This window comes from Dipodomys spectabilis, unplaced genomic scaffold (genome assembly GCF_019054845.1).
Source record: "Dipodomys spectabilis isolate Male_0828 unplaced genomic scaffold, ASM1905484v1 ptg000648l, whole genome shotgun sequence".
NCBI classification, from domain to species: domain Eukaryota; kingdom Metazoa; phylum Chordata; class Mammalia; order Rodentia; family Heteromyidae; genus Dipodomys; species Dipodomys spectabilis.
The window spans coordinates 9,174-279,720 of NW_024871325.1; the positions used below are offsets into that span (position 1 = coordinate 9,174).

General features: G+C 63.2%; 12 protein-coding genes across 24 annotated transcripts; 4 read left to right on the forward strand and 8 right to left on the reverse strand.

Moving 5' to 3' along the window:
* Positions 1 to 8,162: 8,162 nt before the first annotated feature.
* Positions 8,163 to 20,457, forward strand: Gpr132 (G protein-coupled receptor 132). 2 transcript variants are annotated; one of them, XM_042671622.1, is made up of 3 exons: positions 8,163 to 8,238; positions 14,340 to 14,451; positions 19,156 to 20,457. In XM_042671622.1, exons 2-3 carry the CDS (start codon positions 14,385 to 14,387, stop codon positions 20,268 to 20,270), a joined length of 1,182 nt encoding a protein of 393 aa, XP_042527556.1. In that variant the 5' UTR covers positions 8,163 to 8,238; positions 14,340 to 14,384; the 3' UTR covers positions 20,271 to 20,457. The 2 variants fall into 2 exon arrangements, with proteins under 2 accessions (XP_042527556.1, XP_042527555.1); XM_042671621.1 differs by lacking the exon at positions 8,163 to 8,238 and adding an exon at positions 11,189 to 11,264.
* Cdca4 (cell division cycle associated 4) lies at positions 14,430 to 34,910 on the forward strand. 5 transcript variants are annotated; one of them, XM_042671625.1, is made up of 4 exons: positions 29,572 to 29,719; positions 30,070 to 30,180; positions 30,446 to 30,525; positions 33,812 to 34,910. In XM_042671625.1, exons 3-4 carry the CDS (start codon positions 30,494 to 30,496, stop codon positions 34,521 to 34,523), a joined length of 744 nt encoding a protein of 247 aa, XP_042527559.1. In that variant the 5' UTR covers positions 29,572 to 29,719; positions 30,070 to 30,180; positions 30,446 to 30,493; the 3' UTR covers positions 34,524 to 34,910. The 5 variants fall into 5 exon arrangements, with proteins under 5 accessions (XP_042527561.1, XP_042527557.1, XP_042527560.1 ...); XM_042671624.1 differs by having other exon boundaries at positions 29,572 to 30,180; XM_042671627.1 differs by lacking the exons at positions 29,572 to 29,719; positions 30,070 to 30,180; positions 30,446 to 30,525 and adding an exon at positions 14,430 to 14,451.
* A 2,191-nt stretch (positions 34,911 to 37,101) lies between these two features.
* Positions 37,102 to 43,626, reverse strand: Clba1 (clathrin binding box of aftiphilin containing 1). The gene is given in 6 exon segments (XM_042671617.1): positions 37,102 to 37,729; positions 37,732 to 37,795; positions 38,717 to 38,833; positions 40,255 to 40,381; positions 41,493 to 41,638; positions 43,208 to 43,626. Coding segments are annotated over 6 exon segments (1,092 nt in total). The 5' UTR covers positions 43,613 to 43,626; the 3' UTR covers positions 37,102 to 37,496.
* Positions 43,627 to 48,930: 5,304 nt separating this feature from the next.
* Ahnak2 (AHNAK nucleoprotein 2) lies at positions 48,931 to 89,244 on the forward strand. Its single transcript, XM_042671629.1, has 18 exons — positions 48,931 to 48,985; positions 68,853 to 68,911; positions 68,993 to 69,091; positions 69,425 to 69,520; positions 69,788 to 69,938; positions 70,201 to 70,379; positions 70,496 to 72,568; positions 73,055 to 73,430; positions 73,896 to 75,058; positions 75,359 to 75,379; positions 75,524 to 75,631; positions 76,562 to 77,044; positions 77,492 to 78,037; positions 78,536 to 78,739; positions 79,703 to 81,352; positions 82,754 to 83,398; positions 83,834 to 87,456; positions 88,908 to 89,244. Exons 1-18 carry the CDS (start codon positions 48,931 to 48,933, stop codon positions 89,242 to 89,244), a joined length of 11,868 nt encoding a protein of 3,955 aa, XP_042527563.1.
* Positions 89,245 to 89,461: 217 nt separating this feature from the next.
* On the reverse strand, positions 89,462 to 97,215 carry Pld4 (phospholipase D family member 4). 5 transcript variants are annotated; one of them, XM_042671608.1, is made up of 10 exons: positions 97,102 to 97,215; positions 94,590 to 94,756; positions 93,940 to 94,123; positions 93,588 to 93,708; positions 93,021 to 93,148; positions 91,891 to 92,091; positions 91,250 to 91,389; positions 90,987 to 91,152; positions 90,768 to 90,888; positions 89,462 to 90,047 (listed from the first exon to the last, which is right to left on the reverse strand). In XM_042671608.1, the coding sequence occupies exons 1-10, from the start codon at positions 97,123 to 97,125 to the stop codon at positions 89,851 to 89,853; spliced, it is 1,449 nt and encodes a 482-aa protein (XP_042527542.1). In that variant the 5' UTR covers positions 97,126 to 97,215; the 3' UTR covers positions 89,462 to 89,850. The 5 variants fall into 5 exon arrangements, with proteins under 5 accessions (XP_042527542.1, XP_042527538.1, XP_042527540.1 ...); XM_042671604.1 differs by lacking the exon at positions 97,102 to 97,215 and adding an exon at positions 96,461 to 96,653; XM_042671606.1 differs by lacking the exon at positions 97,102 to 97,215 and adding an exon at positions 96,461 to 96,653 and having other exon boundaries at positions 90,768 to 90,860; positions 90,971 to 91,152.
* A 6,380-nt stretch (positions 97,216 to 103,595) lies between these two features.
* On the reverse strand, positions 103,596 to 130,446 carry Cep170b (centrosomal protein 170B). Of its 3 annotated transcripts, none has more exons than XM_042671611.1 (19): positions 130,399 to 130,446; positions 126,899 to 127,030; positions 121,010 to 121,099; positions 120,044 to 120,122; positions 119,490 to 119,548; positions 118,008 to 118,146; positions 117,156 to 117,257; positions 116,579 to 117,037; positions 115,572 to 116,284; positions 115,131 to 115,304; positions 114,684 to 114,774; positions 112,818 to 114,539; positions 111,092 to 111,335; positions 106,981 to 107,131; positions 106,608 to 106,748; positions 106,437 to 106,525; positions 105,909 to 106,002; positions 105,709 to 105,760; positions 103,596 to 105,421 (listed from the first exon to the last, which is right to left on the reverse strand). In XM_042671611.1, the coding sequence occupies exons 2-19, from the start codon at positions 127,001 to 127,003 to the stop codon at positions 105,174 to 105,176; spliced, it is 4,752 nt and encodes a 1,583-aa protein (XP_042527545.1). In that variant the 5' UTR covers positions 127,004 to 127,030; positions 130,399 to 130,446; the 3' UTR covers positions 103,596 to 105,173. The 3 variants fall into 3 exon arrangements, with proteins under 3 accessions (XP_042527545.1, XP_042527546.1, XP_042527544.1); XM_042671612.1 differs by lacking the exon at positions 130,399 to 130,446 and adding an exon at positions 127,361 to 127,376 and having other exon boundaries at positions 111,092 to 111,230; XM_042671610.1 differs by lacking the exon at positions 130,399 to 130,446 and adding an exon at positions 127,361 to 127,376.
* A 24,059-nt stretch (positions 130,447 to 154,505) lies between these two features.
* Zbtb42 (zinc finger and BTB domain containing 42) lies at positions 154,506 to 157,734 on the reverse strand. The gene has a single exon (XM_042671628.1). It carries the CDS (start codon positions 157,730 to 157,732, stop codon positions 156,518 to 156,520), a length of 1,215 nt encoding a protein of 404 aa, XP_042527562.1. The 5' UTR covers positions 157,733 to 157,734; the 3' UTR covers positions 154,506 to 156,517.
* A 4,505-nt stretch (positions 157,735 to 162,239) lies between these two features.
* On the forward strand, positions 162,240 to 185,206 carry Akt1 (AKT serine/threonine kinase 1). The gene is made up of 14 exons (XM_042671613.1): positions 162,240 to 162,278; positions 165,556 to 165,671; positions 174,619 to 174,747; positions 177,585 to 177,696; positions 178,013 to 178,157; positions 178,489 to 178,620; positions 179,050 to 179,115; positions 179,800 to 179,868; positions 180,004 to 180,129; positions 180,225 to 180,353; positions 180,810 to 181,024; positions 181,243 to 181,330; positions 184,795 to 184,897; positions 185,043 to 185,206. The coding sequence occupies exons 2-14, from the start codon at positions 165,626 to 165,628 to the stop codon at positions 185,120 to 185,122; spliced, it is 1,440 nt and encodes a 479-aa protein (XP_042527547.1). The 5' UTR covers positions 162,240 to 162,278; positions 165,556 to 165,625; the 3' UTR covers positions 185,123 to 185,206.
* An 8,921-nt stretch (positions 185,207 to 194,127) lies between these two features.
* On the reverse strand, positions 194,128 to 200,011 carry Siva1 (SIVA1 apoptosis inducing factor). Its single transcript, XM_042671616.1, has 4 exons — positions 199,846 to 200,011; positions 198,263 to 198,457; positions 196,201 to 196,357; positions 194,128 to 194,746 (listed from the first exon to the last, which is right to left on the reverse strand). Exons 1-4 carry the CDS (start codon positions 199,961 to 199,963, stop codon positions 194,689 to 194,691), a joined length of 528 nt encoding a protein of 175 aa, XP_042527550.1. The 5' UTR covers positions 199,964 to 200,011; the 3' UTR covers positions 194,128 to 194,688.
* Positions 195,348 to 238,396, reverse strand: Adss1 (adenylosuccinate synthase 1). Of its 2 annotated transcripts, XM_042671614.1 has the most exons (13): positions 238,170 to 238,392; positions 220,799 to 220,901; positions 212,669 to 212,731; positions 211,410 to 211,460; positions 211,049 to 211,115; positions 210,462 to 210,569; positions 209,381 to 209,462; positions 209,118 to 209,244; positions 207,885 to 208,039; positions 206,878 to 207,002; positions 204,871 to 204,968; positions 204,107 to 204,256; positions 203,107 to 203,684 (listed from the first exon to the last, which is right to left on the reverse strand). In XM_042671614.1, exons 1-13 carry the CDS (start codon positions 238,359 to 238,361, stop codon positions 203,632 to 203,634), a joined length of 1,374 nt encoding a protein of 457 aa, XP_042527548.1. In that variant the 5' UTR covers positions 238,362 to 238,392; the 3' UTR covers positions 203,107 to 203,631. The 2 variants fall into 2 exon arrangements, with proteins under 2 accessions (XP_042527549.1, XP_042527548.1); XM_042671615.1 differs by lacking the exons at positions 203,107 to 203,684; positions 204,107 to 204,256 and adding an exon at positions 195,348 to 195,359 and having other exon boundaries at positions 204,845 to 204,968; positions 238,170 to 238,396.
* A 3,330-nt stretch (positions 238,397 to 241,726) lies between these two features.
* Inf2 (inverted formin 2) lies at positions 241,727 to 258,855 on the reverse strand. The gene is given in 23 exon segments (XM_042671619.1): positions 241,727 to 242,385; positions 245,434 to 246,057; positions 246,429 to 246,599; positions 246,729 to 246,831; positions 247,047 to 247,211; positions 247,496 to 247,616; positions 248,117 to 248,187; positions 248,479 to 248,586; positions 248,665 to 248,735; positions 249,857 to 249,957; positions 250,210 to 250,295; positions 250,467 to 250,569; positions 250,938 to 250,999; positions 251,075 to 251,220; positions 251,662 to 252,002; positions 252,004 to 252,319; positions 252,431 to 252,572; positions 254,518 to 254,659; positions 255,347 to 255,380; positions 256,336 to 256,495; positions 256,570 to 256,685; positions 256,884 to 257,283; positions 258,761 to 258,855. Coding segments are annotated over 23 exon segments (3,678 nt in total). The 5' UTR covers positions 258,827 to 258,855; the 3' UTR covers positions 241,727 to 242,356.
* A 1,763-nt stretch (positions 258,856 to 260,618) lies between these two features.
* LOC122101275 (vegetative cell wall protein gp1-like) lies at positions 260,619 to 262,493 on the reverse strand. The gene has a single exon (XM_042671630.1). It carries the CDS (start codon positions 262,491 to 262,493, stop codon positions 260,619 to 260,621), a length of 1,875 nt encoding a protein of 624 aa, XP_042527564.1.
* Between the last annotated feature and the right edge of the window lie 8,054 nt (positions 262,494 to 270,547).

A 270,547-nucleotide genomic window follows, 5' to 3' on the forward strand; every position in this document is an offset into this window, starting at 1 on the left:
CCCCTCCCCTGCTGTCCCTCCCCTGCTGCCCCTCCCCTGCTGCCCCTCCCCTGCTGTCCCTCCCCTGCTGTCCCCCCTCAGCTGTCCCTCCTCAGCTGCCCCTCCCCTGCTGCCCCTCCCCTGCTGTCCCTCCCCTGCTGTCCCTCCCCTGCTGTCCCTCCCCTGCTGTCCCTCCCCTGCTGTCCCTCCCCTGCTGCCCCTCCCCTGCTGTCCCTCCCCTGCTGTCCCTCCCCTGCTGTCCCTCCCCTGCTGCCCCTCCCCTGCTGTCCCTCCCCTGCTGTCCCTCCCCTGCTGCCCCTCCCCTGCTGTCCCTCCCCTGCTGTCCCTCCCCTGCTGTCCCTCCCCTGCTGCCCCTCCCCTGCTGTCCCTCCTCAGCTGCCCCTCCCCTGCTGTCCCTCCCCTGCTGTCCCTCCCCTGCTGTCCCTCCCCTGCTGTCCCTCCCCTGCTGTCCCTCCTCAGCTGCCCCTCCTCAGCTGCCCCTCCCCTGCTGCCCCTCCCCTGCTGCCCCTCCCCTGCTGTCCCTCCCCTGCTGTCCCTCCCCTGCTGTCCCTCCCCTGCTGCCCCTCCCCTGCTGTCCCTCCCCTGCTGTCCCTCCCCTGCTGTCCCTCCTCAGCTGCCCCTCCCCTGTTGTCCCTCCCCTGCTGTCCCTCCCCTGCTGTCCCTCCCCTGCTGTCCCTCCTCAGCTGTCCCTCCCCTGCTGTCCCCCCTCAGCTGTCCCTCCCCTGCTGCCCCTCCCCTGCTGTCCCTCCCCTGCTGCCCCTCCCCTGCTGTCCCTCCCCTGCTGCCCCTCCCCTGCTGCCCCTCCCCTGCTGTCCCTCCCCTGCTGTCCCTCTCCTGCTGCCCCTCCTCAGCTGCCCCTCCCCTGCTGTCCCTCCCCTGCTGTCCCTCCCCTGCTGTCCCTCCCCTGCTGTCCCCCCTCAGCTGTCCCTCCCCTGCTGTCCCTCCCCTGCTGTCCCTCCTCAGCTGCCCCTCCCCTGCTGTCCCTCCCCTGCTGTCCCTCCTCTGCTGCCCCTCCCCTGCTGTCCCTCCCCTGCTGTCCCTCCCCTGCTGCCCCTCCCCTGCTGTCCCTCCCCTACTGTCCCTCCCCTGCTGCCCCTCCCCTGCTGTCCCTCCCCTGCTGTCCCTCCCCTGCTGTCCCTCCTCAGCTGCCCCTCCCCTGCTGCCCCTCCCCTGCTGCCCCTCCCCTGCTGTCCCTCCCCTGCTGTCCCTCCTCAGCTGTCCCTCCCCTGCTGTCCCTCCCCTGCTGTCCCTCCCCTGCTGTCCCCCCTCAGCTGTCCCTCCCCTGCTGCCCCTCCCCTGCTGTCCCTCCTCAGCTGTCCCTCCCCTGCTGTCCCTCCCCTGCTGTCCCTCCCCTGCTGTCCCTCCCCTGCTGTCCCTCCTCAGCTGCCCCTCCCCTGCTGTCCCTCCCCTGCTGCCCCTCCCCTGCTGCCCCTCCCCTGCTGTCCCTCCCCTGCTGTCCCTCTCCTGCTGCCCCTCCTCAGCTGCCCCTCCCCTGCTGTCCCTCCCCTGCTGTCCCTCCCCTGCTGTCCCTCCCCTGCTGTCCCCCCTCAGCTGTCCCTCCCCTGCTGTCCCTCCCCTGCTGTCCCTCCCCTGCTGTCCCTCCTCAGCTGCCCCTCCCCTGCTGTCCCTCCCCTGCTGTCCCTCCTCTGCTGCCCCTCCCCTGCTGTCCCTCCCCTGCTGTCCCTCCCCTGCTGCCCCTCCCCTGCTGCCCCTCCCCTGCTGTCCCTCCTCAGCTGCCCCTCCCCTGCTGTCCCTCCCCTGCTGTCCCTCCCCTGCTGCCCCTCCCCTGCTGCCCCTCCCCTGCTGTCCCCCCTCAGCTGTCCCTCCTCAGCTGTCCCTCCCCTGCTGTCCCTCCCCTGCTGTCCCTCCCCTGCTGTCCCTCCTCAGCTGTCCCTCCTCAGCTGTCCCTCCCCTGCTGTCCCCCCTCAGCTGTCCCTCCCCTGCTGTCCCTCCCCTGCTGCCCCTCCCCTGCTGTCCCTCCCCTGCTGTCCCTCCCCTGCTGTCCCTCCTCAGCTGTCCCTCCCCTGCTGTCCCTCCCCTGCTGCCCCTCCCCTGCTGTCCCTCCCCTGCTGTCCCTCCCCTGCTGCCCCTCCCCTGCTGCCCCTCCCCTGCTGCCCCTCCCCTGCTGTCCCCCCTCAGCTGTCCCTCCCCTGCTGTCCCTCCTCAGCTGTCCCTCCTCAGCTGTCCCTCCCCTGCTGCCCCTCCCCTGCTGTCCCCCCTCAGCTGTCCCTCCCCTGCTGTCCCTCCCCTGCTGTCCCTCCTCAGCTGTCCCTCCTCAGCTGTCCCTCCCCTGCTGTTCCTCCTCAGCTGTCCCTCCCCTGCTGTCCCTCCCCTGCTGTCCCTCCCCTGCTGTCCCTCCTCAGCTGTCCCTCCTCAGCTGTCCCTCCCCTGCTGTCCCTCCCCTGCTGTCCCTCCCCTGCTGTCCCTCCTCAGCTGTCCCTCCTCAGCTGTCCCTCCCCTGCTGTCCCTCCCCTGCTGTCCCTCCCCTGCTGTCCCTCCCTCAGCTGCCCCTCCCTTGCTGCCCCTCCCCTGCTGTCCCTCCCCTGCTGTCCCTCCTCAGCTGTCCCTCCCCTGCTGTCCCCCTCCTGTCCCCAGACAAGCATCGGGGCGATGTCCCTCCGCCGCTCAGCAGGCGTGCCTCACACATACTTCCCCACCAGTCACTTCTGCTTTCTGCTCGAGTGACAGAGACCAGGGAGGCGCACAGGCCCGGGTGACAGCCCCTCTGCGTGTCCTGGAGGCCCAGGGCCCCTTGCTGCCCTGGCCCCGGCTGCTGGCACAGGGCTTCGCTAGTGGGACTAGGCACACTGGGGGGGGGGCAGTGGCTGTCCCAGTGCTCAGCTTTCCCACCCGGTGCGTTTCCGAAGCCCCTGCCCTGGCCGTGCCCGGCTGCTGGGGACGGGTATCCAGGACTAGGAGTGTTTGGGTGTTTGGGGTGTGGTGGCACCCCCCCACTGTCTCCAGAGGTGCTAGACTCCTGGTGGTGGGGGAGCTCCGCCCTGGGCGAGGTCTTCCAGCCTGGGCTGGGCCCGAGCGAGGGAGCGAGGTGCAGTGGACCCCTCGCAGTTGGGGCTGGCTGGGGAGCCTGGCTGCCCACAGGGCAGGTGGGGAAGAGTCTGCCGCATGGGCCTGCAACACAGGTGGCTGGCATGGTAGACCAGAGCATGTGGACACGCAGAGCAGGTGGATACAGCATGTAGACATAGAGCATCAGACACACAGAGCATGTGGACACGCAGAGCAGGTGGACACGCAGAGCAGGTGGACACGCAGGGCAGGTGGACACGCAGAGCAGGTGGACATGCAGTACAGGCAGATACAGCATGCAGACATAGAGCACACAGACACATAGAGCACACAGACATGCAAAGCACACGGACATGCAGAACACACTGGCATGCAGAGCATGCAGACATGCAGAGCACACGGACACGCAGAGCATGAAGATGCGCAGAACACATGGACACGCAGGGCTCATGGACACGCAGGGCATGTGGACACGCAGGGTTCATGGACACGCAGGGCTCATGGACACGCAGGGTTCATGGACACGCAGGGCATGTGGACACGCAGGGCTCATGGACACGCAGGGCATGTGGACACGCAGGGCATGTGGACACGCAGGGCTTGTGGACACGCAGGGCATGTGGACACACAGGGTTCATGGACACGCAGGGCATGTGGACACGCAGGGCTCATGGACACGCAGGGCTCGTGGACACGCAGGGCATGTGGACACGCAGGATTCATGGACACGCAGGGTTCATGGACACGCAGGGTTCATGGACACGCAGGGCATGTGGACACGCAGGGCATGTGGACACGCAGGGTTCATGGACACGCAGGGTTCATGGACACGCAGGGTTCATGGACATGCAGGGCATGTGGACACGCAGGGTTCATGGACACGCAGGGCCCATGGACACGCAGGGTTCATGGACACGCACGGCATGTGGACACGCAGGGCTCATGGACACGCAGGGCATGTGGACACGCAGGGCATGTGGACACGCAGGGTTCATGGACATGCAGGGTTCATGGACACGTAGGGCATGTGGACACGCAGGGCTCATGGACACGCAGGGCATGTGGACACGCAGGGCATGTGGACACGCAGGGCATGTGGACACGCAGGGTTTGTGGACATGCAAGGCATGTGGACACGCAGGGCATGTGGACACGCAGGGCATGTGGATACGCAGGGCTCGTGGACACGCAGGGCATGTGGACACGCAGGGTTCATGGACACGCAGGGCATGTGGACATGCAGGGCTCATGGACACGCAGGATTTGTGGACACGCAGGGCATGTGGACACGCAGGGCATGTGGACATGCAGGGTTCATGGACACGCAGGGCATGTGGACACGCAGGGCATGTGGACACGCAGGGCATGTGGACACGCAGGGTTTGTGGACACGCGGGGTTCATGGACACGCATGGCATGTGGACACACAGGGCATGTGGACACGCGGGGTTCATGGACACGCAGGGCTCGTGGGGAGCAGAGCACGCTGGGGCTCTGCTGGGGCTGCCTCGTGGCCTGGGCCTTGCTCCAGGCACGCTCTTCTGTACTTACCTGCTGGGGCTGGGGCGGGGCCTCGCTCACTGGGACAGAAGTGGCCCCAGCAGCTCACGTGCCTGCACTTTGCGCGGGCTCAGGCTGACCCGGAGGGCCCTGTCCCTGTCCCCAGGTCCCAGGGTCTGGATTCACCCCCCAACCCCACCCTTAGGTCCTTCCTATCTCAAGGGACTCTTAGAATAAAAACCAACTCTTCCTGGAAGCTGCTAAGAGCGGACGCACGGCCCCGGGGCCTCCTGGGAGCTGCAGGGCTGGGTCAGGAGCCCGGGAGGCGTCTCCGGAGCCAGGGCTGTGGAGCTGCTGCGGTGGAGAGGGCCGGGTTACCCCTCCTGGGGGAGCACTGCAGATGTCCCAGTCAACCAGCTGCTCCAGATCTTTGCACAGCTAGCAGGGGTACCTCGAGTTTCCTGCAACTGAGGAAGCAGCTGGTTGGTTCAGGAGGAGCTGCGGTCTCCCCAGGCTGCCCCCGCGGTGTGGGCCTCCCCTCTCTCCCTACTCCCCCCCACCCCTTGGCCTGGGTAAGTTCTGCACTTGGACTACTGGAGGCAGAGTGACTCCTGGCCATGGGGGGAGAGGGGAGGAGGGGGGGGAAGGGGGGTGAGGGGCAGGGGAGGGGCTCTGCCTCCCTTCCTTCTTGAAACCTGGAACCTAGACACCAAGCAGGGAGCTTGAGCAGCTGCCTGACCAGAGGGGAAGTTTCTAATGGCCTTGGGAGATTGGAGGTCAGCCCCGAGGAAGAAAAACCCTGTGGGCCTTGGCGCAGCCGCCAGGGTTTGGGGTTAGGGCGGCCTGCCCCGGCCTGGCCGAATGCCCTGGAGCTTGGCTGAAACCACTACTAACACCTCACGAGTCAGATGGGGGGGCGTGTCCCGGTCAAAGGAAACTTCAGTATTGGCTGGCGATGAGCACTTGCAGACTCAGCTCCTTGACGCGGGGCTTTTCAAAAGCGCCATTTCCTCCCAGCCCCTTCTGTTTCAGAGCATTTGTGTGGACAGTCCCCACAGCAGTCCCGGGCGGCCCCTGCCTCACGTGGCAGAGGACAGGAATAAAACAAGAGGAAGTCAGAAGACACTGGAAAGATGTGTCCCAGGGAAAAACTGCCATCCTAGCCTCTGGGGTCCCAGGGAAAAACTGCCATCTTAGCCTCTGAGGTCTCTTGACAGCATGGACACACCCAGTGGGTGGCCTTGTGCTGGGAAACTGACGGACAGATGGACAGACGTTATGAAATGATAAACCTGAAGCACAAACCAATGATCACGGCGTGGAGGCTGGGAGGGTGGGCTGTCTAGTCATCAGAAACCATGACAGGTGGACAGGGACACACTGAGAATAAAAGAACCACGCCCCGACGCTGTTCATGGCAGCCGAGGTGGAAGCAGTCCAGCGTCCGTCCAAGGACGACAGGCAGGGGACACGGGTCCAGCTGTGTACCAGGGCCCTACGCATCCTAAAGTGGAAAGGAAATTTGAACACAGACTGCGACGTGGGTGAACCAGCCACACAAGAACAAGCAGCTGCTCCTAACGCGGTCCCCACCAGGCGGCGGCGTGGGGCGAAGTCCAACCCTGGCAGCCTGGCTGGTGTCCCGCGGGGCTTGGGTGGGCGCCGTTTCGGCTTACAGGGGAAAAGGTTTGGGAGATGCTGGGCGTGTCACACACAATGTGGGCAGTTTAACGCCACAGAACAAGCTTCCCTTAGAAATGGAGACCTGGCAGCTTCAGGATGAGCATAATTCACCCCCATGAGGTTAAAGCCTGGGAATCCCCAGAGAAAAACGGAAGAACCCGGGGCTGTTTGGTGTCCCGGGAGCAGCCGTGTGCCAGGGTCCAGGGGCCCCAGGACTGGGGTGAGCCACAGCTGGGAGGAGGGCAGGGCGCTGAGTGGCCACCCCTCCAGTGGGAATTGATGGCTGCCTCTGAGGGGTCTCGGGAGGGCCAAGCTCCGGTCAGGCCGCTGGAGTGCGCCACGCCACTCCAGGGAGACCAAGCAGCCATGGCCGTGGTGGACTGGGCCACAGTGGACTGGGCACCTGGCTCCTGGGGTCACAGCCCCAAGACAGGCAGGTGTTTTTAGAAAGCTGAGCTGAGCCCTGCCACCTGCAAGAACCCATGAGCTGAACCACAGGAGCCTGCAGACGGCTGCTGGGCGGGGCCGCTGCCCGGAGGGCACAGAGGGGCTTCGGCCCAGACACACAGCCTGCGCCATGACCGCCTGCTCCTCGGCTGCCCCAGGGCTGCCCTGCAATGTCCATGGACCCCCTCCCCTCCTGGTCTAGCCTGGGACCTGTGGTGTCCACAGACCTCCCCCCCTTCTCCCGGTCTAGCCTGGCACTTGCTGCTGGAAGGCCTGGGGCTGGGCCATATGCCTCAGGTGTGCAAGGGAAAGGCCACGAAACAAAGAAACCTGCGAGCCACTTTCGCAGAGAATCGTCTGTGTTAGGCCTAAGACGCTCTGCAGGCCACAGCCGCCTCGGGGCCGCCAGGCAGGCGGCCTTTAGTGACGGAGTCCAATCCAGTGGCCCCACCCCCTTCCCGGTCTTCCCCGGAGGTGTGAGGTGAGCAGAGACACTGGGAGGGGGCTGGTTCCAGAAGGAGGCGAGCTTGAGAGAGCTAAGGAAGGGCTGATCCTCTAGAGGGCTCCAGGGAGGGCCCCGGGAGAGCGGGGTACCGTGGGGCCCCACGTGGGGTGATGGCCCCTCAGGAGCCAGCCTGACCCGTGCCTGCCGGGCACACATGATGCTAGGGCTGAACTACAGAAGGTTCTCTGTGAGGGTCGCTCCTTCAGGGCCTCCTGCCTTGTCTGGCGGGGCCACACCGGAGCAGGTGGGAGATTTGCTCTGATGGAGGGGCCCCCGGCTCTGCTCCGGCCCTGGCCCCCCCCCTCTGCTCCGGCCCTGGCCCCCCCCCTCTGCTCCGGCCCTGGCCCCCCCACTCTGCTCCGGCCCTGGCCCCCCCACTCTGCTCCGGCCCTGGCCTGGCCCTGGCCCCCCCCCTCTGCTCCGCAATGGCCCTGGCCTGGCCCTGGCCCCCGGCTCTGCTCCGGCCCTGGCCCCCCCCCTCTGCTCCAGCCCTGGCCTGGCCCTGGCCCCCGGCTCTGCTCCGGCCCTGGCCCCCCCCCCCTCTGCTCCGGCCCTGGCCTGGCCCTGGTCCCCAGGCTCTGCTCTGCAGTGGCCCTGGCCTGGCCCTGGTCCCCAGGCTCTGCTCTGCAGTGGCCCTGGCCTGGCCCTGGCCCCCGGGCTCTGCTCTGCAGTGGCCCTGGCCTGGCCCTGGCCCCCAGGCTCTGCTCTGCAGTGGCCCTGGCCTGGCCCTGGCCCCCGGCTCTGCTCCGGCCCTGGCCTGGCCCTGGTCCCCAGGCTCTGCTCTGCAGTGGCCCTGGCCTGGCCCTGGCCTCCCCGCTCTGCTCCGGCCCTGGCCTGGCCCTGGCCCCCCGGCTCTGCTCCGCAGTGGCCCTGGGCATCCCCGACACCCTGTCCTCCACCAGTGGCTGGTGGGCCCACTGTCAGGAACACGACAGCGTGAGGTGGCCACGGTGAGACAGCCCCCGCCCTGCTGCTGCTTTGTGGTCAGGGAGTTTCAGGGTGAACCCGCCAGGCCCTGCTACTTCCTGAAAGCTGTCTGGGCTCGCAGGGGTGCGTTCTGCCGTGTGGATCCCAGGGTAAGTCCTCGCGTTCTGGGAGCGGGGAGTGGGCCAGGGCCCGGCCCCTACACAGCCCGGGGCCGAGAACCGGGTTGTCTGCTGGCACCGTGCTGTGTGTGCTGTTTCCAGGAGAGCTGGGGGCGTGGTGCCCACCAGCGTAGGGTCAGGAGGCTGGGGGACACAGGGACAATGGCCCCCTTCGGCTCCGTGTCTAGCCTGGCTTCTTCTGGACGGGGACACCCTCATCCCTGCTCACTGGGGCAGGTGCGGTCGGGGGCTACATCTCCTCTCGTAGTCAGGCTTTTCCCAGAATGCCTTGTTGGTGGGGTGAGCGGCTCCTGCCCACTAGGGACTTCCCAGGCTGAGCGGCGGGACTTCAGGAGGACTGGACCGGCAGCTCGGCCTCAGCCCAGAGGCCGTGGCTGGAGGCGCAAAGGCCTCTTCGGCCCAGTGTCCGGAGCGTCGGGCAGGGAGGCTCTGTAGCTTCTGCTGGTTCCTGAACAGCTCTGTCACGCCTCAGGCACCCAGAGGGGCAGGAGAAGGCTGGGCAGGTCTCTGTCTCGGGCACTGTGTGTTAGGGGATTGCCCAGGCTGGGCGCCCCGGGAGAGAAATGAGAAGGGCAACGGCTGACAGACACAGGCGCAGCCCGCAGCGCTCAAGTAGGAGTCACAGCGGTGCCGGGCTGCTCTGGAACCGGCGGGCGACACTCAGGGAGGCCGAGCCCAGGCGCGTGTGCAGAACCGAGCATGCTCTGAGCACAGAGGTCAGCTCCGAGCGCAGAGGTCAGCACCATGCTGTCCACGTTTGACTCACTTTTCCTCTGAACCACCCAACTTCTGCAGCCCTGCAACAAAGCTCAAATTTCCAACTTATTACTTAGAAGGACATTTACTTTTTTTTTAATTGTGATTACGTGATTATATAAATTTCACAATTTCACTTTATAACAATTTCACATTCTAACCTTCCTGGGGCAAATTGTCTTTATCGTGGTCTATAAAGTTTATGAGTTCTATGGGCTTTGACAATACAGTTATTTCTTCCACATCAGGTGATCTTTCCTTTTGCTTAGTGTCAGCTGTTCCCTCTTTCCCATTTGTTCCCTCCCTCCCATCGCTGCCATTGAGCTGCTTAGTTCGTTTTGATCAATGTCCAGGGCAGCTGATGGGTCCCGCTGTTGTATGTTTTCCTGTTTCCCTCCCATGTGCACATATATACCATACATGTGGTCAGCAGCGTGGGGTCATTTAGTAATGATTCGGCCAGCTGAGTGGAGGTCCTTTGTTTCTTAAGTCTTGTTAACTTTGTCGTATCTCCTTACATTTTTTTTTTTTTGGTCAGTCGTGGGGCCTGAACTCTGGGCCTGGGCGCTATCCCTCAGCTCTTCAGCTCAAGGCTAGCGCTCTACCACTTGAGCCACAGCGCCACTTCCGGCTTTTTGCTTATGTGGTGCTGAGGAATTGAGCCCAGGGCCTCAGGCATACAAGGCAAGCACTCTACCACTGAGCCACCTTCCCAGCCCCTCTCCTTACATTTTGGATTTAACATCCACTTATCAGGGAGACCATGTCCTGTTTGTCTCTTTGCTCTTGGCTTACCTCACTCAACATGATTTCTTCTAGTTCCATCCATTTTCCTACGAATGCCATTGTTTTGTCCTTTGTAATGGTTAACATGACATTTATACTTTTAACTTGATCTGGGCTACCAGATTTTTACAACATTAAAGGTAGGGAAACACTCCGCAGGTTAGGAAATGATTTAAACCCAACTGAACTGTCACGTGGGTTGAAAGCTAGCTTCTTCACACCAACTGTGAAATGGGCAGGCAAGAATTAAAAAAAAGAAAAAAAAAAGCTGCTTTTAAAATAAGTCCACAAATAAAGCAGATGTAGTGTATGTTTGATGGTGGTGCTAGGCTCGAACTCAGGGCCTCTTGCTGGCCTCTGTTGCTCACAGCTGGTGTGTTTGAGCTTTGTCCCCAATCCTGGCTTTTTGCTGGTTCATTGGAGATAAGATTTCACAGGTTTTTCTGCCTAGGCTGGTTCTAAATGGCAATTCTCAGTTCTCGGGCCTCCTGAGTAGCTAGGATTATAGACATAAACTGTGCGGACTGAGCCATCCAGTCTTTTAGACCTACCCGATTGGGAAGATGGAGATGTTGTGGGGAAGCAGGTTCCCCAGCCCCAGGGGGTGGTGTGTGGTGCAGTTCCTGCCAGAGCCTGGAGCTGCGTGACAAGGGCGAGGAGAGCCTGTGAGTCAGAGCCCCACGGAGGATGTGTGGTGAAGGCCCGGATAGAGCCCGAGGGCAGCAGGCAGAGGCTGGCCCGGCCACGGCCACACCGAGGTCGCACCTCACTCTGCCTTCAGTTTGAGAGATCATCAAAGGTTGAGTATTTCCAAAAGACTGGAAGGTCAGGTGGGGCGCAGGGCTGAACGGGGGCGGTCGGGCGGCCCGGCCATGACCCTGCCGTCTGTGTGGCCCCGGGGAGCGCGGTGGGCTCCCCCGGTGGAGCGCAGGTCTGCCTGAGGGGAGCGCGGTGGGCTCCCCCGGTGGAGTGGGTCTGCCTGAGGGGCGGCAGCTGCGGAGGGCGGGGGGCGGGGGTGGAGGACAGGCAAGCCCGAGACACGGAAGAAGCTGAGAGGAAGGCGCTGGATGGGGCGCAGGAAGGAAGGAAGGGTGGTTTGAAGATGTACCGAACAGTCGAGGGCATGGGTGGGGGCTGGGAGCCAAGGGGAAGCAGAGGCACGGGCAGGGGCGGGCGAAGGGGAGGCTCCCATCCTGTGCCTGGTGACGCCATCTGAGCCACACCCAGGCAGGCAGGGCGGGTCTGCTGCACGGCGCCTGCTGACTGGAGCTCAGGCTCCACGGGCACCGCGCGCACCATGGGCCCAGGATCACGGTGGTACAATGCGGACTGTGGTACCACAGACCTCCTGGGCGTGGGACACTGTGGGCATCACAGGCAGTGGGGCTTTAAGGACCTCAGAGGCTCTGTGGACATGGTGGGCCCCAGGGGCCGTGGTGGGCCTTGTGGACATGGTGAGTCTGGTGGACGTGGTGGGCCTTGTGGACATGGTGAGTCTGGTGGACGTGGTGGGCCTTGTGGACATGGTGAGTCTGGTGGACGTGGTGGGCCTTGTGGACATGGTGAGTCTGGTGGACATGGTGGGCCTTGTGGACATGGTGAGTCTGGTGGACGTGGTGGGCCTGGGGGACATGGTGAGTCTGGTGGACGTGGTGGGCCTTGTGGACATGGTGAGTCTGGTGGACGTGGTGGGCCTTGTGGACATGGTGAGTCTGGTGGACGTGGTGGGCCTTGTGGACATGGTGAGTCTGGTGGACGTGGTGGGCCTTGTGGACATGGTGAGTCTGGTGGACATGGTGGGCCTTGTGGACATGGTGAGTCTGGTGGACGTGGTGGGCCTGGGGGACATGGTGAGTCTGGTGGACGTGGTGGGCCTTGTGGACATGGTGAGTCTGGTGGACGTGGTGGGCCTGGGGGACATGGTGGACCTTGTAGATGTGCCCGGAGGACCTTGTTCTACATCTACCTGTGTCTCCACCTGGTGGACAGCAGTAGCAGGTGGTGGGTGTGGGAAGGTCAGGTCATGGCATCTGAGGATGGGTTTGAATTCATGCCTTTCTCTACACTCTCTTGGTCTGCTCGGCATGGACCTGTATTTGGGCTCCACTTCAGGAAGAAGGACCATTGCTGCTTCTGCTCTGTTGCTGGGATCTGTGCATGGGGGCAGTCACACACACTTCACATTGTATGTGTGTGTGTGTGTGTGTGTGTGTGTCTGTCTGTCTGTGTGTATGTTCTCATTTGGCTTTTTCACTCAAGGCTGGCATTCTACCACTTGAGCCACAGCTCCACTTCTAGCTTTGTGCTTGTTAATTGGAGATAAAAGTCTAACAAACATTTCTGCCTGGGCTGGCTTCAAACTTGGGCCCTCAGACCTCAGTCTCCTGAGTATCTAGGATTACAGGCGTAAGCCACTGGCACCTAGCACATCTTGAATCATTTTTTCAGAGGAAAAAAATCCATAGAAAAGAACTTAATAGGTTAAAAGTTAGGGGCTGGGAAGGTGGCTCGGTGGTAGAGCGCTTGCCTTGCGTGCCTGAGGCCCTGGGTTTGATTCCTCAGCGCCACATAAGCAAAAAGAAAAAAAAACAGAAGTGGCGCTGCGGCTCAAGGGGGCTCAAGTGGTAGAGCGCTCGCCTTGAGCTGAGGGGCAGCGCCCAGGCCCAGAGTTTCTTAAAAGTTAAACACTTAAAGAATTTTGGGAAAATACTATAAAGTTGCATCTGTCAATTCTCTGTTACATGGAGATGAGTTCAGTTCTTTATTTCTGCCACTCTGAGAGGCAGAAAAAGAAACTGTCTTTTGTATATGGGTCCTTGAATGATATTTATTTCTTCTGTGAAAGTCTGCTGGCTTTGCTCTCCCTCTCCCAGCTTTACTAAGGTAGAATTCATAAATAAAAATCATAATAGATATACAGTGTACAGGAAATGTATTGACACTCATTAACTCTGACAATTGCCTTTTGTTAATTTGTGGAGTTCTTTTCCTTCCTTCCTTCCTTCCTTCCTTCCTTCCTTCCTTCCTTCCTTCCTTCCTTCCTTCCTTCCTTCCTTCCTTCCTTCCTTCCTTTCTTCAGCTCGAGGCTAGTGCTCTACCACTTGAGCCACAGCACCACTTCAGGTTTTCCAGTGGTTTATTGGAGATAAAAGTCTCACAGACTTTCCTGCTCAGGCTGGCTTTGAACCATGATCCTCAGATCTCAGCCTCCTGAGTAGCTAGGATTACAGGCATGAGCTACCAGTGCCCAGCTGGAGTTCTTCTTTTCTTTATCATCTGATGCAAAATAACATCTTTATGTACTTTTTGCTCTCTAAACATTTATTTATTTATTTATCTATTTTGCCAGTTGTGGGGCCTGAACTCTTGGCCTGGGCACTGTCCCTCAGCTCTGCAGCTCAAGGCTGGCGCTCTACCATTTGAGCCACAGCACCTCTTCCGGCTTTTTCTGTTTACATGGTGCTGAGGAATCGAACACAGGGCCTCTTGCATGAGAGGCAAGCACTCTACCACTGAGTCACCTTCCTAGCCTCTAAATGCTTTATTATGGGAAACTTCAAACTATACCAAACTTTATTATGGGAAACTTCAAACTATACCAAACTTTATTATGGGAAACTTCAAACTATACCAAAAAAGTTTTAGGTACAATAAACCCCCATTGCTATCGCCAGTTCCTGCTGATCTGGGGCACTGGGAGCTGCCAGTGGGGGCGTTCTTTATCTATTGAGGGTCTGCTATTACCAAAGGGTAAATTCATTCTGATTGGCATGCCCCAAGCATTCCTTAACCATTTTGTTGCATGAATGAATTAACATGATTCAGTGTTATTTTCTTCTTAAAATCATGTTTCTTATCTTTAAGTAGTTGTGTAAAGAATTTCCCACTCAACAAAGCAGTTTATGACTACAATGTATCTTGATTCACCTCTTTCTTCATCCGCCCCCCTCCCTCCCAGCCCAACCTTTTCCCTCTATTTTCTTAACTTTGTAAGGCAAGACTGGATGCATGCCTGTACTCTCTCCCCTTCCTCTCGCCGTTCATCTATTCCCCTCCCTTTGACCCCAGCCCCCACCTTTCCTACTCCTTTCCTGGTGTTTATTTTGTTGGACTATGTGTTCACTTTTCTAAGGAATTACACCATGTGAGTTCTCTCTTGAATCTATCCTATTTAAGTCAATACATCTGTGTACACTTGAATACCACACCTCCGTGTTGACTTACACATTTATAGATTGGTTCTAGCTTCCACATATGAGAGGGAACGTGTAGCCTTGTCTCTCTGGGACTGACTCTTTCACTCACCACCTTTCCCCTCCTACGTCGGTCCATTTCTTTGCAAGTGATGCTATAACATTCTTCGTAATGGAGGAGTCAAATTCTGTCATGTATATATGCCACATTTTCTTGACCCATTCGCCATACGGGGCATCTGGGCTGATCGTACACCTTGGCTCTGGTGAGCAGTGCTGCAATAAGCATGGTTGTGTATTATTTCTTAAAGCCATTTTAACCTGCTCTTTCTTCAGGTCATTTCAAAGTGCCAGAATACACATCTCCACAGGACTGACAAAATGTGTGACATGTCCTATAAAACTTTTTTGAAAGACACTCGGAGATCAGAGCCTGCAAATATCACAGGTGAGAGAGGCCCCTGGACTTTAATCATTCACGAGCATTCATAAGCATTTTCCTCTGATGTGTTTTGTCTCAAAACTTTGTCTCATACTTCAAAAATCACATAGGCAGATTCCCCAAATAAAAACTAACTCAGAGACAATATGTGTAGAGGTGTCCTATCAAGAAACCGGGATGTGAAAAGCTGAGACTGGAAGGAGGTGGGAGTTGTGGCTGAGTGTCCACTCCTGTGAGTGACGGGGACTGGGCTTCCGGCTGCTCCGTGTTCCTCGGGAGCTGCGATCAGGAGCCGGTCCTTCACTTGCCCTGGTGTGACACCACCATCCCCTTCCTCAAGGTGGCCTGCTGGGGGAGAGCGGTGGGGTGGGGTGAGGGGCAGGCATGCCCACTCCCAGACAGTGCTCAGAGGTGAGGGGGGCCTGAGGCTTCCGACGGCCTGAGCAGGTGGTGTAGGCTAGAGCCAGGTTGACCCTGTGGGGTTATGGGGGGCAGGGCCCCTCTGGGGATGAGAAGGTGGGGAGGCCACCCGGAGCACCCCCTGAGCCACACGGGCCTGCTCAGGGCTCCGCTAGGGTGAGGTAAGGGCTGCCGCATCTGTCAGGTAGGATGCGGTGGGAGCGGGCCCGGGGTGGAGACGGGACCCTGTGCAGGGCTCACATAGCCCAGGGTGTGCGTAGGTGATGGGAAGGGGAGTAGCGCGTGAGGGCCTGAGCGCTGTCCCGGCCCCTCCGCCCCGGGCTCAGCATGGTGTTTTTGTTTGCTTGATTTTTTTGATGTGGTGATGGCCTTGCCAAAGGCACAGACACTCAAGAGCATGTGCTGGCAAGGCTGAGCAGAGCTGTGGAGGACCCAGAGCCCTCTGTGCTGCTGGGTACCTATGTACCATTGCACATCTTGTGTACCACCGGAGTCCTGTGTGCTCTCATGTATACCGCCACAGCCCTGTGTACCATCTGAGAACTTGTGTGCCACTGGAGCGAGCCCTTCGGTACCATCAGAGCCCTTAGGTACCAGCAGAGTTCTTGTGTACCACTGGAGCCTAGTTTAGCATCAGAACCTTTGTGTACTATTGGAGTCCTTGTATGTCATTGGAGCCTTAGTGTACCATTGGGGTCATTGTGTACCATTAGAGTCCCTGTATACCACTGGACACCTTGTATATCACTGGCACCTTGTGTACCATCAGAGCCCTAGTGTACCATTACAACTCTGTGTGCTGTCAGAGTTCTTATGTACCGTCAGAGCTCTAGTACTGTGAGAGCCCTAGTGTACCATTGAAGTCCTAGTGTACCATTGGAGTCCTAGTGTACCATTGGAGTTCTAGTGTACCATTGGAGTCCTAGTGTACCATTGGAGTCCTAGTGTATCATTGGAGTCCTACTGTACCATTGGAGTCCTAGTGTATCATTGGAGTCCTAGTGTACCATTGGAGTCCTACTGTACCATTGGAATCCTAGTGTACCATTGGAGTCCTAGTGTACCATTCGAGTCCTACTGTACCATTGGAGTCCTAGTGTACCATTGGAGTCCTAGTGTACCATTGGAGTCCTACTGTACCATTGGAGTCCTACTGTATCATTGGAGTCCTACTGTACCATTGGAGTCCTAGTATACCATTGGAGTCCTACTGTACCATTAGAGTCCTAGTGCACCATTGGAGTCCTACTGTATCATTGGAGTCCTAGTGTATCATTGGAGTCCTAGTGTACCATTGGAGTCCTACTGTACCATTGGAGTCCTACTGTATCATTGGAGTCCTAGTGTACCATTGGAGTCCTACTGTACCATTGGAGTCCTAGTGTACCATTGGAGTCCTAGTGTACCATTGGAGTCCTAGTGTACCATTGGAGTCCTAGTGTATCATTGGAGTCCTAGTGTACCATTGGAGTCCTAGTGTACCATTGGAGTCCTACTGTATCATTGGAGTCCTACTGTATCATTGGAGTCCTAGTGTACCATTGGAGTCCTAGTGTACCATTGGAGTCCTACTGTACCATTGGAGTCCTACTGTATCATTGGAGTCCTACTGTACCATTGGAGTCCTAGTGTAGCATTGGAGCCCCTCTATACCATAGTATACCTTGTGTACCATTGGCACCCTTGTGTACCTTCAGAGCCATTATTGTACCATTGGAGTTCTTGTGTACCATTGGTGGAAATATAAAGAGAGATCTGTTGTGGAAAGCAGGTGTCTTAAAGAGATAAGCACAGAAAGAACTGCCATGTGGGGGCTGGGAAGGTGGCTCAGTGGTAGAGCGCTTGCCTCACATGCCTGAGGCCCTGGGTTCAATTCCTCAGCACCACATAAGCAAAAAGAAAAAAACCGGAAGTGGCGCTGTGGCTCAAGTGGTAGAGTGCTAGTCTGGAGCTGAAGAGCTGAGGGACAGCGCCCAGGCCCAGAGTTCAGGCCCCACGACCGGACTCCCCCTCCCCCCGCAAGAAAAGAACTGCCATGTGATCTAGTAATCCCCCTTCTGCATAGCTGCTCCAGGGTTATGGAGCAGGATTATGAGCTCACACACTCTTGCTCATAGCAGTACAATTCACAATGGCCCAAAGAGGGCAGACAGTGCCTAGGGACTGTGGCTGCATCAAGAAGAGGGGATCGATGGCACTGAAGTGGGGTGTCATAGTGAAATACTGCTCTGCCATTAAAGGAGGAGGTCTAACATGGCTGTGCCATGGATGCACCTTGGGGATTCTGTGCTAAGGGAAATAAACGTGGCACAACAAGACAAATGCGGATCACGCCAGCCAAGGGAGCACAAGGCCCTGAGTTCAAACCGCTTGCACTGAGAAAGGATGACAAATGCTGGGTTTGTCCCGCTGCCATAGAAACTCAGAGCTGGGGACACAAAGTGGTCATCCTCTATTTCTGGATGTCTGAGATCCAGAGTGCATCTGACCAGTGAGGACCAGGCACCAGTTCTGAGCCCCCCTGGCCACCCTGGCTCCTGTCCCAGGCCAGCAAGGACAGGCGGGGGGGGGGGGGGCTGGCCTGGGTGTGTCCAGTATACCCTTCTGGAGGTGTGTCTTTTCTGTTTCTTTCATGCCTGAGTTCCCACCTATAGCAACCTCCTGGCTGTCATAGGGAGGTGGGAGCTGGAGGCGGTATCCTGACTGAGGCTTCTTTCTGGTATAAGTTAACGCCGTAGTCAGAGAAGATGCCAAGAAAATTCTCCTGACGGTCCTAAGGGCAGATTCCTTCCTCCCTCTCCAGCTTTTAAGGCCCTGTGTTTTCCTGGAGGTCCTAGGGCCAGATCCCTTCCTGCCTACCCAGGCTTGAGAGGCCCTGTATTCTTTGGCTGTGGTCCTTTGGCCATCTACTAAATACTTTGGCTTCCAACGCTACTTCACTTTAAACATCCTTGTGAGATATCCTGGCCCATTTGATAATTCAGGCCGAGCCCCTCACTACGGTCAGCTAATTGTCCTGATTCTGTCGGCAGCCTTTGTTTCCTCTTTGCTAGGTTACCTCGCTCATCCGGGAGTTCCCAAGATTAGGGTGTAGATATCTTTGCATGGAGGTCATTATTCTTCGTATCATGGTATAATGGTGAGACGGCCAGTTCACTAGAATAGCAGCTACCTTCTAATTCTGATGCTCCAGTTAACAATAGCATCAAATACACAAAGCAAACCCACCATCACAACAGGCACCGTCAATTCAGCAACTGCTAGTTCAAGCAGGCAAAGGAGTGAATGCATACATTAGGACGGGATAGGCCTGTGGTGGGGAGTGGAGGCAGGGACCAAGGGAGCGGCGGAAGCAAGGAAGATGCCGGAAGAGCGCAGCAGCGACCCCTCACTCTGGATGCTGTTGAGAATGTGCTTAGTTGGGCACTTGCTCGGCCATTAGAAAGTGAACATTCTTGTTAAAAACACAAGCAATAAGATGGGTGCCGGTGACTCACGCCTATCATCCTAGCTACTCAGGAGGCTGAGATCTGAGGATCACAGTTCAAAGCCAGCCTGGGCAGGAAAAGCTGTGAAACTCTTATCTCCAATAAACCACCAGAAAACTGGAAGTGGCGCTGTGGCTTAAGAGGTAGAGCGCTCGCCTTGAGCTGAAGAGCTGAAGGACAGCACTCAGGCCCAGAGTTCAAGCCCCACGACCGACAAACAACAACAACAACAACAGCAAAAGAAAACCCATAAGCAATGTTCCTGACACCTGACCTCAGTGAGCTGCAAAGTCTCCCAGAGTCGCCCAGCCCTGGTTCTTGTTCATGGAGCCTGTGTTGGACAGGCAGAATCTAAGGATCACTGCAAACTCATCTAGAATATTTTTTCAGTACTGGGCTTTGAACTCAGGGCTTGGTGCTTGCCCGACAGGTGCATGCTCTACGGCTAAAGCCTTGCCATGGGCACTTTTTGCTCTGGCTGTTTTTGAGACGGGGTCTCGCTTCTTGTCTGGGGTCAGTGGGGCTTGGACCATCCTACGGGGGTGTGGCTCCACTGCTGAAGTGGAGTCTTGAGCACTTCAATACCCGGCTGAGCTGGAGCTGTGGTCCTCCAATCTGCTTCCTGGAGGGCTAGGATTAAAGCTAGGATTATAGGCAGGAGTCATGGTGCCCGGCCCACCTGGAGACTTTTCAACAGTTGGTATATACATTCTGGCATCCCTTCGATCTCTTTCTCGCTACCACTGGTCTCTCCTGGGGGTTTTCAAGATCCCTGATCTTCACCTCCATCTATGTCCTGCAGGAAATTCCACCTTAGTGACCAGCCCTGCCTCTCAGGGGCCTGGAGACCACTCCGTGGAGATGTGTCCCATGCCCTTTGAGGACACCAGGATGCTCCTGGTGGTGGCCTACAGCGTGGTGTGCGCCCTGGGCCTGCCGGCCAACTGCCTGACTGGCTGGCTGACGCTGCTGCAGGTGCTGCAGGGCAGTGTGCTGTCCGTCTACCTGTTCTGCCTGGCGCTCTGCGAGCTGCTCTACATCGGCACCCTGCCGTTCTGGGTCATCTACATCCACAACCAGCACCGCTGGACCCTGGGCCCGTGGGCCTGCAAGGTGACCGCCTACATCTTCTTCTGCAACATCTACACCAGCATCCTCCTGCTCTGCTGCGTCTCCTGCGACCGCTTCGCCGCAGTGGTGTACGCCCTGGAGAGCAGAGGCCACCGCCAGCAGAGGACGGCCGCCTTCATCTGTGGGTCCGTCTTCCTCCTCGTCGGCCTTGTCCATTCCCCGGTGTTTCAGATGGAGCTCGTGAGGGACTCCTGCTTTGAGCCCCCGCAGATGAACGGGAGGATCGCGGCCTTCCACTACGCACGCTTTACCGTCGGGTTCGCTCTTCCGTTTGGCATCATCTCCTTCACCAATCACCGCATCTTCAGGAGTGTCAAGTTGAGCGAGGGCCTGAGCGCCGCCCAGAAAGCCAAAGTGAAGCACTTGGCCATCGCCGTGGTGGCCATCTTCCTGGTCTGCTTCTCCCCCTACCACATGGTGCTCCTTGTCAGGGCTGCCGCCTTCTCCTTCCACAGAGGAGACAGAGACGCCTTGTGTGCCCTGGAGGGCAGCCTGTACACTGTCACCATGGTGTTCCTGTGCCTGTCAACTGTCAACAGCGTGGCTGACCCCGTAATCTATGTACTGGCCACAGACCATTCCAAGCAAGAAGTGTCTAGGCTCTACCGGGGGTGGAAGAAGTGGTCCACAGGGACAGGCGCCACCAGGCTGTCCCAGACGCCAAGCTCACCCACGACACCGGCCCAGGCCCGCGCAGTCCCTCAGCCCGCCCACCCAGCACGGCCACAGCCAGCCCCCAGGGACTCATCCTGCTCCCCAGAGAGGCTGGCCGAGGAGTCCTGCTGAGACACCTTCGGCAGAGTCCCTGTGGTGGACGCCCCTCGGACACATGCCTGCCACTGGGTCCCCAGACACCAAGCCCACCCACAGGGCAAGGGATAGCTCACCCGCACCCGGGATGAGCAGCCCAGAGAGGGCACGCGGCCCGCAGGGGTGTGTGTGTGTGTGTGTGTGTGTGTGTGTGTGTGACAGAGAGAGAGAGAGAGAGAGAGAGAGACAGAGAGGAACACACAGCCCCAAGGTGTGTGTGTGTGTGTGTGTGTGACAGACAGAGAGAGAGAGAGAGAGAGAGAGAGAGAGAGAGAGAGAGAGAGAGAGCGCACGTGGCCCCCAGGTGTGTGTGTGTGAGAGAGCGCGCGTGCCCCGGTGCACGCGGTGGCAGCTGAGCTCTCTGTCTGGGCCTGTCCCGGCCAGGTCCCTGGGCCATCAGCCAATGGCAGGTTTGGCAGAGCAGTGAAGACTTGGCTTCCTGTGCTTCTCTGAGTGCCTCACCACGAGTCAGAGGTCCTGAGGTGCTCCATACTTCTGCCTCAGAGTTGATGTAGCCACACCACAACCACCCAGCGTCCAGGCCCGGACGGTGACACAGCCCAGGCGCTTCAAGGGGGCAGGAGGCCCGGCTGCCCGGTGCCCTGGGGGAGCTGTGGGGAAGCTCACCGGGGCTCAGGCCCTGCAGCCCGCTCCTCGCCAGGAAGTCACCAACACGGAGGCCAGGCCAGGCCCATGTCTTCCTTTCCCCAGCTAGAAAACAAGGCCAAGGGCACCAGCCTTGGGGGTCACTGTCGGGCTGGCCACCTGCTCCCCTGCGCTGCTCAGACACCTCACACAGGACACAGGCTGGAGCCCAAGGGCAGGAGATGCGGAGGCCCCAGATGGAGTGCCACGGTCTGCAGGTGCTGGTGGCATGCCTGTGGACGTGTGCGGGGCCGCGGTGCGGGAGCCGCCTTGGTGTCTGCAAGCTGGCTGCGTCTCCACTGCGAGAGGTGAAACGGGAGAGCCACTTAGAATAAAACCGCAAAGCTACATGTGGGGCTCAGCTTCGCTCCCTAAAAGGACAGAGCAATTTCCCCTTCGCAGGTGAGCAGTTTCCTGTGCGTGCATGTGGGCGTGCGTGTACATGCCTTTCAGGAAGTGAGGCCGTGGGGGTGGAGTGAGCTCTTGGTCTCGCGGAGAGCTGGGCCACAGCACAAGGAGGCCAGGCAGGGCCAGGCAGGGGCCAGGGTGGCCAGGCCTGGCCTCTGGAGCACACCCACCGCCCATCACCCCACGGGCCTCCATCTTCCTCCTTGAACCCCCTGGGGCCGGGAGGGGGGGCAGGGGGGCCCTTGGGTCAGCATTGGCTCCTCTCCTGCGGGGGCCTCGGGTCCACACCTGTCCAGCACTGTGGGAAAGGCAACTTACTGGACTGTTCTGGCCTGGACAGCCTCCATGGGAAGTCCCCCATGGCCAGCCCCCTGCTAGGCGGGGTGAGGGAGCGCCTGGAAGGGGCCTGGGAGGGAAGCCGGGCCCTGCCCAGGCAGAGCGGTGGAGGAGGGCCTGGGCCCCTGAGGCACAGGCCTGCTGGGGAGGGGGGGCGCGCCCCTCTTGGCCAGACTCCTGGACACATTTCTCTTGTGTAAGTGATGGTTGTGTGTTTCTGTCCCCTCCAACCACAAACCTTTCCTATCTTCATCTATCTAATGGAAAGTTCTGGAGTTACAGAGGAGGGGCTGCACTCGCTGGCTCCCTCCTCCATTTACCTCCCACTGGCCCCTGGCTTGGTCATTGACTCATTCACCCCTCTCTTCATCCCTCCCTCCCCTGTGTACTGACTCAACCCCCCCCCCCCTCTAGCCATCTTCCCCCAAAGCACACTCCCCCGTATAGTACCCAGTGGAAATGCTGGGAAGGAGGAGTATCCTGTCAACCCTGCATAGCCATCCCCAGCACTGCTCCAAACCCTTCCAGACTCTTCCTACAGCTCTTCTTAGCCTGGGGCGGCTGGGGCAGAGACACCCGGCACTGTCAGAGCTGCCTTCAGAGCCAAGCAGGCCCTTGCTGGTGTTTTCTGAGTGGTGAGTGAGCACTCCCCCCCCCCCCCCCCGCACTGCTCTGGGCCTCTGTACACGCCGCCCCGGGAGGCCACCGGCTCCCGGATGGGAAGTGGCCAGAGAGGGCTTGGGCAGAGCTTAATGGCTTAGTGCACTCAGCATGTGCAAGACCCTGGGTGTGTACTCGCACTCTCTCTCTCTCTCTCTCTCTCTCACACACACACACACACACACGATGAGCCGATCTCATGGGCTCCTTCTGCCCATGCATCCTGGCTCCTGGCCTTGACAGACACCTGCACGGCGGAGCCTTGGGCAGTCTGGGGCCGGTTCTCCCCCCACAGACCGGCTGCGCTGCGCTGCGCTGTGAGGGGCTGTGGATGCAAAGGTGAACACGTTGGGGGCCCTTTGGGACACTTGGAGAAGCTATACGGGCCTCCAAAGGAGACTGGGGACGCTGTGGAGGATTCTGGTGGGTTGTGGGGAGGGGTGGACGGAGACCCTGCACCCTGCCTGAGAACAGTGGGAAGCAGGCTGGGACGCTGCCCCCCTGTGGCGGTCAGGGGGAGGACAGCTCTCACTAATGGCTATGCGGCTGGACGCTCACAGGCCAGCCCAGGCCGTAGGGGGAAAATTGCTCCTTGGAAACCACCCTGCGGTCCTGTGAGATGCCCAGGACTTCCAGGGACAGCGCTTTTCCCCTGCCTGTGCCTGAGCGTCCTCACCCAAAACTTGGCAGTGGAGACAGTGACTGCCCAGAGCTGCTGGGTCACGGACTGCAGTGTGTACCCGACACTCTGCCTGATGCTGTGGTCACGGACAGTGGTGTGTACTGGACACCGCGCCCGACACTGGGTCACTGACTGCGGTGCGGACCGGACACCGTGCCTGGCCCAGGCTAGGGTCAGCTCAGCTTCCTTTCGGTGTCCCAGCAGAGGGCCCTGTGAGGGTGTACGCCCAGACCGCGGTGGCCTCTCAACAGGAAGAGTGTGGACCACACCACCAGCCCGTGACCACCGGGGGGCAGCGTTGCCTCAGTGGGAGTGGGTCCGAGCCAGTGTGCAGGAATACTGGCTTCCACAGGACTGCCCCGCCTGTGTCCACCGGTGTTTCCTCCCGTGGGGCCCGTCCTTCCACACCTTTCCTAAACATTTGCCTGCCTGGTCTTGTTTGGGTGTGAAGCTTTTGTGTGAGTATTCTAGAGTTAAACAACAGCGGTGCGGCGTGTACACGAGAGCTAGGTGTGACTTCTTCCTCTTGTATATTCTAGCTATCTTTTGGCATCCATTTCCCCTCACCCTGACTACTGCCCGGCAGCTTCAGTATGAGGGTCACCCTCAGGTCTGCCCTTGTTTGCCATTTGGGGGTCTCACGTCTGGATATGCTGGTCAGTATTTACTGGACACTGGCTTGGGACTCGCTCTGGCTCTGTCTGTGCCTTCGCTGGGCAGGAGTGAGGGCGGCGGGGCAGAGCTCCCGCGGGTGTGGCTTAGCGTCATCTTCACAGGTGTGGCGGTGCCGGCTGGGCCGGGGCCTCGGGCGCACAGGCCTGAGGGAGGGCTCTGGTGCGGGCTCACACCGGCTCGGAGAAGGGCGAGGACTCAGGTGCCGGCGCCGGCGTGGGCGCGGGCGCACAAGCTGGGGGAGGGCGCGGGCGCGGGCGCATCGGCTGGGGGAGGGCGCGGGCGCATCGGCTGGGGGAGGGCGCGGGCGCACAAGCTGGGGGAGGGCGCGGGCGCGACCGGCTCTGGGAGGGCGCGGGCGCGGGCGCACCGGCTGGGGGAGGGCGCGGGCGCACCGGCTGGGGGAGGGCGCGGGCGCACCGGCTGGGGGAGGACGCGGGCGCGGGCGCACCGGCTGGGGGAGGGCGCGGGCGCGGGCGCACCGGCTGGGGGAGGGCGCGGGCGCACCGGCTGGGGGAGGGCGCGGGCGCACCGGCTCGGGGAGGGCGTGGGCGCACCGGCTGGGGGAGGGCGCGGGCGCGGGCGCACCGGCTGGGGGAGGGCGCGGGCGCACCGGCTGGGGGAGGGCGCGGGCGCGGGCGCACCGGCTGGGGGAGGGCGCGGGCGCACCGGCTGGGGGAGGACGCGGGCGCACCGGCTGGGGGAGGGCGCGGGCGCACCGGCTGGGGGAGGGCGCGGGCGCACCGGCTCGGGGAGGGCGCGGGCGCGGGCGCACCGGCTCGGGGAGGGCGCGGGCGCACCGGCTGGGGGAGGGCGCGGGCGCACCGGCTGGGGGAGGGCGCGGGCGCACCGGCTCGGGGAGGACGCGGGCGCACCGGCTGGGGGAGGGCGCGGGCGCACCGGCTGGGGGAGGGCGCGGGCGCACCGGCTGGGGGAGGGCGCGGGCGCACCGGCTGGGGGAGGGCGCGGGCGCACCGGCTGGGGGAGGGCGCGGGCGCACCGGCTCGGGGAGGGCGCGGGCGCGGGCGCACCGGCTGGGGGAGGGCGCGGGCGCACCGGCTGGGGGAGGGCGCGGGCGCACCGGCTCGGGGAGGACGCGGGCGCACCGGCTGGGGGAGGGCGCGGGCGCGGGCGCACCGGCTCAGGGAGGACGCGGGCGCACCGGCTCGGGGAGGGCGCGGGCGCACCGGCTGGGGGAGGGCGCGGCGCACCGGCTCGGGGAGGGCGCGGGCGCACCGGCTGGGGGAGGGCGCGGGCGCACCGGCTGGGGGAGGGCGCGGCGCACCGGCTGGGGGAGGGCGCGGCGCACCGGCTGGGGGAGGGCGCGGCGCACCGGCTCGGGGAGGGCGCGGGCGCACCGGCTCGGGGAGGGCGCGGGCGCACCGGCTCGGGGAGGGCGCGGGCGCGGGGTCCTGTCCTGGTCCGGGTCTGGCCGCCGGCCTGGGTCGCAACAGCGCCACCGTGTCCGGTGTGTGAGCGTCCCCGGCACGGCCGGGCCTCTCTCGGGGCCCCGGTGCGGGGCAGAGCGGGGATTCCTGGACAGGAAACTTGTGGCGGGCGGTGTCCTCGCTCCGCTCACCCCGGCGGCGGGCTTTCCGCGTCCCAGGATGTCCGGGCGTGCCTCCCAGGTAAGGCCGTCCCTCCTAACGGACGCCGGCCCTAGGGAGGAGGGCGCCCGCGGCCGTCCTCAGCGGCCACGGCTCACCCTCCTCGACTGCCCCAGCCTCGCCGCGCACCGAGGTGTCGGGACCCCTTGGGGGGCGTGGCCGGGGAGGGGCGTGGCTCGGGCGGGAGGGGCCCGGCGCGCGGAGGCTTGGGACCTGGGGGCGTGGCTTGACTCTAGGAGCCCAAGAAGCGGGGGTGGGAGGAGCTGGGGGCGGGGCCAGGAGGGGCGGGCCTGGGCGTCGGGGGCGGGGCCTGGCACGTAGAGGCCGGGAGCCGGGCGTGGGGCCAGGAGGGGCGGGGCCCCGGAGCGGGAGGGTCCAACGGCTGCGTCGCGGCGCGGGAGTCCGAGGCGCCGAAGCCCCGCCCCGGCGGGTTTGAACGGAGCCCCGCTCCGCATTCGGCCAATCGGCGGGCGAGCGGCCCCGCTATGGCGGCCCTTTGTAGGCGCTGACTGGCTCCGGCGCCGAGCGGAGCGGCGGGCGGCCTCGCGGCGCAGGTGAGCGGGTCAACGGCGAGCCGGCCGGCGGTTCCCCCGCGGCCCGGGCGGCGGCCGCGACGAGCGCCGGGGGGGAGGGGGCGGCGGAGCTCCGGGCCGGGCCGCCGACCGGAGCCCCCGCCGCGCCTGCGGGACGAGGCTCGGGAAGCGGGCCGGCCGGCCCTGCCGGCTCCCGGGGCCCCCGGGCCGCGACCCCTCCCCGCCCCCCTCGCCCTCCCCCCTCGGCTGCCCGCCCCCCTGCCGTCCTCCCCCCCCTCGGCTGCCCGCCCCCCTCGCCCTCCCCCCTCGCCCTCCTCCCTCGGCTGCCCGCCCCCCTCGCCCTCCCCCCTCGGCTGCCCGCCCCCCTGCCGTCCTCCCCCCTCGGCTGCCCGCCCCCTCGCCCTCCCCCCCTCGGCTGCCCGCCCCCCTCGCCCTCCCCCCCTCGGCTGCCCGCCCCCTCGCCCTCCCCCCTCGGCTGCCCGCCCCCCTCGCCCTCCCCCCCTCGCCTGCCCGCCCCCCTGCCGTCCCCCCTCGCTCTCCCCCCTCGGCTGCCCGCCCCCCTCGCCCTCCCCCCCTCGCCTGCCCGCCCCCCTGCCGTCCCCCCTGCAGCCCGGCCGAGGACGAGGCCTGGAGCTCCTCTTCCTCCCGGCGGAGCTCTTCCTCCCGGCGGAGCTCTTCCTCCCGGCGGAGCTCTTCCTCCCGGCGGAGCTCTTCCTCCCGGCGGAGCACCTGGGCCGCGCCGGGGGGGCCGAGGAAGCGCGGCGGGTGCGGCGTGCGGCGGCCCTGGGACCCGGCGCGGCGCCGCGGCTTCCGGCGGGCCTTCTCGGGCCTTCTCGGGCCTTCTCGGCCTTTGTGTCCGGACCGTCCGGAGCCCGCGGCGCGCGCGTGCGTTCAGGGCCGGCTGTGTGAGGAGCGGCCGCCCGCGGAGCAGGGCGCGGGGCGGCCTCGCGCGCGGGGTCCCCCACGGGGTCCCGGGGTCCCCGGCCCGCCCTTCCCTGAGCTCCGCCAGCGCACGTCTGAAATGGAGGTCACTAGTGCCGGCCCCGTAGCTGGACGCGCCGGGAGCCCGGGACAAGGCCTGCCGTGGGGGTGCCGTGGGGCTGCCGTGGGGCTGCCGTGGGGGAGGGCCTGGCCGTGGGGCTGCCGTGGGGGAGGGCCTGGCCGTGGGGGTGCCGTGGGGGTGCGCCTGGCCGTGGGGGTGCCGTGGGGGTGCGCCTGGCCGTGGGGGTGGGCCTGGCCATGGGGCTGCCGTGGGGGTGGGCCTGGCCGTGGGGGAGGGCCTGGCCGTGGGGGAGGGCCTGGCCGTGGGGCTGCCGTGGGGGAGGGCCTGGCCGTGGGGCTGCCGTGGGGGTGGGCCTGGCCGTGGGGGTGGGCCTGGCCGTGGGGGAGGGCCTGGCCGTGGGGCTGCCGTGGGGGAGGGCCTGGCCGTGGGGCTGCCGTGGGGGAGGGCCTGGCCGTGGGGGTGCCGTGGGGGTGCGCCTGGCCGTGGGGGTGCCGTGGGGGTGGGCCTGGCCGTGGGGCTGCCGTGGGGGAGGGCCTGGCCGTGGGGCTGCCGTGGGGGTGGGCCTGGCTATGGGGCTGCCGTGGGGGTGGGCCTGGCCATGGGGCTGCCGTGGGGGTGGGCCTGGCCGTGGGGCTGCCGTGGGGGTGGGCCTGGCCGTGGGGCTGCGCCTGGCCGTGGGGGTGGGCCTGGCCGTGGGGCTGCGCCTGGCCGTGGGGCTGCCCTGGGGCATCTCCACCTTCCCACTGGGCCATGGGGGACTGCTGCCTCGGCTGCTCACAGGTCCATGCTGTCTTGGACCTCTCTCTCCGCTGACTCCCACTGTCTCCACTGTGTGAGAACTGAGTACAGGCTGCTGACCCAGGGCAAGCCCTGCTGGCCTTGGCCGTCAGTAGACCCAGTTAGAAGGATTTTAGTCATTAACTTGAGGCAGAAAGGCTATGTGGAAGTAGCCCTTCCTAGAACTCAGCAGGGACCAGGTGATGGTCATCCTGCCATAGTGCTTGGACCCTCCCAAGAGCTCCCCTCTCAGGACATCCCTTAGTGCTGGTCAGAACCAGGCTTTATACTAACTTGGTCCCAGACACAAAACATCTGACTAGGGTTGTTCCCACAGCCTGCCTTCCGGCTGTTACCACATTATTCTGGAACAGGGTTTCTGGGGAATAGTCATGTTTTAGGGGGAAGTCACAAGACTGTAAAAATGACCTATGAACTTTATTCTCTTGTAGCGATGTCAACATTTTCTACCTTGGGCATAACAACACTTTCTTAGGCTAGGAACACTTAAAACACATAGAAGCCAGGCACCAGTGCTTACACACCTGCAATCCTAGTTACTCAAGGGGCTGAGCTCTGAGGAACACAGTTTGAAGCCAGCGTGGGTAGGAAAAGTCTGTGAGACTCTTCAACTAACCACCAAAAGTTTGGGAGTGTAACTGTGGCTAATCTTGAGCAAAAAAGCTCAGGGCAAAACAACACCACGTAGAGACTGGACACTCATATGGTCTTGGTGCATGGAGCAGGACCTGGGTCGCCAGACACAGCACACAGAACAGCGTCTGGAGCCCTCAGTGAGGCACTCCAGGAAGGGGTAGCAGTGGAGGTGATTCTCAGTTCTCCCACCCATCAGCTGATTGGTTTCTTTGTAAGCAAGTTATTAACTAGAATTACACTGTAGTACTGTGAACAGCAGGGCCCATTTGCTGATGGGGCATCTCCTTGGCCCCAGGTCCTTGCCCCTTGAGCCCTGCCCTGCCAGCCGCCCTGACTGCTGACTCTGTCTCACCACCAGGTTCTGGAGCATCTAGTGAGCACTGATGACAGGAGGTGTCTTTCAGTGTGGGGTCTGAGATCCATGTTGAACATAGGCATCAGGGTTTGGGTTGCTAAGTTGTACTCCATTGTGGGAATCCGACAGCCTTTATCCATTCAACTTCTTTTAAAATTTCAAATCTGAGAATATCCTCATCTAAGGGTGATGATGCTGACAGCAGCTTGGCTCTGGCAGAAAAGCAAGCGTGTGAATGGATACTCCGTAAGATCCCTGGGCCCTAGGGGGAATGAGAGGGAGAGGAGTCTGTGGCTGCAAAGTTGGTTAGAGGAGTTGGCCCACAAGGGTGGAAAAATTAATGGTGGGGGGTTTACTTCCTAGGAAGCATATTGATTTGATCAAGTGCCTTCAATGTGTTCCTGCCCTAAGGTGGCTCATGGTCTGGGAGACTGCAGTTCAAGGGCAGAAAGTCTGAGAATCCTCTGTCAGCACCAGCTACACAGTGGTCCTCCCAGCTGAGGTAGAAATGTGAGGAAGGTCACTGTCCAGGCCAACCTGTCTGCAAGTAACCAGAGTCAAAAGGGATGACTAGCCCCTGACTAGCAAGCAGGAACATGGAATTTACTCTCATACTGACCAAAAAATTGCTGCCCTGATTCTGAGCAGGACTCTAGCCGTGTGTGGGGGTGGGGTGGGGGGTGTGTGGGTGGGGGGGTGGGTGTGTGGGGGTGGGTATGTATGGGGGGTATGGGGGTGTGTGTGTGTGGGTGTGTGGGTGGTGTGGGTGTGGGGGAGTGTGGGGGTGGGTGTGTGAGTGTGTGTGGGGTGTGAGGGGTGTGTGGGGGGGGTGTGGGGGTGGGTGTGGGGGGGTGTGAGTGGGTGTGTGTGGGTGTGGGTGAGGTGTGGGGGGGTGTGGGGTGTGTGTGTGTGTGTGTGGGGTGTGTGTGTGGTGTGTGTGTGTGGGTGTGTGTGTGGCCAGTGCACCGCTGTCTTCAGTAATGATGCACTTTTGTGTCACCTGAAACACAGTTTGTGATAAGCAGTAAAGGCAGACTGTGCCTTGGGTACTCCGTGGGAGGAACGTGCTGGACGACGCTTTCTCTGAGTGGTAGGGGTTATGGGACATTTTTGTTGTGTGCTTTGTGAGTGTGTGCTGGACTGCAGTGGTGAAGCAGTGAGAACTGGAGGAGCCGTCGGCTGCAGAGCTGCCCTGGGGCCAGGCCCCCTGGCCCAGGGGGTCGGGGAGAGAGCCGTCAGGGACGCCCTCACTGGAGGCTGTTGGCCAGGGGCTGGCTGGGTGCCTAGGTGTGAGCCTCTGGTGTGACTGGCAGGGCTTCTGCCTTTCTGGTTGGGCCTCTGTTGATAGCAGGGACAGAAACTAAAGACCCTCAGCTTTTAGGTCCTGGCCTTAGGGACCATCGTTAGGAAGTTACGACTTAGATTCCTGGGGTGTTGTAGGGAGCCTGCTGCTGAAGGCTTTGGCCTCAGGCCAGTTACTGAAGATGGTGGGTCAGCATTCTGGTGGACATACGATCCATCTCTTCATCTCTACATTGATCTCCTCCAAGAGTAAGTACTAGGAGGGGTGCTTCTGGGCTTTCCATTTTCTGCTGTGATCTGTTCACAGTATGGCCCCTAGGAGCTGCTGCCCTCAGCCAGTCCCCAAAAGAGTCCTCTAGAGCCCTAATCTGTCTTCAGAATGGGGTGCAAGGATCGTTGTTTACCCTCTGAGGGACTCATGACCTGGGGCATATAAGGACACTTCCAGGACAGGACAGTTGAGTGCCGAGGACATCAGTGTTTGGTGTTGATTTCTTAATTTTTATTTAAACAGGACCTCCAGTGCTGGGATTGCAGACATGCACTACCCTGGCTGGCTTGAATGTACCTTCTTGAGCTGTCTTTAAGTGTGAGGTGTGTGTCCTGGCCCACTCATTCTCATTCTCACTCCCTTGGTGAGTTGTCCCCACCAGCCCTGGTTGGCCAGGCTGATTTCCCAGGACCAGCCTTCCTTTGGAGTAAATCATTCTGCCACATGTCTGAGGTCTGGAGTTCTGTGTATAAGCTAAGGTTTAATTCAAGTCTTTGGGTAGATTTGGTTGAGTTCTGCATTAAATCATGCAGAGTTAAATTTTTAGATCTATTTATAGGGCATGATGGCTTATACCTATAATTCTAGCTATACAGATGGCAGAGATCAGGAGGATCACAGGATAGTCTGGGCAGGGTTTTGTTTGTTTTTGGTCAGTCTTGGGGCCTGAACTCTGGGCCTGGGTGCTGTCCCTTAGCTCTTCAGCTCAAGGCTAGCACTCTACCACTTGAGCCACAGCGCCACTTCTGGTTTTCTAGCAGTTAATTGGAGATAAGAGTCTAACAGACTTTCCTCCCTGGGCTGGCTTTGAGCCTTGATCCTCAGATCTCAGCCTCCTGAGTAGCTAGGATTACAGGCATGAGCCACTGGCCCCTGGCCAGTTTTTGTTTTTGTTTGTCTGTCATGGGGCTTGAACTCTGGGCTTGGGCACTATCCCTCAGCTCTTCAGCTCAAGGCAAGCACTCTACCATTTGAGCCACAGCGTCACCTCTGGTTTTCTGAGTGGTTTATTGGAGATAAGAGTCTCACAGACTCTGCTGCCCGGGGTGGCTTTGAAGAGACCTCATCCCAACCAATCACTGGGTATGGAGGTATGCATCTGTTAATCCAGCTGCCCAGGAGACACCAATAGGAGGATGCTGTGAGACCATATTAAACACAAAAAATAAAGGTCTGTGGAGGTTTGACTCAGTGGTGAAACACTGAGCTGACGTTCATGGAGACCAGAGTTCATACTTCAGTACTACAGAAGAAAAAGAAGGGGCTGGGAAGGTGGCTCAGTGGTAGAGCGCTTGCCTTGCATGCCTGAGGCCCTGGGTTCGATTCCTCAGCACCACATAAGCAAAAAGAAAAAAGCCGGAAGTGGCACTGTGGCTCAAGTGGTAGAACGCTAGACTTGAGCTGAAGAGCTGCGGGACAGTGCCCAGGCCCAGAGTTCAGGCCCCATGACCAGACCCAAAAAAAAAAAAAGAAAAACACCCAAAATTTTAAGGATTAAATTTGTACCAAGACAAAGAACTTGAATGTTATCAGAAGCAGTTGACAAGCTGGACACTGGTGGCTCCTTCCTGTAGTCCTAGCTACTAAGGATATCTGAGGATTGAGAATAGAGGTTCAAAGCCAACCCTGCAGGAAAGTCCATGAGACATTAATATCCACTTAACCAGAAAACACGGAAGAAACCCAAACAGAAGTGGAGATATGGCTTAAGTGGTAAAGTGCCATCCTTGAGCAGAAAAAGCTAAGCAAGTGCTTGAGGCTCTACTACACACACACATACACACTGGTCCAGGGGTGTGTCACTAGTTTTTCCACTCAAGGCTAGTGCTCTACCACTTGAGCCACAGCTCTCCTTCTGTTCTGTTGGTGGTAAAGTCTCACAGACTTTCCTGCCCTGGCTAGCTTTGAACAGCAAACCTTAGATCTCTTTCTTTCTGAGTACCTAGGATTACAGGTGTGAGCCACTGGCATCTGGCTGAGATATTCCTGACTTAAAGCCCCAGGATACACACACACACACACACACACACACACACACACACACACACACACACACACACGACAGGTCGTAAGCTAGCATGTCACACACACACACACACGACAGGTCGTAAGCTAGCATTTCTCATACACGCACACACGACAGGTCGTAAGCTAGCAGGTCCATGGCTGGAGGGGCTTTGTGAACATCACCCCTGCTTGCTGCTCTAGAGAAACCATCTCGTAGGGAACTAAGCTGAGATGGCGATGGACCCACAGGAAGAAATGTGACAACGGCTGTGTAGAGTCTGTCCCCACCCCACCGGTGGCATCTCCCTGAGGGGCACATCCACGCATGCGTTCCCTCTCCAGAGATGGCCCTACCCGGCCACGAGGGCTGCATGCAGCCCTAGCGTTGAGGAGGTGAGGCGCATGGGCGTGGCCTCTTCAGGCTGCTTTCCCTGGGTCCCTGCATGTCACCAGCTCTGCCTGTCTGCTGCTTAGAAGGACTTCATGGGATGGCAAGGCCTGTTTCTCAGCCCTTCCCCGCAGGAGGGACTGTCCCCGACCGCCTTGGGGTTGTGGAGGAATAGAGTGCTCTGAGCATGCCTGCTGTGTTTGTCTTCTTGTGATCAATCCCAGAGGTCCCTTAATCGTTTAGAATTGAAGATGCTGCACACAGAGGCGGTGGACACACTGAGAAGAGGGGGGATCCCTCCCCTTTGTTTAGTCTGGGGCAGAGTCAGCAGGAATGACCTGCAGAGAGTGCCCAGGTTGTGAGAGACATCACACCCACACCCCAGCCCCCCTCCCCCCCCCCCCCCCCCCCCCCCCCCCCGGCCACAGGGCCCATTCAGGTCCTAATGTTGGCATATTTAGATTTCTATGACTCAGTGACTTACTTAATTTTTAAATAATTTGAAATTAAACTGTTTAGCGTATATTGCACACGTTAGATGAGAGAAACGCCGTGCACATGGAGTAACTGAATTCCTGAAAGGCTAGTCCTGACTGGCCCCCAGTCCCGCGCAGCCGGAGGGTGACCCAGGTTGGGCAGAATGTGGCCAGGCAGGTGGTGTATATTGGGGACGTCTAAGGGCTCGGTCAGGACCTGGGTCTGCTGCGTCAGGCTGCCCCCACTCACAGCACACTGCCAGGACCTTGTCTTCTGAGGGTAGTGCCACAGAGCCAGGCAGCACCCGCCCACTGGGGGCCGATTCTGGGCCCCCTGTCCGTGTGTGCTTCAGAGGTGCCTTTGTTAGCAAGCTCCCGGGGAGAGGGCTAACTTCAGAAACACATTAGGTGACTGTCGCTGGTCCGTAAGTAGCAGCAGCCCCCGCGCCCCCACACGCCGCCGCCATGTCCCTCTTCCCTCACAGGCGCTTTACACACCTTGCTGTGATGATGAAAGCTGCTCCCGCTTGGAACCAGCCGTGGCCAGGTCCCCTCACGAGGTGTCTGGTGCCTGTGTGCTGTTGCAACCCCCACCCCCCATGTAATAGCTGCACTGTGACCTCCATACATGTGTACAGTGTGCTCTGATCAGACCCACCCTCCCCGCTCCCTTATCCTCCCCTACCTCTAGACAACTCCGCCAGGTGGGCTGAACGGGCTCTTCTTTGGTTTCCACAGCACGATGTTTGCACGAGGGCTGAAGAGGAAGTGTGACCAGGAGGAGGTCACAGAGGGCTTTGGCACTGTTCCGTCCTACAGTCTACAGCGGCAGTCGCTCCTGGACATGTCCCTGGTCAAGCTGCAGCTCTGCCACATGCTGGTGGAGCCCAACCTCTGCCGCTCTGTCCTCATCGCCAACACAGTCCGTCAGATCCAGGAGGAGATGAGCCGAGATGGTGTGTGGCACCCTGGGGCACCCCAGGGTACGGGGCGGGCACCGCTGGACCGCCTGGTGTCCACAGAGGTCCTGTGCCGCACAGCACGGGGCCCCCACGGGGAGCAGGCTGTTCCTGAATCCGGAGAGAGCCCCTCCCAGACCCCAGCTCCCGGACTTTGCACAGTCAGCTTGGGACAAGAGCTGCGGGACCCTGAGAGCGGCCTCTGGGAGATGGACAGCCCTCGGGAAAGCAGGGCGAGCTTCTCCAAGTCACTGGATCAGATATTTGAGACCCTGGAAAGCAAACCCCCTGGTTCCATGGAGGAGCTGCTGTCTGACGTAGAGAGCTCCTACTACGACCTGGACACCATGCTGACGGGCGTGGTGAGCGGCTCCAAGCCAGGCCTGTGCGGCGGGCTTGAGGGCTTCACCACGGCCCCTTCTCCCTCCTCGGGCTGCAAGTCGGACCTGGCCGAGCTGGACCACGTGGTGGAGATCCTGGTAGAGACCTGAGAGGCCCCTGCAGGCCAGGGACATGGCCACAGGCTCAGAGCATGTCGGAGAGAGCATGGGCCTAGGGAGGGTTTCTGAATCTCCAGGCTGGCCTGCTCCTGGGGGGCCAGGGCAGAGACTGCCTTGCAGACCACAGCCCTGGGCCCATTCCCCCACCCACGCCCCCATCTCTGGGCTGCAGCCATGGTGGAGGACAGCAGGCATCCAAGCTGTGGACACTTAAGATAGTGAACCTGTGAAATTGTCATGTTTCAGGCAATATTTTTTAAAAGCATCTTTTTAAACTTTTTATATTTTATCCCTGTAGATTTTTTCAGCTATTTTCTTAAAAGTATATTTTTTCTACAAATGTCCTCTGCTGCTACATTAGAAACTTTTATAGCCTAAGCCATTGTAGTGGATGTGTTTCAGTTTTTAAAGGTTAAATTAGACTGGAATTTTTTGGTGGGCTTCACTCACTCAGAGGCAGCCACAGAAATGTTGGGGTGTTTGACTTGAGCTGTGCTTGTGACCCATTCCCCCTTGCAGTCCTGCATTCCAGCAGCGTGCGGCGTGGACGCATGAGCAGGGCTAGTGGCCGTGTCGCCTGCGGGTCTTCCTCCTGGACTTCAGTCTTATTTGTGTGGGGGCCGCTGAGGGCAGAGGTGAGGTGCTGCAGGTCCTGGCGCCAGCTGGCCCTGAAGGGCTGATGCCTATCTGTGTGGGGGCCGCTGAGGGCAGAGGTGAGGTGCTGCAGGTCCTGGCGCCAGCTGGCCCTGAAGGGCTGGGTCTCGGGTGGTTGTGTTCTAGTCTCATTGGGTCATGGGGAGGTGGGGGAGGGTGGGGGGCCTTCCTGTCTGCTTCCCAGCAGGCCTGCAGGTGAGGCAGGTGGGAGGAGCCTGGAGGGTGCGGCTCCAGCGTGGGGAGTTCAAAGGTGAGTGCCCGCGGGGCCCCTGGCTTGCTCTGTGACACGGGTACTAAACAACATTTGGAGGTTCAGTTTAAATCTGACCCGAGCATCACTAGCATGTGTGTGGCCCCTGTGCCCGCTGGAAGTGAGACGCCACCTCCACCCAGACAGGTGCTTCCTGGCTCACTTCCTCCAGAGCCTGACAGGTCTATGGCTTTTTTGTGCCTGTGACCATTCTTTTATCTCAACAATGTAAACCTCACTTTATTTTATGTTTTTTTTTTTTTTTTGGGTCCGGTCGTGGGGCCTGAACTCTGGGCCTGGGCGCTGTCCCTCAGCTCTTCAGCTCAAGGCTAGCGCTCTACTACTTGAGCCACAGCACCACTTCCGGCTTTTTTCTTTTTGCTTATGTGGTGCTGAGGAATCGAACCCAGGGCCTCAGGCATGCAAGGCAAGCGCTTTACCACTGAGCCACCTTCCCAGCCCATCACTTTATTTTTAAAAAAAGATCCAGCAAACAAAATGTGATGGTTGTGAATGGTCTACAGGCTCTTTCAGCCTTATCCAATGCCTTGTAGAGGTCGACGAGTTCCACTCTGTGCTGTGCCCGGGATGGCTGCTTCTGGGATCTCACGGGGCTCCTCTACTTTGATGGGCCCTGCCTCCTCAGGGTCTGACGGCCTTGGCCGTGGGCTCGCTAAGGGCTGGTGTGCCAGGGCTCTGGGCAGGGCCACAGGGGAGGCAGTAGATGAGCACAGTCCCAAATCCCAGATGGCCCTCCTAATCTTGAGTGTTTCCCCCATGGAAGCTAGCTCAGAGGGTGTATGATGCATGGTAAAGCAATGCTTGTGGGTATTTTGGTAGCTATTCTAGGTATTAGGAGTAGCTGCACTGGAAAGTGCAGGACTTTGCAGTGAGACTTGAAGCTTGTGGCTTCGGGGTGTTTGCTGGGGAGAATAGTCCTGGGGTGCCCAGAGAGAGTCAGCATCAGCCCAGCCCCGGCCTGCAGCCAGGTATAATCCTCTGGTCTGCCACGGGCAAAGAACCTTCTGGGTTGGCACTGGCCGTTGCTGAGGGTTGAGCTTATGCAGCTGGTCCCCAAGTCCCGGTTTCTGGATACAGCTCTCCTAACATCTTAGGCTGGAACGTGGAAAGTCCTTATTGCCGCTGTAGTTCACAGTGGTAGGGGACTGCTTTTCCGTCACCTCTTGCCAAGCTTAGCATATTAAAATCTATGCACACAAATGAATTGACTTTAGACCTGATTTTCCAACTGGGTTACATTCTTGCACTTGAGTTCCTTACACGCCATTTATGAAATGGCCTCACGCCTTTCTCCCCAGCCTGGCTTCAACTACAGCCTCTTGATGTGTGTTACTGCACGTTGTCTTCTGGTTGAAAGTGAAGATTTAAAGCAGCCTTCCTTGTGGCTTCAGGCTACATGGTGTTGGTGGCACAGCCCTGGGTGGCTGATGCCCAGACTGACTGAGACACACAGTTGTCCTTTCCTTCCCCTTCACACTGCACATGTCCTGCCAGCAACACTGGACAGGTTGGCCCCATGCCAGGGGCCTCCACCCAAACCACCGCATCCCCCAGCATGGCCTCTGTCGGTTCACACCTCAGGCCTCCCTTTGGGACAAGATGTGGACAAAAGCCCCTGCAGAGCCAAGGTAACAGAACACAGGCTTATTATCCAGGCCTTTTTATTTCATAACAGTCTGTAAAACTCGGCTGCCTGGAGAAAGTGGCCTTGGCAGATGACCCTGGAGAGCCACCTCCACCAGATGCTGCCCAGGCCATCCTTGTACAGCCTCCGTCTACCTGTCCATGCAGAGGAAGGCCTGTCCTCACAAGCCCTGGGACCGGGGCCAGGTATGGGGGGCTCACTGACTCCGGGCAGCGGCGCACCCAGGGGCTCCACCTGGGTGTGCTCAGGCAGCAATCCTGGTGGCCTCAGCATGTCTGTGGGCTGGGCCTGGGGCCATCCCTGGCACTGGGCTGCAGCGTGCAGTGCGCCGCAGAGCCCTGCCCCTCTGCTTGTGGACTGGCTCTCCGAAGGGCATACCTCCCACACACCCTTATCAGTCTGGGTGGACTATGACAGGTCCAAGGAGACGTGTGAATTTGGGAAACAGCTCCACAAAACAGTTCTTGATTTCTAGTACCAAACCAAGCCAGTAAGAAAATGTAAAAAGCTCCATAAAGATAAAAAGTGCTCCGTTATAGCAGATGTCATTATTAAAGAACGCCACTTTCAAGTTGCGTGGAGAGAAAATCTTCTGTGGCACTGTGGGGTGCTGCTTGTCCCCGAGGGGGGCATCTTCAGAAACAAGCTGTAGGTGATGAGACTTCCCCGTCTGCGTCCTGCTGTCCCTGAGAGCTAAGAGGTGGTGGCGGTCAGGCCAAGTACACAAGACAAGCAATGCCCCTCAGATGTGTGTCCTGCCTGCCCTGTGCCACTCAGCATTCAGTCTGAGAACCACCCCGGATGGCGATGCCCCAGGCCTGAGGCTGCCGGGACGCCTCCTGCCCCTGGCCTCTTCTCATGGAGCCTCTGCGCTCACCCGCAGCCTGACAGTGGCATTGCCATCCTCCAGGCCTCTGGCCTGCCTTCTGCACTAGGATGATCAGAGGGAGACGGTCTTCAGGGAGGCCCCATGTCCATCTCCAGGCCCACTGTGTGCGGTCATGACAGGGCCTTCTGAGAGCCCACACCATCACCATGTGTCAGCCATCCAGGCTGTGGCCGTCAGCTGGGCAGTGCCATCACTTGTTACAACAAGCCCCTGGCCCAGCTCTGTCCTGGTTCTGTCATAAGGCATGGCTCCAGGGGCCTTCCCCCAGGTTGCACCCCACCCCTCCTCTACCACAGCCTCTGCAGAGCACTCCCTGGCCACACCGGCCACACCTGTGGTCTCCCAGCGTCCGTGCTAAGCCTGTCCAGCAATTCCTGGGCAAGGTGAGTATGAAATCCTGTCCCAGGTAGGCCTCCTTCTTCATGATCAAAGAGAAGGCTGCAGAATGAGCCCGTCTGCTCAGCCTGCCTGCCCCCCTGCAGTGTGGTCCTGAAGAAGGGACTCTCAGTGCCAGGGTTCAGGCCCAGCCCCTCACCCCGCCCTACCTCCTCACCAGACCCTCTCATCGCCAGGGGTTTTCTGCGGTCCTTAGCACCCTGAAGCAGCAGTCCTGCCATGCATGTTGGCCCTAGACTATGGCCAAGTTCACTTTTCCCAAGCCCACAAGAGTTAAAGGAGAAAACCTGGACTCCAAGACTTCCCCAGGCCTCTCTGGGTGCTCTCACCTTGGTCCGGATCAGGGCTTTGCAGGGCTGCGGCTGGAAGGTGCTGCCCGCCAGCCTGTCTTCAGGCTCGCTCACGTCTGAGCCGTCTAGAATGGGACCCTGGCCTCCAGAAAGACTCTGAGGAAACAAACCTCTGTCACACGTCACGATGTTCTCCTGATTCTGGACAGTAGGTAAACCCACTCTTCAAGAGAGGCCCACAGGCGCCCTGGCCAACCCTGTATGGCCCACGGACTTGCAGAGCCCCAGCACCCCTCAGCCTGTCTGCTGTGGTCTGAATGTGCTGAGTTCACATGCTGACAGGTTTAGAGGCAGGGCCCTCTGGAAGTGACTAGGACTAGAGGTAGTCATGAGGGTGGGCTCCTTGGGGTTGCACTAGTGGCTTGGTGAGGAGAGGCCGGGCTTGGCATTCTGTGCCCCACCGGCCCTGCGATGCCCGTTTAGGACACAGTAGGTAGGCCTCATCACGTGCCAGGGCCGTGCACTTGCATCTCCAGCCTCCACCACCGTGAGCCAGACTATAACTCACCCATCTTGAGTATTGTGTTATAGCAACAGAAAATGCCCAGAGATGTCTTCTCAGCTGCCTCCAGGATGAGCCTCCCACCCGGGACCCCCCACTTCCTAGCCTCCTGGTGGTCTTTCCTGCCCTGGCATCACCACGGTCCTCTCTGCTCCTCCGCCTGCTGCTCACTTCCTGAAAGCCAGTGGGGAGGGGGGCTTGGCAACTGCTTCACCAGGACTACCTTGCGGCCTGGCCAGCCCCTCCGTGCGTAATGCTCGCCACGATACTGAAGAATGGGAAAGATCTTTGTCATACGGTCACCGACAGGCGGCTTCATGCTAAGGTGCGTGGCCCGACGGGAGCCTTGGGCTCCTGACCCTCTCCCCGCTGCCACTCTGCCTTGCGCTTGGCTGGCATCAGGGCTCCCAACGTGTTTACGAGGCCACCCACCCCACTCTTGGGGTCCACCACCCCTGCACTGCTGACGCAGCTCCCTCCAGTGTGCCGGACTTCCTGGCCACGTGCCCATGGCCACGCACCGCTGGCCCTGTCACTGCTCCCTGGGTGCCCTCCACGCACCATCTACCCTGAGCTGCTGATGTACCCGGACAGTCTATAGCCCTGGGGGTAGTACGTCTACCGAGCAGGTGCCCAACCCATTTCTCCATCTGCCTCTACTGTCCCATCCTGCCCACAGGCTCTGAACTTCATGGCATGCGCGCCCATACGCAGTACCTCTTTTCCTACCCGCCACACCCACCCACATCTCCACAGCTGCTCCTCACGGATACCCAGCAGGAGCCTTGCACAGGTGTGAGAGACAGATGGGTACCCACAGCACTCTTGCCTTGCTGCTGCCTTGCCCTACCATGGCCACCTTCTAGAAAGCCACCAGGAATGGTGGTTTCTGCAGGCCTGAGGCAGGCAGTGTCCCTGCGGCAGGCCAGAGGGCCCACCCCCCCAGCCTGTCCCAGAACAGAAGCTGCTGAGTGGGCCATAGCCACAGCCAAGTCTCCGCCCAAGCCCACCTCACCTGAGCAGCATCTATGCCGAGGAGGAAGAGGAGATTCTCCTGGCAGCGGGAGCCCCTCCACAGGCACTGGGAGGCAGACATGGGGATGGAGCTCTGAAGAGCTCTCCAGAGTCTCCTTGAATCGCAGCTGGAAAACAGACACAGCCATTACATGGTCATTACAAGCAGTGGGCCTGGCCTCAGCAGGCAGTGGGCCTGGTGCCACCCGCTGCTCATCTACATGCGTACGCATCATTCCTGGCAGCGGTAGCTGCTGCCTATGCATCTTCTCCAGGAAAAGCCAGGTGCTCTGCTGTTTTCGTTTACTAGGTGCCTAAGCTATGCTAGCCACAGACAGAGGCCCACAAAGCTGCAGAATTAGCACTAGGAGCCATCTATTATAGCCAATATTAGTGCGTGCTGTGGGGACTGAGGGGTGTATCTTGACCCTGGGCCGGGAGGGGGGGGAGGGTAGTGAAATGGGTGTTGAACCACCACAAGGCAGATGAAACTGGAGGGTCTCAGAACCACAACCACACCCTCTCCATCCAAGCAGTCCAGCCTGCCAAGCCTGATGCCAGCATGCCATCCCAGCCCTACTGGCCTGCAGAGGCTGCCCTGAGACCAAACTTTGCAGGAGTACCACACAGAGGGCACAGGGTGAACTGCAAATTCACCGGCTTGGCCCCCATCAGGAGTCACAGCGGGCTGCCGGAGGCCAGGATGGCCCATCTATGAGCTCTAAAGACCTGCTCAGACCTGGAGACCCTGCAGCACACTCTGCATCCTCCAAGGGGCACAGGGGCCCATGCGCCCTGCCTTCTTCCTCCTCAGACCCACAGGCCAGCTCGTCTCAGCCTCTTTCACAACACAAAGCAGCCTAGCACTGTTCCTGTTGATGTTGCTTGAAGGAATGTTTTTACAATGGCCACAACAGGACAGGACAGGATGACAGAGTGTGGCTGATTGGCCCTGAGAACCTTCATCCTTACAGGCCGTGTGGGAAGTGCACACAGGGCTGATCCCATGAGGCAACTGGCTGCCCCTGGTGTTTACAATGACCCCAGGGCTGAGGTTTTTGAGGCTTCCAGAACCCAAGCCTGGAGGGTTCCCCCCCCTCCACCGCAGCAACATCCACCTGCACCCCCACCATCCACCTGCACCTCCACAGATGGTTCAGGAGCACTGCACTCTCCAGGAGGGACCCAGAGCCTCAAACAGTAGCACAAATGCAGAGCTGCCCCAAGGATGGTCATTACCACAGTTTGTGCACAGATGTGAGGCCAGGATTCTCTTCACTGTTTTTTCCTAAGAAATGGTCTAAGGTAGAAATGTCTTCTGTTGCCTGCTCCACTGGGACTTCTTGAAAAGCAGACCTAAAAACATTCTCATAACTGAGAATGGGCTGGAAAAAAAAAAGGATATTCAAAAGTTAAAAGAAATGCAGGCATTGGCTTATCCCAGGCCATGGACTTTGGTAAAAATGAAGTACAAGTATTGTACCATCAGCTCTACTCTCCCCCTATTAGCCCTTCCCTAAGGCCCTTGGCCATGTGAAAGCATGCAGTGGGAACCACAGGGCTCTTGGGCCAGCAAGGGCATACCTCAAGCTTGGCTGGCAACAACAAAGGTGACCTCGACGCCAGGCCCTTCCATGTTCTCTGGATGGCAGTGGGGGCACACTTCACCCTGAAAAGGCCCTGAGGGTCTCAACTGGGCAGGATGGTGATACCAGGTGTGACAGGATGGCAAACCGGGGCGCCTGACTTGTCAGGTGTGAGCTATCTGGATTCAACAAGCCCAGCTCAGCTGACTGTAGTTTTCTATATTCACTTAAGTGTTTCATGTAAAATTCCCTTTATGCTTGAATGTTCCCTAGTGTGCCTACCACATTAGAAGAAAGTCTTGCTTGCAAACAAATGTTACAGCAGAGCTGTACCGGGACCTTAGAGGTCCAGGGAAATGGGTTTATAACGTGTGTGTGCGTGCGCATGCGTGCACGAGGTGTACATGCTGGTCCTAAGGCTTGGACTTGGATCTGGTGTCTGTCCCTGAGCTTTAGTGCTTAAGGCTAGTGCTTTACTACTTTGAGCCACAGCTCTACTTTAGCTTTGGGTAGTTAGCTGGAGATAAGAGTCTCATGGCATTTCCTGCCTGGGCTTGCTTCAACCACAACCTTCAGGTTTCAGCCTCCTAAACAGCTAGGATTACAGGCATGAGCCACCAGTGCCAGGCAGGGAAATGGGTTTAGAGAGCAGTCCATCTGCACCACTAGTGATGGAGTCACTGTTTTTATCTTTTCCTTCCTGGTTTTATTTTTTGGTCTCTGGTGTTTAGGATGAACCACTAGGATCTGCACCACTAGTGATGGAGTCACTGTTTTTATCTTTTCCTTCCTGGTTTTATTTTTTGGTCTCTGGTGTTTAGGATGAACCACCTGGGTTCGTATGGAAGAGAAAAGGAGCAATGGAGGGAAGAGGTCAACTAGAAACCAAGGATCAAAGGCAGTTACAGAGGGAGGGGGGGTCAGTTCTGAGGCAGGGCGAGAGGCAGGGCCAGCATTACTCAGTTTATTACCCACTTGCTTGTAACTTTCATAATGTGGAACTTTCTAAATCTGCAGGCTCCAAATTCAAAGGTTCCGCAAGTGGCTTGAATGGGGGTGGTCAAGCACAGGCCTGAGAGGCACAGACAACAGGCCTGGGAGGCACAGACAGCGGGGCCCTGCTCTGGGGGCTTCCACCGGGCTTTGGCAGGATCAATTTTTGCAGCCTCTCCTACCGACGCTCCATTCCCTGGCCTCTGGAGGGCAAGAGGGCCAGCCACATAGCCAGAGAGGAAGGCCGAGGGCGAAGGCAACCCTCCAAGGCTAGAAGCCCCACCCCCTCAGCACACAAGCCTATACAAAGTTCTCCATCCTTTGGGTGTGCAAAACACCTCCCACTCAACATGGTGGTGAGCACCACAGAAATACCTCTGCAGATGGGCGGGCAGCACTTCCTGCCGCCCAGGGTCCACCCCGGTGCAGCTGGTGAGAACTGGAAGGGGTTCTCGGTGGCTGAGGTTCTGTGGGTCTCGCCAGGAGTTCAAGGGCCAGAGCGAATTGCTGGGCTCTGGCTGCAGATTCCTGGAAGCCTTCGAACTCCCCCCACCCGCCGCTGAGCTCCCCCGGGTCGGGGCAGCCGGCGCCGCGGGCGGGCGGGCCCGCTCCTGGCCTGCAGCCGGCTTTCTCCTCAGGCAGGGAGGCGGGGCGGCAGGCTCGGGTCCCTTCCACACCGTCGCCACTGCGTCCCACGGCTGCCAGGCGGAGGGAGGCCGCCCCGGGCGCCCCCGCGAGCGAGCTCACTGCCTCTGCCCCCGGCTCCCGCCGGCCTTGCATCTCGGCACGGCCGGGCCGGCAGACCCGCTGGCAAGCGGCTCCCGGGACATGCGGCTGCCGGGCGGAGCTGCCCGCAGGCTCGGCCGGCGCTGGGCGGCGCTGGCGGGCGTCGACGCCGCGCGGCTCCGGGCTCTCCACACCGCCCGCTGCCCGGGGACAGGCCCGGCACCCAGGGCGGCGGGAGGGAGGCCGCGGGAGGCCGGCGCGGGCCCGGAAGGCAGGCGCGGCGCCCGGGCTCCGGAGCGCGTCGCTCGGGCCGGCCCGAGGACGCCGGCGGGGTCCGCCGAGGGCTGGGTCCGCGACGCGGGCGGGCGGCGGCCTGGCTCCGAGGGCCCGGCCTCGGGCTCGCACGCGGCCTGCGCCGCCGCGTCGCGGCTCCCGGGCCCGACCCCGCGGGGCCAAGCTCCTAGCCTGCGGGGCTCCCGGCCCGCGACGCGCGTTGCCTGGCAACGGCGCGCGCCGACTCGTTTCCGGCGACCACCGGTGACGTGAGCCGTGCAGGAGGGGCGGGGTCAACGAGTAGCCCGCCCCTGCTGGCCCCGCCCGTTCCCGTCAGGCCCCGCCCCCTGAGCGTCCGGGCGGAGCTGCCCCGGCGTGCGGGCCGTGCGGGCCGTGCGGGCGCTGTCCGGCCCCGGCCTTCCGCGGCTCCCCACCCTCGTGAGGTTCTCGAGAGCGGCACCCCGCGGGAGCGCACCGGGCCCGGGAGCCGGCGGTCGCCGTGCTGCCGCGCACCCGAGCCCCGGCCGGGGACACCCCGCCCTGCCCGGGCGCGGGCCGAGGGGCCGGGGACACCCCGCCCTGCCCGGGCGCGGGCCGAGGGGCCGGGGACACCCCGCCCTGCCCGGGCGCGGGCCGAGGGGCCGGGGACACCCCGCCCTGCCCGGGCGCGGGCCGAGGGGCCGGGGACACCCCGCCCTGCCCGGGCGCGGGCCGAGGGGCCGGGGGACACCCCGCCCTGCCCGGGCGCGGGCCGAGCGCGGGGGACACCCCGCCCTGCCCGGGCGCGGGCCGAGGGGCCGGGGACACCCCGCCCTGCCCGGGCGCGGGCCGAGGGGCCGGGGACACCCCGCCCTGCCCGGGCGCGGGCCGAGCCCGGGGGACACCCCGCCCTGCCCGGGCGCGGGCCGAGGGGCCAGGGACACCCCGCCCTGCCCGGGCGCGGGCCGAGCGCGGGGAACACCCCGCCCTGCCCGGGCCAGGGCCGAGGGGCCGGGGACACCCCGCCCTGCCCCACGCTGGGTTACTGTCGGAGTCTTCTCCACGGAACTGGAGGTTCCCTGACAGCAGGAGCTAAGGCTATCTTGCTGTCCCCGAATTGCCTTAACTTGTGGGAGGTGGAGGGAAAGAGAAGGACGTTGAACGTTAGGCCTTGCCCCACTGGGTACCGTGCCCTGCAGCACAGCATCAATTTCAGGCTCATTTCCCCCATAAACCCCGGGAAGCCCCTCAGCCTGTAAGAGAGGCTCTCTACTTGGGTGTGGAGGTTCCCTCAGGTTTGCCGGAGTTCACCTCTGTTCTCTCCAGTCTTCCTGTGTGCCTCCCCTCCCCCCACAATTTGCACCTGAGGCCCAGCAGGACCTGCCTGGCCAGGGAGCTGCCTGCTCTCGCCACCTTGCCTGTCCAAGAGTAAGGACACTAATGAGTTCCTCTTACCCCTCTCCCAATCCTCCCCTCCCTCAGATCTGCCTTGCTTTTTCCCAACTTTAGCTCAGGAAGTCAGCCTTGACACCCCGTCCAGGCCTTCTCCAAGAAGGGGTCTCTGGGCCACCATTGGAGCCCCAGTCCACACCCAACCCCAGCCCACCTCCATGCTCAAAGGTCTTCTACCTGCAACCTCCTTGAGCTCTGCCGGGGCCCTGCCCTAGCATGAATCACCTAGTCCCTGGCCAGTCCCTCCGCTCAGCTACGGGAAAAACTGACTCAAAAGTGACAAGATGAGATCACTCTGCGTCTTGGATAATAGCCTTGCCCCTCCCTCCTCCCTGCATCCTGGATGATAACTCTCTCTCTCTCTCTCTCTCTTTCTCTCTCTCCCTCCCCCCCCCCTCACACACACTCTATTTCCCGAGGGGCAATGCGGAGCCCTGCAGTCAGACTGCTCCAGACTGGGTCTTGGCTCAGTTGCCCCAGCACCCACACTTGCCCTGCAGGGCGGGGTCAGATGCTGTCTGGGTTTGCAGACACTGACTTCAGTTTGTCTCTGACATCAGCAGGGCACTGACTACCCAGCAGGCCCTGGGTCTATCCATCACCTCTGCTCTAGCTCCCTCCCCCCCTCCCCCCCTCCCCCACCCCTCCCCCCCTGCCATTACTGAGTGTGGGGAGCTGGTAGGGTAGGAGGACAGACAGCCGTCCTGTGCCCTTGCACAGGGACGAGGGCTGAGGCCTGGGCCCAGTGCTAGAGTGACCACATGTAGGCTGGAGTACCCCAGCCTTCGTCACATTCCCAAGTGCAGATCCCTGAGGAGAGGGGGGAGTTCCAGGCCCTCGGTGTGCACACAGGAAGAAACCACTCAGGGACCAAGAACACAGCAGTCTCTGGTTCCTGGCCCACAGGCCCAGCTTGGGGTGATCTGCATTACCAGTGTGGCTACTGGTTCCTCAGAAATATTCCCATTCTGGGCTGGGAAGGTGGCTCAGTGGTAGAGCGCTTGCCTTGCATGCCAGAGGCCCTGGGTTTGATTCCTCAGCACCACATAAGCAAAAAGAAAAAGCCAGAAGTGGTGCTGTGGCTCAAGTGGTAGGGCTCTAGCCTTGAGCTGAAGAGCTGCAGGACAGTGCCCAGGCCCAGAGTTCAGGCCCCATGACCGGACCAAAAAAAAAGAAAGAAATATTCCCATTCTGATTCCTAGAAGGTGTGAATATGGATCTTACAAAGTGCAAGGGGCTTACACATGTCATTAAAGACAGATCTGGAGGTGAAGAGATGGGCTTGGGTTATATAGCTGAGCCCAGAGTAAGCAGGGTCCTTGTAAGAAAGAGATAGAAAGGACAAAGCATAGTGGTACATGCCTGTGATCCCAGCAGGAACCTGAGGCTGGGCTATCTAGTGACTCTTAACGCAAAAAAAGAGAAAGAGAATGTGTGTGAAGAAGTCAATTTGGGGGTTAGAGATGAGCTCAGTGGAAGAGCACTTACCTCACAAGTGCAGGCCCTGAGCTTGGTCCTCAGCTCTGAAACAACAACAACAAAACAGCCAGCCTGCCGCAGCCCTGTTTCCTGAGCCCTGCCATGAAGCTATGCAAAGGCAGAGGGAAAGTCCTGGAGGCCCGTCCAGACATGAAGCAGGCCTGGCTGTGGGAGAGATGGAGGCGGATGGAGGCAGCGAGGGCATGGCTGCTGAGGCAGGGAGGTGAGAGCCCCTCCCCACTGCAGGCCTCGGCTCCGAGCCTCGCAGGCCTAGAACTTCCCCAGCGTTTCTGAGCAAAGGATGAGGCAGATAGGATGTCTGAGGGTCCCTGGTGGCCTCTTCGGCCATGCCTGTGTGCTGGGGCGGGGCAGGGCGGGGCTGGTGGCCAGACTATTTTTGCTGTGCTGCTGCAGTGGACATCAATGATTGATGCTCTGGGTGTCCCCGCCTCGTGACCTGCCAGGAGAGGCCAGCAGAGCAGGCAGAGTGAGGACCAGCCTGAACCCCAGCGAAAGGGAGGGCGGGACACCACAGGGTTGTGCGGCACCCTGGGTGACATGTTGAGGGCCACGTGGCCTTATACTGCTGGGGGTGGTCTGCGTCCCCATAGCATTGGGAGCAAGGTAGCGGGGGTCAGTCCCCGAACCAGGCCCTGCCTGCTGCCTTCCCGGGGCCTCTGTCCCCAGAAGGGAGCAAGGGAGAGGCTGGAGCTGGGCTGGATGGCAGGAGCGCCTGGCAGCTGCACCACTCTGCAGCAGAGGATGGGGCTGGCTTCTGTCACGGAGAGGGTCCTCACCCCCCCACCCCGCACTGTGGTCCTGAGGTCAGCTTTGGGGGTCAGAGGCTTAGTAGTTGGTAGTGGTGGATTCTGGCTTTGCCCTGGAAAGGACACCCCCCCCATGGCATGGGGCCCCTGTGGTGGGGGGCGGAGGTGGCCCCTGAGGGGGGAGACTCTCTGGGCAGACACCCCAAGGTGTCTGTTCTTCAGAATGCGTCTGCCTTGGCCTAATTTAGAGGGGGCTCTCAGGAAGGCAGCAGGATTACGGGGTTGGGGTCCTGGGCCGGCCCTGGCAGCACATGCACCTCGCCCATGAGATGAGGAGGACAGAGCTGAATGAAGTCCACACTGCCCCAGAGCGAGCAGGGAGGAGCAGACTGGGACAGGAGTTCTAGGCCACCCCGTCTCAGGTGACTCCCAGAGCTGGTGAGCAGGCACCCTGGATCTGTCACAGCCATGCTGGGGACCTCCTGCGGGCCAGGGTGGCAGGCCCAGTGGATGTTGGCTACCTGGAGGGGAGAGTTCCTGGGGGGGGTGCCCCTTCCCCGGGGAGGGGGGCTTTGGCACGTGGGAGCCTGCTCACTTGGCCCCCACCGGGGTCTGGAAGGTCGTGAGGTTGATGGGAGAGCGCGTGGCTCGCGCAGGGCTGACTCCACGGAAGGGCCGAGGCTGCACACCTCCGGGGTGGGGACACAGCGGGGTCCTAAGGTCCCTGACCGGAAGCCCCTCCCACAGGCCCGAACCAGCCAACCTGACAGACACCCCGGAGAGCACGCGTGGGGAGCGCGGGGGGCAGCGCTCAGGGCGAGGGCGAAGGCCAGAGCAGGGCCCTAGTGGGCCCTGCGGGGCCGCGGGAGGACAGCGCCAGGGCCGCTTCCCGGCAGCCGCTGCGGGGTCAGCCGCTCGGGGCAGGCTGCCCAGTGCTGCGGCCCGCTACCGGGAACGGCCCGGCCCGGAGTGAGTCACCCTGCGGGTGGGGCGGGCTCCCCGGGCCCGGGCGGGCCCGCAGCTGTATGCGTGCGCGTCCCGTGTGCCGGGATGGGTCGGGTGGGGGGCGGGGCCGATGCGGGGAGGGGCGGGGCCGATGCGGGGAGGGGCGGGGCCGGCTCGGGGCGGGGCCGCGGCGGGCGCAGCCAATGAGCTGAGGGGGCCGGTGGCATCACCCGCGCGCTCGCCGCGCAGTGGCCAGCGCGGGCGGGGCGGGGCGGGGCGGGGCGGGGCCGGCGCGGCGGTCTGCGGGCGCGGGCAGCGGCTGCAGTGTGAGCTGTCGGCCCGCGGCAGCGCCGGACAGCGGGCGCGGCGCGGCGGGCGCGGCGCGGCGGGCGAGGCGCGGCGCCCCGGGCGCGCTGGAGCCGCGGCTGCCCCCGGACGCGTCGGGCCGCCGCCGGCCCGCGCCGCTCGGCCGCCGAGATGTGCGACTGCTTCCACGTGGTGCTGCCCACCTGGCCCGGAGCCCCCGGCAGCGGTGCGCCCCTCCGCCTGCGGCCCGCTCCCCCGGGCGGGTGGGCGCGGAAGTCCCTGCCTGCCTGCCCTCCCCGCCCGCCTCCTCCCGCCCGTCCGGGCCCCCTCCCCGCCACTCCCCTGCTGCCCCCCTCCCCTGCTGCCCCCCTCCCCTGCTGCCCCCCCTCCCCTGCTGCTCCCCCCCCCCCCCCGGGCCGGCCGCGCCGGGCGTCCGGGGTCTTGGCTGGTGCTGTGGCCGCCGTGGCTCTCAGCTGGGTGGTGGCTGCGGCAGAGCTGGGCTCGAGGTCTGGGCGTGGTGGGAGTCCCGATGGGGCAGAGATGGAGCCATGAGGACCCCCCCAGCTCTGGGCCAGGGGACGTGGGTGCTGTTCACAGGGTCCCTGCCAGGTGGCCGGTGCCCCCCAGCTTCTGCTGTAGAGGGGTGCCTAGTGCTTTTCACCTGTCTGTCCCGGCCTGGGCCTCTTGGGGGGTCTCTGTGTCTTGGTGGGTGGGCGGCCTGGCAGTCCTTCAGATTTGGGTCAGTAATGCAGCAGTCTGGCCACACCCAGGGCACCTGGCCAGCGGCTGGGAAGGGGGCTGGGGCAGCGCTGGGCAGGCACTGCTCCTTGAGGGCGGGCGGGCTGGGGGTGAGGAGCTGGAGGCCAGGCACCGTGCAGGGGCCACCCTTACCCGTCCAGGGAGCTTCCCTTTCTGTAATCCAAGGGCAGAGGGCTGGGTGGGTGGGACGTTCGGCCAGAAGGGCCACTACAGCAGGGAGCCTGGGAGCCAGGGTCCCTTCCAGCCCTTACCTGTGCCGTCCAGGGGACCCTCGAGCCCCGGCCAGCAGTGGGAGAGCGGCGAACTCGGAGGCGGAGCCCCCAGCCTGCCCGCTCTGTGGCTAGCCCTGCCCACGTCACTGCAGAAAAGCCTCCCGGGAGAGGGCCGGGGTCTGTGGACGTAAGATCGCCTCCTGGGAGAGGGCTGGGGTCTGTGGATGCCTCCTGGGAGAGGGCCGGGGTCTGTGGACGTAAGATCGCCTCCCAGGAGAAGGCCGGGGTCTGTGGATGCCTCCCGGGAGAGGGCCGGGGTCTGTGGATGCCTCCCGGGAGAGGGCCGGGGTCTGTGGATGCCTCCCGGGAGAGGGCCGGGGTCTGTGGATGCCTCCCGGGAGAGGGCCGGGGTCTGTGGATGCCTCCCGGGAGAGGGCCGGGGTCTGTGGATGCCTCCCGGGAGAGGGCCGGGGTCTGTGGATGCCTCCCGGGAGAGGGCCGGGGTCTGTGGATGCCTCCCGGGAGAGGGCCGGGGTCTGTGGATGCCTCCCGGGAGAGGGCTGGGGTCTGTGGATGTAAGACTGTGCTTCCCGTGCGGGTGCTCCCACGCTGGTGTGGGACCCCTCCACATTCCATCTCCCCAGCTGAGGGCCTGGCTTCCTGCTTTTGGCTTTGGCTTTGTGATTCCCTGGCTGGTCTGGGCAGCCCCTTCTGTGCCCATCCTCTCTTAGGGAAAGAGGCCAGAGGCCCTTGCCGCAGCTTGGATAGGAAACCTGGCAGACTAGAGGTCCTGGGGTTCTGTCAGCATGCTGGTTCCCAGGCCCTCCCCATTCCTGCACCCGGGCACCGGGACGTGCATTCCTGACAAGGACCACTCTGCTTTCACGCTGTTCCCAGTGGCACTCCACTCCCTGCAGGCTTCTTGTCTTTGCCTTTCGGCCCAACCCAGCCATCCCCTTATTCTCTGGTGCCCCCGCCCCCCCATCAAAGGCTGTCAGATGGTACCCACAGTACCCACAGCCCAAGGGACCTAGGACCTTCTCCCCAGCTGTGCTGAGTTTGCCCCCTGGTGGCTGTGCTGGGAATGGGCTGGGGGGCCCTGCACAGAGAGCCTCCCGGTCCGGTGTGTGCCTGCTGGGCTCCTTTACCGCCATGAGAAGGGACACTGCACAGGGCTCCTGCCTGGACCCCGGTGCAGTTAATCCCCACCGACTCCAGGTGTCCCACCTCTCCCATCTCAGGACAGGCCAGTACCTTCCCAGAGGCAGAACTGAGTCCTGGGAGCCTGCGCCACGGCTTCTGTCCTGAAATCTGCAGGTGCCTGCCAAGGCCTGGGCTCTTCCCTGGGTGTAGTGACACTCTGAAGGACCTCTGGGAGGTGCTTCACCTCTGAAGTGTGGGGGTCACAGAGGGGAACAGTCCAGGGGCAGGGCGCTGTGGCCCAGGTGTGGCCAGATGGCTATGTTGGAGCTAGAGCGGTGTGGCTCCCTGGCCAGGTTGTCCACCGTGGTGGGGACGCTGAGGCGGGAGCACGGAGGTGCGCTCTGCACCCCGCTGAGGTATCTGGCACTAGGCTGCCGCCGCCAAGGCTGCAGGTGAGCGATGTGGCACATCTGGTCTGCCAGCTCACCTGATACGCGGACAGAGGAGCAGAGGGATGGCAAGTCCCTTCCCACCACTGAGCGGGCTGCAGGCTTGTCAGGGTGACCCCCAGCCTGAGTGAGCAGGCTGCAGGCTTGTCCAAGGCGACCCCCAGCCTGAGTGAGCAGGCTGCAGGCTTGTCAGGGTGACCCCCAGCCTGAGTGAGTGGGCTGCAGGCTTGTCCAGGGTGACCCCCAGCCCGAGTGAGCAGGCTGCAGGCTTGTCCAGGGTGACCCTCAGCTCGAGTGAGCGGGCAGCAGGCTTGTCAGGGCAACCCCTAGCCCGAGTGAGTGGGCAGCAGGCTTGTCAGGGCGACCCCTAGCCCGAGTGAGCGGGCAGCAGGCTTGTCCAGGGCGACCCCCAGCCCGAGTGAGCAGGCTGTTGGAAGCCACCCGGCCCTGCAGCACCCTGAGCTCATTCTCCAGAGGAGGGTCAGGCTGGCTGGCCCGGGGTGATTGGGTGGCCTCCCGGCCTCTGACTCCTTCTGCAAGCCTGGGACTGTCTACTTGGTGCAGACGGGGACAGGTGGGCTGGGCCCGGGGATGATGGGAGGTCAAGCTGGTGCAGTTTCTGGCTTCCTGTGCCCAGGCAGAAGCCTGCCCTGCCCTGGCTTGTGGCTGAGCCTGCAGCAGGAATGCCCATGCTTCCTTCTCTGTCTGGACAAGCTCCTCTGTCCTGAGCCAGGCTGGCTGCTGATGACTCTGGAAGTGCCAGGATTACCAGGCTGATCCCTAGTGCACGCTCCCCCCCCCCCCCCCCCCCCCGTCTCTCCTCTGTCCTGGGGCTTGAACTCTAGGCCTGAGCACTGTCTCTGAGCTTCTTTTGCTCAAGGCTAGAGCTCTACCACTTGTACCATTTCTCGCTTTTTCTGAGTAGTTTATTGGAGATAGGAGTCTCTCAGCCTTTGCTGACTAGGCTGGCTTTGAACTGCAATCCTCATATCTCCGTCTCCTGAGTAGCTGAAATGACAGGTGTGAGCCACCAGCCCTGGCTCCCTAGCTTCTTCTGGACCCTGTTGGTGCCTTTCTTCCTCCCATGGCTCTGTGTGGGTTCCCACTAAGGCTGGCCTGCACAGGGAGTGAGGCCCCGGGTGAGGAGGCCCTGAGCCCCAGCAGCAGGAGTGGGGTGTGGTCCGCCCAGGGTCCCCTGCCACCTACCCCAGGACTGAGAAGCTTAGTTGCTGGCACTCAGAGATGAAGGGGTGTGGGTGGCTCCGCATCTCTGCCTGTGCATGCATCTCGTGTGCATGCTGGGTGCTTGGCAGGTCCTTCTCAGCACAGGGACTCACCCATGGTTCACTGGGCAGACGGTGAGCACTGCTGCAGTATACCTGTCCTCAGCTGCATGGGGTAGTGGAGGAGAGGTCTCACCATGGAGACCGGAAGCGGTTACAGAAAGGCAGGGTAGGGAAGAAGGCACAGGTGCTGAGGCCAGGGGGAGTGGTGGCTTGGCAGGTAGGGCTGGCGAGGTGGTGGGCCAGAGCTGGGCTGGAGGCTGTGTTCAGAGAGGCTCAGAGCCCACCAGGCAGTGCAGTTCCCATAGAATGATAAGCCTGAGTCTGGGGGCTGCCCTGGGGGAAAGATGGGTGTGGGACAGGAGGAGGCGAGGCTGGCTGAGCTTGGAGGGGACCTGGCGTGGGCAGAACCTTCGTGAGACACCATGAGGCCTGCATGCTTCCTGGCCAGCAGCTGACCTGCCAGGGGGGCCGCCCGTCCTGCCTGCCCCTGCCTCTCCCTCTGGGTTTCCCTTGATTTTTCTTTCTTTGGAAGCCGTCAGTCTGTGGGAGCCATAGTTTGCCTTGCTGGGAAACATATTTAATAGTCAGAAGCTCCTTCTCAAGTGGAAAGTTGGAGCTGAGCCCAGGAGGCTGCGCTCCGCGTCTACACACCCCAGATGGAGGCCAGGACAGCAGGCTGCGCTCCCCCTACCTGCCCCATGCCCCAGGTGGCAGGGAGGAGGCAGCTACGGGGCCTGCCTGGCCTGGCCCCCTGGGGTGTGGGCCCCCCAGGTCCAGCTCGGGGCTGCGCAGGTGCTGGTGACTCAGTTCCGCCCCATCCGGCCGTGGCCTCCCTTTGCTAGGGGCTCTGCCTCACATTGCTGGGCTGGGGCTCTTGTCCCTTTTCTGAGGGCGGTGTCCTGGAGGCCCCTCCCTGGCAGGCCTCTGGCGGAGGCGGCGCTCTGTGGTGGCATGCCTCCTGCAGATGCCCCGCTCCATACTTGGCTCTTGCTGTGTGATTGATTCACTATCAGCCGCCCCAGGCTCCACCCAGCCCCTGCCAGTCCAAGTTCCCACGGGAACCCAGAGCCAGGCCCGGGGGCTGGGGGCTCTGAGCCTATGCTCTGGCGGTCAGGAGCCCCTCTGGACACCCAGGCCAGGGGGTCGGCAGTGTGCAGCTGCTGTCCCACCGACCCACACCTGCCTGACCACGGAGCCAGCTCCAGGGGGGTCGGCTCCCTGGGAGCTGAGAGGCAGGAAGGCCTTCTGGGAGATGGGGAGTGGGCTAGGCTGTAGAACACCCACTAGGGGCAGGGGAGGACGGGCACCCTGGTTCTTGCCCTCCTGAGCTCAGAAGCCTAGGATTCTAGCCTGGCCCCTTCCCCTCCTGCCCACACCCCTATCCCCCACAGTACTGGAGTCTTGAACTCAGGGTTGTGCATTTAAGTAGTACTCTACCACTTGAGCCATGCTCCCAACACTTTTTTTGTAGGTAGTGGGGCTTGAACTCTGGGCCTGGGCGCTGTCCCTCAGCTCTTCAGCTCAAGGTTAGCGCTCTACCACTTGAGCCACAACACCACTTCCGGCTTTTTTCTTTTTGCTTATGTGGTGCTGAGGAACGGAACCCAGGGCCTCAGGCATGCAAGGCAAGCGCTCCACCACTGAGCCACCTTCCCAGCACCCCCCAACACTTTTTGCTTTAGTTATTTTCTGCCTGGAACCCGGATCCTCCTACTCATGCCTCCATGTAGCCGGATGGCAGGCATGCCCCACGATGCAGAGATGGCTCGTTGAGCTAAAGGCTCACTGTTAGCCAGTGCCGGCCTGGCCTCTACCTGTGGCCTTTCCTGTCTCTGCCTCTCGAGTTGCCGGGTTGACAGGTGTGGCCACTGTGCCTGGTCTTACCCTCACATGTTGCCACTCAACAGTGTGCCTTTGGAGCCAAGGCTGCAGTGCCAGCCACCCAGCTTCTGAGCTGTGTGTGTCGGGCGTCTGAGAGTTGAGGTGCTGGTGACAGTGCCTTTTTGCGGTACAGCCTGTTTTGGGGAGGGTTTAGTGTCCTTGGGAGGCCTGGGCTCTGCCCTGGCAGCTGGCGGGCCTGCAGCACCTCCCCCCCAGCCCCCCCCCAGCCCCCCATTCGCTGTGAGGCGGGCACAGCGGCCTGGTCCCGAGTCCTGGGGAGGGGCCAGGGAGCCCAGGGGAGGTGGCAGGAGCAGGAGGTGCATTGTTGCCTGTGGGCAGCTGGGTGGGCAGCTGGGGTGAGACTGTCTTGGACGCCAGGCTAGGAGAGGATGTGGAGGCTGCAGGTGAAGTCTCTCCAGCCGCTGCTGACTCAGCCAGCCCTGGGTGTGGGCGGTCTGGTGGGTGTCAGGGGATAAACACTCTCAGTGAGAGCCGCCCAGGAGGGGCTGGAGCCAGTGCCAGGGAGCCTGGCCAGCCTGCTCCCCAGCGTGCAAACAGTGATCTATGTGTGATGTTCAGCTTTGGGGACCATTAGTTTTTGTTTTGTTTTGTTTTTGCCAGCCCTGGGCTTGCACTCAGGGCCTGGGCACGGTCCCTGAGCTTCTTTTGCTCAAGGCTAATGCTCTACCACCTGAGCCACAGCGCCACTTCTGGCTTTTTCTGTGTATGTGGTACTGAGGAACGGAACCCAGGGCTCCATGCATGCTAGGCGAGCGCTCCACCACTGAGCCACCTTCCCAGCCCGACTGTTAGGTTTTTAGGGCAGGATCGTGGGAGGCCTGGAGGTCAGGTGTGGGTCCCTCACCTGGGCTCCTCACTGCAGAGCCCCTGGCCTGCCGGGGCCTCTTGCTGCTGCCTCCAGGTCTCCAGGCACAGAAGTGGGCACAGGCCTTTCCTGTGTGGGCCTTGCCTGACCCTGACTGCGGGCCGGGCCGGCTCTCCACGGAGGGCTGTAGTGATGCTCAGGTGCTGGGGCTAGCAGGCCCCGCCCCCTGGTGCAGGCGCAGGGTGTGGATCTATGGCTGGCACGGGGCACGGCATTGCCCAGGCCTGCTGGCTGGCCAGAGCAGGGCGAGGTGGGGCTGGGAGCCGGGGGCAGCAGGGCAAGGCGTTAGGAAGGGAGGGCGAGGCAGAGCAGCTGCAGCAGTGGATGGCGGCAGGGGACATGGGGCCCAGCTTGGGGCGGGGGCTTCTCAGGTACCGCCTGCGCCCCCGCAGCGGGGGCAGGGAGCTTGTGAAAAGCACAGTGGGCCCAGCCACACCTGGCTGTGCCATTGCTGGAGGCCTCGGTGTCTGCTGGGTGCTGAGACCGGTGGGTGGCAGCCCTGGGCCATGGATTGCACGTGCTTTTCCCTCCCTGAACCCCACCCCCCCTCAGCCCCGAGCCGCTACCCCAGCACTCCCAGGGAAACCGAGGCGCGGGGCCTGGACCAGGAGGCCCTGCGTGGCTGTGTGTGGGTCCCCAGGAGGGCTGGGCTGCCTTGGTGACTCACAGGAGAGCAGGCAGGCGTTTCCTCGGCCGGCTGCCTGGGCTGGGGGGGTTGGGGGGCCTGGGCTGGGGGGGCTGGGGGCCCTGGCCCCAGAGGCTGGGTGCTAGGGGCGGGGGCTGGCTGCATTCCTGGCCTGCAAGGAGGCCCGTCCTCCCTCCCTGCCTCGTGGGTGTGGGGGTCCTGGCGGCGCTGGGCTTGGCAGCGGAGGTGGAGGGAGGGCTGGTGGGGGCAGGCCAGCTGATCAGGAACAGGGAGGGGCAGAGGGAGGCAGCCGCTCCTGAGCACTTCTGGTCCAGTTGGGAGAGAGTCTGCTGGCCGTGGGGAGAGCACCCCTCAACCCTCCAGCTACTCCCTTCTGGGCTCAACCTGCCCTGCAGGTCAGTGGGGGGGAGCCAGCAGGGGTGGCTGAGCTAGGCTGGGCACGGTCTGACCCCTCCTCAGTCCCGCTGTGTGGAGGGGCACGGGCCTGTGCGGCGGCTGGGGCAGGCTGGAGTGTGGGGCGCTGAGGGGCTGCCCCTCCACACACAGCCTGGTGGCTGCGGGGAGGCCTGGGACACACCCACCCCGGCGCCGGCCCGGGCCAGGAGGCTCGGCAGGGCTGCGGCTCTGGTTTGCAGGCATGGCCACCAGCAGAGGACAGGGGTCCTCAAGGCTGTGACTTGTGTCTTGGGGAGAGAGCCTCAGACAGCGGCTGGTAACCTGGTTTAGTGTGCAGGGGACCCTGGGAGCCCGTGGAGGGGTCAGGCAGGCCCGAGCTGCTTTTCTCCAGGCCCCCAAGGTGGGTTCTAGGGACCTGGAGTAGTGGGCTGCCTCATGGCGGGCCGCCGGCCCAGTCCTCAGAGTGCTACCTTCTCACCAGAAAATGGGTCAGGCCGCTTGCCCCGTCTGGGTGGCTGGGCATGGGCTGCGGGCAGGCTGCGGGTCCCTTGGAGTCAGCGTGGCTGGCATACCTTTGCCCTCAGTTGCTGCAGGCACAGCACGGGGAGGGGGGCGGGGTGGCCACCTGTTGCCCATCTAGACCAAGAACTTGGTGGTCTTGGAGGCTGGGCAGGGCTCACGTTGTAGGAGCTGTCTCCCTTCCCTCTCCTTCCTCCCCTCCCCTCCCCTCCCTCCCCTCCCCTTCCCTGTCCTTGCTTAGCATTTATCTCCTATCTACTGGTGGGAGGGATCTGAGCGCTTGGCTGGCCACATAGAGGCAAGGTGTCCAAGCTGAGCCTGGATGGGGAGAAGTCCAGAGGCTGGAGAGGGCCAAGGGGCTGGGCACAGGGAGGGGCAGGCAGGCATGGCCACGGCTGCTTCTGGGAAGAAGGAGGCTGTGGGCAGCCTCAGGGTGCGGCTGGCTGCGGGTGCGGTGGGGAGGCTGGCTCTGCCGGCTCGGCCTCCCAGCGCTGCCTTCCTCCCCTCTTCACAGGGTTATCTCCAGAAACACACCAGACCAGTAGGCAGGCCTCCCGACAGTCAGCCTAGCCCAGCACTTTCCTTGTGAAGTTCCCGGAGGGGGCGAGGCCCACGGGGAGGCTGTGTGGGGCTGGCGCAGGCCCCGGGCTGCGGGAGTGCGGCGTCCAGCCCCAGGACAAGGGCAGCGCTTGGGCCCACTGGGGGCTGTCCAGGTGCTCAGGGACCCCGGCCAGACCCCTGTTCACCCGCCCTGCCTGCACGAGCCCCGGCCTCTCAGCCTTCTGCTCCCCAGGCCCCCTGGATCTGGTGATGTGCAGACCTGTCCCCCACACCTGGTCTCTCTGGAGGCCGGAGCGGGTCCTGGGCCTCTGGTTCAGATGCAAACTTGGATTTTGTCTGAGTGCACATTGTGCCAGCTCTGAGGAGCCTCGCTGGTGAGGCCTGTGTGTGGTGGGGTGTTCTAGCTCTGGGTGAGGTGTGTGTGGTGGGGTGTTCTAGCTCTGGGTGAGGTGTGTGTGTGGTGGGGTGTTCTAGCTCTGGGTGAGGTGTGTGTGTGGTGGGGTGTTCTAGCTCTGGGTGAGGTGTGTGTGTGGTGGGGTGTTCTAGCTCTGGGTGAGGTGTGTGTGTGGTGGGGTGTTCTAGCTCTGGGTGAGGTGTGTGGTGGGGTGTTCTAGCTCTGGGTGAGGTGTGTGTGTGTGGTGGGGTGTTCTAGCTCTGGGTGAGGTGTGTGTGTGGTGGGGTGTTCTAGCTCTGGGTGAGGTGTGTGTGTGGTGGGGTGTTCTAGCTCTGGGTGAGGTGTATGGGGTGTTCTAGCTCTAGGTGAGGTGTGTGTAGTGGGGTGTTCTAGCTCTGGGTGAGGTGTGTGTGTAGGGTGTTCTTGCTCTGGGTGAGGTGTGTGTGTGTGTGGTGTTCTAGCTCTGGGTGAGGTGTGTGTGGTGAGGTTTTCTATCTCTGGGTGAGGTGTGTGTGTGTGTGGTGTTCTAGCTCTGGGTGAGGTGTGGTGAGGTGTTGTAGCTCTGGGTGAGGTGTTTGTGGTGGGGTGTTCTAGCTCTGGGTGAGGTGTGTGTGTGTGATGGGGTGTTCTAGCTCTGGGTGAGGTGTGTGTGTGTGTGTGGTGTTCTAGCTCTGGGTGAGGTGTGTGTGTGGTGAGGTGTTCTAGCTCTGGGTGAGGTGTGTGTGTGGTGGGGTGTTCTAGCTCTGGGTGAGGTGTGTGTGGTGGGGTGTTCTAGCTCTGGGTGATGTGTGGGGGGGGTGTTGTAGCTCTGGGTGAGGTGTGTGTGTGAGGTGTTCTAGCTCTGGATGATGTGTGTGTGTGGTGGGATGTTCTAGCTCTGGGTGAGGTGTGTGTGGTGGGGTGTTCTATCTCTGGGTGAGGTGTGTGTGGTGGGGTGTTCTAGCTCTGGGTGAGGTGTGTGTGTGTGGTGGGATGTTCTAGCTCTGGGTGAGGTGTGTGTGTGGTGGAGTGTTCTAGCTCTGGGTGAGGTTTGTGTGCGTGGTGAGGTGTTCTAGCTCTGGGTGAGGTGTGTGTGGTGGGGTGTTCTAGCTCTGGGTGAGGTGTGTGTGTAGTGGAGTGTTCTAGCTCTGGGTGAGGTTTGTGTGCGTGGTGAGGTGTTCTAGCTCTGGGTGAGGTGTGTGTGGTGAGGTGTTCTAGCTCTGGGTGAGGTGTGTGTGGTGGGGTGTTCTAGCTCTGGGTGAGGTGTGTGTGTGGTGGGGTGTTCTAGCTCTGGGTGAGGTGTGTGTGTGGTGAGGTGTTCTAGCTCTGGGTGAGGTGTGTGTGTGGTGTTCTAGCTCTGGGTGAGGTGTGTGTGTGATGGGGTGTTCTAGGTCTGGGTGAGGTGTGTGTGGTGGGGTGTTCTAGCTCTGGGTGAGGTGTGTGTGTGTGGTGGGGTGTTCTAGCTCTGGGTGAAGTGTGTGTGGTGGGGTGTTCTAGCTCTGGGTGAGGTGTGTGTGATGGGGTTCTAGCTCTGGGTGAGGTGTGTGTGGTGGGGTGTTCTAGCTCTGGGTGAGGTGTGTGGTGAGGTGTTCTAGCTCTGGGTGTGGTGTGTGTGTGCTGGGGTGTTCTAGCTCTGGGTGAGGTGTGTGTGGTGTGGTGTTCTAGCTCTGGGTGAGGTGTGTGTGTGTGGTGTGGTGTTGTAGCTCTGGGTGAGGTGTGTGTGTGGTGAGGTGTTCTAGCTCTGGGTGAGGTGTGTGTGTGGTGGGGTGTTCTAGCTCTGGGTGAGGTGTATGGTGAGGTGTTCTAGCTCTGGGTGAGGTGTGTGTGTGGTGTTCTAGCTCTGGGTGAGGTGTGTGTGTGATGGGGTGTTCTAGGTCTGGGTGAGGTGTGTGTGGTGGGGTGTTCTAGCTCTGGGTGAGGTGTGTGTGGTGGGGTGTTCTAGCTCTGGGTGAGGTGTGTGTGGTGGGGTGTTCTAGCTCTGGGTGAGGTGTGTGTGTGTGGTGGGGTGTTGTAGCTCTGGGTGAGGTGTGTGTGTGTGTGTGTGTGTGTGGTGTTCTAGCTCTGGGTGAGGTGTGTGGTGAGGTGTTCTAGCTCTGGGTGAGGTGTGTGGTGAGGTGTTCTACCTCTGGGTGAGGTGTGTGTGGTGAGGTGTTCTAGCTCTGGGTGAGGTGTGTGTGTGATGGGGTGTTCTAGCTCTGGGTGAGGTGTGTGTGGTGAGGTGTTCTAGCTCTGGGTGAGGTGTGTGTGTGGTGGGGTGTTCTAGCTCTGGGTGAGGTATGTGTGTGGTGTTCTAGCTCTGGGTGAGGTGTGTGTGTGATGGGGTGTTCTAGGTCTGGGTGAGGTGTGTGTGGTGGGGTGTTCTAGCTCTGGGTGAGGTGTGTGTGTGGTGAGGTGTTCTAGCTCTGGGTGAGGTGTGTGTGTGGTGGGGTGTTCTAGCTCTGGGTGAGGTGTGTGTGTGTGGTGGGGTGTTCTAGCTCTGGGTGAGGTGTGTGTGTGATGGGGTGTTCTAGCTCTGGGTGTGGTATGTGTGGTGAGTTGTTCTATCTCTGGGTGAGGTGTGTGTGTGGTGGGGTGTTCTAGCTCTGGGTGAGGTGTGTGTGTGGTGGGGTGTTCTAGCTCTGGGTGAGGTGTGTGGTGAGGTGTTCTAGCTCTGGGTGTGGTGTGTGTGTGCTGGGGTGTTCTAGCTCTGGGTGAGGTGTGTGTGGTGTGGTGTTCTAGCTCTGGGTGAGGTGTGTGTGTGTGGTGTGGTGTTGTAGCTCTGGGTGAGGTGTGTGTGTGTGGTGAGGTGTTCTAGCTCTGGGTGAGGTGTGTGTGTGGTGTTCTAGCTCTCTGTGAGGTGTGTGGTGAGGTGTTCTAGCTCTGGGTGAGGTGTGTGTGTGGTGTTCTAGCTCTGGGTGAGGTGTGTGTGTGATGGGGTGTTCTAGGTCTGGGTGAGGTGTGTGTGGTGGGGTGTTCTAGCTCTGGGTGAGGTGTGTGTGTGGTGAGGTGTTCTAGCTCTGGGTGAGGTGTGTGTGTGGTGGGGTGTTCTAGCTCTGGGTGAGGTGTGTGCGTGGTGAGGTGTTGTAGCTCTGGGTGAGGTGTGTGTGGTGGGGTGTTCTAGCTCTGGGTGAGGTGTGTGTGTGTGGTGGGGTGTTCTAGCTCTGGGTGAGGTGTGTGTGTGATGGGGTGTTCTAGCTCTGGGTGTGGTGTGTGTGGTGAGTTGTTCTATCTCTGGGTGAGGTGTGTGTGTGGTGGGGTGTTCTAGCTCTGGGTGAGGTGTGGTGAGGTGTTCTAGCTCTGGGTGAGGTGTGTGTGTGGTGGGGTGTTCTAGCTCTGGGTGAGGTGTGTGGTGAGGTGTTCTAGCTCTGGGTGTGGTGTGTGTGTGCTGGGGTGTTCTAGCTCTGGGTGAGGTGTGTGTGGTGTGGTGTTCTAGCTCTGGGTGAGGTGTGTGTGTGTGGTGGGGTGTTGTAGCTCTGGGTGAGGTGTGTGTGTGGTGTTCTAGCTCTGGGTGAGGTATGTGTGTGATGGGGTGTTCTAGGTCTGGGTGAGGTGTGTGTGGTGGGGTGTTCTAGCTTTGGGTGAGGTGTGTGTGTGGTGAGGTGTTCTAGCTCTGGGTGAGGTGTGTGTGTGGTGTGGTGTTCTAGCTCTGGGTGAGGTGTGTGTGGTGGGGTGTTCTAGCTCTGGGTGAGGTGTGTGTGTGGTGGGGTGTTCCAGCTCTGGGTGAGGTGTGTGTGATAGGGTGTTCTAGCTCTGGGTGAGTTGTATGTGGTGGGGTCCTCTAACTCTGGGTGAGGTGTGTGTGTGGTGGGTTGTTCTAGCTCTGGGTGAAGTGTGTGTGTGTGTGGTGTTCTAGCTCTGGGTGAAGTGTATGTGGTGGGGTCCTCTAACTCTGGGTGAGGTGTGTATGTGGTGGGGTGTTCTAGCTCTGGATGAGGTGTGTGTATCGGGGGGGTGTTCTAGCTCTGGGTGAGGTGTGTATGGTGGAGTGTTCTAGCTCTGGGTGAGGTGTGTGTATCAGGGGGGTGTTCTAGCTCTGGGTGAGGTGTGTATGGTGTGTTTGTGGTATGCTCTAGCTCCGGGCACTGCAGCTTCTCTTGGCTGGAGGTGACCCCTTTCCCCTGTGCCCCATCCTGGAAGGAAGGCTGTGTTCTGGTCCCTTCCTGGGGTGTGTGTCATGTAGGAGCAGAGTAGGGGTCAAGAACCACAGCCAGAGCTGCTGGGCCTCTGTGAGGAGCTCCCCCCATGCTCTGGGGGCGGCCATGGCCTGGGCTGCAGGATTTCCTTCTGTCCTTGGTCCCTGGGACGGGCTGCTGACCTCCCTGGGGTCCAGGGATGGGGCGGTGATACCCAGTGTGTGCCCAGAGATTGGCACTGCCCCTCCCTGAGCCTCAGCCCCCATCCTTGGGAGGGGCTGGGAGGTGGGCAGCCTGTGAGCCCTCCAGTGCTGAGCACCCATGCCTGCGGCCCAGCTAACTGTGCCCACGATCCATCCCCCCCTGCTCTCCCAGCCTGCTCTGCCCCCTGACCCTGCTCTACCCCCTGACCCTGCTCTGCCCCCTGACCCTGCTCTGCCCCCTGACCCTGCTCTGCCCCCCAGACCCTGCTCTGTCCCCTGACCCTGCTCTGCCCCCTGACCCTGCTCTGCCCCCTGACCCTGCTCTGCCCCCTGACCCTTCTCTGCCCCCTGACCCTGCTCTGCCCCCTGACCCTGCTCTGTCCCCTGACCCTGCTCTGCCCCCTGACCCTGCTCTGCCCCCTGACCCTGCTCTGTCCCCTGACCCTGCTCTGCCCCCTGACCCTGCTCTGTCCCCTGACCCTGCTCTACCCCCTGACCCTGCTCTGCCCCCTGACCCTGCTCTGTCCCCTGACCCTGCTCTACCCCCTGACCCTGCTCTGTCCCCTGACCCTGCTCTGCCCCCCAGACCCTGCTCTGCCCCCTGACCCTGCTCTGCCCCCTGACCCTGCTCTGCCCCCTGACCCTGCTCTGCCCCCTGACCCTGCTCTGTCCCCTGACCCTGCTCTGCCCCCTGACCCTTCTCTGTCCCCTGACCCTGCTCTGCCCCCTGACCCTTCTCTGCCCCCTGACCCTTCTCTGCCCCCTGACCCTGCTCTGCCCCCTGACCCTGCTCTGTCCCCTGACCCTGCTCTGCCCCCTGACCCTGCTCTGCCCCCTGACCCTTCTCTGCCCCCTGACCCTGCTCTGCCCCCTGACCCTGCTCTGCCCCCTGACCCTGCTCTGTCCCCTGACCCTTCTCTGCCCCCTGACCCTGCTCTGCCCCCTGACCCTGCTCTGCCCCCTGACCCTGCTCTGCCCCCTGACCCTTCTCTGCCCCCTGACCCTGCTCTGCCCCCTGACCCTTCTCTGCCCCCTGACCCTGCTCTGCCCCCTGACCCTGCTCTGCCCCCTGACCCTGCTCTGTCCCCTGACCCTGCTCTGCCCCCTGACCCTGCTCTGTCCCCTGACCCTGCTCTGTCCCCTGACCCTGCTCTGCCCCCTGACCCTGCTCCACCCCCCTACCGCTCCACCCTTGCTCTGCTCTCTGGCTGGGGAAGGGAGGGTGGGCGCCCAGCTGGCAGGGTAGAGCCTGGGCGCCATGGCCAGCTCCAACTCCATTCCTACCCTTTGGGGTGAGTGGCTTTTCCCCTCCTGCTTTAGTTTTCACCAGGGACCCATCTCAGGGTGGAAGGTGAGGGAAACTGAGGCCTAGAAAGCCCTCTCAGCCAGCTTCGGAGAGCCAGAGATCTGAGGGAGGGCAGGTAACTCGCAGGCGGGTGCTCTTGGCCGAGCAGGCATAGCAGTGGCTGCCAGGCAGGGCCCAGGGGAAACCCAAACCCAGAGAGGGGCAGATTTGCTCAAGGAGCCTGGCGTGCAGGTCAGAGAGCAGCCCTGCCTGGGCATCCACGCCTGGGGCAGGACCCTAAGGCCAGCGCGGTGCCCCCGGCAGGCTTGCCAGGGTCTGCATCACCAGGGCATGGCCCACAGCCAGGGAGGGCCCTGGGCAGCCAGGCCCAGGGCTGGAGCTCTCAAGAGCTCAAGCTGCCTTGCTGGTAGGTTTGGGGTAGTCATGCCCCTGTCGTCAGAGATCTGATTCATCGCCCCAGAGACCAGGTTCAGGGGCAGAGTTAGCGCCTGGTCAACCGCCACCTCCCTGACTGTTCAATGCAACCAGGTTTGGGCCTGAGGTTCTGCTCGTGGGGACCCCCCTGCCCTCCCTGCGCCCCCCGCCCCCCCCCCCCCCCCCCCGCCGCCATGTTCCCGCAAAAGCTTCTTCACAAAACAGGCAGGAGGCTGGGTGTCATTTCCTGCCTCCTGACAAATTAGCACCTGGCCCAGCGAAGGCCCCTCGCCTTTTAAAATACGTGTAGAAACCCTGGCGGATGACAGGGGGCCAGGGAGGTGGTTGGTCACTGCTGGGCCCGGCGGAGTGGCCAGGTGCCGTCTCCCACCCCCATCCTCCCGGAGGAGGACTCTGGACGGGGAGCGGGGTTTCACTATTTTCTTCTTTCTTTTCATTTTTATTCTTATGGTAGAGGTGACGCACAGAGGGTTACCGTTCCGTAAGTCAGGTAGAGTCCATTTCCTTTTGGGCAATGTCACCCCTTCCTTCACCCTCTCCCAGAATAGACTGGACTTTTTCAATCCCTAGGGGACTGTTCAGATGGCCCACGGCTTGCCCGCTCCAGCTATGTGTGCGACAGACAGTTGGGGCAATTCCAGGCGTCTTGGCCTCTTGACTCTACATTACATTTCTACTTGGAAGGATTTCAAATGACAGGTCCCCAAGGGGCCAGCGCCAGCGCCAGAGGGAGAAGCAGCCCCTCCTCGGGGCCGGCCCTGCGCACAGCCCCTCCTCAGGGGGCCGGCCACCCGCACAGCCCCCTCCTCAGGGCCGGCTGCGCGCACAGCCCCTCCTCGGGGGCCAGCCACCCACACAGCCCCCTCCTCGGGGGCCAGCCCTGCGCACAGCCCCTCCTCGGGGGCCAGCCACCCACACAGCCCCCTCCTCAGGGCCGGCTGCGTACACAGCCCCTCCTCGGGGGCTGGCCGCGCGCATGAGACCCCGACACACAGGTCTGGAGCAGAGCTTGTGTGGGTGAACAGAATACCTTAATTTTTAAGGTATTTCTCGGTTGTTTCTCTGGGCTACTGCTTTTGTGTCCTGCTTAAGAAAACATTTGCTCTACCCAATGACTTCTGCTTTCCGCCAGACTTTTTGTCAAGCTGTCCAACTCCATGAAGTTAATGTTTTTAGTGACTGAGTTAGGACTGAAAAATTAATGTTTTTCCATGTGAATACCCCATGGGCCCAGCACCATTTTATTTAGAAGAGCGTTCCTTCCCCATGGTTTATGCGTATCATTTGATCTGGGTTGGTCCATTGGCGTGAATCTGCCCTTCCCTGTGGATGGGAGCTGCTGGCAATCTTTCCAACTGAACGTCTTCTTTTGCTCAAATCTTCACATCCTCTTAATTGCATTTTTTTGGTTTAGTATATGAGCACATGTATAAATACCCAATAATAGAGATGATGTGTGGTATGCATGCTCATCGTATGTATGTGTATATATGTATATAGTTCAGCATGCTATTTAGTGCCATCATGAGTCAGCTGTACATATTTGTATGTTCACATGTGCTTTGTGGTATACAATGTGTCTTTAGCTCACCATGCCCAGGGGTTGCCATTCTATCCATCAGGTGGTGAGTATATTTCTTTTTTGTTCAATGTCACCTCTTCCTTCATGTTCCCCTAGTGTTCCCTCCTGTCCCCACCTACAAGTCACATAGTCCATTTTCCACATAGTGTCTGCTGAGTGCCTGCATCTATCCGCCCTTCCTCCCTCCATTTCTGTTTCTCCTCTCTGCCCCCCCTAAAAAGACAAAAACAACCCACAAGCAAAAACAAACACCACCACTGCCAAAAACCCTAATGTTTCTATTTCCTGGAATTCATTTAGATAAACAATATTTTAAGTGTTCAGAGGAGTTACACCTTTGGGCTTTTCCCCTTGAGCATCTTCCTTTGGTCTGACTTTGTGTGTGAACGCTAGAGTCCTGTATAGGTAATCATATCCAGTTGTATTTTATCTTTTTTTTTTTTTTTTTGGGTCCGGTCGTGGGGCCTGAACTCTGGGCCTGGCGCTGTCCCTCAGCTCTTCAGCTCAAGGCTAGCGCTCTACCACTTGAGCCACAGCGCCACTTCCGGCTTTTTTCTTTTTGTGTATGTGGTGCAGAGGAATCGAACCCAGGGCCTCAGGCATGCGAGGCAAGCGCTCTACCACTGAGCCACCTTCCCAGCCCCATCTTATTTAGTTACATATTGTCTCATAGTTGCTTCTGAGCTACAATGGCAGACCAGCTCATGCCTGGGATCCTAGCTACTTGGGAGGTGAGATCTGAGGATTGTATGAATCCAGCCCTGGGAGAAAAATCCCCATGAGACTCTTATGTCCAGTTAACCACCAGAAAACCAGAAGTGGAGCTGTAGCTCGAGAGCTCAGAGGCAGTACCCAGGCCCTAAGTTCAAGCCCCATGACTGACAGAAAAAGAAAGAAACCATATGGCTGGTGAAGTCTGAGGTATTTCCTCCATGGTCTTTTTCAACGAGAGTTTTCTGGTGCTTTCTTTCTATGGCATGGGTCATTGAAAGGAGAGAGCAGGAAGCTGCAGCCGGGTGCCCAGGACCGTCACAGCAGTGAAGGCCTGGGGTGGTGGCCCTAGGTCCTCCGCTCCGTGAGGTGCAGCCTTCTCAGATTGTGTAAGGACATTCCGATGGTTGCACAAGGGCAAAATCAGGTCCTGCTGTGACTCAGGGTAGGTTCCTGTCCCAAAGCCAGTGCACGACCCACCTGTTCGCCTTTGCCCACGCCCCAGGGGCATACACACCAGCGGATCTGCGGGAGGGACTAGCCAAGCCCCTTTCAGTGTTTCTTGAGGGCGTTGACTCCTCAGTCTTCGTTGGCTTGGGACAGCTCTGTTTTGCTTCATTTTGAAGGACAGTTCTCTGGGCACCAAACCCTTGGCTAATATATTTTTTCTTTCATTTCTGTAAACACTTGCTCTCATGCTTTCCCAGTTCCAGACTCCATTGAGAAGCTGAGTGTTTGCTCTCAGGGCCTTTGTAGGGGATATGTCTCTCTCTTGAGCATTTTCACTGCGATCTCTTCTGGCTTCCAGCCCAGGGTCTGCCGTTGGATCTGTGGTTGTTTTCAGCCATTGCTTCTTTTTCTGCCTCTTTCTCTTCACCTGAATGTTGCTACACTCAGCTCTGCAGCTCCACTCAGCTCATATTTCTTCAATCTTTCCTCCGCTTGATCTTCAACTGGTGAATTTCTATGTGCACAGTCTTCCTCTACCCATCAAATCTGCAGCAGAGTTCCTGAGGTAGATTCCCAACCCCATAATTTCCTCCTGACTTTTAAGAATTTCTATTAATTTTCTCATATCTATAATCCTAGCAATTCAGAAAGCTGAGATCTGAGGATACTGAGGTTCAAAGCCAGGCTGAGCAGGAAAGTCCGTGAGACTTTGATTTCCAATTAACCATCAAAACATAGCCAGAAGTGGAGCTATGGCTTAAGTCATGGAGTCTCACCTTGACCAAAAAAGTTCAGGCTCAGAGACAGTGCCCAGGCCCTATGCTCAAGCCCCAGAAATCTCTCTCTCTCTCTCTCTCTCTCTCTCTCTCTCTCACACACACACACACACACACACACACACACACGCATGTGCATGCACATCATGCCGTCACACATGTATACCACCCCACACATGCGCTTACACTCACACACACACACACACACACACACACACACACTTCTATTTCTTTATGAGATCTCTTCATTGAACATTATCATCAGGGATTTGTTTTTGTTTTTATGCCACTCCTAGTGCTCTGCCACTTGAACTACAGGTCTGCTTCTGGCATTTTGCTGGTTAATTGGAGGTAAGAGTCTTGTGGGCCTTCCTTCCTGGGCTGATTCTGAGCCTTGACCCTCAGACCTCAGCCTCCAGAGTAGCTCGGATTATAGGCGTGAGCCACTGATGACTGGCTTTAGTTGTATGAACTCATTGTTTTGGTGGTGTTGGGATCAAACCCTGGGCCTTGCACGTGATAGACAGGGCTCTACCATGAGCTGTGCTCTCCCCTCGGATGCTGTGACGGGGTCTCCCTGTGTAGCTCTGGCCTGCAGCTGCCGTCCCCCCGCCTCAGCCTCCCACGTGCAGAGCTGGCCTGCGAGCACCACCATAGCTTGGAACAGCTTTGGAGTCTGGGTTACGAGCACCGTCTGTGGGCATTAGAGGCAGATTTGACCCATGCTTTGCTCCTCAAAGTAGGTCGTGCCTTATTGTTTCTTTGTGTGATCTGTAACTTTCGGGTGATCGCTCGACATTTAAGAGAATGGGTGGGGCTTGAGTTTGCCCTCAACTATGGCCACCATTTGTGTGTTTCTTTTTTCCTTCCTTCCTCCCTTCCTTCCTTCCTTCCTTCCTTCCTCCCTTCCTCCCTCTCTCCCTCCCTCCCTCCTTCTCTCTCTCTCTCTCTCTCTCTCTTTTCTCTCTCTCTCTCTCTTTCTTTTTGTTGGTTGTGGGACTTGAACTCTGGGCCTGGGCGCCGTCCCTTAGCTCTTCAGCTCAAGGAGAGCGCTCTACCACTTCAGCCACAGCGCCACTTCTGGTTTTCTGGTGGCTTATTGGAGATAATAAAAATAAAAAGTCTCACGGACTTTCCTGCCCGGGCTGGCTTTGAACCGTGATTCTCAGATCTCAGCCTCCTGAGTAGCTAGGATGACAGGCATGAGCCACTGGCGCCCGGTCTATTTGTGTTTCTTTCTGAAGTTTTGGACTAGCCTGTGAAGTCCCGATGTCTGACTCTGTGTGCTGCATGCCTGGCCCTCCCAGCGGCTGTGCACCTTCCAGCAAGCCAGTGTCTGCCCCGAGTCCTTCCTCCGCCCGCCCGCATCCCTGAGTCTCACTAACTGCTTCCCCCTCTCTTCCGCAGTGTCTGACCCTCAGCTGCAGCCGGGGGGAGCCCAGGCCGAGAGCGCGGAGGAGCACTCTGTAAGTGGGGCGGGGAGCAGGCCGCCCGGCCCGGCCCAGCCCCCAGCCTTCGTGGCCTGAGACCTCCTTCTTTCCCGCCAGGCCACCCGAGGTCCTGCGGAGGAGATCATCCGGCCACGGCCACAGGGGTCCTCACCTGTCTATGAGTTCCCGGCCGAGGGGGCTGGCTTTGGGGTCCAGGTAAGGTTCTGGCACAGCTTGCCAGGGAAGGTGTAGTATGGGTCGGGGGGAGTGTGGGTGTGGGCAGGACAGGGGCAGGTGTGGGAGCAGAGCCCTTGTCCCTGGGTGGGTTGCCAGGGGAGCGCTGGTCTGCAAAGCCTTATTTTTATGATTGAAGTTCCGTCCTCTCCACACTCCGCCCCCTGTGGGAAAGCGGGAGCCCAAGATCTGTCTCTCCTGGGGAGCCCCAAGTCTGGGCTCCTTTGCACAGGCCGCCCTGGGGCCCTGGGGCTTCTGTCTGCTGCCCCTCTGCTCTCCGTGGGGCAACTGTAACCTTCAGCCCTGTGACCGCAGGAGGGCGCCCGGGGCAGGCGCCGCTCCGGGAGGCGGAGGTCCTGGTGGAAGCGGCTCTCGGGCGATTCGCAGGACTCCAGCGTGAGTCACACACAGGTACCTGGGAGGAGGTGGGAAGTGGAGGGAGGAGGTCACCCTCCCCTGGGGCTCGGCCCTCCCAGGGCCTCCAGCCATTTGTAGGCCCATGGGGAGCCAGACTCCTGCTCTCAAGTGCTACAGGCAGGGGTGGGGAAGGAGGAGGTCCACCTGAGTCCCCTCCTCTGTCCCAGGGAGCAGAATCCCCAGCCTCGGCAGCCCATCCCCCGCAGCCATGTGTAGGGTGTCTGGCACACCGTCACCACACCCCGTGTGCTTCTGTCCCAGGCCATGCAGGAGGCAGCGGAGGTGACGCTGAAGACGGAGGTGGAGGCAGGAGCCAGTGGCTACAGTGTCACCGGTGGCGGAGCCCAGGGGATCTTTGTCAAGCAAGTGCTGAAGGATTCCTCGGCCGCCAAGCTCTTCAGCCTGAGAGCAGGTGCCCAGCCACCCCATGCCCAGGGTCTCCGTCATCAGCAGAGCGGGGGGCCCTGGATGCTCCCGCGGAGCCCAGGTGGCCTCACAGCCTCTCCATCCCCTTCGGGCTGAGGCCACACACGCATTTCACCCCTACATTTCCCCTGTGCGCTCAGGAGCTGGGGCTGGGGCTGGGCACGAGCAGTGGGCTTCCCTGGCCATGCCCAGCCCGCCACACGTCAGAGTGGACGTGGCGGACTGAGGCCGCCCCCCTTCTCTCCTAGGTGATCAGCTGCTCAGTGCAACCATATTCTTCGACGACATTAAATATGAAGATGCTCTCAAAATTCTACAGTACTCAGAGCCATACAAGGTTCAGTTCAACCTCAGACGGAAACTCCCTGCTCGTGAGGAAGAGGAGTGCGCTGTCCATGACCCCCAGCTAGGCTGGAAGGGCCAGCAGGTGAGGTCCCCTTCTCAGCAGCCGCCTGCGGCTGCCGTGGCCAGCACTGTCACCGTGGCCTGCGTCCAGAGCCTTGGGGTCCCGTGCCTAACCAGCTGTTCCTCTCTGTGGTTCAGGACAAGGAGGCTGCCGACGGGTGCACAGAGACCCCCACGAAGACCCTGGAGGCAGACGGAGACCGAGAGCGACTCATCGCCAAGCCGAGCGGAGGGCGGGGTAGGAGGTCGCAGGACAGGCTCTCTTGGCCCAAATTTCAAGTGATCAGGAGCCGCCGGGCACCAGGACCTCGGCGCTCACACAGCTCCTCAGAGGCCTACGAACGCAGGGATTCGCGCACCGAGTCCCCAACTAGCACTGACACGGAGGCCCTGGGCGGGATGCCAGCAGGCAGCCGGAGGAAGAGGTTCCCCCTACACCTGCGGCTGAGGAGGAGCTCCGCACAGGGCCAGGCGGGCAGGCCAGCCCAGGGGCAGGGTCATGCAGGGGCACTGCAGCAGCCGGAGCCTGGGGATGGTGAGCTGCAGGATGCAGAGAGCGCGGCGGGCGGCAGGCGGGAGAGCAGGATGCAGGCGCCGGAGGCCCCGCGCGCTCCGACCACAAACCTGCCCATGGAGTCAAGCCTTGTCGTGGGTGGAGAGGAGGAGCCCTGGATCGGGGAAGGTAGGGCAGCTGGAAGATGGCGGGAGACTCCACGGGGGAAGACGCAGGAGGACGCAGAGACACGCCGGGAACTGGGGGCCCGCCCAGCCCTGGGGAGGCGCGGGGAGGACGGCCTGGAAATGAGGGTCAGCAGACCGTCCCTGCAAGACGACACGGAGGAGGCGGACGCACGCGGACAACCTCCAGAAACCCAGGTCAGAATACGCCCTCTACAGACACCAAAATTTGGATTTTCCAAAGAAAAAGGACCACAGACAGAAAGAGGCTCTTCTGCTCACGAGGAACGCCGCGCAGAGCAGAGGTCTTGTGGAGAGGGGGCCACATTGCCCAAAGGGAGCGAAGGCTGGAGGCCCGCGGGCCTCCGTGCAGATCAGCCTGGACAGGAGGAAGGGATCACGCACGGAGAACCAGAGACACGAGGCCCGGGAGACATGGAGGAGGCAGGGAACGGCAAGTACCAAAGTCCAGGGAGGACGAAGATGCCAAGGCTCAAGATGCCCTCCTTCTCATGGTCTCCCACAAAACAGGCAGGAGCCGGCTACCACAAGCAAATCCAAGAAAAAGAAAGGCAGCCAGGAGAAAGGCATGAGGGCGAACAGGTAGCGATGAAATTAGACATAAAAGACAAGGAGGCCGACGTGGAAGACGGAGGCAAACTAAAAACTGACAGAATACAAAGGCAAAGGGAACAAACTATGACCCTAACAGAAGAAAACGACATTTGTAACACAAGTGAAGGGAACAGGATGACCATGGGGGTGAACATCCAGGCCGCCGGTGCCAAGCTGGATGGGGACCTGACCCCAGGGCACAAGGACATGGCCGCCAAAGACAGCAAGCTCAAAACGCCCAAGTTCAAGATGCCGTCCTTCAGTGGGTCAGGGCCGGACAGGCCTCTGGAGGATGTGCTCGAGATGTCCACGCCCAAGATGCAGGGTGACTTGGACCTTCCCCCTGTCCATAGGGACCTGAAGACCCCTGAAGTCAGCATTCAGCTGCCCTCTGACAAAGAGCAGGCCAGGCTGGACCAGATGGCCATGAGACTGCCCGAGGGACAGATTCTCGAGGGAGAGCTGGTAGGACACCCTACTGGAGCTGGCCTCAAGGGTCACCTGCCCAAGGTGCAGATGCCCAGCCTGAGGATGCCCAAAGTGGACTTCAAGGGTCCCAAAGTGGACATCAAGGCCCCCAAGCTAGAGGCGAAGGGCCTCAAGGCTGAAGCAGACACCCCTGATCTAGAGATGTCTCTGCCCAGTGTAGAGGTGGACCTCCAGACCCCCAGTGCCACCCTGGTAGGGGACCTGGCCCTCAGAGACAAGGACATGTCCACCAAAGACAGCAAGTTCAAAATGCCCAAGTTCAAGATGCCGTCCTTTGGCTTGTCGGCACCCAGCAAGCCCTCAGGGGCTGCGATAGAGGTGTCAACACCCAAGCAGGGCAAAGGCCTGCCATCTGTCCATGGGGACCTGAAGACCCCTGAGGTCAGTGTTCAGCTGCCCTCTGCTGAAATGGAGGCCAAACTGGACCAGGTGGACGTGAGGATATCAGAGAGCCAGCTGTCAAAGGGAGAGCTGGCAGGCCAGTCTACTGGAGCTGACCTCAAGGGTCACCTACCCACCCTGAAGATTCCCAAAGTGGACCTCAAGGGCCCCCAAGTGGACATCAAAGGCCCCAAGCTGGACATGAAGGGACCCAAGGCTGAGCCAGGCACCCCTGACCTAGAGGTAGCTGTGCCCAGCATGGAGGTGGACATCATGGCCTCTGGTGCCAAGCTGGATGGGGACCTGACCCTGAGGGACAAGGACATGTCCACCAAAGACAGCAAACTCAAAATGCCCAAGTTCAAGATGCCGTCCTTCGGCGTGTCGGTGCCCAGCAAGCCCTCAGGGGGCTCTATAGAGCTATCCACACCCAAGGTGAAGGGTGAAGGCCTGCCATCCATCCATGCGGACCTGAAGACCCCTGAGGTCAGTGTTCAGCTGCCCTCTTCCAATATTGACTCCAAGCTGGACCAGGTGGCCCTGAGGCTCCCGGAGGACCAAATGCCTGAGGAAGATCTGGCGGGCGAGCCAACTGGAGCTGGCCTCAGCATCCACCTGCCAAAGGTACAGATGCCCAGCCTGAAGATGCCCAAAGTGGCCCTCAAGGGCCCCCAGGTGGACATCAAGGACAGCACGATGGACATGAAGGGCTCCAAGGCTGAAGCAGGCACCGCTGATCTAGAGGTAGCTCTGCCCAGCGTGGAGGTGGACATCCAGACCCCCAGTGCCAAGCTGGAAGGGGACCTAGCCCTCAAAGACCAGGATGTGTCCACCAAAGACAGCAAATTCAAAATGCCCAAGTTCAAGATGCCGTCCTTCGGTACGTCGATGCCCAGCAAGCCCTCAGAGGGCGCGGTGGAGGTGTCAGTGCCCAAGGTGCAGGGTGACGTGGACCTGCCCTCTGTCCACAGGGACCTGAAGACCCCTGAGGTCAGAGTTCAACTTCCCTCTGCTGAAATTGAGGACAAGCTGGACCAGGTGTCCGTGACATTGCCCAAGGGCCAACTGCCTGAGGGAGACCTGGCAGGCCAGCCTCCTGGAGCTGGCCTCAGCATCCACCTGCCCACCGTACAGATGCCCAGCCTGAAGATGCCCAAAGTGTCCCTCAAGGGCCCCCAGATGGACATGAAGGGCCCCAAGGCTGAAGCAGGCACCACCACCCCTGACCTACAGGTGGACATGCAAGCCCCAGGTATCAAGCTGGACAGGGAGTTGAGCATGGAGGACAAGGACATGACCGCCAAAGACAGCAAGCTCAAAATGCCCAAGTTCAAGATGCCGTCCTTCGGTGTGTCGGCATCCAGCAAGCCCTCAGAGGGCGCGGTGGAGGTGTCAGTGCCCAAGGTGCAGGGTGACGTGGAGCTGCCCTCCGTCCAGGGTGACCTCGAGACCCCTGAGGTCAGCGTTCAGCTGCCCTCTGCCAAAGTAGAGGCCAAGCTGGACCAGGTGGCTGTGACCCTGCCCGAGGGCCAGCTGCCTGAGGGAGACCTGGCAGGCCAGACTTCTAGAGCTGGCCTCAAGAGCCATCTGCCCAGGTTGCAGATGCCCAGCCTGAAGATGCCCAAAGTGGCCCTCAAGGGCCCCCAGGTGGACATCAAGGGCCCCAAGGTGGACATGAAGGGCTCCAAGGCTGAAGCAGGCACCGCTGATCTAGAAGTGGCTGCACACAGCATGGAGGTGGACCTCCAGACCCCCAGTGCCAAGCTGGAAGGGGACCAGGCCCTTGGAGACAAGGACATGTCCGCCAAAGACAGCAAGCTCAAAATGCCCAAGTTCAAGATGCCGTCCTTTGGCTTGTCAGCACCTGGCAAGCCCTCACAGAGCACTCTAGAGGTGTCAGTGCCCAAGGTGCAGGGTGACATGGACCTGCCCTCCGTCCAGGGTGACCTCGAGACCCCTGAGGTCAGCATTCAGCTACCCTCTGCCAAAGTGGAGGCCAAGCTGGACCAGGTGACCATAAAGCTGCCAGAGGTTCAGCTGCCCAAGGAAGAGCTGGTGGGCCAGTCTACTGGAGCTGACCTCAAGGGTCAGCTGCCCAAGGTGCAGATGCCCAGCCTGAAGATGCCCAAAGTGGCCCTCAAGGGCCCCCAGGTGGACATCAAGGGCCCCAGGGCTGAAGCAGGCATCCCTGATCTAGAAGTGGCTGCGCACAGCATGGAGGTGGACCTCCAGACCCCCAGTGCCAAGCTGGAAGGGGACCTGGCCCTTGGAGACAAGGACATGTCCGCCAAAGACAGCAAGCTCAAAATGCCCAAGTTCAAGATGCCGTCCTTCGGTGTGTCAGCACCTGGCAAGACCTCACAGAGCACTCTAGAGGTGTCAGTGCCCAAGGTGCAGGGTGATGTGGACCTGCCCTCTGTCCAGGGTGACCTCGAGACCCCTGAGGTCAGCATTCAGCTGCCCTCTGCCAAAGTGGAGGCCAAGCTGGACCAGGTGATCGTAAAGCTGCCAGAGGTTCAGCTGCCCAAGGAAGAGCTGGTGGGCCAGTCTACTGGAGCTGACCTCAAGGGTCAGCTGCCCAAGGTGCAGATGCCCAGCCTGAAGATGCCCAAAGTGGCCCTCAAGGGCCCCCAGGTGGACATCAAGAGCTCCAAGGCTGAAGCAGGCACCGCTGATCTAGAGGTAGCTCTGCCCAGCATGGAGGTGGCCATCCAGACCCCCAGTGCCAAGCTGGAAGGGGACCAGGCCTTCGGAGACAAAGATGTGTCCACCGAAGACAGCAAGTTCAAAATGCCCAAGTTCAAGGTGCCGTCCTTCGGTGTGTCGATGCCCAGCAAGCCCTCAGCGGGCGCGGTGGAGGTGTCAGTGCCCAAGGTGCAGGGTGACGTGGGCCTGCCCTCTGTCCACGGGGACCTGAAGACCCCTGAGGTCAGCGTTCAGCAGGACCAGGTGCCCGTGCAGTTGCCCAAGGGCCAGATTCTTGAGGGAGAGCTGATGGACCAGCCAGCTAGAGCTGACCTCAAAGGTCATCTGCCCAAGGTGCACATGCCTAGCCTGAAGATGCCCAAAGTGGACTTCAAGGGCCCCAAGCTGGACATCAAGGGCCCCAAGGCTGAAGCTGACACCCCTGACCTAGAGATGTGTCTCCCCAGTGTGGAGGTGGACATCCAGACCCCCAGTGCCAAGCTGGAAGGGCACCTGGTCCTCCAAGATAAGGACATGTCCACCAAAGACAGCAAGCTCAAAGTGCCCAAGTTCAAGATGCCGTCCTTCGATGTGTCCGCTCCCAGCAAATCCGCAGGAGGCCCAGTAGAGGTGTCAGTGCCCAAGGTGCAGGGTGACGTGGACCTGCCCTCTGTCCACGGGGACCTGAAGAGCACTGAGGTCAGTGTTCAGCTGCCCTCTGCTGAAATTGAGGACAAGCTGGACCAGGTGGCTGTGATGCTGCCCAAGGACCAGCTGCCTGAGGGAGACCTGGCAGGCCAGCCTCCTGGCGCTGGCCTCAGCAGCCACCTGCCCACTGTACAGATGCCCAGCCTGAAGATGCCCAAAGTGTCCCTCAAGGGCCCCCAGGTGGACATGAAGGGCCCCAAAGCTGAAGCAGGCACCACCACCCCTGACCTACAGGTGGACATGCAAGCCCCAGGTATCAAGCTGGACAGGGAGCTGAGCATGGAGGACAAGGACATGACCGCCAAAGACAGCAAGCTCAAAATGCCCAAGTTCAAGATGCCGTCCTTCGGTGTGTTGGCATCCAGCAAGCCCTCAGAGGGCGCGGTGGAGGTGTCAGTGCCCAAGGTGCAGGGTGACGTGGACCTGCCTTCTGTCCATGGGGACCTGAAGACCCCTGAGGTCAGCGTTCAGCTGTTCTCTGCTGAAATTGAGGCCAAGCTGGACCAGGTGGCTGTGACCCTGCCCGAGGGCCAGCTGCCTGAGGGAGACCTGGCAGGCCAGCCTTCTAGAGCTGGCCTCAAGAGCCATCTGCCCAGGTTGCAGATGCCCAGCCTGAAGATGCCCAAAGTGGCCCTCAAGGGCCCCCAGGTGGACATCAAGGGCCCCAGGGCTGAAGCAGGCATCCCTGATCTAGAAGTGGCTGCGCACAGCATGGAGGTGGACCTCCAGACCCCCAGTGCCAAGCTGGAAGGGGACCTGGCCCTTGGAGACAAGGACATGTCCGCCAAAGACAGCAAGCTCAAAATGCCCAAGTTCAAGATGCCATCCTTCGGTGTGTCAGCACCTGGCAAGACCTCACAGAGCACTCTAGAGGTGTCAGTGCCCAAGGTGCAGGGTGATGTGGACCTGCCCTCTGTCCAGGGTGACCTCGAGACCCCTGAGGTCAGCATTCAGCTGCCCTCTGCCAAAGTGGAGGCCAAGCTGGACCAGGTGATCGTAAAGCTGCCAGAGGTTCAGCTGCCCAAGGAAGAGCTGGTGGGCCAGTCTACTGGAGCTGACCTCAAGGGTCAGCTGCCCAAGGTGCAGATGCCCAGCCTGAAGATGCCCAAAGTGGCCCTCAAGGGCCCCCAGGTGGACATCAAGAGCTCCAAGGCTGAAGCAAGCACTGCTGATCTAGAGGTAGCTCTGCCCAGCATGGAGGTGGCCATCCAGACCCCCAGTGCCAAGCTGGAAGGGGACCAGGCCATCGGAGACAAAGATGTGTCCACCAAAGACAGCAAGTTCAAAATGCCCAAGTTCAAGGTGCCGTCCTTCGGTGTGTCGATGCCCAGCAAGCCCTCAGAGGGCGCGGTGGAGGTGTCAGTGCCCAAGGTGCAGGGTGACGTGGGCCTACCCTCTGTCCACGGGGACCTGAAGACCCCTGAAGTCAGCGTTCAGCAGGACCAGGTATCCATGAAGTTGCCCGAGGGCCAGATTCTTGAGGGAGAGCTGATGGACCAGCCAGCTAGAGCTGACCTCAAAGGTCACCTGCCCAAGGTGCACATGCCCAGCCTGAAAGTGGACTTCAAAGCTCCTCAGGTGGACATCAAGGGCCCCAAGATGGACATGAAGGGCCCCAAGGCTGAAGCGGACACCCCTGATCTAGAGGTAGCTCTGCCCAGCATGGAGGTGGACATCCAGACCCCCAGTGCCAAGCTGGAAGGGGACCTGGTCCTCCAAGACAAGGATGTGTCCACCAAAGACAGCAAGCTCAAAATGCCCGAGTTCAAGATGCCCTCCTTCGGTGTGTTGGTGCCCAGCAAGCCCTCAGAGGGTGTGGTAGAGGTGTCAGTGCCCAAGGTGCAGGGTGACGTGGACCTGCCCTCTGTCCACGGGGACCTGAAGACCCCTGAGGTCAGAGTTCAACTTCCCTCTGCTGAAATTGAGGCCAAGCTGGACCAGGTGTCCGTTACATTGCCCAAGGGCCAGCTGCCTGAGGGAGACCTGGTGGGCCAACCTCCTGGAGCTGGCCTCAGCAGCCACCTGCCCATGGTGCAGATGCCCAGCCTGAAGATGCCCAAAGTCGACCTCAAGGGGCCCCAGGTGGACATCAAGGGCCCCAAGCTGGACATGAAGGGCCCCAAGGCTGACACCGACACCCCTGATCTAGAGATGTCTCTTCCCAGCATGGAGGTGGACATCCAGACCTCCAGTGGCAAGCTGGATGGGGACTTAACCCTCGGAGACAAGGATGTGTCCACCAAAGACAGCAAGCTCAAAATGCCCAAGATCAAGGTGCCGTCATTTGTCATGTCGGCTCCCAGCAAGTCCTCAGAGGGCGGGATAGAGGTGCCAGTGCTCAAAGTACAGGGGGACATGGGAATTCCAACCATCCAGGGTGACCAGAAGACCCCTGAGTGCAGCATTCACCTGCCCTCCGCTGAAACTGAGGCCAAGGTAGACGAGGTATCCGTGACCCTGCCCGAGGGCCATCTGCCTGAGGGAGACCTGGAAGGCCAGACGGACAGAGCTTACTTCAAAGGTCACTTGCCCAAGGTGCAGATGCCCAGCCTGAAGATGCCAAAAGTGGCCCCCAAGGGCCCTCAGGTGGACAGCCCCAAGCTGGACATGAAGGACTCCAAGACTGAAGCAGAATCCCCTGATCTAGAGATGTCTCTGCCCAGTGTGGAGGTAGACATCCAGACCCCCAGTGGCAAGCTGGAAGGGGACTTGGCCCTGGAGGACAAGGACATGTCCACCAAAGACAGCAAGCTCAAAATGCCCAAGATGAAGATGCCGTCTTTTGGCATGTTGGCACCCAGCAAGCCCTCAGAGGGCACTGTGGAGGTGTCAGTGCTCAAAATACAGGGTGACATGGACCTGCCCTCTGTCCATGGGGACCTGATGACCCCTGAGGTCAGCGTTCAGCTGCCCTCTCCCAAACTGAAGACAAAGGCAGGCAAGGTTTTCGTGAAACTGCCCGTGGGTCATCTGTCCGAAGGAAAACTGGCAGGCCAGCCTACGGAAGATGACCTTAAGGACCACCTTCCCAAGGTGCAGATGCCCAGCCTGAAGATGCCAAAAGTGGACTTCAAGAGGCCCCAGGTGGACATCAAGGGCCCCAAGGTGGATAGGAAGGGCCCAATGGCCGAGGTGACTGCCCCCCACATAGAGGTGTCTCTGCCCAGCGTGGAAGTGGACAGCATGGCCTCTGGTGCCAAGCTGGACAGGGACCTGACCCTGAAGGACAAAGACATGTCCACCAAAGACAGCAAGTTCCAAATGCCCAAGTTCAAGATGCCGTCCTTCGGCGTGTCGGTGCCCAGCAAGCCCTCAGGGGGCGCTATAGAGCTATCCACACCCAAGGTGAAGGGTGAAGGCCTGCCATCCATCCGTGGGGACCTGAAGTCCCCTGATGTCAGCACTCAGCTGCCCTCTGCTGAAATTGAGGCCAAGCTGGACCAGGTGGCTGTGGAGCTCCCCGAGGGCCAGCTGCCTGAGGGACAGCTATTGGGCCATATCGACAGAGCTGACCTCAAAGGTCACTTGCCCAAGGTGCACATGCCCAGCCTGAAGATGACCAAAGTGGACTTCAAGGGCCCCAAGGCTGAAGCAGACACCACTGATCTAGAGGTAGCTCTGCCCAGCATGGAGGTGGACATCCAGACCTCCAATGCTAAACTGGAAGGGGACCTGGTCCTCGAAGAAAAGGACATGTCCACCAAAGACAGCAAGCTCAAAATGCCCAAGTTCAAGATGCCGTCCTTCAGTGTGTCGATGCCCAGCAAGTCCTCAATGGGCGCGGTGGAGGTGTCAGTGCCCAAGGTGCAGAGTAACGTGGACCTGCCCTCTGTCCAGGGTGACCTCGAGACCCCAGAGGTCAACATTCAGCTGCCCTCTGCTGAAATTGAGGCCAAGCTGGACCAGGAGGACATGAAGCTCCCTGAGGGCCAGCTGCGTGAGGGAGAGCTGGCAGGCCAGACTACTGGAGCTGGCCTCAAGAGCCATCTTCCCACGGTACAGATGCCCAGCCTGAAAACGCCCAAAGTGGCCCTCAAGGGCCCCCAGGTGGACATCAAGGGCCCCAAGCTGGACATGAAGGGCTCCAAGGCTGAAGCAGACATCCCTGATCTAGAGGTAGCTCTGTCCAGCATGGAAATGGACATCCAGACTCCCAGTGCCAAGCTGGAAGGGGAACTGGCCTTCAGAGACAAGGATGTGTCCACCAAACACAGCAAGCTCAAAATGCCCAAGTTCAAGATGCCGTCCTTCGGTGTGTCGGCATCCAGCAAGCCCTCAGAGGGCGCGGTGGAGGTGTCAGTATCCAAGGTGCAGGGTGACCTGGAGCTGCTCTCTGTCCAGGGAGACCTCGAGACCCCTGAGGTCAGCATTCAGCTGCCCTCTGCCAAAGTGGAGGCCAAGCTGGACCAAGTGACCGTAAAGCTGCCAGAGGTTCAGCTGCCCAAGGAAGAGCTGGTGGGCCAGTCTACTGGAGCTGACCTCAAGGGTCAGCTGCCCAAGGTGCAGATGCCCAGCCTGAAGATGCCCAAAGTGGCCCTCAGGGGCCCCCAGGTGGACATCAAGGGCCCCAAGCTGGACATGAAGGGCCCCAAGGCTGAAGCAGACATCCCTGATCTAGAGGTAGCTCTGTCTAGCATGGAAATGAACATCCAGACTCCCAGTGCCCAGCTGGAAGGGGACCTGGTCCTCAGAGACAAGGACATGTCCACCAAAGACAGCAAGCTCAAAATGCCCAAGTTCAAGATGCCATCCTTTGGTGTGTCTATGTCCAGCAAGCCTTCACGGGGCCCGGTGGAGTTGTCAGTGCCCAAGGTGCAGGGAGACGTGGAGCTGCCCTCTGTCCATGGGGACCTCGAGACCCCTGAGGTCAGTGTTCAGCTGTCCTCTGCCGAAATTGAGGCCAAGCTGGACCAGCTGTCTGTGACCCTGCCGGAGGGCCAGCTGCCTGAGGGAGACCTGGCAGCCCAGCCTTCTGGATCTGGAATCAAGAGCCACCTGCCCAAGGTGCACATGCCCAGCCTGAAGATGCCCAAAGTGTCCCTCAAGGGCCCCCAGGTGGACATCAAGGAACCCAAGCTGGACATGAAGGGCCCCATACCCGAAGCGGGTGCTCCCGATGTAGAGGTGTCTCTTCCCAGTGTGGAGGTGGACATTGAGGCCCCTGGTGCCAAGCCTGAGAAGCACTTGGCTCTGAAGGACAAGGACATGTCCGCCAAAGACAGCAAGCTCAAAATGCCCAAGTTCAAGATGCCGTCCTTTGGCGTGTCAGCACCTGGCAAGCCCTCACAGAGCACTCTAGAGGTGTCAGTGCCCAAGGTGCAGGGTGACGTGGACCTGCCCTCCATCCAGGGTGACCTCGAGACCCCTGAGGTCAGCGTTCAGCTGCCCTCTGCCAAAGTGGAGGCCAAGCTGGACCAGGTGACCATAAAGCTGCCAGAGGTTCAGCTGCCCAAGGAAGAGCTGGTGGGCCAGTCTACTGGAGCTGACCTCAAGGGTCAGCTGCCCAAGGTGCAGATGCCCAGCCTGAAGATGCCCAAAGTGGCCCTCAAGGGCCCCCAGGTAGACATCAAGAGCTCCAAGGCTGAAGCAGACACCGCTGATCTAGAGGTAGCTCTGCCCAGCATGGAGGTGGCCATCCAGACCCCCAGTGCCAAGCTGGAAGGGGACCAGGCCATCGGAGACAAAGATGTGTCCACCAAAGACAGCAAGTTCAAAATGCCCAAGTTCAAGATGCCATCCTTCGGTGTGTCGATGCCCAGCAAGCCCTCAGCGGGCGCGGTGGAGGTGTCAGTGCCCAAGGTGCAGGATGATGTGGACCTGCCCTCTGTCCACGGGGACCTGAAGACCCCTGAGGTTAGCGTTCAGCAGGACCAGGTGCCCGTGCAGTTGCCCGAGGGCCAGATTCTTGAGGGAGAGCTGATGGACCAGCCAGCTAGAACTGACCTCAAAGGTCACCTGCCCAAGGTGCACATGCCCAGCCTGAAGATGCCCAAAGTGGACTTCAAGGCTCCTCCGATGGACATCAAGGGCCCCAAGGCTGAAGCAGACACCCCTGATCTAGAGATGTCTCTACCCAGTGTGGAGGTGGACATCCAGACCCCCAGTGCCAAGCTGGAAGGGGACCTGGTCCTCAGAGACAAGAACATGTCCACCAAAGACAGCAAGCTCAAAATGCCCAAGTTCAAGATGCCGTCCTTCGGTGTGTCGATGCCCAACAAGCCCTCAGAGGGCGCGGTGGAGGTGTCAGTGCCCAAGGTGCAGGATGACGTGGACCTGCCCTCTGTCCATGGGGACTTGAAGACCATTGAGGTCAGCATTCAGCTGCCCTCTTCTGAAATTGAGGCCAACCTGGACCAGGTGGCCATAGAGCTCCCTAAGGGCCAGCTGTCTGAGGGACAGCTATTGGGCCATATCGACAGAGCTGACCTCAAAGGTCACTTGCCCAAGGTGCACATGCCCAGCCTGAAAATGCCCAAAGTGGACTTCAAGGGCCCCAAGGCTCAAACAGGCATCTGTGATCTAGAGGTGTCTCTGCCCAGCATGGAGGTGGACATCCAGACCCCCAGTGCCAAGCTAGATGCAGACCTGGCCCTCCAAGACAAGGATGTGTCCACCAAAGACAGAAAGCTCAAAATGCCCAAGTTCAAGATGCCGTCCTTCGGTGTGTCGGCATCCAGCAAGACCTCAGAGGGCGCGGTGGAGGTGTCAGTACCCAAGGTGAAGGGTGACGTGGACCTGCCCTCTGTCCATGTGGACCTTGAGACCCCTGAGGTCAGTGTTCAGCTGTCCTCTGCCAAAATTGAGGCCAAGCTGGACCCGCTGTCTGTGACCCTGCCCGAGGGCCAGCTGCCTGAGGGAGACCTGGCAGCCCAGCCTTCTGGATCTGGAATCAAGAGCCATCTGTCCACAGTGCAGATGCCCAGCCTGGAGATGCCCAAAGTGTCCCTCAAGGGCCCCCAGGTGGACATCAAGGAACCCAAGCTGGACATGAAGGGCCCCATACCCGAAGCGGGTGCTCCCGATGTAGAGGTGTCTCTTCCCAGTGTGGAAGTGGACATTGAGGCCCCTGGTGCCAAGCCTGAGAAGCACTTGGCTCTGAAGGACAAGGACATGTCCGCCAAAGACAGCAAGCTCAAAATGCCCAAGTTCAAGATGCCGTCCTTTGGCGTGTCAGCACCTGGCAAGCCCTCACAGAGCACTCTAGAGGTGTCAGTGCCCAAGGTGCAGGGTGACATGGACCTGCCCTCCGTCCAGGGTGACCTCGAGACCCCTGAGGTCAGCATTCAGCTACCCTCTGCCAAAGTGGAGGCCAAGCTGGACCAGGTGACCATAAAGCTGCCAGAGGTTCAGCTGCCCAAGGAAGAGCTGGTGGGCCAGTCTACTGGAGCTGACCTCAAGGGTCAGCTGCCCAAGGTGCAGATGCCCAGCCTGAAGATGCCCAAAGTGGCCCTCAAGGGCCCCCAGGTGGACATCAAGAGCTCCAAGGCTGAAGCAGACACCCCTGATCTAGAGGTAGCTCTGCCCAGCATGGAGGTGGCCATCCAGACCCCCAGTGCCAAGCTGGAAGGGGACCAGGCCTTCGGCGACAAAGATGTGTCCACCAAAGACAGCAAGTTCAAAATGCCCAAGTTCAAGGTGCCGTCCTTCGGTGTGTCGATGCCCAGCAAGCCCTCAGAGGGCGCGGTGGAGGTGTCAGTGCCCAAGGTGCAGGGTGACGTGGACCTGCCCTCTGTCCACGGGGACCTGAAGACCCCTGAGGTCAGCGTTCAGCAGGAACAGGTGCCCGTGCAGTTGCCCGAGGGCCAGATTCTTGAGGGAGAGCTGATGGACCAGCCAGCTAGAGCTGACCTCAAAAGTCACCTGCCCAAGGTGCACATGCCCAGCCTGAAGATGCCCAAAGTGGACTTCAAGGCTCCTCAGGTGGACATCAAGGGCCCCAAGGCTGAAGCAGACACCCCTGCTCTAGAGATGTCTCTACCCAATGTGGAGGTGGACATCCAGACCCACAGTTCCAAGCTGGAAGGGGACCTGGCCCTCAGAGACAAGGACATGTCCACCAAAGACAGCAAGCTCAAAATGCCCAAATTCAAGATGCCGTCCTTCGGTGTGTTGGTGCCCAGCAAGCCCTCAGAGGTCACGGTGGAGGTGTCAGTGCCCAAGGTGCAGGGTGACGTGGACTTGCCCTCTGTCCACGGGGACCTGAAGGCCCCTGATGTCAGCACTCAGCTGCCCTCTGCTGAAATTGAGGCCAAGCTGGACCAGGTGGCTGTGGAGCTCCCCGAGGACCAGTTGCCGGAGGGAGATCTGGCAGCCCAGTCTGCCAGAGCTGACCTCAAAGATCAGTTGCCCAAAGCTCAGATGCCCAGCCTGGAGATGCCCAAAGTGTCCCTCAAGGGCCCCCAATTTGATATCAAGGGCCCCAAGCTGGATATGAAGGGCTCCCAGGCTGAGGTGGCGTCCCCCGATCTGGAGGTGTCTCTGCCCCGTGTGGAAGTGGACATTGAGGTCCCCGATTCCAAGCTGGATGGGGACCTCGTCCTGGGGGACAAGGATGTGTCCACCAAAGACAGCAAGTTCCAAATGCCCACGTGCAAGAGGCCGTCCTTGGGCGTGTCGGCGCCCGGCAAGCCCCGGGAGGCTGCTCTGGCGGTGTCGGCACCCACCGTGCGGGGCTCCGCAGGCCTGACCTCCGTCCAGGGGGACCTGAGGACCCCTGCGGTCAGCGCTCAGCTGCCCCCGGCCAAACAAGACTTGGAGGTCTGCCATGTGTTCGTCGGCCTTTCTGAGGACCATGGTCCTGATATTTCTCTTCCACGCTCTGGTGTTCGGATTTCTTTTCCTAAATTCCATAAACCCAAGTTCACTGTCCGCAGCCCTGCTGTGCCGAGTCACCACGCGGGCCCTCAAGCAGCGGAGCCCTCGGCTTCTCCTCCCGGTTCTGAACCTTGGCGTTGCCCCTGCGATGGGTCCCTGGCGTCCGGCCCACATCTCTGCCCTGGGGCAGACGCCGCTCAGCAGCCGGCTGCTTCCTCTGGGGTCACTACAGATGAAGTTCCTGTAGAGCCTGGCAAAAGCAGTCCTTTCAAATTACCCCGCTTCAAACTGCCATCTTTCCATCAGTCTCCAAAGAAAGTGCCGGAGTGGCCTGGGTCCCTGGGGAGCTCTGCGGGGGACCCCGCCATTCCTGTCCCCTTGGAGTCAGACGAGGCGCTCTCTCTGCCCTGTGCTCAGCTGTCCCAGGAGGAAGCAAATTCCGGCGTTCCTTCAGACAAGGGTGGGGAGAAGGGCAGGACCAAGAAGCCGGGGTTCGCCTTGTGCAGAGTGGCTCTTCCGAAGCTGAAGGCCTCTAAGGGGCCGGCCAGCCCGCCGCAGGGAGACGCCGGGCCGGCTCTTCCAAGGGGCCCGGCCGCAGGACACTCGGAAGCCTCAGGGGATGACCGTGCCCGGGGGGTTGCTTTGGAAAACGGCACCAAGGAGGGTCTCTCGGAAGGAGATGGTGTGAGCCTCCAGATGTCACCCGTCCACACCCCCAGCTTGGGCTTTGCCAAACCCAGTCTCAGAGCCTCCACCGCCAAGATGGACAGGAGGCCCTGCGACGCTGACCAGCCCCTTCCTGAAGGTCACTCAGCTGTCACGGTTGACCGCAAACCGCCTGAGCTTGGGGACCTGTCAGCCAGCCCGTCTTGTGTGGAGGGGACCATCCTCCCACCCGAAGACCCTGTCCAGTCTCCCGGCAGACAGCCCGAGGCCAGCCCGGCCGGGAGGCCAGCGGCCGGGAGGCCACTGCGCGAGGCGCCCTCCGATGCGCAGGAGCGCCGGCTCAAAATGCCCAAGCTCCGACTTCCTGGCTTCCGACGCTCCTCATCCCAGGAGCAGGGCAGGGCCGCGGGGCAGGATGCCGCCCAGCTGCCCCTGCCTGCCCCCGACTCGCACACGAAGCCACTCGTTCCTGGGCCAAAGGTGGAGGCGGTGGTGTCCCCTGAGCCCCTGGAGGCGGGGCTGCCTGTGACCGCTCCACCCAGCCCCCCGCGCTCCACGCGCACACCTGTCCAAAGCCAGGACCACCCCGGCCTGCAGCCGCCCCTGCCCACAGCAGCCGTGGGACAGAGTGATCTGCCCCGCTCCGAGGCCCCCACCGGGCTGGCAGCAGCCTCCCTCCCCCCACAGCCGCCCGGCGTGGGAGACTCAGAACCCAAGGCTCCCGAAGGAGAGGTTGCCCGGAGGCCTCCGCCCGGGCCCAAAGGCCCCGGCTCCCTCTCCCCCGAAGGGCCTGTGAAGCTGACGGCTTCCTGCACAGACGCGCCCGCACAGGTCTCCGTGGTGAGCGTGGACCGGCTCTGGGAGGATTCCGTGCTGACCGTGAGCTTCCCAAAGCTAAAGGTGCCCAGGTTCTCGTGCCCGGCCCCCAGCTCTGAGGCGGTGTTCTTCCCAGTGGTGAGGGACGACACGGGGTCCGGTGTCTGGGCCGCTGCCAACCGGGACCAGCCTGGGCTGTGGGGGGCCAGGCGCCTGCGGGCCGACGCCGAGGGCACCGGGGAGCCTCCTGCACCCCTCTCCTCAGAGGCACCCCCAATTTCTAAAGTCAAGGTACACATCCAGGGGACTCCGGGTGAGAGCCAAGAGGTCATTGTACGCAGCAGGGTGACACGAGAGCATGCTGGTGTCGCCACCGCTGCGGGCTTTTCCACGCAGATCGTGCGGGAATCAGAGATCTCGGCGTCCGTGGCGCAGGTTCCTTCTTACGGATTTTCCTTGCTGAAGGTGAAAGGTGCAGAGCCCTGCACGCAGGCCAGCATCCACATGGGGGCTCTGGGCTCGGGGGCCCTGGGGGGCTTGGGTGGGGCTCCCGCTTCAGCCACCCCAGGCATGGGCCCCCGGCCTGCAGAGCCCCAGCCCGATGCCACAGAGCCGTTTGAGATGGTGTCTGCCAGCGTCGCCCTGTCTGGGCTGCCCGTGCCTGTGCCCAAGGAGCCCGTGGGCACCCAGTCTGCAGACCACGGCTCCGACGAGGAGCCCGCAGAAATCCTGGAGTTTCCCGAGGACAGCTGGGAGGAGGCGGCCACCCCGCTGGCAGGCCAAGACTGGGCTCCGAAAGAGAAGCCAGCCAGCAGGAAGTCTTCTGGTCTGCTGTGGTCTTGGCTTCCGAGCATCGGGTTCTCTTCCTCGGATGAGACTGGCGCCGAGCCCAGGGATGACACCCCAAGATCTACCCCCATCCAGACGCAGCCCGGGGCCCGGACTGAGGCGGAGCTGCCCAAGAAGCAGGAGAAGCCAGGCTGGTTCCATCTGCCAAAGTTGGGGTTCTCCTCGCCCACCAGGAAGAGCAAGAGCACCGAGGCCAAGGCAGAGCTGGCGGAGCAAAGGCACCAAGAGGAAACCACCACGTTTTTTGATGCTCGAGACAGCTTCTCTCAGGAGGAGGAGGAGGACGAGGAGGAGGAAGAGAGAGGGGATCAGGGAGCAGGGGCTGCAGGTACCCGGCAATTGGTGGTAAGAGAAGAGCAGGACAGAAATGCTGGCGAGGAGTCTGGGCCTGTGGCCAAGTGAGGGGCAGCTGTGGGCAGGAGCCAGGCACCCGCGCAGAGCACGCCACCCCGCAGAGCCCAGACCTGAGCGCACAGCAGAAATGAATCACGGGTCACCACACCCAGCCCTGGTCAGGAGCCAGGCACCCGCGCAGAGCACGCCACCCCGCAGAGCCCAGACCTGAGCGCACAGCAGAAATGAATCACGGGTCACCACACTCAGCCCTCCTAACTGGGATGAACTTCGTGTCCCTTCCCACAACGCTTTGGAAGCAGAGAGTGCAGAGTGCATGCGCGTGCGGGCTCAGGGCCACTGCTGGCCGCAGGTCTGGGGCCGGCCCGGCCACGGCTCTCGGCCTGGCTCTGGGACTCGCTGGAAGAGGCCGGTCCTGTGCAGCCTCCACCCATGGCTGCTCTTTCCTCCCATGGATTCTCTTAGGCTGAGTATGGCATTGTCCAGAAAATCCCTCCCTGCCCCGTCCACCTCCCTTCTTTGCCTCCTTTCCTGACGTGAATGGCTGCGCCGTATGTGGCCACAGGCACGTCTGCTGTGAGACAGTGCAACCGGTCCGCAGACCTGTCAGCCGCACCAGCCCCGCCTGCTCCCCCAGCGCCCGCTGCGCACACAGCAGCCAGCCCGCCCCCTGCTGGACAATAAAGCAAGTGACACTCCCGGCTGCGGTGGTCTTTTGTTTGGAGAGCGTCAGCCTGCTCCGCACACCCTCCACCTCATGGCTCCAGAGGCCCAGCCGCCATGTAGGCTGGTGTACGCCGGGCCCCCCCAGGGCACCGTCCCTGGTGTACGCCGGGCCCCCCCAGGGCACCGTCCCTGGTGTACGCCGGGCCCCCCCAGGGCACCGTCCCTGGTGTACGCCGGGCCCCCCCAGGGCACCGTCCCTGGTGTACGCCGGGCCCCCCCAGGGCACCGTCCCTGGTGTACGCCGGGCCCCCCCAGGGCACCGTCCCTGGTGTACGCTGGGCCAGCTCTCCTGGGCACAGCTGTCTGGGCCACAGTGGGGAGGGGAGGGACAGGGAATCGGGCCGCGGCACCCTTTCAGCACCGTGCCCTCCACAACACCGGTTGCCCCTGAGGGCTGGTGCCAGTGGCCTTGGTGGACCCCGTGGGTGAGAGGCGGCGTGGCGTGCCCGCAGCACAGGGCTGGGTCTCATCTCACCCGCACCCAAGGCGGGACTGGCGTGGCCATCTCCCCGTGCACACTGCCTCCTCGGCACCCACCCTTCCACAGCAGGCACAGCGCCACCCCACAGCCCTGGGCCACTAGGTACGTGCACATGCACACACATGCGCACACACACGAGGCACATGCACACACGTGCACACACTACACGCACACACATGCGCACACACGTGCACACACACTGCAGGCCTTGGCCCAGCGCTCCTGCTCCCCAGTGGCCAGAGCCAGTCGTGGGTGGGGCAGGCCATCCTGAGTGCTCATCTGGCCCAGCCCTGCCCGCGAGGCCTCGTCCCAGGCGCCCGGTCCTGCCCACGAGGCCTTGTCCTGGGCGTCCGGCCCTGCCCGCGAGGCCTCGTCCCGGGCGCCCGGCCCTGCCCGCGAGGCCTCGTCCCGGGCGTCCGGCCCTGCCCGCGAGGCCTCGTCCTGGGTGTCCGGCCCTGTTCATGAGGCCTCGTCCTGGGTGCCCGGCCCTGCCCGCGAAGCCTCGTCCCGGGTGCCCGGCCCTGCCCGCGAGGCCTCGTCCCGGGCGCCCGGCCCTGCCCGCAAGGCCTCGTCCTGGGTGTCCACGGGGCCAGCACTGGGAGGGAGCTCCCGCAGTGGACACTGACCATGACTTCAGCAAGATGACCACTGTTGCCAGCGGGGAGCCCAGAGGAGAAGCTTCGCTCTGGAGCCTGGACTGAAGTTGTGGGGGGGGGGGGCGCGCGAGGGCCCCAGGGCGGGAGGGGTGTGGCCCTGGCAGGCAGTTTGTGTTCACCCTGAGGGTGGAGCCTTGAAGGAGGACCGCAGAGCCCTTGCTGAGCAGAGGGGAGAAGCCTGGGAGATGTGGTTTAATAAAGGACATTCGGGAACCAGGATCCGTGGGCATGAGGGGAGAGAGAAAATGCACAGGAATGCCAGGGTTTGGCTTGGCCAGGCCTTGCGCCATCTACATCTGTAACGGGGGGCGGCAGGTGGGCAGCTGTGCCAGCAATCCGCCGCGGGGCGGGGGGACAGCCAAGCACCCGCTCACGCCACTCAGTGGCCTTCCTCTGGCAACCGTGGACATCCTCCGTCCCGGCTCTGTCCCTGACGAGCCCCGTCCCTGGACGTCTCAGAGCGCAACCCAGACTCTAAGTAACACTCCTGAGCTTCTGCGGCATCTGAGCTCCAACTGGTGGACACTGATGGCCAGTGTCCAATGAGAGCCGTGGCCCTGGACCAGAGGCTCCGCCTACCAAACACAGTCCTGGCCGGGGGCCTGTCCATCCAGGGGCACAGCATAGGCAGAGCTCCAGTCTCGCTCAAAGAGTCTCCGCAGCTTTTCCTGCACAGGGGGTTCACTCGGGCGGGAGCTGGGGGCCCTCTGGCTGACCACCAAGCCCACGCCTGCAGTGCTGCTGAAGTACTCCTCTGACCAGTTGGAAGTACCTGGAAGGTGGGCAGCAAAGTCCTGCTCAGACCCCCACAGCCCAGCCAGTACTGGGAGCGCAGAGGCAGGGCTGGGCTCAGGCCCCTGGTCATCCACTGCTGGCAAGGACGGCCATTGTGTAGGTGCAGCAGGGCAACATGGCTATGCAGCATGGAACTCTACCCATGCCCACCTGGGATAGAGCTGACTCACTCAGGATGGGCCCCTAATTCACCCGGGATGGGGCCCTAACTCACCCGGGATGGGGTCCTAACTCACTCAGGATGGGGTCCTAACTCACCCGGGATGGGGCCCTAACTCACCCGGGATGGGGCCCTAACTCACCCGGGATGGGGTCCTAACTCACCCGGGATGGGGCCCTAACTCACCCGGGATGGGGCCCTAACTCACCCGGGATGGGGCCCTAACTCACCCGGGATGGGGCCCTAACTCACCCGGGATGGGGTCCTAACTCACCCGGGATGGGGCCCTAACTCACCCGGGATGCGTGCTAACTCACCCGGGATGCGTGCTAACTCACCCGGGATGCGTGCTAACTCACCCGGGATGCGTGCTAACTCACCCGGGATGCGTGCTAACTCACTAGGGCCAGTCCTCCAGGCTCCCCCTCGCCCGCCATCCTGCAGGCCGAGGCACCAGGAGCTGCCTGCCTAGCCCTAAACGCCCGCGGCCTTGACGCTGCTCCGCAGCCGCCAGCCCGAGGTCCTGTGAGCACGCACCTATGTAGGCGGTCTTGTCTGTGACGGTGAATTTGCTGTGGCTCACGCGGCTGAACGGGACGTTGGAGTGATTTCCCACGGGCAGGATGAAGACTTTCTTCCGGGAACAGAGAGTGTCGGGCTGGGCCGGGAGGGAAACAGCCAGGAGGCTGCTTCTCCCCTGCCCTCCCTCCCCAGGAGGCGTCCTCCTCTCCCCTGCGCACCAGGAGGGGTCCTCACCACGTCCACGGAGATGCCAGCTGAGGCGTTGCCAAAGGCCTGCAGAGACCGCAGGAAAGGGAACATGGCAGGGTCCGTGTTGAGCCAACAGCTGACCAGCAAACGCACGCACACGCCTCGGTTCAAGGCCGCTGCCCGCAGAGCATTGTCCAGCACGGGCCAGTACCTGGGGACAGGGGCAGGAGGTCAGGGCCCTGCCGACAGCCTGGGGTGCCAGGAGCTCCTGTGCCCTGGGAGCCGCCCCTCAGCAGAGCTGGACCCACCTGGCAGGGTGGTGGAAGTGGGTGGAGGGGAAGTACTCCATCACAGCCGTGTAGACGAACTTCCGGGCCCCCCTGATCACCGCCAGCACCGCGTCCAGGTCCCTAGTACGGCCATGGGGGCACAGGGGGGGCGGGGAGGCCTGGGGGAGAAGGGCCCAGAGTGCACTGCCAGCCGCAGGTTCCCGCACCCACCACCCCGCAGCGACCGGCCTGGCCAGGGCAGCTCCGCCCGAGACCAGGGCTGCTAGCTCTGAGGAAACCCCCAGGCCTCGTGGGTCCCGTGGATTTTCCATGGACTTCTGCCCAGGGACGCCGCCCTGCTCCCTCCAGAGAGGGCCCGGGCGGGGGCCGGCCCTTGCCTTGTGATAGCGCCTCCTGTAGAGCAGCGCCTGGAGCAGCGGGGACCCCGTGTTCGCTCCTCTGCAGGCCAGGCTAGCCTCCGCTTGGGCCTCTCGCCTCCCTGTGGAGCAGCCCTGGCTTCTCCACTTCCCACCTCCACCCGAGGGCTGGCGATGGCCCCAGGCGCCCCACCCCCGCGGGAGTGGGCCCAGGTCCCTTTCGGGGCCCCCTCTGCCTCTCAGTGCAGCCCCAGTGCCCGCCAGAGCCCAGCGGGGCTGCCGCGGCCCCTCAGCCCACCTTACCGAGAAGTAGGCAGAGGTGGGCACCCCGTCAAAGCGCCCCCGGAAGGGCTGGGCGTGGTTGATGTGGGTTGAGAGGTTCCGAGGCCAGGTCTGGGGGAGGACAGCGTGGGGTGCCCCCAGCGCCCAGTAGGTCTGGAAGATCTTTTCCAGGTCCTGGGCCAGGTGGCTGCAGTTGTAGATGACAGCGCCCAGCTCCTTCACCTGCAGGGACCAGGGGCCAGGGGCCCAGAGGCTGAGGAGCCCGGGGCGTAGCAGGGCAGGGTCACCTGCAAGGGTCGCAGGCAAGCCGGGCGCGGCCCAGGCCGTTTCCCTGGCCACTGTCCTTCTGTGGTCAAATCAACACACTCATTCCAAAATAAAACAGAAAATGCATGGAAACCCAGAGCTGGAGGTAAAAATCGTTAGAAATGACCGTTCAGGGCTGGGACCGTGGCTCAGTGCCACATGAACAGCAAAAGCCAGAAATGGTGCTGTGGCTCAAGTGATAGAGCGCCAGCCTTGAGCAAAAGCAGCTCGGGGACAGCGCCCAGGCCCTGAGTTCAAGCCCCAGGGCTGGCAAAGAAAACAGAAATAACCACTCTTACCATATCTGCTTTCTTTTTGTTTTTTGGCTGTGCTGGGGATTGAACCCAAGGCTTGTGTGTACAGGTGAGTGCTTTTATCAGTGAACTACGTCACCAGCAGCGCCACTTTTTGATAATTTTTTGTGTGCTGCTGTGGACTGAACCCAGAGCTTCACACATGCTATGCACCGGCCCCCATGCCCCCCCCCCAGGGCTGCGACTTGTTTATAATGTGTGGAATGTGGGTGGCACGGCATCAGCACCTTCCCACCTCCTTAAATGTTCCTCTACACTGCGATTGTGGGCCGGGTGAGGGAGCCGGGCCCCGGGCTGGGTGAGGGAGCCGGGCCCCGGGCCCGGGTGAGGGAGCCGGGCCCCGGGCCCGGGTGAGGGAGCCGGGCCCCGGGCCGGGTGAGGGAGCCGGGCCCCGGGCCGGGTGAGGGAGCCTGTATGCTGTGCTGCCGGCGTGATCACAGCCACGTGATCACTCACAACACAATTTTGTTGAGACTTGGGACTCCAGGCTCAGAGTCGGGGAGGAGGCCCTCAGCCTCTGGCCGGACTCACCTGTGTCAGTGAGCGCCAGTCCATGTTGGCACTGCCCAGGTAGACATGCCGCCTGTCCACAATCCAGAATTTGGAGTGCAGGACGCCCCCAATGAGCTTCTTCATGGGCACCTGGCGGACCCGGGCACCTGATGAGATGAACCGACTGCATGCCAGCTGCTCAGCGGCTATGCGTCTGATCCTCAGGCGCCATGACCACCCAGCACTGCCCTGCGCTGCCGGGCGGAGCCTGGCCCCGGACGTCTCTGGGCAGTACGGCTCCCAGCGCTTGTAACGGCTGTGCTGGGGCTCCCTGGCTGGAGCTGGCGGCCTGAGCCCCTGGCCATGAGTCAGAGGGGTCATGGAGGCTGCCTGGGCCCTGCTGTGGTGGGTGTGGCTCCAGCTGCCGGAACCTGCCCTGCCCCCAGGTGAGGTCAGCCCAGTGGAGCCGAGGGCTCCTGCCCTCCAGACGTGTTTCTCTCTCTCTCTCTCTCACACACACACACACACAGGCACAACTGGCAGCAATGCTGGTCTCTGCCTTCGTCCTGTGTGCCCCGCACAAGGCCTGGAGGACGCAGGCACTACCTTGGGCAGCCAGGACTTGCAGGTCAGTGGACTCCGTGGCCGGTGTCGGGCTGCTGGTGGCCACGGCCAGGGAGACGTTCTTGGCGAGCAGAAGCTGCAGCTTCCGCAGAACAGCTTCTCCCTGCAGAGTCAGGCAGGCATGAGAGGCGGCGCCCAGGGCAGCCCAGCCTCACCCCTCCCAGCAGGGACCAGATCCCGACCACCCTTGATGGGGCGCGGGACTGCAGCCGGGGACTCTCCACGCGCCCGGACCCCAAGCGCACAGCTCTGCAGATGGCCCTGGGCTTTCCAGAGAGCTCTGCTCCCGCCCCACCGGCGGGGCCCCGGGCCCCGCGGCCTGTGCAGGGCTGACCTGCCGGGAGGAGGTGTCGTTGACGCCAATGTCCTGCCCGGTGAGCGACCAGTAGTAGGAGGCCACCTGGATGCTCTCCTGGGCTGCGTCCAGGAGCTGCAGCCAGGCCTGGGCCAGGGGCCGGCCGGAGGGGCTGCCCGCTGCGAAGGGCAGGTCCTGGGGAATGCTTTCCACGAGGACGAGGCTGGGGGGCACAGAGCAGGGCATGTGGGCACCACGGCCACCTGGCCTGGCCGCCAGGGGCTGAGCAGGGAGCTGGGCGGAGCCTGGCCGGCCAGATGAGGGCCCCTGGGCGTGTCCAACAGGAGCCTGAGGGTCAGGACCAGCAGGACAGGTTGTGGGATCCGACCACCCCAACCACTCTGGGAGCAGCCACTCCTAAGACCAAACTGAGGAGGGGTCTCTGGGTTCCAGGCCTCCACAGCAGGGCAGGAAAGGGGGAGGGGCTGAGGCGTTAGTGGGGAGCAACAGAACCCCGGGAGTGGAAAGACTTTGAAAGTCCTCACCCCATGTGCTATGCTCAGCACCTCAAGTCTACGCCACTCATGCCAACAGTCCACCCCCGCGCCCCCCCCCCCACCTTCCAGGTCTACACTACAGACCCGCGGGGCGAGGCCAAGCCCAGGGGAGACACCGCCCGCCGCACTCACTGGCAGGAGTCCGTCTGCCCCCCGGCCTCTCCTCCCTGGGCCTTGCAGGGCCTGCACGCCACCTCCTTAGGGCGCATCTGGAGCCAGGTGACAAGAGGGGACACTGGGCCCAGGAGCAAGGTGAGCGAGAGGGAGCCAAGCCCCAGGGCGGCCAGCACGCCAAGCACCTGCGGGAGAGATTGCCACGGGGTCCCCGGATGGTACGGGCGCCCCCCAGTCCAGGGAGCCCAGAGGGGGCTGGGGGAGGGGAGGGGAGGGGGAAGGGAGGAGGTAGGGGAGGGTGCCCAGAAGGGGAAGGGAGGGGAGGGGAGGGGGTGCCCAGCAGGGGGGGGGGGAGGGGAAGGGAGGGCGCCCAGCTGGCCCAGGCCCCCTGGGTGGGGTCGGTGATCCTCACTCCAGTCTGCGGGGCAGTGCCTGCGGTGACTGTCCCCAGTCCCCTGCAGGGGGCCGGAGCTGCCACACCCCGGTGGCCTTGGGCCCCACCGGCCTGGCCTCCTCTACCCCAGGGTTGGTTTTGTCCTCTTCACAGGTCTATAGACCTAAGATTTTAAGAAACTAGACTTTTAAGAATGGTTTTGAGCAGGCCCAGTGGCTCACGCGTACAATTCCAGCTACTCAGGGGGCTGAGATCTGAGGATCACATTCAAAGCCAGCCTGGGCAGGAAAGCCCACGAGACTCTTATCTTCAATTAACCAGCAAAAAGCCAGAAGTGAAGGTGTGGCTCAAGTGGTAGAGGACCAGTCTTAGGCAAAAAAATCTAAGAGCGCTCAGGACCTGAATTCAAGCCCCAGGAATAGCATGTACACACACACACACACACACACACACACACACACACATACACACACACACACACACACACACACACACGAGTAGCTCTAGCCGGGCAAAGTGGTACACACTTATAATCCTAGTACTTGGGAGCCTGAGGCAAGAGGAGGGGGAGGGGTCCTAATTAGGAATAGGGTTCAGTGTTTTCTGGACTGTTAAGTCTCTCAGGGGGACTTGAGCCCCTGACTCAAGTAGGATTGGGGGACATTCTGTATGAGGAAGTGGGGTGGAGAAGGGCACTTGGGGCCTCTGCTTCTTCCCACAGGGCCCAGCATCTGCACAGGTCTGTGGGTGTCAGTACCTCTGGGCCCCCAGAAACCCCAGGGATCCCCATGGACACCTCCAACCCCCAGGGGTTGGTCACCATGGCGCCAGGCTGGCCCTGGGCAGCTGGCGCCAGTGTCTCTGGAAATACCACCCGCATGGTGCTGCCCCCCCCTTCCTCCCTCCCTCCCTCCCTCTTCTGCTACCCTTCCTGCGTTGAATGTCTGAATCTAGGCTCCTTGTTTCAACCACAACTGAAACTGGGTCTGAAACTGCCGCTTCTGCTTTTCCCTCCTCATGGGCAACACACAGCTGCCTCCCTTTCCGGCCCCGGTCCTGCCCAGCAGCAGGCTCCTGACTGGGAGATGCGATGAGCCTCAGCCAGGGCTGCCGCAGCCCACGCGGGACCCCAGCCTCGCGGCCCTGGCTTTGCCCAGGCCCCGTCTGCGGGGCGGGGGCCAAGCGAGGCCTCCACCCTGGGTGACCTCGACACTGCTGCAGGGGTTCTGAGCCGCCCCCGGGCACCGGGTACCCACGCAGGGTGCTGGGGTGGCCCTCGGATGGCCAGTGCTGGGCCGTGGCGCCCAGGGAGCCTTCCGTCTCTGCAGGCCGCTGGGCCGTCCTCCCAGGAGCAGACCGGCCCGGCCCGCTGTGTCCTTCCTCCACACCCCGGTGAGACCAGAACGCGGCTGCCCTGTGTCTGCCAGAGGCAGGGGTCCAGGGAACCGGGGTCACCACGCCTGCACCCCTCCGCTGGAAAGGGGCCGCCTCCTACCCGAGCCCAGCTACAGCTCACAGACAGCGCTCTCGCACACCCCCAAGGGCCGCTGGGGTCCCCCAAAGCCCGGCTCCAGGCTTTCATTCTTGCTTTGTGAGTCCAGGAGAGACGCTGCGGCCTCTGGCTCCGGAAGGGCTCCGGTTCCCTGCCCGACGCCCTCTGAGAGCTTCCAGTCTGAGGAGCCAGGCGGGCCGGGAGTCAGCCAGCGCAGCCGTGCTGGCAATGTGGAGGCTGTCCAGCGGCCGGAGCCTGCCCCACCCCCTTTTTCCGAGGTGCCTGCCCACCGGGCCCAGTTCCCCACCCCCTCCTGGCCTTCGGGGATCACAAGGCCAGGGACGCCCGCCCCCCTCCACAGTGCTGCACAGCCCGGGCCTGTCCCTGTTGGTCCTGGAAGGTCCCCGGGGTGGGGGCTGTCTTTCCAAGGCCTGGTGCTGACACCCCAGGGACGCGGAGCCGGGAGCTGGGCTCTGAGACTCGGCCTGCAGGCTCCCAGCGGAGACACTCCGCCGCAGATGAGGAGGAAGAGGGCCAGTGGGCCTGGGGGTGGAGAGGACAGGCCTCCCCAGCAGGCAGCAGCGTAGGCTGGGAGCCTGCTCCTCCTGGCTCCCTCCCTCCCGGACGGGCCTCTAGGTACCTACCTGAAGCCCTGCTTTGCCATCCATCCTGGCTGCAGGCGGCGCCGGCCGTAGGCAGTGAGTGCCGTCTGTCCGCCGGCCTTGGCTCCTTGGCCCTCCACGGCTGGCCGCTGCGTCCCCACCCACCGGCCCACCAGTTCCTCTTTCCTCTGAGCCGCCCACCCCCACCTGGAGACGAACAGCCAGGGCTGTGCACCCTGGAGGCTGGGGCTGGAAAATGTCCCCTCCAGGGGACATCCACCCACCCCTCCTCTGGGGCACCCCAAAGCCACCAGCCTGTGTGTCGGTTGGGCCTGAAGAGCACAGGCCTGGGACCAGAGCTGCAGTGGCATCAGTGGAAGGTTCCAGAGGAGGGGAGCATGGGTCCAGGGACACTGGACTCCTCACCTGACTTCTGAAACTGAAACCTCTCTATGCAACCATCTAATAAAATGACTATTTAACAGTAATACTAGTAAAAAGAGGGGTTCTATGCTGGGCACTGGTGGCTTACGCTTGTCATCCTAGCTACTCAGGAGGCTGAGTAGTTCAAAGCCAGCCTGCACAGGAAAGTCCATAAAACTTTTTTTTTTTTTTTTTGGTCAGTTGTGGGGCTTGAACTCTGGGCCTGGGCGCTGTCCTTGTGCTCTTCAGCTCAAGGCAAGTGCTCTACTGCTTGAGCCACAGCGCCACTTCCAGTTTTCAAGTGGTTTATGGGAGATAAGAGTCTCACAGACTTTCCGGCCCGGGCTGGCTTTGAACCGCGATCCTCAGATCTCAGCCTCCTGAGTAGCTAGGATTACAGGCGTGAGCCACCAGTGCCTGCCTTCCGTGAGACTCTTATCTCCAATAAACCACTCAGAAAACCGGAAGTGGTGCTGTGACTCAAGTGGTAGAATGATCACCTTGAGCTGAAGAGCACAGGGACAGCGCCAGGCCCAGAGTTCAAGCCCCACAACTGACAAAAAATAAGAAAGGAAGAAAGGAAGGAAGGAAGGAAAGAAAGAGAGAAGGAAAGAAAGAGAGGTGTTCTATGCAGACAGTTATGGCTCCACAGAGGCTCAAGGGCCTCCAAGCTGCTGCAGGTGCAGTCTCCAGGCTCCAGGCTCCGGAAGGCTCTGCCCCGAGTGATGGATGGAGCCCCTGACAGGTTCTGCTTGTGGGTCACAGGGAGGTGGTGGAGGCTGTGGGGGTGGAGCCGGGTTGGAGGACAGAGGCGGCCTTTCAAGGGTCTCTCTCTCCGTCTATCTGTCTCTGTCTCTTGCCATCTGTCTCTCTGTCTCTTCTCTCTGTCTCTCCTCTCTCTCCATCTCTGTCTCTCTGTCCCTTTCTCTCCATCTCTCCTCTATCTCTTTCCTGTCTCTCTCTCTCCTCTCTCCATCTATCCTTTCTCTGTCTCTATCCACCTCTCCTCGCTGTCTCTTTCCTCTGTCTCTCTGTCTCCCCATCTCTGTCTCTCTCTCCTCTCTCTCTGTCTTGCCTCTCTCTCCGACTCTGTCCCTCCATCTCTGTCCCCCACTCCTTTCCAGCTGCCGTGACCTGAGCTGATTCCCTCTGCCCTGCTCCGGCTGCCATGCTGTTCGGCCTCTCAAGCCCCACTGGGACTGAAGCTCTGACACTGCCAGCCAGAATAGATCCGCCCTCCCCGCCTTAAGCTGTGCCTGTCAGGTGTGTGCCACAGTGCTGTGGAGCTGGCCCCCAGGAACTTCCCAGGGTCCCCCAGGGGCTTCTTACCTATGGTCTAGATGTGGCCCAGACTCAGTCACAGGCCCGGGAAGGCTAGGGCATGGGAGGCTGGGGTGGAGGCTGGGGTCAAGAGGTGGGCTAGCGAGGCTGGGGGGCCCTGTGTCTCCCCTCTGTGCTCCCTCCAGCACCTCCAAGGACAGACACTGGGTACAGCATCCACCTGGACACCGTGGGCTCCTGTCCTCTGTGGCAGCTGACCCCGGGCTTCTGTCCAGGGTGCTGAGCATGGCGTGCCCGCAGGGGAGGACGGGCCTCCTCCAGCATCCTGTGGCCGGCCTGGTGGGTCAGGAAGTGGATGGAGAAGAGAGCTGGCCTCTGCTTCCCAGGGGACCCGGGGTCAGGGCACACCACTGTTGCCTGCGGGAGGCCTGCAGGCTGGGAGCGCCCACCGGGAGGCCCTCTGTCCTATGCAGCCGGGCCTAGCTCATCCTCACACCAGGGCCTTGCCACCTGGACAGTCCCCGGGCCGAGCTGAGCCGGGTCAGGCTCCAGGAGGAGCCGTCCACCCTGGGGACAGCGAGAGGAAGCTGGGGTGGAGAGGCTCCGGCCCTGCTGCCCTCTGGCCCTTGTGCCAGCCCTGCAGGAAAGGCCAAGGAGGGAGGCGGGGCACAAGCCCCTGGGTGGGTGGGTGGGCCATGGTGGCCAGCTCCTCCCCGGTCCGCTCCCCCAGGGTCCTGGGTGGGGCGGGTTTGGAGGTTTCTCATAAAGCAAAGAATGTTTTGTCCTAACTTCCCTCTTATTAGTAGATATCAACTATAGAAAAGAGTATTATGATATTTCCATACAGATACACACACTTCCTTAATCAAATTCACATCTTTTTTTTTCTGTTCCTGGGGCTCGGGCCCAAGGCCTTGGCCTTGCTTGGTTGGTTGGTTTGCTCAGATGGCAATCTACCACTTGAGCCATGCCTCTAGACTTGCTTCTTTCTGGTTATTTTAGAGTTGGAGTTTCGAGGACTTTTCTGCTTGACTGGCTTTGAATCATGATTCTCCAGATCTCAGCCTCCTGAGTAGGTAGAAGACACATGTGAACACCCAGTTTCTGTTGCTTTCCTAGCCCCACCCCTTCCTTTTGAAAACAATTTTAATGGATCTTTTTTTTTCAGTCTTGGGGCTTGAACTCTGGGCCTGGGCGCTGTCCCTCAGCTCTTCAGCTCAAGGCGAGTGCTCTACCACTTGAGCCACAGCACCACTTCCAGTTTTCTGGTGGTTCATTGGTGATAAGAGTCTCACAGACTTTCCTGCCTGGGCTGGCTTTGAACTGCAGTCCTCAGATCTCAGCCTCCTGAGTAGCTAGGATGACAGACGTGAGCCACCAGTGTCCCTGGCTTCAGAATTCTATTTGACACACACACACACAGGAAGTGTGGCGACCACATCCCCCAGCCCCCAGGCACCTCCTCTGGCTGATTTCTACCACAATTAAAGCCCCGCTTACACTAATGTTGTTCTGTCACCCACAGACTCCACGTGAGGAAGAAGGCAGTGTTTGTCTTCCTTGGTCTGGCTTTTTTTCCATTAACATGCTCTCCAGTTCCATCCATTTTCCTGTGAACAGCATGATTTCATTCTTCCTTATGTCTAAGTAATACTCTTGTGCATGGGGGGGGGTGTAAATTTTCTTCATGGGGCTGGGAAGGTGGCTCAGTGGTAGAGCGCTTGCCTTGCATGAATGAGGCCCTGGGTTCCATTCCTCAGCATCACTTACACAGAAAAAGCCGGATGTGGCGCTGTGGATCAAATGGTAGAGCACTAGCCTTGAGCTGAAGAGCTGAGGGACAGCGCCCAGGCCCAGAGTTCAGGCCCTGCAACGGACAAAATTTTTTTTAAGTATTTTCTTCATTATATTCAGCTGCTGATGGACACCTCACTGTGTACTTCCATGGCCGGCTCTCGTGCTTGGTGCGGCAGTAGACGTGGGTGTACAGTTAGCTCCTGTACACTTATGTCCCTTTGGATGAGTGCCCAGCAGACACGCTGCAGCCCCACTGGATCATTCTAGTTCCAGCCTTTGGAGGAACCGCACTGATTTCCAGCGACCTGCCTGGTTTGCACGCCCACCAGCAGGGTGAGGGGCCTTCCCCACATCCACCCAGCATTTGTTTTTCTCGATGATGGTCTTTGTGACTGAGGTGGGTTGGGGTCTCAATGTACTGGGGTTTGGAGACCTGAGGTGAGGGTGTTATTTTTGTGTGTGCACCAGTCCTGAGCACTGTCCCTGAGCCTTTTTTGCTCAAGGCTTGGAGCTCTACCACTTGAGCCACAGCTCCACTTCTGGCTTCTTGGTGGTTAATTATGTAGCAGCCTAACAGACTTTCCTGTCCATGCTGGCTTCGAACTGTGATCCTCAGACCTCAGCCTCCAGAGTAGCTAGGATTGCAGGTGTGAGCCACTGGTGCCTGGCCTCATGTAGTTTTGCATTTCCTTTACAATTAAAACTGTTGGTGTTGGAGGTGTGGCTCACTTGAAAGAGCACTATCCAATGAGCAAAAGCATCAGGTACTGAGTTTGAGTCCTGATTTCAGATCAAAAAAGAAAAGCTGTTGAACATTTTCTCCTGTGTTTACTGGTCATTTGTGTTTGGGGGAGGGGTGTCAGTGCTGGAGTTTGGACTCAGGGCCTTGAGCTGCTGTGCGGGCTCTCTTCCACTTGACCCTCACGCCTCCCACACTTGTTCCTTCAAGGTCTGTCTGTTCATTTATTAATTGGGTTGTCTTTGCTGATTTTTGGAACTCTTCATTATGGGTATTAATCCCTTATCTAACAGGGATTTCCCCGCATTCTGTAGGCTTTTAATTCTAGTCAATTTGCTGGGAAGAAGCTCTTTAACTGCGTGCAGCCCCAGTCACCCATTCATGCTCTTGCTTCCTGAGCCATCGAGGCTCTTCTGAGGCTCCCGGCCCGTCCTGTCTCCAGGGCTCTTCTGAGGCTCCCGGCCCGTCCTGTCTGTCTCCAGGGCTCTTCTGAGGCTCCTGGCCTGTCCTGTCTGTCTCCAGGGCTCGTCTGAGGCTCCCGGCCCGTCCTGTCTGTCTCCAGAGCTCTTCCCTCTGGTTTCCTCTTCATCATCCATTCACGTCAAGCTTTGACCCACTTTGTGTGCATAGGATGGAGACAGGGGTGTGCTTAGGCCTCTACAGGGGGATATTCCGTTTCCTCCACACCACTGGTTGAAGCTGTTGTCATTTCTCCCATGGATGATTTTGAAGTCTTTGTTGAAAATCAGGTGGCTGTGGCTGCATAGGCTTATTTTTGGATCTTATATTCTGTTCCATTGGGTTACCTGTTCATCTGCCAATACCATGCTGTTTTTGTTACTAGGGGTCTATAACATGGTATGAAGTCAGGTATTGTGGTATCGACCACATTTCTCTTTTTGCTCAGGATTGCTTTGGTTACTTGGAATCTTTTGTACTTCCATATAATTTTGGAATTTTCCTATTTCTGGAAACAATTGCATTGGAGTCTTTGTGGGGACTGCATTGGTCTGTAGACTGCTTTCGGTGGTGTATTTATTTTCACAATGTTCACAGTCCTGCCAGCGCATGAACGCGGGATTCCTCCCGTCTTCTAGGGTCTTCATCAGTGCTCTCTCGAGCATTTTTTCACTTTTCCTTGTGAGGTTTTCACCTCTTCAGATTTAATCCTATGTAGTTTTGTGAGGCAACTGTCAATGGAGTTTTTCTGCACACTTCTTCACAGCCTGCTCCTTGCTGGTATGTAGGAAAGTCATGGATGCCGTATATGCTGGCTTTGTGCCCTGATCTTTTGTGGAAAGCACAGGTCACATCCGAGAGTTTTGGGGGAATCTTTAGGTCTCTTAAGTCTTGACAACACTGTCTGCAATGAGGACAGGTTGGCTTCTTCCTTTCTGATCTGCATCCTTTTTTTTTTTGGTCAGTCACGGGGCTTGAACTCGGCCTGGGTGCTGTCCCTCAGCCCTTCAGCTCAAGGCGAGCACTCTACCACTTGAGCCACAGCACCACTTCCAGTTTTCTAGTGATTTGTTGGAGATAAGAGTCTCACGGACTTTCCTGCCCGGACTGGCTTTGAACTGGGGTCCTTAGATCTCAACCTCCTGAGTAGCTGGGATGACAGGCGTGAGCCACAGATGCCCAGCTGCATCCTTTTTCTTGTGCTACACTGAGCAGCACTTCTCATCCTGGCCCCGTGCAGAGTAACGCTGGCTATAGGCTTGCATGTACATGCTTCCTGCTTCGTTTTCCAGGGCGCGGTGTCTGAGACCCTCTGGCCAGCTCCACGCTGCATGGCCAGCCACGTGGGCTCAGCGGGCTTAGTGACCTGCAGGCCCCACGTGCATGGAGATTGACTGCCCCACTGAGAGCCTGGGCATCTGATGGTGGGGCACCAGGCTCTCTCCAGCCACAGAGGAAATGGTGGCAAAGGGCTCCCTGCACACACCTGGTACTGCTTCCTGCTGTCCGGTTTATGCAGCTTGGGATAGAGTGCTCATGCACACCGCATCCCCAAGAAGGCCTAGCTGGCTTCAGACCCTGCCCTGCTCACCTTTGCTTCCTGAGTAGCTGGGATGACAGGCTGGGGCCACCAAGCCCGTGGCTTTTTAAGGAGCAAACATCTGCTCTGCAATCATGCCTAGGCTGCCACCTGGTGGCAGCACCTCTAAACTACAGCATGGCTTTCCAGCAGAGGAGATTCCTCAGGCCCAGGGCCATGCCCATGCCCCACAATGTCCCCTGTGGAGAGGACCCACGGCGGACGCTGTCCCCCAATGAAGAGGTCCCACACGGCAGGTGCTATTGTGCTGCTGTGTGATAGAAGAATGGTTTATTTGAACAAACTCGATGACAAATCATATAAAATAATCATTTTCTGAAAGACATCCACAAGACCACCTGAGAATGTACAGACGCCTCTGCAAATCCAATCAGACCGCAGCCCCGGGGGAGCACAGGACCAAGGGGCCTGACACAGGAGAAACACTCATTGTGCATTGAAAATGTACAGCAGTGCACAGGGAGGGAGGCGTGGCCGACGGTGACCAGCCACCGCGGCCCGGGGACAGGCCGAGGCCACGCAGACACGCAGGGCGGTGGTACACCTCGGGCCAGGCCAGCACCTCCTCCACAGACAGCAGGCTTTCCGGTGAGGACCCGCCACCAGCCTTCCCCCCCACCCCCCTCCCGCACACACGTAAACATCAGGTGGGCTGTGGCAGCTCAATGTAAACAGGGAGACCGCGCCCCCAAGGAGGCCCCGAGTCCCTCACAGATGGGCACCCTCCGGGTCCACCCCCGCACAAACACGGCACACCCACACCAACCGGGTGGAGGGGACCCCTCCCCCACAGCAAACAGGCTCTTTGGCTTCATGCCTCCGGAAACACTGGCCACCCCACAGAGGCAAGAGCAGAGGGGCACTGCTGGCCTGCCTGGCACAGCCTGCTGAGGATCCTGAGGACGCACGCCGGTGCCAGGGCCGCCCCTGCCTGCCCGCAGGGCTAGGGTTGCAGAAGCCCGTGGCAGATGCCCGCTTATTACGCAGTGTCCCGGGGGCAGGAGGGAGGCCAGATGGGAGCCCCAGAATCCTGCTTTCCAGTCACTTTGGCCTGCTGGGGACCTGGTCCTGCACTCGGCTGTGGTGTGGAGAGGGGCCTGCCCCCACGAGGGGCCTGGGGTGGAGCTGCCACCCACCATGGAGCCTACTCTGCAGGGCTCTGCCCGGACGCCCGTGCAGTGGATTTGGCAGTTGTATGGGGAGCAGGGACCAGTCCTGGGGTTCTGGCCCTAATGTCTCCATGGGCCATCTGTTCACTCAGGCTGCTGGACTGGGCAGCTCCACTCAGCTCAGGTGCTTGGTTGGGCAGCACCCCTCCTTCTGGGCAGTCCTAGGCCACACCCGAGCTCTCCCCAGCTCCCATTCAGCTCTGAACGACCCCTGGCTGCAGCCTTCTTCCCTGCCTGGCGTCGGACAGCATGCAGCCCCGTGGAGGCGGGCCCCACGGAGGGGAGCCCCGCAGAGGCGGGCCCCGCGGAGGCGAGGCGGCGGCCCCGGCTCAGGCCCGCAGAGGCGCTGTGATGGCACACACTACTCTTTCCTTTAAAGCTAACAACAGAAACGATGGTGATGGTGAGGGGTGGGTATGTGCCCTCAGGGCCTGCCCTTGCAGCGCCCACACCCAGAGCCGGGCCTGGCACGGCAGGGCTGGGCGAGGTGGCTGGGCTGAGGGGTTGGCACAGAGGCACCTGCCCCAGGGGGTTATGGCACATACGGGGTTTTCACAGAGAGCCACCTGGCTGGGCAGGTGGCCACATGGTGGATGCAGCCACAGGACACACACACACACAGGGGAAGGCCCCACCTGCCCCGCGCCTAGATCAGGAACTGCTCGGCGTCGGGGAGGAAGGCAGGCTCTGGGAGGCTGGGGGGTCCGCAGTTGGCCCGTTGTGGGAAGCTCCTCAGGGGCAGGGCTGGCAGCAAGGGCTCCACCAAGGCAGGCGAGCAGGGACTCTGGGCTGCTGACCGGCCCTTCCCCAGCCCTTGCGGGGCCAGACCTGTGGAAGCCCTGTTTCCTGTCAGCAGGTCCAGATTGACATTGGGGTCCACAATGGCATTGATGACTGGGGAAGGAGAGAAGGGTCAGGTCCGCTGGGGGAGAGGAGGAGGGGACTGGGGCCCAGGGGCTGGGGGCCTGGGACTGAGGGGCTGGGGCCTGGGGGGGGGGGTCAAGGCCCAGGGACTGGGGGACTGAGTGGCCAGAGGGCCAGGGAGTGGGGGTCTGAGGGGTCAGGGGGTTGGCAGTCCCGGGGGCCAAGGGGCCAGGGGGGTTGGGAACTGGGGGTCCAAGACCAGGGGGCCAACTGGCCCACCAGCATGCACAGTGCCCCACCACAGATACCATACCCACCTTCCAGCTGTCTCTGCACACGCCTCAGCTCCTTCAAGATGGAGCTGATCTCCTGTGGAGGGAAGGAGAAAGTGCGGGTAGAGCAGGGCCTCCTGGGATCCTGAGTGGGGTCAGCTTGGACGAGCTGGCACAGCCAGTTGGCAGGAGAGGCCAGGCCCAGGCTTGGAGGCCCTGTGGGTCCTGCCCACGCCAGCCCTCACCTTGTTGGACGTCTTCAGGATGGGAACCTCATTCTCGGCGTTGATCCTGGCCTCCAGGTCCTCCCACGCTCCACCCGTGTTCTGGAAGAGAATCCTGGGAACAGAAGGGGCAAAGATGGCCGTAAGGGAACTGAGGTGACGCTCTTCGAAAGTGCTCCTCTACTGTGGTGAAGCTCATGCTCTCCTGCTAGCTGAGCCCTGAGCAGGAGCAGGGGCGGCTGTGTGTGGGAAGCCCAGGCTGAGGACAGGAGAGCCAGACTGATGCTGGGGGGAGACGGTAGGTGCCCCAAGCTCAGGTCAGCTTCCTGCAAGTTGTGCGCATGTGCGCACACACAAACATGCGCGCACACACACACGCACACACACACGCACACACAGCCTGGCTGCAGGCGCACACATGCATGTGCACCAAGTCGCATGCCCCGTGTGGACACCAACCCTCACGCGGCCACACGTGCACATCACCCCCAGCGCTGGCACAGGCCTGGCGCCCACTTGTGTTCACATCTGCCTCAGAGGCCAACTCACTTCATCTTTTCGGCAAGATGCTCTGTGTTCTGGCGGATGGCCTGTGAGAGCTGGGACACCGGGTTCAGCATCAGGTTATCGAAGATCACCTGCAAAAGTGGGGTGTCGGCATGGCAGCAGGGCCGCAGCTCCCCCCCCCCCCGCGGGGCCGCGCAGGGAGAAGTGCCGTGCCTCCTCGCGGTTCCGAGGCCTCGTCTTGGTCAGCGCCTCCTCACAGCTGTCACTCATGTTCTGGTTGAAGTCCCGAGAGTTCAGCGAGCCAGGTGGCACCTTCTGGAAGTTGAGGCTGGCCTCGGGAATGCGCTGCACAAGCTGTGGGTGGCAGGACGGGGTGGAGGCTGGTGTGGCGAGGTGCCGAGGGGCTGGAGAGCTCCTCACGCCCCGAGCACCACTCGAGCAGGCTCTCAGGCACAGGGCGGGCCAGCCCAGACCACGCACGCGCACTTGCCCATGGCTGGGGCTGTGCATCAGGGTGGCGGCACAGCTGTGTCTGCCTCCCTCGGCTCACCCTCCGCCCTCCACCAGCCCACAGGCCCGCACTCACCTCCTCCCGCGCGGAGATGGTTGAGGCGGGGGTGCTGGGCATGTTCCCGAGGGAAGGGCTGCGGGTGGGCCCCAGGGAGTCCCCGTCCCCAGCCACATCATGGATCTCCCTGGCCAAGATGGCCACATCCTTCACCAGTGTCTGGCTCAACCTGCAGCCACCAGGCAAGAAAGTGGGCTCCGAGTCCTCTCCCGAGAGGGCCGGCACAGGGGCGGCGGCAGGGGAGCAGGCAGTGTGGACGTGGCCCTCCCCTCTGGCGCAGAGGCTGACTCTGCCGTACTCGGCAAGCACGCGGCCTCCCCCTCTCCCCCCAGCGGTCCTGAGGCACTGGTCCCCACGAGAGGCTCTGCCGACAGCCCCAGGTTTCTCCCTTCAGGCTGGTGTGACTTGTCACAGCCAGCAGCTGGACTGTGCGCTCCACTCAGTGTCAGGCAGGTGGACGGGCTGTCTTGGGGAGACTTTGCCTCCCCCACAGGAACTAAGCTCCAGTGGTGACATGGGGTCACGACCAGCCTCCACCTGGCCGACAGCATGAGGGCCGTCAGAAGAGGGCAGAGGCAGGCTGGGGACACGCAGCCCTGCTCCTTCTGCTGAGGTCCTGGCAAGGTCAGCCCCTAGCTCCCTCACCCAGGTGACCATTTTGGGGGGCCCTGTCAGTTACCTGACCCCCACAGCCTGTCAGTCCTCTGACCTACAACCTGTCAGTCACCTGCCTCAGTGTCCCATGGGCCCATGACTAGGAGGCTCTTCACTCTAGCTTCTTGGCCTGTGGCTTGGAGAAAATGACTCTGCTGCAGTGCTCACAGAGCCAGCACCATTCCCAGGGCCACCTAGAACCTGCCCAGCCCAGAGCCCACAGAGGAGCAGGGCTGCCTCTGAGATGGCCGGGACACTGCCACACCTCCATTCCAGCAGGCCTCCTTCCTGTGCCCCTGCTCACGCTGTCCCTCAAAGCTAGAACCTTCGTACTCTTAGAGAGCAGACTGAGATCTCTCCAACCTTGGGTAATGCCAAACCCATACATGCCCGGTCTCAAGCCCCACTCCTTCCTGTTGACACCCTTCTTGGTTCAGGGAGACACGTTCCTCTCATCTTGTATGTCCTGCAGGTTGGTACGCTCAAACTCAACCTGAAAAGCTGAGACCCACCTGTGTCTGACCCGTGCCCTCTCCTCTCTAGCTCTGCTGGGGCCTGGGGAGTCACTGAGCCTTCCCGTTCACGATGCTGCCATCCAGAGCTCACACCTGCCTTGATGGGAAGCACAATACCCCCACCCCCACCACCTGGCAGACAGAACCTCCCCAACCTGGGGACCTGGGCTCCAGTCTCCACTCTTCATTCTGTCCCCCCATCTTTGTGGCAGTATTTGCATTCCATCCCCACGCCTGGACACTCTAGCCACCCCCTCTTCCCAGATGCCTCAGAGGATCTCAAACTCAGGGTGAACAGAAACACCTGCTGTCTACCCGGGCTCTGGGTTCCTCCTACTCTTCCATAAGCCTTGAGGGTCCAGCCATCATGACCTTGACCACTGCTCAGCAAGAGACCCCTCTCATCCCTACTTACCCGCATCACCCTCCCCCGCACCCCTACTCAACTGCACACCCTCCCCCGCACCCCTACTCACCTGCACACCCTCCCCGCACCCCTAAACACCCTTCCCCACACCCCTATCCATCTGTACACCCTCCGCCCACACCCCTACCCATCTGTACACCCTCCATCCACACCCCTACCCAACTGTGCACCCTCCCCCCACACCCTACCCATCTATACACCCTCCCCCCACACCCTACCCATCTATACACCCTCCCCCCACACCCCTACCCACCTGTACACCCTCCCCCCACACCCCTACCCACCTGTGCACCCTCCTCCACACCTCTACCCATCTGTACACCCTCCTCCACACCCCTACCCATCTGTACACCCCCCTCCACACCCCTACCCACCTGTACACCCTCCTCCACACCCCTACCCATCTATACACCCTCCCCCACACGCCTACCCATCTGTGCACCCTCCCCCACACCCCTACCCATCTGCACACCCTCCTCCACACCCCTACCCATCTATACACCCTCCCCCCACACCCCTGCCCATCTGTGCACCCTCCCCCCACACCCTACCCATCTATACACCCTCCCCCACACCCCAACACATCTGTGCACCCTCCCCCCACACCCCTACCCATCTGTGCACCCTCCTCCCACACCCCTACCCATCTGTACACCCTCCTCCACATCCCACCCATCTATACACCCTCCTCCACACCCCTACCCATCTGTACACCCTCCCCCACACCCCTACCCATCTATACACCCTCCCCCACACCCCTGCCCATCTGTGCACCCTCCCCCCACACCCTACCCATCTATACACCCTCCCCCACACCCCAACCCATCTGTGCACCCTCCCCCCACACCCCTACCCATCTGTGCACCCTCCTCCCACATCCCTACCCATCTGTACACCCTCCTCCACATCCCACCCATCTATACACCCTCCTCCACACCCCTACCCATCTGTACACCCTCCCCCACACCCCTACCCATCTATACACCCTCCCCCACACCCCTACCCATCTATACACCCTCCCCCCACAACCCTACCCATCTGCACCCTCCCCTATACCCCTACCCATCTATACACCCTCCCCCACACCCCTACCCATCTGTCCACCCTCCTCCACACCCCTACCCATGTATACACCCTCCCCCCACACCCCTACCCATCTGCACCCTCCCCTGTACCCCTACCCATCTATACACCCTCCTCCACACCCCTACCCATCTGTGCACCCTCCCCCACACCCCTACCCATCTATACACCCTCCCCCACACCCCTACCCATCTGTGCACCCTCCCCTGTACCCCTACCCATCTATACACCCTCCCCCACACCCCTACCCATCTATACACCCTCCCCCACACCCCTACCCATCTGTGCACCCTCCCCTGTACCCCTACCCATCTGTACACCCTCCCCCACACCCCTACCCATCTATACACCCTCCCCTGTACCCCTCCTCCCCTGTACCCCTACCCATCTGTGCACCTTCCCTGTGTCTGGCTTCAAATGAATGACCATGCAAGGAAGTTCATTTCTAATAAAAATTTTGGTGGGGACCTGCTTGTGCCCAAACAGATATCTTCCTGGGAAGATATCTTTCCATCCATCCAACCTACCAACGGAACTATCCTTGCATTTACTTAGCCATGCACTCATCCATCAATCCACTCATTCCTCTACCCATTCATTCACCCAGACATCCACCTGCCAACTAAAGTACCCATCCACCTGCCCCCCCCCACTCACCCACCTATCCACCCATCCATCCAGTGATCCATCCATCCATCCATCCACTCATCCAGTGATCTATCCAATAATCCATCAAGTCATCTACCTATCCACCCATTCATCTATCCATCTACCCATCCAGTGACCCACCACCCACTCATTCATTATCCAGTGATCCATCCCTTGATCCATCCATCCAGTGATCCATCCATCCATCCAGTGATCCAACCACCCATCCATCTACCCATCCATTTGTCCCCTTCACATCTGAGTTTCCCACAAGCTCATGTGTTGAATATTTGGTCCACAGCTAGTGTTGCTATTTTGAGAGGCTGTGAGGACTTCAGGAGGCAGGACTTAGCTGGAAGTAGGTCACTGTGAGTTTATCCTAGGAGATATGCCATTCCTGGCTTCTGCCCATCTACCTTTCTTTGCTTCCTATCCACCGTGAGGTGAGAACATTCTCTTCCACAAGCTCTAGCTACCATAATGGGGCGAAGTGACCAAACACTGGCGCCTCTGAAACCGTGAGCCAAAATAAACAATTCCTCTCTTTAAGTTGTTCCCATGTACTTCAGTCACAGCAACACAGAAATAATCAATATGCCACCAGCCAGCCCGTCCAACCCAACTACATCCTTGCAACCTTTCACCTATCCATTCCTGTGCCTCCCCACCCACCCACTCTCCCACCCATCCTTCCATCCATCTACCACTCGCCCAAGCCTTCTCCAAGTCTATCTGGAGCCAACAGTAGAACTCTAGCCTAGGCCCTATTCCAAGGGACACGGGGTGCCTGGGACTCACTCACCTGGCAATCTCGGCAATCTCTGCCGTCTGCACGATGAAACCATAGGGGTCAAGCTCCTCCTCATCGTCATCTGTGTCCCGAGGGCCGGGGGCCCGGGCCCGAGCCCGGCCAGAGCTGCTGGCCCGCAGGGTCTGCGTGGCTGTCGAGGCATGGGAGCGTGTGTGTTTGGGGGAGCTGTGGTGGGAGCCGTACTCCTCCTCAGAGGTGGATGTGTAATCTGAGCCCTGCTGCCGACGACGCGTGTCTTGAGTGGATTGGTTTCAGAAGCAAGAACAGAACAGAGCGGTGCTCAGACCTTCTGGCAGGGCCTCGCACGACAGGGCAGGCTGTGCAGCGACTGGCACTCCACACCCAGAAAACCCCGCCAGAAGCACCTGCCCCTGCCACACACCAGCAATGGTGAGGCCAGTGCCATTCGCGGCCCTGGGGTGAGTGTGCACCTTACAGACGGAAGCCAGCCCTTGGTGGACGCCCCGGGGAGTGTGCACCTTACAGATGGAAGCCAGCCCTTGGTGGATGCCCCGGGGAGTGTGCACCTTACAGAGGGAAGCCAGCCCTTGGTGGATGCCCCGGGGAGTGTGCACCTTACAGAGGGAAGCCAGCCCTTGGTGGATGCCCCGGGGAGTGTGCACCTTACAGACAGAAGCCAGCCCTTGGTGGATGCCCCGGGGAGTGTGCACCTTACAGAGGGAAACCAGCCCTTGGTGCCAGGGAAGGGTGCTAGGCAGAAAATGGGGTAAGCCTCTCACAAGGATCAGCCATGCCTTGGGGGGGGGAGCCTGTCCAGCGGGTAGGGATAGCCATGCCAGCCTAGGTTATGCATTCACCAGACAGCCCCGTGGGCAAAGCCTCTCATGTCTTTAGGGGCCATAGCATGGATGGACTCCTTGCCTAGCCCTTCAGCAGGTCTGAATAGGAAACACATGCTAAGTGATAGGGATGAGGGACAGCAGCCCACCAAGCAGAGGTCCTCCGCCCACAGCCACTATGACCGCCACCTGTCCCAGCCTGTCCAGCCAACAGCAGACAGGGTGGGGCTGAGGGCAGGAGGGCGGGGATGTTGCTGAAGCACCTCGCTTCATCAATCCACTCAGTCCACTCACGCTGCTTCCTGGACGGGAGGGCTGGCTCCACCCAAGGTCAGGGCCAGTTCCTGGGGGCGGGGAGGGGGGCTCCACCCGAGGTCAGGGCCAGCTCCAGGTGGCAGCCATCCCTTCTCATTTGGGCCTCAGAGCACAGGGTGGGGGTGCTTCTCATGGGGGGTGGCATAATCCTCCCCAACCACGGGTCTGTGGCTCAGAAGGTTGTGAGGCTCCACAGAGGGGCACAGACACATCCCCAGTAGCACGGGAGACAGAAGACCAAGGCAGAGCCCACTGAGGGCTGGAAAAGCCCTTGCTGTGCCCAGGTGGTCAGCTGTGTGGGCCTCACACATCTTCAGAGGCCCTGGAGAAAGAGAGCAGCAGGCCTACCCCACCATGGGGACCAAGAGGCACCAGTTGCACACGTGGCCTGTGCACATGTGCACATCTGCAAAAGGCACCCCCCAGCTTTGAGAAGTGACCCTGTTGGCAGCCACCTGCCCCCCCAGGTCGACTGCCCACCCCTTGGTACTCACTGGAGGAGCATCTGGCACCCACCCCTTGGTACTCACTGGAGGAGCATCTGGCACCCACCCCTTGGTACTCACTGGAGGAGTATCTGGCACCCACCCCTTGGTACTCACTGGAGGAGTATCTGGCACTGCCTGGTCGGGCACGGCTGAAGGGCTGGCGAGGGCCGGCATTGGCAGCAGCGGCAGCAGCCTTCCTGGCAGCAGCACGGGCCTCAGCCATGGTGGGCTTACGGCTGGTGCAGTACAGCTCTGCACTGCGGCCAGAGAAGCCAGTGCGGGTGGGGGTCACCTCTGAGTCACTGGGCCCCGTGAAGGAGCCGGCCCGCTTACGGGGCATGGCCAGGATGTCCAAGCGTGTCAGCTTCTTGGCCTGCTCTGTGGCTGGCCGGCTGGCCGGCTCAGGGTTGGCTGGGGGCCCCCGTTCACCATCCGCAGCCTCTGTGTCAGACGCCTCCCCGAGCCGGGCCCGCCTGAGCCGGGAGGCCCTGGTGGGCCTTGGGGTGGACAGGCTGTTGGAGCGAGTCAGTGCCTGCTGGACCTTCTGGGCACTGGTGGAGACACGGCTCTGCTCCTCGCGGGCGGCAGGGGAGGGAGGGGAGGGCGCTGGCTTCCGGCGGGGCCCTGGCTGACTGGCCCTTGTGGCCTCAGTGGCCTCGAGGTTGGAGGCGGCTGTGACTGAGTTGGGTGGGTTACTGGGGCCAGAACCTCGCTCCTCATCGGGCCAGTCCAGGGACCCTCGGGGCCCATGGCTGCGCCGCACAGCTTGGCGCCGTGCTGGCTCCCCACGGCCCAGGTCTGCTGTGCCCAGTGACCGGTGCGGCTTTTCTGACAGGTGCTCACGGGCCTCGCCCGGGCTGGCAGCTCCTGAGTCTGGCACCAGCGGTGGGGAGGACAGGCTCTCTTTCTGTGGTCCTAGGGCCTGCGGGGTCGTTGGGCTGGGTCCGTTCCTGCCGCTGAGCAGGCTGACGGTGCTGGCTGTGTCCACATCCGAGTCCCCGGACAGAGAGTCCTCCGGGGGCCTGGGGGCAGCCCCCTCGCCCTCTCCATCCGGTGGCTTGGAGAGCAGTCGGGCCTCGAGCGCCGCCAAGGCTGTCTCTGTCTCCTTTAAAATCAGGTGGGTATCCTGCGTGTGGAAGTCCATGCGTGAGGCCCGAGCTGCAGCCAGGTCCTGCAACAGGGGGTGGCTGGAGATGTGGGGGAGCTTGCCGGGCGCCGGGGGGCCACTGTCTGGCTCCTTAGTGAAACTCTCTTGTCGGACAAAGGCCAGGGCCTCCTTGGTAGGGGCTGGTCCAGGGCTGCTGGGCTCCGGGGACCGCCCAGGACGCAGCTGGATGACCATCCTCCCGCTAGGGCTGACATAGACGCCATCCTTCACTGGGAGGCCGGCTTGGGCTGCCCGCCCTGGGCCGTCTACCTCCCCAGGAGCCACCAACGGTTTCCGGGGGAAAGTGGCCTCCCCATTCTGGTCTCCAATGAAGAAAGAGGTGGGGGCTGGTTCCCCATGAGCCCGCTGAGAGTGCCGACCCCTGGTCCAGGCTGCTGTCTCTTGAGGCTTCACGTGCCTCTCCCCCTGCTGCTCCATGCCCAGCTCTGGGCCTCGGCCCCCATCTGACCCACTGGCATCACTGAGGCTGTCGGGGTCTAGGTCTTCCTGGCCTGGGAGGCGGCCAGCCAGCTCACTGCCTGGCTCTGGTAGCCCTGGCCCGTTCCTCCTGGTCACCTCAGGCCCGGCGGGGCTGTCAGCCCTGTCACTGGGCAGCTGAGGAAGCAGTCGCCGTGTACGCAAGGGCAGGGGCCCGTCAGACTCTCCGGTTCTGTGTCCAGGCCCATCCTCTGCAAAGCAAAAGGCCAGTCCAGTTACAGTGGCCACAGGCTCTATGTATGCACATGGGGCCCAACCTCCTGAGGCACAAGATGACATGGGCTCTGTCTGTGGCCAGTGCCAAGGCTGCCCTGGCATGGCCCCGAGTCACGTACCTGTGAAGCCCGGGTCCGAGTAGCTATCGGCCAAGCTGGCCCAGCGTGACACCCACTTCTGAGCCCCAGGTGAGCCTGGAACCAGGTGGCCCTGCAGAGGAGAGTATGGCATGGACCCCGGATGGAGCAGTGAGAGGCAAGCGCAGCAGACCTCACGTGGGCCTTGCGCCTGGCGGGACTGCCCTGCCAGAACACGCTAGGACAGTGTCTCACAGCGCAGCGCAGCGCAGGTCAGTGGCTGTAGCTGTGGCAAACTCCTGGATTCTGTCCAGCCTCCCTGGGGCAGCACATGCCTGGTGCTAACCAACTCAGGGCCTCAGCACCTGGCCCCAATCCCTCCCAGCTGGCACCCACCCCCCTGCCAGGAGAGTGGGCCTGGAGGAAAGGCCCAGCCAAGCCCCCTAACTTCGGGCCAGGCCCTTTTCAGAGGGGCTTCTGGGATTGTACCTGGTGCTCTGTCTGGGGGGCCACACCCGAGGGCCGGGAGGCAAACTCCTGCAGCAATGCCATCCTTTGGGCCACACCCTCATCCACAGACTCATCTCTGTCCCCTTTGATGACTGGGCGGAAGGTGGCTGAGGACACTCTGGAGAGTTCAGGGGCCTCAAACACCCCAAACACCTGCCAGAGAGAATGGCACAGAGGGCCAGAGGAGCCCAGCCATCCAGTTGGGCACCTCAAAGGGGAAACAGGCCCAGCCCTGGCACAGCACAAGGCAGGGCCAGAGGGCAGCTCAGCTTTTGAGGCCTCTCTCCTGTCCCCTCCTGCTTGGTTGGACCAGCCATACGAACTAGAGCAGGGCTGAAGCAAGCCAACATCCACCCACCACATGCCTACCAGCCCATACACCCCAACCCCCCACGATGCCTGCCCCTGCACCCACCACACCTGATCAATCATCTTCCGGGCCTCTTCCACCTCCCTGTCCTGCGCGTCTGTCTCGATGGTGTAGGTGCCTGCATCGCTCAGACTGTCGTCTTCCTCCTGTCTTCGTGCCTTCGTCAGCTGGGGGTCAGCAGGCAGGGGTGGAGGGGTTGGGGGGGCCACGGGGCTGGCTGTACGGGGTGTCAGGGGGGTGGGCAGCACTGGGGGCACCTTCTCTGGGCCTGACCGGGGGACTGGGGAGCTGTCGCGCAGACACTGGGCCATGAAGTCCTGTGCCAGGCGGGAACGGCGCCCCACGCTTCCGAAGGGGCGGGCTGGGGTGCGTGTGGCGGGCACAGAGCCGCCCAGCCGCTCCTCGGTCTTCTCCCTTTTGAGCGAGCTGGCCCGCTGGGGCCCCGCGCTGCCACCTGCGGGGCGGGCTGGGGCGCTGGGGCGCTCCCTGTCAGCAGTGCCTGGGCCACGGCGCTTGTCCACCTTGGGGTCCCCGGGCGGGGTGTGTGTGAAAGACTGTGAGCGCTTCTTACGAGGCGTGTCCTCGTCAAAGAACTCGATGACAAAGGCCTGCTGGTTGTGCAGCAGCTCCTGCGGGTCCCGCTTGATCTGCCTCTGCAGCCGCACCTGCTCCGCACCGGCCTCCGCAGGCGCCGTGGCCGCGGAGGCCGCCTTGGCCAGGGGGTCTTCGGAGTCGCTCTGCGTGCCGTCCTCATGCTTGTGGCCTGGGGACGCCAAACATCAGAAAACAGTCATCAGTTGTGGGAACATCACGTCTCACACCCAAAGGGCAGTGGACACACGTGGTCTCCTAGCACACAGAGCGGAGCTGTGCCACCAAGGCCTGCACGCTGCCCCTCCATCAAGCAGGGGTCCTCAGGAAAGTCATAGGAAAATGAAAACCAACCAAGCCACGTGACCATGCAGGCCTGCTCCCAGGCACAGTGGGCACCGGGAACAGACAGATGGGGTGCCCCCGGCCTGCTCCAGGCCTGCCCGAGCCTCCGATGAGCCCTCACCCTTCAGGGTCCGGCTGTGGACAGGCAGGTCACTCTTGGTGCTGTGGCGGTCGTCCCCAGGGCCTGGCCGGTGAAGCAGGCTGGGGTCATTCTGCACCAGCCAGTCGGCCACTTTGGTCTCAGCTGAGACCAGCTCCCCTGGGGAGGCCTCCCTGGCCGGGGGCCGCCGCTGTCGCAGGGAGAACTTGGTGATGTGGTCCTTGATCTTCACTTTCCCAGGGCTGCAGTCATCAAACTCAATGGTGAAGGAGGCGTGGCTCTGTACCACAGGGGCCGTCCCGCCGCTGCCAGCCTCCTTGTCCTTCGTGGGTGCCTCAGGGGTCTGCAGCGGCTGCGGAACCTCCTTGGTGGGAATCTCAAAGTAGCTGGGCTCACGCCGGAGTGCACAGCCCTGGTGCTCAGTGGTGGTGCGGAAGCCATCCAGCTCGCCACCCTGTGTCAACGGCTCCCTGGGACGCTCTGGGGGGAGATGTCCTCAGACCAGCCACCCTGCCTCCCTCTCCTCCCGCAGCTCCCTACGCACACCCCCTTCGTCTGCACTCTGCCATCACTTCAGGGCCCGGGCAGGGAGACCCACCTGGGTAGGGCTCCTCCTGACGCCGGTCCTCAGGTGTGGCGCTGTCATCCTCTCCCCACCAGGAGGGCTGCCCATACAGGGGCGTGCGGTAAGCCACTGCCTCTGCAGGGGGCGTTCAGACCCGAGTCACTGTGGCCCCAGAGCAGCCCCAGGGCCGCCCTCCAGGACCCCAAGCAGCTGTTGACCCCCACCGTCCCCATGGTGGGCTCCAAGCCCCTGTGTGTCTCCCACGGCTGTATCTGCTTGGAAGGCCGAGAAAGTGGCCTGTCCAGGCTGCACTGCCATGGCCTCGGTTGGAACCCAGCCACCATCACCGGGTGTGAGCACTCACAACCGAGACACTGACAGGTGCTCTGAGCAGCTCAGATGACTTTCTGGAAATCCTCCCAGTTCCCAGCGGTCTTTCAAAAGATGAGTAAAATCCTGCTGTCCCCGGAGGAAGAGCTGTCACTCCAGGCACACCTGTGGCCCCAGCAGACGCTGGTAGCTCACAGCTCTGCGTGGGAGCATGGGGTGGGCGTGGGAGCCGAGCAGGTGGAGGGCAAGGCGTAGCCCTCCTGCCTCGGCTCCTGCCCCCTACTTCTGACTTGCTGGAGGGCCACAAGGGTGGCCGGCTGGTGGCCCCTCATCTGGAGGAGGCTCACAGGCTGAGGAACCTGGGCATGCTCAGGCACACAGCCCACACAGAAGCTGTGCTGGCTGCTGAGAGGTGCCGAGACCAGGAGGGCCCGCAGAGGAGAGGGGTCACTGGGGAACTGAGCACAGGGAACACAATGGCTAGGGCAGGGCCTGGCGGTGGCCTGTCTGCCCACCCCTCCCTGGTCCATCCCTGTTCCCACCACCAAGACCTACCTGTGCCAGGCCTTCGGTCCCCTTTCTCTGGCCTGGGGTGGGTGGACTCACAGTAGGGTGTGGACTCCTGCAGGGGCTCACCCCTCTTGGGCAGGGAGCCCTTGACGCTCACCTGCAGCTGGCTAGTGTACTTTTCATGCTGTGGGCAGACAGCAGGGGTGCGGACCAGTGTCAGCCTGGGGACACCCTCACCCACGGCGGGTCCTGAGCATGAGACCGGCCCCTGGGGCCCAAGGTCCATGCTCAGGCATCTAGAACTTTGGGGACAGGTGGAGCTGGCTTTAAGGGGGAGGATGGAGCAGGAAGGCCCTGGGGACTTCTGCCCTCAGACTCCACCCAGGAGGCCCTCGGGGAGGAGGGCAGAGCCACCGGCCGAGTGTGCGAGCAAGGGCGCACGTGGCTCACGCGCGTCCCACCTCCGGCTGCAGGGGCCTACGATGGCCAAGGTGATTTGGAAGATGGGGCTAAGTAGAGCCTGCCTCACCAAGGGCCCCTGTGGAGCTCTGAGCAGAGCTCTGCACCCATACCCCCTGACCCTGGGGTATGAAGGGTGGCGAGGCCCTGACACGACTCCACCCAGAGTCCTCACACCCCACTGGGGCTCGGCCACACACGACGCTGGCACACTGGAATGTGCCATCCCAGAGGTGTTCCACTGACCTGGCCACTGCTCCTGTCCCCCCCACAGACCATGTCAAGATCTGCCTCTACGCAAGGAGTCAGTCAGGTGCCCATGGCTCAGCCCTATCATCCTAGCTACTTGGGAGGCTAAGTTCCAAGGATTGCAGTTCGAGGCCAAGTGAGTAACAAAGTCTGTGAGATTCTCATCTCCAATTAATCAAATAATCACAAAAAAACTAGAAGTAGAGCTGTGGATCCAGTGGTAGAACACCAAACTTAAGCACGAAAGTTCAGGGACAGTGTCCAGGCCATGAGTTCAAGCGCCTGGGACCAGCATGCATGCACGCGTGCGCACGCACGCGCGCACACACACACACACACACACACACACACACAGGGGGCCCACAGGCTTTGAGAAGTCACACCTCACCTCACTTCACCCACCAGTGGTGTACTTTCCTCCTAGCAGGCGACCATCTCTCCTGCCAGCTGACCCCCGCAGGCCCCTGGACTTCCCATTTCCCTGCACAGCCTGTCGATAACTCTCTGAGCTACAGAACCAAACTCCACCAGAATGGCACAGAAAGCCCTCTCAGCAACAGGAGGCCGGCCACTCAGCCCTCTCTCACTCTACCCTGCCCCAGCTACCCCTCTGCAAGCCTGGAGAGAGTAATGGCTACTTCCCCACCTGCTAGACTGGGTCTTCAGGCAGAGCAGGCCAGGCCAGGCTGATTCATGGCACCCTAGCCAGGATGGGGTGCCTAGGGACCAGGGGAATGTTTGCAGGGAGAGAGGGCAGCAAAAGCAGACAGGGCTGAGCCCTACTGGCCAGAGATCCCCACGGGGCCTGGCCGCACCTACCTTGAGCGCCTCCTCGGGGACACGGTGCTGCACGCGCTCCAGCACATACATGTTAGAATGTGGCTGCGCTAAGGAGAACACAGAGCAGAGTCGAAGGACCTGTGTCCTGGAGACCAGAGGCTCTGGCCCACATCAACAGGAAGGCTCCTTCCTGGGGAAACCCAGCACACACACACGCACGCACACGCACACGCACGCACATGCACATACACACGCATGCACACGCACACGCATGCACACACATGCACACGCACATACACACGTGCACACACACGCGCGCACGCACACACATGCGCATACACACGCACATACACACGTGCACACACGCACACACACCAAGCTAGAACATACCATGTCTAGCCTGAGGGCCTCAGAGTCAAGCCAGGACTGAGTCCCAAAGAGTAGTCAGCTGCCCCCCAAGCCCTGTGTGACCTCAAGGCTGGGACCCCTAGCAAACAGCCATCAGGACACCCACGCCTCACTTCTGGGTAGTATGAGTGACTGTAGCGTGGGCCCCGTGGAAGAGCAGAGGGGATTCCTCAGGGCAAGGATATCATAGCCGAAGCGGATGACATCATTGAGCTTCAGTGTGACGTACTTCTGATCTGGGATGCGCACCTCGTTCACAAATGTCTGTAAAGGGAAGGTGGTGCTGAGGCTGGGCAGGGCACGGCAGGGCAGGGCAGGGCAGGGCAGCAGCTGGTGCTTGCAGACTGTCCCAGCCTCCCCGGACCCTGGCTGAGCTCAGAGCCTGTGAACAGACCTCTCTGCTGGTCCTTCAGAGCCCAGGTGCCCAAACCAGGCTGGTACAGGAAGTACCCTCAGGGACCCTTGAGCCCATACAAGTGCCAAGGGCCAGTACCCTCAGGGACCTCAAAGCCATACAAGTATGGTAGTGGTCTGCTCACCACACGGCCTTCCCTATCACAGCTACTACTTCTGAGGGTGGGCAGGGAAGAAGCCTGGGGCTAGCCTCAGCAGGGCCTGGAGCCCCCTGGTGGGGAGCCCCAGGTGGGCTGCTGAGGGTAGGGTCCAGGGCCACATGGAGGCTGGCCTCCTGGGATGCTAGGGACTCCACTCAAGATCCCACAGGCAGGAATGAGATGGAGCCGGTGGCCCGTGTCCATCAAATGCAGAAAGAAATCCAGGGATGTCCAGATAGGCTGCTCCAGGAGAGACAGACGCCCTTGGCCCTGCACAGGGCCTTCTTTGTCCTTCTGGCCTGCACACCCGGCTCACTCTCCCCAAGCTATAGTCAGGACTTTCCTCCTGACCTCTTCCCTGCCCTGGTCACCCCTAACTCTCAAAAAGGTTCCATGCCAGCACCCAGCAGAGCTCGTCTCCCTGCTCAGCACCTCCCCCTCCTACTCTCAGCAGGACAGCAAGAGCGGGGCTGGGGGCAGGGCTGGGGGAGCTCGGAGGGGTCGGGGGAGAGGCAAGGCGCAGGGCAGGGGCTCCAGGACTGGCTGTGGTGGAGGGGAAGAGGCCTGTGGACGGCTGCCGGCCCCGAGGACACTCACCCCGTTGAGGCTGCCCAGGTCTTTCACCCAGTGCTCGTCACGGTCCTGGTCGTAGTTGATGACAGCATGCTGCTTGTCCACGCTGCGGGACTAGGGAGGCACAGGGCTCTCAGGCACCACCCAGAGGTCCCAGGACAGGGCTGCCCCAGCCCCCGGGAGGCACCCCTAGGCTGGCGTGCCCGTCACAGCACCAGCTCTCCTCCTGAGCCTGGGGACCGCAGCCATGCGCGCACACAGTGTGTGCACCACTGAAGCCACCAGCGAGATACCAGCCCCCCCGCACAGTGCTGCCGTGAGGTCCTCCCCTGTGATCACTCTCCCCCACATCCTGCGCCAGGCCCAGGCGTGGGAACCTCTCTGGTCATCTGGGACAGGCCATTCCCTCCCAAGGGCAGGCGGGGGTGGCCAGCACAGAGTCCAGAGAAGGTTACAGGAGGCTGATGAGGGAGGGAGCAGTCCTCCCCCAAGTCCACAGAGCACTGCAGCCCGTGGTGCTCCTGCAGTCCCCCCGCCCGGCTCCCTTGACCCCCACACCAGCCTGCCCCTACACACACACACACACACACGGGGACTTCCACCCTGAGCTCTCTCATCTTCCCTGGAACCCCTCCCAAGGACGGCCACCAGCTTCCTTATGGTCTCGGGTCCAGGTGCAGGATCATAGCCAAGAGCCCCCACCCCCTACTCCACCCAATTCCCTATCAGGACACAGGCAAGGACAGGGACATGGTCTATTAGGTATCACCAGTATGAGCCCATTGTCAGCCAACCCCCCTCCATCCCATGCCACCTGTCACCTGCTGGGCACCTCCTGTCACCCCTGCTGCCTGGGGCCCAGCAGCGGCAGCGGCAGCAGCAGCAGCAGCGGCGGCAGCAGCAGCGGCGGCAGCAGCAGCGGCGGCGGCAGCAGCAGCAGCAGCAGCAGCAGCAGCAGCAGCAGCAGCAGCGGCAGCTGACTCAAGGAAGCCACCCAGCCTTCAGCCCAACCAAGGAACAAGGGTGAATGGCAGCCGGGATTCAGGCAGCTTCCTGGGGACCATCCACACAGCAGTCCCTTAAGACAGGGAGGTCCATCTCTGTGCCTGCCAGGAGAAGGGCACCACGGCCTTCCTCCAGGTGCAGGGCCACTCCCACCCATGACCGGTGGGCTGGTTAGGCAGACCACCTCCACCCAGCTGGCCACACGGCAGAGTCCCTCTCCAAGGACCAGCACCCCAGGACAGGGCCTCTTCCTCAATCAGAGACAGGGCACTCAGCAGGGGCTGCGGAGAGGGACATGGCCCCTGTCCCTGCCCGGCCCCCACCATCACCCAGCAGAGCCAAGGCCTCAGCTCTGGCCCTAGCAGGGAACTAGAGCAAGACTTAGACACAGCCCTGGGGCTGGGCAGGCTGCGCGGCCTGTGGCCTGAGCCCCAGCCTGTCACCTCAGGAGTGAGTGCTCACAGCCTCCAAGCAGGCAGCTGGCCCATCGGCCACTGCAGAGGAATGGGGGCGGGGAGGGCAGATTGCACAGGAACCCGCACAGAAGGGGGCAGAGAAGACAGAATGAGGAGCAACAGGAGTGGGGCCTGGACCCCGGGCCTTCTTGGAAGTGGGAGCTGCAGTGATGTGATGGGAGAGTCCTGCAGTGGCCATTCCTGAGTGACTTCCACTGGTTGTGGGAGGGTCATGGCTCAGCCTACCCAAAGCCGCCATGGGCATCAGCAGACTGCCCCCAGAGCAGATCTGGGGCAGAGTGGGTTGCTGACATTGAGATCTATAGCCCTGCCACCAGATTCTACCTCTAACTTGGTCCAAATTCCTCACCCAAGGCTGGTACTCACAGCAAGCTGCTCCTTCCCATCCCCGTCCTGGAGGGCACAGGCCTGGGGTCATGCCCACCCCTGGCCCTTCCATGAGGCCTCCAGCCTGTCCCCTGAGGACTTGGGGAGAAGGGGTGCTCACCCAGGACACTGCCACTTCTTTCTTTAAGGCTCCAGGCTGGGGCAGCCAAGGGAGCACCCCTCCCGCACCTGGCTGCAAGAGGGTCCACACAGGCCCCCATTCATGCCTGGTCTGCCCGCCTACTCCACCACTGCTAGCCAGGGCTCCATTCTCAGATACTGCTAGCCAAAGCCCTCCTGGAGAACAGGAGTGCCAAGACCCAGGCCCTCTCCCAGAAACCTCCCTCCTGCCTAACTCCTCAGGCTGAAGCAGATCCTACCCAGCCAAGCCACATGGTCTACAAGCCCGCCCACCATGCAGCAACCCCACCCCAGAGCTCAGGCTCCGACCCAAACCAGGAGCGGTGGAAAAGAACAAGGCCATGGGGAAAGGAGGCGGCAAATGCAGGCATAACCATCATCTATGTGTGCTCACTCAAAGTGGAACAAAGATGTGTTTCCAAGCTTCACGCCTGAACTCTGTTCTGGCTGAGCTGGCCCTCCCAAAGCACACTCCAGCAGACCCGCCTCCCGCTGGCCCATCCCGGTCGCCACCATCAGCAGGCTGACTGGACTGGCGCTGAGTGTAGGGGCTCCACGGCTACTCTGGCTATGATTTCTGCATTGGGTTGTGCGGGTTCTCATCCTGGCTGTCACACAAGCCAGGGGCAGCCAAAGGGTCGATGGACTGGAGGCAGAGAAGACTGCTGCCCTAACCGGCAGCACACTCTTCAAAGGAAGCCCTTCCTGCCTGACCCTCAGCCTGGCCATCCCTGCCGCTCCTCACCCCGGGCCCCCAACCGGGCTCACCATGCCACCTTCTTTGCATGTCTCCCCAGAGGAGTGGGGTTTGGTAGGGAGACATCTTGGTTCTGGCTGGTATGTGAGCTACTTAGGCCGTGGCTGAGTAGACAGATATGGGGATGACTGTAAGGCCACCAGAGGCAAATGGATTGTGGTGGGGATGAGGGTGGAGAGCAGCAGAGGCCAGGGGCACATGGTCAGATCCTGGAGACCCAGGGTGGTGTGGAGGACCTGGGCGCTTCTCTGTACATGGGGTAGGTGTACTTGGGAGTGCTGGGATTTGGGGGGGGCCTGGGCTCTCCTCTGTATGTGGGGTGGGCAGACTCGGGGGAGCTGGGATGTGGGGGGCCTGGGCTCACCTCTGTATGTGGGGTGGGCAGACTCGGGGGTGCTGGGGTGTGGGGGGCCTGGGCTCACCTCTGTATGTGGGGTGGGCAGACTCGGGGGTGCTGGGGTGTGGGGGGCCTGGGCTCTCCTCTGTATGTGGGGTGGGCAGACTCGGGGGTGCTGGGGTGTGGGGGGGCCTGGGCTTTACTCTGTATGTGGGGTGGGCAGACTCGGGGTGCTGGAGTGTGGGGGGCCTGGGCTCTCCTCTGTATGTGAGGTGGGCAGACTCGGGGGTGCTGGGGGGGGGCCCTGGGCTCTCATCTGTACACGGGGTATGGACTCAGGGGATGCTGAGGTGTGGGGGGCCTGGGCTTTCCTTTGTATGTGGGGTGGGTGGGCTGGAGGTACTGGGATGTGGGGGGACCTGGGCTCTCTTCTGTGCGTGGGTAGGCAGACTCAGGATGCTGGGGTGAGGAGGGCCTGGGCTGTCTTCTGTACATGGGGTGGGCAGACTCGGGGTAGTCGAGTGGCAGGGATGCAGGCGGGCATAGAAAGCGGCAGGCTGGGGCTGCCTTCGAGAGGCCCCAGTGCAGCCAGGGAGTAGGAGGCTAAAGCTGGGGACAGGGTGGACGTAAAATGGGATGAAAGCCATCTACCACCAAGCAGGAGCTGAGGCCACAGCGCCATGGGACAGAGGAGAGACCTGAGGGCCTGGAGAGGTGACCCCTAAGGGAGGGCGTGGAAAGAGGGGCCACATGGGAGGAGAGGAGGGGCTGTCGGCTGGAGATGGGGGGGAGAGAAGGGGAGATGGAGTATTCCCAGCAGGGGTGGCCCCATGGGGAGCCAAGAGAAGAGGCCACAGGACAGCCCAGGCTGAGAGGGCAAGGGCGGTGGTGGGAGGCCAGCAAGGGTGCTGCGCCGTCTGCGCTCTGCACCTGCACAACCTCCCTGAGCCTCAGCTTCCCCGTGAAGAATGAAGACACCTTTGACATGGCCACCTGCCCCAGGAGAGGGAGGGACGCAGCAGAAGTACCCAGCCAGGGGCTGCACGGGACCTGAGAGGATCCTGCCCAGGGCTCCACCAAACAGCCCAGAAACCAAGAATCAGGCCTCACACACCTCTGGGCACTCTGGGACCCCAGGAGAGAGTAGAGGAGAGCTGGGGCTGGGACAGGAGTGTCTGGGGGACCCACACACACCAGGCTCCCTCTGGGCTCTCCAAAAGACCCCAAAGCCACTTCTTCCAGGGAGCCCTGCTGGCCACCCTGGGGAAACAGCACAGCCATTACCAGTGCCATGCCACACATGGCCCACACCGTGCCGTGCCAGGGGGACACTCGCTGGGTCTAACCCTGGGCACAAGGCAGGTGGGGTGCAGCTGGCAGCCTCGACCTGTCTTACAGTCTTGATGCTTTTAAATACCAAAGACTTACTTCATGAGGTGGGACAACTACAGGACACTGAAGCTCAGCCTGGTGTGTTCCCATGCACCCATGCCGCTCTCAAACAGCCGCAGCCACGCCACAGGGTCGCAGGGTAAGACACGGCCCACAAAGCCCTTCACACAACACACCGACCACTCCAAGGCCAAGAGTGCGGTGCTTCTCACAGGAGCCTGGGCCCCAGCACCCTACTGCTAGAAGTGTGCTGGGTTTTAGAAGACAACGGGGAGAAGCTGGGATGTCCAGCTTTGGTCCACCATGTGCTGTGACAAGAGACCTTGGACTGGGGAACTGGTAAGCAACAGAAACAGGGGGCTGACGCCAGGATCAAGATCCAGAGAGGGCATCTTCTAGCTGTGCCCTTAACTGGTGGAACTGGAAAACAGGATCCCTCCCCTTCATGCTCTACCCACCCCTCTGGTGCCCCCACCTCTTAACCCACCCTACTGGGGACCAAATTTAACACACCAAGTTCAAGGACACAACAGCACAGATGCCACAGAGTACTGCTGGAATGGGCAAGCCTTGGACAGAGGGGCATAAACATTCTCTGCCCAGCTATCTGTGCCTGGGACCAGCCCCGTCAGCTGAGCCCAAGCCCAGCCCATCTGGTCAGAGCCTCATATGGTTAGAATTACACAGAAGGGTCTGAGTGAGGCCATAGCCAATCTAGACCACCACCTGGTCAGCATGTCTGTATCAGCTGGAAGAGATGGAGCTATCCCCACCCCTGCAAGGGTCTTCTTTTCCTCCCAAGAACTCCATGGGGGACAGGGAGCTCAGGGGGCTCTGGGCCGGGAGCCATGTGCCCTGCTGGAGTAGGGGCAGGTCAGGGCTGCAGGGAGCCTGCCTCACACGCGTGCGCGGGGAAAGGAAGCCCAGGCAGGGCCAGCAGCCCACCCTCACTCGTTACCTCACAAGTCAGATACAGGAGCCGCAAGAAGCTAAACTCAGACCTCACACCAAGGACAGAGCTTTCTGATTGCCAAACCCAGCTCCCCCCACCCCCACTTCCCGCCTCTAAGGCCCAGGAAAAAACATCTCCTGCCAGAGTCTCATCAAAAGGTCACCAGCCTCCATCTGAACCCAAGAGGCTGGCGTCGGGCAGGTGATGGTGACAGTAAAGACGTAGGCATGCGTGCTCCAGGCCCTTCCACAGACCACACAGCATCTGCAGCAGGATTCCTTCCTGTTCCTCCTGGACTCCCAGGGCCTTGGGCTCCAATAGGAGCCCAGCACCCAGCTCCCCCATGCAGAAGTGGAGACTGTGCCTCTAAGAGCAAGCTGCCCAGGAGGATCCAGGTTCCAGCTGGCACCACAGCCTCCTTGCCAGGTGTCCTGCAGCGGACGGGGAGACATGTACCTGGGCCCAAGGTCCCGCTTTGCCCACTTACCTGCAACATGAGTTCGCACTCATCGCGCCCCACGAAGATGAGCTCTCGCGGGAGCCGGTGGCGTGTGCCACTGCTGCTCACCAGGAACCAGGACGTGACACTCATCTTGGCACTCAGGAGGCCCAACTGGTCCTGGAGGGGGGACAGTCATCAGAGTGGGCTCCCTGGCCCATGCCTCTGTCCCCTGGACATGCCCTAGGCTAGCACAGATGGGCTCTTGGAGGCACGCTGGCTGCTTCCAGAAACACTGGATTCCAGCCACACCAGGCCACTCACCCCAGCAAGCCCCACCCCTAGGCCTTTGTTCTGAATGGTCAGCCCTCCCCCTCCACCAAATCAGTGACACTCACCTGCCCCCCTCACTTCCCCTCCTGTGTCCTCTGCTCCCACTACACCACCCCTCTGCTCTCAAGCCCAGGTTCCTGTGTATGAATCCACATTCTCATGACCCACTGCTCATACCATGACCAGGAGGTCCACTCTTCTAGCCGGACACACAGAGTGTGAGGCAAGAAGGAAGCCTTTGGAGCCCACACCGGCTCCATCGCGGCAGGGCTCCATCGCGGCAGGGCGTGGGACAGAGTGAAAAGGCGGGCCTTGAGTAACTGAGTACAATGGCTAAAGCCCACAACCCCAGCTCTGGGGGAGGAGCATGGCTCAAGGCCAGCTCCATCTCCACCAATGGCTAGACAAAGCGACACACCCCTGTCATCTCAAGCTACAGGAAAAGTCCAATGCAGGTAACTCACACCTGTAATCCCAGCTACTCAGGAGACTGAGATCCAGAGGATCACAGTTCAAAGCCAGCCTCTGCAGACTCTAATTACAAACAAAACAAAACAACAACAACAACAACAACAACAAACCAGGCTGGAGGTGAGATTCAAGTGGTGCCAGCTGAGCAAGCAAGCTGAACAAGTGTGAGGCCCTGAGTTCAAACCCTGGCACTGCCCAATAAAAATTTAAAATAAAATTTAAAAAGCCAAGCTACAGAAGGGGCAGAATGACTGGGCACAGTGGCACATACCTGCTATTCCAGTGTCAATAAGAGAAGCCAGGCCTGCCTAGGCATTATGACACCCTATCTCAAATACAACCAATGCAGCCAGGCACTGGTGGCTCACGCCTGTAATCCCAGCTACTCAGGAGGCTGAGATCTAAAAGCCATGACTTGGAAGCCAGCCAGGATAGGAAAGTCCAAGACACTTTTATCTCCAATTAGCCACCAAAAAGCCAAAAATGAGTTGTGGCTCAAGCAGTAGAGTACTAGCGTTAAGGAAAGGAATAAAAAGGAAAAAGAAAAAGAAAAAAAGCTCAGGGCAGCATCCAGGCCCTGAGTTTAAGCCCCAGGACTAGCACCAAACATAACAACAAAGGCAAAAATGGGCAAGGAGAGTGGTTCAAATGGTAGATTATTTGCTTAGCAATGTGAGGTCCTGAGTTCAAAGCCTCAGTACTGCCAACAATGAAAATAAAAATGTGTGGGACTGGGAAGGTGGCTCAGTGGTAGAGCGCTTGCCTTGCATGCATGAGGCCCTGGGTTTGATTCCTCAGCACCACATAAGCCAAAAAGAAAAAAAAAAGCTGGAAGTGGCGCTGTGGCTCAAGTGGTAGAGCGCTAGCCTTGAGCTGAAGAGCTGAGGGACAGCGCCCAGGCCCAGAGTTCAGGCCCCACGACTGGACCCAAAAAAATAAATACATAAAATAAAAATGTGGCCTCAAGGAAGTGGCACTGTGGCTCCAGTGGTAGAGCGCTAGCCTTGAGCTGAAGAGCTGAGGGACAGCGCCCAGAACCAGAGTTCAAACCCCATGACCACCAAAAATACAAAAAACAAACAAACAAAAAAATGTGGCTCAAGATCAGAGCATGTACCCAAGTAGGGGTGTGTGTGTGAGCTCTGTGCTGGCATGTGGGTCCTGTGCTCACTGGGCCACGTCTGGGCCTCTTGAGCAACTTGGGAATATCAGAACAGCTCACATGGGTGGAGGTGGGGCTGAGTGGAGGAAGGCTTGACTAGCAGGTACAAGGCCTAGGCTCCATCCCCAGCACCACAAAACAAACAACAACAACAAGCTGGAGCGAGCAGGACTAGTCAGAAGGTAAGGGCGGTAACCCGGAGAGACGTGAAAGTGGCCAGGCCCCTGGGGGCAGTGGAGGGAGGGCAGGGCCATGCACACACAGTTTGGGTGTGGACTCAGGGGCCAAGGCCACAGTGAGGAAGGACTCTCAGGTCCTGGGCCATTGCTGAATATGCACATGCACATAAGGTCACACACAGGCATTAGAGTCTGGTCCTGGGGCCGCGCTCCTCCAAGAACATGCGTGGCCCTCAGTCCTAAGGTGACAGGCCCTGCCCTGCAGTGCTCATGCCGGAGCTCTTTGGCTCTGTCTTCCAAGTGCCTGTCTGTGAGTGCTGACGTGTCCCGTGCCACACATCACCTCGGACGAGCAAGAGGAAGATGTAGGAAAATCTGCACGGAGACAGGTGGCCAAAAAACCCTCCACCGGGGGACCCCTGTTCTTCCCTAGCCCAGCCTCCAGAGAGGCAGGCCCTGGAAGCCAAGGAGGTGAGACCTTGAAGCTCCCGCAGACCCCAGGCGCCCCGCAACCCCGCCTCCCTGCAGGCCCAACCCTGCGAGGGGCAGGGCAGAGCTGCGGAGCCCCCGCCCGCCCCGGCCCCTCCGGACGCCATCCACCCAGGTCTGCCGTCACCTGCTGCCCGCTCCCCCGGAGGCCGCGGGCCTCTGCTCACAGCGAGGAGAGGCCGAGCCCGGCGTCGGAACCAGGCCACGCCGAGGCCAACCGGTCCAGAAAAGGCCTGGGAGGGCCGCGCTCCCGGGCCCGCGCTCCCGGGCCCGCACTAGGCTGGCCGGCCCACGTTGCTAGGAGGGGAAATAATCAACCCCCAAACCCGCCGCCCCAGCCGGGATGGCCACCGCCCGGAGGTGAGCGGGGAGCGGGGAGGATGCGCGACGGAGGGTGGCAGCCAGGCCAGCGGGCGGGCGGCCGGGGCGGGCAGCCCGCGGCGGCGGCCCGGGGAAAGGAGGAGGGCGGGCAGGGGGAGGGGAAGGGGGGAGGAGGGCGGGGAGGGCGGGACCGGACCGCAGGAGGACCGGGCGCGAGGGGGAGGCCGCGAGGCCCGTGGGGGAGGGCGCGCCGCGGTGCCCGCGTCCTCGAGGGCCGCGCCGGGCGGGGACCGGCGCCCCGGCGGGTCTGCGGAGCGCAGGCCGCGCGCACGGCGCCGGGCCGGGCCCAGCGAGCGGCGCCCGGCGGCCCCGCCCGGCGCGGCGCGGCGCCCGCACCTCCGCGGCGGGGAGGCCCGGCCCGGCGCGGCCAGGTGCACCGGGCCGCCCGCAGCCCTCGCCTCGCCTTTGTCCGGGCCCGGCCCAGCCCCGCGGCCCGACGCGCCCGCCCCGCTCCCGGGGCCGCCGGGAGGCGCACAGGTGCGGCCCGCAGGAGGCCCCGGCCGCGCGGGCTCGGGGGCTGACGTCCGTCCTACCTGTGCGGCGACTCGGGCAGGCCCGGCTCGCCCGCCCGGCCCCGGCTCGGCCCGGCCTCCCGCCCGGCCCGCCGCGCGCTGGGCGGGGCCGCCGCCTAGGACATGCCTGGCGCGGCCCGCACGCTGGCGGCAGCCCCGGCCGAGTCCACGGCGGAGCGGCGGCCCGCGGACGCGCGCGGCGGCTCCTTGACGTCCCCCGGCGGCGCGCCCCGCCCCCTGCACGCCCCGCCCGTCCCGATCACGCCCCGCCCCTCCGATTCGCCCGTCCCGCCTGCGCCCCGCCCCAGACACGCCCCTCTCTGACTGGCTCCGCCCCCGCCGGAAACCAGGTTAAGGCCGCGGGCGGCGGCGGCCAGGTGAGCTCACCCTCGCTGACTCCGCCCCTGGGGCCCTTGGGCCGCGCCCTCGCCCCGCCCACCCCTTTCCCCCCTTCTCCCACCTTCCCACCTGCCCCCTCCCCCGCCCACCTCTGCCCAACTCCCGCCCACCTCCCCCTCCCCACTGCCCCGGCACGCCTGCCTGCTCCTCCCCGCGGCCCCGGCGCCCCGCCCCTCCCGGGCTCCGGCGCGCACGGCAGCCGGCCGGGCGTCACGGTTCAGGCCGGCCGGTCAGCGCTTAACCACGGCCCCGAGCCCGGCTGCGGCCGCCTCCCCGCCGCGACCTTCGCCCCACGGCGGCGCAGGGGCGGCGCAGCCACCCGGCCCGCGCGGACCCCCTCCCGGCCCCGCCCGCGAAGCCCTGTTTCCGGCTGGGCCGGGCACCGGGCGCCCGCGCCGTCCCACCTGGACGCCCGCGGCGGGCGGAGCTTGGGGCCGGCCGGGCGGGCGGGGGACGCCGCTGCCCCGCGGGGTGAGGGCGCGGGCGGCGGGCGGGGCGGAGGAGGGCGGCAGGTGAGGCGCCGGCCCCGCCCGGCCGGGCCCCGCGGGTAGGACGAGCCCGGCTGCCCGCCCCGGCGCCAGCGCGAGCGGGACGGCGGGCACCGAGGGGCCGCACCCCGAGGGGCTCCCGCGGGCGCAGGGCCGGGGCTCGGCCTGCGCTTACTCCGTCCCGGGACAGCTCGGGACACCTGGCCGAGGCCTGTGCCCGCGAGAGCTGCTCGGACCTGGGGCGGGAGCCGCGGCGCGCGGGGAACGGGTGACACCTCCCGTCCCCTGCCCCCCAGACGCCTTCCCTGACGTCACTGCCCCCCAGACGCCTTCCCTGACGTCACTGCCCCCCAGACGCCTTCCCTGACGTCACTGCCCCCCAGACGCCTTCCCTGACGTCACTGCCCCCCAGACGCCTTCCCTGACGTCACTGCCCCCCAGCGCCACCCCTGACGTCACTGCCCCAAGACGCCTTCCCTGACGTCACTGTCCCCCAGCTCCACCCCTGACGTCACTGCCCACTGCCCCCCAGCGCCACCCCTGACGTCACTGCCCACTGCCCCCAGCGCCACCCCTGACGTCACTGCCCCCCAGAGGCCTTCCCTGACGTCACTGCCCCCCAGAGGCCTTCCCTGACGTCACTGCCCCCAGACGCCTTCCCTGACGTCACTGCCCCCCAGAGGCCTTCCCTGACGTCACTGCCCACTGCCCCCCAGCGCCACCCCTGACGTCACTGCCCCCCAGACGCCTTCCCTGACGTCACTGCCCCAAGACGCCTTCCCTGACGTCACTGCCCCAAGACGCCTTCCCTGACGTCACTGCCCACTGCCCCCCAGCGCCACCCCTGATGTCACTGCCCCCAGAGCCACCCTTGACGTCACTGCCCCCCAGCGCCACCCCTGATGTCACTGCCCCCAGAGCCACCCCTGACGTCACTGCCCCCAGCGCCACCCCTGATGTCACTGCCCCCCAGCGCCACCCCTGATGTCACTGCCCCCCAGCGCCACCCCTGATGTCACTGCCCCCCAGCGCCACCCCTGATGTCACTGCCCCCCAGCGCCACCCCTGATGTCACTGCCCACTGCCCCCAGCGCCACCGCTGACGTCACTGCCCCCCAGAGTGCCATTCCTGATGTCACTGCCCACTGCCTCCAGAGTACCTCCCCTGACGTCGTCACTGCCCACTGTCCCCCAGCTCCTCCCTGCTCTGGGACCCCACACCTCCTGTCCCCCCATCCCCTTGGTCAATGGCACGTATCAAAGCCCCTTTTGTTTTTCGATGTGTGGATTTCTTCTGGTATCCTGACTTGGTCCGCAGTGAGAAGAGAAGTAAGGATGTGGCGCAGGTGCTGCCTGGAGTCCTGGCTAGCTGTCACTGGGCTTGGTTCTCAGAGGAGGAAGGCAGGCTGCACAACCTGGCCCGTTGGGTGATCTGGCCAGTGGCATTTAGGAGCTGAGAACAGCTCCAGTCGTTGCCAGTCAATGGGGGGAGGGGGAGAGGACCCTTCCTTTAATTCATGCTAGGAACCCAGGAAAGTAAAACCAAGGAGGGCCAGGGGCCAGTTCCCCCAATGGATCCGTAACTGACTACAACACCAGTAAAATTCGCTTCCAGTTAGTTTAGCAAGTACATGAGCAGTTCTAAATCCCATAAGGAGATACAGGTGCAAGAAGGAAAATCCTTGGCAGGCTTTGAGCAAGCACAAGACACACACATGCCCTGTCAGCGCATTGCACAGAGTAGGGCCATCCCAAACCATGCAGGGAAATGCAAACCACAACCACAAGTGCCGAAGGAGCGGCGTGAGGAGAGACCAGAGCCCTATGTGCATGTTGACGGAAACGGCCATTCCTTCAGAAATTAAACATTACCAAGGCCGGGGCTGGGAAGGTGGCTCAACGGTACAGTGCTTGCCTTGCATGAATGAGGCCCTGGCTTCAATTCCTCAACACCACATAAGCAGAAAAAGCTGGAAGTGGCACTGTGGCTCAAGTGGTAGAGCACTGGCCTTGAGCCAAAATGCTGACAATGCCCAGGCCCAGAGTTCAGGCCCCATGATCAATCTAAAAAAAAAAAAAAATGACCAAGGCCAGGTACTGATGGCTCACAGCTGTAATCCTGGCTGCTACGGAGGCTAAGAATGGGGGAATTGTGGTTTCAGGTCAGTTAGTGCAGGTAAGTTTGCAAGACCCCTTCTCAACTCATAGCTGGGCACGGTGATGCATGCCTGTCATCCTAAACTATGTGAGGGGCTGGAATTGGGAGGATTGTGTTCCAGACCAGCCCAGGTAGAAAACCAGATTCCATCTCAGCAGAGGGAGGCTGAAGCCCATTACCCCAGCAATTACAAGAAGCCCAAAATAGAGAGATTACAACCTGGGTGTGCTGGAATAGAGGATCGAAGTCCAGGTGTGCTCCCTGATAGGAAGTGACACTCTTATCTTTAAAAAGTAACCAGTGAAACTGGGCAGTGGTGGTTTATGCCTAAAGCCCTAGCTACTCAGGCGGCTGAAATCTGAGGATCGTGGTTCAAAGCCAGCCCAGACAGAAAAGTCTGTGAGACTCTATCTCCAATTACCCACTAAAAAGCTGGAAGTGGAACTGTGGCTCAGTGATATAGTGCCAACCTTGAGCAAAGAAGCTCAGGAATGGTGCCTAGGACCAGCAAAAAAAAAGTGAAAAATAGCTGGAGGCATGGCTCAGCTATAGAGCAATTATGAGGCTCTGAATTCAAACCCTAGTAGCACAAAAAATTACCATATGATCAATATTCCAAAAATAATTGAAAACAGTTATATAGGAGTTTGTGCATCCATCTGTAGACTTGCGGTCTTTTGCCACAGAAGCAGCAGGCGTGCAGCTGAGCTGGTTGTGAGGGATTTGGACAAGGTGTTGGCTGGGCCTGGAAGGAACCAGCCCCAGGAGACCAGGCTGCTCCCTGAACAGAGGGGAGCAGGCCTTCATTGGTATGTGGGTTCCACATCTCACCAGACATCCGGTGTTCAGGAGAATGAGGTACAGAAGAAGCCGCCTCCCCTATGGAGAGTGTGTACTCAGAAGACCAGTTTTAACCCACAACCAGCATGTCTTCATGCAAGGCTGAATTGTTCTTGATCCAAAAGTTGATGATGTTTCTATCGGTCGTCCAACACCCTCAGGCCAAGCAAATCAACCTCAGATCCCTGAAACATAACCCGGGTGCCTGTTACCAGTCAGAGTGCTGTCCATAGCACAGATAGGAGGGAATGGATCACGTGTGGCCAGCTGCATAGATGCCAGCATTGCCGATCTTTTTTTTTTTTTTTTTTGTCGGTCGTGGGGCTTGAACTCTGGGCCTGGGCGCTGTCCCTCAGCTCTTCAGCTCAAGGCGAGCACTCTACCACTTGAGCTACAGCGCCACTTCCGGTTTTCTGGTGGTTTATTGGAGATAGGAGTCTCACAGTTTCTTCTGCCCGGGCTGGCTTTGAACCGCGATCCTCAGATCTCAGCCTCCTGAGAAGCTAGGATTACAGGCGTGAGCCACCAGCGCCCGGCAAATTTTTGTTGTGTATTATTATTATTTTTTTTTTTTTTGGGTCCCGTAGAGGGCCTGAACTCTGGGCCTGGGCACTGTCCCTCAGCTCTTCAGCTCAAGGATAATGCTCTACCACTTGAGCCACAGTGCCACTTCCGGCTTTTTTTTCGGCTTATGTGGTGCTGAGGAATCGAACCCAGGGCCTCATGCATGCAAGGCAAGCGCTCTACCACTGAGCCACCTTCCCAGCCCAGCATTGCCGATCTTTGAGTCACATAAGAGCAAGAGAAGCTACAGGATTTCTGTGCATTTTCCCCTGGTCCTGTTCTCAGCAGCACAACTCATGCTAACCAAAAGTTGGACATGGCCTGATGTCTGCAGATAGATCACTGTAAGTGGTGTGTGTGGCCTTCTTTATTTTTCATATTGGGGTCTGAACTCTGGGTCTCTTGCTGGCCAGGCAGGTGCTCTTAACACTTGGATCACTTAGCCAGTCCCTTTATAGGTTGGTTAATTTGCAGATAGGATCTTGCCTTATGAGGCCAGCCTGTTCTGTGATCCTCCTGTTTGTATCTCTCTTGTCCCTGTGTATTACAGGCATTCACTACTGTCCACAGGCACTCAATACCCACCCCACCCCACCCCCCCAGGCTGGGATGACAGCCGTGCGCCACCATGTCCATCTGCTGGTTGAGGTGAAGTCTTGCTCACTGAGACTCTTCATGCTGTTTTCACATATACCTGGAATGTATTATATAATTATATATGTGTGTGCATGTGTCCATGGATAGGTGTTTCTTGGAGCTCTAGCTTCCAAGTCTGAGCAACAACATATGGTATTTGGGTTTTTGAGTTTGGCTTATCTTGCTCAACATGATATTCTCCAATTCCACCCATTTTTCTGCAGATGACATGATTTCACTTTCCTTTATGGCTGTGTAATAGTCCATGGTTTTACAATTCCATGTTTTCTTTATCCATTCATCTGTTTTTGGGTATCTTGGCTGACTCCACAGTCAGGCTATTGTGAATAGTACTTCAATAAGCATGAGTCATGTCTTTCCTGTATATTGATTTACACTTCTTTGGCTGTATGCCCTATGGTAGGTAGTATGGTAGGGTTGGTGTGTGTGTGCATGTGTGTGTACACACTCACATGCATATACATGCATGTGCATGCATGTCTGTGCAAATATTAGGGCTTGAAATTAGCGCCTGGCATTGTCACTTAAGCTTTTTCACTCAAGCTGGTGCTTGACTACTTAAGCCACTGCTCCACTTCCAGCTTTTTGGTGGTTAATTAGAAGAGTCCCACAGACTTTCCTCCCTAGGCTGGCTTCACATTGCAATCCTCAGATCTCAACTTCCTAAGTATTGCAAGCATGAGCTACCAGTGCCTGCTTCCTTTAGTCTTTTTGTTGTTTATTTGGGTTGTTTGTTTTTTGTCCTCAGGGCCTGGGTGCTGTACCTAAGCTTTTTTGCTCAAGACTGGCACTCTACCACTTGATACAGAGCTCTACTTCTGGCTTTTTCCTGATTAATTGGAGAAATAAGGTATCATAAACTTTCTTACCCAAGCTGGCTTTGAACCGCAATCCTTAGATCTCAGCCTCTTGAGTAGCTAGGATTATATGTGTGAGCCACCAGTGCTCAGCTTCCTTTTTAGTATTTTGAGGAATCTCCATATGATATACATAGGATTGCAGTTGTTTATATTGACACCAGCAGCTGAATGAGTTCCCACACACACATCCTCACCAGCATTTACTATTGCTGGCTTTCGTGATGAATGCCATTCTAACTGGAGTGAGATAGAATCCTAATGTAGTTTTGACTTTCATTTCCTTTATGGCTAAGGATGTTGAACATTTCCTCATATATTTCTTAGTCATTTGCATTTCTTCTGAGAACTGTCAGTTCACTTTGCTTGCCAATTTATTAATTAATTTGCTTATTATTATTTAGTATTTTGAGTTCTTTGTACATGCTTGATATTAATCCTCTATCTGTTGAATAGCTGGTGAAAATATCCCATTCTATGGGTTGTCTCTTAGTTGTATAATTGTTTTTGTTTGGTTGGGTTATGTATGTGTGTGTGTTTTCATATTCTTGGGGGGATTGGCAATTGGGGTCTTATTCAGAAAAAAATTACCCTTTAACATTCAGTGATTTCCTTGAGCTTTTCTACAGCAGATTTAAAGTTTCAGGACTTGATTTTGAGTTCTATGATCCATGTAGAGTTGATTTTTTTACAAGGTGAGAGAAGATTTAAGTTTCAGTGTTCTACATGTGGATAACCAGTTTTCCTAGCACCCACTGTCGATTGAATTGGCTATATATGTGTTTGGCTCTTTTGTTGAAATTAGCTGGCCTGGGGGGGAGGGGGAGGATTGGGTTGGGGGGCAGAGGGAGAATGGGAAGGGATGGGAAGGGGAAACAAAGGAGGAGGCTACAATGCTTGATAAGAAATATACTCATGGGCTGGGGAGGTGGCTCAGTGGTAGAGTGCTTGCTTTGCATGCCTGAGGCCCTGGGTTCGATTCCTCAGCACCACATAAGCAAAAAAAAAAAAAAAAGCCGGAAGTGTTGCTGTGGTTCAAGTGGTAGAGTGCTAGCCTTGAGCTGAGGAGCTGAGGGGCAGTGCCCAGGCCCAGAGTTCAGGCCCCATGACCGGACCCAAAAAAAAGAAAAGAAAAAGAAATGTACTCGTTATTTTGCCCATGTAATTGTAACCCCTCTGTACAGTATTTTCACAGTAAAAAAAGAAAGAAAGAAAGAAAGAAATTAGCTGGCCTAGCTGTATGGTTTTATTCCTGAGTCTTCTATACAGTTCCATTGGTCTGGGTCTGTTTTTTTCTGCAGCAGTACCATGCTGTTTTGTTACTGTGGCTCTGTAGTATAATTTGAAGTCTGGTATTATGATATCTCCAGAAGTGCTCTGTGTACCATCTCAGAATTCCATATTTTTTTCTATTTTTCTGAAGAATGACTTTGAGACTTTGATGTGTATTCTGTTGGACCTGTAGACTGCTTTTGGCATTGTGGCCATTTTCCTGTTATTAGTTCTGTCCATCTATGAGGATGGGAGGTCTTTCTACTCATCTCATTTAAATTCTTTTTCTTTACGGTTTTATAGTTTTTTTGTTTTTTTGTCAGTCTTGGGGCTTGAACTCTGGGCCTGGGCACTGTCCCTCAGCTCTTCAGTTCAAGGCGAGCGCTCTACCACTTGAGCTACAGCGCCACTTCCGGTTTTCTGGTGGTTTATTGGAGATAGGAGTCTCACAGTCTCTCCTGCCCAGGCTGGCTTTGAACCACGATCCTCAGATCTCAGCCTCCTGAGTAGCTAGGATTACAGGCATGAGCCACCAGCGCCTGGCTGGTTTTATAGTTTTTATTGCAGGAGTCTTTCACTTCCTTAATTAACAGCCAGGATTTTTTTTTTGGGGGGGGGTCTGGTCATGGGGCCTGAACTCTGGGCCTGGGTGCTGTCCCTCAGCTCTTCAGCTTAAGGCTAGTGCTCTACCACTAGAGCCACAGCACCACTTCCGGCTTTTTTCTTTTTGCTCATGTGGTGCTGAGGAATCGAACCCAGGACCTCATGCATGCAAGGCAAGCGCTCTACCACTGAGCCACCTTCCCAGCCCGAATTTTCTTTTTTTTTTTTTTTTTTTTTTGGTTGTGGGGCTTGAACTCTGGGCCTAGGCGCTGTCCCTCAGCTCCTCAGCTCAAGGCGAGCGCTCTACCAATTGAGCTACAGTGCCACTTCCGGTTTTCTGGTGGTTTATTGGAGATAGGAGTCTCACGGTCTTTCCTGCCCGGGCTGGCTTTGAACCGCGATCCTCAGATCTCAGCTTCCTGAGTAGCTAGGATTACAGGCGTGAGCCACCAGCGCCCGGCTCCGAATTTTCTTATTTTTTGAGTCTGTTATGAATTCATTGTGAACCAGCACAGCACTGGTGAGGGTAAGCCCAGGCAAGAAGGCTGGAAGCTTGAGGACAGGATTGAAGTAGTAGAGTCTACCCCATGCCCACCGAGCACACATGCCCAGAAAACATGCAACAGGTAGGTACAAAATTTCTGAGTGCCTGAAAGTCAAGAAAAATCCTGCTTGTCACATGGTGTGGGGGGGGTGTCTCTTGCCTAAGGGTTTCCTCCACATTCTGGGAAGACCCCCTGTCTATGCCTGCCACCACCCTGACCCCCACGGTGCCTGACAACATGCATGTGCACGTATGTGTGATATGTACACACATATGTACACTTGCACGTGTACACACATGCACAGACACGCCTGCAGGCCAGACTTCCACCCCAGGGACCGCTCAGCCACAGGCTAGGCGGGCTCCCTGTGTGAACCCCTCAGCTCTTCCAAGACAGTCTCTGGCAATTCTAGGACGGCCTCAGCAGAGGCCAGCTGGGCTCCACCGAACATTCACTCTCTGGATGGTGCAGTGCAGGGCAGGGATGACCACGGCTGACTCTCCCACATCTCCGTGGGGACACGGGCAGGACGGCCCCCACCGGGTCGGGTAGAGCTCAGAGGAGGCCGGGTGCTGAACCCACGGCCAGGTCCACTCCTAGGAGTCTGCATCTCCACAGCTCTGCGGACACGGCAGCAGCTGATCCAGGTCCAGAGAAGAGGTGTCACATGGGGACAGCGCGCGTCCACCTCAGAGCCCGGGCGGGCAGCGCGCGTCCTCCTCAGAGCCCGGGCGGCGGGCAGCGCGCGTCCTCCTCAGAGCCCGGGCAGACAGCGCGCGTCCACCTCAGAGCCCGGGCGGGCAGCGCGCGTCCTCCTCAGAGCCCGGGCAGACAGCGCGCGTCCTCCTCAGAGCCCGGGCGGGCAGCGCGCGTCCTCCTCAGAGCCCGGGCGGGCAGCGCGTCCTCCTCAGAGCCCGGGCGGGCAGCGCGTCCTCCTCAGAGCCCGGGCGGGCAGCGCGCGTCCTCCTCAGAGCCCGGGCGGGCAGCGCGTCCTCCTCAGAGCCCGGGCGGGCAGCGCGCGTCCTCCTCAGAGCCCGGGCGGGCAGCGCGCGTCCTCCTCAGAGCCCGAGCAGGCAGCGCACGTCCTCCTCAGAGCCCGGGCGGGCAGCGCGTCCTCCTCAGAGCCCGGGCAGTGGGCAGCGCGTCCTCCTCAGAGCCCGGGCGGGCAGCGCGCGTCCTCCTCAGAGCCCGGGCGGGCAGCGCGCGTCCTCCTCAGAGCCCGGGCGGGCAGCGCGTCCTCCTCAGAGCCCGGGCGGCAGGCAGCGCGTCCTCCTCAGAGCCCGGGCAGGCAGCGCGTCCTCCTCAGAGCCCGGGCGGGCAGCGCGCGTCCTCCTCAGAGCCCGGGCGGCGGGCAGCGCGCGTCCTCCTCAGAGCCCGGGCGGAGGGCAGCGCGTCCTCCTCAGAGCCCGGGCGGGCAGCGCGTCCTCCTCAGAGCCCGGGCAGACAGCGCGCGTCCTCCTCAGAGCCCGAGCGGGCAGCGCGTCCTCCTCAGAGCCCGGGCGGCGGGCAGCACGTCCTCCTCAGAGCCCGAGCAGCGGGCAGCGCGTCCTCCTCAGAGCCCGGGCGGGCAGCGCGCGTCCTCCTCAGAGCCCGGGCGGGCAGTGCGCGTCCTCCTCAGAGCCCGGGTGGCGGGCAGCGCGTCCTCCTCAGAGCCCGGGCGGCGGGCAGCGCGTCCTCCTCAGAGCCCGGGCGGGCAGCGCGTCCTCCTCAGAGCCCGGGCGGGCAGCGCGTCCTCCTCAGAGCCCGGGCGGGCAGCGCGTCCTCCTCAGAGCCCGGGCAGACAGCGCGCGTCCTCCTCAGAGCCCGGGCGGGCAGCGCGTCCTCCTCAGAGCCCGGGCGGGCAGCGCGTCCTCCTCAGAGCCCGGGCGGGCAGCGCGTCCTCCTCAGAGCCCGGGCGGGCAGCGCGTCCTCCTCAGAGCCCGGGCGGGCAGCGCGTCCTCCTCAGAGCCCGGGCGGGCAGCGCGCGTCCTCCTCAGAGCCCGAGCAGCGGGCAGCGCGCGTCCTCCTCAGAGCCCGGGCGGGCAGCGCGCGTCCTCCTCAGAGCCCGGGCGGCGGGCAGCGCGTCCTCCTCAGAGCCCGGGCGGGCAGCGCGTCCTCCTCAGAGCCCGGGCGGGCAGCACGTCCTCCTCAGAGCCCGGGCGGCGGGCAGCGCGTCCTCCTCAGAGCCCGGGCGGGCAGCGCGCGTCCTCCTCAGAGCCCGGGCGGACAGCGCGCGTCCTCCTCAGAGCCCGAGCGGGCAGCGCGTCCTCCTCAGAGCCCGGGCGGCGGGCAGCGCGTCCTCCTCAGAGCCCGGGCGGGCAGCGCGTCCTCCTCAGAGCCCGAGCAGCGGGCAGCGCGTCCTCCTCAGAGCCCGGGCGGCGGGCAGCGCGTCCTCCTCAGAGCCCGGGCGGCGGGCAGCGCGCGTCCTCCTCAGAGCCCGAGCAGCGGGCAGCGCGCGTCCTCCTCAGAGCCCGGGCGGGCAGCGCGCGTCCTCCTCAGAGCCCGGGCGGCGGGCAGCGCGTCCTCCTCAGAGCCCGGGCGGGCAGCGCGTCCTCCTCAGAGCCCGGGCAGCGGGCAGCGCGTCCTCCTCAGAGCCCGGGCAGACAGCGCGCGTCCTCCTCAGAGCCCGAGCGGGCAGCGCGCGTCCTCCTCAGAGCCCGAGCGGGCAGCGCGCGTCCTCCTCAGAGCCTGGGCAGCGGGCAGTGCGTCCTCCTCAGAGCCCGGGCAGCGGGCAGCGCGTCCTCCTCAGAGCCCACAGGGGAGGCTGATACTATGGAGTGCACTTACGCTCCCAGGGAGAGCAGGGAGATGCCGGGAAGCGGGGACTGGACGGCATATCCGGATCCCTGGGTGCTGGAGAGGCAGAGCCCGGGAGGAGGGCCTGGGGACGGGGCGGGACGCGGGGGCGGGGCTGCCGAGTGGGAGGGGCTGCCGGGTGGGCGGGGCGTGTCGAGTGGGCGGGACTGCCGAGTGGGAGGGGGTGCCGGGTGGGCGGGGTGTGTCGAGTGGGAGGATCTTGGGGGCGGGGCTTAGTGGACGGGCACCACCAGGCGGGGTCACGGTGGAGTCCCAGGGGCCAAGCAAGGAGAGACCCGCGGGCCCCTGGGGCACAGGCATCCCGGACCAGCCGGGCCCAGGGGGGCTGCGTGTGGGGTGTTCCTAGCCCTCAGCCGGGGCACGCCGAGCCCTCGGGGCCGGGGAGAAGGCTCGGGCTAACCCGGCTGACCCGGGCCCCTGCGAACTCCAGCTGCTCCCAGGCGCACCGACGGCCCCGCTTTTCCTGCGCGCAGGGCCCGGAGGGGCGAGCCCGGGCCGCAGCCTGCTGGCGAGGGGCACGCCCACCGCACGCATGCGTGCCTGCTCTCCGTGGACGCGACAGACCACCTGCCACCCGAGCCCCACGCGGGTCCCTTCCTCTCAGCGTGACCGTGGAAATGCCCTCCCTGCAGCCCCCATGGTCGGCGCCCAGTCCTCCCCGGGGTGAGCGCCGCGCACTGCCCAGTCCCCTCCACCTGTGAGGGACCGTGGCCAGGATCCAGAACGGGCTCGCATCCCAACGGTCCAGCTGGTTTTGTTTTCTGTTTTGGTCGGTCGTGGGGCTTGAACTCTGGGCCTGGGCGCTGTCCCTCAGCTCTTCAGCTCAAGGCGAGCGCTCTACCACTTGAGCCACAGCGCCACTTCCGGTTTCCTGGTGGTTTATTGAAGATAAGAGCCTCACGAACTTTCCTGCCCGGGCTGGCTTTGAACTGCGATCCTCAGATCGCAGCCTCATGAGTAGCTAGGATGACAGGCGTGAGCCACGGTGCCTGGCCCAGTCCAACTATTTTTAAATCCCCGTCCCTCCAATCCCGGCTGCCACCCTAGTGACTGAGTGGATCCAAACAGGGAGGAGGTCCGCCATCACCGGGCACCCTGAACAGGACAGCGCAAGGCCTGCTCCTGAGCCACACAGCCTTCCCAGGCTGCGGTGAGCAGAAGGGTGGAGTTGTCACAGTGGGGGCTGCTCCTCCCAGCCCCGGTCATCATCCTCTGGGTCACCGCCCCGCTCTGCCCAGCTCTGCAGCCTGCCCTCCTTCCCTGCCCACTTCCCCATGGCCTGGGGAGTGGAGGCCATGGTTACCTCAGTGTGGAAGTCAGCTCCCATCTTGAGACCCCACACAGGACAGCTGTATATATCACCCAGAGCTGCAGCACATAGCTTTGACTCCTCTGATACCACTGTCCTCCACGGGTCTGACCACCACCTGGGCCTACTTCCTGGCCACCACTTAATATCCAATGGCTGCAGGCTCTCCTGCAGCCTCCAGGCTACTCTATGCCCTGGGAGGCTGACCGCTGTGGTCAGGACCAGCTGGGCACCCAGGACAGCCGCTGACTGTCTGGTGTGGTCTAATGGGAGTCATATTAGTCAGTCTCCTGTTATTCCAACAAGATACTTGAGATAATCACCTTAAGGAGAGGTTAAGTTTATTTTAGCTCATAGTTTTAGAGACCCTCGGGCCCTGGCCAGTTGGGTCTGTGGTGAGGCAGAGCACCATGGAGGGAGCAGGCGGCACGGCACGGCACGGCTGTTCACCTCACAGAGGTCAGGAAGCACACACACAGGGAAGACAGGCTGGAGGATGGGCAGCGAGGAGGGAGAGGAGGGACCGGCTAAAGGGAGTGGGAGGTCGGAGCAAAGGGCACTGGGCGGCCGTAGAGGACAGAAGTCGTGGGACCCAAGGACCTCCTGAAATTTCCCCCACCATTTCCCCCTGCAGCCTTCAAGACATACCTTCCTGTCCATCCTGCAGCCTTTCCCTCTCAGCCGTTAGAACTGGGCAGCGTGGGCAGGCTGTGTGGCCAGGTATCAGTGGTTGTTCCAACAGCAATAGGAAACCTGCATGCCTGGTCCGCTGAGCCAGGAGGAGGGGACCAGAACTCTGGTGTAAATCATCATGGCCTGGCTGGGCGGTGGCCTCTGCCATCACCCATCCATTGACTTTGCTCTGGCTGGTGTGCAGCGTGTGAAAGCCTGCTGAGGAACCACTGGGAAGTTTGTTTCCATTGGACAGGCAGACCTGTTGCCATCGTTTCCCCCTTCCAGCCTAAACACAACACGACCACAGGAACTGTGACATCTCTCTCGATAATGAGGGAAAAGCCACAGGAAAGGTGCCAAGCTACCACCAGCCACAGATGCAGCTGTTGGGAGTTTCTGCTATATGAAGCCCAAAGTGTTTCTAATTGATACATTATTCTTTCAGAATCCATTCACCCACCCATCTTACCATCCACCCACCCACTCGACCCATTCATCCATCCACCTATCTATCCATCCATCCACCCAACCACTCATCCATCTACCCATCCATCCACCTACCTATCCATTCATCCACCCATCTACCCATTCACCATCTACCCATCCATGTACCTATCCATTCATCTATCCAACCATCCACCTTCCCATTCATCCACTTACCAATCCTTCCATCTACCCATTCACCCAACCACTCATACACTTAAGACTCTCCATCCATTTACTCATCCATCTATCCTTTCACAGATTTTTTTTGTAGCTTTTATTTAACTGTTTTGGATACTGGATCCAGAGCCTTAATTTTGCTAGGCATATGCTACCACTTAACCTAGAGTACCAGCTCAGAAGAGGTTTTAAGCGAACAAGTGACATGATTTAACTTGCTTTTTAGAAGGCCTAGGGACAAGCTGGCAAGCAGCTATGGGATGGAAAAGTCAACCTGTAGGAAGTTTTTCATGTTGGCAGTGGACTAGAGAACGATGTTGGGAGGATTCCCCAATGTATACCAAAACACTCCCAGTGAGGACACAACAATGCTCTTTTTAAAAAAATGTACTGGGGGCTGGGAATGTGGCTTAATGGTACAGTGCTTGCCTAGCATGCATGAAGCCCTGGGTTCGAGTCCTCAGTACCACATACACAGAAAAGCAAAAGAAGCTCGGGGACGGTACCCAGCTCCTGAGTTCCAGCTCCAGGACTGGCAAAAACAACAACAACAAAAACCACTTTTCCAAGGTGGTTCCAGTGTGGCTGATGGCAGGGTTCTCTCTCCAGGCCTGGGCTTGAAAGTGCTCTACAGCAAGCTGCTCTAGGCAGTGCTGAGGGTCGGTCCCAGAGCACCCCGTCCTGCAAGTGCACGTTGAGCAAGCACCAGACAATGTGGCCAGCGCTCACCAGGAGGTGTCAGAGGAGCCTGAGCGCAGCGGCGGGGTGAGGCTCGCGCAAAGCATCTTCCAGCAGACGCCATCAGTACACGGGCTTCCCGCACCTGCCAAGCGCGCACCCCCAGGCCAGCCTCCCGCAGCTTCCGGCGGTGCCCCAGCTCTGCCGTCACGGGGGTGGCCCCAACGCCCGCAAGATAAACAAGAGGGGGCGAGCAGTAAATGAAAGTTTACAGGCCCACTTCCGGGCGCCGGTCCTCATTCGCCATCATTTTGGCCGGGCGCCGGTGGCTCACGCCTGTCATCCCAGCGAGATCTGAGGATCGCGCTTCAAAGCCAGCCGGGCAGCCAACTCCGTGAGACTCCGTGAGAACCACCAGAAAGCCGGAAGTGGCGCTGCGGCTCGCCTGGACCCGAGAAGCGGAGGGACCGCGCCAGGCCGCCGTTCAGGGCGCAGGACACGCGGGCGCGCGCGCGCACGAAGCGCTGGGATGGGGCCGCGGGGTCGATGGAGGGGCCCTTCCCCCACCCCCGCTACCAAGCGCGAGGCCTGCAGCTCAAACCCTAGCGCCGTCCGAAAGGAAAAAGGAGGACCAGATCCCCACAGTTTCGCCCACGTGGGGCGCGGCTGCCGGGAGGAAGCCCGAGCGGAACCTCACTTCCGGGAGGCTCGCGCTTCCGCCCGGCGCCTACTGACGCGACACCGCCCAGGCTCCCACGTGACTGCGGCGCGCGGTCGCCTGCGCCAAGGGACTGCGCACGCGCAGCCGGGCGCGCGCGGCCTTCCGGCTCCGGGGGCGTCGCCGACTCAGCTTCCGGCTGTCTCCGCCGCGTCCCGACCGGGGGTGGGAGGGGGGGGGGGTCCCGCGGGGCGGCCGGCCGGGGCGGTGGCAGCGGGGAAGGGCGGGGCGGACGGGGGTGCCGTGCCGAGAGACCCAGTTGGGAGAGCGGGTTGTCAGCGCAGGCAGGAGGCGCGTGCGCGTGCGTGCGTGCGTGCGCGCGCGCGGCCGCCCCGTGGTCCGGCCGTGTGCCCGGCCGCCCGGCGCGCGCCCTGGAGGCCGGGGGAGCGGAGGGGGGCAGGGCAGCCGTGGCGGGCAGCGCGGGGAGAGGGAAGAACAGGAGCGGGGGCAGAGGGCCCCCGGAGACCGACGGCAGCCACGGCCACGAAGCCGGACGGGAGAGCGTGTCCAGCCTGGCCGGGCGCGGAGGGGGCGGCGGCCGCGGAGGGGGCGGCGGCCCGCGGGCCGCTCAGCTGACCGGGCCTCTGCACTGCGAGGGAGGGATGAGATGCGAATGGAAAAGAAGTGTGCGCGCGCACACACGCGTGCACACACGCGCACGTACGCACACACGCATACACACACGCGCACGTACGCACACACACGCGCGCACACACGCGTACACACGCGCGCGCACACGCGTACACACACGCGCGTAAGCACACACACGCACGTACGCACACACGCGTGCGCGCGCGCACACACGCGTACGCGCACACACGTGCACACACGCGCGCGCACACACGCACGTACGCACACACGCGCGCGCGCACACGCGTACACACACGCACGTACGCACACACACGCACGTATGCACACACACGCACGTACGCACACACACGCGCGCGCACACACGCGCACGCACGCACGTACGCACACACACGTTGGGTCTCTTTTGGTGGCTCTGGGGCTCGAGCTCACCTTGTTGGCGAAGCCGCTGCTCTTCTTTCCGGCCCTTTTGTAGCGGTTTCGTTGGACATAGGGTCTAGCTCCCTGCCGGGTGTGTCTGAACTAAGATGTCCGATGTGTGCCGCCTCATCCAGCTATTGGTTGAGAAGGGGTGTCTTTTGAATGTTTTTGCCCTGTTGGCCTCAAACTGAAATCTAAGAGTACACCAGCACTGGCAGTTGAATTCTTTTTTTTTTTTTGGTCGGTCATGGGGCCTGAACTCTGGGCCTGGGCGCTGTCCCTCAGCTCTTCAGCTCAAGGCGAGCGCTCTACCACTTGAGCCACAAGCGCCACTTCCAGTTTCCTAGTGGCTTATTGGAGATAAGAGTCTTACGGAGTTTCCTGCCCGGGCTGGCTTTGAACTACCATCCTCAGATCTCAGCCTCCTGAGTAGCTAGGATGACAGGTGTGAGCCACCAGCGCCCGGCAAAGTTGAATTCTTTTAACATCAGAGTGGTCTGTTCCATAGGGAATGGGCAAAGGACAGACATAGTCAGCCTGAGCATAATAAAAACAACCACAAACCAGAAAGAACCTCTTAATCAGAAAAACATGAACTGAAGTTAGATCAAGATTCTGTTTTGTCACCCATTGGATGTTGAAAAACTTGTAAGTTTGGTAACAGGTAAGATGGCAAGGAACCAGACACTAAGATGTGGAGCTGGAATAGGGACTCAAGGTGGTTCAGCCCCTCGTGAGGGGCCAGTCAGCTGTGGGTCCCACAGTCCTGCTCCTGCTGCCTGAATACTTGTGTGTACATGGTAGTGTTCAGTGCTCCTTGCTACAATGGTTTCAGTACCAGAACTGCGGAGGCATGCAGCCCAAATCATCCCAGGAAGATTGGAGGCACAGCAGTGCCACCCGTCTGTGAAGCCGCAGTACAGGGATGCAGGGTGTGGATGCACTCACCTGGAGAGGTACAACCGCCTTGAAGCGAGAAGAGGAAGATGCAGGCAGCAGGTCTGGCGTGCTGCTTTGGGGGTGAAAACAAGCAGGCGGCCAAAAAGAAAAACCACTGGGGAACATAAGAGACTGGTTGTAGTAGTCACCTGAAGGCAGGGCGTCAGAATGGGCTGCACGCCAAGCAAGGAACACAGCTTGGGGAAACTGTTCATTTCTGTAGCCCTGTGTTGAGAGAGAGCTGATTCTAGCCCCATGTCTGTCTTCTGATCATAAGAAGTAAAGGTTATAATCATCAAGGAAAGAGGAAATCTGAAGCATACAGAAGTGGCCAGCCTTAGGAGAAGTCTTGCTGGCAAGAACTGAAAAGTAGGGCTGGGAAGGTGGCTCAGTGGTAGAGTGCTTGCTGCCTTGCATGCATGAAACCCTGGGTTTGATTCCTCTGCACCACGTAAACAGAAAAGCCAGAAGTGGTGCTGTGGCTCAAGTGGTAGAGCGCTAGCCTTGAGCAGAGTGGCTTAGGAACAGAGCCCAGGCCTTGAGTCTAAGCCTCAGGACTGGCAAAACAAAAACCCGAAAAGTGAAAGATGTAAGGGCTATAGGACTTTGTTCTAACTTTTAATCTAGTCTACTGAATTGGCGATTCTTGGTAACGAGGTGCAGAAGTGTCTTTGAGTCACCACTGCCCTCCCTGTAGTGACCAAAATGTCCTTGGTACCTGCCCACGGGTATTTTATACACACATCAACATAGGATTTGCATCGTTTTCACATACAATAGCATTTTCCATGTTGCAACTCAGTGTTTTTGGAAAGCATCCCACACCAATGCAGTGGTGTATTCCTTCATTCCTCAGCTGGGCCTTGATTTATATGGCATTCTTCACTAGGGACAGTTGAGCCCCTTTCAGTGTTTTGCTGTTTTGAACAGTGCGCTCTCACATACTCTTCACACTTGTGTGTGTGTTTATAGGTCCAATTCCTACAACTGCTGCGTCAAAATGTTTGTGTACCTGTACTGTGGATAGCAGTGACCAAGCTCCTGGCTAGAGGTGTCCCAATCATAGACATTACCAGTAAGAGAGCACAAAGTCCCAAAGGCTTGCTAATAAAGTATGCTTCAAAGTTGAGGTCAGGATGTTTGTGTCCCCCCAAATATATGTGATGTCTAACCCCCAACATGGTGGTAATTGGAGAAGGGGCTCTGGGGGATGTGACAGAATTTAGATGAGGTCATGTGGATGGAGTTCTTACAATGGAATTGATGTCCTTAGAAGAAAGAAGCCAGATGTGGTGCTGCACACCTGTAATCCCAGCTCAGGAGACAGAGACAGGACATGACCCTATGTCAATGAGAAAATGGCTGGGGTGTGGTGCAGTGGTAGAGTGCACCCTTAGTATGCACAAGGTCCTGAAAGAAGGAAAAAGAGAGAAAGTGTGTGGTGGCTCACACCTGTAATCCTAGCTACTCAGGTGGCTGAGATCTGAGGATCTCGGTTCAATGCCAGCCCAGGCAGGAAAGTCCGTGAGATTTTTTTTTTTTGGGGGGGGGAGGGTCCGGTCGTGGGCCTGAACTCTGGGCCTGGGCGCTGTTCCTCAGCGCTTCAGCTCAAGGCTAGTGCTCTATTAATTGAGCCACAGTGCCACTTCCGGCTTTTTTCTTTTTCTGCTTATGTGGTGCTGAGGAATCGAACCCAGGGCCTCATGCATGCAAGGCAAGTGCTCTACCACTGAGCCACCTTCCCAGCCCCTGTGAGACTCTTATCTCCAATAAACCACCAGAAAACCAGAAGTGGTGTTGTGGCTCAATCTAGTGCCCAGGCCCCAAGTTCAAGCCTCATGACTTGCTCCCTGCTCTATGGGGTTGCCAAGTCCCAGCTCCAGAAGCTGAAGCCATGGTTCCCAGGTCCTAGGCTTTCCATCCTTCGGTCTGTGGGATTTTGTTATACCAGACAATCTAACCAAGACAGAGATTTATCTTTGCCAGTCTGATACAAAAGAACATCTGTGTGCTTTTTCCTCTAAATATTTTGTGACAGAAAACTTCACATTTTACCAAAAAGTTTTGAGTACAGTAAGCTCCCCACCCCATCACTGACTTGAGAAGCTTCTGTTCCGCGGAGCTGTGTGTGCGGAGAGCTGCGCCCAGCCCTCGTCATGACTACTTTTAGTGGTGGTTTTGTTTTGGGTTTTTGTGTGTTTTGGTGGTTGTGAGGCTTGAACGAGGGCCTGGGCACTGTCCTTGAGCTCCTGTGCTCAAGGCTAGCTCTCTACCACTTTGAGCCATAGCACTGCTTCCAGTTTTTGAGTGGTTAATTCAAGATAAAAATCTCACAGGGATTTTTCTGCCCAGGCTGGCTCCAAACCATAATCCTCAGATCTCAGCCTCCTCAGTAGCTAAAATGACAGGCGTGAGCCACCAGCACGCGGCTGAAATGTAAAAACTAGAAAAATCGACAAATGGTCTACTTATGTCACTCCTATAAAAATCTAAAAATGTCCATCAACCCAGGAGTTGCTGTCTCCTACCGAGGGGGCTCATACTCGACCCTGAGACCTGTGGTCCCCACCGACCAGCCCCCTGTGTAGTGCCTGACAGAACCAACAGCACAGTCACATTGTCCACAGGGCCACCTCCCCGCTGCGGGGAGGGCTCCCCTGCTCCGTGTGGCCGGCTGCTCTCAGCGCTGCACAACTTTCCACTATGTGACCACTCTACAGTTAGGGTACCATTCTCCTGCAGCCAGGCACTTGAGTGGAGATCCGCTCGTTGACAGCAACAGCTAAAGCTACCGCACACTTGGCGGGAAGTCTTTGTGGGTGCTCATTGTAGTTCTTGAGTAATGCCCCTCAATGGAATTGTCCAATAACAGGTGCATATTTAAGTTTGTTAGAAATTGCTGGTACTGGTGTGCACATCTGCAATCCCAGGACCTGGAGGGTCAAGCAGAGAGGGTCTCTTGTTCCAGACCAGCCCAGGCTACATGAAATGACCCAGTCTCAAAAAAAAAAAAAAAAAAAAACCCACAAAATGAAACAAACACAAGAAAATGCTAGCATCCGTTCTTCACGGCAATGCCAAGGCCACGGCCCTGCCTGGCCTTGCTGAGCGCATCAAACACCATGTGTTACAGAACAGCGCACGTTACCCAACAGAGCATGATGGCATCTCCGCAGCGTGTGCCGCTCTTCACGGCATGCTGACCAGTGTCCAGCCCTTCACAGAGCTACTGCTGCCCCCCGAGCAGGGCTGCCTGGGAGGGAAAGCAGATGTATTCAAGGGCTGCCCTGGGAGGGTGGGGAACACGGTCACAGTCTAGGCTCTAAGGAGGCATGGAGGTATGGTGGGATAGTGGGCAGGAGGCTGTGCCGTGTGTGTGTGTGTGTGTGTGTGTGTGTGTGTGCGCGCATGCACGTGCACGCTTTCCTCTCACCTCCTGTTGAATGAAGTTCCTGTGGTTTATTTGGTAGTACTGGCTTTGGATCTCTCGGCCTTCCACTTGCTAGGAAGACCTGCTGCCGCGTGAGCCATGCCTGCCACCCTGCTCCTGTGTTTCCTCTAGATGGGTTCCGTGCTTTTCTACAGGGGCCTCCTCAGCGTTTACAGGGCTGTTCAGATCTGAAGAGTTCTGAGCTCCGTGGCTCTAAAAAGGTGACTTGGCACTAACACCCTGATCTGTTACGCTTTAGAAGGCCAGGCGGCAGCTCGGGAAGCTCTGCCGGGGACATCTGGCAAGGGAGTGGGCACACAGTGCTCTCCGAGCCCCACATCAACTCCGGCCCAATGCTGCGGTCTCCTCCGGCTGGCCCCCTGGCTGCTGGCTCTTGCCCGCTCAGTGCCTCTTCCTCATCACTTTAAAGCATGCCTATTTCCCCAGAATTTATCTTGGCTTATCATGGCTATCCAGGGAGCCCAGTCCAACCACACCGCCCTGGCACCACAGCCTCTGCACGTGGACTGGTCTTGCCCTTCTTTACTGTATGTAGTATGGGGAGGGGGACACATGTGATGGCATGCATTCAGAGCTTTGGTTTGATGGAGTTGGCACATAACAAGGGCTCAAGGAACAGAGCCTGGCTGAGAAGCAGTGCAGGCCTAGGTCTCTGCTCCCAGGCATCCCAGCACTCACCCTTCCAGGGGTGGGAATCTTTATTTCATCTGAGATGTGTGAACACTGCGGTAGAGGAGAGGAAGCAATAAGGCGTCCTAAGACAGGACAGGACAGGTGGCTGATGGGCAGGATCAGCAGGGCCTATGCCATGGGAGGCTGAGAGAGCCTCTCTCCATGGAACATGCTTAGGAGAGACACAGGCCCGTAATAGGACCATACAGATCTGCTGTCTTCTGTGCCAGGAGTGGTGGTGGAGGAGGAGAGAGAGATGGAGGAACTGAAAGCTGGAAGGCAGAAGGAAGTACACATACTCGGAGGAGAATGGAGCCCTTGGTCTGGGCAATTCTCAGCATACTAACCATTAAAGCCACCTCCTTACCCTAGAAGCCGCCCCAGAGTCAGGAGTTGCCCATAGAGGCAAGGAGGCGTGGCAGGAAAGGTGGCCGAGGCAATGGTCGCTACAGAAGGGGACAGGGATTGTGGGAGGGTGGTGATGGAGGCAGGGACAAGACTGAAGGAGTTAGAAGTGGTGATGGCGGAGGTGGCGGAAGTGAGGAGGTGATGGAGGTGGAGGTGGTGATGGAGGTAGTAGTGATGGTGGAGGTGATGGAGGTGGAGGTAGAGATGGGTGGAGGTGGTGATGGAGGTGGAGGTAGAGATGGGTGGAGGTGGTGATGGAAGTATAGAGATGGGTGGAGGTGGTGATGGAGGTGGAGGTGGTGATGGGTGGAGGTGGTGATGGAGGTGGAGGTAGAGATGGGTGGAGGTGGTGATGGAGGTGGAGGTAGAGATGGGTGGAGGCATAGAGATGGGTGGAGGTGGTGATGGAGGTATAGAGATGGGGTGGAGGTGGTGATGGAGGTGGAGGTAGAGATGGGGTGGAGGTGGTGATGGAGGTGGAGGTAGAGATGGGGTGGAGGTGGTGATGGAGGTGGAGGTGGTGATGGAGGTGGAGGTAGAGATGGGGTGGAGGTGGTGATGGAGGTGGAGATAGAGATGGGTGGAGGTATAGAGATGGGATGGAGGTGGAGATGGGTGGAGGTGGTGATGGAGGTGGAGGTAGAGATGGGTGGAGGTGGTGATGGAGGTATAGAGATGGGTGGAGGTGGTGATGGAGGTGGAGGTAGAGATGGGGTGGAGGTGGTGATGGAGGTAGAGATGGGATGGAGGTGGTGATGGAGGTATAGAGATGGGTGGAGGTGGTGATGGAGGTGGAGGTAGAGATGGGTGGAGGTGGTGATGGAGGTATAGAGATGGGTGGAGGTGGTGATGGAGGTGGAGGTAGAGATGGGATGGAGGTATAGAGATGGGTGGAGGTGGTGATGGAGTGGAGGCAGAGGTGAAGGGGGTTTTGGAAGTGGAGGTGATGACAGAGGTGGAGGTAGTGAGGGGAGATGGAAGTAGTGTTGGAGGCGGAAGTGGTGATGGAGGTAGAGGAAGTGATAGACATGTGGTTTGCAGGACAGATGGAGGTGTGGAGGGACAGGTAGTGGAGGTAGTTATTCAGGCGATGGGTGGATGTTGGGGTCTTTGTACTGAAGACCATGGCTGTGACAATGTAGTTTGTATGGCTAAAAGAATTTGGGCCTAAAGTTGGGAAGAGAGAAGCTATGGAAGCTCAGTTATGGAGCAATACTTGGGAGGTTCAAGTGTGAGACACACCTGCACCATCTGTCCTAAGTTCTTTGGGGGAGTCTTTCAAAATATTCTGGTCTGGGAAGGCTATTCAACTGGGCAGCTCCATGGCCAGGGCTGGGAAGGGGGTCGGGGGAGTCTGGTCGTCTGGTCTCTCCTGCGCCCGCCTGGCAGCTTGCTCAGGCCCACATCCACTCACCTCACCCCGTCCAGAGCCCCACCCCAGTGTTCACCGTGAGCGGCATGGCCTGGCGCCATCTATGCTGCGTTGTCGAGCTCTCTGGACCTCTCTTTGTCCTTGCTGCCCGCAGAGCTGCTCTCACAAGGTGGCCTGAGGCCCCTGACTCTGGGTCCCAGTGTGCAAACGGCAGGAAAAGAAGTTCCCAACTGGCCGCCAACTGCTCTTCACCTACCTCAGTTTACCAGAGGCATAAGCAGGACAAGCGAGGTGGGCTCCAGTGAGGGCCGGGAAGGCAATGCTGCCCAAGAAAGAGGCTGGAAGGGTCCCGGGAAGCCCCCTCTCCAAGGGGACCTGAGGCGGGCCTTCTTCTGTGTTGTCATGGTAACAGCCTCCTCCTGCCAGGCTGGGAAGGCCCTGGTGACTCATGGGCCTAACTGGGAACATGACAGGGCCTCCTGCAGGACAGGACAGGCTTGGTGGGAGGAAGGCTGGGGACCCACTGGCCCGGGCACTGGCAGGGCCTTCTGGTACCAGCTGTCTAACCTCGAGGCCCAGCATTGCCCCGGCTTCTCTCCAGTAGAGTGGACATCTGGCCTGGGTAGATGGCAGACACCGAGGCCGTCGCCCAGGGCCTGCCCCCGAGAGGGCTCACCACGGCTCTAGGAAACTCTGCCTCCCACCTAACCCCTAAGAGGGCAGTGCCGCACTCGGCTCTCCACGGGGGGGCTGGTGGCGGACACACAGCCTCTGGGGCCCAGTCAATCTGTGGAAGGTCTCAGTGAGGTGGGAGGAGGCCAAAGACAGGGACAGGGAGGGGCGGACAGACTGCAGATGCAGGACAGAACGGCTCAGGTCCAGCCCCTCCCTCACCCAGGCCACCTCCCCCCCCGACCAGGGAAAGGGGGTGCACCCTCCCATGGGGCAGGAGCACTTCGTGCAGGGCAGAGCCAAGTGCACCATGCCACCTCTGTCACCCAGCCCTGCAGGGCTCCCCTTCCAGCCCCTCCTGTGCCCAGAATAACCATAGCCGTGTCCACCTGTGCTGGCTTTATTACTCTGCCGTCATGCAGCCAGTGTGGAGACAGGAAGACAGCGCACATTGCTAAGGGTGGCACAGGCTGGCCATGCAAACGAATTTCCAGCCAAGCGCCAGGCAGGAAGAGCCCTCTCCCGCCTGGGTCCCCTTCCTGGGGCAGAGAAGCAGGGGCCCTGGAGACCTACGCAGCAGCCACACCTGGACCTGGGCTCGTACCCCTTCCTCTGCTCTCCCACAGACAGTGTCTCAGACATAGCTGTGTGCATTTCACCTGAACCGTGCCGGGCACAATGTTAAAATTGATTGCGTCTCTTTACATTAGCTTCACAGTGACAACCCAGAAGACAAGGAGTCCAGTGTTCATTATATCCAGGTTTGGCGTCTGCCTCCCCCCAGCCCCAAGCACCCAGAAACCAGATACGCAGTAGCACTGGGCCCCCTGTGGGCAGTGCTGGAGTTGCTAACCTGCAGGGCTGCAGGCCTAATCATGGGCTAGGAGACAGACAGACAGACTGACAGACAAATGCCACTGCTCCGGGAGCACATGGCTCAGAGTGCAAACTCTGGTCCTGAGGTCAGGAACCGGACACTCAGAAGCAGGAGCTCCCCCTACCCCTGTCCTCCGCTCTCTGGCCTGCAGCCTCCAAGCACCACTGAGAGGAACTGGCTTCCAGGCTAGCTACAGGCCCAACAGCAGAGGCCAGAGCCTGCAGGGAGGTGACCCGGGATCTGGCCAAATCAGGGAGAGGCCAGCGGCCACTTCCTCTGAGCCAGGCAGGTGAGATGAACACATCAAGCTTATCAGGAAGAGGGATAAAGACTTATCTGGCTGGCTCCACCCTCAGTGCCACTTGGGCAAGGTCTGGGGACCACGGGCATCCAGGCAACTCTGCTACCTGGTGACCTCCAGGGGGCTGGGGCTCCCCATGCTTCCCCCCAACCACTGAACTTCTGCAGTGAGACTTGCTTAGAGAGTGGGTGAGCCGACCACTGCCAAGGTAGCGGCGTGTCCTCCTCGTGCCGCCCGAGGCTGCAGAGAAAGGCGGGAGCCATGGCTCTGGCCTGGGTGGTCTACCCCCCCCCACTTCCACAAGCCATGCCCGACCCCGGAGGCCAGAGGCTGCCCTGCTTAGCGAGGCCCTGACTCATATTCTCAGCACTGTTTAGATGCCCTGGAGCCCCTGGGGTACCGCAGGGGTCCGGCAGCCTCCCGCACCCAGAGCTCAGCTCATAGCAGCGACTCATTTTTTTGCCTCCTTAGAAGCACCCTGGATGTCGTAATCAGGCTGCCATCCATCCACACAAGCAGTCACCTGCCAACCTCCGAGGTCTTTGAAGAGAACCTGGTTCTCAGGTCTCAATCTTCTGTACAAAGTTAGTGCATCAAGATTCACTTTCCACCCACCAATAAACTCCAGGGCCACTGGCTCTAGCCGGTCATCTTCATGCTGCCCTGGGGTCCTGCTAGGCTGTGCCCCGTGATGCCAGCCATGCCTCCTGGACCCCTGCTGGGTCTTATGGTGCCCCAGCCCTCCCGAGCAGGCTTCCTGCTGCTACCCACCGAGAGACACTCCTTCACAACGCCTTGTTGGCTGCTCACCGCCAACTTTCCTGTGGTGACACCAAACTCACAAAGACGCCAAGCGCATCAGAGGGGCAGCCGGGGAAGTCCCACCTCACACGGAGGATGCCTGAACCCAAGTGCGTGCACACACACACACACACACCCTGGGGACTTGGCAGGAAGGGACACTGAGGAAGTTTTCTTCTAGCCTAGGCAGGGCACAACCTGGCACAGGGGAGGCAGAGAAGTCACCAGTTTGGGCTCATCCCAAGCAGCAGCAGCAGCAGCAGCAGCAGCAGCAGGAATTTTCAGGTGGACACTTGGAGCCATCCAGCCTTGGGGGCTTCTGTCTACCCAAACTTCCTCTTCCATGCATGGTTCCACCATGAGGGCCTGCCCTTCCCTCCCCCAGCCCAGCCCCAGCCCCAGGCATGCAGGGGACCATCACAGCAGCAGGGACTTGACCAGGCCGTAGTGGAACTTGCGGACGTGGCGGTACAGGTCCCCGGACTGCGTGAACCGGCGCTCGCACCAGCGGCAGGCGTGCGGCTTCTCACGCGTGTGCACCACGGCGTGCCGGCTCAGGTTGTGCGAGTACTGGAAGGCCTTGCCGCACTGCACACACGTGTAGGGCTTCTCCCCCGAGTGCGTCCGCTCGTGCCTCTTCAGCGTGTACGTGCAGGAGAAGGTCTTGCTGCAGAGAGGGCACGTGGGCACGGTGCCATCGGGAGCCGGCCGGGCCCGGGCCCCGTCCCGTTCTCGGAAGTGGGCACTGAGATGCAGCTGCAGGGCGTGGGCGCTGGGAAACAGCTTGCAGCACAGCGGGCAGATGCAGAGGTGCCCGCGGGGACCCACCTCCTCCACGCCCGCCGCAGGCTCTGCGTCTAGCCCCAGCTGCTGGTTGCCAGCTTCACAGACGGGCAGCGACTGGGCGTCCGCGGCCCGCGCGGCAGGGACACAGACTGGGGGGCCCCGGGGGGTGCCGTTATCCTCCCGTTCAGACGTCGAGTCTGGCTCCTCTTTCATTGGCGGCGGGGCCCCTGGCTGCCCCCGGCTGCGGACACAGGGCTGGGGGCCGGGCTCCGGTCCCGGGCGGGGCCGGTTGCCGGGCTCTGGTCTAGGGCCGGGCTTCAAGGACAGGTCCAGGGCCCCGGACGACTCTCCAGGGCTCTGCCGCGGAGGAGGCCCCGAGGCCCGCAGAGCCAGGGCGGTCCGGACCCCTGCGGGCGGGAGCTCGGCTTTGCGGGCGGCCGGGCAGGGGGCGGCGGGCCGGCCGGGCGGCGCGGGCGGCGGGCCCCGGGCGTCCTCCCGCAGCCGGCCCTTGCAGACCCGGACGACGTCGTACATGTGCAGGTAGCTGGCGGCGGCCAGCACGTCCTCCAGCGGCAGGCTGCGCAGGTCCAGCCGGCCCTCGTACATGAAGTCCAGCAGGCGGCCGAAGGCGGGCGCCGTGACGATGTGGCCGTCGAGCCGCACGGTGCGGCGGCCGGGCCGGTGGCGGTAGAAGAGGTGGAAGTAGACGCTGCAGGCGGCCAGCACGGCGCGGTGCGCGGGGAAGCGCGCGGCGCCCACCAGCACGGTGCAGTCGCACAGCAGGCCCAGGGCGCGCTGCCGCCTCAGCCGCGCCAGCAGCCGCCGCCCGTGCCCCGGGAACTCCATGCCGCCGCGCGCCGCATCACCTGGGCACAACCGCGCGGGTCAGCCCGGCCGGGGCGGACGCGGAGCCGCGCGCCGCCCGCCCGGCACCTGCCGCCCCGGCAGGAAAAACTCGACCGAAAGTAAACAGAGCCGCGCCGCCGGGGGCGGGGCCCGGGGGGCGGAGACGCCGCGCGGCCCGGCCGGCCCGCGGACCTCGGCCCCGGGCGCCCGCGCGCCCCCCGACGCCCGCCCGCCGTCGCCCGCCGCCGGCCCCATTTAAGGCAGCGCGGCCGCGGGGAGCGGCTGGCGGGGCGGGCGGAGCCGGGAGTCCGCCCCCCGCGCCGCCCCGCGCGCTCGTCCCCGCCGCCTCCCCGCCCCCGCCGCCCCCGCTCCCTCCCCGGCGCCCCGCGCTCACCTCCGCGCCCCGCGCCGCGCGCCCTCCCGGGCCGGCCCCGCGCGCTCGGCTGCCCGAGGCGCGGCCCGGCGGGAGGCGCGGCGACCCGGACGGCGTCGGGCGGGGCGCGCTGGAAGTCGCCGGCCGGGCCGCCGCTCGCCCCGCCCCGATCGCGCCCCGGAGGGGGCGGGCCCGGGCCGCGTCCCGGAGCGCGGATCCGCTGAGGTCACCCCGCCGCCCCTGCCGGTCCGGGGACAGGGTGGGGGCTCTCGCGATACTTGTCGTCCGCCCCCCCCCCCCCGGGGCCCCGCGCCCCCGGGGTCCCCGCGGCGCCGGCCGGACTCCGCTCGCGGCTCGCGCTTGCTGCCGGCCCCGGGCCGTCCCGAGGAGGGCGCCGTCGGGACCGCCTGGAAGGCGGACGGGCCGGGGCCGGGGCCGGGCGCGGCGCCCGGGGCGGGGCGGGCCTCCGGAGGAAGGCGCCCGGCTTCCCCGACGCCCGCCCGGCTCGCTGGGGCCCTCTTCCCGCCCTGGAGCTCGGCGAGTCCCGCACGGGGGACCCCGCTGGGCCGCGGAGGGCACCCGGGCGGCCTGGGCGCCCCAGAGAGGCCGGGGCAAGCACCTGGGCATGGGGACACAGGCCAGGGCCGTCCTGAGGGCTGAGAGGACTCAGCTCTTCTGGAGGAAGGAAACCCCCAGACCACAGCAGAGCAGTGGGCTGAAGTCAGCCCCCCCCCCCCAGCTACAGGCACTCTCATTTTCATACCTTTTGGTGAGGGAGGGGAGGTAAGATGGCCAGGGTCACCGGGTCAGGTTTCCATTCTGGCTTTCCTCGGGCATGGATGCAGGACACGGAGACCTGCACAGCCAAAACTGCTGGGGGTGGCAGGGTGGGTCAGGGCTGGAGGAAAGGACCGGTATCTAGGTGAATGGGCAGAAAGGAACCTGGGAAAGCAGAGGGCAGGGCCCGGAGCCTTCCTTCTCGGGTACTGGGGGCGTTCAGTTGCCAGGTGGGGAACTCCTGTGGCACAAGAGAGACCTCAGGGGTCCTGTGTGCAAGCCTGAGCCGCTGCCAAGACCTGGAGCTCACCCTGGCTGTGAAGATTACAGGAGGACCTTGGGTACTGATGCTCAGGCCTGTAACCCTAGCTACTCGAGACTGAAACCTAGAGGATCCTGATTTGAGACTAGGCCAGGCAGAAAAGTTTGCTTGATAACATCTCCAGAATCAGCAAAAAAGCAGGATTGAGCCAGGAGCCAGCGGCTCAGGCCTGTAATCCTAGGCACTCAGGAGGCTGAGATCTGTGGATCATGCTTTGAAGCCAGCCCGGATAGAAAAGTCCTGGTGAGATTCTTATTTTCAATTAATCACTTCAAAACAAAGTGGAGCTATATCTCAAAGTGGCAAAAGCGCTCAGGGACAGCACCCAGGCTCTTAGTTCAAGCCCCAACAAGTGACCAAAAAAAAAAAGGTATGGGGAGGGGAGGAGGAAGAGTCTACAGAAGGAAAAACATCGTCATACTGAAAAAGATTCCTTGTTTATCTGAAATGCAAAGCTGACTGGATGTTTGTATGCTTATCCTAAATCTGACCACTGGAGCTCAGTACCTAGAGTCATGTGGCACTCAGACACTAAGACAGCCAAGAGGCAGCTGGGACCTGCTCTCACTTGAGTCCTCTCTATTTCAGATGCCCAGAGAGTTCTAGATGATGGCCTGATGCCACCTCTGAGCCTGTGTGGCATGGAGCCCTGTCTGCCCCTGCCCCTGTCAGCCCTGGGCATGACCTGGGGCCTCAGGTCTGTCCCTTGCTGAGCAGGCCCAGATGAGGAAAATGGACTCTGAGAAAATCCTGAGACTGTGAACATTCAAAGCGGGGCCTGGTACACACCAGTGTCTAGGGCCCTTGTTATTATCAGTCATATGCATTCTGCAATGTTCCCCAAAGAGCCTCCCACTGTCTCCTCTTCATTCCTGTCCCCAACTGAGGGCCACCTCCTTAGCCAGGGTGGTCTCCCTGAACCGCCACCCCATCCCGTGACCCAGTCTCTTTGCCTGACTGGCTTGCAGGGAGTCTGGTCAGTGGTCAGGCCAGGTGTGTACCCTGCTGTCAGGACTATGGCTGCTGTGTTGTTCACTGTTGTGTCTTTGGCCAGTCACAGAATGAATGTTCCACAAATGCCTGGTGGGTTGGTGATATGCTAATCCTCCCCAGTGGGGCCTCTTGCCTGTCCTACCTGGCTGCTGGAATGCAGAGCTGATCCTGCAGGATCCAGGAGGTCTGTCCAGCCGGGGACAGGCCGGGGGTGGGAGAGGGGACAGTGGGAAACAAGCCCCTGTGTCTCTCCGCTTGGAAAATCTGAGTTCAGGTTCCTCCTGCATGCCCACTCCAGGAGGAGGGGCAGACCCCGGCTGCTGAGTTGGTGCACGGAGCCTGAGGAGCCTCTGGCTCTAGCACCTCTGGGTTGGCCAGTGTGGTTCAGGTGCACAACAGGAGGCTGCCACGGAGCCCAGTTAGGTTGGCCCTGGTTTGGACAGAGCGTGTCCAGACTCAGGGCAACCATCTGGCCTGGGAGCAGCCAAGGCTCTGCCCTGTAGCAGCTGCCCAGACCTTGTGGCTAGGGACACTGGCCCTCAAGCCCTGTTGAATGCCAGCAGCTGTAGAAGGTGACAGGACGTCCCCAGTGCTTGTGGAGGGAGGCAGCGGTCCACCAGGGCAGAGGCAGCAGTTTTTTGCTAGAAACATCTGGCCGTGGAATTCGGCAGTAGTTCTGGCAGTAGCCGGGCTGCGCCCTGAGGTTGCTTTGTCTGGTGGGGCAGGAGGGAGTGTTCTTGAAGCAGGGACTTCCTGGAGAAGGGCCATGGAAGAGGTGGCCACTGAGAGGTTGGGGAGGGCAGATGCCCACGGTAGATGGGACTGGACGCGCTGGTAGGGATTCTGGCCGCACAGGGCGCAAACAACGTGGGCAGAGGCGCCTGGAGTGAGGATCCCAGGCATCTCCCACAAGAGGGCACCCTGCTGGCTCCCAGTGGTCACTGTGGCCACCCTGGCCCACGCCGTCCTGGGGACAGGGGTGGGGGGTGTGGAGAGTGCTGAGTGATGGACACAGGTCTGATGCCCCCAGAGCTAGCCTCTGGTGGTCAGTGTGGGCTGGGGCTCCGGCCTGGACCTCCGCAGCCTGAGCTTGGACAGCTCGCTGGGGGGAGGGAGCAGAACGGAGACCCCCAGGGGGAGCCGGGCGTCTTTCTCTTGGTCAGCCCAGGTGAGGGAGCGCCACGTCCAGCCGCTGACTCCTTCCCCAGTGCTCAGTTGGGTGTAACCTGACTCTGTTTACACCTATTCTCCCTCAGGTGAGCGCTGGGTGAAAAACAGAACTGACCCCTCTCCCAAAAACAGGCCGGCCGCGGAGGCTCGCGGGAGTCCTTGCACAAGAGGTCAGCATCGCGGTGGCCTGCGGCGGGGAGCCGCGGGCCCTCGGGGTCCTCTGGCCGCGCTGGCCGCCCCGACCCGGGGAGAGCGCGCAGCAGGAGGCTGCGGGGCTCGAACCCGCGACCGACACCCAGGCCGGGCGCGTCTCCGTCCCGGGCTCCGGGGATGACCGGCCGCGTCCCGGCGCAGCTCCCTCCGCGCCCCAGGCACCGGCCGGGCACGCGGGGGCTCCGGACGCGCGACCCACGGCGCCTCGCCCCGCCCGGCCGGGCCGGCCCAGGCCGGGGAGCGGCGGGGGGGGGGAAACTGAGGCCCGGGGCGGGCAGGCCCCGTTAGCCGCGGGCCGGGGCAGCGCCCGCCGGCTCGCGGGCGCCCGGGCCCTGGCCGCGGGCCACGCCGGGGGCGCCCGGGGCGGCGGAGGCGGATGTGGGCGGGCGGCGCGGGCGCGGGGCGGGCGCGGGGCGGGGAGAGGGCGGGCCGGCGGCGGCGGCGGCGGCGGCTCCGAGCGAGGCGGCGGGCGGCCGGCCCAGCGCAGCGGCGCCGCATCCCCGACCCCGGGACCGAGCAGCGCGCAGCGGGGGCCCCCGGCGTGGCCCCGAGTCCCGCCCGCCGCGCCGCGCGCCCGCCGCGCGCCCGCCGCGGCCTCCAGCCCGCCCCGCCCAGCGCCGCCCGCGGGATGCGGAGCGGCGGGCGCCGGAGGCCGCGGCCCGGCTAGGCCCCGTCGCCCGTCCGCACGCGGCGGCCCGGTGAGTGCCCGCGCCCGCGCCCGCGCGCCCCCCGCGCCCCCCGCGCCGCCGCTTTGTTCCCGGCCGCGGACGCCGCGCGCAGCAGGAAGTGGCCGAGCGCGGCCTGGGCGTGGGGCGGCGCGGCGGCCGCGGAGGCCCCGCCGGCGCGGGGCCCGGCCCGGCCTCCTCGTGACCTTGGCGGCCGCCGCGCCCGGGCCCGGCCGGGAGAGGGGCGCCGCGGCGGGGGGAGCGGGCGCCCGGGCGCGGCGGGCGGGCCGGGCAGGGGACCTCACTTCCCGTGGACGGGGCGCCGTGGCGGGGCGCCCGGCTGGCCCACAAAGGCCGAGCCGTCCCGGCTGGAAGCCGCCTGCCCTCACCGGGTGGGTTCCGGGGCCTGAGGAGCTGCCCACCCCACCCCACCCCACCCCACCCCAGAGCCCGGGCCTGAGGAGCTGCCCACCCCACCCCACCCCACCCCACCCCACCCCACCCCAGAGCCCGGGCCTGAGGAGCTGCCCACCCCACCCCACCCCACCCCACCCCACCCCACCCCACCCCACCCCAGAGCCCAGGGCCTGAGGAGCTGCCCACCCCACCCCACCCCACCCCACCCCAGAGCCGGGGCCTGAGGAGCTGCCCACCCCACCCCACCCCACCCCAGAGCCCGGGCCTGAGGAGCTGCCCACCCCACCCCACCCCACCCCACCCCACCCCAGAGCCGGGGCCTGAGGAGCTGCCCACCCCACCCCACCCCACCCCAGAGCCAGAGCTGCCCACCCCACCCCACCCCACCCCAGAGCCGGGGCCTGAGGAGATGCCCACCCCACCCCACCCCACCCCACCCCACCCCAGAGCCCGGGCCTGAGGAGCTGCCCACCCCACTCCACCCCACCCCAGAGCCAGAGCTGCCCACCCCACCCCACCCCAGAGCCGGGGCCTGAGGAGCTGCCCACCCCACCCCACCCCACCCCAGAGCCAGAGCTGCCCACCCCACCCCACCCCAGAGCCGGGGCCTGAGGAGCTGCCCACCCCACCCCACCCCACCCCAGAGCCAGAGCTGCCCACCCCACCCCACCCCAGAGCCGGGGCCTGAGGAGCTGCCCACCCCACCCCACCCCACCCCACCCCAGAGCTGCCCACCCCACCCCAGAGCTGCCCACCCCACCCCAGAGCCGGGGCCTGAGGAGCTGCCCACCCCACTGCACCCCACCCCAGAGCCAGAAGAGCTGCCCACCCCACCCCACCCCAGAGCCGGGGCCTGAGGAGCTGCCCACCCCACCGCACCCCACCCCAGAGCCAGAAGAGCTGCCCACCCCACCCCACCCCACCCCAGAGCCGGGGCCTGAGGAGCTGCCCACCCCCCCCCCCCCAGAGCCAGAAGAGCTGCCCACCCCACCCCTCCCCACCCCGGAGCCTGGGCCTGAGGAGATGCCCGCCCCACCCCACCCCACCCCACAGGGGCCTGAGGAGATGCCCGCCCCACCCCACCCCACCCCACAGGGGCCTGAGGAGATGCCCGCCCCACCCCACCCCACCCCACAGGGGCCTGAGGAGCTGCCCACTCCACCCCTCCCCACCCCAGAGCCTGAGCCTGAGGAGCTGCCCACCCCACCCCAGAGCTAGAGGAGCTGCCTACCCCCCACCCCAAAGCTGGGGCCTGAGGAGCTGCCCATCCCAGAGCAGGGGCCTGAGGAGCTGCCCACCCCAGATTGGGGACCTTAGACCCATGGTGGATTTGGTCAGTGATGCCTGCTGGCTTCTAAGTTCCACCTGGGTGGGACCGTGGGGCCCTGAGGGGCTAGGCCTGGGCTCTGTGGTCAGAGACCTCCCCTCATGCCCTCTCCCCCGCCACTTTGACCAGCCAAAGTGAAGGGTGGGCACCTTGGGGTGGCCCAGAGCCTCAGGGGTGGGGTCTCCACAGAGTTCCCGGGTAATCAACCTGCGGGCCTGGGAAGGCCTCGGGTACAGGGCAGCCCTGCCCCTGGCTGTGACACTGGCTGCGCACACTGGATGTACACACATTGGCGTGCACACACTGGCTGTGCACAGGGTATTTTTACACACAGCTCTGGACAGCTGTCTGACTGGGTGGCAGGCCTCATCCTGGAGTGGGGGTAGGGACCGCGAGGTCTCCCGTCCAGCCTCTGCCTCCAGGCCTGGCTCCCTGGGTGTCACCTGGGTGTCTGAGCCCTGCTGGGCCTGACTTCCTGCACTCTGGTTTTCCCCGGGCCAGATGCAGTCTTCCCTGTCTTGGTAGTGGGGCCTTTCTGCTCTTCTGCCGGTGACAGGGACAGTCTGGGTGTTTAGCCTGTGCCCAGGAGACTAGAGAGGTGTCCTGGTGGGAGTCGTGTCCTGTCTGCAGTGGTCTTGCCTGGCCCCCTCTCCAGCGAGGGGCCATCTGGGGGATAGCCCAGGCCTGCTGGTGGAAGTGTCCAAGGGCTCTTCCTCAGAAGGCCCCATGTTGGTGATGTGGGAACTGGGTCTTGAGGGATGCCTAGGAGTTCTTCCAGTGGAAGAGCAATGGGGGAGGACTTGTAGCATCCACAAAGCATGCTTTGGCTAGGGTGAGCTGGTGGGCCACGGCAGGGCCTGGGCTCCTATGGGGCCTGCCCATTTGCGGGCTCCTGAACGCTGTAATTGTGGCTCCGTAACCGCCCTGCACTGGCTGCTCATCACCAGCAAGTTGTCTGAACGTGTCTTTGTCCCTGGCGCCTGGTATAGAACCTGGCAGAACCAGGGACCAGGGATGCCCGGTACACGTTGGCTGAATGAATAAGCCAGATTCAGAGGGGCAGGGACTGTGGTTTTGGTGGGGCCTGGGGTCGACCGAGGGGCTCTGTGCTCTGCTCTGTGGCAGCTAGCTCATCCCTGTCTTCGTGTGGAGCTTTGCTCTCCCTGTGGGAGCAGGGAGCCCGGGCCTGCCCCGGGGTCCCAGCTGAGGGGTGGCGCTCACTACCGTAGTGGACCGGAGCCACCGGAGAGCTGCGTGGAGGCGGCAGCCCAGCAGCGGGGCCGCCCGTCTGGTTGGGGGCCTCCTGGAGATGGGGGTGGTGTGCCACAAGGCCAGGAGCCGGGCGTGAGCGGGTGGCAGGTCTGAGACTGGGAGGGCAGCGTGTGTGGCAGCCTTGAAGGTTGGCTCTCAGTGGCTGCGGCCTGTCTGACCAGTCAGCGGGGAGAGGGGGAGGATGTGGCCCCGGGGCTGGAGGGGATCCACAGGCAGGAGACCCGCCGAGGGCACCAGGGAGCGGATCCCAGGCCGGACACGGCCTTACCGGGGTTTCTCTGCTGCTTCTTCCAGAGGCCTGGGCGCGGCCTGCTGAGAGGACCTGAGCACCCTGGGGTCCCCGGCTTGCGGGGACACGGGCACCATGAACGACGGGGCCATTGTGAAGGAGGGCTGGCTGCACAAACGAGGTGAGCCCAGTGGGGTGTGGGCCGGGGGGGCTGGGTCTCCCGGAGCCACCCTCCTTCAAGGGGGGCTTTGGTAGTGCGGTCTGAGCACGCTGACCCCAGGGGCTGCTGTCCTTGGTGTCCCAGGACGGACTGGTGTACCCCCTCATAGGGGCTGTGGTCTTTTGGGGGACCTGGTGGGAGCAGCTGTGGGGCTGCTGGACCGTGGGCACCGCTCCGGCCTCCCTGGCTTTCCTGGAAGGGGTGGAGGGCGCGGGCAGGCCCAGGGCCTGCGGGCCGGCTCCTAAGAGCAGCCGCCTTCCCGCTCAGCCCGGATTCCCCAGCTCAGGGCCTCCTTCCTCACCGCCAGGAGCCTGGGAAGGGGCCGGCTCATGCGGGGGCTGTGAGGGCTGGGCTCTGCACCGTCCTTGCGTCCAGCTGGGGTGGGGGGAGACCTGGTGTAGATGCCAGCCACGGCACCTGGCCCAGGACAGCGGTGGCCAGCCTCTCCAGACTTCCTCTCCTGCAGGCCTCTTCATTCCCTGCCCTCAGCTCAGTGCTCCTGCCACCCCCACGTCCCCTCCCGCACATGGTGCCCATCAAAGAGGTGGGGCAGAAGTGGGTATTGGGAGCCTGGGTTTTACAGGCTGCAGAGGAGCTCCTGGGGGCTGCAGGAGCAGGGAGAGGAGGCTGAGTGTGGAGGGCCGCGGTGGTGAGACATGGGGCCCTTGGGGCTTGAGCCGGGATTGAGGATGTGGTTGGCGGTGCATCGAGCTCACAGGGAGAACAGAACACAGGCTCTGCCAGTAGCCGGGAGGGGCTGTCAGCCTGAGGTCCGTGGGGCGCCGCTTCCCCTCCCGGTGGGCAGGGGGCTGCCACCTGCCTTCTGTTCCCGTTGTTCCCGGGACTCTCGCTGCCTAGCCCTCCCAGGCCTGTGCTTGCACCTTTCCAGCCTCTGACCTGGGGCCCCTCCCCCCTCTGACCTGGGGGACCCTCCCTCCTCTGACCTGGGGACCCCCTCCCCTCCTCTGGCCTGGGAACCCCTCCCCTCCTCTGACCTGGGGGCCCCTCCCCCTCTGACCTGGGAGCCCTCCCCCCTCTGACCTGGGGCCACTCCCCCCTCTGACCTGGGGACCCCTCCCCTCCCCTCCTCTGGCCTGGGGACCCCTCCCCTCCTCTGACCTGTGGGCCCCTTCCCCCTCTGACCTGGGGGCCCCTCCCCTCCTCTGACCTGGGGGCCCCTCCCCTCCTTTCCTCTGTCCCCCCCCCCCCCACTTTTTTGGCATGTGTTTGTTGAATGACCTAAGATTTAGGACTGACGGAGAAGTTGTGCGAGTCTTGTTCCTGGTCCTCGGTGATGAGCCAGGCCGGGCCAAGCGCCCCTCTGGGCCCGGGGAAGGCCCGGCTGCCCCTCAGGGTTGTGGCTTCTGACGGCTCTAACTGGGCTAGCACGTCAGGACGGCTGACCTACTCTTCTCAGGCCTCAGCCTCCATTTGTGCAGTGCTGGTGGTGGGTGACAGCCAGGGGAAGGGGTGTCCCCTTGTGGACACCTTGCGGACGTGGTGCGGACCCACAGCCCCCGAGGCTGAACCCTCATGCGCGTTGCCTGCCAGCGGCTTGCGCTGCCCTTGTGGGCCTTCCCTGCCCGGTGGGTGTGGGGTGGGGGGTGTCCTCCACACGGGTCATTGGCCATCTCTGCAGCTCCCGGCCCAGGCTTCCTGGACCCCATTGGAAGGATGTCACCTCTGGGGAGTGATCCCAGTGTCTAGACCATTGGTGATCTTGGCCAGAGTGCTACAGGAACACAGGTCCCAGTCTGAGGGTCTGGACCAGAAGCAAGTCAGCAGGGCATGGACCTGCAACTGGACCTTCGTGTCCTCTTCTGCTCCATAGGAGTGGGGCTGTGGGGCTGTGAGCCTCAAACCGTGAGGCCAGAGCTAAGTAGAGGTAGCCTGCCAAGTGGCAGGTAGATGGACAAAGAAGATGGGCTTGGTGGACGGGGGGACGGGGATTGGTGGACAGAGGACAGGGCGTGGTAGACAGTAGGGGTGGGCTTGGTGGACGGGGAGGGGGACAGGGCTTGGTGGGCAGAGGACAGGGTTTGGTAGACAGTAGGGGTGGGCTTGGTGGATGGGGGGACAGGGCTTGGTGGACGGGGGGGCAGGGCTTGGTGGACAGGGGGGACAGGGCTTGGTGGACGGGGGGACAGGGCTTGGTGGACGGGGGGACAGGGCTTGGTGGACGGGGGAGACAGGGCTTGGTGGACGGGGGGGACAGGGCTTGGTGGACGGGGGGACAGGGCTTGATGGGCAGAGGACAGGGTTTGGTAGACAGTAGGGGTGGGCTTGGTGGACGGGGGGGACAGGGCTTGGTGGATGGGGAGGGGACAGGGCTTGATGGGCAGAGGACAGGGTTTGGTAGACAGTAGGGGTGGGCTTGGTGGACGGGGGGACAGGGCTTGGTGGACGGGGGGGGACAGGGCTTGATGGGCAGAGGACAGGGTTTGGTAGACAGTAGGGGTGGGCTTGGTGGACAGGGGGGACAGGGCTTGGTGGACGGGGGGGACAGGGCTTGGTGGACAGGGGGGACAGGGCTTAGACAGGGGGGACAGGGCTTGGTGCTGCTTGGGCAGTCCACCTTAGGACGTCTGGTCACAGGAGCTCAGGCAAGGCCTGGGAGCCAGCTTGGGGTCATCTCTGGCTGACCACATCTCCAGCTTCAGTTTTCGGATGGCGGACGACTGTGCTGGGGCCTAGGGGCATGTGCTGTGCTTTGGGATGAGGTCATCCTGAAGTCTGGCCCGGCCCTGCTCACCTGCCCTGTGGCCTGCCAGGTGTGGGCCATCCTATCCCTGTGAGAGGGGCCCTGGCCGAGCCTGCTGCTGGGGCCCCATTCTTGTCCACTCGGCCTGTCCCTGGGCCCACAGGAGGTGGCTCGGCCAGCCGGCCAGGAGGGACCAGAGGGAGGCCTAGGTGTGCGGCTGGGGTTGAGGGGCTGGGCTGTGAGTAGAAGGGGCGGGGAGCAGCCTGGCTGCACTGCGAGGCAGCTGGGGGGCAGGCCTGGGTAGCCTGTGGAGGGCGGGATCCCTGCCTGGAGCAGTTGCCTGCGTGCAGGGAGGTGTGTGGCTGCACGAGTAGGCCCGGTGGGCTGCGTTGTGTGTGGTGCTGTGTCTGTTCCTGGCACAGACCCTCCGCATCCAACTCCTGCTCCTCTCCCCTCTGCTCCACGGCAGCCCAGGCCCTGGCACTAGCCTTCCCGAGCGCCATGGCCCTGTCCCGCCGCTCCCCCCCACCCCCCGTCCTCCTCCATCCCAGGAGGCCCCACTCTGGAACAGGGCACAGGGGGAGGGGCTTGTGGGGCTGGGCCTCGCCACCCGGGGCACAGCTGGGTGAGGCTGCTGACTGCCCGGCTGCGTGTTGGCACCTGTGGGCGGGGCCACAGAACCTCCTGGGCCCTCCCTTGGGCTGTTGGATGAATTGGCTGTGTCCAGTGGCCCTGCAGTGGTGTGGGCCAGGCTCATGTGCCTGAATGCCTGGTGTGCAGATCAGCGCTCGAGGGTGGGAGAGGGTGCGGGGAGGCTGCAAGGGGACGGGGCGCACAGGACGGCTAGACGCTGGCTGCTGGCGGAGGGGACAGGTGTGGGCTGGTGGCTGCAGAGCGCGGCTGTGTGGCTGTGACAAGACTTGGCCTGTGCTGGGCCGTTTCCTGTTTTGTGAGCATACTGAGTTCTCTCTTCAAAACAAACAACAGAAGAGGAAGCTGGGAGGCCTTGAAATGGGGAGCGAGGGTCGATGCAGCCTAATCTGGACCCAGTGCACAACACTGGTGACACTCCCTTCTCTGGCCCTCTGGGACAGGGTGTCCTTGGGAGTTGGTGGAGCTCACAGAGCCACCTGGGCCCTGGTGCTGCCTCCTGACCCCACTGGCCCTGGGGTGGTGGTGGTGGCGGAGCTGGAGCGCCTCCCCCTGAGATTCATGGAGGTCTGGAGAGAGGTAGCACTATTGTGTGCACAGACAATTCCCAGACCTGCCTGCTGCCCCCTGCCCCGGCCAGCAGCCTGGCATCAGGCTGAGTCCTAGTAGTGTCCTGGGAACAGGTGGAGGGAACTGGCCTGGCTGGGCTGGTGTCCCCTCTGCCCGGCATAGCCAGGCCAGGCTTGGGGCCAGCGCCTGTCCTGTGCTGTTCTTAGCGAGAGCCACTTTCCAGTGGCGCAGACCACGTCAGGCTCTGCTCCTTCAGTGCTCTTTCCAGGCAGCTCCCAACCCAAACCTGCGCCCCCTGCTGGCAGGCTGGGGGAGGGCCCTGTGTCTGGAGCCACACCCAGTGCCCAGTGGGATGGACCATTCTTTCTTTCTCCCCACAGATACATTTTTTAAACCTTAAGAAATATCTGGGCACCCGTGGCTCACGCCTCTAATCCCAGCTACTCAGGAAGCTGAGATCTGTGGATCTCAGTTTGAAACCAGCCCAGGCAGGAAAGTTGGTGAGACTTTTATCTTCAATTAACCACCAAAAAACTAAAAGTAAAAACCAACAAAGCCACGCACTGCTGGCTCCCGCCTGTAATCCTAGCTACTTGGGAGGCCGAGATCTGAGGCTTGTGGTTCAAAGCCAGCCTGGGAAAAAGTCCCTGAGATTTCTTATCTCCAGTTAACAACCAGAAAAACAGAAGTGGTGCTGTGGCTCAGGGACAGCGCCCAGGCCCTGGGTACAAGCCCTGTGACTTACCAAAACAAAACAAAAACCTCACAGAAGTGGAGCTATGGCTCAAGTGGTAGTATGAGCAAAAAAAATTTAGGGATAACACCCAGGTCATGAGTTCAAACCCTGGGGCCAGCAAAGAAAGAAAAAGAGAGAGAAAAGAAATGACTGCGTTTCAGAGACACTGCTGCTGAGGGAGCAGGCCTGCTGGCGGATGCTGTGGCTGTGGGCCTGAGTGGAGAGGTCCAGGCTGGTCCCCTCAGGCAGCGCATGAGTGAGGTGGGTGGTGGTGTGGGGCTCAGAAGGTGACCTGGAGGGGCCGCAGGCCAGAGGCTGGCCTGGAGCGGCAGGAGGGAGCTAAGGAGCTGGGGTGCTCCAGCCAGGTCACTGTGCTGGTGTGTATGTGGGGGGTGGGGGGCTGTGCCCCAGATCCCTTTCCCTCAGCTGATCTGTTGCTGTCCACAGCCATGGGAAGAGCTTCCAGCAGGCCTGTGACCCCAGGGGTCCCTTTCTCTAAGCCCTGGTTTCCCCAAGGAGCGAGTGGGCACAGTGGCCCTGCCCTCTCTGCTTTCCTGAGTGTGGGGTGGGCCCCTGCTGGAGAAAGGCCCTGAGGGCTCAGCAGCGCACGAGCCCTCCCTGGGCCGAGTGCGGGCGCTCCTCCTGCCCAGCCTGGCTCTGGTCGCCAGGCCCATCTGTGTGGCACCCTGCAGGTCTGTGAACCGTCGGACTGTGGGTCCAAGCAGAGCCTTGGAGATGACCGTGCTGCCCGCTCCCAGCAGGCGGCGAGGGCTGGGTGTGTGCAGGCCCTGGGCGGCCGTCAGCGGGCTGCTTGCTCAGTGTGCTGGAGAAGGTAAATGGGTAGCCGGCAGCTGTCGGTGGGATGGATGTGTGGGCGGCGGGGGACCGTGCGGTCGCCGCTGTCAGCTGGCACCCGCTCTCCGGGCCTGCTGGGGCTCACTTTGCTGTGGAGAAACAGCTCGGTGCCGCCTGGCGCCCTGCCAGCTGCCGCCTGCCCCTGCTGCCATCGAAGCAAAGTGCCTACCCAGCAGTTCCCCGGGATGGGGCCCGGAGGCTGGGGGGTAAGGGTGGGGCACAGCCCGCTTGGCTCGCAGGGGGCAGTCCCTGTGCTGTGCTGCTGGGGGCCAGGCGGGGCAGCAAAGCCCCCCCCCCCCCCAGCCCCCTCCAGGGCCGCTTTCCTGCCGGGACAAGTGGGAGCAGAGGCCCGAGCCGGCCCGGAGGTTGTGGGGCAGGCCCAGGCCACCTCCTGGCCAGTGGCCGGACCTGGCAGGCGCATGGAGGAAGCCATGCTCAACGAGTGAGGGGCCGAGGCCCGGAGGCCCCAGCGTTGGTGTGGACACAGATGGGCTCAGGCTGGACACTGGACTTGGCACTGTTGGAGTGGGAGCTGGCCCAGCCTCAGCCTGGATTTTCCTGAAAGGCAGATTTGGCCTTGCCTGTCTGCTGGCATACAGATCCACAAGGCTTCATCTGGAGGCCAGGGTGCATGGCCCGGGATGTGGGTCTGCGGGACATGGGTCTGCCCTGTGGGCTGTACGGGTGGTGGCCGGCATGGCCTGGGACGTGGGTCTGCCCTGTGGGCTGTATGGGCGACGGGAATGACCCAGGACATGGGTCTGCGGGACTTGGGTCTGCGGGACGTGGGTCTCCCTGTGGGCTGTATGGCAGCGGGCATGGCCCAGGATGTGGGTCTGTGGGATGTGGGTCTGCGGGACGTGGATCTGCGGGACGTGGGTCTGCCCTGTGGGCTGTATGGGTGGCGGGCATGGCCCAGGATGTGGGTCTGCGGGACTTGGGTCTGCAGGTTGTGGGTCTCCCTGTGGGCTGTACGGGTGGGGAGTGTGGCCTGGGATGTGGGTCTGTGGGATGTGGGTCTGCGGGTTGTGGGTCTGCCCTGTGGGCTGTACGGGTGGTGGCGGGCACTGCTCCCCAGCTGGAATTCTCACATGTGCTCAGATGGAGCGCCTCCGTGGATGTTGAGGTTGGGGACCCTGAGGGGCTGTCGCTCTTCGTTGGGGTGGGGTTTGGTAAGAGGCTGGTGGAGGGAGAGCTTGGGTTGCCACTGACTGCCGTCTCCCCTCCCCCACAGCAGGGCCCAGGAGCCAGCAGCTGGCCCCCGCCTGCATACTGTGTCTAGGATGGGCCACTGTCCAAGGGCTGGGGCCTTGGGGGCATGGTCTGAGCTGGCCACCTGTGAGTGTTCGTCTGGGCTGAACTCGGCCGACGCTGGCTCAGGGCGGTGCGTGGCTGGCTGGATTTGAGCGGGAGATAAGGTGGGCTCTGGTGTCGGTCGCCCAGGGCCCCCTCCTCGCCAGGATTTCTGTGCTGGTCCAGCGGGCGAAGGCTGGAGAAGCGCTGGCTGCTCCCTCGCTAGTTGTCTCCTAGGCTCCGTGGGCTCTCCTGTGGGGATGGGAGGGAAGGGCGTGGGAGGTCCTCACGGGCCCTGGGGCTCGGCACCCCTCAGCCCCTGCCAGGAGCGGCCACGGGCCCGCCCTGTCCTGGGTCCCAGCTCCTGCGCAGCCCTGGCCTCAGCTGGCTTCTAGGTAAGAGCTGGTGAGGCAGTCGGGGCCGGGCTGCTGGCGGTGGAGTGGACCGAGGGTGAGGTCCGGGGCGGGGCGCTGGGCAGAGGCAGCAGGTGGCGGATGGAGATGGATTTTGGGGCACGCTGCCGCGCTCGTCAGCCCCCCGCGCAGCCAGCTTCCTGGGGAGCAGCAGCTGGCGGGATGGGAGGCACTCCATCAGGGGCCGACAGCTCCAGACTGGCATCGGCGGGTGGCATGCATGGTGGGCGGCTGGGGATGGGTGGGCTGGGCTGTGTGTGCCCCCCCCCCCCGAGCTGTTCTCTCCCACCCGTACCCTCCCCGCCCCCCTCCCTGCCCCAGGTTGCCCGTGGCTCCAGGGACTCATGAGTGACGACCCTGTTCCACGTTCCCAGGGTGTGGGGCAGAATTGCTGGGGCCTCAGCCGTCTCCTGGAGGGTTGGCACGGGCCAGGGGAAGTGTGTGGGGATGGGAGGTGGGGTGCGTCCTGGGGTGCTGGTGACCTTGTGTGCACTATGGGCCAGGGAGATGCAGCACAGTCCCACCTTCCCCTGGGAGGGGCCCTGCCTCACTAGGGTTGATGCATCTGGCTGGGTGGGAAGCCTTTTGCTTCTTTTTCCCCCTGACCAGGGCTCAGGTCCTTCCTGCTTCCCCTGGACCCAGCTGGAGGAGGCTGGGCTTAGGAGGCTGCTCCCAGGATGTTGGGTGGGGGGGGAGGGGAGGGTCATCAGTGTACCCCACAGATGTGCTGGGACCTGGAGTCCCTGCTGCCCACACTGACCGGAGGGGCCTGACATACGTGCAGGGGCAGGCTGTGCAGTGTGCAGGTCCCACCCCGCCAAGCCTGGTCCTTGGCTTGCTCTGGAATGCTGAGGCCTGGCGTGTTCTTTGGGAAGGCTGAGTGTAGATGAGGGCTGGCAGGTGGCCGGGGCTTCGGGGAGAGGCCCAGCCTCCATGCCCCCGGGCCCCGGGAAACAGTGATTTGCTCCTGGACCCTGGGCTGGCCCAGCAGTGCCTGAGCGCCTGGCCTGGTGGCTGTTTCCCTGGGGGGCTGAGGCCTCCGTCCCCGCCGTGCAGGCGGGACCCAGTGTGGTGACAGGCGTAGCTGTCCAGGCTCAGGTGTGACCGGAGGACCCAGCCCCCAGGCTAGAGGACCCCAGCTTCTTGGCCCAGTGTCCCCTCAGATGATAAAGTTGCCTAATCAGTCCCCTGTTGTTCAGACTCCTTGCTCGGCAAAATGTAAATGAAACATTTTTTCCGGGTGTCAGTATGAAAAATGACAGTCTCCAGAAGATCACAGGGACATCTGCTCCGATTCCTCTGTGCGAGCCCGTTTCGGGCTGATGTTGCAAAACATGAGGGGAAATGTCCTCGTGTACCTGGGTGGCCCGGGCAGGCCGTGGCTGCCGCAGCGCAGGTCTCGCTGAGTGCCCGGGGCCCAGCCGTGGAACCTCCTGGGACTTGGCCATGGGTGGAGCAGGGTGGCACCCTGGGGCCCAGGGATGGCACCTTGTCTCAGGACCTTCTGGGAAGGCCACATGGCGGCCCGGACCTCTTCCCTGCCCGCTACCTGGGCCTCTTGCTGTGTCCAGCGGTGGTCTTCACGGGCTCTGTCCCTTACCTGGCGTCTCAGCATGTGGCAGGGGCTCTGCAGCAGGCCGTGGCTGGCAGGAGTCCACTCACAGCCCCACCCGCTGTCTCCCATCGCAGGTGAATATATCAAAACCTGGCGGCCACGCTACTTCCTCCTCAAGAGCGACGGCACCTTCATCGGCTATAAGGAGCGGCCGCAGGATGTGGACCAGCGGGAGTCCCCCCTCAATAACTTCTCTGTGGCACGTAAGTGTCCCCTAGGCCACCTGCCCTAGTGGGGGTGGCTCCCCACTGAGTCCCGTCAGGCTCCCTCCCAGGCAGGCTGCCCTGCTCCCTGGCCTCTGCTGGCGGTGGGGATGGCCAGCCGTTCTGTTCCTGGTGTGTGCTCTAGCCAGGCCTGTGGTGACAGCCTGCACCGGGGTGGATGGCTGCAGCTTCTGTCACGTCCAGGAAGAGCGTCCTCCCCAGAGGCAGACAGGGTGGGCGGCGCCTGCCTCGGGATGGGCCGCAGGGCTCAGGCAGGGGGTGGCAGCGGCGGGGCATCCTGCAGCTTTCTGCCCACCAGGGCTGCGTCGCCGGGTGCTGGAGAGGGCGGCTGCTCTGCCAGTCTGCTCTCAGGCCACCGCCCCATGTCCAGCTCTGCCAGGGCCGGCCGAGGGGATGGTGGGCATGGTGTGTGGCCCAGTGGCTAGTAGGGTTTGGCTGTGGGAAATCAGCGCGTGGTAGGGAGTGCCAGCGGTAGGCTCTACCCTGTCAAGCTGGGGTCCTGGGGTCACCCCAGTGTCTCTTTATGTTCCCTGCCCTGGGGCATGGCTCCTAGACCAGAGGAGGCAGGACCTCTATCCTCAGTGTCTACAAGCAGAGACTTGGCTGCTCTGTCACAGGTCCCCAGACCTGGCCCTGCTGTGGGTGGGTTTGGGGTGAGATCTCTGCCGCAGGGGCCTTGCTCGTGCCAGGGCCGGGACCCTGGCTGAGGTGTTTCCCTGGTGAGCTTCCTGCGTATGCTCACTGGAGTCCTAAACCTCTGCTCCTTTGGCCCCAGGCTTGGTGGAGCCAGGGTGTCTGGCGGTCGGAGCCCAGGGCCTCCATCCAGGACGGGGCCTTGGAGGTGGAGGAACTGTGTGCCTCTGTGTACGCCAGGGCGGGGCCTGGCTGGGGTGGCAGCCAGCCCAGGTGCAGCAGCAAAGCAGAGGGAAGGACCTCGCTCTGGAGGAGAGGCAGCTGCCCAACAGCGGCAAAGTTGGGCCTTGAAACAAGTCACTGATAGCTTGCATCCAGCAAAGAGCCAGCATGGGTGGGGAGCTGTGCTTGCCTTACGGTGTCCTTGGAGGCTGGCGTCCCATTTGGTGGCCTCTGACAGGCTCAGGGAGCAGGAGGCTGTGTGCTGGGGGCAGGCCTGGTGTCCGCCCTCCCCTGCTCTGTCGACATGGGCCTTCTCCTGAGGCTAGCCCCTCCTGCTGGCCTGGCAGACTGCCCTCTGCCCACTCAGTAGGACCCAGCCGGACTTCACTGCTAGGGCCCCTCTGCTGGTCCCAAGTTCCACCTGTCTCAGTCCTGCTGAGAGGCCTCCTGTTACACACCAGCTGCCCACTCCCTGCAGGGCCTGTTCTGGCCCCATGGCTGCCTATGGCATTTCTGGTGTGTGCTCTCCTGGTGTGCGTGCCCTCCTGGTGTGTGTGCTCTCCTGGTGTGTGCGCTCTCCCGGTGTGTGCGCTCTCCCGGTGTGTGCTCTCCCGGTGTGTGCGCTCTCCCGGTGTGTGCGCTCTCCTGGTGTGTGCTCTCCTGGTGTGCGCTCTCCTGGTGTGTGCTCTCCTGGTGTGTGCGCTCTCCCGGTGTGTGCGCTCTCCCGGTGTGTGCGCTCTCCTGGTGTGTGCGCTCTCCTGGTGTGTGCTCTCCTGGTGTGTGCTCTCCTGGTGTGCACGCTCTCCCGGTGTGTGCGCTCTCCCGGTGTGTGCGCTCTCCTGGTGTGCGCTCTCCTGGTGTGTGCTCTCCCGGTGTGCGCTCTCCCGGTGTGCGCTCTCCCGGTGTGTGCTCTCCTGGTGTGTGCACGCTCTCCTGGTGTGTGCTCTCCTGGTGTGTGCTCTCCTGATGTGCACGCTCTCCCGGTGTGTGCTCTCCTGGTGTGTGCACGCTCTCCTGGTGTGTGCTCTCCTGGTGTGTGCTCTCCTGGTGTGTGCGCTCTCCTGGTGTGTGCTCTCCTGGTGTGTGCGCTCTCCTGGTGTGTGCTCTCCTGGTGTGTGCTCTCCTGGTGTGTGCTCTCCTGGTGTGTGCTCTCCTGGTGTGCGTGCTCTCCTGGTGTGCGCTCTCCTGGTGTGCGTGCTCTCCCAGTGTGTGCGCTCTCCTGGTGTGCGCTCTCCTGGTGTGTGCTCTCCTGGTGTGTGCTCTCCCGGTGTGCGCTCTCCCGGTGTGCGCTCTCCCGGTGTGTGCTCTCCCGGTGTGTGCACGCTCTCCTGGTGTGTGCTCTCCTGGTGTGTGCTCTCCTGATGTGCACGCTCTCCCGGTGTGTGCTCTCCTGGTGTGTGCACGCTCTCCTGGTGTGTGCTCTCCTGGTGTGTGCTCTCCTGGTGTGCGCTCTCCTGGTGTGCGTGCTCTCCTGGTGTGCGCTCTCCTGGTGTGCGCGCTCTCCTGGTGTGCGTGCTCTCCCGGTGTGTGCTCTCCTGGTGTGTGCTCTCCTGGTGTGTGCTCTTCTGGTGTGCGCTCTCCTGGTGTGCGTGCTCTCCTGGTGTGCGCTCTCCTGGTGTGCGCTCTCCTGGTGTGCGCTCTCCTGGTGTGCGTGCTCTCCTGGTGTGGGCTCTCCGGGTGTGTTAGCCCCCCCAGATGTGGGTTAGAGACAAGGAAGAAAGGCCCTGGGGTTGCCGATGGTGGCGTGTCAGGCGAGTGCTCTCGGTTGCCTCTTGGGTCCAGAGCAGAGCTTCCCAGATGGAATGGGGGTTTTGTCTTGTTTCATAAGAAGATAGGCTTGGGGAGGGGATGAACTCACTCCCTGTGCTGGTGGGGGGTCCAGGGACACGTGCCAGGGGCCAGGACTGGAGGCTTGTAGGGACGAGAGGGGCTTGCACAGACAGCTGTCCCGGCTCTCCCAGAATGCCAGCTGATGAAGACCGAGCGGCCCAGGCCCAACACCTTCATCATCCGCTGCCTGCAGTGGACCACAGTCATTGAGCGCACCTTCCACGTGGAGACGCCCGAGGAGCGGTATGGGGGCTGCCCGGGGCCACGCGCGATGGGCCCCAGGCGGCGGGCGCGAACTCTGCTCCCAGTGCCCAGGCCCTCCGCACCCTGTCCTCGTGTGGGTGTGGGTGGGGAGCAGAAGCTGCGGGGAGAGGGGGAGAGGGAGGCCTCATCGCTGGATGGAGCGCTGAGGCGAGGGATGGGACCGGTGTTCCGGTGTTCTGGAGGGTTCCTGTGAGGGCAGGGGTGCTCCTCCCCTCCCCCCCGCGTGCTTGGGGTGGGTGGGTATCTGTGGAAGACAAGCCACTGCGGGTGCTTGAGGCCTCCCCGGCTCCCACAGGGAGGAGTGGACAACCGCCATCCAGACTGTGGCTGATGGACTCAACAGACAGGAGGAGACCATGGACTTCCGGTCAGGCTCACCCAGTGACAACTCGGGGGCCGAGGAGATGGAGGTGTCCCTGGCCAAACCCAAGCACCGTGTGGTAAGCCCCGCCCCTCCCCTCTGCCAGGGGCAGCGGGAAAGGGGGCTGTGGTGGGTCCCGCAGTGTCACCGGTCAGTGGGATGTGAGCCGCCAGCCTGGGCCTCGGCTCCGCCACAAGCCTCAGTCCTTGCCCGCCCCCCCTCCCCGGCCTGTGGGCTCTGCCCTTCCCTGGACCCAGTGCTCTGTGGGGCAACTGGAGGTCCCTGTCACCGTCATGCATGTGTGTCCAGCCGGAGGCTGCAGCGGGTAGCTGGGCCTTTGGTTTGGGAGTCCTCAGAGCGTAGGCAAGCAGGCTGTGGCCAGAGGGCTAACCCGTCCGCACTGCCCACAGACCATGAACGAATTTGAGTACCTGAAGCTGCTGGGCAAGGGCACCTTTGGGAAGGTGATCCTGGTGAAGGAGAAGGCCACGGGAAGATACTACGCCATGAAGATCCTGAAGAAGGAGGTCATCGTGGCCAAGGTGTGGGGAGGGTGTGCGGCGTGGTGGGGGGGGCATGTGGCATGCCGGGGGTGTATGTGGCTGGGGCGGGGGAGGCGGGATGCGCAGCGGGGGGGTGGGGGCGTGTGGCGTGCCGGGGGTGTGTGTGGCGGGGGGGTGGGGGCGTGTGGCGTGCCGGGGGTGTGTGGCCCGGGCCCGGGGGGGGGGGGGGATGCACGACGTGCGGGGGGTGTGTGGCCCGGGCCCGGGGGGGGGGGGGGGGGGATGCACGACGTGCGGGGGGGGGGGGGTGGCCTGGGCACGGGGGGGGGGGGGATGCACAAGCGGGGTGTGTGTGGCCCGGGCCCGGGGGGGGGGGCAGGATGCATGACGTGGGGGGGGGGGTGTGGCCCGGGCACGGCGGGGCAGGGCAGGGTCACGCAGCACACGCTCACTGGCTGTGGTCTCCAGGATGAGGTGGCGCACACACTGACAGAGAACCGTGTCCTGCAGAACTCTCGGCACCCCTTCCTCACAGTGAGTGGGGTCCGTGGCCGAGGCGAGAGGGGTGGGTGCGCACAGGGCTGCCCCTGGAGCATGGTGTCCTGGCTCCTGGGCACATGTGAACACCCTGAGGACTTCAGCGAGGCTGAGGGGAGGCCAGCTGTGGTCTGACGGAGGCCGGGGGCCGTGTGCGCGCCGGCTCAGCGTGCCGGACACTGGTCTTTCCACACGGCTGAGGCTCTGGCAGCCCGGTTCTCCCACGCCGCCCTGGCTGTCCCAGGTAGCGCTCGGGGAGGCATGCTGGGCCTGTTCTGTTCTGGGGGCTCTGCCCAGGAGGGTGTGTGTCCAGGGGGGCCCTGTCTTGGGAATGGCTCGGCCCGGGAGGGGTTTACCGTGCACAGTTCTGAGTTCCAGGCACACTGTTAGTCCCAGGGTTTTGGGCAAACTAGGAACTATGGGGGGGAGTGGGGTCCCTTCCAGCAGACACTTGTGGTCCCAGTAGGAAGGCTACTTGGGAAGCTGAGGGAGCTGGTGCTTAGTCCTTGCTGACTTCTTAGTGGTTTCGGTGCCCAGATCTGACAGTCAACTTTGCGATACCCATTTCCCTGAGCATGCGGCCCCGTTCCATGCCAATCGCTTCTGCGGGCCTCACCGCCACGTGGCCTGTGGCCGTGGCTCCTGCCCGGCGGGGCCGCTCTAGCCGTCCATCTGTTTCAGGCCCTGAAGTACTCCTTCCAGACCCACGACCGCCTCTGCTTCGTCATGGAGTACGCCAACGGCGGCGAGGTGGGCCGGGGTCCAGGGTGGTGCGCAGGGTCTCCTCAGGAGTCACAGCGGGTCTGTTTGTGGGGTACTGTTCCCACGAAGTTGGGGTACCCAGGCTCCCCTGGGTCGGCTCCTCAAGCTCCCTTCTGCACGCAGCTCTTCTTCCACCTGTCCCGCGAGCGCGTGTTCTCCGAGGACCGGGCCCGCTTCTATGGCGCCGAGATCGTGTCGGCCCTGGACTACCTGCACTCGGAGAAGAATGTGGTGTACCGGGACCTCAAGGTGCGCGCTGGCCAGGACGGGGCGGGGGCGGCGGGGGCGTGCGGGCCGAGCCTCCGGGAGCAGGGCAGAGTCGCACTGACCGAGGCCCCGCACAGCTGGAGAACCTCATGCTGGACAAGGATGGGCACATCAAGATCACTGACTTCGGGTTGTGCAAAGAGGGCATCAAGGACGGGGCTACCATGAAGACCTTCTGCGGGACGCCCGAGTACCTGGCTCCTGAGGCAAGCCGTCTGCGGGTTGCCCTCCCCCGCCCCCCCCCACATCCCCCTGTCCCGCCTGGGGCCCCCCCCCATATCCCCCCGTCCCGCCTGGCCCTCCCCACGTCCCCCCTGGCCCCCCCACATCCCCCTGTCCCGCCTGGCCCCCCCTACATTCCCCCTGTCCCACCTGCCCCCCCCACATCAGCCTGTCCCACCTGGGCCCCCCCACATCAGCCTGTCCCACCTGGGCCCCCCCACGTCCCCCCTGGCCCCCCCACGTGTCCCCTGTCCCACCTGGGCCCCCCCACGTCCCCCCGTCCCGCCTGGGCCCCCCCACGTCCCCCCGTCCCGCCTGGCCCCCCCCACGTCCCCCTGTCCCGCCTGGCCCCCCCACGTCCCCCCTGTTCCGCCTGGCCCCCCCCCCACATCCCCCTGTCCCGCCTGGTCCGGCATGTGGTGATGTCAAGGCCCCCACAGGTGCTGGAGGACAATGACTACGGCCGGGCGGTGGACTGGTGGGGGCTGGGCGTGGTCATGTACGAGATGATGTGCGGCCGTCTGCCCTTCTACAACCAGGACCACGAGAAGCTCTTCGAGCTCATCCTCATGGAGGAGCTGCGCTTCCCACGCACGCTTGGGCCCGAGGCCAAGTCCCTCCTGGCCGGGCTGCTCAAGAAGGACCCCAAGCAGAGGTGAGGGCTGTGGCCGCCAGCCTCCCCCCCCCCCCCCCCCCGGCCAGGGACCATCCAGCTAGGCCACCCCGCCACGCGCCCGGCAGCGCTGCTCTGCCTGCCCGAGGCCGCCCGTGGCCAAGGCAGACCCACGCCCAGACCCGGGCCCCGAGGTTGCTGCCCATGACCCTGTCACCCGGTGAGGGGCAGTGCTGAGCCCTGGACTATTGCCGCCACAGGCTCGGAGGAGGCTCTGAGGACGCCAAGGAAATCATGCAGCACCGCTTCTTCGCCAGCATCGTGTGGCAGGACGTGTACGAGAAGAAGGTACAGCCTTGCTGCCCTCAGCACCGCGCGGTGCAATGTGCACTGCTGCTCTCTAGTTTACCCACCCTCCTCCTCCCTCCCTGTGCACTCACACCGACCCTCCTCCCTCCCCCATACACTCACACCGACCTTCCTCCCTCCCTCGTGCACTCACACCCACCCTCCTCCCTCCCCGTGCACTCACACCCACCCTCCTCCCTCCTCCTTCCCCTGTGCACTCACACCCACCCTCCTCCCTCCTCCTTCCCCTGTGCACTCACACCCACCCTCCTCCCTCCTCCTTCCCCTGTGCACTCACACCCACCCTCCTCCCTCCCGGTGCACTCACACCAACCCTCCTCCCTCCCCGTGCACTCACACCAACCCTCCTCCCTCCCCGTGCACTCACACCAACCCTCCTCCCTCCCCGTGCACTCACACCCACCCTCCTCCCTCCCCCATACACTCACACCGACCCTCCTCCCTCCCCCATACACTCACACCGACCTCCCTCCCTCCCTCGTGCACTCACACCCACCCTCCTCCCTCCCCGTGCACTCACACCAACCCTCCTCCCTCCCCTGTGCACTCACACACACCCTCCTCCCTCCCCGTGCACTCACACCCACCCACCTCCTTCCCCTGTGCACTCACACCAACCCTCCTCCCTCCCCGTGCACTCACACCCACCCTCCCTCCTCCTTCCCCTGTGCACTCACACCCACCCTCCTCCCTCCCCGTGCACTCACACCCACCCTCCTCCCTCCCCGTGCACTCACACCAACCCTCCTCCCTCCCCGTGCACTCACACCCACCCTCCTCCCTCCCTGTGCACTCACACCCACCCTCCTCCCTCCTCCTTCCCCTGTGCACTCACACCAACCCTCCTCCCTCCTCCTTCCCCTGTGCACTTACACCCACCCTCCTCCCTCCCCGTGCACTCACACCCACCCTCCTCCCTCCCCTGTGCACTCACACCCACCCTCCTCCCTCCCCGTGCACTCACACCCACCCTCCTCCCTCCCCTGTGCACTCACACCCACCCTCCTCCCTCCCCGTGCACTCACACCCACCCTCCTCCCTCCCCGTGCACTCACACCCACCCTCCTCCCTCCCCGTGCACTCACACCCACCCTCCTCCCTCCTCCTTCCCCTGTGCACTCACACCCACCCTCCTCCCTCCCCGTGCACTCACACCCACCCTCTCTCCTCCTTCCCCTGTGCACTCACACCCACCCTCCTCCCTCCCCGTGCACTCACGGTACCAACCCTCCTCCCTCCCCTGTGCACTCACACCAACCCTCCTCCCTCCTCCTTCCCCTGTGCACTCACACCAACCCTCCTCCCTCCCCGTGCACTCACACCCACCCTCCTCCCTCCCCGTGCACTCACACCCACCCTCCTCCCTCCCTGTGCACTCACACCCACCCTCCTCCCTCCCCTGTGCACTCACACCCACCCTCCTCCCTCCCCGTGCACTCACACCCACCCTCCTCCCTCCCCTGTGCACTCACACCCACCCTCCTCCCCTTCTCTGTGCAATTATGCCACTCTCAGGGTTGCTACAGGTGTCTGTTGTTAAACCCACATTTATCCTGCACTTAGCGACACACCAAAGCCTGGTGTAGATGCCAACTCCCAGAGGCCTTTGCTGGAGCCTGTCTTCCCTGTGCGAAGGGTCTTCACAGGGCTCTCCTGAAGGCTGGCCAGGCCTCCTTCTGTCCCTCCTCCTGTGGAGGGCCGAGTACCACCCCCTCCCCAGTGCCTCCGTGGAGCCTCACCCGGTGCTCCACACCCCACCACAGTCCTGGGCAAGGACGGCCTGCCCCGGCCAGCGCTGCTTTTCTGTTTTGGGGAGACCAGGAAGGGACTGCTGCCCACTATACAAGTTCCTGCGCTCAGACACTCACTGCACAGGCCCCGCACTCAGACACTCACTGCACAGGCCCCGCGCTCACTCACTGCACAGGCCCCGCGCTCAGACACTCACTGCACAGGCCCCGCGCTCAGACACTCACTGCACAGGGCCCGCGCTCAGACACTCACTGCACAGGGCCCGCGCTCAGACACTCACTGCACAGGCCCCGCGCTCAGACACTGCACATGCCCCGCGCTCAGACACTCACTGCACAGGGCCCGCGCTCAGACACTGCACATGCCCCGCGCTCAGACACTCACTGCACAGGGCCCGCGCTCAGACACTGCACAGGCCCCGCGCTCAGACACTCACTGCACAGGCCCCGCGCTCAGACACTCACAGCACAGGCCCCGCGCTCAGACACTCACTGCACAGGCCCCGCGCTCAGACACTCACTGCACAGGCCCCGCGCTCAGACACTCACTGCACAGGCCCCGCGCTCAGACACTCACTGCACAGGCCCCGCGCTCAGACACTCACTGCACAGGCCCCGCGCTCAGACACTCACTGCACAGGCCCCGCGCTCAGACACTCACTGCACAGGCCCCGCGCTCAGACACTCACTGCACAGGCCCCGCGCTCAGACACTGCACAGGCCCCGCGCTCAGACACTCACTGCACAGGCCCCGCGCTCAGACACTCACTGCACAGGCCTCGCGCTCAGACACTCACTGCACAGGCCCCGCGCTCAGACACTCACTGCACAGGCCCCGCGCTCAGACACTCACTGCACAGGCCCCGCGCTCAGACACTCACTGCACAGGCCCCGCGCTCAGACACTCACTGCACAGGCCCCGCGCTCAGACACTCACTGCACAGGCCCCGCGCTCAGACACTGCACAGGCCCCGCGCTCAGACACTGCACACGCCCTGCGCTCAGACACTCACTGCACAGGGCCTGCGCTCAGACACTCACTGCACATGCCTTGTGCTGATACACTCAGCACTGTTTGCCTTTGAGGGACCCCAGGATTTCAACCCTGGCCCAGGCTGATGGGGTCCAGCCAGGTGCAGACCCGCCATTAAGCTGATGTTCTGTGCTGTGACCTTTGCTGGTGTCCAGCCTGCCATGAACGTCCAGAGCTAGCCACACAAGGCTGGGTGGGCTGGGCCTCCTCCAGCTTCCCTGCAGCATAGACGCCCTGGTCCCTACCCACCTTCCTGTTGTCTCTGGCCCTGTCCACCCATGACTCAAGTGGCAGCACAGCCACCAGGCTGGACCTGGGGCTGGCTTGAGGGTCCTGCCTCACATCGGTTGTGCTGTCCGCTTGACTGCTGTGCGTGCTGGGCAGGCACCCTTTGCCCCTGTCCTCTCCCCTCCTGCCCATGAGAAAACGGGCACGGAAACCCAGGAAGAAGGGGACGGGCCATCCCTGCTGCGGGGAGACACAGTAGGGCAAGTCCGTGGAGCCGGGCCGCACCCCCTGCCCAAGCAGCTACTGCTGGGCGCCCCCAGCCGCTGCGTCTCCTGGGTGGTCAGGCCTTCCTAAGGATCTGGGCCCCCCTGTGCTGTGCTGTGCTGTGCTGAGCAGGCCGACAGCCCGCACCTTCCCGCCCTCTGTTGCAGCTCAGCCCGCCTTTCAAGCCCCAGGTCACATCCGAGACGGACACCAGGTATTTTGATGAGGAGTTCACAGCCCAGATGATCACCATCACGCCCCCAGACCAAGGTAGGGGCTCCCCTCCACAATGCCACCCTCTGGGGGGCTCTCAAGAGGCTTGGAGAGGCACCCTCTGGAGGGCTGGAGGGAGAGTGGGCCAGCACGAAGGGCTGGTGCCCTGCGGGCCCAGGCCTGAGCCGCCTCCTGCCTGCAGATGACAGCATGGAATGTGTGGACAGTGAGCGGAGACCCCACTTCCCCCAGTTCTCCTACTCGGCCAGCGGCACAGCCTGAGGCCCGGGAGAGGCCATGCAGCCCTGTGGCCCTGCACAGCCGACGCCTCTGGACAGCCGGCGGAGCTCCTCGCCAAGCATCTGGGGTGGGAGGGAGGGCGGCGGGCGGGCGGGCGGCATGCCGCCTCCTGGCCAGGTCAGGAGGGAAATGGTCCTGCGGGTTTTGTTCTTAATTTATTTCATCCAAGTTCTCCAGACATGGCCTCGGCCCTCGGAACAATTAGGTTCACGTAAGGACTTCTGCCGCCATGTGCAGCTTGGGGCCCCACAGGTCCCCTCCCTTCCCCACGGAGCCCTCCAGCCCGGTCCCCGGGAGCCCCATGAGCAACCTCACGGTGGTGTGCTGCTGGCACTCCACCCCGCTGGGCACGGCTGCCCACCCTCAGGCCTGGCCTCTGAAGGCGCATGCCCTCTGAGTCCACCCACCACGAGACCTGTCGGGCTGGGCAACAGGGGCAGGGCCTCAGTGTGGCTGTGGCTTGAGCTGCCCGAAGGCATTTTGGGGACTTTATTCTGAGTGGCGGGAACGCCCTTTCCCCTGTGTCGCGCTGGGCCCCGGGTGCCTCATCCCCAGAGGTCCCGGGGCCTCCACCTGAGACCACTGCGTCTTAGCACTGTCCCTCCGATGCTTTCCTTCTGGCTGTGCCCTGGCCTGCGCCCCTGGTGGCCAGATGCTGTGGCCACTGTTGCACCATCCCGTTTTTTACAACATTCAACTTCAGCATTTTTACTACGATAATGAACTTTCCCTCCAAATTCTTCAATAAAAATAGCTTTTCAAGTTCGTGGCTAGCTTTGTAGTGGGGAGGGCCATGCGGGAACACCTGGCCCCCTGCCCTCCGCCTAACCACCATGGTGGTGGGTTTGGGGGCCAAAGCCTGTGGGTGGGCCACCCAGGAGCCCAGCGGCCCGGCCTCTGTCCTGGCTCCTGGTTGTCCTTCTGTCAGGACACGGTTGGGAGAAGTGGATGTCCTGGCTGCCTCTTCTGGACCTGACCCTACCCACAGGAGGCTGTCCTGAGCCCCACGCAGGATGACATGCCCGGGCTTGCCCCCCAGGGGCAGGGCCTTGAAGGCGTTTCCTGTCCGGGCCCCAGTGTGTTGGAAGCACAGAGAAAGGGCTGTGGGGGCTGGTGGAAGCCTGGGGTGCTTGGGACCCAGGGTCTGCACCTGTGGCTGCAGGCTGTGCCGCGGGCGCCACCTGGTGGCTGCCTGGAAGAATGCCCTCCCTGACTTCAAGCCTTCAGAGGAAAATTTCCAGAATTTTGGACAAATGAGGCACCAGTCTGACCCCCCACCCCCATCCCCGGCCCAGGCGGAAATGTGCAAGGCCCACTGGGAGCTTCCCCCCACGATGGCCGCGGAGACCCTGGACGGCCCTCAGGCTCCACCGGCTCTGGACAGCACAGCGTTGCTCAACACGTGTGCGGCAAGGATTGCTGCAGGAACCCACCCCGCCAAGCAGGGCAGGGGTGGTGCGTCCGCGCGGTGTGTGTGTGGGCGGGGTGGTGCGTCCACGCGGTGTGCGGGCGGGGTGGCGTGCGTCCACGCGGTGTGTGTGGGGGGGTGGTGCGTCCGCGCGGTGTGTGTGGGCGGGGGTGGCGTGCGTCCACGCGGTGTGGGGGCGGGATGGTGCGTCCACGCGGTGTGTGTGGGGGTGGTGCGTCCACGCGGTGTGGGGGCGGGATGGTGCGTCCACGCGGTGTGGGGGCGGGGTGGTGCGTCCACGCGGTGTGGGGGCGGGGTGGTGCGTCCACGCGGTGTGGGGGCGGGGGTGGTGCGTCCGCGCGGTGTGTGTGGGGGGTGGTGCGTCCGCGCGGTGTGTGTGGGGGTGGTGCGTCCACGCGGTGTGGGGGCGGGATGGTGCGTCCACGCGGTGTGTGTGGGGATGGTGCGTCCGCGCGGTGTGTGTGGGGGTGGTGCGTCCGCGCGGTGTGTGTGGGGGTGGTGCGTCCGCGCGGTGTGTGTGGGGGTGGTGCGTCCGCGCGGTGTGTGTGGGGGGTGGTGCGTCCGCGCGGTGTGTGTGGGGGCGGGGTGGTGCGTCCGCGCGGTGTGTGTGGGGGCGGGGTGGCGTGCGTCCGCGCGGTGTGTGTGGGTGGGGTGGTGCGTCCACGCGGTGTGTGTGGGGGCGGGGTGACGTGCGTCCGCGCGGTGTGTGTGGGGGCGGGGTGGTGCGTCCGCGCGGTGTGTGTGGGGGCGGGGTGGTGCGTCCGCGCGGTGTGTGTGGGGGTGGTGCGTCCGCGCGGTGTGTGTGGGGGTGGTGCGTCCGCGCGGTGTGTGTGGGGGCGGGGTGGTGCGTCCGCGCGGTGTGTGTGGGGGTGGTGCGTCCGCGCGGTGTGTGTGGGGGTGGTGCGTCCGCGCGGTGTGTGTGTGGGGGTGGCGTGCGTCCGCGCGGTGTGTGTGGGGGCGGGGGTGGTGCGTCCGCGCGGTGTGTGTGGGGGCGGGGGTGGTGCGTCCGCGCGGTGTGTGTGGGGGTGGTGCGTCCGCGCGGTGTGTGTGGGGGCGGGGTGGCGTGCGTGCCGCGCGGTGTGTGTGGGTGGGGTGGTGCGTCCACGCGGTGTGTGTGGGGGCGGGGTGGCGTGCGTCCGCGCGGTGTGTGTGTGTGGGGGGTGGTGCGTCCGCGCGGTGTGTGTGGGGGCGGGATGGTGCGTCCGCGCGGTGTGTGTGTGGGGGCGGGGTGGTGCGTCCGCGCGGTGTGTGTGGGGGTGGTGCGTCCGCGCGGTGTGTGTGGGGGTGGTGCGTCCGCGCGGTGTGTGTGGGGGTGGTGCGTCCGCGCGGTGTGTGTGGGGGTGGTGCGTCCGCGCGGTGTGTGTGGGGGTGGCGTGCGTCCGCGCGGTGTGTGTGTGTGGGGGTGGCGTGCGTCCGCGCGGTGTGTGTGGGGGGTGGCGTGCGTCCGCGCGGTGTGTGTGGGGGCGGGGTGGTGCGTCCGCGCGGTGTGTGTGGGGGGTGGTGCGTCCGCGCGGTGTGTGTGGGGGCGGGGTGGTGCGTCCACGCGGTGTGTGTGGGGGCGGGGTGGCGTGCGTCCGCGCGGTGTGTGTGGGGGCGGGGTGGTGCGTCCGCGCGGTGTGTGTGGGGGTGGTGCGTCCGCGCGGTGTGTGTGGGGGCGGGGTGGTGCGTCCACGCGGTGTGTGTGGGGGCGGGGGTGGCGTGCGTCCGCGCGGTGTGTGTGGGGGCGGGGTGGTGCGTCCGCGCGGTGTGTGTGGGGGTGGTGCGTCCACGCGGTGTGTGTGGGGGCGGGGTGGCGTGCGTCCGCGCGGTGTGTGTGGGGGCGGGGTGGTGCGTCCGCGCGGTGTGTGTGGGGGCGGGGTGGTGCGTCCGCGCGGTGTGTGTGGGGGGCGGGGTGGTGCGTCCGCGCGGTGTGTGTGGGGGTGGTGCGTCCGCGCGGTGTGTGTGGGGGTGGTGCGTCCGCGCGGTGTGTGTGGGGTTGGTGCGTCCGCGCGGTGTGTGTGGGGGTGGTGCGTCCGCGCGGTGTGTGTGGGGGCGGGGTGGCGTGCGTCCGCGCGGTGTGTGTGGGTGGGGTGGTGCGTCCACGCGGTGTGTGTGGGGGCGGGGTGGCGTGCGTCCGCGCGGTGTGTGTGTGTGGGGGGTGGTGCGTCCGCGCGGTGTGTGTGGGGGTGGCGTGCGTCCGCGCGGTGTGTGTGTGGGGGCGGGGTGGTGCGTCCACGCGGTGTGTGTGGGGGGTGGCGTGCGTCCGCGCGGTGTGTGTGGGGGTGGTGCGTCCGCGCGGTGTGTGTGGGGGTGGTGCGTCCGCGCGGTGTGTGTGGGGGGTGGTGCGTCCGCGCGGTGTGTGTGGGGGGTGGCGTGCGTCCGCGCGGTGTGTGTGGGGGGTGGCGTGCGTCCGCGCGGTGTGTGTGGGGGCAGGGGTGGCGTGCGTCCACGCGGTGTGTGTGTGGGTGGTGCGTCCGCGCGGTGTGTGGGGGCGGGGTGGTGCGTCCACGCGGTGTGTGTGTGGGTGGTGCGTCCGCGCGGTGTGTGTGGGGGCGGGGGTGGTGCGTCCGCGCGGTGTGTGTGTGGGTGGTGCGTCCGCGCGGTGTGTGGGGGCGGGGTGGTGCGTCCGCGCGGTGTGTGTGTGGGGGTGGTGTGTCCGCGCGGTGTGTGTGGGGGTGGTGCGTCCACTCGGTGTGTGGGGGCGGGGTGGTGCGTCCGCGCGGTGTGTGTGGGGGTGGTGCGTCCGCGCGGTGTGTGTGGGGGTGGTGCGTCCGCGCGGTGTGTGTGGGGGCGGGGTGGTGCGTCCGCGCGGTGTGTGTGGGGGGTGGCGTGCGTCCGCGGCGGTGTGTGTGGGGGTGGCGTGCGTCCGCGCGGTGTGTGTGGGGGCGGGGTGGTGCGTCCACGCGGTGTGTGTGGGGGTGGTGCGTCCGCGCGGTGTGTGTGGGGGCGGGGTGGTGCGTCCGCGCGGTGTGTGTGGGGGCGGGGTGGTGCGTCCGCGCGGTGTGTGTGGGGGTGGTGCGTCCACGCGGTGTGGGGGCGGGGTGGTGCGTCCGCGCGGTGTGTGTGTGGGGGCGGGGTGGTGCGTCCGCGCGGTGTGTGTGGGGGGTGGCGTGCGTCCGCGCGGTGTGTGTGGGGGGTGGCGTGCGTCCGCGCGGTGTGTGTGGGGGGCGGGGTGGTGCGTCCACGCGGTGTGTGTGGGGGTGGTGCGTCCGCGCGGTGTGTGTGGGGGCGGGGTGGTGCGTCCGCGCGGTGTGTGTGGGGGCGGGGTGGTGCGTCCGCGCGGTGTGTGTGGGGGTGGTGCGTCCACGCGGTGTGTGTGGGGGCGGGGTGGTGCGTCCACGCGGTGTGTGTGGGGGCGGGGTGGTGCGTCCACGCGGTGTGTGTGGGGGGTGGTGCGTCCGCGCGGTGTGTGTGGGGGCGGGGTGGTGCGTCCGCGCGGTGTGTGTGGGGGGCGGGGTGGTGCGTCCACGCGGTGTGTGTGGGGGGTGGTGCGTCCGCGCGGTGTGTGTGGGGGCGGGGTGGTGCGTCCGCGCGGTGTGTGTGTGGGGGGTGGCGTGCGTCCACGCGGTGTGTGGGGGCGGGGTGGTGCGTCCACGTGGTGTGTGGGGGCGGGGTGGTGCGTCCACTCGGTGTGTGTGGGGGTGGTGCGTCCGCGCGGTGTGTGTGGGGGCGGGGTGGTGCGTCCGCGCGGTGTGTGTGGGGGTGGTGCGTCCACGCGGTGTGTGTGGGGGTGGTGCGTCCGCGCGGTGTGTGTGGGGGTGGTGCGTCCGCGCGGTGTGTGGGGGCGGGGTGGTGCGTCCACGCGGTGTGTGTGGGGGCGGGGTGGTGCGTCCACGCGGTGTGTGTGGGGGTGGTGCGTCCGCGCGGTGTGTGTGGGGGCGGGGTGGTGCGTCCACGCGGTGTGGGCGGGGTGGCGTGCGTCCGCGCGGTGTGTGTGTGGGGGTGGCGTGCGTCCGCGCGGTGTGTGTGGGGGCGGGGTGGTGCGTCCACGCGGTGTGTGGGGGGCGGGGTGGTGCGTCCACGCGGTGTGTGTGGGCGGGGTGGTGCGTCCACGCGGTGTGTGTGGGGGTGGTGCGTCCACTCGGTGTGTGGGGGCGGGGTGGTGCGTCCGCGCGGTGTGTGTGGGGGTGGTGCGTCCGCGCGGTGTGTGTGGGGGCGGGGGTGGTGCGTCCGCGCGGTGTGTGTGGGGGGTGGCGTGCGTCCGCGCGGTGTGTGTGGGGGTGGTGCGTCCGCGCGGTGTGTGTGGGGGCGGGGTGGTGCGTCCGCGCGGTGTGTGTGTGGGGGGGTGGTGCGTCCGCGCGGTGTGTGTGGGGGCGGGATGGTGCGTCCGCGCGGTGTGTGTGGGGGTGGTGCGTCCGCGCGGTGTGTGTGGGGGCGGGATGGTGCGTCCGCGCGGTGTGTGTGGGGGTGGCGCGTCCGCGTGGTGTGTGTGGGGGCGGGGTGGTGCGTCCGCGCGGTGTGTGTGGGGGTGGTGCGTCCGCGCGGTGTGTGTGGGGGTGGCGTGCGTCCGCGCGGCGGGGGGCGGGGTGGCGTGCGTCCGCGCGGCGGGGGGCGGGGTGGCGTGCGTCCGCACCATGGGGCCCAGGCTGCTTCCTGAGCCACGTCTCGGGGCCGTCTGGGAGGACTCGCAGCCACCGGCACTAGCCCGTAGCCTATCACTAGTGGGCAGAGCCTGAAGGGTCGCCTGCCTGGCCTCCCAGCTGCCCAGCTGGATGCACCGCCCAGCAGGCAGGTCCCCGGGCGGGTGGGGCCTGGCGTCTCTCTAAGTGCCCTGCACGAGGTGGGCCTGGCCTGGCTTGCAAAGGCCGGTGCAGATGGCAAGGGCAGGATGGGGCACCTGCCCGTGTCCCACACCCACCCTCTGGCCTTCCCAGCAAAAGGAAAGCTCCAGAAGCCGCTCTAGCACTTGCCTTCCCTGAGAGCAGGTGAAGGCCGTGGGTGGCGCAGGGTGAGGCCCGGGCTATCCTTCCCCAGGATGCCTCTTCCAGGGAGGGCCGCTGCACTGACCACCCAGCAATTGTACAGTCCATCTGCTGCTGCAGACTCCTTGTTGGTACTGGAACTTGAATTCAGGGCTGCACACGTGCTAAGCAGGAACTCTACCACCTGAGCCATGCATCCAGCCCTTGTTGCGTTAATTTCTAAGATAGTGTTTTGCATTTTTTCCTGGGGCCGGCCTGAGACTGATCTTTTACCTTTGTCTCCTGTGTGCCTGCTAGAACACGTGTGAACCACCATGCCTAGCTGCTCTTTTCAGGTTGAATAATATTCCATCTCATGTTTATAGCGGTTTTTTTTTTTTTTTGTCCAATACTGGGGCTTGAACTCAGGGTCTGGGCACTGTCCCTAAGCTTCTTTTGCTCAAGGCTAGCATCTACCAGTTTAGCCACAGCGCCACTTCTTGCATTTTTTTCTGTTTATGTGGTACTGAGGCGCTGAACCCAGGGCTGCATGCATGCTAAGCAAGCCGTCCACCACCGAGCCACCTTGCTAGCCCTATAGCACATTTCTATATCCATTTATTCCCCTAGCAGACATTTACGTCATTTCCACTTCTTGGTTATTGGGAACTGCCAGAACTGCTATAAACACTGGCATAGAATTACAGCACAGAGATTCTCTTCTTTTTTGCATGTGCTGTCTTGGGACTTGAACTCAGGGCCGGAGTGCTGTCTCTTGGCTTTTGGGCTACAGGCTAGCACTCTACCACTTGATCTACAGCTGTACCTCTGGCTTTTTTGGTGCTTAATTGGTGCTAAGAGTCTTACAAACACTCCTGTCCAGGCTGGCCTCTAACTATAGCCCTCAGATCTCAGCCTCGCCATCAGTCCAGGGTTGTAGGGATGCGCCACTGGTACCTGGGTGACGGTTGTGCTTCAATCTTTGGGTGACTGATAGGCAAGTCCCACTGTCCTTTGCGAGGCAAGTCCCACTGTCCTTTGCGGACATCCTCCAAGTGTTCTAAGGACCTACCTCCTGCCGTGCAGTGGCCACACCGCTGTCCCTCCCACGGGCACGGGTGGGGCGGGGTCCTGTCCCCCTGTCCCCGCGCTGCTTTGCTTGGGCGGCCAGCGTGCTATGGGTGCCCATTGGTGTTTCATCCACATTTCCCGAGGTCGTGGTGTGGAACGTCTCAGCTGCTCTCCGGCCACGTGTGTGGCTTCCTGAACCAAGAAAGGTCCATTCGAGTCCTCTCCCCTTTCTGAACCGTGCTGTGTATACAGGTTCTTAGTAGATGGCTCCTGCGCTTCCCGCGTGGGCTCGTTCGCAGCGGGCAGCGTCTCTGGAGGTTCGTTCCTTTGGCCTGAAACGCTGGCAGCTTTCCTTCAGTGGCCTCAGCTGTGCGCGCTGGAGCCCAGGGCCCCGCCCCCTCCACTCCACTCCCCCTGAGGGCCACATCCCATAACACATGGGGGACACACAACGCGTCCCCGCCGCCACCCTGGGCAGAGCAGGGCGGCTTCCAACTCAAGACCCTCCTGCCTGTCTGCAGTGTTAGGACTGTAGAGCCACCCTGCCCGTTTCTTTTTCCAACTTAAAAAAAATTAGTTTCAGCCGTCACTGATTCCCAAGGAGTAACAGGTGGTTGGTGTAAGAGCACGTGGTCCAGCCGGCTGGGCCTCATTAGCACAATGGCCAACACGTGTCCTGCGGGCAGCAGGACAGGAGCGGGGGGGGGGCCGTGGCCGCAGGGAGGGCAAAGCGGAGGCCCCGGGACAGTTCCCAAAGAGTTCGATGAACTCCAGCTCACAAAAACTCTTGGTTTGAGAGCTTGTGGCTGGCCTGGCCTTTTCTAGGCTGTCTTCAACACTGGCTGCCTGCCGGCTCCAGCCACCATGCTGCAGCTTCGCGTCCTCATCCGGCTCCTGGTCCTCCTCCAGCAGCATTTGAGGAACCTGACTGAAGTTCCCGTCTCCTTCCTGTTTCGGCCCAGGCTTGCTAAGCGTTTCCAGCTATGCTTCCTCCCGCTCGCCGGCGCGGCCTGCCCTCTGCTTTAATCCCACCCAGTGCACTTCCCACCTGAGACCCTGTATTAGCTCCCCGAGAATCCAGCGCTTGCCTGTGTGTTGGCACCAGGGTTTGAACTCCAGGCTGTCCCTTGGCTTTTCTCATGGGTGGTGTATTACCACTTAAGGTATGCCCCCACTGCAGTGTTTTGCTGGCTAGCTGGGAGTCTTAAGGATTTGTCTGGGCTGGATTCTCAGATCTCAGCTTCTCGAGTCGCTAGGATCACAGGTGTGAGCCACCGGCACTGGTGGCTGTCTGGTAGTTCCTGTCTTTTTCTGAGCATAAAGAATGAACTTAACTTGTGGGAAGGGATGAGAGGGTAACTGTCTGAGGACTGCACTCATCACGTGGCTTAAGGAATGGTAACCCTCTGTACAACCTTAGGATCAAAATTGTATTTTAAAAAAAGAACAGCAGCCATTTTGCTGCTCTTGTCTGCTTGGAATATTCAGCCACCCGCCACTTCTGGAGTGTTCCTGCTGCTTCCCACAGTAAGGTATACTTCCCCGTTTCTTCGTTTGAACCTGGGGCCTTGGCTTGCTGGGCGGGCACTCTACCGTTGGGACGCACCTCCAGTCCTTCCTTTGTTTTATTTTTTGTATCAATGTCTGGGACGGCCCGGGCTGCAGCCCTTCCATTTCTGCTTCCCACCAGGGCTGTGCTGCAGGCCTGTGCCACTATCCTGGCTTTTCATTGGTTGGTAAGGGGTTTCACACCAGGTCCTGTGGAGGGCTACCTCCCCGTAGCCAGGATGACAGGCGTGCATCACTGTGCCCGGCTGCAGTTTGTTTTTACTGGACACGAGACATTTTCGCTCTTATCTTACCGGGGGTTTTCTGGGGCTGGTTGGGAAGGAGCGGCGCCCTGCTTTGCCTGCAGCCCTGCCTCTCGTGCACGGAGAGCAGAGGACAGGCGGAAGCGCTGAAGGCCTTCCCACGGCAGCGCTCCGCTCCAGCCCTAGCCCTGACTCTTGGGCTGACTGCATGCGCCAGTCAACAGATGGGGCTCGACCGTGCAAATAGGAAGGTTTACTCCCTTCTGTCACCAGAGCTACAAAACACATGGAAAAGCTGCGTGGGCCTCTTCGGCAGGCGCCGGGGCGCCCTCTGGTGGAGCTGCCTTCCCAGCCGCCTCACACATCGAACATGGCACAGCTGGTGCACAGTGTCTCCTCACAGACGTCGCTGGAGCTGCACCCAGGGAAGAGACGAGAACTAGGTTAGGGTCCGCCAGGGCCTCCCCAGGTCTGCTGGAGTCCTCACCCCAGGACGCGGGCTCCTGCTAGGGGCATCTCAGGAGGTAGTCCTGGGCCGGGCCAGGGTCGTGCCCTGCCCTCAGCCCACCTCACTGCCCTGCTGGACAAGCCGATGCCCAGGGGGACGAGGTTGCTCTGGAGAAGAGCCTGGGCTGCCCGCATGCCTGCCGCGGGGCCGGGGAGGGCAGCCTCCCTCCCAGGTGAGCCAGCGCTTGGACCTCACACCTCCAGCCCCAGCCTGCAAGCCAGTCCCGCTGCTGAAGCCATCTTTGGCTCCTGCCTGGCCACAGCCCAGCCCATCCACAGAGAATTCTCCCCAGACGCTGCCCAGGCGCGCCTCTGGAGCTCCCTGCACCACAGTGGGTCAAGGGCCCAGGAGAAGCCGCTGGGACACCAGACACAGCTGGAAATGGAGGCCAGACCCAGGCCAGGTGTCTCACGTGAATTGCGTCAGAGCGGCTGCCAGCGGCGCGGGTGGGTGGCATGGGGCCACCTACGCAGGGGCCCTCAGTCTCACTCCAGTAGAACCTGAGCCATGCCAAGGGAACCTAGATTTTCCGCTGCTGTCCTGGTTCACGGCGCCAGGCTGGTGTAAGCAGCGGAGGGCCGCCTCATTCCTGGCTCGTGCTACCTGCTGGGCTGGGCCCGAGCGGCCAAGCACACCCACCGCGGGGCTGGCGGCCCAGGTGGGGTCTTGGTGTGGTCTATGGTGTCAGGCAGGAGACAGAGGCCGGGTGTGGGGGTGTGAGGTCCTGGCCCCTCCCCGCCCCGAGAAGGTACAGGACCATGGAAATGGTGCCACACTGGTTGCCTGATCCAGCACTCCAGCCTAAACCCGGCAGTGGTGTCACACGCCCGCCACGGGGACGGACACCATTCCAGGGCATTCCTGGCCTCCCCAGGGAAAGGCCGTGTCAAATGACCTGTGTCCTCAGTGTCACAGGGTTCTAGAAGCCGCTGGGCCTGAGCTTGTTTGGGGTGACAGTGCTGGCTCCGCACGGGACTCCGGGTCTTCCTTACGGGGGGTGGGGGCAGGCTCTGCACACACGGGGGATGGGACTGCCCCGCCCGCGCTGGTGCCGAGGCTCTCCGCACTCCCAGCCCACGCAGGTCCCACAGTGGGCACCATGCAGGGGCGCAGCAGCTTTCCTAGGAGGGGGCCGGGGGCTGGGAGCTGGGGGCCGGGGGCCGGCCCGGCGGAAGAGGACCGAGGCACAGAGTGCTCATGGCAGGAGCCGTCCTTCGTGGCAGTGGGATCTGTAGCGTGTGTGTGTGTGTGTGCGCCTGCGCGCGGGACCCTCAGGGAGCAAAGGAGCACGCTGGCCACTGTCAGACCCCGTCCCGTCAGCGCGTCCGCCCCAGCGGGACAGGGCGGCGGGATCCACTCACTCTGTGAGGCCGCACAGGGCGCAGGCCACGGCGCCACACCCCCAGCAGGCGCGAGTGCACTGGCTGCACACGGCCCGCGCGCACTGGCTGCACACGGCCTTCCCGTCCACGGCTCTCACACACGAGGCACAGGCGGTGGGCGCTGTTCCGGACAAGTCTGCAAGGAGACACAGGCCATCAGCCCGGAGACGGTGACAAGAGCCCAGGGGCTGGGAGACCACCCCTCCCCCGCCCCACCCCGCGTACCCCGGAATGCTTTTAACTACCAGCCAAGCTCAGCACCAGAGATCCAGCAACACGGGCCCTGGTGGCACCAGACTGGACTCCAGGTCAGCGCTGCTGCTGGTGTCCAGAGCCACCAGCTCTCCTCTGACCACGCAGCATTCAAACCGCATGTCCTCGTCACACGCCGTGTCCAAACCGCGTGTGCCCGTCACATGCCGTGTCCAAACCACGTGTCGTCACTCGCCTTGTTCAAACTGTGTCCTCGTCACACGCCGTGTTCAAACCCCATGTCCTCATCACACAGTGTTCAAACCGCGTGTCCTGTCACACGCCATGTCCAAACCGCGTGTCCTGTCACACGCCGTGTCCAAACCACGTGTCGTCACTCGCCTTGTTCAAACCGTGTCCTCGTCACACGCCGTGTTCAAACCCCAGTCCTCATCACAGTGTTCAAACCGCGTGTCCCTGTCACACGCCGTGTCCAAACTGCGTGTCGTCACTCGCCTTGTTGAAACCATGTCCTCATCACACGCCGTGTTCAAACCACGTGTCCTCGTCAGTTTTCAAACCCCGTGTCCTTGTCACATGCCACGTTCAAACCCCGTGTCCTCGTCACGCAGTGTTCAAACTGAGTGTCCCTGTCACATGCAGTGTTCAAACTGTGTCCCTGTCAGTGTTCCAAATGTGTCCCCGTTACAGTGTTCAAACTGCGTGTTCCTGTTACACAGTATTCAAACCATGTCCCTGTTACACAAAACTGCATGGCCTTTTCACACACAATGTTCAACCTGCGTCCCTGTCACGAACAATGTTCTAACTGCGTCCCTGCCAGTGTTCAAAATGCGCGTCCCTGTCATGCAGTATTCAAACTGTGTCCGTCAGTGTTCAAACTGCGCATCTGTCACATACAATGATCACACTGCGCTCCCTGTTACAATGTTCACACTGCGCGTCCCTGTCACAATGTTCACACTGCGCGTCCCTGTCAGTGTTCACACTACACATCCCTGTCACATGCAGTGTTCACACTGCACATCCCTGCGTGTCACTGTCAGTGTTCACACCGCATCCCCGTCAGTGTTCACACTGTGCGTCTCTGTCACATGCAGTGTTCACACTGCGCATTCCTGTCACGGTGTTCACACTGCACGTCTCTGTCATGTGCAGTGTTCACACTGCGCATTCCTGTCACGGTGTTCACACTGCACGTCTCTGTCATGTGCAGTGTTCACACTGCACATCCCTGTCATGGTGTTCATACTGCACGTCTCTGTCATGTGCAGTGTTCACACTGCACATTCCTGTCACGGTGTTCACACTGCGCGTCTCTGTCACGTGCAGTGTTCACACTGTGCATTCCTGTCACGGTGTTCACACTGCGCGTCTCTGTCACGTGCAGTGTTCACACTGCGCATTCCTGTCATGGTGTTCACACTGCACGTCTGTCATGTGCAGTGTTCACACTGCGCGTCTCTGTCACATGCAGTGTTCACACTGCGCATTCCTGTCATGGTGTTCACACTGCGCATCACTGTCACGTACAGTGTTCACACTGCGCGTCTCTGTTGTGCAGGGTTGTGCTGCGCAGCCTGCATGGCACTGCCTCACTGACTAACCAGGAGGTTCCTAGGCTCCTTCAGGGCCAGACGCAGGGGTGCGGCAGGGGGCTACTTTTGACCAGCCAACAGGCAACAGTCTTTGAACCTCTCCACACCGGTAATGGCATGAGAGCTGGCGGGCCTCCAGCAGAGCCTCTGCTCCCTCAGGCGGAAGCCTGTCTTGCTCCCTACCACCCCCCTCAGCCCCACAGCCAGGCAGGGCTACAGCCGCCACTCACCGGCGCCGGAGGCCTGGGCGCAGCGCCTCATCAGCCTGCCGTCAGGCCCAATCAGCATCTGTCCTCTTGTAGGCCGAGGGGGCCCCGTGGGGCCGGGCTGGGGCGACTCTGGCAGGTGGACGATGGCACAGCCCTCGCCCCATGTCTGGCCCCTGCAGGCCTGGGCCCCGCGGAAAAGGAGCTGCTTGGTCTTCTCTGGGGAGAGAGGCCATTGGTGAGTTTATGCTGCAGCCATCACAGGCACAGTGCTGCTCCTGCCACATGGAGCCTCCTCTGCCTCTATCCTGTGTGCTCTTGGGGACCCTTCTCCCCCAGCTTGGCGGCCGCCTCCTCCAGGAGGCTCTGGGCCTGCAGCCCCACCGTGTGGGACACGGGCTCCTTCCATCAGCCTTCGTTTTCAGCACCACGGCTGGTCTCATCTCACTGATCCCTTCCCCTCCTGCAAGCTGGCAGAGGAAGCCCTGCCCCCCCACGATGCCATTACCTCTCAAGTGTGGGGTACCAAGGACCTAGAAGCAGCCAGAGGCTCAGGGCTACACCTTTGGCCTCAGACCAGTGGATGTGCACTCGGCTCACCCAAGAGGCCAGAGCAGGTTCATGGAAGAAGCCTGTGACCCTCAGACACACAGAGCCTCAGAGAACCTGAGGAGGGAGCCTGTGACCTCAGACACGATCCACCCAAGAGAGCCTGAGAGGGAGGTCCCATGATCTCATACATGATTATTCAAGAGCACGCATGCGCGTGCGCACACGAACACACACACACACTTCTGCAGCTGGAGCATCAAGGGCAGTAGCTTCCAGTCAGCCTACAAGGAGAGGCTTAGGGACCTGCTCAGATGCTGGGGGGCTCCACGTTAGTGGCTTTCCCTAGTGGGAGCCACAGGGAGAATGGCATGTTGAGGCTGATCTTGTCCTGGAGGACACCTGGCTGGCTCAGGGGGTGTGTGTGTGTACTAACGAGGGAATCTCGGAGCCCTGCACCCCTTCCCTGCAAGTGTTCTAGAACAAGGATGCTCGAGAGGATAGAGCTGGACGAATTCTTTCTTCTCCTCCTTCCTCCTAACTTCCATCTTGGCGGCACTGGGGTTTGAACCAGGGCCTGGGCTTCCTAGGCCCTTTACTGTTTGAGCCATACTCCCATCCTTTTCATTTTCAAACAGGGTCTTGATTTTTGCCCAGGCCAACCAGCACCTCAATTCTTCTGTTGGCGGTTTTCCGGGAGCTGGGAAGTCAGGCCTGGGCCAGCACACTGTCGGGAGGGGGCTCACTCAGCGTTCTGGCTGAGGCTGGCCTCAAACCAATATCCCCGGATCCGCGGGGTGGTCCCACGGCGCGGCTCTGCACCTCCCGGGGCGGCCGTCCCGAGGGAGGCTCGAGGCCACCGCCACGCCCGACCGCGGGCGGCCCCGCTGCCCTCCCTAGCTTCGGCCAGCCTGCAGGACCCGGCCCTGCCCGGCCGGGGCGGCGCACGCGCGGAGCACGGCCTCGGTCCCGGCCGGGGCCGGGGGTCGGGTCCCGGCCGGGGTCAGGCTTCGGCTCGGCCCGGAGGGAGTCCCCGCCCAGCGGCCGCCCGCACTCACCGAAGACCTCGCGCGAGAAGCGCTCGGCGCACACGCCGCGGCTCAGTTCCTTCTGGCCCACGCGGACCTTGAGCTGCAGCGGGGCGGCGTCCGTGAACGGGCAGCCCCGCTTGGGCATGGCCGCGGGGCCGCGGGGCCGCGGGACGCAGACGGCCGCGCGCCTCTGTGGGCGTGACGTCACAGTCGCGCGCCAACCACAGGGAGAGGGCGGGGCGAGGCGGGGGAGGAGCGCGGCGCGGGATTGGCTGGGTGGAGGTAGGAGGCGGGCAAAATTCCAGGCTCGGCACGAGATAGGCCTGGGTCCAAGTTGGGGGTGGGACTCTACGGCGCGGGAAATGCCCAGGGATGGTCCGGGGTCGGGAAACACCGCGAAGGGGCGGGGCTTGTGCCTGGTGCCTGATAGGCTGAAGGCCAGGTTGGCGGCGGGGCTCGTACGGTGCGCGGCTCGGGATAGGTCGGGGCTAGGGAGGGGGCGGGGCTCCCGGGCAGCGGGGTCTAGACTCGCCGTGTGTTCGGCCCCTTGGTGACGTTCCTCGGCTGGTTTCTTCCTGGTTCTCAAATCGGGGTACGCTGGAAGCGGTGCAGCGCCCTGCCTCTCCTGCCTCTCCTGCGGCCGGGGTTCCTCGGGCCCGGGCCGCGGGTGCCCACGGAGCCGGCCGTGCTCCCCGCTAACCCAGGCCCCCCGCAGCCCGCCTGCCCCGAGCCAGGCCTCGCGGGGCCGCCTCGGGCTTTGCGGGGAGGATACGAACCGGGTGTGAATTCAGGCCTTTGGCTTGCTAAGCAGGCGCTCTACTGTCTGGGCTACGTTCTCTGGTTATGAGACCCACAGGCCAGAGCCTTCCCCGCAGCCAGGCCGCCCACGCTGCCCTGGGCCGGGCCCACATGCGGGGAGGGGCCCAGGCCCGGGGGAAGGGGCTTGCAAGTCAAGCAAGCTGCCTCCAGCTGCCGCGCCGGAACGGGGCTGGGAGAGGGCGCGTGGCTGGGCCGCCCCGGGGACCGAATGGCAGAGCCTGCCACCAGTATGAGCCCCACGCGCACAGTGGTGGTCGAGGCAACTTGAGGTTATGAGAATTCACGACCGTGATCAGGTCACTAGTTTATCCAAATGACAGCGCCCTCCCCTGTGTAGTCTCCTCTGGTGGAGGGCACCCCTTCCTCAACTCACCCTCCAGGCATCGCCCACTGGAAAATGGGTAAGCTCCCTGTCCCTCTTCTGTGTCATGGAGGAAAATGAGCCCAGGAAGACAAGCGCAATGGGGACCCTGACCAGGAGGAGCACAGTGCCACCCCCCCTTCCCATCGTCCAGGCCTCAAGACCCATCTCAGCACCATTTGGAAAAATTTGGCCGTGTGTGTGGTATGGAGTCACTGGAGTTTCTGCCCGTTTGCTGGCATTGACTTCTCCAGGGTGTGGGCCAGTCAGGCCTTTTCCTAAATGTTCCCAACGCTGTCCTAGTCTGCACAGACCACCATTGGTGCCGCCGCAAGCCTTCAGCCAGTAAGGAAGTGGTTGATTTAATTAAAGGAACTGCAGAGGCGCTCTGGGTAAGTGGCCCAGCTGGCATGGAAGGGCCTGCCATGGGCGGAGGGGGGGGATAGGGGATGGCATTACTCCCCTCCAGGACACCTGGCAGGTCCAACCTGGGCTGCAGCTCTAGTGTGCAGTGCACTCAGGTGGTTGGTTAAGATTGGGAGAGGGGAGCAGCATCTGATCCTTGTGCATGCAGTGCGTGTGTGCTTGCGTCGATGGGGGGAGGGGCATCGTTGGACAGGTTTGGGTGACTGTGGAGCCACACTCTAGCCCTGCTTTTTTAGTGATTGTTTTTAGGACAGGACTTCCCTCCTGGGTAATTGCGCCTGAGCTGCGATCCACCTGTCCCTGAAATTGCAGGCCTGTGTCATTGCATCCACTGTCTTCCGTGGAGGTGGAGACTCAAATACTTTCCTTCCTGAGCTGACTTGGCACCATGATCCTCTCTCTTAGCCTCCCATGGAGTTGAGAATGACAGGCGTGTGCCCACCTCAGAAACTTTTCCGCCCTGGCTGACGAACTGGGAGGCCTCTGAACTCCCATTCTTACCCTCCAGCGTAGTTACTGCTTCAGGTATGAGCCACAGCACTCAGCTTTTAATCTGGTTCTGCTTCCCACTCCCGAGTAGTGGGATGGCAGGCCTGTGCCACCACACCCAGCCAGGTGATTAGTTTTTAAAAACTTTTCTTACACTTGGTCTGTCCTACCTCAGCTTGCTCTGCTTTGTTTTCTGAGCAAACATGGCTTAGCTTAGTGATACCAAAATACAGGGATCCATCTTGACCTATCTGCAGCCATCATGGCACTAACCCCACACCACCCACCAGCGATCCTGGTGCTACCCTAGCCTGCAGGAAAGTTTCTGAGAGAGCCAGTTGGACTGGTGCTGGTAGACGTCTACCACCCTAACCACTGACAAGCTGGCCACACAGATTTATGGGACGATCTCCAGCAGGAAGCTCAAAGGCCAGAGTGCCAGCCTTGCACGAAAAAGCCACGTGAGAGTATGAGGCTGAGTTCAAAACCCAGTGTCTACACACATGCATACACACACAGAGCCAAGTGAGGATGATGTGCTGGCCTGTACACACATGTGCATATGCACACATGTGTGCACACGTGCACACACACAGGATGGTCAGCTGAAGACAGTGTTGGCCTACATACACGCACGTACACGCACACACACAGGACAGCTAGCTGAGGCCATGTGTTGGCCATGGGTACACAGATTTTCTTGGGTGACACTGGCCAGGTGTATTACAGCTGTCTGCGGCCCACCGGGCCCAGCTTAGTGGGTAACCCCTCCTGTGCCTGGGGATGTGTGATACTGTTGCTGCCGCTGGTGACGGGCTGGACAGCTTGGGCCATCCTGTCACCCCGTCTGTCCACCTCCTCTGTCCAGTGGCAATGGGCTGGACAGCTTGGACCATCCTGTCATCCTGTCTGTCCACCTCTGTCCAGCGGCAATGGGCTGGACAGCTTGGGCCATCCTGTCACCCCGTCTGTCCACCTCCTCTGTCCAGCGGCAATGGGCTGGACAGCTTGGGCCATCCTGTCATCCCATCTGTCCACCTCCTCTGTCCAGCGGCAGCCCTCACCCTGAGCAGTGGCTGTTTCTTTGCGGGCAGGCCTTTCCCCTGGGCAGCATCACCAAGACTGGTCGTGGGAGTGGTCACCGCTTAGCATAAAAGCCACAAGACAAAATCAAGACAAACAGACCATGACCATTCTCACTCAGTGGCTTCTGGGTATGTTTATTACAACATGGCCCCAACTGGACATACTTGACACGCCCATCGGTTATCACTGGTCACATATCATGTGACTGTTATCACTGGACACGTGTGTCACGTGATCCATATGTTATCACAGGCCACGTGCCACATGATTGTCCGTTATCACTGGGCATGTGCGTGCATCACGGGACCATCTATGGTCGCAGGCCACGTGCCATGTGACCGTCTGTTGTCACAGGAGATACGCCACTTGCGTGTCGACTCTTTCAAGCACTTAGGCTCATTTTAGATAGCACAAATGTTTTTAAAAATGTAGACAGTGCTGGCTTTCAGATGTTTAAGATCATAGAATTCAGTGGGTTCAGCTGAAGGCGTACATAGAAAAATAAAAGTTCAGAAAATAGTTTTCCTATGTTTTGCTTATGGTGCTGGTGTGTGGGCAGGGAACACACAGCTGCTGCTGGCTGGGGAGGAGTCTGCCGTCCGTCTGTCTGACCGGTCTCAGCTCTGTTGGGTCTAAAACAGCTGGATCATGGACTCTCGGGACTTGCCGACACCAACCCATTTGACTAGAAGCACAACAGAGCGGGTCACAGCACACGACTACCCAGTGTGGCGTCTCCACGCGACCCACTGGGCAAAGGGGCACTGCTCTCCGAGTGCAAACTCTCTAATTTTCTAGTGATAAAGACCACTCAAGTAGGGGTTTGCCCACCGACAATGGGAAGCAGTGACACCCCCCCCCCCCCCTGGGTCTTGGATGAGCTGGCAACCATGGGTCTGAGTGACCTCTGACCCACACTCACAGCTGTGAGTCCCGCCTGCCGTCCACACGTTGGGCAGCTAGTGCTTCTATCTGGTCCCGGGGCCCTGCCTGGTTGCAGCTTCTCAGGCTGGAGGCACCTGTGCCTCGCTTCAGCCTTTCACCGGATATATTCACTGGTCTCCACACCTGGACCTCTGGCAGGGCCTAGGCCCCCTGGGCACCCACCTGCCACACCCACATGGTTCTCCACAAACCGCACGTAGCTCTGGGCCTGGGGAGGCAGATCCTCCCACTTCCTGGCGCTCGTGGTGTCAGCTTTCCAGCCGGGCAGCGTTTCATACTCCACCTCCACCTTCTGCAGTATCTCCTGGTTAGCTGGGGACACATGGGGTCAGTGGGGACCCCAGACCACCCTGCCAGGCCAGAGCGTGGTGCCCGAATGCAGGTGAGAAGCCAGGAAGGACGGGGCCCTGCAGCGCAGCGGAAGTGCCTCCAGGCTCTGCGTGAGCACTGAGCCCGGATGCGTTCTCAAGGATCCACACCCCGAGTCCCGGACCCCTGGCTCACAGTGGATGCTAACACCCCCTTACTGATGGAAAGTGCTGGAATGAGTGCCACGGGGATGAGGGCCCTGGTCACCTAGGACAGCCACAGCTGTGGGGCACTTCTGGGCCTGCTCAGACCTAGGCAGGGGCCCAGCCGGGGCACCCGCCCGGCGGCTGCTGGGAGAGGAGTGACCAGATGCATTCATCACAAGGCAGGTGGGCGTCCCAGTGTCCCGAGAGAGTGCAGGCTAGGGGCCCAGAGGCCTGTCCCTGCTACTTCACCACTGGAGGGCACTGGAGAGTGCCCACAGCTGCCTGGGGACCCGCCTGGTCTCCCCAAGGACCCACAAGAGGCCAGCTGGAAGGAACGAGGTCTTTGGGGGTAAGCAGCCCCCTCTGAGTCCCCTTCTCCTGACACCAGAGAAACACGGCCCCTTCACATACCTGGGAAGTAGGGGATCCTCTTCCCGTTGAGCTTGTATGAGATGCCAACCTTGATCTCACCCAGGACATCCAGGATGTCCAGCTTGGTCAGTGCTAGCCTGCCCCCAACCAAGAGAAGAGACCGTGACTATGCTGCCATCGCTTCCCTGGCCCCTCATTTACAGTGAACGGGGAAAGATCGGGTGGCACCAGAAAGACAGCCAGCGGTCTGAGCAAGGATGTCTTTGGGCCTGCGCCACATTTAGTCATCTAATCCCCGCCCGTCAGTTCCCACACTAGAGGCGTCTCTCCAGCAGCCTCGCTTTCCCGCTTGCTGCCTGGAGCCCCTGTCTGTGGCGCCTGCTGTATCTGCTCTGTAGCACGGCCCCGGTGGGATCTCTGCCTCCTCAGGCCTGCCCACTTACCGGCCTGCCAGCCCACGACTACAGAAGGCACCCAACAGCATGGCCTTCCCTGCTCCTTCCTTGGTACACCCTGTACTAAGGGAACCCAAGTTCTTTTCTCCCTTTTTTTGTGTGTGTGTCCATCACGGGGCTTGAACTCTGGGCCTGGGCGCTGTCCCTCAGCAATTCAGCTCAAGGCGAGCGCTCTATCACTTGGACCACAGCGCCACCTCTGGTTTTCTGGTGGTTTATTGGAAATAAGAGTCTCATGGACTTTCCTGCCAGGGCTGGCTTTGAACCACGATCCTCAGATCTCAGCCTCCTGAGTAGCTAGGATGACAGGTGTGAGCCACCAGGGCCCGGTCCCTTTTCTCTTTTCCACCCTCTATGACAGGCTTCATCAGCCTAAGGTGGTGTGCTGAGAGGTGCCAGGCAGTGCTGTCCTGTCAGGAAGCCCCCTCGGATGCCATGCCATCATTGCCTTTTCCGTTCCCTGCATGGGGCCCTGGGACCACTCAGACACAGCGCTATCAACATCCCCTTCCTGTCACCTGCACAGAGCCCTGGGACACGACACACCATGCCACCAGTGCCCCCATAACACTGCATAAACCCTTGGGACCTCTCTGCTCCCTGCCCCCGCCCCCCACCCCGGCCCCTGCCTCAGGAAATCACTCCAACATTCTGCTGATGGCAAGGAATGTTCGATCCTTGGAGCTCATGGGAGGAGGGCTGTGGTGATGTGAATCCAAACAGCTTCCTCTGCTGTCTTGTCTGTAGGACTTTGCCTTACGGGGATGATCTCTTGTGCCCTTCCTCTTTGGGGTTCTTCCCTAGAAGCCCCAAATGAGCTCCTGGTGACCAAGGGGAGCTGTGGGGCAGTGGCCCTCTCCTCTGGGCTAGAGGTGCCAGAGTCTGCTTGCCCCTCGGGGGTTCCCAGCGGGGTTTCAGGACACCACCTGCAGGATAAAACTTGAGAGACCAGGCCCTTCCCCACCTGATGCCACCCCAGACCCTTGGTGTCAGGAGTAAATGGCCATCTGCTGTCCACCTGCCAGCTTATCTGCTCCTTAGTTCTGCCATCCCTTTGGATCTGCCAAACCTTTGGAAGGATGTCCTCAGGCCTCAAGACAAGGCCAGGGGCTGCACTTGGAACATGGTGGGGAATGAATGATAGGGTCCCTGCAACCCTCGGTGTGTGGGGGGGGTCGGGGAGGCCCCTCCAGGAGTACCTGCCAGACCGCGCCGGTCCTCACGTGACCCCTGCCGGCCCACGCGGTCCTCACGTGACCCCCCCACCAACCCCGCACCAGTCCTCACGTGGCCTCAGAAGTTCATGACTGCTGAGGACAAAGGTGTGACCTTTGTTCTGGGCTGCTGTCCACCTGTGTGTCCTGTACGCAGGACGCCTTTTGCCCTATCTTCACCGGGACCCCTGGGCCTGACTCCATGCCAGTAACGCAGGGCCAGCTCTCCATCCACCAGGGTCCCACACAGATGCTGTGTGGCCCTTAGACCCTGGGTTGAGCTCTGCAGACCTTGTGGGTGTCCAGGTCCAGGTCCCCATAGGGAGCTATGGGGATGGACAGGCTGCCCGGGGTGGGGTGTCCAGAGGGCTGCTTACGCAGTGAATCCATTGACCATATGGGCGTATCTCAGGATCATCAGGTCCAGCCAGCCGCAGCGCCTCTTCCTGCCTGTGGTCACTCCCCACTCATGGCCACGGTTCTGTAACAGTTCTCCAATTTCCTGGGTGAGAAGAGAGAGGACGTCCAGCCCTGCTGTGCACCTGCCTTCCTCTCTCTCCCCCTTCCTCCTCCTCTTTCTCCCCCCTCTTCCCTTCCGCCCTTTTCTCCTCTCTTCTCTGCCCTCCTCCTCAGCCCCTTCTCTTCCTCCTCCCCTTCCCTCACTCCCTATTCTCCCCACTTTCCTCCTCTGCACAAGAACCCTCAACACCCCTCTACCCCATAGAACAACCTCCACGTTCCCAGCCTGGTGCACCCATGCAGTTCTGGGCTGGCAGCCCTTCTGAACACTCTAGAAGGCTGGCTTTGCTTTATGGGCAGAGCGCGGGCCGCTTCCCTCCCTGCTCCCTCCTGCTCAGTGTGGGTAGGTAAGGTGGGGCCGGGCTGTCCCATTCCCGGGGCCACTCTGGATGTGGCCACGCCCCTGGAGGAGAGGTGTGAACCTCCCCTCTGGCTTCCAGAGCTCCACCCTAACAAGGCTGAGGAAGAAAGGCCATGGCCTGAAGGAATTCTAGGGGTGCAGAGCTCCCCACTGGAAGCCAGTGCTCTGCTGCTAGCTCTGATTCTGGGAACAGCAGCTCAGGCCCCTGAGGCCCTCCAGAACAGCCGCAGCCCAACCCCAGTAACTTTTCTTTCTGGATGTTCTGAGGGTCTCCACGCGTCGATGGGCCTCAGATAGTTAGGTATACACGAGCACACCCCCCATGCGCACACCACTCCCCACCATGCCTCATCGGTGCTGATGTGGTGAAGCAGGCTGGACTTCCAGGCCCCTTCCTGACACCGGCGCCCTGGCCGCACCGGAGGTGGGGCATCACGCCGGGTGAGGAGTGGGGTCCACAGCATCCCGCGGCCCTGCCACCTGCAGCCCGAGGCCCCGACTCACATTGATCTGCTCGGTGGGGAAGGCCCCGATGCCCACGCGGGTGGTGTAGGCTTTCACCACGCCGTACACATCGCCGATGTTCTGGGGGGGAATGCCTAGGCCCGTGCACACGCCGCCCACCGTGCAGTTGGAGGAGGTCACGAAGGGGTAGGTCCCTGCGAGACGGAGGTCGGCGTCACCTCATCCTCCCGCCCCGGGCCCAGTGGGTGGCTGGACACGGCGGGCGGGGGCAGCAGAGCCAGGGTATGGGCAACTGTGCCTGGCAGGGCCTGCGAGGGCACCGGTGCCGGGCCCTTGGCGCTCACAGGTGTTGGGAGTGAGGACAGAAGGCTGCTCTGTGAAGGCTGAGGCAAGCGAAGCCTGCGGGCAGCCATGGGGAGACACGAGGAGCCCAGCCCCCCATTCTTCCCCCACCCCGTTCCCGTCCCTATCCGTCCCCGTCCCCATCTGGTCCCCACCGCCACCCAGTCCCTGTCCCCACTCGGTCCCCATCTCCCCCCCCCGTCCCCCTCCCCACCCGGTCCCCATCCCTACCCGGTCCCCCCTCCCCACCCGTCCCCCTCCCCACCCGGTCCCCCCTCCCCCCGTCCCCCTCCCCACCCGGTCCCCCTCCCTACCCGGTCCCCGTCCCTACTCGGTCCCCATCCCTACCCGGTCCCCCCTCCCCACCCGGTCCCCCCTCCCCACTCGGTCCCCATCTCCCCCCCCCGTCCCCCTCCCCACCCGGTCCCCGTCCCTACCCGGTCCCCCCTCCCCACCCGGTCCCCGTCCCTACCCGGTCCCCCCTCCCCCCCGTCCCCCTCCCCACCCTGTCCCCGTCCCTACCCGGTCCCCGTCCCTACCCGGTCCCCCTCCCCACCCGTCCCCCTCCCCCCCGTCCCCCTCCCCACCTGGTCCCCCTCCCCACCCGGTCCCCCTCCCCACCCAGTCCCCGTCCCTACCCGGTCCCCCTCCCCACCCGGTCCCCCTCCCCACCCAGTCCCCGTCCCTACCCGGTCCTCCCTCTCCCCCCCCCGTCCCTCTCCCCACCCGGTCCCCGTCCCAGTTCCCCCACCGCACCCTATAAATGGACAGCTCGCTGCTGTGCCTGGCACTGTGGCCTCAAGGTGGTCTGGCCTCATCCCTGGATTGCCAGGCTCTCGGTGGCCAGCCCATCCCCTGGGGCCTGGCCCGGCTGCCCAGCTCTCCGTGGTCAGCCTGGTGGACAGGTCTGCCCAGGCCCATGGGCCATACCGAAGTCGATGTCAAGAAGGGCTGCGTTGGCGCCTTCCACCAGGATCTTCTTGGGGGGCCCATGGAGGGCCTCATACATGAAGTAGACGCCGTCTCGCACCATGGGTCGGATCCGCTCAGCAAAGCCCTGGGAAGACCAGCCAAGGGGAGGCTGCAGGCGGGGGAGGGGGTGTCCCCCACCAAGCCTGCCAGCCCAGGGCACCCGAGGCCGAGGCCCCCACTCTGCCCCCTCCCCCGGCACTGGGTCTCTGTCCACGGCTGACCTTGAGCCTTTTCAGTTGACCTTCAACATCTATCTCCAGGGTGGGGAACATGGACTGGTGCTGGAGGGCCAGGTTCTTGAATCTGCAGGGAGAGCCTTGCTTTGACTGCATGGTGTGGCACGCCATGCCCGCCCAGGGCTCCCAGCCCCCCCATGCCCCGTCCCTCACAGGGCCCGCCTGGGCTCCCAGCCCCCCCCCTCGCGCCCCGTCCCTCCTCACAGGGCCCGCCTGGGCTCCCAGCCCCCCCCCTCGCGCCCCGTCCCTCACAGGGCCCGCCTGGGCTCCCAGCCCCCCCCCCCCCCGTGCCCCGTCCCTCCTCACAGGGCCCGCCTGGGCTCCCAGCCCCCCCCCCTCGCGCCCCGTCCCTCACAGGGCCCGCCTGGGCTCCCAGCCCCCCTCCCCCCGTGCCCCGTCCCTCCTCACAGGGCCCGCCTGGGCTCCCAGCCCCCCCGTGCCCCGTCCCTCCTCACAGGGCCCGCCTGGGCTCCCAGCCCCCCCCCCTGCACCCCGTCCCTCCTCACAGGGCCCGCCTGGGCTCCCAGCCCCCCCCCCTGCACCCCGTCCCTCCTCACAGGGCCCGCCTGGGCTCCCAGCCCCCCTGCGCCCCGTCCCTCCTCACAGGGCCCGCCTGGGCTCCCAGCCCCCCCCCCTGCACCCTGTCCCTCCTCACAGGGCCCGCCTGGGCTCCCAGCCCCCCCCCTGCACCCCGTCCCTCCTCACAGGGCCCGCCTGGGCTCCCAGCCCCCCCCCCCCGCGCCCCGTCCCTCCTCACAGGGCCTGCCTGGGCTCCGAGCCCCCCTGCACCCCGTCCCTCCTCACAGGGCCCGCCTGGGCTCCCAGCCCCCCTGCGCCCCGTCCCTCCTCACAGGGCCCGCCTGGGCTCCCAGCCCCCCCCCCCCCACGCCCCGTCCCTCACAGGGCCCGCCTGGGCTCCCAGCCCCCCCCCCTGCGCCCCGTCCCTCCTCACAGGGCCCGCCTGGGCTCCCAGCCCCCCCCCCTGCGCCCCGTCCCTCCTCACAGGGCCCGCCTGGGCTCCCAGCCCCCCTGCAGTCCCCCTGCGCCCGCCTTCTGGGCTGGGTACCTGGTGGAAAACTCATCGAAATCCGACAGCAGGTCACAGATGCGGAGACCGGTCCGGGCGGCCTTGGAGGAGTACGTGGGTCCGATTCCCTTCTTCGTGGTGCCGATGCTGAAAGGTGCGTGAGCTGGTGAGGAGCAGCCCCGCTGGGCTGGCTCCGGCCTGCATGAGCCCAACGAAGGGCCTGAACGAAGGGCTGGGCAGGTGGAGGATGGCAGGGCTCCAGCCCCTGCCCTCCCCCCGCGTGCCCAGCGGTGGCTTTGTCCACGCTGTCCTGCTGGTTTCTGCCTGGCGCGGCGGGTGTGGCCTGGGGCGCCGTGGCTGCTGCCTCCCACACCCCAAAGCCAAGCCCGGGAGGCTGGAGGCTGCCACTGCCACCGTGTTCGTGCGTGTGTGTGTGTGCGGCCATGGGGGCCTGCAACGCGTGTGTGAACATGCGTGTTTGTGTGTGCAGGTGTGTGAGTGGGAGAGTGCAGTGCAGACTGTGTGTGCTCAGCAGGGGCCCCTCCCCCTCCCCTGCAGGCCCCTCCCCCACACCAGGCCCAGGTCCAGTCCCAGTCCCGGGAGCCATGGGAGAGCCAGGCACTTACTTCTTCCCCTCCTGAGCTTGGCGCTGAACCTCCTGCAGCCCGTCCACTGCCTGGTGGAAGTCAAACACTGTGGCAGGGGACAGAGGCGCACGGTGAGGGCCTGGCCATCAGACGCACGGCCAGAAGCAGGTGCCTGGCCTCCAGAATCCCCGGCTCTGCTCTGCCTCATGCAAGTCACGCAAGTGTAGCACAGCTGCCTGCAAACAAGGCCAGCAGCCTCCAGCCCAGCCCCCCTCCCCGCCCCCCGGCGCCCCCCCTGCTCCCCCCACAGCTCTTGGAAGGCGGCAAGGACTGTGTGGGCAAGGTAGAGCCTGGACTCCCGGGTCCTGGGGCAGAGACCACTGGCCAAGGGGGTCCTTACCCAGGTGGGCCCGGTCAGAGATGATGAGCCGCTTCTCCCAGTCCTTCAGACCTGAGGGTACGCGACACACATGGGCAGGGTTCCAAGGCTGCCCTCCAGCGGAGGTGCCAGGCCGCCAGGTGCCCAGCTCCACGGAGAAGCCCATGGTCCAGAGGCCAGAAGAACCTGGTCCTGGGCAGCCAGCGGTGGGCTGCGCCTCCCCCCTGCCATGCTCCTGGCTAGGCATCCCCTGCCCCCCCCTGCCCTGCCCTCCCCCCACCTGCCCCCCGCCTTGCCCTCCCCCCAGCCTGCCCCCCCGCCTTGCCCTCCCCCCCGCCTGTCCCCCCCGCCCTGCCCTCCCCCCCGCCTGTCCCCCCCGCCCTGCCCTCCCCCCAGCCTGCCCCCCCGCCCTGCCCTCCCCCCCGCCTGTCCCCCCCGCCCTGCCCTCCCCCCCAGCCTGCCCCCCCGCCCTGCCCTCCCCCCAGCCTGCCCCCCCCGCCCTGCCCTCCCCCCAGCCTGCCCCCCCCGCCCTGCCCTCCCCCCACCTGCCCCCCGCCCTGCCCTCCCCCCCGCCTGTCCCCCCCGCCCTGCCCTCCCCCCCAGCCTGCCCCCCCGCCCTGCCCTCCCCCCAGCCTGCCCCTCCGCCCTGCCCTCCCCCCGCCTGCCCCCCCGCCCTGCCCTCCCCCCCCGCCTGCCCCCCCGCCCTGCCCTCCCCCCCGCCTGCCCCCCCGCCCTGCCCTCCCCCCAGCGTGCCCCTCCGCCCTGCCCTCCCCCCCAGCCTGCCCCCCCGCCCTGCCCTCCCCCCCGCCTGTCCCCCCCGCCCTGCCCTCCCCCCGCCTGCCCCCCGCCCTGCCCTCCCCCCAGCCTGCCCCCCCGCCTTGCCCTCCCCCCCGCCTGTCCCCCCCGTCCTGCCCTCCCCCCCGCCTGCCCCCCCGCCCTGCCCTCCCCCCAGCCTGCCCCTCCGCCCTGCCCTCCCCCCGCCTGCCCCCCTGCCCTGCCCTCCCCCCGCCTGCCCCCCTGCCCTGCCCTCCCCCTGCCTGCCCCCCTGCCCTGCCCTCCCCCCCGCCTGCCCCCTGCCCTGCCCTCCCCCCAGCCTGCCCCCCGCCCTGCCCTCCCCCCGCCTGCCCCCCTGCCCTGCCCTCCCCCCCGCCTGCCCCCCCGCCTTGCCCTCCCCCCAGCCTGCCCCCCCCAGCCTCCCTGGAAGCTGCCACTGGCTTCCCTGCTCCCTCACTGGTCATCCGGGCGCAGCAGGCCGCCCGCCCACCGAGCCAGCAGCTCACCTTTCTTCTCATTCTTCTCCGCCTCTTCAAACAAGCCAGGCAGGTGGATGACCACGCCGTTGCCTGCAAAATGGGGGAGGAGGGGGGCGGTCACGGGCAGAGAAGACTCGATGACACTCAACAGAACTCGGACCAGAGGGCAGGGAGTGGCCGAGACGGAGCACTCCTCTGCCTTGTAAAGGAGGTCTGGTCAGGCCACGGCCCAGCGCGGTGAAGCTTGCGGAACTACACTCTGAAACAAGCCAGACTCCACAGCCACGAGCTGACGGTGTCCGCACGGGACGCGGCAGCCTGGCCAAACCACAGAAACACAAAGCACAAAGCGCAAAGCAGAGCAGGGCCCTGTGGGAGCTGGAGGGGCGAGGCTTCCCGCACAGCGGGCCCTGCAGGAGCTGGGGGGGCGGGGTTTGGAAGCCTGCCGTACAGCTACCCCACTCACGTTCGTGCTCCCCAAGAGGGCCACACGCACTTGGGTCCCCCAGAGGCCTGCACGTGGACCCCAGCGCAGCCTGCCTTCCCGGTGAGCTGGGAGACAGGCCTGTGTTTGTCAGCAGTGGCACTACAGGCGATGGAGTCTTACAGGGTGTTGAGAAATGAGCCACTGAGCCACAGCACAGAGCCTGAGGTGCTAACAGAAAGGAGGGCTGCGGAGGCTGCTCACCGAGATCACAAGGCCCTGGATGAGGCTCCCGCAGGCCCTACCACAACCGGCCGGGCAGGCCAGAGGGCCGGACACCAACCTGGCTTTGAAACCAGCCCGTGTCCCATCTGCCTGAGCAATGAGGGCCCTCCGCCTGGCCGGGTGAGCGCGGAGCTGGCCGCCTCAGCCCTGTGCCCAGAGCCACGCCCCCTGCCCACTGCACCCAGACGCAAGACAGGGGGAAGTGCAGTGGCTCGCAGCTGCAACGCAGGCATTCTGGAGGCAGAGGTTTAAAGGATCTAGATTTGAGGCCAGACAGGGAAAAAAGTTAGCAACACTTTTTATTTTCTCAAAATAAATAAACAAAAAAACTGGCAATTAGATGCTCTACGTTGAATGTAATTTTATGTTCTGACACTGGAATAAGGAAAATGAGAGAGAGCACAGACGGTAAGGGGTGGTGGGGAGGGCGGGGGGCGCGGCGGGGGGCGCGGCGGGGGGCGCGGCGGGGGGCGCGGCGGGGGGCGCGGCGGGGGGGCGCGGCGGGGGGGGCGCGGCGGGGGGCGCGGCGGGGGGCGCGGCGGGGGGCGCGGCGGGGGGCGCGGCGGGGGGCGCGGCGGGGGGGGGGGGCGCGGCGGGGGGGCGCGGCGGGGGGCGCGGCGGGGGGCGCGGCGGGGGGGTGCGGGGGTCGGGGCTAGGCAGCGAGACTCCGTGCATGACCCTGGCAATGGCTGTGTGACCCACGGGACGTCAGACCTGGCCGCAGCCTCTGCGCTCTCTGCATTGGGAGCTGTCAGCCCGGCTCAGCAGGGACACAGGTGCCCTGGGCTGCTGAGCACGGCAGGGCCTTACATAAGCTTTCTGTTCCTCCCTTGAAAACTTGTCCTGAACCTGAAACCACTCAAAACAAATCCAGTAGGGCTGGAGGTGTGGCTCAAGTGGTAGAGAACCTGCTTAGCAAGTGTGAGGCCCAGGATTTAAACCTCTAGTACTGCCATACGTAAGTAAATATAATAGTACGTTGAACAACATGGAAACTTGACTTAAATAGTATACCTTGCTTGCCTAGTAGCTCATATCTATGACGAAGATACTCTAGAGGAAGCAATCCAGACTGTGGTTTGAGGCCAGCTGGAGCAGCCAATAAAGCTAGATGTAGTGGCAGGCACCGGGAACCTTGCCAGTCTAGAAGCACGGGCAGGAAGGTCACAGCCCAGGCAAAAACTAGCCAACTTACCTGAATAAAGCCAAGAGGTCAAGTGGGAGAGCATCTGCCTAGCAGACACAAGGTCCTGAGTTCAAATTCCAATACTGTACTCCCTCCAAAGACTCTGTGTGTGTGTGTGTGTGTGTGTGTGCGCGCGCGCGCACGCATGCGTGTACATGGGTACCTGTGCTGGTACTGAGGCTTGAAGTTGGGATCTGGGCACTGTCCCTTAGCTTTTTCACTCGAGGCTGGTGCTCGACCACTCGAGCCACAGCCCCACTTTGGGCGTTCTGGTATTTAATCAGAGGTAAGTGTCTTAAGGGCTTTTTGGTCTGAGCTGGCTGAACTGCTCAGATCTCAGGAGGCCTCCTGAGCGGCTGGATCACAGGCTCGTGCGACCAGAGCCTGGCCTGTTTGGTTATGTGTTACCACGGTTAAAAAAACAACCAAACATGAAAACGGTGCCCAGAGCAGCAGGAAAGCCTGGCCAGACGGCAGGCGGGCCAGGGGGTGTCTGGGCGGTGGGAGAGTTCAGAAGGGGACCGTGGGGACCGCCCTGTGCACCGTGATGCAGAAGTCTCTCCTAGGAACGCTGCTTGTGTGTGGAGCCATGGTGAGAACAGGCGTGGGCGCTGGGAGGCGTGGCCCCGTGGGCTGCCACGCAGGCCCCAGGCTGGGCGGGGGAGGATGGCCTGCCAGAGGCCTGAGCTGAAGGGCCCTGAGCCCTGGAGCTCCTGGGAGGGCTCATGCAGTCCCTCCGCAGGCCTGTGGGGAGGGCTCATGCAGTCCCTCCCAGTCCCTCCTGTGGGGAGGGCCTGTGGGGAGGGCTCACACAGTCCCTCCCAGTCCCTCCTGTAGGGAGGGCCTGTGGGGAGGGCCTGTGGGGAGGGCCTGTGGGGAGGGCTCACACAGTCCCTCCGCAGGACTGTGGGGAGGGCCTGTGGGGAGGGCCTGTGGGGAGGGCTCACGCAGTCCCTCCGCGGGCCTGTGGGGTGGTGGAGCACAGACCTGGCCGAGGGAGCTGGGCGCCGGGCCAGACGCCAGCGACCAGACGGAGTGACCAGGGATTACACAAGCCGCAGGGAGCGAAAGGTCACCCAAATGCCACAGCGTCTAGAAATAACCACCTGGCAGATGCAAGGGGTGTCAGGCGCGGGCTCGGAGGCGCTGCCTGCCCTGCTAAGCAGGCCTGAGGCCACGGCAGCTCCCCGTGACCCCCCCCTGCCTGAGGCCACGGCAGCTCCCCGTGACCCCCCCCGCCTGAGGCCACGGCAGCTCCCCGTGACCCCCCTGCCTGGGGCCAGGGCAGCTCCCCGTGACCCCCCCTGCCTGAGGCCACGGCAGCTCCCCGTGACCCCCCTGCCTGGAGCCACGGCAGCTCCCCGTAACCCCCCCCTGCCTGAGGCCACGGCAGCTCCCCGTAACCCGCCCCCCGCCTGGGGCCACGGCAGTTCCCTGGAGACCCCCACCTGTGCTCTGGGCTGCACAGAGTCCTCAGGCCCTGACCCCCCCTCCCTCTCACCAAGGGGCCCAGGGTGCCCTGGGCTGGGCTGGACGGCCAGATGTGATGTGGGGGGGGGCGGGCTGGCCCTGGGCTGGGCTGGACGGCCAGACGTGATGTATGTGTGGAGGGGGGGGCGCAGGCTGGCCCTGGGCTGGGCTGGCCAGATGTGGGTGTGTGGTGGTGGTGTGTGTAGGTGAACAGCTGTCTCTGGGCTGGCAAGGTGTGGGTGTGTGACTGTGTGTGGGGGGGGCTGGCCACTTACTAATCAGAGTCCCTGCCTGGCTGATGCTCTTCCTCTGCCCATAAACCGTGGGCAGACACTGTGCCCACCACTGCCACAGCCAGGCAGTGCCTGGACTTGCCACCCAAGGCCAACAGGGTGTGTGTGTGTGTATGTGTATGCATGTATATATGTATGTTTGTGTGTATGTGTATGTATGTATGTGTATATGTTTATGTGTGTATGTATGTGTATACTTGTGCGCACGTTTGTGTGTGTATGTTTATGTATGTGCATGCATGTATATGTGTGTATGTGCATGCATGTGTATGTATGTGCATGTGTGCGCATGTATGTATGTGCATGTGTGCACGTGTATGTGTGAGTGTGCATGTGTGTGTGTGCGTGCATGTGTGCATGTGTATGCATGTGCATGTGTGCGCGTGTATGTGTGAGTGTGCATGTGTGCGCGTGTACGTATGAGTGTGCATATGTGTGTGTGTGCGTGCATGTGTGCATGTGTATGCATATGCATGTGTGCGCGTGTATGTGTGAGTGTGCATGTGTGTGTGTGTACAAGCCAGGACAAGGACAAGGGCTGGGACTCCGGATGAGGCGGGTCTGGGGCAGGGCTTTGGGTCACAGGGGAGGTCAGGACAGCAGTCCAGCTTGGAGGCCAAGAGGGCGGGGAGGGAAGGAGGCAGGAGAGAGCCAGATTCTCCAGCCAGGGGCTGACCTGTCTCTTGGGGCACAGAAGGTCACTGATGGCTCCAGTCAGGCCAACTGGGATGGCTGAGCCGGAGAGGCCAGGCGCTGTGGGGAAGGGGGCTGCAGTGTGGGGGGGAGGTCTGTCAGGGGAAGGGGGCTGCAGTGTGGGGGGTCTGTCAGGGGAAGGGGGCTGCAGTGTGGGGGGCAGGTCTGTCAGGGGAAGGGGGGCTGCAGTGTGGGGGGTCTGTCAGGGGAAGGGGGGCTGCAGTGTGGGGGGGAGGTCTGTCAGGGGAAGGGGGGCTGCAGTGTGGGGGGAGGTCTGTCAGGGGAAGGGGGGCTGCAGTGTGGGGGGCAGGTCTGTCAGGGGAAGGGGGCTGCAGTGTGGGGGGAGGTCTGTCAGGGGAAGGGGGGCTGCAGTGTGGGGGGAGGTCTGTCAGGGGAAGGGGGCTGCAGTGTGGGGGGAGGTCTGTCAGGGGAAGGGGGGCTGCAGTGGGGGGGTCTGTCAGGGGAAGGGGGCTGCAGTGTGGGGGGAGGTCTGTCAGGGGAAGGGGGGCTGCAGTGTGGGGAGATCTGTCAGGGGAAGGGGGGCTGCAGTGTGGGGGGGAGGTCTGTCATGGGAAGGGGGCTGCAGTGTGGGGGGCAGGTCTGTCAGGGGAAGGGGGCTGCAGTGTGGGGGAAGGTCTGTCAGGGGAAGGGGGGCTGCAGTGTGGGGGGAGGTCTATCAGGGGAAGGGGGCTGCAGTGTGGGGGGCAGGTCTGTCAGGGGAAGGGGGCTGCAGTGTGGGAGGGAGGTCTGTCAGGGGAAGGGGGCTGCAGTGGGGGGGTCGTCAGGGGAAGGGGGGCTGCTGTGTGGGGGGAGGTCTGTCAGGGGAAGGGGGGCTGCAGTGTGAGGGGGGAGGTCTGTCAGGGGAAGGGGGCTGCAGTGGGGGGGTCGTCAGGGGAAGGGGGGCTGCAGTGTGGGGGGAGGTCTGTCAGGGGAAGGGGGCTGCAGTGTGGGAGGTCTGTCAGGGGAAGGGGGGCTGCAGTGTGGGGAGATCTGTCAGGGGAAGGGGGGCTGCAGTGTGGGGGGGAGGTCTGTCAGGGGAAGGGGGCTGCAGTGTGGGGGGCAGGTGTGTCAGGGGAAGGGGGGCTGCAGTGTGGGGGGAGGTCTGTCAGGGGAAGGGGGGCTGCAGTGTGGGGAGATCTGTCAGGGGAAGCGGGGCTGCAGTGTGGGGGGGAGGTCTGTCAGGGGAAGGGGGGCTGCAGTGTGGGGGGGAGGTCTGTCAGGGGAAGGGGGCTGCAGTGTGGGGGGAGGTCTGTCAGGGGAAGGGGGGCTGCAGTGGGGGGGGTCTGTCAGGGGAAGGGGGCTGCAGTGTGGGGGGAGGTCTGTCAGGGGAAGGGGGGCTGCAGTGTGGGGAGATCTGTCAGGGGAAGGGGGGCTGCAGTGTGGGGGGGAGGTCTGTCATGGGAAGGGGGCTGCAGTGTGGGGGGCAGGTCTGTCAGGGGAAGGGGGCTGCAGTGTGGGGGAAGGTCTGTCAGGGGAAGGGGGGCTGCAGTGTGGGGGGAGGTCTATCAGGGGAAGGGGGCTGCAGTGTGGGGGGCAGGTCTGTCAGGGGAAGGGGGCTGCAGTGTGGGAGGGAGGTCTGTCAGGGGAAGGGGGCTGCAGTGGGGGGGTCGTCAGGGGAAGGGGGGCTGCTGTGTGGGGGGAGGTCTGTCAGGGGAAGGGGGGCTGCAGTGTGAGGGGGGAGGTCTGTCAGGGGAAGGGGGCTGCAGTGGGGGGGTCGTCAGGGGAAGGGGGGCTGCAGTGTGGGGGGAGGTCTGTCAGGGGAAGGGGGCTGCAGTGTGGGAGGTCTGTCAGGGGAAGGGGGGCTGCAGTGTGGGGAGATCTGTCAGGGGAAGGGGGGCTGCAGTGTGGGGGGGAGGTCTGTCAGGGGAAGGGGGCTGCAGTGTGGGGGGCAGGTGTGTCAGGGGAAGGGGGGCTGCAGTGTGGGGGGAGGTCTGTCAGGGGAAGGGGGGCTGCAGTGTGGGGAGATCTGTCAGGGGAAGCGGGGCTGCAGTGTGGGGGGGAGGTCTGTCAGGGGAAGGGGGGCTGCAGTGTGGGGGGAGGTCTGTCAGGGGAAGGGGGCTGCAGTGGGGGCAGGTCTGTCAGGGGAAGGGGGCTGCAGTGTGGGGGGGAGGTCTGTCAGGGGAAGGGGGCTGCAGTGTGGGGAGGTCTGTCAGGGGAAGGGGGCTGCAGTGTGGGGGGAGGTCTGTCAGGGGAAGGGGGGCTGCAGTGTGGGGAGATCTGTCAGGGGAAGGGGGGCTGCAGTGTGGGGGGGAGGTCTGTCAGGGGAAGGGGGGCTGCAGTGTGGGAGGGAGGTCTGTCAGGGGAAGGGGGCTGCAGTGGGGGGGTCGTCAGGGGAAGGGGGGCTGCAGTGTGGGGGGAGGTCTGTCAGGGGAAGGGGGGCTGCAGTGTGGGGGGAGGTCTGTCAGGGGAAGGGGGCTGCAATGTGGGGGGAGGTCTGTCAGGGGAAGGGGGGCTGCAGTGTGGGGAGGTCTGTCAGGGGAAGGGGGGCTGCAGTGTGGGGAGGTCTGTCAGGGGAAGGGGGCTGCAGTGTGGGGGGAGGTCTGTCAGGGGAAGGGGGGCTGCAGTGTGGGGGGAGGTCTATCAGGGGAAGGGGGCTGCAGTGTGGGGGGAGGTCTATCAGGGGAAGGGGGCTGCAATGTGGGGGGAGGTCTGTCAGGGGAAGGGGGGCTGCAGTGTGGGGAGGTCTGTCAGGGGAAGGGGGGCTGCAGTGTGGGGAGGTCTGTCAGGGGAAGGGGGCTGCAGTGTGGGGGGAGGTCTGTCAGGGGAAGGGGGGCTGCAGTGTAGGGGGAGGTCTGTCAGGGGAAGGGGGGCTGCAGTGTGGGGGCAGGTCTGTCAGGGGAAGGGGGCTGCAGTGTGGGAGGTCTGTCAGGGGAAGGGGGGCTGCAGTGTGGGGGGAGGTCTGTCAGGGGAAGGGGGCTGCAGTGTGGGAGGTCTGTCAGGGGAAGGGGGGCTGCAGTGTGGGGGGAGGTCTGTCAGGGGAAGGGGGCTGCAGCGTGGGGGGAGGTCTGTCAGGGGAAGGGGGCTGCAGTGTGGGGGGAGGTCTGTCAGGGGAAGGGGGCTGCAGTGTGGGGGGAGGTCTATCAGGGGAAGGGGGCTGCAGTGTGGGGGGGAGGTCTATCAGGGGAAGGGGGCTGCAGTGTGGGGGGTCTGTCAGGGGAAGGGGGGCTGCAGTGTAGGGGGAGGTCTGTCAGGGGAAGGGGGGCTGCAGTGTGGAGGGGGGAGATCTGTCAGGGGAAGGGGGGCTGCAGTGTGGGGGGAGGTCTGTCAGGGGAAGGGGGGCTGCAGTGTGGAGGGGGGAGATCTGTCAGGGGAAGGGGGGCTGCAGTGTGGGGGGAGGTCTGTCAGGGGAAGGGGGGCTGCAGTGTGGAGGGGGGAGGTCTGTCAGGGGAAGGGGGGCTGCAGTGCATGGGGGGTCTGTCAGGGGAAGGGGGCTGCAGGTGGACGGGGGGTCGTCAGGGGCCTGCAGCAGCAGCCTGAGTGCCGACAGCTGCTCCCCCTTGGCACAGGCTGCTCACAGCAGGAAGCTGGCCTGGCTCGCAGTGTGCAAGTGTGTGGGTGTGGACCCCTGTGCAAGCAAGCGTGTGTGCTTGACGGTGCACATGCACACAGCTCCGTGCACTCTTCAGGGCCTCCCTCGGGCCCTCGGGGCAGCTCCAGGCCGGGCCCTGTCCTTGTCTGCACGTCTGTCTGCTCCAGCAGGGGTAGGAGGACCTCCCGAGTAAGGAGGCCTGTGCCCAACCCCTTACATGGAGCCCCAGGCTGCCCTGTTCCACGGGGCGGGTGTGGAGGGCTGGGCCGGCACTCACCGATGAAGGACACGGCCTTGCTGTTGATGATGCCACTGGGAAGCAGGTGGAAGTCATACTCCCTGCCATCCACCACCACCGTGTGGCCAGCATTGTTGCCACCCTGGGAAGACAGACCGACAGAACAGATGGCACTGAGTACTGAGGATGGCCCACTCCCAACCCCAGGCCAGCGCCGCCCCTGGCACAAGGGGGCTCCCAGTACTGTCCAGCGGTTGGTCCGGCGGTCACTTGTCCATGGGGAAGAGTCCAGGCTAGGCCCCAGCTCTGCAAGGGTCCCGGCCTGGGTGGGAACATTTCTGGCCAAGGCTGGGCTCTGCAGACTGCTCCCGCCCTCCTCTCTGATGCAGAGGGGCCTCATCCCTCCCAGCAAATGTGAACTCAGCCCCTCGGCTCAACGGGCCCCGGCCCTCAGCCCCTCAGCCCAACCAACCCCGGCCCTCAGTCCCTGGGCCCAACCTGCCCCGACCCTCAGCCCCTCAGCCCAACCAGCCCCGGCCCTCAGTCCCTCAGCCCAACCAGCCCCAGCCCTCAGTCCCTCAGCCCAACCAGCCCCAGCCCTCAGCCCCTCAGCCCAACCAGCCCCAGCCCTCAGTCCCTCAGCCCAACCAGCCCCAGCCCTCAGCCCCTCGGCCCAACCAGCCCCGGCCCTCAGCCCCTCAGCCCAACCAGCCCCGGCCCTCAGCCCCTCAGCCCAACCAACCCCGGCCCTCAGTCCCTGGGCCCAACCTGCCCCGACCCTCAGCCCCTCAGCCCAACCAGCCCCGGCCCTCAGTCCCTCAGCCCAACCAGCCCCAGCCCTCAGTCCCTCAGCCCAACCAGCCCCAGCCCTCAGCCCCTCAGCCCAACCAGCCCCAGCCCTCAGTCCCTCAGCCCAACCAGCCCCAGCCCTCAGCCCCTCGGCCCAACCAGCCCCGGCCCTCAGCCCCTCGGCCCAACCAGCCCCGGCCCTCAGCCCCTCAGCCCAACCAGCCCCGGCCCTCAGCCCCTCAGCCCAACCAGCCCCGGCCCTCAGTCCCTGGGCCCAACCTGCCCCGACCCTCAGCCCCTCAGCCCAACCAGCCCCGGCCCTCAGTCCCTCAGCCCAACCAGCCCCGGCCCTCAGTCCCTCAGCCCAACCAGCCCCGGCCCTCAGTCCCTCAGCCCAACCAGCCCCGGCCCTCAGCCCCTCAGCCCAACCAGCCCCGGCCCTCAGTCCCTGGGCCCAACCAGCCCCGGCCCTCAGCCCCTCAGCCCAACCAGCCCCGGCCCTCAGTCCCTGGGCCCAACCAGCCCCGGCCCTCAGTCCCTCAGCCCAACCAGCCCCAGCCCTCAGCCCCTCGGCCCAACCAGCCCCGGCCCTCAGCCCCTCAGCCCAACCAGCCCCGGCCCTCAGCCCCTCGGCCCAACCAGCCCCGGCCCTCAGCCCCTCGGCCCAACCAGCCCCGGCCCTCAGTCCCTCGGCCCAACCAGCCCCGGCCCTCAGTCCCTGGGCCCAACCAGCCCCGGCCCTCAGTCCCTCGGCCCAACCAGCCCCGGCCCTCAGTCCCTGGGCCCAACCAGCCCCGGCCCTCAGTCCCTCGGCCCAACCAGCCCCGGCCCTCAGTCCCTCGGCCCAACCAGCCCCGGCCCTCAGCCCCTGGGCCCAACCAGCCCCGGCCCTCAGCCCCTGGGCCCAACCAGCCCCGGCCCTCAGCCCCTCGGCCCAACCAGCCCCGGCCCTCAGCCCCTCGGCCCAACCAGCCCCGGCCCTCAGCCCCTCGGCCCAACCAGCCCCGGCCCTCAGCCCCTCGGCCCAACCAGCCCCGGCCCTCAGTCCCTCGGCCCAACCAGCCCCGGCCCTCAGTCCCTGGGCCCAACCAGCCCCGGCCCTCAGCCCCTCGGCCCAACCAGCCCCGGCCCTCAGCCCCTCGGCCCAACCAGCCCCGGCCCTCAGCACAGCCCCTTCCTTTGGGCTGGCGTTACCAGTCAAGAATTAAAGAAAAGAGCTCTCCAAAGCCTTCTTTTGAGCTCAGCTTCTGGGCTGCAGGCTGGCTGGGGCGGGCCCCTCAGGTGGGCACTGGGGCCAGACTGCAGGCCCTGGCCAACTCCGCCATGAGCCAGCCAGCTGACCACACACCACTCCATGCCCTGGAAACCATGTCCTTGGGCCCCGGCTGGCAGCAGGGACTGCTGGTGTGGCCCAGCAGTGGACATCTCCAGGGTGCTGGGCGGGACTCAGTCCAGAGGGCCCCTGGGGTGTGGGCAGCGTGGGGTGGCTGGGCAGGGGACACCCTGGCCTGCACAGGGGATGACCCTGTGCATGCGGGAGGGCCCTGGGACCTCGATGTCTGCCGGAGCACAGGCAGGTGTGGAGGGGCCACAGGTCACTCCTGCCCTGCCCTCTGCCCCAAAGCCCCGTCTCCCCCCACGCGGCACAGGTGCCTCTGGAGACCTTCAGGGAACTCGAGCACCACCCACCCACTCTCCTGGGCCATTCCCGCCAAGCCGGGGCCTCCAGTTCCACTTGCTGCCACTCGGGGGCACTGTGGCCCCGAGGGGGTCGCCCACTTCAGCCTCAGGACCTCAGAGCTGGGCCCCGCTCACCCTCTGCCCGTTTCCCACAGGCAGGCTCTGACTGGATCCCTGGCCCACCTGGACCGCAGGCCTGGCCCATCCACCGCAGGACCCTCTCCCCTCACACCCCTCCCCTCGGCCACCTGTCCTTCACTGTGCGCTGAGCAGGGCCTCGAGCCTCCCCGTGTCCACCTGGACAGCCAGCCTGAGAAAGGTCAAAGGTGGAGCCCCCAGAGACGCTGCTCCACGCATTAGGCGGAGGAGCGCGGCTGGAGGTTGCCCTCTGTGGCCCATGGCTCTGGACCCAGCTCTGTGGCCTTTACCCCCTGCCTCACAGGCTGGGCAGAGGCTGGCCCCACCATACGCCCACCCTACAGGGCTACGCTCTGTCCTCAGACTGTCCCCGAGGCTCTGAAACATGGCTCAGGCCATCCAACCTGGCCAGGAGCCTCTCTGCTCCAGCTGGACTGTCCAGCGCAGACTGGGGAGCCCGTCCAGCGCAGACAGGGAGCCCTGAGGCAAGCCCCTCTTCCTTTCGGTGATGCCGGCCGCCCACGCCTCTGCGGGAACAGTGGTGGGCAGCAGCATGGTGGGCAGCAGGCTGGACCCGAGGGCACTAACGGGAGATGGAGGGCCAGGTGCACAAGGCTGGAGCCGGGCGGGGGCGGGGTCTGCCCACCAGCTCAGGGACCCACCTAGCCCTGGGAACCAGTCTGTGCCCTGCGATCTCTGCAGAGATCCTTGGCCCTCGCTTGCTCCCCAGGCCCGGGCCCGGCCCTCACCGTCCCCCTGGGAGAGCTGGGCAAGGTCTCCAGGCAACGGGGAAACTCGAGTCCCTAGAGAAGGCAAGTCTGTGGCCTTGGAATGGTGCCCTTGCCCTCCCTCGCACAGCCTCCTCCGACAGGCTGGCACACCTCCAGGGACAGGGAGGTAGCTACGCCTGCTGCTGCCACAGCGGGAACTTGGGGAGCAATCCCATGGCCCCTCCTTCTCCAGTGGGCACTTCCCGCTTGTGTTAGTAAACACCAGAGCCAAGGAACAGGCCCAGGCACCACGGCCAACGGCATCAGATGACCCCAGGGCGGTAGCAGCCCTGGGGCCCAGGCCCGTAGTGAGGCTCAAGCCAGCCTGGACACGGGGCCGGCCTGCTGACAAAGGAGGCTTCTGCAGCCCCGAGAAGCCCAGGGCGATGGTCCCCAGAGACTGTCCTCCCCTCCCCCACAGGGGTGGTGGCCTGCACAGGGCCAGCGGTGGGGCTTGGTGAAGCCTGTCCCTGCCCTGGCTGTGGTCTTGGAGTAGGATCCCTGAAAGATTCCCAAGTAGATCTAGATGTGGGGGTCACGGGGGGCCCGGGGGACCATGGGGACTGTGGCGGGCAGTGGGGCCATGGAGGGCTGTGGGGGCTGGGCCAACAGGGGAAGGAGACATTTAGACCTACCCAATGTGGTTGATCTGGGCGGGCTACGTGAGGCCCCCTGTTCCATGGAGGGGCGGGCAGAGGGGACCTGTGGAGGGGCGGGCAGAGGGGACCTGTGGAGGGGCGGGCAGAGGGGACATGTGGAGGGGGCAGGCAGAGGGGGACACTTGCTGGCCAGTCTGGCTCCCAGCGGGTAGGGAGGCTCTAAGGTGCTGTCCCAAGTCCTATGCAAATGGTCAAATGCCACAGCAACTTGGCACTTGCTTTGTCCTGCCAGCCCTGGGCCACTGAGGGTCCAGAGAGGCACCCAGAGCCTCGTGTCAGCCATGCCTCACTCCAGAGGGCCCCGGCCAGACAGGCCTAGAGCTGGGCAGAGGCGTGGTGGCCCGAGGACGCAGTCCGCGGGGCCTGCCTGGCCTGTGGTGGTAGTGTTGAGACCCTGAGCAGGCGCCTCGCTAGGGCCTCTCTCTGGAGGCCCACTGGGGTCCTGGGCACAGGCAGCCCTGGCTGTGAGTGGCTTCAGGGCCGTCCAGCCAGCCCACGTCTCCCCCACATGCCCACTGCCTCCCTCCCTGCCTGCTCCTTCCTTCTTCCGGTGACCCCCCCCGACACTGCGCCTCCTCCAGTGAGCGCCCCCCAATCCAGTCCCAGTGGCCCCCGGGGCCAGGCGTGGCTCTGTCCACATCCCATGACCAGGGGAGCTGGGCTGCACGTCTCAGGATGGTCCTGCCACGCACCCTGTGTGCGAGGCCCCCCGCGCCCCACAGCCGCATGCCGCCATCTTGGCAGGCACCAGTGGCACCCCTGCCATCTGCTGCAGGAGGCACAGGGCAGCCGCGGCCCAGCAGAGCGGAGCCCCTGAGCTCCGGAAGGCCCCCTCCAGACAGGCGCAGCCCCGCATGCACCATGCCACGCACGGCTCCCACGGTGGGGCAGCAGACCCAGGCCTGCGATCGGGTCAGGCAGCTTGCTATGGGCTGCCAGCCACACCCGCTGCCAACTCCAGAGCGGTGACGCAGCCGCGGTGGGAACCGTGCCCCCCATGGCGGCTCCTGCCAAGGCAGGCGAGACCCCGCACCTGGGAGGCTCAGCCAGGCCGGGGCCCCAGGAGCCAGCTGGGCACAATGGAGCCTTCAGGCTCCTCCCAGGTGCCCTTGCCTTGGCAGAAGGGGCCCTGGGCTGGGAAAGCCCTGAGGCCTCTGCAGACGCAGACATGGCCCGGCAGCCAGGAGTTTGCCACAGGGCTCCTGATCCTGGGAAAGGAGCCCAAGCCGGGCCGCCTCTGCCCAGCAGTGGTGAGTCCCGAGCCCACTCCATCCCCACATGCACCCACCCTTTCTGGGTCAGGATGGCAAAATGGATGCTGGCTCTGTCCTGGCTGGGCTTGGGGCTGGGCCCACAGGGGTGTTCTGGGCCCAGGCTGGGTGTGCAGTGACGTGGCCCATAATACTGTGGCTGGGAGCTTCCATCCAGGTGGCCCCCATCCCCTTCCCACGGCCTCCGCAGCCCCGGGCCTCTCCCACCTCCAGTAGGCTTTTCCTGTGGCTACCCCTGCTGGCAGTCTGGACACAGGGCCCGCGCCTTCCTGGGGCTTGGTCAGCAGGTCACTCTCCCTGAGCTGTGCAGACAGCTGGAGGTGGGTTGCGGCAGGGGTGGCCCTAGCCAGCACCTTCCAAGACAGGCCCAGGGTCCTGCCTGGCCAGACCTGGGATGGCCGGGAGTGAAGGCTCTGCCCCTCCCGTGCCAGCTCTGCTGCCCCCATTCCCCAGCCACTTTCCTCAGCCCCTCCTCCTGTACTCTGCCCACTCCCTCACCCATAGTGCGCAGTACAGGCCAGGCAGTGGCTAGGGCCAATCTAGGCTGGCCAGGAGGGACTCCCTCTCTAAGAAGGCCAGAATCTGACCTCCAGGGGTGTGGTGTGGGCCTCCCCCCGGCTGGTGAGAAGCCCTGGGGGGGGGGTACTTGGGTCTATCTCGGGGGTGCTGGACACAGCCAGCTGGTCAAGCAGAAGTGGACACACGGAGGACACAAGAGAAGGAAGCACAGCGAGGGGTGGGGATAGCAGGAGACTCAGCGGGCACGCGGGCAGCACAGTACCCACATGGGGCGCAGGGGCTGGCTCGGAGCGAAGACTGGCACTGGCTCCGGAAAACCTAGCGGGGAGGGGAGTGGGAGGCAGCTGCAGAGGGAAGGGAGAGGCGGAGGTGCCAGTCCCCAAGACCCAGGGTGCGGGAAGGAGGCCGGCGGGGGCAGGAGGGGGAGGGAGGGCAGGATGTGAGGGGGAGAAAAGGAAAGCAGGGCTACAGGGATGGGTTCTGTGTGTGGAAGCAGGGCTGCAGGGGGGGGTTCTGTGTGTGGAAGCAGGGCTGCAGGGGGGGGTTCTGTGTGAGGAGGAAGCAGGGGCTGCAGGGCTGGGTTCTGTGTGAGCAAGCAGGGCTGCAGGGATGGGTTCTGTGTGAGGAAGCAGGGCTGCAGGGGGGGGTTCTGTGTGAGGAAGCAGGGCTGCAGGGGGGGGTTCTGTGTGAGGAAGCAGGGCTGCAGGGGGGGTTCTGTGTGAGGAAGCAGGGCTGCAGGGGTGGGTTCTGTGTGAGGAGGAAGCAGGGCTGCAGGGGTGGGTTCTGTGTGAGGAAGCAGGGCTGCAGGGGGGGGTTCTGTGTGAGGAAGCAGGGCTGCAGGGGTGGGTTCTGTGAGGAAGCAGGGCTGCAGGGGTGGGTTCTGTGTGAGGAAGCAGGGCTGTAGGGGGGGTTCTGTGAGGAAGCAGGGCTGCAGGGTTGGGTTCTGTGTGGGGAGGAAGCAGGGCTGCAGGGGTGGGTTCTGTGTGAGGAGGAAGCAGGGCTGCAGGGGTGGGTTCTGTGTGTGAGGAAGCAGGGCTGCAGGGGTGGGTTCTGTGAGGAAGCAGGGCTGCAGGGGTGGGTTCTGTGTGAGGAAGCAGGGCTGCAGGGGTGGGTTCTGTGTGAGGAGGAAGCAGGGCTGCAGGGGGGGGTTGTGTGAGGAAGCAGGGCTGCAGGGGTGGGTTCTGTGTGAGGAAGCAGGGCTGCAGGGGTGGGTTCTGTGTGAGGAAGCAGGGCTGCAGGGGTGGGTTCTGTGTGAGGAGGAAGCAGGGCTGCAGGGGTGGGTTCTGTGTGAGGAAGCAGGGCTGCAGGGGTGGGTTCTGTGAGGAAGCAGGGCTGCAGGGGTGGGTTCTGTGAGGAAGCAGGGCTGCAGGGGTGGGTTCTGTGTGAGGAGGAAGCAGGGCTGCAGGGGTGGGTTCTGTGTGAGGAAGCAGGGCTGCAGGGGTGGGTTCTGTGAGGAAGTAGGGCTGCAGGGGTGGGTTCTGTGTGAGGAAGCAGGGCTGCAGGGGTGGGTTCTGTGAGGAAGCAGGGCTGCAGGGGTGGGTTCTGTGTGAGGAAGCAGGGCTGCAAGGGTGGGTTCTGTGAGGAAGCAGGGCTGCAGGGGTGGGTTCTGTGAGGAGGAAGCAGGGCTGCAGGGGGGGTTCTGTGTGAGGAAGCAGGGCTGCAGGGGTGGGTTCTGTGTGAGGAGGAAGCAGGGCTGCAGGGTGGGTTCTGTGTGAGGAAGCAGGGCTGCAGGGGTGGGTTCTGTGAGGAAGCAGGGCTGCAGGGGTGGGTTCTGTGTGAGGAAGCAGGGCTGCAGGGGGGGTTCTGTGGGGAGGAAGCAGGGCTGCAGGGGTGGGTTCTGTGAGGAAGCAGGGCTGCAGGGGGGGGTTCTGTGTGAGGAAGCAGGGCTGCAGGGGGGGTTCTGTGAGGAAGCAGGGCTGCAGGGTGGGTTCTGTGTGAGGAAGCAGGGCTGCAGGGGGGGTTCTGTGAGGAAGCAGGGCTGCAGGGGGGGGTTCTGTTTGTGAGGAAGCAGGGCTGCAGGGGTGGGTTCTGTGAGGAAGCAGGGCTGCAGGGGGGGGTTCTGTGTGAGGAAGCAGGGCTGCAGGGGGGGTTCTGTGGGGAGGAAGCAGGGCTGCAGGGGTGGGTTCTGTGAGGAAGCAGGGCTGCAGGGGTGGGTTCTGTGTGAGGAAGCAGGGCTGCAGGGGGGGTTCTGTGAGGAAGCAGGGCTGCAGGGTGGGTTCTGTGTGAGGAAGCAGGGCTGCAGGGGGGGTTCTGTGAGGAAGCAGGGCTGCAGGGGGGGGTTCTGTTTGTGAGGAAGCAGGGCTGCAGGGGTGGGTTCTGTGAGGAAGCAGGGCTGCAGGGGGGGGTTCTGTGTGAGGAAGCAGGGCTGCAGGGGGGGTTCTGTGGGGAGGAAGCAGGGCTGCAGGGGTGGGTTCTGTGAGGAAGCAGGGCTGCAGGGGTGGGTTCTGTGTGAGGAAGCAGGGCTGCAGGGGTGGGTTCTGTGAGGAAGCAGGGCTCCAGGGGTGGGTTCTGTGAGGAAGCAGGGCTGCAGGGGTGGGTTCTGTGTGAGGAGGAAGCAGGGCTGCAGGGGTGGGTTCTGTGAGGAAGCAGGGCTGCAGGGGTGGGTTCTGTGTGGGGAGGAAGCAGGGCTGCAGGGGTGGGTTCTGTGTGAGGAAGCAGGGCTGCAGGGTGGGTTCTGTGAGGAAGCAGGGCTGCAGGGGTGGGTTCTGTGAGGAAGCAGGGCTGCAGGGGGGGTTCTGTCAGGAAGCAGGGCTGCAGGGGTGGGTTCTGTGTGAGGAAGCAGGGCTGCAGGGGTGGGTTCTGTGTGAGGAAGCAGGGCTGCAGGGGTGGGTTCTGTGTGAGGAAGCAGGGCTGCAGGGGTGGGTTCTGTGTGAGGAAGCAGGGCTGCAGGGGTGGGTTCTGTGAGGAAGTAGGGCTGCAGGGGTGGGTTCTGTGAGGAAGCAGGGCTCCAGGGGTGGGTTCTGTGAGGAAGCAGGGCTGCAGGGGGGGTTCTGTCAGGAAGCAGGGCTGCAGGGGTGGGTTCTGTGTGAGGAAGCAGGGCTGCAGGGGTGGGTTCTGTGTGGGGAGGAAGCAGGGCTGCAGGGGTGGGTTCTGTGTGAGGAAGCAGGGCTGCAGGGGTGGGTTCTGTGAGGAAGCAGGGCTCCAGGGGTGGGTTCTGTGAGGAAGCAGGGCTGCAGGGGTGGGTTCTGTGTGAGGAGGAAGCAGGGCTGCAGGGGTGGGTTCTGTGAGGAAGCAGGGCTCCAGGGGTGGGTTCTGTGAGGAAGCAGGGCTGCAGGGGTGGGTTCTGTGAGGAAGCAGGGCTGCAGGGGTGGGTTCTGTGTGAGGAGGAAGCAGGGCTGCAGGGGTGGGTTCTGTGAGGAAGCAGGGCTGCAGGGGTGGGTTCTGTGTGGGGAGGAAGCAGGGCTGCAGGGGTGGGTTCTGTGTGAGGAAGCAGGGCTGCAGGGGTGGGTTCTGTGTGAGGAAGCAGGGCTGCAGGGGTGGGTTCTGTGAGGAAGCAGGGCTGCAGGGGTGGGATCTGTGTGAGGAAGCAGGGCTGCAGGGGGGGTTCTGTGTGAGGAAGCAGGGCTGCAGGGGTGGGTTCTGTGAGGAAGCAGGGCTGCAGGGGGGGTTCTGTGTGAGGAAGCAGGGCTGCAGGGGGGGTTCTGTGTGAGGAAACAGGGCTGCAGGGGTGGGTTCTGCGTGAGGAAGCAGGGCTGCAGGGGGGGGTTCTGTTTGTGAGGAAGCAGGGCTGCACGGGTGGGTTCTGTGAGGAAGCAGGGCTGCAGGGGGGGTTCTGTGAGGAAGCAGGGCTGCAGGGGGGGTTCTGTGAGGAAGCAGGGCTGCAGGGATGGGTTCTGTGTGAGGAAGCAGGGCTGCAGGGTTGGGTTCTGTGAGGAAGCAGGGCTGCAGGGGTGGGTTCTGTGAGGAAGCAGGGCTGCAGGGGTGGGTTCTGTGTGAGGAAGCAGGGCTGTAGGGGGGGTTCTGTGAGGAAGCAGGGCTGCAGGGGTGGGTTCTGTGTGAGGAAGCAGGGCTGCAGGGGTGGGTTCTATGTGAGGAAGCAGGGCTGCAGGGGTGGGTTCTGTGAGGAAGCAGGGCTGCAGGGGTGGGTTCTGTGTGAGGAAGCAGGGCTGCAGGGGTGGGTTCTGTGTGAGGAAGCAGGGCTCCAGGGGTGGGTTCTGTGAGGAAGCAGGGCTGCAGGGGGGGTTCTGTGTGAGGAAGCAGGGCTGCAGGGGTGGGTTCTGTGAGGAAGCAGGGCTGCAGGGGTGGGTTCTGTGAGGAAGCAGGGCTGCAGGGGTGGGTTCTGTGTGTGAGGAAGCAGGGCTGCAGGGGGGGGTTCTGTGTGAGGAAGCAGGGCTGCAGGGGGGTTCTGTGTGAGGAAGCAGGGCTGCAGGGGGGGGTTCTGTGTGAGGAAGCAGGGCTGCAGGGGTGGGTTCTGTGAGGAGGAAGCAGGGCTGCAGGGGTGGGTTCTGTGTGAGGAAGCAGGGCTGCAGGGGTGGGTTCTGTGAGGAGGAAGCAGGGCTGCAGGGGTGGGTTCTGTGTGAGGAAGCAGGGCTGCAGGGGTGTGTTCTGTGAGGAAGCAGGGCTGCAGGGGTGGGTTCTGTGTGTGAGGAAGCAGGGCTGCAGGGGGGGGTTCTGTGTGAGGAAGCAGGGCTGCAGGGGGGTTCTGTGTGAGGAAGCAGGGCTGCAGGGGGCTTCTGTGAGGAAGCAGGGCTGCAGGGGGGATTCTGTGAGGAAGCAGGGCTGCAGGGGTGGGTTCTGTGTGGAAGCAGGGCTGCAGGGGGGGTTCTGTGTGGAAGCAGGGCTGCAGGGGTGGGTTCTGTGTGAGGAAGCAGGGCTGCAGGGGGGGTTCTGTGAGGAAGCAGGGCTGCAGGGGTGGGTTCTGTGAGGAAGCAGGGCTGCAGGGGTGGGTTCTGTGTGAGGAGGAAGCAGGGCTGCAGGGGGGGTTCTGTGAGGAAGCAGGGCTGCAAGGGTGGGTTCTGTGTGAGGAGGAAGCAGGGCTGCAGGGGGGGGTTCTGTGTGAGGAAGCAGGGCTGCAGGGGGGGTTCTGTGAGGAAGCAGGGCTGCAGGGGTGGGTTCTGTGAGGAAGCAGGGCTGCAGGGGTGGGTTCTGTGTGAGGAGGAAGCAGGGCTGCAGGGGGGGTTCTGTGAGGAAGCAGGGCTGCAAGGGTGGGTTCTGTGTGAGGAGGAAGCAGGGCTGCAGGGGGGGGTTCTGTGTGAGGAAGCAGGGCTGCAGGGGGGGTTCTGTGAGGAAGCAGGGCTGCAGGGGTGGGTTCTGTGAGGAAGCAGGGCTGCAGGGGTGGGTTCTGTGTGAGGAAGCAGGGCTGCAGGGGTGGGTTCTGTGTGAGGAAGCAGGGCTGCAGGGGTCGGTTGTGTGTGAGGAAGCAGGGCTGCAGGGGTGGGTTCTGTGTGGGGAGGAAGCAGGGCTGCAGGGGTGGGTTCTGTGAGGAAGCAGGGCTGCAGGGGTGGGTTCTGTGAGGAAGCAGGGCTGCAGGGGTGGGTTCTGTGTGAGGAAGCAGGGCTGCAGGGGGGGTTCTGTGAGGAAGCAGGGCTGCAGGGGTGGGTTCTGTGAGGAAGCAGGGCTGCAGGGGGGGTTCTGTGTGAGGAAGCAGGGCTGCAGGGGGGGTTCTGTGAGGAAGCAGGGCTGCAGGGGTGGGTTCTGCGTGAGGAAGCAGGGCTGCAGGGGGGGTTCTGTGTGAGGAAGCAGGGCTGCAGGGGTGGGTTCTGTGTGAGGAAGCAGGGCTGCAGGGGTGGGTTCTGTGAGGAAGCAGGGCTGCAGGGGTGGGTTCTGTGAGGAAGCAGGGCTGCAGGGGTGGGTTCTGTGGGAAGGAAGCAGGGCTGCAGGGGTGGGTTCTGTGTGAGGAAGCAGGGCTGCAGGGGTGGGTTCTGTGTGAGGAAGCAGGGCTGCAGGGGTGGGTTCTGTGTGAGGAGGTAGCAGGGCTGCAGGGGTGGGTTCTGTGAGGAAGCAGGGCTGCAGGGGTGGGTTCTGTGAGGAAGCAGGGCTGCAGGGGTGGGTTCAGTGAGGAAGTAGGGCTGCAGGGGTGGGTTCTGTGTGTGAGGAAGCAGGGCTGCAGGGGTGGGTTCTGTGTGGGGAGGAAGCAGGGCTGCAGGGGTGGGTTCTGTGTGTGAGGAAGCAGGGCTGCAGGGGTGGGTTCTGTGTGGGGAGGAAGCAGGGCTGCAGGGGTGGGTTCTGTGTGGGGAGGAAGCAGGGCTGCAGGGTTGGGTTCTGTGTGGGGAGGAAACAGGGCTGCAGGGGTGGGTTCTGTGTGTGAGGAAGCAGGGCTGCAGGGGTGGGTTCTGTGAGGAAGCAGGGCTGCAGGGGTGGGTTCTGTGTGAGGAAGCAGGGCTGCAGGGGTGGGTTCTGTGAGGAAGCAGGGCTGCAGGGTTGGGTTCTGTGTGAGGAAGCAGGGCTGCAGGGGTGGGTTCTGTGTGAGGAAGCAGGGCTGCAGGGGTGGGTTCTGTGTGAGGAAGCAGGGCTGCAGGGGTGGGTTTTGTGAGGAAGCAGGGCTGCAGGGGTGGGTTCTGTGTGAGGAAGCAGGGCTGCAGGGGTGGGTTCTGTGTGAGGAAGCAGGGCTGCAGGGATGGGTTCTGTGAGCAAGCAGGGCTGGAGGGGGGGGTTCTGTGTGAGGAAGCAGGGCTGCAGGGGTGGGTTGTGTGTGAGGAGGAAGCAGGGCTGCAGGGTTGGGTTCTGTGTGAGGAAGCAGGGCTGCAGGGGTGGGTTCTGTGTGAGGAAGCAGGGCTGCAGGGTGGGTTCTGTGAGGAAGCAGGGCTGCAGGGGTGGTTCTGTGAGGAAGTAGGGCTGCAGGGGTGGGTTCTGTGTGGGGAGGAAGCAGGGCTGCAGGGGTGGGTTCTGTGAGGAAGTAGGGCTGCAGGGGTGGGTTCTGTGAGGAAGCAGGGCTGCAGGGGTGGGTTCTGTGAGGAAGCAGGGCTGCAGGGGTGGGTTCTGTGTGAGGAAGCAGGGCTGCAGGGGTGGGTTCTGTGAGGAAGCAGGGCTGCAGGGGTGGGTTCTGTGTGAGGAAGCAGGGCTGCAGGGGGTGGTAGGTTCCGGGAGAGAGGTGAGGCCTGGAGGCAAAGGAAAATTGCAGGGGAATGCAAGCCCAGAGGTCTCAGAAGGGAGCACCTTTCTGGGGGTCCTAAGGATGCCCAAAATGTTTCTAACAAAAAATCAAAGCAGCTCCCAAAGCTCCAGTTTGCCCAGCTCCAGCCCTGCCCAGCTCCAGCCCTGCCCAGCTCCAGCCCTGCCCAGCTCCAGCCCTGCCCAGCTCCAGCCCTGCCCAGCTCCAGCCCTGCCCAGCTCCAGCTATGCCCAGCTCCAGCTCTGCCCAGCTCCAGCCCTGCCCAGCTCCAGCTCTGCCCAGCTCTGCCCAGCTCCAGCTCTGCCCAGCTCCAGCTCTGCCCAGATCCAGCTCTGCCCAGCTCCAGCTCTGCCCAGCTCTGCCCAGCTCCAGCCCTGCCCAGTTCCAGCTCTGTCTAGGTTCAGCTCTGTCCAGCACCAGCTCTGCCCAGCTCCAGCCCTACCCAGCTCCAGCCCTGCCCAGCGCCAGCCCTGCCCAGCTCCAGCTCTGCCCAGGTCCAGCTCTGCCCAGCTCCAGCTCTGTCCAGCTCCAGCTCTGCCCAGCTCTGCCCAGCTCCAGCTCTGTCCAGCTCCAGCTCTGCCCAGGTCCAGCCCTGCCCAGCTCCAGCTCTGCCCAGCTCCAGCCCTGCCCAGCTCCAGCCCTGCCTAGCTCCAGCCCTGCCCAGCTCCAGCCCTGCCCAGCTCCAGCTCTGCCCAGCTCCAGCTCTGCCCAGCTCCAGCCCTGCCCAGCTCCAGCTCTGCCCAGCTCCAGCTCTGCCCAGATCCAGCTCTGCCCAGATCCAGCTCTGCCCAGCTCCAGCTCTGCCCAGCTCTGCCCAGCTCCAGCCCTGCCCAGTTCCAGCTCTGTCTAGGTTCAGCTCTGTCCAGCACCAGCTCTGCCCAGCTCCAGCCCTACCCAGCTCCAGCCCTGCCCAGCGCCAGCCCTGCCCAGCTCCAGCTCTGCCCAGGTCCAGCTCTGCCCAGCTCCAGCTCTGTCCAGCTCCAGCTCTGCCCAGCTCTGCCCAGCTCCAGCTCTGTCCAGCTCCAGCTCTGCCCAGGTCCAGCTCTGCCCAGTTCCAGCTCTGTCCAGCTCCAGCTCTGCCCAGCTCTGCCCAGCTCCAGCTCTGTCCAGCTCCAGCTCTGCCCAGGTCCAGCCCTGCCCAGGTCCAGCTCTGCCCAGCTCCAGCTCTGCCCAGGTCCAGCCCTGGCCAGCTCCAGCCCTGCCCAGCTCCAGCTTTGCCCAGCTCCAGCTCTGTCCAGCTCCAGCTCTGCCCAGCTCTGCCCAGCTCCAGCTCTGCCCAGCTCCAGCTCTGCCCAGGTCCAGCTCTACCCAGCTCCAGCTCTGCCCAGGTCCAGCCCTGGCCAGCTCCAGCTCTGCCCAGGTCCAGCCCTGCAAAGCTCCAGCCCTGCCCAGCTCCAGCTCTGCCCAGCTCCAGCCCTGCCCAGCTCCAGCTCTGCCCAGCTCCAGCCCTGCCCAGCTCCAGCTCTGCCCAGCTCCAGCTCTGCCCAGCTCTGCCCAGCTCCAGCTCTGCCCAGCTCCAGCTCTGCCCAGGTCCAGTTCTGCCCAGCTCCAGCCCTGGCCAGCTCCAGCCCTGGCCAGCTCCAGCTCTGCCCAGCTCCAGCTTTGCCCAGCTCCAGCTCTGCCCAGCTCCAGCTCTGTCCAGCTCCAGCTCTGCCCAGCTCTGCCCAGCTCCAGCTCTGCCCAGCTCCAGCTCTGCCCAGGTCCAGCTCTGCCCAGCTCCAGCTCTGCCCAGGTCCAGCCCTGCCCAGGTCCAGCTCTGCCCAGCTCCAGCTCTGCCCAGCTCTGCCCAGCTCCAACCCTGCCCAGCTCCAACTCTGTCCAGCTCCAGCCCTGCCCAGCTCCAGCTCTGCCCAGCTCCAGCCCTGCCCAGCTCCAGCCCTGCCCAGCTCTGTCCAGCTCCAGCCCTGCCCAGCTCCAGCTCTGCCCAGCTCCAGCCCTGCCCAGCTCCAGCCCTGCCCAGCTCCAACTCTACCCAGCTCCAGCTCTGCCCAGCTCCAGCTCTGCCCAGCTCTGCCCAGCTCCAGCTCTGCCCAGCTCCAGCTCTGCCCAGCTCCAGCTCTGCCCAGGTCCAGCCCTGCCCAGGTCCAGCTCTGCCCAGCTCCAGCTCTGCCCAGCTCTGCCCAGCTCCAACCCTGCCCAGCTCCAACTCTGTCCAGCTCCAGCCCTGCCCAGCTCCAGCTCTGCCCAGCTCCAGCCCTGCCCAGCTCCAGCCCTGCCCAGCTCTGTCCAGCTCCAGCCCTGCCCAGCTCCAGCTCTGCCCAGCTCCAGCTCTGCCCAGCTCCAGCCCTGCCCAGCTCCAGCCCTGCCCAGCTCCAGCCCTGTCCAGCTCCAACTCTACCCAGCTCCAGCTCTGCCCAGCTCCAGCTCTGCCCAGCTCCAGTTCTGCCCAGCTCCAGTTCTGTCCAGCCTGCCCAGCCCCAGCCTGGCCTCAGGTGGCTTCACCCAGTGCAGACATGATTTCTAAGTACAGTCCAGCCTTCCCAGGACATCTAGGACATTCTGCCAGCTTCTGACCACAGAGGTACAACATGGAGAGACCAGCAGGCTAGCGGCGGACAGAGCCCCACTGCTTGGAGAAGAGCCATATGCAGGGTCACCAAGTATGGGCAAAGACCCGGGGAAGGGCTCAGGGGCTTGTCACCATGGGGTCAGCCGGGAGGAGGCCCAGGGCCGTCGTGGTAGGGATGTGGCAGGGATTACAGTCTCAAAAGAGCCACCATTCTCATTCTTTCACCTCTCTGAGTCTCTGTTTGAAGCATGGCACAGCTGCTGCCTCCTTCAGGTGAAGGCTGCCTTCCCCCTAGTTTGCTCTGCAGGTGTGCAGCAGGTTTGCAGCGAGCTGAAGGAGCAGGGACCGCCCGGTGGCCCAGGTGAGATCAAAGAGGGCCAGAAGCAGAGCCAGCATCCACCCACACTACAGCCCACACTGGGGGTGGGGGGGAGGTCTCTGGCTAGTGACTGGGGTCTGGGGCAGGTCCAGCCTCAGAACCGGGGAGGGCACCACTGGAGCAGAGTGCCGGAGGGGAGAGGCAGGAGGGGGGAGGGGCCAGACGGCTGCGTGGAGACCGAGGGCAGAAAGGGCAGCAGAGGAAGTGGGGCCCCAGGGCTGACTGGGGGCCTGGGGTCTCTCCTTTGCCAGAGCTCTGGGGTGGAGGAAGATGGAGAGTTCCCTATCACTTGTCTCTGGGGGGCGAGTGTGGTGCACTCTGTGGCCCGGGGCAGCCAGCAGCCCGGTAGGCTTCCGGAGCCTTCCTTTCTGAACTCGGTAAGGAACCCACAGAGGAAGGAGGAGGAGCCCCAGGCGGTGGAGGCCCCCCCTCCTTCTGAGCGGCAGCCTTAGCCCAGAGGCCCGTTCTCCACAGCCAGGCAGGCCCAGTGTGGCGCAGGACAGGGAGGCCGTGGCCTCAAGAACTCATGGGCATCAGAACTCCTGCACAGGTGAAGAAGAGCCTGCAGCCAGCTCAGGCCGACCCATGGCCTCCCAAGAGCTCCACCCGCTGGCACCCTCGCGCCTCCGCCTCCCCAACCAGCCAGTCCCCTGCCTCTGCCCAAGCAAGCCCAGCCTTCGTCAGGGCCCTGCCTGGTGCCCCGTCACCCCTGCCCAGCAAGCAGCCCTCAGCCTCCCCCCCTCCCCTGGAGTGGCCAGCCTGAGCCAGCCCCAGGTAACTGCCTCAGACAAGGGAGGGTCTTTGGGACCCTCCAGCCGCGGAGCTGGGTCCCCCCTTCCGCCCCCTGCGTCCCTCCCACAACCCCGCCCCAGGATCCAGTGTCCCTAACTCAGCCTCTTGTATTTATAGTTCTGGCCAGGCGCCCGCCTGGGGAGTGAACCTGGTGCGGGGTGGCGTCCGGGAGCGGGGAGGGCTGTGGGGGTGGGGGCCCCAGGACAGAGGGATGTGGGGACAGCCCCAGGAGTTCCTCGGGAGGGAGGGGACCCCGGGCCTGGCTGGCATGCGGGGCGGGGAGGGCTGGCTGGCAGGTAGGGCTGGCTGGCAGGTAGGGGACCTGGCTCTTCGTGAGGTCACTGGCTGGGGGGGGCCTGGGGTGGATAGGGGTACTGATGAAGGGATGACCCCAAGTCCCTGTGGGGACGCTAGAGGGGTGGACACTGGCAGTGGGGACGCTAGAGGGGTGGACGCTGGCAGTGGGGACGCTAGAGGGGTGGACGCTGGCAGTGGGGACGCTAGAGGGGTGGACGCTGGCAGTGGGGACGCTAGAGGGGTGGACGCTGGCAGTGGGGACGCTAGAGGGGTGGACACTGGCAGTGGGGACGCTGGTGGGGGTGGACACTGGAGGTCTGGGTGAGGACACTGGGGGAGACCCAGGGTGGGGCTGGGGTTACTGGGTGGGGGCACCTGGGTGCAGGTGGAGACACTGGGAGGGGGGGCCTGGGGCTGGGAGGGGACACTGGAGGGGGTGGGCGCTGGCAGTGGGGGCCACGGGTCTGGGTGAGGACACTGGGGAGGGACCCAGATCTGGGTGGGGACCCCGGGTCGGGGGACACTGGCGGTGGGGTACCCCGGGCCCGGCCCGCACCTGGCAGCGGCTGACGACGTCGGCGTCCGTGGCCAGCAGGTCCACCACCTTGCCTTTGCCCTCGTCCCCCCACTGCGCGCCCAGCACCACGGTCACGCGGGAGCCGCTGGCCGCCGCCTCCTGCTGCAGCCGCCCGCGCTTCACGCCGCCCGCGCCGGGGGGCCGGTCGTTGGAGGCTCGGGTCCCCGACATGCCGGAGGGCGGAGGGAGCGCGGGGCGCCGCGCCGAGCGGAGCGGAGCGGAGCCGCCGAGCGGAGCCGCCGAGCGGAGCGGAGCGCCGGGCCTCGCGCCGGCCATTAAGAGCGGCCGCCCGGCGGGGGGGGGCGGGGCGGGGCGGGGCGGGGCCTCGCGCCGGCCATTAAGAGCGGCCGCCCGGCGGGGGGGGGCGGGGCGGGGCGGGGCGGGGCCTCGCGCCGGCCATTAAGAGCGGCCGCCCGGCGGGGGGCGCGGGGGGGGGCGGGGCGGGGCCTCGCGCCGGCCATTAAGAGCGGCCGCCCGGCGGGGGGGGCGGGGCGGGGCGGGGCGGGGCCTCGCGCCGGCCATTAAGAGCGGCCGCCCGGCGGGGGGGGCGGGGCGGGGCGGGGCGGGGCCTCGCGCCGGCCATTAAGAGCGGCCGCCCGGCGGGGCGGGGCGGGGCGGGGCGGGGCGGGGCCTCGCGCCGGCCATTAAGAGCGGCCGCCCGGCGGGGCGGGGCGGGGCGGGGCGGGGCCTCGCGACGTCGCCCGGAAGCCGGGGCGGAGCGGGGCGGGGCGGGGCGGGCCGGGCCGGGACGGGACACCGACGCCGGGACCGCGGGCCGTCCTCGCTCCCCCCCCCCCCCCCCCCCCCGGGGTCCTTGCTCCACCGGGGTCCCCGTCGACCGGGGGGTCCTCATGTGCACACTGGGGTCCTCGTGTGCACTGGGGGTCCTCGTGTGCACACTGGGGTCCTCGTGTGTACTGGGGTCCTCGTGTGCACACTGGGGTCCTCGTGTGCACACTGGGGGTCCTTGTGTGCACACTGGGGGTCCTCGTGTGCACCCTGGAGGTCCTCGTGTGCACTGGGCGTCCTCGTGTGCACCGGGGGTCTTCGTGTGCACACTGGGGGTCCTCGTGTGCACCCTGGGGGTCCTCATGTGCACTGGGCGTCCTCGTGTGCACCGGGGGTCTTCGTGTGCACACTGGGGGTCCTCGTGTGCACCGGGGGTCCTCGTGTGCACCGGGGGTCCTCGTGTGCACCGGGGGTCCTCGTGTGCACCGGGGGTATCGTGTGCACTGGGGGTCCTTGCATCCATCGGAACACCTCTGCCTGCTGTGGAGCAACCCTAAGACCCAGGCACTAGACGCCACTCCTCCCCGGCTGCCCAGGCGGTGGGCACCAGCCCCTGCTCCTCCCAGCCCCAGCTCAAGGGTGCACTGGGGACTGGAAGCCTGGCTGCCACATGGGACACAGCTTTGCCCACCCGCAGCCAACTCTCAGTGGGTCCTGGCCCAAGGGAGATGTTTGGGGCCTGGGAAGGGGACCCTAGGAAGACCCGGCCAGGAGGGACAACTTCCCTCTCTATGGCACTCTGAGCAGAGGCTCTGCCCCTGTGCAGTCCCAGCAAAGGTCACCAGCAGAGGCAGGCGGATTCCAGCCCAGCAGGGGACTGCACTGCCCATCCTTGCCCTCCTCCCTGAGGTCTGCCCCACAGCTGTGCAGGCCATTTTATTCTCTGGGACCTGTGGGTTCTACTTGGGGTCACAGACTGCTCTTCCCCGGCCTGCCATGGTGAGCCCACCCTGGGTTGTGGCCATCGGCGATAACCCCCCTCCCACTAGGGAAGCGGTAGCCGCCGTGCGCAGTGCCAGCGGGGCTAGCTGGTGTGGTGGGATGTGGCATGGGCCCCCTGCCACCGGCTCCTGGAAGAGGCTGGACACGGCTGATGAGCGCTGGGAGGGGCGGGGCAGCCTCCACGGTGGAGCTGGCATCTCAGGAGGAAGGGGCACAGCAGCATCTGCGGTGTGGAGGGGCCGGACGGCTGCAGGAGGAACCCCGCAGACCGGTGCTCAAATCTGTCCATCTGACAGCGTGCCCATGTCCCAGAGAAGGGGCACGGGCTCCCCTCCCCAGAGAGACCTGGGGCTCTGGGCCAGCGGTATGAGGGCCCAAGGGGTCAGGTGAACCCTGGGGGTCCCACTGTGGAGGTTCACATCGGGCCGTGGGACAGTGACTTCCCAGGCCCAGGCCTATAAATAGCCGAGGCCCGGGGTGGGGGCAGTGTTGGCCTTTTCTAAAAACAGCCCATCGGGACCAACAGCTGAGCCCAGGGTGGTCACATGGTCCAGCTCAAATTAGAACCCCCGCCCCTGCACAGGCCTGTCACCGGGGCGGTGGCAGTCAGCAAGCTCAGGATCCCAGCTTCGCTGCTGGCTCCCCTGACAAATAGTCTGGACAAAGCAGGCCCAAAGGGTGTGTGTGTGTGTGTGTGTGATGTGTGTGGGTGGTGTGTGTTTGGTGTGTATGTGTGTGTGGTGTGTGGTGTATGTGTGTGGTGTATGTGTGTGGTGTGTATGTGTGGTGTATGTATATGTGTGTGTGGTGTGTGTGTGGTGTGTGTGTGGTGTATGTGTGTGGTGTGTGTGTGGTGTGTGTGTGTGGTGTATGTGTGTGGTATGTGTGTGGTATGTGTGTGGTGTGTGTGTGTGGTGTGTGTGTGTGGTGTATGTGTGTGGTGTGTGTGTGTGGTGTATGTGTGTGGTGTGTGGTGTATGTGTGGTGTGTGTGTGTGGTGTCTGTGTGTGTGTGGTGTCTGTGTGTGTGTGGTGTGTGTGTGTGTGTGTGGTGTGTGTGTGTGGTGTGTGTGTGGTATGTGTGGGTGTGTGTGTGTGGTGTGTGTGTGTGGTGTATGTGTGTATGGTGTATGTGTGGTGTGTGTGTGTGGTGTGTGTGGTGTGTGTGTGGTATGTGTGTGGTGTGTGTGTGTGTGTGGTGTGTGTGTGTGTGTGTGGTGTGTGTGTGTGTGGTGTGTGTGTGTGTGGTGTGTGTGTGGTATGTGTGGGTGTGTGTGTGTGGTGTATGTGTGTGGTGTGTGGTGTATGTGTGTGGTGTGTGGTGTATGTGTGGTGTGTGTGTGGTGTGTGTGTGTGGTGTATGTATGTGTGGTATGTGTGTGGTGTGTGTGTGTGTGTGTGGTATGTGTGTGTGGTGTGTGTGTGGTTTCTACTCCCTGGGCCCGTGACCTCTGCCCTGCCGGCACACTGGCTCCCTGGCCGTCCTAGGAGCTGGCCCAAAGGCTGCAGGGGGGGGGGGGGTGGAGACCTGATCAAGTCAGCCTGATAGGGGTACAAGTAGGACCCCCCAGCCTGCTGTGTGGGTGAGGGCCCTGGTGGGGTCCAAGCCAGACCAAGGAGAGGGCCATCTACCAACACTTGGTCTTCCCGCCCTTCCCGTCCACCGTTCCTCCTGTTCACCCCTTACCCCCTCCATCCTCCCAGCGCTGTGGAGACAGCCAGCCTCCACCTCCCCACTCTCCCCAGCCTCTGCACACGACCCATGTGGCTGGCCAGGGCTGTTTTATTATCCATGCCCCTGCTGGCTTCTGCCTCAGCAGCACATACTGGGGGGGAGGGGAAGGAGGGAGAGGGGGAGGAGGAGGGGGAGGAGGGGCAGGACAGGCTGTCCTGGGTGGAGGCTGCTGCGGTCATCCTGGGGGTCAAGCAGGCCCTTCTCACCCGGGGCTGGGAGGCCAAGCAGCTGTTCCCTCTCCACAAGAGGGCCGATGCAGGGTCGGTGGCCAGGCCTGCCTGTGGCCACCCTTGGGGACTGGCACACCAGTCAGGCCAGACTCATGGCAGGGGCCTGGGCTTGCCCGTCCTGCCTTCCTCACGTCCCCCCCATCCCCCCCCATCGGTGGAAGCCCTGCTGAGCAGACGGATGGAGGCAGGCTGGGGAGCTCGAGCCGCACTAGCGGACAACATGGCAGCAGACAGGAAGCCACTGCCACTCCCTGCGGTGCGTGCCGTGCGGGGTTGGGTACAAGCAGATGGCAAGGCTGCGTGCGTGCAGGTGGCCTGGGACGCCAGGCCAGGCCCAGGCCGGATGCCTGTGGCCACCCTGACTGGGAAAGGCACGGAGTTTTGATTCCTCAGGCCCCGTTCTGGCCTGGCCTGGAAGGTCTTGCCACACAGCGTGTCCAGGGCCTGTTGCTGTGGGGAGGCCGGCGCTGCTTACTTGGCTTTGGGCCTGGGCCTGAGGCCTGCGGAAGAAACGGTGAGTTACTTGCTGGGAAAGCTCTGGGCCACTTCCGGGGCCCAGGGCTCACGTCCAGGACCGGGTCCCACTTCTGGGACCCGGGTTTCACATCTAGGGCCTGGGTTTCACCTCCGGGGTCCAGGCCCACCTGTGCTACCACTGAGGCCAACCCACGGGTCCCCAGCCTGCTCTGACCCCAGGTTCTTGCTGAGGTGGGGTGCATCCAGGTGGTCAGAGGATAGGGGAGGCCAGCGGGCGGCTCCTGTCCAGGCTGAGCCCCAGTGAGATGTGGTGCCCTCCACCGTGGCGGGGTCTGCCTGACCTGCTCCCCAAGTCTCTGTCCCCCACCTCCGTCCTGCCTGCTCCTTCTCCAGAGGGGTGCTGAGGGCTCCAAGGGCGCTGTGCCCGCAGCCCTGGCCTAGACAGCCTCAGTTCTGCAGGCCCCTTGCCCCCAACCCCCCTACGCTGGCTGAAGAGCTATCCCCTCTGCCACCCCGGGCTGAGCCGCCTCAGGCTCAGGTTTGAGAACCACTGCTCAAAGGAGAGAAACCGAGTTGAGCAGAGATGAACTGTCCAAAGGCCACCGTGAGGGACTTCAGTGTCGCCTCACTGCAGGTCACCAGAGAATGGCTGGGCAGACGCACGGGAAGTCCTGGTGAATGGGACCACCGACAGTGCTAAGGAAGGGGGGCCGGAGAGTGGAGGGGTCACCCATCCAGGGACGGGGCGGCGCGTCACAAAGGCAGGCCTGCCGGAGCAGTCTATGCGGAAGGTCCACAGCGACACGCAGGAGAGGAAGACGCTAGAAGGGACGATGGGCAGGAAATCTCAAGAGCCAGCTGTGTTGTCACAAAGCCCAAAGTGGAGCTGTGGATCCAAGTGGTGGAGCACTCACTTTGAGCAAAAAGAGCTCAAAGGCTCTGAGTTCAAGCCCCGGAATGGACACACACAAAAAGTCTGGAACGTGCTAAAATGAAGGTCAGCAAAGAGCTGTGACCATCACACACAGGGTGCACAGTTCTGGACAGCACTCTTCCCAAGAGCCCAAAGCACAGGCTACAGGAAATCCTGCGGCCCAGCCAGGAGAGCCGGTGCATGCCTGACACCCCAGCTGCACGGTCCCTGCCAGCCCCGGATGGGCACGAGCCCATCGGAAAAGCACACCCAAGGCAAAAGGGGCCGGTGGCCGTGCTTGAGGCACCGAGTTCAAACCCCAGCACCAGAAACGAGAGAGGAAGAAGGCCCTGCGGGGATGCGGTGCGTGGGGGAAGTGTCCCGGCCGAGGTGTCCTGCCGGTCCTACCCATGACCCTGCGCCTAGCAGACGCCCGAGCCACCCCCGGAGGGGACAGGCCCATGACTCGGGTGGGCCACTCGCCTCAGAGCGGGGCACCAGGCCGCACAGTTCACTAATTCTGGAAAACGTTGCAGTTGGAGGGGGTGAGGTGGGTTCTTTCTGGTTGCCTTACACATTCCTATCAATTTTCCCAATCAGGAGAAGTTGGGAAAGGAGGAAGTGGCAGCCCTTCTTGGGTGTGTGTGTGGCGGGGGAGACTGAGTCACACCTGTCCCCACAGGCTGAGGGAGGAGCAGCCCGGGACAGTGACGTCACTGGACCTCGGCTACAGGTGCCTGCTGGTCCTCCAAGCCACACGAGGTCCCACTGTCTCCCCCCTCCCCCAGGGAGGAGCGGAGGGAGTGCGAGTCAGCCCAGCTCTGGGGGATGAGCCTGCCCTCCTGTGTCAAGGCAGGGGTCCAGGCTCTGCGGGGGTGAAAGCCAGTGCTCGGGCACGGGTGTGGCCTCTGATGTGCCAGTCCTGGGCCTTGCTTCCCGGCTGCTGGCCATGGGCAGCAGGTCTGTGGCGTGAGCCAGACCTAGGGCCACCCTGGGAGGGCTGGGGTGCTGGGCCCCCACAGCCTGGGCCCAGGTGTAGCTCACCACCGGGCCAGGCTCGCTCGACCTCCGCACCCACGTTCCTCCATCTGGGGCAGGCAGATCTGGGCCGGCCGGTCCCGCCTTGTCTCTAGCCTCTCACCACGGAAAACAGCCCTGACTGGGTGAGGCCCCTGAGGCTCAAGGTGAGAGACGCCAGCTCCTCCGCAGCCCACCGCCTCGGAGGGCGCTGGACGGTCGGGCTCCCAGTCTCCCTGGGGCGTACCTGGCCACTGCCTGGGTGACTTGGAGGGGTGCGGGGCTCTGGGGCCGGCCCTGTGCTCAGACTTGGAACAGAGCACCTCCCCCTACCTTGGAGAGCTGGGGGTGGGGGGAGCGGGGCAGGCAGGCGATTAGGACAGGGGCCACCCGAGCTGGTCCCACTGGCCGGGAGGAGCTGCCCCCGGCCCCACACACTCCCCGCAGAGCCCTGGAGACCAGCCCTGAGGTTACACAGGAAACCCCGGGTGAGCGAGGTGGACAGACAGACCCCAGCAGGGATGGGACAGCGAAGCCACCACCACCAAGAGCCGCAGGAGGGGCCTAGAGAAGCCAGGTTAGCGACCAGGAGGGCGGGCAGGAGGCTCAAACTTGGCACCGCTGCCACCGTTAGTCTACAGAGAGCCAGGCTGGGTACGTACCTCACTGGATGGCACACAGCCTTTTTGTTTTACTATCATCAGAGTCAGGGGCAACCTCTGCTTTCAAATGAAAGAAACACACTCAGCAGCTCATTGCCAGCCTCAGCCCGGTGTTTAGACCTGTCCGAGGCGGGCAGCGATGCGCCACCAGACCGGCACCCCAGGCCTGGGGCCAGAGCCAAATACCGCGGCGCTCAGGGGCGCCTGGTGCCAGACCCGGCCCGACCGGCAGTGAGGGCCAAGGGCCCAAGGCAGGACGGGTGGGTGAGGGGCGCAGGGACACAGGTGCCCCCTGTGGCGAGCCGCTGCCCTCTGTGAGCCCAGAATCACCCTCACTCCAAGGCTGGCGGGGCCGGCAGTGGCCCATGGGAGAGGCCGGCTGCATGGCAGGCCCAGGCCCAGGGCCCCGGCGAGGGCGGCGGTAAGCCTTGCCCCTGCGCCCAGACGCCCCGCACCCGGCTCACATGCCCCCAAGTTACCTTCCTGGCTCCTGGAGGGGCGCTTCTTTCTTCGCTTGCTTGTCCCCTTCGAAGTCCGGCCCCGGGCCCTGGGGAGGGTGCCAGACCCCGAAGAGTCCGTCACCACGTCTTCAGAGAAGGACTTGTCCAGGGACGTGTCCAGCGCGGACTCTGGGGCCGTGTCCTCCTCATCCTCGTCTCCACGAGGGCTGGGGCCGGCGTGGCGGGGGCCGGGGCCGTGGGCAGCAGCGTCCGCTGGCCCCCCACTCATGCTGTGAGCCTCGGCCTGGTGGACGCCGGGCGAGTCCACGCGCTGCTCCACGTCCTGGGGAGCGCCCTGGGCGCTGGGGGCCGTGTCGCTGAACTGGATGGGTTGCAGGGCCTGAGACTCTCCCAGAGTCACTGGCCAGGCCCCCTGGGGGGGCTGGAGGCTCAGGGCGTCTTCGGGGACCAGGACCTCGCTGGCATCGACGTACCAAGAGGACTGCCTCTCCAGGGCTGGGGGCCCGTCATCCTGCCCGGGGCTCACAGCATCCACCAGGTCCCAGCCCTTCGGCTCGGCAGCCGCGGTGGCACCCGGGCCAGGCTCCGCGGCAGCGCAGCCCGTGCTGGCCGCGGGGCCCCGCGCAGGCTCGGTAGCGGCCACTGTGGGTGGAAGGTGCTGTCAGGGCCTGGCTCTGAGTGTCTAAGCCTTGATCCTTGGCTACATCTGGCTCCTCTGGACCCGACTCAGGGCTCCCACACTGTCTAGGCATGGCAGATTGGGGGACACGCGGGCAGCCACGGATGTCACCCCTGACCACAGACTCTATCGTCACCGGTGCCCTGCCCACCTCAGGGGCCCTGAGCCCCAGGGACACCTCTGTGGGCAGCATTTGAGGACTAGGGTGACAATCACACTGGCCACAGAGCTCTGTCAGTGCTGTCCCAACCCCGGGCTGTCCCTTCTCCTCAGGGCCCAGGCCACGGGAGCTCCCGGAGGGCTTCCTGGAGGAAGGGGCAGGTCAGGGTCTCACCAGGCTCTGTGGCCCGAGGGGGGTCAGCTGCAGGCCCCCTGCTGCTGCCCTCAGAGTCTCCCCGGCCGCCACCGCCTCGGGTGGTCTTCCGCAGCTTGAAGCCTTTCCTGATGTCGGCCAGCAGGGCATCGATGACGCACACCTCCTCCTGCTTCCCGGGCCCCTTCCTCACTGCGGGGCCAGAGCCTCAGAGAGCTGCCGGGGCCTGGCGCCCACCCCACAGCCCCCGAAGGGGCAGGGGGCCAGCAGCCCACCCCTCCCCCATCTGGGCTCCCAGACCCCATCTCGCCCCAGCCTCACCGGGCTTCCCATCCTCGCCCTTCGGCCTCCGAGCCTCCCCCTCTGCCTGCTGCTGCCTCCGCCTCTCCGCCTTTGCCAGTTGCTCCTTCCGGTCCTTGTTCTCCTGCTCAGGCAGGGCAAGTCTTGTTCCCGTGGCCCCCCCAGCCGCTGCCCACTCGGTGCGCCCGGGCGTGGGTGTGGGAGGGGGGCCCTGGCGGTGCAGCAGGGCTGGCCGAGGGACGGGCAAGGCTACGGCTCACACAGCCACACCCACCGCCACCCTGGACTGGGGCAGGGGCCCCCCTCTGACCTCCGCCGCCCTGGCCTCGCCAGGCCCACCTTCAGGGCCCGGGTGAAGAGGTCCCGGAAGGCCTTCATGGTGCAGAATGTGTCTTCCAGGGACAGTTGCAGAGGCTCCTCACACAGGTAGTCTGCCAGCGCCAGCTTCTTCTGCTCGATGGCCTGGAACACCGCGTCCAGAGCCCTGGAGGCCGCGATGCTGGCCTGCGAGTACAGCCCCAGTCACCTCCCAGTGCTCCGTGGCTGGTGGGCCAGAGGGCAGGCGGAGCCCTGGGACCCTCAGACAGGGTCCCCAGGCAGAGGGCTGGTGCAGGACACAGGGGAGGGGGCGTGGTCAGCCGCTGTCCCCGGGGTTTCTGCTCTGCTCACCTTGCTCACCTCAGCTGGCCCTTTCTGCCTGGCAGGACACAGGTTCAAGGCTGCCCCTCAGTCCACCCAGCAGCCATTTTCCTTCCTGCCAGCCCTGAGGCCCCTTTCTCCCAGCTTGCCTTCAAGCGTTCAGCGTACTGCTCCTGCACCTCCGGGACTGACACGGTCACCTTCCGCTCTGTCTCTAGAAGCTTCTTCAGGTTGGCACTGGCCTCTGAGCGAATGATCTCCAAGTTGATGCTGAAAGGCACCAAGGGCTGGGGCTGTACTGGGGGACAGCTGGTGTCCAGCCACAACTGGCCCCCAGCTTTCATACTACAGGGGCCAGACACGGGGCCGGAGTAGGAGAGCGGGCGCTCACTGCAGAGGCCAGCTGCTCACGGTGGGTCTGCTCCCAGCAGCTCCGGGCCAACAGAGCCTGGAAACAGCTCCGGTGGAGGACACATGATGTGGCTCTCGGAGAGCCAGGAAGGCATCACGACTTTCCCGGGCCTGTTTCCACACCTGCACTGTGGAGGGCAGCCCAGTGCAGAGGCCGCACCAGAGCACGGGTCCTGGCCGCTGCTTCATGTCTGTTTAAGCCACGTGGGGGCAGGCCTTAAAAGCCAGACTTCTATGGGATACGGGGTCTGGGGGGGTACGGGACTGTACCATTGCTTGGTGACCAGCCCCGACCAGCGAAGTGACCGGGACCAGAGGCTGGGGCTCTGGGCTGCTTTCCAGCTTTCGGCACTACGTACCCCGCGGCCTGGGCGGGCAGCTGCAGGTCCTGGGGCAGCTGCAGGAGGTCCGGGTGGGTCTTCTCCACCTCCTGCCACAGGACGTGTCCGTGAGACCCACACTGGTCCTGCCCAGACCTGGGGACACCTCACCGGGACCTGGGGGCACCCTGCCCAGTTTGAGCCCCTTAGTCCCTGGGCTGCCCAGGCCCAGGCTTGGCTCTAAGCTTTTCCTTTTCTAAGGTGTCCCACTCCAGGGGCAGGTGTCGGGGAGCGGGGGGGGGGGGCTGCAGGAGGAGGGCAGTGGGGAGGGCAGGAGGGGCAAAGGCCCAGCTCAAGCTGAGGCCCGGCTGGGGACAGGCGGGGGTCCCCGCGTGGCCCACCTCCAGCACGTGGTGCAGCAGGGTCACGCGGCTCTGCTGGGACTTGGTCTCCGTGAGTTTCAACAGTGTGCTGATCTTGAAGCCTTCGGCATTACCTGTGTGGCTGCCCTGCGGGGGGCCGGGCGGGGCAGGGTGAGTCTCCTGGCTCTGAGGGAGCTGGGTGGGCGCTAGGGCAGCCTGACTTACATAGTTGAGGAAATTCCCGATCTTCAGGATCAGCTGGCAGAAGATGGGCAGCCGGTGGCTGGTGAGCAGGCCTGTGAGTGGCAGGCAGGGGTGAGGATGGATGGGGACCCAGCCCCTCCCCAGGCTCAGCCCAGCACCAAGAACGGCATGGGCAGAGAGGTGGGCATGTGGACCCTTCACCCCAACTGGCTTGGTGTCAGTGCTCATCAGACCCACAGCTCTGGGCTGGGATGCCCATAGCCCATCCTCTGGGTATGGACATAGGGTGCTGAGAACCTTCTGGAAACTGGCCACTCTGGTTTCTGGTGACCACTCCCTGGGGCTGCAGAGGGACCCCTGACTGAGGCAGCTGAGACCAGAGTGGACGCCACGGTGGGTGTCTGATGCAGGAAGTTACCCCGGCACGCCTGGACCTGTCTGCAGCCTGTCCTGTGGCCAGGAGAGTCCTGGCTGCCTTCTTCACAGGCAGTGTGCGTGCACATGCACATGCGTGTGAGCCCGTGCGTGTGCACACATGGTGTCTACATGCTGTGTGTGTGAGGCTCAGCCTGCACACAAGTGTGTTCCTGCATACCTGCATGGTGTGTGCATGAGGCGTAGTGTGTACCCATGCTGGTTTCTATGTGGTGTATGGGCTAAGCGTGCACGCAGACATGTCTGCATGTGCACGAGGCTAGGTGTGCACACACGCCAGTGTCTGCATGGTATACGTGCATGAGGCTGAGCATGCACACAGGCATGTACAGCAGTGTATATACATAAAGCTGTGTGTATGCAGGTGTGTGCGTGTGGTGTGTACACGAGGCTGTGTGCATGTGCGTCTGCATTGGGTATAAGGCTGAGCATGTACAAATGCGTGTCTGTATGTGAGACAGAGCGTACACACAAGCGGATGTTGTGTGAGACCGAGCTTGCACACAGGTGTGTATAAGTGGTGTGTGTACATGAGGAAGAGTGTGCATTCAGGTGTGTCTGCATGGTGTATGAGGTTGAGCGTACACGTGTGTGTGTGTGTGCATGCGCGTGCGCGCTCTGCGTGGCATGGTGATGGTGGGCCCTGGTGATGTGGTAGTCGGCAGGCTCAGTGACGGGTGACTGGCTGCATGGGGGCCCGGCCTGCCCCCCCGCCCCCCCCGCCCCCCTCCCCCCCACCCCCCGGCCCCCCACCCCCGCCTTCCTGGGCCCCGCTCACTTGTGCAGGCGTCGAGCACCAGCTGGGCCTTGGGCCGCACCATGTCCAGTATGACGGCCGTGCCTTCACACAGCAGCATGCACTCCACCCTCAGCTGGTAGCTGGAAGGGACAGCAGGGGGTCAGGGCGGAGGCTCACCACGGTCCAGCTCAGTTCCACGACACCATCCCAGCCGCCCCGGGTGAGGGCCTGCCCTTGGAGAGGGAGCTGAGGACCATGCGCGCATGGTGTCTGGAAACCAGACCGACGGCTGCCTTGCTGCTCCCAGAGCCCAGGAGCTCCAGGACACCCACTTTTCTCCACTGGATCTGGCTCCAGCCTCACCCCCTTCCCTCCCCACGGGCTGTGCTCACCAGGGGATGTCCAGCAGGAGGAGGTAGAACTGGTCCGCACTGGCCAGCCTGGCTCGCTCTTCTGTGAATGCCCGCAGGTTCTCCATCTGCTGGGCGGAGGCCCACGTGTGGAGTCCCAAGGCAACTGTCCAGGACCCTACCCACCTCCAGAAGCCCGGCCACTGGCCGCGGCCACCGCCTCCTCCTGCTGTCTCCTGCACAGCTGGCCGGGTCTCCTACCTCAGCTGCCGCCCAGGCTGGCTGGAGCGCAGGCTCACCTCGTGTTTCTCTGGAAGGAGCTTCAGGAGTTGTTTGAGTATCTCTACATCAAACCTGGTGGTGTCTCCAGCCCGGAGCATGGCAGTGACTTCCTCATTGGAGCTGGAGAGGGAAGGGGACGAGGGTCAGGGGGCAGGGTGTAGCCGCTCCATGTCTGCCTCCCTCTAAGGGGCCTCCAGGAAGCAGGGCAGTCGAAGGGCAGCCAGGAAGTTTCCTGGCAAGGGTCAATGCCCAATACCTCCAGCATGGAAGGCCTTGGAGTACAGAAAGCAGGGTCCAGACCTCACCTTGGCTTGGCCAACCCCAAAAACTCTCTGGGTCTCAGTCTCCCCAGAAGCCTGTGCTGGTGACCTTGGCTAGGGTAATCGATGGCCCCCATGACCCCAGTGTCCACCCTAGGGATGTAGCGTGCACTGCCCAGGGAGGCCTGCAGAGGGCACTGCCGGGCTGAGCTGGGCTGCGGCCCTCACCACTTAAACTGCTTCAGGAAGATGTTGAGGTTCAGGCTCTTCTTGGAGTCCAGAAACGTGACCTGGAAAACCCGCCCCGGCTGGTACCTGGAGAGAGGCACGGGCGGCCCCCCACGGCCCGGCACACCCCAGCCCACCTCCTTGGGCTCCTTCCTGGCAGGGGCAGCTGAGGGTTCTTTGGGCTTGGCCACAGGGAAGCAGAAGAGCCGCTCGATGCTGGAGAAGTCGGGCTCCACCACCTCGGTGCCAGGGCCGCTCAGCGTGGCCCACATGGAGTTGTGCTCTGTGGAGGAGGGGAGGGTGGGCGCACCGCCCGGGCCCCTGAGGACGGGAGGACCGTCCTGCTGGAGCCCAGCCCTGCCGAGCCTCGGGCAGGACCTCCCTGTGCAGGCCTGTGTGCCCCGTGGGCTTGGGCCACTCCAGAGCTGTGCACCTGGGGCGGCCGGGCAGGGCCGTGGCCCATGAGTGGGAGCCCGATGGGGTGGTTCTGGGAGGCGTCCTGCCTTCCATGCCCCCCCTGTCCCCCCCCCCCGGCCGCCAGAGTCCTGTGCCCAGCAGAGCAGATGCAGGGTGGGCAGGCAGGGCAGTGGCACATGAGTGGGAGCCTGATGCGGTGGTTCTGGGAGGAGGCCTGCCTGCCATGCCCCCCCCCCCCCCCGGCCGCCCAGCAGAGCAGACGCAGGGCGGGCAGGCAGGGCTGTGCCCCTCGGAGGGGCGGCCTCACCTCGGGCCACATTGGAGGGCAGCTTCTGCCAGTTGAGCTTCTTCATGCGCAGAGTGGGTGCTTTCACGCGGAGGTGGCTGGGGACCCAGGCCGAGCCCAGACTGTGGTCCACCTGGGCCACGATGACATCCTCCACTCCGCCGGCCATGGAGGAGGCGCTGGGCAGCGGGGGAGGCAGAGGGGGACCCCCAACACCAGGCAGCGGGGGAGGGGGTGGGGGCAAGGGCGCGGTGCCTGGGAGTGGGGGAGGGGGTGGGGGCAGGGCCTGGCCGCAGCCCGGTAAGGGTGGGGGTGGTGGAGGTACTGAAGTAAATACTCCCCCCAGGCCTGGCAGGGGGGGGTGGGGGTGGGGGTGGGGGAGGGGGAGGGGGGCCTGAGGCTGGATGATGGAGGGGAGGGGATGTGGGAGAGGGGGGCAGGCTCAACGCCGGCTGATCTGGCTGTGGAGCCATCTGGCCACCGGTGGTCTGAGCGCTGGGCGCGCGCTGGCAGATGGGAGCCGCGGCCGACTGCGGCCCCTCGAGGGCAGTCACGTCTCCAGGGCTCGGGCCTAGGTTAGCCTGGACACTCTTGTGGGCCTTGTCCTGCGGGCTGGGTCGAGGCCGGCCTTTAAGGGACAGAAGCCGTTCGACCACCTCCTCCAAGGGGCTCTCCTGGGCTAAAGGGGAGAGATGTCCAGGGTCAGGGAGCGGGCTCGGGGGGCGGAGGAGCGAGGGGTCCCGGCCGGGGCCCCCACACGCCCCTCTGCACCCCGCCAGCCTCCACTCACCATCGCCGGCCAGGAGCACGGCCCGGTTCACCAGGCTCTCCAGCACCTCCCAGAGCAGCTGGCCTGGAGGGCGGGTGGGCTCCAGGTGCAGGAGGCCCTGCAGCATGGACAGCAGCTGGGCTGAGGCGGGCGAGCAGCTCACCTGGGGGGGCGCCAAGGAGAGGCAGGTCGGGGGGGGGGGAGGCACAGGGGAGGAGCAGGTGGGGGGGGAGGGCACAGGGGAGGGGCAGGTCGGGGGGGAGAGGTCACAGGGGAGGAGCAGGTCGGGGGAGGGGGAGGCACAGGGGAGGAGCAGGTCGGGGGGGAGAGGTCACAGGGGAGGAGCAGGTGGGGGGGGGAGGGCACAGGGGAGGAGCAGGTGGGGGGGGAGGGCACAGGGGAGGAGCAGGTGGGGGGGGAGGGCACAGGGGAGGAGCAGGTGGGGGGGGAGAGGTCACAGGGGAGGAGCAGGTGGGGGGGGGAGGGCACAGGGGAGGAGCAGGTGGGGGGGGGGAGGGCACAGGGGAGGAGCAGGTGGGGGGGGAGGGCACAGGGGAGGAGCAGGTGGGGGGGGAGAGGTCACAGGGGAGGAGCAGGTGGGGGGGGAGGGCACAGGGGAGGAGCAGGTGGGGGGGGGAGGGCACAGGGGAGGAGCAGGTGGGGGGGGAGGGCACAGGGGAGGAGCAGGTGGGGGGGGAGGGCACAGGGGAGGAGCAGGTGGGGGGGGAGGGCACAGGGGAGGAGCAGGTGGGGGGGGAGGGCACAGGGGAGGAGCAGGTGGGGGGGGAGGGCACAGGGGAGGAGCAGGTGGGGGGGGGAGGGCACAGGGGAGGAGCAGGTGGGGGGGAGGTCACAGGGGAGGAGCAGGTGGGGGGGGAGGGCACAGGGGAGGAGCAGGTGGGGGGGGCACAGGGGAGGAGCAGGTCGGGGGGGGGGAGGGCACAGGGGAGGAGCAGGTGGGGGGGAGGGCACAGGGGAGGAGCAGGTCGGGGGGGGGGGAGGGCACAGGGGAGGAGCAGGTGGGGGGGGGGAGGGCACAGGGGAGGAGCAGGTGGGGGGGGAGGGCACAGGGGAGGAGCAGGTGGGGGGGGGAGGGCACAGGGGAGGAGCAGGTGGGGGGGGGAGGGCACAGGGGAGGAGCAGGTGGGGGGGGAGGGCACAGGGGAGGAGCAGGTCGGGGGAGGGGGAGGCACAGGGGAGGAGCAGGTCGGGGGAGGGGGAGGCACAGGGGAGGAGCAGGTCGGGGGAGGGGGAGGCACAGGGGAGGAGCAGGTCGGGGGAGGGGGAGGCACAGGGGAGGAGCAGGTCGGGGGGGAGGGCACAGGGGAGGAGCAGGTGGGGGGGGGAGGCACAGGGGAGGAGCAGGTCGGGGGGGGAGAGGTCACAGGGGAGGAGCAGGTGGGGGGGGAGGGCACAGGGGAGGAGCAGGTGGGGGGGGGAGGCACAGGGGAGGAGCAGGTCGGGGGGGAGGGCACAGGGGAGGAGCAGGTCGGGGGGGGGAGGCACAGGGGAGGAGCAGGTCGGGGGGGGAGGGCACAGGGGAGGAGCAGGTCGGGGGGGGAGGGCACAGGGGAGGAGCAGGTCGGGGGGGGAGGGCACAGGGGAGGGCTGCCAGGGGCCCACCGGCCACTCCCCCCCAGGCAGACCTACTGGCTGACGAGCCCCCTTTCACCTTGCCAAAGCCCTGGCGGTTTGTAGCTCAGAGACAGGCTCTCTGACTATGCTCCTGTGACAAGGGACATTGCTGTGTTGCGGGACATTAAATGGCATGTCTGGTCTCCATACACAGGAGCCAGCAGCACGCCCCGACAGCAGTGACATTGCCAGATCACGCCAGGGTACAGATTACCTCCCGGATGAGAACCTCTGGCACCACCCCACCCCCCAGCCCTCAGGGGGCCGCAAGTTCCACGAAGCCCCAGCACTGACCAGCTGGCGGAGGTCCAGCACAGGATGGCCGCTGGGGCGGCGCTGGCCCAGGACAGCCTGGGCCTTGCACTGAGGACCAGGCCTGCCTTGCCACCTCCCGTCACTCCAGCTCTGTGCTGGCCAGCGGAGGCGCGGTCTGGGGCCACGCCAGGCCCAGCCTTCCGGGGGGGGGGGCCCACCTTGTGGAAGAGCGAGGCGAAGACCTCCTGGTGGCTGCTCATGTCCAGGCCCCCGCAGCTACGCTGCAGCTCCTCCTCATCCTCAGCCCTGGCCTCCTCGAAGGCTTCCAGCTGGATCAGCAGGTCGGAGTCCTCTAGGTCCCTGTGGCGGGAGGTCCGCGTGGCTCCCACGGCCCCGCCCCCTTTGGGGTGGGGTGGGGCAGGCCCTGGGAGGACCCCAGACCGGGCTCCTACACAGGCCGGTGGCCACGCTGGCACACAGCACCACAGCCGGGTGGCATTCTGAGGTTCTCGAGGGGCAGGTACGGGATAGGGGCGGAAGAGCTGGTCAAGGCCACACCCGGGCAGGGGGTCCACAGGGCGCCAGAGGCACGGGAAGGGGCAGGGCCTGGCTGTGCACTGGGCCCAGGTCCCACCACCATGTTAACTTGGCCAGCGAGTGGAGCCTTTGGCAGGCATCTGCCCGCAGGGCCCCGGGCACAGGCCCCACTCCCAGAGCAGACGGTGGTGCAGGTTAGGTTGTCAGCGAGCTGGAGACCCCACAGGGCTTCCAGATTCACAACCACAGCCACAAAACGCGCGCGGCACCGAGTGTCAGACATAGCCCAGCACAGTCTACCCCGTGTGACGTCCCGGTTCACAGGTTCACACGTTCACAGGTGACTGTGGGGTGTGACTGGGTCTCCCGGATGTCTGTCTCCGGGCCTGGCCCAGCCCCGGGGAGTCACTCCTGGAAGCCACCTCCCTGCTCATCTGGGGGAAATGCTTAGGCCAGGCAGTGGGACACGGAAGAGGGTTTTGGAGCAAGGGGGCAGCTGGCAGGACTCACCGTAGCCGGGTCAGAATGTCCAGCAGCTGCAGCCCTGGAGAGGGACAGAGTCAGATCAGAGCTCTGAGGGCTGCTCTGGGCACTGCAGCTTTGTTTGTTTGTTTTAATTCTTCCTTCCTTTTTCCCTCCCTCCCCCTCCTCTCCCTTCTTGCAGTATTGACATTTTTTTTTTGTTGGGGGGGAGGTCGGTCGTGGGGCTTGAACTCTGGGCCTGGGCACTGTCCCTCAGCTCTTCAGCTCAAGGCTAGCACTCTACCACTTGAGCCACAGCGCCACTTCCGGCTTTTTCTGCTTATGTGGTGCTGAGGAATCGAACCCAGGGCCTCATGCACGCAAGGCAAGTGCTCTACCACTGAGCCACCCTTCCAGCCCCATTACTGACATTGGAATGCAGGGCCTCACGTGTTAGGCAAGCATTCTACACTTAAGCCATGTCCCCAGCATCCTGGTCTTTACTTTTTAGATACAGTTTCAAGCTTCCGCCCAGGAGGGCAGACTGAGACCCTCTACTTACTTTCATAGCTAAGATTATAAACTTGTGACACCACACCCAGCCTGTTTTATAAGACAAAATCTATCCTTTTCTCTTCCTTCTTTTTTCTTTAACATCTGACTTTGAACTGCAATCCTCCCTTCTCCATTTGCTAAGAAGCTGAGATTATAGGCATTAGCCTCCATCGCTTATATCTTGGATTTAACTCTTTGACCCTCCCACCTCGCCTAGCACCACCTCAGACTCTGGAGTCTTGATGCTCCACAGGGGCCACGTGCTGGGCTAAGAGCGGTATTGCTGAGTGGTTACCTAGAGGGGACACGGCTGGACCTGGGGGTCAGGCCCTCTGCCTCCCTCTGCCACCCCACCTTTGGATAGAGTCTGGGACACTCCCAGTGGGAGCAGGGGAGGCTCCTCAGCTCCCAGGAGCATGGCAGGCAGGGAGGAGGTGGCACTGGGCAGGCCTGAGCGCTGGGGGTGTGGCTGGCAGGGTTACCGATGAACTCGCCGCGCAGCTGGGTCCGGGTGCGGAGGGCCTCGGGGCCCAGGATGATGGCGTTGACCACGCTGAGCAGGGTGACCACGTAGGGTATGTTGTCACTGTCAGAGAGCTCATTCATGATGACGCTGAAGCGGTACTGCTGGCTGCACACCGTCTGTGGGGTGGGCAGGGTCAGGGCGGGCCCAGGAGGGAGGCCATGCCAGCCCACGCCAGGTCCTCACGGCTCACCTTGTAATGATCCAGGGCGTCCAGTGTAAGTGCGTGGCCCTCAGGGGAGTAGATGCACAGGGCGGCCAGCAGCTCAAACACCTGCTTCTTGACCATCATGTTGGATGTGTCCAGGGCTGTGGAGGGATGAGGGGGGCAGCAGGCTCTCTGAGTCCCCCTCAGTGCCCAGCCCTTCTGGGCACCGAGCTCACGGCTGGACTGCCGCCAGTGGGCACTCCCAAGCCTGGCGGGGACCACAGGGGTGGGGTGTCCACGAGGGCCCCACAGCCCCCCCGCCCTCCCAGCCACGTCCCCACACCGTGGCCGTGGCTCACCGAGAGAGAGCTGGCGCACGTAGCCCTGGTTGCTGAGGATGTACTCGATGCCCTGCTGCGAGTTCATGACGGCACGCACGCAGCTGATGCAGGTGAGCTGCAGCAGGGCGTCGGAGATGCGGGCCACGCCGCGGCCTGACAGCCGCGCCAGCGCCGTCAGCAGCAGGTCCAGGCCGCTCTGCTCCAGGAACTGCACCATCCACCCACCATCGCTGCTCTCCAGGCGCTTGTGCAGGCCGGAGTAGTTGACCACGGAGGGCATCTGCAGCAGCCGGATGCACAGCTCGGGGTCGGCGTTCTCCAGGTTGGCCTCGGTGGGGTCCGAGTCCTGCGGCCCCAGCTTTTCCTTCAGTGCCGCCCACTTGCGCTGGGCACCCTCCTTCACCGACATCTTGCCAAACTGTGGGGCCAGAGAGAGACCGGGGCGTCAGTCCAGCCGGGGGGATGGCCAAGGCCCAGAGGCCAGGGCTCGGCTGGCTGCCAGCGGCACGCAGAGCACCGTCTACTGCCTCGGTTTCTCCACTGGGCTGACACCCTGTGACACAAGGTTGCCGTGGCCCCTGGTTTCCGGCCCTGGGCGCATCTCCAACTGGGCTGTGGGCGGGTGGGTGCTCCACATGCACGGGACCGTGGGCTCCAGCGGGGCTGTCCTTGCAGGTCTGGAGCAGGGGCGAGGCCCGGGGCGCCATGCTGGCTGAAACGTCACCGCCACCGTGATGGCGGTGCCAGGACGCGCCATCCTGAGGCTCTCATCTCCGCCAGGCCGTCCCTGGCGGCCACAGCTCAGGAGTGAGCCGGGAGGGTGCAGCACAGGGCAGGCTGGGGACCCTGTGTGGCCGACGCCCGGGCCTCCCCCGCGTGGCGGCCGCCCTGCCCGCTGCCCTCGCCCGGCCTCGCGTGTCTGGGTGGGAGGATGGGGGCACTTGGCACAGACAAGCTTGGTCCTCGGCACTTCGAGTTTTACCTGACTCCTGCCCAGGAACAGGAGAACAGGCCTGGCCCAGAATGTTCTCCCAACACATGCTTTTCCCTAAAGCAGGGCCGTGGGACAGGCAGACTGGGGCCTCCTGGGGCCCCTGCCCTGGGCCTGCCCAGTGCTGTGCTGCCCTGCCGCTGCCCCTGGGGACAGTGAAAGGCCAGGCGCGTCCCAGGCTCTCCCGAGCCATGTTTGGCTGGGGCCTGATACTTGGTGTCTGAGAAGCCCAGCGTGGGGGCGCAGGGGAGGCTCAGAGGCTGAGTCTTGCACTCACCACGGGTCCCCCACAGCCACCTCTTGCAAGGTAGGAGAGAAGTGGGGAACTAGAGGTGGTACCAGGGAGCAGGCCCCAATGCCAGTCCTGCTGAGCACCTGAGCTCTGCCGGGGGCCCAGGGGCCTGAACCCGCTGAATGCCGGGGGCCCCGGGGTGGCCCTGAACCCGCTGAATGCCAGGGGCCCCAGGGCCTGAACCCGCTGAATGCTGGGGCCCCGGGGTGGCCCTGAACCCGCTGAATGCTGGGGGTCCGGCTCAAGTGTGCTCTAAGTGCCGCCAGCCCAGCCAGCTGGAGGACAGCCAGGCCGTGGGGGATGAGGCCACTAGTACCCAGCTGAGTGGGACTGGGGAGCAGGTGTCCTTCCCGCAGGAAGCTGACCCCTCTGCCGGGGATGCCCAGCCCAGCCCCTCACCACCTGCTCGTCCAACTCCCCTGCGGCCCTGGGGCCTGGTCCTCCTGGCAGCAGCCTCTGTTTCCTCACCTGCAATTCTGCGTTCTGCTCTGGGCAGCGGAGCGATAGGTCTGGCTAGGTGAGGGCTGTTTGTGCCCATCCTGGGTGCTGCGCCCCAGCTCCCCATGGCCCCAGGCCGAGCCCTGCCAACCACACACATCACCCTCCACTCACCCAGACATGCAAGACCTTCCTGCTGCCTCTGGCTACCCACTCTGGGCCCTGCCTCCAGCCTCTCATGGCTGCGGACCGCGGGGCTACCAGCCGCTAACTTCCGTCCTGCTCTCTCCCTGGCAGACTCAGCTCCCCAAGTCCTGGCTCCTCGGCCGGCCACCGTGGGAGCTGCCTGCCTGCCTCTGCACACTCCCCGCCTCCTGTGCCGCCTGGAACGCGGCTCCCTCCCCGGCCTCAGCCTCCCTTGGCTCCAGGCCCTGCCGTCCCCCTGGCACAGGCTGAGGGCACAGGGCATGGCCAATCCCAGGCCAGCTCTCCTGTCCGCAGTCTGCATGCCCGGAGTGCTCCTGCCTCCCCCTCCTGAAAGGTCCAACCGGCGGGAGCCCCGCGGGTGGGGCTCAGCCTGGGCAGGTGGGTCCTGGCTGTCTGGCCTCCTGGGGCCCACGGGCAGCCTGGTCCACCTCTTTGCAGGATGGCACTGAGTGCACACACACGGACAACAGACAGCAAACAGAGCCACAGCACTCTGACCTCTGGTGTGCAGCAACCAGCCAGCAAGGCAGACGTAACGGTAGCAATGGGCCCTGACAGCTGGCAGGAGCAATGATCGACAGCTTCTATATTTCCTTAATTCTCCAACTCAGGGGCAGTAAGAAAGGCAACTCCCCTGAGCAACAGGAGGCCCACGTCTGGCTGGCCTCCAATGAGGGCCTCTCAGAACCTGCCTGCCTTTGGTCTCTACCAAACGCAAGGGCTGAAGGCCAGGCCCGGCCGCAGCAATCCCCCCGCAGCCTGTGCCTGCTCCACAGGGCGGTGGCTGCACATTTGCCTCGCGGCATGAGGGAGCCAGCTTGCTGACCTGGGGTGCGGGGGGCTGCGGGGAGCACTGTCCCAGGCAGATGGCTGTGGATCCCTGTTTGTTCTCCTCTGCTCGGGAGGCTGCTGTGGGACCCCCATGTAGGAACTGGAGATAGGGGTAAGGAGGGGACACCGGGGGCTGCGTACCACCTTGGAGAACACCCAGCCCTTCCTGTCAGTCCAGGCGGGGCTGGGACAGGCACCAAGTGAGGAGCGGACGGGGGCTGGGACAGGCACCAAGTGAGGAGCGGACGGAGCTCAGCGCAGGGATCTGCACTTGCAGAGGTTCCTTAGTTCCCGCTGTAACCCACAGGGAAGGACAGAGTCTGGGCTGGGCAGCCAGATCCAGACTCAGACAGCTGGGAGTCGGGTGCCGACAAGTGTTTCATTTGCCCATGGAGCCCCTCCAGGCCCACTGACCTCCGTGGACAGGGCCTCTGAGGTGAGGCCTGAGGCTGGGCTCAGGGCAGCTTGTCCCCATTGGCTTTTGTTCGCCGTGGGCCTCTTTTTCTGAGACAGGCCCAGGCTGGATCTTGGGGACAGGGCCTCCCTCAGGGTGTGCGGCGCTGGCTCAGATCTGCGTGCTCAGCAAGCCGTCTGCCTGCACACAGTCCCCCCACACACACAGACTGGCTGCTGGCCAGTCTGGCACGGTGATGCCGGCACCTCCATCCCACATGCCTGGGCAGCGCCTCTGACTCACCGGGACTGCAGAGGTTGCCGCCCCTGCCTGGTAGTCATTCTGCCTGCTAGTCACCGTCGGCTGAGGAGACTGGGCCGGGCCAAAGCGGCCCTTCCACAGATCTCAAGACCACAGAAAACCTGAGCGCAGGAGGGTGCTCCACCGGGCATTGAGCTGTGGCACAGCGGGATCTGGCATGGGCACCTTGGGCCCAGAGGAAGGTGGCAGTGGGGGTCCCAGCTCCCCTGGAACCTGAATGAGCCACAGAACCCCTAAGCTCTAGAGTTCTCTGCAGCATAAGAAAACCAGCCCCGGCCTCTAGGAGCCACTGCATGGGCAGGGGAGGCGGAGGAGCGCGGGCACGGGGGGAGGTTGGAGGTGCAGGGGCAGGGGCACGGGGGAGGTTGGAGGTGCAGGAGCGTGGGCACGGGGGGAGGGGAGGTGCAGGAGTGTGGGCAGGGGGGGAGGTTGGAGGTGCAGGAGTGTGGGCACGGGGGGAGGTTGGAGGTGCAGGAGCAGGGGCACGGGGGGAGGTTGGAGGTGCAGGAGTGTGGGCAGGGGGGAGGTTGGAGGCGCAGGAGCGTGGGCAGGGGGGAGGGGAGGTGCAGGAGTGTGGGCACGGGGGGAGGTTGGAGGTGCAGGAGCGTGGGCACGGGGGGAGGGGAGGTGCAGGAGCGTGGGCACGGGGGGAGGTTGGAGGTGCAGGGGCAGGGGCACGGGGGGAGGTTGGAGGTGCAGGAGCGTGGGCACGGGGGGAGGTTGGAGGTGCAGGAGCGTGGGCACGGGGGAGGTTGGAGGTGCAGGAGCGTGGGCACGGGGGGAGGTTGGAGGTGCAGGGGCAGGGGCACGGGGGGAGGTTGGAGGTGCAGGAGCGTGGGCACGGGGGGAGGTTGGAGGTGCAGGAGCGTGGGCACGGGGGGAGGTTGGAGGTGCAGGAGCGTGGGCACGGGGGGAGGTTGGAGGTGCAGGAGCGCGGGCACGGGGGGAGGTTGGAGGTGCAGGAGCGTGGGCACGGGGGAGGTTGGAGGTGCAGGAGCGTGGGCACGGGGGGAGGGGAGGTGCAGGAGCGTGGGCACGGGGGGAGGTTGGAGGTGCAGGGGCAGGGGCACGGGGGGAGGTTGGAGGTGCAGGAGCGTGGGCACGGGGGGAGGTTGGAGGTGCAGGAGCGTGGGCACGGGGGAGGTTGGAGGTGCAGGAGCGTGGGCACGGGGGGAGGTTGGAGGTGCAGGGGCAGGGGCACGGGGGGAGGTTGGAGGTGCAGGAGCGTGGGCACGGGGGGAGGTTGGAGGTGCAGGAGCGTGGGCACGGGGGGAGGTTGGAGGTGCAGGAGTGTGGGCACGGGGGGAGGTTGGAGGTGCAGGAGCGTGGGCACGGGGGGAGGTTGGAGGTGCAGGAGCGTGGGCAGGGGGGAGGTTGGAGGTGCAGGAGCGTGGGCACGGGGGGAGGTTGGAGGTGCAGGAGTGTGGGCACGGGGGGAGGTTGGAGGCGCAGGAGCAGGGGCACGGGGGGAGGTTGGAGGTGCAGGAGCGTGGGCACGGGGGGAGGTTGGAGGTGCAGGAGCGTGGGCAGGGGGGAGGTTGAAGGTGCAGGAGCGTGGGCAGGGGGGAGGTTGGAGGTGCAGGAGCGTGGGCACGGGGGGAGGGGAGGTGCAGGAGCGTGGGCAGGGGGGAGGTTGGAGGTGCAGGAGCGTGGGCACGGGGGAGGTTGGAGGTGCAGGAGCGTGGGCACGGGGGGAGGTTGGAGGCGCAGGAGTGTGGGCAGGGGGGAGGTTGGAGGTGCAGGAGTGTGGGCACGGGGGGAGGTTGGAGGTGCAGGAGCGTGGGCACGGGGGGAGGTTGGAGGTGCAGGAGCGTGGGCAGGGGGGAGGTTGGAGGCGCAGGAGCGTGGGCACAGGGGGAGGTTGGAGGTGCAGGAGTGTGGGCACGGGGGGAGGTTGGAGGTGCAGGAGTGTGGGCACGGGGGAAGGGGAGGGAAGGGGCAGGAGCGTGGGCACGGGGGAGGTTGGAGGCGCAGGAGTGTGGGCACGGGGGGAGGTTGGAGGTGCAGGAGCGCGGGCACGGGGGAGGGGGAGGGAAGGGGCAGGAGCGTGGGCACGGGGGGAGGTTGGAGATGCAGGGGCGCGGGCACGGGGGAGGGGGAGGGAAGGGGCAGGAGCGTGGGCATGGGAGGGGGGAGGTGCAGGGGCACCGGCATGGGGAAGGGGCAGGAGCGTGTGTGGGGAAAGGCACGGGAGCATGCAGGAGCGCGTGTAAGGAAACCACAAGCATGTGTGCATGGGAAGGAGGTCCCGAGATGTTTTCTGGTCTAGGCTCCCCATGAGAAGCTGGCTGGGCCCTGGAAAGCAGGACCCCTCTCTGCGCCACCCCTGCAGGCCCTGCTGTGGCAAGGGCCTCAGGGCCCGAGCAGGACAGGGTGAGGGCCGTGCTGGCTCCGGGGGGCATTCCCCATGGGAGTCGGGAGGAGTCTTGCAGCGCAGTGCAGGAGCTGGGTTGCTTCTGGGCCTAGTGCCAGGAGGGGGGACACGAAGGAGGAACGCGTCTCCTGCGGGTGGGCGGGTAAATGGCAGGAGCAGGATTCCGGAACCAGGATGCAGGGGCTGCCACACTGTATTTTTAGCTTCTCCAAGAGCCCAAATTTTTCCACTGCCTGGCAACCCTTGGCTCTCTGGAGCTGCATACACACCTGGCAGCTCCCTATGAGCTCGGGGGCAGCCCTGACGCTGGGCCTGTCCTGCTATGACCCCCATCCCCTTCCCAGCGACCCCCATCTCAACTCCTTTGAGCCCTCAGCAAGTGTGCCACCTTCCCACCACACCACAGGTCCCTTGTGGGCCTGGGGGGCCACCCCCAGGCCAGGCCGGGTAGATGGCCCTCGGCAGACAGGGAGAAGAGCGTCCACCCACTGCCCACGGCCATGGCACGTGGGGGTGGGGGCCACATCCAGGGAACACCCAGCCCCCATCTCCTGTGGTCCTCAGAGTGCGGGACAACCCACACAGCGTGGCATGTCACAGGACTCCGGCTCAAGTGCTCGCAGAATACACACACAGGGAATACCTGCTAGAGGCTCCTGGGCACCACCCCTGGCCTGTACCTGCTAGAGCAGGGTGTGGGCAGCCTGGGCTGGGCTGTCTGTCTGGGATGGCCAGCTCCCTCAGTCAAGGGGAGGGCAGGAAGGGTGGAGGCACCCACTCCAGGAAGCCGGTCTTCCGCTTCCACCTGCTCCAAGATTGGAGCTGCAGGGTCACCAGAGGGGCCCTTCTCAGGGCTTCGGTTTCCCGGCTACACCAAGGAGGCCGGTGGGTGTTCCTTGCAGGTGTGGCTTGTAAGCAGTGTGCCCTTGGTCCTCAGCTCCTCCCAGCCTTGGGGTTCCCGCCTGCTCTGCCCAGACCCACCTGAGCTCCCACCTGCCTCACTTCCTGCCCCAGACCCCTCTTGGGGGAAATATGGCTGCGCTAATAAACCTTGTGGTAACCTTTCTCCCGTGCCTGCCTGCTGCCTGCCCCCGCGTGAACCTTCACATCATCCCTTCATGGCTACCTCTGACATTCTCAGGGCTCTGGGATGGCGGGGGGCACTGTCTGAGCCTCACTGTGGAAGTGGAGAGGAGCCGGGGTGAAGGCCGGAGCAGAGTTGCCAGGCTGCAGGGCAACTGGGCCAGTGCAGCTGGTCACAGCTTCCACGGCTGGGCTGGGGATGGCCCCGGGGCCCCGGGGCCTCCTGCTGTCCTCAGAAAGGCCCCTCACCGAGAGGAGGGCTCAGCTGGCGTCAGGACTCGGTCCCGAAGGAGCGTGTTCGCCTGAACCTCAGAGCGGGCCTCTACCCTGACTGTGCCCAGGAGAGGAGGGGCTGTCCTTCGCAGTGCCCAGCTCCAGGCTGCCTTCCGGGGGGCAGAGAACACAGAAAGATTGAGAATGGGGAGGAGCGGGGCACTCCCTCCACACACCCAGGGGCAGCTGCCAGTGCGGGGGGGGGGGGGGGAGGGGGGCAGGGTCCATGCCCGGTAGCAGGCGCTCTGCCTGGAGTGGCACACCCCCTGGACACTCGCTGGCGCTCCAGCTCCTGACTTCACATAGGCGCGAGCACGCTGATGCTGGCCCTGGAGCTGCTGTTGGAGCAGGGCCCCACCGGCGGCACCAGGCACCGCAGCTCTGAGGGCACGGACGGCCTCGGCCCCTGGGCTGCCTGCGTGCGGCCAGGCCTGAGCTGGGACTGTGTGGGTCTGCCTGGCCTCTGCTCCGCCTTCCTCGGCCACCTGGCCCCGGGCAGCCAGCACCTGGGAGCCGGTCAGGCTCAACCGGCCAAGCGAGCTCCTCTGCTGGGCACAACAGGCCAGCATCCCTGTGTGGGGTGTGGGGGCGCGCAGCCGGGGGCAGCGGCGCTGGACTCCGCTCTTCATCTGCACAGTGACCAGGGCATTCTCCAGAGCCTCCCACAGGCCCGCCAAAGCCCATGGGGCTTCTGGCCCGGGCCTCTGCTCAGTGGCCTCCTGCGTCCTGCCCCCTCTACCCCGCGCCGCAGGCAGCCCCTGCTGCTGTCCCCCCAGCCCCCAGACTGGGCCCTCCAAGCATGAGTGTTCCTGGGGTTCTGGGGGGGGGCGCCAACGGGCAGGGGATGGGCAGCACCCTCCTCCTAGCCTGGGTAAGAGCATTCCTCTGCCTCCTGCTGTTGGTGCCGGCACCAACAACTCCCTGGTGGCAAGCTGTGCTCGGGGCGGAAAGGGGACACACAGGTGACACCATGGTGGTGGGGATGGGCTGCAGGCCACAGCCCAGGACCTAAGAGCACCCGGACCAGGCTCTGAAAGGGAGACTGAGTCAAAGAGACACCAGCGCTCCTCACAGAGCTGGCTCCAAGGCCACAGCCGCCCCTCACCTCATCTCCTGTCGTCCTGGCCCCTGGCCAGCGTGCTCTGCAGGGGTGGCAGCCTGTGCTGCCCGTGGCGGGGCTCCAGGTTGGCCTCCAGGCCCCGTCCACCCACCCACACCTGGTGGGGGCCGTAAGCCGGGTCTGGCTGGGGGAGGGGGCAGTGGAGTATGGTGACAGCATGGCAGGGCTCTGCCCAGGTCCCTCTGACCCTGAGAGGCCTCTAGTCTCCAGCGAGGCCTCCTCGTGCCCACCTGCTCTCCCAAAGAACCTGCTGAGGGCAAGACACTGGCTGGGCCCCTGGGGCTCCTGCTGGGCGCTCCCAGACCTGGGCCTTCCCTCCCCTGCTTCCTGCAGCTGGGAAGGCTGCAGGGGGAGTGGGCGGTGAACAGGAAGCAGCTTTGACTCGCTGTCCTCAGATAGCGCCGCAGGGACCTGCAGACCCAGAACTCCCGGCCAGGCTGTGGCTCTGGCCCTGCCTATCAGCCAGACCAATCCAGCAAAGGGGGCTCCCGGGGTTCAGGGTGGGAGGTCACCCAGTCACTGCAAGGGGCTCCAGGAGGGAAGCCAGCCTGCTTCCCCATTTCCAGGCCCAGCAGGAACTATTTGGCCAGGACAAAGCCTCCAGATTCCCAGAATGCTGTACTATTCAGGTGATGAGGGGCGGGGGTGCGAGGGTCCAGGAATCACCCTTCGAGTGCTGGGCTGGGTGCCACCGGGAGAGGCGAGGTGGGCAGAGGGCAGTGCCCAGGGAGCTGCAGCTCGCCTACTCGGGGCACAAGCCCCTGCCCATCTACTCCCTCAGCACACAGACGTGCACAGGGCCGGCAGTGGCAGGGCCGGGGGCCCAGGGCCAGTGGGGGGGGGGGGCGGGGGCGAGGTGGGCCTGGCAGGGGGAGACCTGAGCAGCAAGTTGAGCAGCAGCAGCCCCATTCTCTAATCACACCTTAGAAAGGGCTGGACGCGGGCAGGCTGGCTCCCCCAGCCCTGCACGGCAGGCAGTCCCTAGGAGGAAGCACGTGGCCAGCTGGGCAGGCAGGCAGTGGTGAGCAGACCCCCCCCGGACGTGTGGGCAAGCAGGGCTACAGGACCCAACCTCACATCGCCAGTGACACCTCCTGGTTCTTACCAGCGGGTGCCCCCGGGCCGGGCTCTGCGGTAGCCCACAGGCACAGCTGGGCAGACTGGCTGCGCATGGCCTCTACCTCCCAGCCTCCCTGCCTGGCCTTCCGGAAACGTTCTAGAAGCAAAGATAGCCACGAACCTCACACCCCGAAGGAGGGATGGGCACGGAGAGGCAGGCCCCAGCCAGGCCCCATCCTCCACGCCTCGGGAACTCTGATGGACACAGGGGCTGGCCCAGGCCGACGCCAGGGAATATCCCCCACCCCGGCAGCCCTGCGTCTCCCTGACCCCCCACGGTGACAGCCCTGCTACCTAGCCACCGCTGCCCACTCCTCACCAGCCTGAAAACGCTTCAGCCCGGAACAACTGCTCCCGACAGGGGGTGAAGGCTCTACGTAAGGCAGAGCTCCCAGGTCCCAGGATGTGAGGAGCGCAATTAGCTCGACAGCCGTCAGCACCCCCACAAAGTGGGCGCCTCACCTGGGGGTTAACTCTCTGCTACCCAGGAGCGGGTCTGGGAGGGGGCTCCATCCTCAGCCCTCCCAGGGGAGCTCCTTCTGTCTGCAGACGAGGCTCACAAGGCCAGAGCTCGGTACTCCCCGGGAAGGAAGGGACACAAGGCCAGAGCTCAGTACTCCCCGGGAAGGAAGGGACACAAGGCCGGAGCTCGGTACTCCCCGGGAAGAAAGGGACACAAGGCCAGGAGCTTGGTACTCCCCTGGAAGGAAGGGACACAAGGCTGGAGCTCGGTACTCCCCGGGAAGAAAGGGACACAAGACCGGAGCTCAGTACTCCCTGGAAAAGAAGGGACACAAGGCTGGATCTCGGTACTCCCCTGGAAGGAAGGGATACAAGGCCAGAGCTCGGTACTCCCCTGGAAGGAAGGGACACAAGGCCGGAGCTTGGTACTCTCTGGGAAGAAAAGGACACAAGGCCAGGAGCTCGGTACTCCCCTGGAAGGGACACAAGGCCAGAGCTCGGTACTCCCCGGGAAGGAAGGGACACAAGACCGGAGCTCAGTACTCCCCGGGAAGGAAGGGACACAAGGCCGGAGCTCGGTACTCCCCGGGAAGAAAGGGACACAAGGCCAGGAGCTTGGTACTCCCCTGGAAGGAAGGGACACAAGGCTGGAGCTCGGTACTCCCCGGGAAGAAAGGGACACAAGACTGGAGCTCAGTACTCCCCGGGAAGGAAGGGACACAAGGCCGGAGCTTGGTACTCCCCGGGAAGGAAGGGACACAAGGCTGGAGCTCAGTACTCCCCGGGAAGGAAGGGACACAAGGCTGGAGCTCGGTACTCCCCGGGAAGGAAGGGACACAAGGCTGGAGCTCGGTACTCCCCTGGAAGGAAGGGACACAAGGCCGGAGCTCGGTACTCCCTGGGAAGGAAGGGACACAAGGCCGGAGCTTGGTACTCTCTGGGAAGAAAAGGACACAAGGCCAGGAGCTCGGTACTCCCCTGAAAGGAAGGGACACAAGGCCAGAGCTCGGTACTCCCTGGGAAGGAAGGGACACAAGGCTGGAGCTCGGTACTCCTTGGGAAGGAAGGGACACAAGGCTGGAGCTCGGTACTCCCCGGGAAGGAAGGGACAGCAGAGCGTGGTGTGACTGCTTAGCTCCCGCCGTGTTGCAGGAAGGGTCTTCTGGGCCAAAGTGGCTTTAAACAGAAAGGTGTTTGGACCGCGGGGTAGGGCCCAGACCCCAGCCTGGGGGGCTCCCCCAACCCTCCGCTAGGTGTTTGCTCTGGGCCCCCCTTCCCCAATGACCGTGCCACCATTCCCACCTTTTAAGCGAAGATGAGGAACTGAGGCCCAGAGTGTCACCGCCAGAGGAAGAGGCGGGCTGGGAAGGGCACTTCCAGCTGTGGGCATGGATGGCAGTGGGCAGGCTGACCTCTGGCCTGGTGGCCTAGGGACAGCCCTGTCACTCGGATTCCCACGTCTGCCGGGGGCCCGCCCCCCAGCAGCTGCCCCCCAGCAGCCCGGCCCCCCAGCAGCCGGCCACCAGCAACCCCCCTCCAGCAGCCCGGCCCCCAGCAACCCCCCTCCAGCAGCCCCCCTCCAGCAACCCCCCTCCAGCAGCCCAGCCCCCCAGCAGCCCGGCCCCCAGCAGCCTGGGCCCCCAGCAGCCCGGCCCCAAGCAGCCCCCCTCCAGCAGCCCCCTTCCAGCAACCCCCCTCCAGCAGCTCGGCCCCCCCAGCAGCCCGGCCCCCAGCAGCCTGGGCCCCCAGCAGCCGGCCCCCCAGCAGCCTGGCCCCCAGCAGCCCCCCCAGCAGTCAGCCCCCAGCAGCCCCCCCCCAGCAGCCTGGGCCCCCAGCAGCCCCCCCCAGCAGTCAGTCCCCCAGCAACCCCCCCAGCAGCCAGTCCCCCAGCAGCCAGTCCCCCAGCAGCCAGTCCCCCAGCAGCCAGTCCCCAGCAGCCCCCCCAGCAGCCCCCCCAGCAGCCAGTCCCCCAGCAGCCCCCCCAGCAGCCCCGAGTGGCTGGAGGCCGGGGAGACCCTGAGCCCCCAGGGCCGGTCACCCGCCCCTGGGAATTGGTGGAAGGGAGCTTCGGGGGCGCAGAGGCACCCGGGCTGCTCCGCGGGCCGCGGTGCGTCGGGCGGGAAAGGAAAGCGCGCAGCCCGGCGGCCAACTTGGAGTTTATCTTCTTCACCGCGGCGGCGGGATGGGGAGGCCGGGAAGGGCGCCTGCGGGCGGGCCGGGCCGCCGGACTCCCCCCCCCCCCGCCCCCCGGCCCGCCCGCACCCCGATCCGCCCGGACCCCCGCACCCCGATCCGCCCGGACCCCCGCACCCCGATCCGCCCGGACCCCCGCACCCCATCCGCCCGGACCCCCGCACCCCATCCGCCCGCACCCCATCCGCCCGGACCCCCGCACCCCATCCGCCCGGACCCCCCGCACCCCGATCCGCCCGGACCCCCGCACCCCATCCGCCCGGACCCCCGCACCCCATCCGCCCGCACCCCATCCGCCCGGACCCCCGCACCCCATCCGCCCGGACCCCCGCACCCCGATCCGCCCGCACCCCATCCGCCCGGACCCCCGCACCCCGATCCGCCCGCACCCCATCCGCCCGGACCCCCGCACCCCGATCCGCCCGCACCCCATCCGCCCGGACCCCCGCACCCCGATCCGCCCGGACCCCCTCCCCGCCCTGGACCCGCCGCCGGCCCGGCCTCCCCCGCCGCCCGCCCGGCCCGACGGGGCCACCCCGGCGCCGCCCCGGGGCGGTGCGCACTGGGACGGTGGCGGCTCGGCGCGGGGCTGGGGACGCCCGGATCCCAGCCCGGTCCCGGGGCCCCGCACCCCCGCACCCCGGGACCCTGCATCCGGGTCCGCACGCGTGCCGGGCTCACTCGCCGAGCCCTTTCCGGCCCCAAACGCCCCCGCGCCTCCTCACGGACTCAGTTTCCCCCGGGGCTCCCGGCGGAGCCGAGGCCGCGGACCGACTCACCGGTAGGGGCGGCGGCCGGGGCGGGCGGCGGGCCGGGGCGGCGGCGGGCCGGGGCGGCGGCGGGCCGGGGCGGCGGCGGGCCGGGGCGGCAGGCGGCGGACGGGCGGCGCTCGGCGGTCGGACGGCCCGGGCGGGGCGCGGGGGCCGGGGAGGCCGGGGAGGGGAGGGGGAGGAGGGAGAGGGAGGAGGGAGGGGAGGCGCCGCCCGCCGCCGGCCACGTGGGGGGCGGGAGGGGCGGGGAAGGGCGGGGTCGGCGCGGCGGGAGGGCGGCTGGGCCCGCCCCGGCCCGCCCGGGCCCTGCCCGCCCGGCTTCCCGGGGAGAAGCCGAGCCCAGCCGGCAAGCCAGATGCCTTCCTCCCCCCTCCAGCCCCCAGGCGGTGCCCCCTCCCTCTCCCCCCTGTAGGCCCCCCCGCGATGCCCACCCCCTCCAGCCCCCCAGGCGGTGCCCCTTCCCCCCTGTAGCGCCCCCCCCCCCCCCCGCGATGTCCACCCCCTCCAGCCCCCAGGCGGTGCCCTCTCCCCCTCCCCCCTCCAGACCCCCCCCCCCCCCCCGCGATGCCCACCCCCTCCAGCCCCCCCAGGCAGTGCCCCCTCCCCCCTGTAGCCCCCGCCCCTGTGATGCCCACCCCCTCCAGCCCCCCCAGGCGGTGCCCCCTCCCCCCTCTAGCCACCCCACCCCCGCGATGCCCACCCCCTCCAGCCCCCCCAGGCGGTGCCCCCCTCCCCCCTCTAGCCTCCCCCTTGTGATGCCCACCCCCTCCAGCCCCCCCAGGCGGTGCCCCCTCCCCCCTCTAGCCTCCCCCTT

Coding starts and splice junctions, on each gene's coding strand:
- Zbtb42 (XM_042671628.1), bottom strand. CDS start 157,732: ATGGAGTTCCCGGGGCACGGGCGGCGGCTGCTGGCGCGGCTGAGGCGG.
- Cdca4 (XM_042671623.1), top strand. CDS start 21,169: ATGCCTGTGGACGTGTGCGGGGCCGCGGTGCGGGAGCCGCCTTGGTGT. Junction 21,342..33,811: donor GAGCAATTTCCCCTTCGCAG/GTGAGCAGTTTC, acceptor TGGTTTCCACAG/CACGATGTTTGCACGAGGGC.
- Gpr132 (XM_042671621.1), top strand. Junction 14,452..19,155: donor AGAGCCTGCAAATATCACAG/GTGAGAGAGGCC, acceptor TATGTCCTGCAG/GAAATTCCACCTTAGTGACC.
- Akt1 (XM_042671613.1), top strand. CDS start 165,626: ATGAACGACGGGGCCATTGTGAAGGAGGGCTGGCTGCACAAACGAG. Junction 165,672..174,618: donor GGGCTGGCTGCACAAACGAG/GTGAGCCCAGTG, acceptor CTCCCATCGCAG/GTGAATATATCAAAACCTGG. Junction 181,025..181,242: donor AAGAAGGACCCCAAGCAGAG/GTGAGGGCTGTG, acceptor TTGCCGCCACAG/GCTCGGAGGAGGCTCTGAGG.
- LOC122101275 (XM_042671630.1), bottom strand. CDS start 262,493: ATGCCGGTGCCCCTGCACCTCCCCCCTCCCATGCCCACGCTCCTGCCC.
- Ahnak2 (XM_042671629.1), top strand. CDS start 48,931: ATGTGCGACTGCTTCCACGTGGTGCTGCCCACCTGGCCCGGAGCCCCC. Junction 78,740..79,702: donor CCTCAGAGGGCACTGTGGAG/GTGTCAGTGCTC, acceptor GGCGCGGTGGAG/GTGTCAGTGCCCAAGGTGCA. Junction 87,457..88,907: donor GAGTCTGGGCCTGTGGCCAA/GTGAGGGGCAGC, acceptor CATCTGGCCCAG/CCCTGCCCGCGAGGCCTCGT.
- Pld4 (XM_042671604.1), bottom strand. CDS start 96,547: ATGAAAGCCTGGAGCCGGGCTTTGGGGGACCCCAGCGGCCCTTGGGGG. Junction 93,149..93,587: donor GCAAGTCCTGGCTGCCCAAG/GTAGTGCCTGCG, acceptor TCATCTCATCAG/GTGCCCGGGTCCGCCAGGTG. Junction 91,390..91,890: donor CCACCTCTGCCTACTTCTCG/GTAAGGTGGGCT, acceptor CTTCTCCCCCAG/GCCTCCCCGCCCCCCCTGTG.
- Siva1 (XM_042671616.1), bottom strand. CDS start 199,963: ATGCCCAAGCGGGGCTGCCCGTTCACGGACGCCGCCCCGCTGCAGCTC. Junction 196,358..198,262: donor CGCCCAGGCCTCCGGCGCCG/GTGAGTGGCGGC, acceptor GTCTCCTTGCAG/ACTTGTCCGGAACAGCGCCC. Junction 194,747..196,200: donor GCCCTGTGCGGCCTCACAGA/GTGAGTGGATCC, acceptor CCCTGGGTGCAG/CTCCAGCGACGTCTGTGAGG.
- Cep170b (XM_042671610.1), bottom strand. Junction 115,305..115,571: donor CCCGGAAGATGATTGATCAG/GTGTGGTGGGTG, acceptor TCTCTCTGGCAG/GTGTTTGGGGTGTTTGAGGC. Junction 105,422..105,708: donor TGTGCAGAGACAGCTGGAAG/GTGGGTATGGTA, acceptor CTCCTTCCCCAG/TCATCAATGCCATTGTGGAC.
- Adss1 (XM_042671614.1), bottom strand. CDS start 238,361: ATGTCGGGGACCCGAGCCTCCAACGACCGGCCCCCCGGCGCGGGCGGC. Junction 208,040..209,117: donor CCTTCTTGACATCGACTTCG/GTATGGCCCATG, acceptor TCCGTCTCGCAG/GGACCTACCCCTTCGTGACC. Junction 207,003..207,884: donor TCCCCACCGAGCAGATCAAT/GTGAGTCGGGGC, acceptor CTTCTCACCCAG/GAAATTGGAGAACTGTTACA.